Source organism: Bos grunniens, chromosome 14 (genome assembly GCF_055505025.1).
Source record: "Bos grunniens cultivar Pamir isolate PY7600 chromosome 14, Bosgru_T2T1.0, whole genome shotgun sequence".
In the NCBI taxonomy this organism is placed as follows: Eukaryota; Metazoa; Chordata; class Mammalia; order Artiodactyla; family Bovidae; genus Bos; species Bos grunniens.
The window spans coordinates 10,682,381-10,970,738 of record NC_141178.1 but is presented as its reverse complement, the minus strand read 5'-3'; the positions used below and the strand labels follow the sequence as shown (position 1 = coordinate 10,970,738).

The 288,358-nt window shown below is 38.3% G+C and overlaps 2 protein-coding genes and 1 long non-coding RNA gene across 16 annotated transcripts in view; 2 read left to right on the top strand and 1 right to left on the bottom strand.

Annotated features, from left to right (window-relative positions):
- TRIQK (triple QxxK/R motif containing) overlaps positions 1 to 76,342 on the top strand; it is a 125,096-nt gene extending 48,754 nt beyond the window's left edge. For 5 of the 14 annotated variants that reach the window (XM_086335273.1, XM_086335261.1, XM_086335263.1 and 2 more), the window contains 3 exons: positions 13,759 to 13,840; positions 67,869 to 67,954; positions 73,210 to 76,342. In XM_086335273.1, coding sequence (XP_086191399.1) covers positions 13,780 to 13,840; positions 67,869 to 67,954; positions 73,210 to 73,323 — 261 coding nt within the window. In that variant the 5' untranslated portion in view covers positions 13,759 to 13,779 and the 3' untranslated portion in view covers positions 73,324 to 76,342. Of the gene's footprint in view, positions 1 to 10,813; positions 10,908 to 13,758; positions 13,841 to 67,868; positions 67,955 to 73,209 lie in introns of all 14 variants that reach the window. The other 9 variants (XM_086335274.1, XM_086335265.1, XM_086335269.1 and 6 more) reach the window with 3 other exon arrangements.
- Positions 13,962 to 22,953, bottom strand: LOC147359030 (endogenous retrovirus group K member 9 Env polyprotein-like). The gene is made up of 3 exons (XM_086338136.1): positions 22,930 to 22,953; positions 21,445 to 21,587; positions 13,962 to 16,188 (listed from the first exon to the last, which is right to left on the bottom strand). Exons 1-3 carry the CDS (start codon positions 22,951 to 22,953, stop codon positions 14,364 to 14,366), a joined length of 1,992 nt encoding a protein of 663 aa, XP_086194262.1. The 3' UTR covers positions 13,962 to 14,363.
- Positions 76,343 to 121,970: 45,628 nt separating the features above from the next.
- On the top strand, positions 121,971 to 252,917 carry LOC147359028 (uncharacterized). The gene is made up of 2 exons (XR_015140142.1): positions 121,971 to 122,025; positions 252,591 to 252,917. It is a non-coding gene; the product is annotated as an uncharacterized LOC147359028 (long non-coding RNA).
- The last annotated feature ends 35,441 nt before the right edge of the window (positions 252,918 to 288,358 follow it).

Sequence of the window (288,358 nt, the reverse complement as noted above, 5' to 3'; positions counted from 1 at the left end):
AGTCAGATTCCCTGGGGTTTCCTAGTCCCTTTGTAGGACCCCTTGCTGAGAAGCCTGACATGGAGCTCAGAATCTTCACAACAGTAGAAGAACTTCTGTGATCTGTTCTCTAGTTCTAGGATGTACTCGGTGGGTATGGGATTTAATTTTATCATGATTGTGCCCCTCCTCTCATCTCACTGCAGTTTCTCCTTTGTCTTTGGACATAGGGTATCATTTTGTGGGTTCCAATATCTGCCTGTCAACGGTTGTTCAGTAGTTAATTGTGATTTTGATGTTCTCGCAGGAGGAGAGTGCACATCCTTCTACTCTGCTACTCTGAACCAATCTTCACTTCTTTTTCTATCTTTAAACTCCATGGTACATTATTTCCCCTACTTTATATAGTATCCTAGTCTTTTTTGCTCTACTGCCCTTCTGTTATGCCTGTCAGAGAAAATTGAAACTTTGCTTGATCCAGCTGTCTACCCCTCCCCTAAACCAGCAATGCACAGCTGAGCACTCAGAAATACATTATTTGCAATCATGTAGTTTGCTGCTACCATGGATTCATGGTTACTGAATTAATGTGGTCTCATAATGTTACTGATTTATCCTATTTTCCCTAGACACCTCTTTCCATTTCTCCACAACAGAAATTTCAGCCTTTGCACTCTTAAATCTCCAAACTTCTTACCTCCCATTTAACTTTTAGGAGATAACCTTGCCTCCTAATTCATATGAAATGAGAACTACCACTTAGAGCTCCCTCTACTTTTATGTACCAAACCTCGAAATTTACATATAATTTTACTCATTGTTTTTCCTCTTTCCTGCTGAAGTGAAGTAAGTAAGTATCTGCTATGGTTAGTACTTCAGTGTACATTGAATTCTGTCCCTTCTTATCTACTTGGAAACCTCCATGATTCTCGAGTTTTTTCCCCCTGTATCTTCACCTCCTTACTTTGTACTACTGCTGCTGCTGCTGCTGCTGCTGCTGCTGCTGCTAAGTCACTTCAGTCGTGTCCGACTCTGTGCGACCCTATAGATGGCAGCCCACCAGGCTCCCCCGTCCCTGGGATTCTCCAGGCAAGAACACTGGAGTGGGTTGCCATTTCCTTCTCCAATGCATGAAAGTGAAAAGTGAAAGTGAAGTCGCTCAGTCGTGTCCGACTCTTAGCGACCCCATGGACTGCAGCCCGCCAGGCTCCTCCATCCATGGGATTTTCCAGGCAAGAGTACTGGAGTGGGCTGCTATTGCCTTCTCCATACTTTGTACTAGGTCTTTCCAATTAATGTTTAGACCAACTCAAATTTCCATGTGTTCTCAAAAACAAACATCTCAGACTTCCGTGGGAGTTTAGTGGTAAAGAATCCACCTACCAATGCAAGGAGCATGGGTCTGATCCTCAGTCTGGGAAGATTCCAGATGCTGTTGGGAGACTAAGCCTATGCACCATGATTACTGAGGTGACATGCTGCAACTACTGAAACCCGTGTACCCTAGAGGCTGTGCTTTGCAGTAAGTGAAGCCACTGCAATGAGAGGCCCATGCATCACAACTGGAGAGTAGCGTCCACTCACAACAACTAAAGAAAGCCTGTGTGCAGCAAAGACGACCCAGGATAGCCAAAAATAAGTGTGTAAATAAGTATAAAAAATTAAAACAAAAAGCAAACCTAAAGGAAAACAAACATGCCCTCACATGTAACAAAACAAGGCATAAAGAAAATCTCCCTCCGCCTTAGTTCCTCTCTACTCATTATCCTATCTCTCTCCTTCCTTTTACTTATTTTGTAATAGATTTGTCTAGACTTTTGATCTGTGCTTTCTCACCTTGTACATATTTCTTATCCCACGGAAAGTATACTTAAGTGTATGTGTCAGGGAAGGAGCAGGGATTACATTGGTTAAATCATGCTATAAGGCCACTTATAATGAAATGGCAAATGCCTATTCAACTTAGGTCCAAAAGAGTCATTGCTTCTTTTGCTTACAGTACTGTTTTTGAGATTAATTTCCATTGTTGCATATTATCAGTAGTTTTTTTCTGGGTAGTATCTCTTTATGTGAATAAACCACAGTTTTCCAGTTTTTATATTTATCAACATTGGGGCTGTTTCCATTTTTTTGGCTATTATGAATAAAAATACTATGAATATCCTTTCATGAAGCTTTTTTTTTTTTTGTGAGCATATGTATATATTTCTTTTAGATAAATGCATAAGAGAAGAATTATTAATAGTTAACGTTATGAGAAATTGCTTAACAATTTTCCAACATATTTGTATGATTTTACAACTTATACACATGTGAGTTTTAGTTGCTCCACATCCTCCCAACATTCTGTAGAGCAAATCTTTATGTGAATTATTCTAGTGGGTGTGTAGTGATACAGTTCTAATTTTAATTTACATTTTGCTGATTACTACTGGTGTTGAGAAATTTTTTGTGTGCTTATTTGTTATATGAATATCTTCTTTGGTGAAGTTTCTTTTATCCATTTTTTGGTAGGTTTGTATGTTTTACATTATTGAGAATTCTTTATACAATCTAGATACAAGTTCTGTTTGTCATATACAGGTATTATGAATATTTGCTTCCTATATATAGGTCACCTATTTATTTTCTTACTTGATTAAGTCCAGTAGATGCTTTTTTTTTTTTCCTTTGATGCTACATACTATCTGTGTTCTCTCTCTAAAGTGTTATTTGCCTACCCCAAGGTCATGAAAATAATCTTCATTTTTTCCATAGCAGCTTTGTTGTTTTATTATTTATATCTTTTGTGAGTTTTGTGTGTGATAAGATAGGGTCCTGGGTTTTTTTTTTTCCTGTAAGAATATACAGTTGTCCCAGCCGTAATCACTTTAGTTCTAAGTGCGGTGGAAGGATAGTCCCAACCACTAAGATTTCTTTCTTATAATGTAACTTTTTGGAGTCATACAGAGTACTGTCCTATAGTTACTTTTTTTTGTTAATTTTTATGTCAATGTTGCCAAGTGATCACCATTTTAGAACTCACCTTTTCACACATTCAAGTTCTTATATGCTCTTTCTGCACCTACAAAGGAAAGTAATTTGGCAAATAAAGACAAAAATGGTCAGTTTGATCCCTGAAAAATTAGGAAGACCACTGTTAAGCTCTCCAGCTTTATACAGTAGGAATGTGTTCTATAACAGACCTGTCTCACTATTACACTTATGTCAAAGTGTAAACTGTCTACTTGAATGCTATGTCACACTTTGATAGTCTTTTCTGTTGTTCAGTCATTAAGTCATGTCTTACTATTTGTGACCCCCATTGATTACAAGATGCCAGGCTCCTTAGTCCTCTACTATTTCCCAGATTTTGCTGAATTTCAAGTCCATTGAGTCACTGATACTGTCTAACCATCTTATCCTCTGTTGTCCCCTTCTCCCTTTGCCTTCAGTCTTCCCCAGTATCAGGATTTTTTTCCAATGAGTCAGCTTTTTGAATCAGGTGGACAAAGTATTGGAGCTTCAGCTTTAGCATCAGTCCTTCCAGTGAATATACCAGGTTGATTTTCTTTAAGATTGACTGGTTTGATCTCCTTGTTGTCCAGGGGACTCTCAAGAGTCTTCTCCAGCATCAAAATTTGAAAGCATCAATTCTTCAGCATGCAGCCTACTTTATGGTCCAGCTCTCACATCTGTACATGATTATTGGAAAACCATAGTTCTGATAGTCTTTTAATTAACTAATTTTCATTTCCTTAGCATGGCCTTGCCCATTAGAACAAGACCCAGTTTCCCCTTCAGTTAGTCTCTCCCATCAGGAAGCTTCCATAAGCTTCTTATCTTTCTCCATCAGAGGGCAGACACACTGAAAACCACAATCATGGAAAATTAACCAATCTGATCACTTGGACCACAGCCTTGTCTAACTCAGTGAAACTATGAGCCATGCTGTGTAGGTACACTCAAGACAGATGGGTCATGGTGGAGAGTTCTGACAAAACATGGTCCGCTGGAGAAGGGAATGGCAAACCACTTCAGTAATCTTGCTTTGAGAACCCAATGAACAGTATGGAAAGGCAAAAAGATAGGACATTAAAAGATGAACTCCCCAGGTCGGTAGGTGCCCAATATGCTACTGGGGATCAGTGAAGAAATAACTCCAGAAAGAATGAAGAGATGAAGCCAAAGCAAAAACAACACCCAGTTGTGGATGGGACTGGTGATGGAAATAAAGTCCAATGCTGTAAAGAGCATTATTGCATAACTGGAATGTTAGGTCTGTGAATCAAGGCAAATTAAAAGTGGTCAAACATGAGATGGAAGGAGTGAATGTCGACATTTTAAGAATCAGCAAACTAAAATGGACTAGAATGGGTGAATTTAACTCACATGACCATTACATCTACTACTATGGGCAAGAATCCCTTAGAAGAAATGGAGTAGCCATCATAGTCAACAAAAGAGTCTGAAATGCAGTACTAGAATGCAATCTCAAAAATGACAAAATGATCTCTGTTCATTTCCAAGGAACACCATTCAATATCATGGTAATCCAACTCTATACCCTGACCATTAATGGTGAAGAACCTGAAGGTGAACGATACTATGAAGACCTACAAGATCTTCTAGAACTAACATGCAAAAAAGATGTCTTTTTCATGATAGGGGACTAGAATGCAAAAGTAGGAAGTCAAGAAACACCTGGAGTAACAGGCAAATTTGACCTTGGAGTACAGAATGAAGCAGGGCAAAGGCTAATAGGGTTTTGCTAAGAGAAGGCATTGGTCATAGCAAACACCCTGTTCCAACAACAAAGAGAAGCCTCTGCACATGGACATCACCAGATGGCCAACACCGAAATCAGCCTGATTATATTCTTTGCAGCCAAAGATGGAGAAGCTCTATAGAGTCAGCAAAAACAAGACTGAGAGCTGACTGTGGCTCAGATCATGAACTCCTTATTGCCAAATTCAGACTTAAATTGAAGAAAGTAGGGAAAACCACTAGACCATTCAGGTATGACTTAAATAAAATCCCTTATAATTATACAGTGGAGGTGAGAAATAGATTTAAGGGACTAGATCTGATAGACAGAATGCCTGATGAACTATGGATGGAGGTTCGTGACATTGTACAGGAAACAGGGATCAAGACCATCCCCAAGAAAAAGAAATGCAAAAAAGCAAAATGGCTGTCTGAGGAGGCCTAACAAATAGCTATGAAAAGAAGAGAAGTGAAAAGCAAAGGAGAAAAGGAAAGATATACCCATTTAAATTCAGAGTTCCAAAGAATAGCAAGGAGAGATAAGAAAGCCTTCCTCAGTGATCAGTGCAAAGAAATAGAGGAAAACAATAGGATGGGAAAGACTAGAGGTCTCTTCGAGAAAATTAGAGATACCAAGGGAACATGTCATGCAGAGATGGGCTCAATAAAGGACAGAAATGGTATGGATCTGACAGAAGCAGAAGATGTTAAGAAGTGGCAAGAATACACAGAAGAACTATACAAAAAATATCTTCACGACCCAGATAATAACGATGGTGTGATCACTCACCTACAGCCAGACATCCTGAAATGTGAAGCCAAGTGGGCCTTAGGAAGCATCATTACAAACAAAGCTAGTGGAGGTGATGGAATTCAAGTTGAGCTATTTTAAATTGTAAAAGATGATGCTGTGAAAGTGCTGCACTCAATATGTCAGCAAATTTGGAAAACTCAGCAGTGGCCACAGGACTGGAAAAGGTCAGTTTTCATTCCAATCCCAAAGGAAGGCAATGCCAAAGAATGATCAAACTACTGTACAATTGTACTCATCTCACACACTAGTATAGTAATGCTCAAAATTCTCTAAGCCAGGCTTCAACAGTACATGAACCGTGAACTTCCAGATGTTCAAGTTGGAATTATAAAAGGCAGAGGAACCAGAGATCAAATCGCCAACATTCACTGGCTCATCAAAAAAGCAAGAGAGTTCCAGAAAAACAGCTATTTCTGCTTTATTGACTATGCCAAAGCCTTTGACTGTGTGGATCACAATAAACTGTGGAAAATTCTGAAAGAGATGGGAATACCAGACCACCTGACCTGCCTTTTGAGAAATCTGTATGCATGTCAGGAAGCAACAGTTAGAACTGGACATGGAACAACTGACTGGTTCCAAATAGGAAAAAAGAGTATGTCAAGGCTGTATATTGTCACCCTGCTTATTTAACTTATATGCAGAGTGCATCATGAGAAATGCTGGGCTGGATGAAGCACAAGCTGGAATCAAGATTGCTGGGAGAAATATCAATAACCTCATATATGCAGATGACACCATCCTTATGGCAGAAAGTGAAGAACTAAAGAGACTCTTGATGAAAGTGAAGGAGCAGAGTGAAAAAGTTGGCTTAAAGCTCAACATTCAGAAAACTAGGATCATGGCATCTGGTCCCAGCACTTCATGGCAAATAGATGGGGAAACAGTGGAAACAGTGTTAGACTTTATTTTCTTGGGCTCCAAAATCACTGCAGATGGTGACTGCAGCCATGAAATTAAAAGATGCTTGCTCCTTGGAAGAAAAGTTATGACCAACGTAGATGGCATATTAAAAAGTAGAGACATTACTTTGCCAGCAAAGATCTGTCTAGTCAAGGCTATGGTTTTTCCAGTAGTCATGTATGGATGTGAGAGTTGGACTATACAGAAAGCTGAGCACCGAAGAATTGATGCTTTTGAACTGTGGTGTTGGAGAAGACTCTTGAGAGTCCCTTGGACTGCAAGGAGATCCAACCAGTCCATCCTAAAGGATATCAATCCTGAATATTCATTGGAAGGACTGATGCTGAAGCTGAAACTCAAATACTTTGGCCACCTGATATGAAGAACTGACTCATTGGAAAAGACCCTGATCCTGGGAAAAATTGAAGGCAGAGGATGTGATGATTGGATGGCATCACCGACTCAATGGACATGAGTTTGAGTAAACTCCAGGAGTTCGTGATGGACAGGGAGGCCTGGCATGCTACAGTCCATGGGTTCACAGAGTCAGACACCTCTAAGTGACTGAACTGAACTGAACTTCATTTCCTTAAGTGTGGAGAATTATCTCCGGAGATCTGAATCATGTACCCTTGTTTGAAATATTAAAATATAGTTTCCATGAATTTGGAGATACGGAACTGACATTTAAAGTAAAAAGTAAATGACCTTGTCAAATCATGGGCCTAGAAGCCTAATTTGATAGTGCACAGTAACATGAGTGGGGAGCAAATGATAAACTTGAATCATTAATAGCTCTTTATAGTAAGGAGTTTTGCTTAATATAGGGAAAAGGGCCATCACTTGGATGACTTAAGCATGTTAATTACCTGATCAGTTTTGAGTTTTTAGAATATTACCCTGGAATGTTAGATCGGAGATGTTTGTCTTTCTTCATTCCAGCATCCAGCATAATATGGTATTTTCATAAGTGGTTCTCAATTCTGATCAAGTCATAGCCAAACATTTTTGGCCTCTTTATAACTTCATACTTAAGTAAGAGGGTTTTTTTTTTTTTTTGTAAGTTCTATCTTACAGCCTTAATAACTGAGCTGGTTATTTTTTTGTGGTCATGGATTGAATATTTTTAATAACCTATGTTTTAATCTGTATTTAAATATCACGGTCTGGATTGAATTCTTTTTCTGGAAGCAGAGACATATGTGAAAGCTTCATGTTTCTTATTTCTTTACATGTACTTTCTAGATTTCATAAGAGAGGTATAAATGGGCAATAAAATAAGTTCATTGGAATGTGACTGAGTATAACGCTATCTTTGTTTTAAAGGTCACATGTTATGCTTAAAAATACAGGTAGCAAATTGCAGTGTAAAATTTAGGTTAAGAAAAGATATTAAAAACTAAGTATTCTCTTTAATTTTAAAAGTCTTAAAGAACATACAGTTTTAATCAAGTAAAGTTAATTATGAATTGTTTTAATATGCAATTTAGGCATTAAATAAAATTAGCATTTTTTTCTTCCTTAAAAATGTGTTATCAAGTTTCAAGAATGTTAAAAACTTCTCTGATGATTTAATCTGAAATCATTCCTACAGCAAAATTCATAAATAATAAATATTATCTTATTAATCCATATTTTAGTTTAGCTGGATCTCAGAGCAAGTTAATTCCTCAGGGAATGTAGCCTTCTTTATGAAAGAAGGTGATGAGATGTAATCTCTAAGGAATTAAATTGTGAAAACAATCTTGGTATTGTACATGCTAATATAAATCTGTTATTCCCTTTCCGCATCTATCACAACACATTTTAAATTGTGGCTGATCTGATATGCAAATAGCTGTCTTATTAGAAATTGTGGCTGTATGTGCTAATGTCTCCCTGGATTTCTTGGGAGTTTGCTATCTAACCATCAAAGCAATAGAAATGAATGATGATTACTGCAAGGCTTTGAAGAACAAAGAAAGTCAGAGCAATTTAGAGGTTCTAGATGTGTGAGGCATTGACAGTTTGTACCATAGACATGGATGGGTTTCTCTATAGGTCTTTTAAAATAGCTCAATATGGTTATTAGGAAAGTAAAATATTTCCCATCTTCTTGCATTTTTGCAACTAATATTGATAAAAATCTGATTTTTATCATAGGACATATGTGTGTCCTCTAGGCTTTTTTTGTTTGTTTCAACATTTGTTAAAATGTATCCTTGCTTAAAAAATAGAAGATAATTTCAAAGACAAGAATAAAGTTTAAATTTTTGAAATTTTACATAGGAATTACCAATCACCTAAATAGAAAAACTAGTTCCTCTTTAATGTCTCTCCTAGGTTGGAATTCTCTTAAAGTTTTCATATTCACAGGTTATTATATACCTAAAATGTATCAGTCATAGAGTATAGGCCCTTATATTGATAAAACTTTAGGTTATTTAGCTTTTTAATTTTTGCTATAGTTTTTTATATTTAAAGTATATTTTAAAGTAAATAAAGTTCAATTTACTTTGGTGAAAAGATAGTCTCTGTGAGTTCCTGACATTTAAAAAATTTACTCCAGATAATAAAAGAATAAAATACTGGCCTCTAAAGTGTTATCTTTATTTGACTCTTTGTGACCCCCATGGACTGTAGCCCACCAGGCTCCTCTATCCATGGAATTCTCCAGGTAAGAATACTGGAGTGGGTTGCCATTTCCTTCTCCAGGGCATCTTCCCAACTCAGGGATTGAACCTGGGTCTCCTGCATTGCATTGCATGCTTTACCGTATAAGCTACTAGGGAAGCCCACAGTGTTCTGTTTGTTTAGATGTTTGTTTAAATGACCAGGAAAGAACTGAGGGAAACATAGTGAGTGACTGTGTTGGTAAGTAGCCTTAATAACTTGCTTTTTAAACATTTAAGCTATTCCATGAGGGTGAACAACAACAACAAAAAGAATAAATTAAAGAGGGAATAATATATGGTGCCTCTATTCATTTAAACTAACTTCCTTCCTAAAATGTATTGATATCTTGTCTAGTCTTACGCAATCAAGATCAAAATAACTTGAGTCCTATCTATAATTAACAAATGCAAAACACTTGCAAATGAATAAATTATAATAAAATTATTGACATTTATGGGTTTTGTATTATTAGAATTATTTTTAATGTTCTGAATTATAACAAGTGAGAATATAGGATTAGGTGATGTCTTGGTTTCAATTCTGAAATTTAAGGATGTATTATCTTAGATGTAATAACTACATGGTTTATGAGATATGAAGACAATTTATTTGACTTTTTGTTTAACTTTGTACATTCCTCAGAGTTGGACACGACTGAAGTGACTTAGCAGCAGCAGCAGCAGCAGCAGCAATTACTGTGATATTAAATCTGAAGATTATTATGAATATAAAAGTGATTTTAGGTGAATTTATAATTTTATTACATATAGGTAGAAATTATTACTTTGGAGATGTCTTTTATTGTATAACATGTGATCATTGTTATTATTGCTCTGTGTGACCATGTGTTAGTCACTCAGTCATGTCCAACTCTGCAACCTCATGGACTGTAGCCTGCCAGACTCTTCTGTCCATGGAATTTTCTGGGCAAGAATACTGGCATGAGTAGCCATTCCCTTCTCCAGGAGATTAATTTATTTATATTCCATTAACTGAAACTCAGTCACATGCCCACAGGAAGCTGAAATATGTAATTGAGTGTGACCAGGAAAGAAAAAAAGGAGAACATGCAATTTAGTAAATAGCTTTCCCTAAATTCCATATTTCTGATCATGAGTTAGCCATGTGCATCCTTTTTCCTGCCTGCCCAGTAGGGAAATCCTAAAGTTCTCCATCTCCAAAGTCATGGTTCTCAAGCCAGTACACAGTCAGTGGTTCCTTGAGGTTTACAGATAATGAAATTTACCTACTATTCCCAGCCTCACCTGGCTTCTAATAAATAATAGTGAAGCAAAGGACAACTGCTTCATATCTCCGATAATTGTTCCCATTTAGAGGCAAGATGGGAAACACAGTGGGATCATGGATCCATGTTGTACAGGAGACCACTGAGAAGGCCCATTATAGTGACAGTAGGAGTTTCTTGCTTAGCCTCTAATTATGGTCTTTTTGGAGAAATTCCCTTCTCTGCCTTCTGGATGACTCCTCTTCCGGGTCACCTATGAAGTGCGTTACATATCCACAGTTTGTCTTCTTATGGCAACACTCTGTTGGTTTAAGTTTAGAGGGCCAAGGATTGATTGGTTTTCATTCACAGATGTTTTTAAACAAAGTTTCTGGTTTCCCTGTAAATACAATTCCCTCAGAGTTTAGTAACATTTTTACATTTCCTTTTAGTTCCACCTGCCAGTAATCACACCTCAATTTCTTTCCTAGACATGGTTCTCAAGTCCGCTTTCTCTATAAACATCAGACCTCCTATGTCTCTCTATAGTGGCTGCCTCCAGGTGATCTGGAACAATAGCTTCAGGTGAGAAAGGAACATTCTTGATCTGCTCTTGATCCCCTCCTCCATTTTAAAACTGAGAGGTCTTAATGAGCACTTTTTTCTTCAAGATCTCTTTTTTTTTTTTTTTTTTTTTCTGCTATTTGGTATTTAGAAGTCGCCTTTTCCACACTTGTTCCCAAATTACTGGGCCCTCTAATGCCTCGTGGTTTTGCTTGTTAACTGGCTAGTTCTTGCCTGACTTCATCTTTATCCTGCAGCTCCTTCCTGGAAGCAGTGAGGGACACCTTCCAGGCCCCACTCTGGGGAACGCTAACGTCTATAATAGACCCCACCAATGTACATGATTTGGTCACAGTAGAATTTCATTTCTTTTTCAGTAGAGTACAATGAGGGTGAGAACTAAAACGTTGCCTGCCCTGTCAGTGAACAAAGGATATTGCAGCCATCAAGTCATTACATTACAGCCGCAAGATGGTGAGCCCTGAGGGAACTCAGGATGGAGGCAAATGGGCTGGCCAAGCCCACCTCGCAGGCAGCCACAGCAGCCACCCCTGATGGTGTACCTGAGGAAGCTGGGGATGAGAAAGCACAGGGTGCTGGCCCCAGATGGCTGAAGTGCGTAACAAAGGAGTGATTTCAGTGAACCCGGGCTCCTGCATCTTCCCCTACATAGACAAGTGCTAAATTTCTTAAACTTGACATGTCTGGTTCTCTTTTATTAACAATAATCATGTTATGTTCCAACTTGGTCTTTTGTCACAAAAAAAATTTCTCTTTATCCTGGATCCCCGATTTGCCTTTTTGGAGCAGTCTCTTAGAGTTATTAGGTACGCTGTCTTTACTCTCAATTTGTAGATTATGCATTTTTTCAGTCGACAGTAGTAGTACGTAAGTGAGATAATACCCTCCTCCATCCCAAGCAGATCAGGATTTTGTGTCCTTACAAATATATCCTAGGGTTTGTCGGGGGATTGTTTCCCTTCTAGCCAACTGGAAGGGGAAAAAGAACACAGGGAGATTTTTTTAGTGTGCAGGTCTGGAGTGGCACACATCACTTCCGTTCATATTCTACTGGCAATAATTCAGTGAAATGTTTGACTTGAAGCTAGGAAATATAGTGCCAGGAAGAAAAGGAGAATATGGATTTTGGTTGGTAGGTTGCATTCTGTGCTGCTACTGCTAAGTCGCTTCAGTCGTGTTCGACTCTGTGCGACCCCATAGACGGCAGCCCACCAGGCCCCGCCATCCCTGGGATTCTCCAGGCAAGAACGCTGGAGTGGGTTGCCATTTCCTCCTCCAATGCATGACAGTGAAAAGTGAAAGTGAAGTCGCTCAGTCGTGTCTGACTCTTAGCGACCCCATGGACTGCAGCCTACCAGGCTCCTCCGTCCATGGGATTTTCCAGGCAAGAGTACTGGAGTGGGGTGCCATTGCCTTCTCCCACATTCTGTGCTACAATATTTAAATTCAATAACAAAAATAGGATTTGAAAGATATGTTACGGATTAAATCAAACAGTGCATATAATGTAGTATACAAGAGGAAGAAATTTTCTTCTACCCTTACAGGCTCTTCTTGCTGGTCTAAGAATTAATATAAGACAGACTGACAGGTGACACTCAAACAAAAGTTTATAGCACGCATACATGGGAGACCCAGGAAAACGGAGTAGCTCATCAAAATGACTGAAACTCTCAACTTAAATACCACATTCAGCTCTATAACAGGGTGGTTTAATTGAGCCTTGATAGTATTTGATAAAATGAATGTTGCCAAGAAAAACATTTGGGAAATTTAATTACCAGCAATTGTATTGGAAATAATTTTGTAATTTTTATATTTTTTGATAATTTATTTGAAGTAATTCTATATTTTTTTCCAAAATCTAATGGGAATAACATACTTCCCTGTTGGCTCAGATGGTGAAGAATCTGCCTGCAATATGGGAGACCTGTATTTGATCCCTGGGCTGGGAAGATCCCCTGGAGAAGGGAATGGTTACCCACTCCAGTGTTCTGCCCTGGCAAATTCCATGGACAGAGGAGCCTAGTAGACTACAGTCCATGGGGTTGCAAAGAGTTGGACACAACTGAGTGACTTTCATTCACTCAATGGAAATTATTTTGGGAACAGTTACAGACTTTATTTTCTTGGGCTCCAAAGTCACTGCAGATGGTGACTGCAGCCATGAAATTAAAAGATGCTCCTTGGAAGCAAGCTATGACAAGCCTAGACAGTATATTAAAAAACAGAGACATCACTTTGTTGATTTGTCCGTCTAGTCAAAGCTATGGTTTTTCCAGTAGTCATGTATGGATGTGAGTGAGATTGGACCATAAAGAAGGCTGAGCGCTGAAGAATTGATGCTTTCAACCTGTGGTATTGGACAAGACTCCTGAGAATCCCCTGGACTGCAGGGAGATAAAACCAGTCAATCCTAAAGGAAATCAATCCTGAATATTCATTGAAAGGACTGATGCTGAAGCTGAAGTTCCTGTACTTTGGCCATCTGATGAGAAGAGCTGACTTATTGGAAAAGACCCTGATGCTGATGGGAAAGATTGAAGGCAGGAGGAGAAGGGGGCGACAGAGGATGAGATGGTTGGATGACATCACAGACTCAATGGACATGAGTTTGAACAAGTTCCAGGAGATGGTGAAGGACAGGGAAGCCTGGTGTGCTGCAGTCCATGGGGTTGCAAAGATTCAGACACAACTGAGCAACTGAACTGAACTGAATGGGAATGAGTCAAATGAATTTTTACCCATTGCTTTAAAAGCAAATTTTATGAAATGAATTATTCCTGTAGCTTTTAGATAGTCCTTTTGATTTTTTTAGGACTTCATCATAATTATTTTTTTTCTTTTGCAGCAGGCATCTTGGAGATCAAAGATGGGCAGAAAAGATGCCTCCACTATAAAACTTCCTGTTGATCAGTACAGAAAGCAAATTGGTAAGCAATGAATCCCCTTTGATACATTCTTATGTGCCGGAGCCAGCCGGCAAAGTCGATCAGGTCCCGAGAACGTGCACGGCGGGGCTAAGAAAGAAACTAAAGCAAGAGACTACAAAGATGGGGTCGAGAGGTTCAGACACGTCACCACGAAGGGACGCAGTCTGACACCAACTTTATTCAACATCTCATATTTATACAGAAAAGCGTGAGAGAGACAAAACAGTTGACCCTTTTTTCTTGGTTAGCCTATACATCTTACAAACAGTCACAAGAAATCTTGAGAGCATGGGAATGGCTCCCTGTTATTATTTCTTACACCAGATAACATTTTTCTGTGCGTGAGAAGTTTGCACAGAACTCCAGGTGCCTGCAGTAAATAAGCGCCTAATCTCTGGGGTGGCGGGACAGAGAGCTATGTTTGCAAGCAAACCCTCAAGGACTGAGGCAGCTCCCAGAGCTGTGTCCTTCGGACAAAGGACCCCGTTCTCACGGGCAGCTCCCCGCAACTCCCCCTTTCTTTTTATATAGGCACACGCTTATGTTCCTTTAACCGCAGACCATTTCCATAGATGGAAGCCTTTATGATCCATAGATCATCAATCAGTTTTTTAATTAAACAAGGTGCAAGAAATAAAACAGTTAAAATTATTAAGAACAGTCCTCCCATGGCTGCTCCCAAGTACCAAATACTATTGACAGTAGGTACATGTCGAAAAAGTTCTTTAACAAAGGACTCAGCTCTTTTTGCAACATCCAAATCAGGTCTGGGTGCATTTTCAATGTTCATTATTTCCTGATGTAGATGCAGCAAATCTAAGGAAATATTTTCATTATGCCAAATACCTTCTAAATGAGCTTTCACCTTATCCCAAGCAGTTATACTACCATTATATTTTTTGGGAGTAACACAGATCCATCGAAAATCAGCATGACATTGTACTCGTAATCTCAACTTTATACTTTGAACCTCTTCACCTAAATATTTTACAACATCATAAAGGGCATTCAATCGATCCTCTAGCTTTTTGTCAATATCTTCTTGAGTCCCCAGGGCAACGGATGCATTTTGTGCCAGATTATTAACAAAAGTTGCAGTTTGCACTGATTGTGCCAAAGACAGGGCTTCAGTAATCGAGGAAGCAATAAGAGTTACCAAAGCTACAAATCCCAGAATTATTAACCCTATTCCCCTGCGATAACGCATTAAAGCACCCTCTACTTCTCTCCAAAGTTCAAGTCCCCTTTCATCATACCAAGACCCATTAATCTTTACAGGAACCATAACAAAAGCAGGCTGTCTTAAGACTAGAACCCTAGTTTGATTAGTAATTCCCCTAACACAGTTAGTCAAAGTACAATTGTTACAAGTTACATTATAATTTTGTAACCCAGGTTGTATTTTTACAGATCCTACTAGTAAAGCATAAGGGTGAGGCACACATGCACGAGGGTATCTCATGGTGAGATTCCACAAATGACCATGTCTCACTTTCGATCCCACCTGAAGGTAGGAACCCTCACATCCAAGGGCGGCAGCTAGTTTCCAGATTTTTGTTTGGAACACTTTAGAGCCGCCCAAGTTCCAAATACGGGATGCAAAGTTCCTATTATCTTGAGCTCCAGGGTTTCGGGCCGAGTCTGGAGACCAGTCCCACAATGACTCATTTGTCCCAAATATGTTATAAACCGTAGCAGTTCCATCTCGACACAGTTTCCATGGTGCAGCAGTGACTCTTCCCCTTGTTCCAAAGTCGCAGAAAGGAATATCTAAAGGACCAATTCCATTACGACGTTGAGGAATTCCAGACTCTTTCGTTACTCCAGGAATATACAGGCTCCAACCATTGTCAAAATCAGCATATCCGGACTCCCCAACAAAAAGACATCCTGTTGAATTAAAATATCTAGACAGACAAATAGGTAAGCGATCAAACACTCCATGATAAGAGAAATTAACTTGATTAGGAATAATATGTTTATCTGAAAAACCACCCAAAGCCACAGTATCATTAGTGTATATGGGAATAGACCGACCCTCCCAGCCCACGGGTTGGAGAAGGGGAGGATCGGGAAAATAAGCCCAGTAAGCACTTGAATATTCTTCAGAGTGTGCAGTGTTAATCTGATTTAAGATAATTAATAAGGTTATCAGGAAGCTTAAAGGCGATATCGGATCGCCCTGCACCGCAACACGATTCTGTGCCTCTCGCATCAATGCCTGAAGTTGTTGCCGAGATGGTAATTCATCATGCTCTTGAATTGTCAATCTCCTCATCTGATTTGCTAGAGACTGTCTCCGCCGTGCGTACCAACCTTTCCGGCAGCCAGCGCGGCGCTTCGGCATCCTGTGGGAAAACACAAACATGCCCTCGTCCCCAGATTAGTACTGGATCTGGTCCATACCATTTTCCTACAAGTGGGTCTTTCCAAAAGACTTTAGGTCTTATTGTTTGTGCATCAAAGTTCCAAAATCGCTGTGCTGCTGAACGGCCACTTATATCCAATTGTAAAAAATTTAGAACAAATAAAGCATGGTTTAGAGAGTTGGAGGGGGTATTGGGATACAATTCTCCCTTCTTTAGTTTTTGCAATTGATGTTTGAGAGTTTGATGTGCCCGTTCAATAATTCCTTGACCTTGAGGATTATAAGGGATACTTGTTTTATGTGAGATAGACAATTGCGTACAAAATAATTGAAAATTTTTTCCAGTGTATCTTGGACCATTGTCTGTTTTTATGGTTTTAGGGGTTTCCATAACAGCAAAACATTTAATGCAATGAGCTATACAATGTTTGCTAGCTTCTCTGGATTGTAGAGAGGCATGTAAAAAGCCGGAGAAGGTGTCAATAGTAACATGAACAAATTTTTGTTTACCAAATTCAGGAATATGGGTAACATCCATTTGCCATATATCGTTTGGCAACAATCCTCGGGGATTAACTCCATAGTGGGGGACGCTAAAAAACTGAGGACACGTTTGACATTGCTTAACAATCTGTCTGGCAGCTTTTCGAGTAATGCCAAATTGAAGTCTTAAGCTATTGCTGTTTTGATGGTGTAAGCTGTGGGAAGTTTTTGCCATTTGTTCCAGTGAAGGAAATATCATACGTGTAGCTTCATCAGCCAAAGCATTGCCTCGTGCTAAAGGTCCAGGAAGTCCAGAGTGAGCACGAATATGACCAAAATAGCATTTATTAACTCTGGAGCAAATTAAATGTTGTATATCACGAAAAAGAGTTTGGATAGTAGAATTCAGGGTACCAATAAATGGAACAGTCTCAATAGTGTTTAAGGCTCTTATGATATATTGACTGTCAGAATATAAATTAAATGGAGCAGAAATTTGTAACAAAGCCTGAAAAACGGCAAATAGTTCTACTTCTTGAGCAGACTTATAATTAGTATGCCAGGTGGTAGTATTGTCCTGTATAATCATACTAGCTATTCCATTAGAAGAGCCATCAGTAAATACAGTTAGGGCGTCGGCAAGGGGCTGAGAAACAACGATTTTTGGGAAGAGAAATTGGTGATAATGAGCAAATTGCAAAATTTTATCTGAGGGATAATGATTATCAAGCCGTCCACTAAAACCAGCTAAGGCAATAACCCAATTGTCGCTAAACTGAAACAGCCAGTCTTGCTGAATTTTAGAAAATGGAACACATATAAAATGTGGGTCTTTTCCTAGATATACAGTGGATTCTGACCGCCCGAGAGTTATTAGGGCAGCAACCAAATCATAATAGGGGGTTAATACCCGAGAGGGAGAGGCAGGCAAGTGAAGCCATCTTAAAGGCAATCCTTGGAATAAGACTGCTGTAGGAGCATGTTTAGTAGGAAGAATATATAAACCCCATTCTTGAGTATAGTCACAATAAGTAGCTTGTTGTTTAGACAGGGCCTGTTCAACTTTATCTAAGGCTTGCCTTCCCTCCAGAGTCAGAGTTCGGGGAGAAGTTGGATCAGGATCACCCTTCAGAATATCAAAAAGAGGCTTCATTTCCCCTGTAGTTAGCTTCAAGTAAGGTCTTATCCAATTAATATCTCCTAACAGTTTTTGGAAATCATTCAAGGTAACCAAATTATCTTTACGAATTTCTATCTTCTGAGCTCGAAACCATTCTTTTTCCAGAAAAAACCCCAAATAAGAATAGGGGGGGAAGCGTTGCACCTTTTCTGTTGCAATAATCAAACCATAATCCTGTAATGCAGTTTGCATATAAGCGAATGTTCTTAATAGCAACTCCTCATCTTCATATGCCAAAAGAATATCATCCATATAATGAATAATATATACTTGGGAGTACAAGGACCTAGTAGTTTTTAAAGCTTGAGCAACAAATTTCTGACAGAGAGTAGGACTATTAGCCATTCTCTGAGGTAAAACTTGCCACTGATATCTTTTCATAGGTTCTTTATAATTTGTAGAAGGGACACTAAAAGCAAATCTTTGACAGTCATTAGTGGCAAGGGGAATAGTATAAAAGCAGTCTTTTAAGTCAATAATAATCTTGTAAGTATCTTTTGGAATGGCCATGGGGGTAGGCAACCCCGGCTGAAGGGGGCCCATCAATTCCATTGTTTCATTAACCTTTTGTAAATCTTGTAATAGCCTCCATTTACCTGTTTTCTTTTTAATGACAAAAATAGGTGAATTCCAAGGTGAATTTGAGGGGGTAATATGGCCGAGAGCAAGCTGTTCCTGCACAAGCTGATTGGCGGCCGTGATTTTTTCTATTGATAGGGGCCACTGATCAACCCATACTGGATCATCAGACTTCCATTTTATCGGATCAGCATGGATTGCAGGACAATCAATGACCCCTCCTAAAAACATCCTATACCTTTTCTATCATTCTTAACTGCAGGGATCAGGGGTTGTAAAGGCCCTTGTGAATTTATCCCCAACCCCTGATGGGGCAAAAGGCCTTGGTCTAACAATTGATTACTAATCTTTTTATCTGGACTATAAAGATATACCCCCATATTCATCATAACATCTCTCCCCCATAGATTAACCGGCAGTCTTGGCAAAACATAAGGTTTAAAATGTCCTTCATGTCCTTCTTCGTCTCTCCATTTCAAAAAGGTTGAACTCTGTTCTGGGTCATGTGATTGCCCAATGCCTTGCAAAGTAGAAATTACAACCTGCTTAGGCCATTCATCAGGCCAATGTTTTTGAGATATAACAGAAACATCTGCACCAGTATCCAAAATACCTTTAAAAGGCTTTTCTTGAATATACAGTAGAAGCTCAGGGCGTTGCTTATTAATGGCCTGAATCCAATAAGCGTCTGAAGACCCGAAACCTCGGGATCTTCGTTCTTGCCTAATGGCTTTTTCAACTGGAATTATAGGAAGTAGAATTAATTGAGCAACACGTTGACCAGATTGTATTACTGTTATGCCCTGTGGTGAATGGGCCATAATTTTTATTTCACCCATATAATCAGAGTCTATGACTCCAGGGGCTACTAATAAACCTTTCATCGTAGTATTGCTTCTCCCCAATAGGAGGCCCACAGTGTTCTTCGGAAGAGGGCCAAAAATTCCAGTTGGCAAAGCCTGCATGCCCATTTCTGGAGTTAATACTGTGTAGGTGGAGGAACTGAGGTCCAATCCTGCACTCCCTGCAGTTGCTCTGAACAACTCGGTAACAGTTCTGCGTTTTGGCCTTGAAGCGTCTCCAATTTGGTCAGATTTTGCATCGCCCCATAACATTGTTTCGGGGCCTGGGGCTGGCCCCTCACCCAGTTTCCCGAGACCGGAGGAAGTGGTTTTTCCTGTAAGTCAGTTTTAGAACGGCAATCCCTTGCCCAGTGTCTGCCTTTCTTACACCTAGGACAAAGGTTAGGGGTTTGAGCAGGTCTCCGGGCCTGCTTCTGCGGGCAGTGGGCGGCCTGATGACCCATCTGGCCACAAGAAAAGCAGCCAGAGCCAGGGATTCGAAGCCGACCACTAGTTTTATCCCGCTTTTGTTGTTGATACAGTACTTCTTTGACTGTCTTTCCTTGTAATGCCGCGGCCAAAGTTATGCCTTGAACGTACGAAGGGCCGATATCAGCACAAATCCGTATATAGTCAGATAAGCCTCCCTTTTTCCTGTAAGGTCTCAGGGCAGCTTGACAAGCCGAATTGGCATTCTCATAAGCAAGCTGTTTAGTCAACACCATCCCCGCCTGCTCATCCCCTATCATTTTACCAATTGTCTCAAGCAGGCGGGCAACAAAATCCTGATATGGCTCATCTGGCCCCTGGCGAATTTTAGATAAATCTTCAGTCTTTTTATCAGAATTTGGAAGCTTTTTCCATGCTTGTAGAGCCGCAGCACTAATCTGAGGGTAGGCTCCAGGTAAATAATTAAGTTGACTATTAGTGTCTCGATATTCTCCCTCTCCCACCATCATTTCATAAGTGGTGTTCAGTCCCTGTCGCCGATTGATATCGGCTGTGATTCCACATTGCTCAGCAAACTCAGATTTCCATAGTAAATAATCTCTTCCAGATAAACAAGCTCGAGCAACCTGTTTCCAATCATTAGGTGGCAGATTTTGATTTCTTAAAGCCTCTATAATAGCCTGAGTAAACGGCGCAGTCGGGCCATATTGTGCACAAGCCATTTTTAACTCTTTCAGTTGCTTAAAGGGCAGCGGCTCATAATACCTCTGCTGTTGATCATTTTCAAACACTGGATAGATTCCTGAAAACCCGGGAATATGTTCTCCTTCTTCATTAGCTCGCTTAATTGCTTGTTGAAGAGGAGATAATAATATCTCACCTTTAATTTTTATGTTTTCACCGGGCAAAGAAGCAGGGATAGATATAAGCTCTCGCGGTTCTACGAAAGGCGGAGGTGGATCGAGTCCAGCAAGAACCGAGGGAGGATATGCTGGAGGCACAGGCTGGCTGGAGTGGGAGTCTCCCTGTGCATCCTTTTTTACTGCTATAACAATCTTCTGAATTAAATTCTCCAGCTGTTCTTCAGTAAGCCCTGAATGCTTTAATTCCCCTTTTCCTGAGGGGGATTCCATGTTAACCATCATCTCCCAAGGCATATCCTCTCTATGGTTCTGAGCCGCTTGTTCATTTAACTCTTTCTGTTCATCAGAGCTTAACACATCATCATTCCCTCCAGCCTTATAAGCTGTTCCCTCAGGCACAGCATAAAGCGGCTCAGGTGATGGGGCAGAAGGCTCTGTAACTTCGGGTCCTGTGGAATCCCTGAGAGCCGTTTGAATTTTATGTCCCTCATGTTCAGGATCCAGGCAGTCTCTTATGAGAGTCCACAAAGAAAAAGCATCCACAGGAACACGATTGGGACCATGTAAGGAATAATATGTCTGCAATTGTTTTCCTACTTTTTTCCAAGTTTCCAGACTAACTGTTCTTTCTTCTGGAAACCAAGGACAAACCTCCTCAATAAAAAGTAAAAACTTTTCTAGCTGTAACTTATTTACATGAATTCCCCTACCTTTTAACATAGTTTTCAACATATGTACAAATAACTGGCGGCTATTGCCTTGTCCCATGATTTATTACTCTCGACAATCACCCTCCCTGCCCTTTACTTTTAATTACTTAGGAATTCCTCTTTACTTACCTCAATCTTGGCGGGCAGCGGCCGTCGTTGCACTCCGATTCTCGGGTCCCTGTTCGGGCGCCACCTGCCGGAGCCAGCCGGCAAAGTCGATCAGGTCCCGAGAACGTGCACGGCGGGGCTAAGAAAGAAACTAAAGCAAGAGACTACAAAGATGGGGTCGAGAGGTTCAGACACGTCACCACGAAGGGACGCAGTCTGACACCAACTTTATTCAACATCTCATATTTATACAGAAAAGCGTGAGAGAGACAAAACAGTTGACCCTTTTTTCTTGGTTAGCCTATACATCTTACAAACAGTCACAAGAAATCTTGAGAGCATGGGAATGGCTCCCTGTTATTATTTCTTACACCAGATAACATTTTTCTGTGCGTGAGAAGTTTGCACAAAACTCCAGGTGCCTGCAGTAAATAAGCGCCTAATCTCTGGGGTGGCGGGACAGAGAGCTATGTTTGCAAGCAAACCCTCAAGGACTGAGGCAGCTCCCAGAGCTGTGTCCTTCGGACAAAGGACCCCGTTCTCACGGGCAGCTCCCCGCACTTATGAATTAAGATGAAGAAAAAAAAGCAGTTGTGTGTGATATTAACAAAATAACTTTTCCCTCATACATATGATGCACAGAATATGAGTAACAAGGGAATGCACAGAGGTTTTAAAGAACAAAAATAAGCGCAGCCTTATTTATCTATAAAGAAATACATTTTTGTACTTAGGATTTTTTGAAGCTCTTACAATTTTTATTGACTTGGTAAAAGCAAAAATACTTCTATTTTTATTCTTAAGGCTGTGTGCTTGTATGTAGTCAGTAATTTTAATATTATCATGTTTATTTCTTGTTATCCTTATGAAATCTTTCAGTTCTGTTGATGACTCTTGGTGGCAATAATGTGATAGCCTCAAAATTCTCCATTAAATTTTAACCTTAGTAAAATGGTGAACTAGAGAGAAGTCCAGTCATCAGCATAGAAAGATAAAAGGAATCTTCTCTGATTGAGACTGTGCTCTAAGTGCAGGATTTCCTACCCAATCTTTTCAATAATGCATGGAGTATTTACAAAAAATTACCTACATACTAGGTCACAATCAAGTCTCCTCAACTTTATAGAAGCAATATCCTACAACTAAAACTTTGAACAGTGTAGTAAATTAGAAATTGGTTAAAAGTAAAAAAGTTAACTTCTACGCCCCCCATCACCCTCTCTTCTTACATGTTCCGTCCTGTTCTCACCTGTTCCCATCCCTTTGGAAATTAGAAAGTAATTACAATAATAATTAGTTTAAAAAACTCTTCTAAATAACTAACAGATAAACAAAGAAGTTGCAAGTCAGAAAATAAGTAGAAGTAATTGATACCAAAAGACTATATACCTCTTTTATAAATATGATACATAAAGTATACTCCTAAAGGAAAAGATATTTCTGCAAAACAAAGAAGATGCAGACAAAGGGAAAATATTTAAAATTTATAACTAATTAAAAATTTACCTGTCGAAAGATTAAACCCTGCATGTGTGTACGCTAAGTTGCTTCAGTCGTGTCCAACTCTTTGCAACCCTGTGGACCATAGCCTGCCAAGCTTCATGAGGTTCTCTAGACAAGAATACTAGAGTGGGTTGTCATGCCCTTCTCCAGAAGATCTTCCCGACTCGGAGTGAACCCACCTGTCTTATGTATCCTGCATTGGCATGTGGGTTCTTTACCACTAACACCACCTGGGAAGCCCTAAATAAAGTCCTACTATAAATAAATAAAATAATCTGGAAACCCAATGGTAAAATGGGCAGAAAATATGAGAAGCCAATTCATATAAGTGGAACTCTAAATACATAAATAAAAACAAACAACTATACATTAAAAGGGATTTCCAGGTGGCAGTAGTGGTAAAGACCCCGCTTGCCTATTCAGAAGATTTAAGAGATGCAGATTTGATCCCTGGGTCAGGAAGATCCCCCGGAAGAGGGCATGGCAACGCACTTCAGTATTCTTGCCTAGAGAAACCCATGGACAGAGGAGCCTAGTGGGCTACAACCCATAGGGCTGCAAAAAGTCGGACATGACTGAAGCATCTTACTGCTTTGGAGATGCCTTTTACTGTATAATATGTGATCATTGTTATTATTGCTGTGTGTGACCATGGGTTAGTCACCAAGTCATGTCCAATCTGCAGCCCCATGGACTCTAGCCTGCCAGGTTCCTCTGTCAATGGAATTTTATTGCATATATTAAAATAAAACATACAATCAAAAGTCTTATGAAAAGATCTCATTCATCTAATTGATAACTGAAAAATAAAAAAATTCTGGCTATATTATCTCTTGAGAGAAATTTTATGATATTTGATTTTTTATATCCTCCCTTCACTTATGGGATGCTGTATCAATAATAGTGTGGATTGTTATATTATTTATGTATTTAAAGAGAAGGACTGACTTACCAGGTTGAAGTTTGATCAAATGGGATGTGCGAAACCACATGAATAAAGAATAAACATATTTGGGAACAATTCATATCCAACTCTTAAGCAATTGTTAGAATTTTGACAAGTGTATATATCCATGTAACCATATATGCCAATCAAAATGCAGAACATTTCTATCCTCTCAAATAGTTCCAATGTCTCTATCCCACCCTCCCATATGCAACCACTGTTCTGATTTCTGTCATCATTGATAATAGAAAAAATAAAGCATCTGCTAGGATTTTTATTGAAACTGAATTATATCTCATAATCCATTTTTAAAAGTAAACATACTAAAAATCTCTAAAGTATTCTGTTCTATAATCATTGCATATTTTCCTTTGATTTAGTTATATTCATATGTGTAAGAGCAAAGAAAAAATAAGACAGAGAAAGTAACATAATTGTAAGGTCTCATTCCTCTTCTTATACTAAATTGTTCTGAGGATTCTGTTATGCATTACTGTTATTCAATCACTTGGTCCTGTCCGACTCTTTGTGATTCCATGGACTGCAGCATGCCGGATTTCCCTGTCCTTCACCATCTTCCAGAGCTTGCTCATACTCATGTCCATTGAGTTGGTGATGCCATCCAACCATCTCATCCTCTGTCAGCCCCTTCTCCTCCTGTCTTCAGTCTTACTGAGAATCAGATCTTCTCTAATGAGTCAGCTCTTTGCATCAGGTGGCCAAAGTATTGGAGCTTCAGCTTCAGCATCAGTTCTTTTTTTTTTTTTTTAATTTTTATTTTATTTTTAAACTTTACATAATTGTATTAGTTTTGCCAAATATCGAAATGAATCCACCACAGGTATACATGTGTTCCCCATCCTGAACCCTCCTCCCTCCTCCCTCCCCATACCATCCCTCTGGGTCGTCCCAGTGCACTAGCCCCAAGCATCCAGTATCGTGCATCGAACCTGGACTGGCAACTCGTTTCTTACATGATATTTTACATGTTTCAATGTCATTCTCCCAAATCTTCCCACCCTCTCCCTCTCCCACAGAGTCCATAAGACTGTTCTATACATCAGTGTCTCTTTTGCTGTCTCGTACACCGGGTTATTGTTACCATCTTTCTAAATTCCATATATATGCATTATTATACTATATTTATGTTTTTCCTTCTGGCTTACTTCACTCTGTATAATAGGCTCCAGTTTCATCCACCTCATTAAAACTGATTCAAATGTATTCTTTTTAAGGGCTGAGTAATACTCCATTGTGTATATGTACCACTGCTTTCTTATCCATTCATCTGCTGATGGACATCTAGGTTGCTTCCATGTCCTGGCTATTATAAACAGTGCTGCGATGAACATTGGGGTACACGTGTCTCTTTCCCTTCTGGTTTCCTCAGTGTGTATGCCCAGCAGTGGGATTGCTGGATCATAAGGCAGTTCTATTTCCAGTTTTTTAAGGAATCTCCACACTGTTCTCCATAGTGGCTGTACTAGTTTGCATTCCCACCAACAGTGTAAGAGGGTTCCCTTTTCTCCACACCCTCTCCAGCATTTATTATTTGTAGACTTTTGGATCGCAGCCATTCTGACTGGTGTGAAATGGTACCTCATAGTGGTTTTGATTTGCATTTCTCTGATAATGAGTGATGTTGAGCATCTTTTCATGTGTTGGTTAGCCCTCTGTATGTCTTCTTTGGAGAAATGTCTATTTAGTTCTTTGGCCCATTTTTTGATTGGGTCATTTATTTTTCTGGAGTTGAGCTGTAGGAGTTGCTTGTATATTTTTGAGATTAGTTGTTTGTCAGTTGCTTCATTTGCTATTATTTTCTCCCATTCTGAAGGCTGTCTTTTCACCTTGCTAATAGTTTCCTTTGATGTGCAGAAGCTTTTAAGGTTAATTAGGTCCCACTTGTTTATTTTTGATTTTATTTCCAATATTCTGGGAGGTGGGTCATAGAGGATCCTGCTGTGATGTATGTCAGAGAGTGTTTTGCCTATGTTCTCCTCTAGGAGTTTTATAGTTTCTGGTCTTACGTTTAGATCTTTAATCCATTTTGAGTTTACTTTTGTGTATGGTGTTAGAAAGTGTTCTAGTTTCATTCTTTTACAAGTGGTTGACCAGATTTCCCAGCACCACTTGTTAAAGAGATTGTCTTTAATCCATTGTATATTCTTGCCTCCTTTGTCAAAGATAAGGTGTCCATATGTGCGTGGATTTATCTCTGGGCTTTCTATTTTATTCCATTGATCTATATTTCTGTCTTTGTGCCAGTACCATACTGTCTTGATAACTGTGGCTTTGTTGTAGAGCCTGAAATCAGGTAGGTTGATTCCTCCAGTTCCATTCTTCTTTCTCAAGATCGCTTTGGCTATTTGAGGTTTTTTGTATTTCCATACAAATTGTGAAATTATTTGTTCTAGCTCTGTGAAGAATACTGTTGGTAGCTTGATAGGGATTGCATTGAATCTATAAATTGCTTTGGGTAGTATACTCATTTTCACTATATTGATTCTTCCAATCCATGAACATGATATATTTCTCCATCTATTAGTGTCCTCTTTGATTTCTTTCACCAGTGTTTTATAGTTTTCTATATATAGGTCTTTAGTCTCTTTAGGTAGATATATTCCTAAGTATTTTATTCTTTCCGTTGCAATGGTGAATGGAATTGTTTCCTTAATTTCTCTTTCTGTTATCTCATTATTAGTGTATAGGAATGCAAGGGATTTCTGTGTGTTGATTTTATATCCTGCAACTTTACTATAGTCATTGATTATTTCTAGTAATTTTCTGGTGGAATCTTTAGGGTTTTCTATGTAGAGGATCATGTCATCTGCAAATAGTGAGAGTTTTACTTCTTCTTTTCCAATTTGGATTTCTTTTATTTCTTTTTCTGCTCTGATTGCTGTGGCCAAAACTTCCAAAACTATGTTGAATAGTAATGGTGAAAGTGGGAACCCTTGTCTTGTTCCTGACTTTAGAGGAAATGCTTTCAATTTTTCACCATTGAGGATAATGTTTGCTGTGGGTTTGTCATATATAGCTTTTATTATGTTGAGGTATGTTCCTTCTATTCCTGCTTTCTGGAGAGTTTTTATCATAAATGGATGTTGAATTTTGTCAAAGGCTTTCTCTGCATCTATTGAGATAATCATATGGTTTTTATTTTTCAATTTGTTAATGTGGTGTATTACATTGATTGATTTGCGGATATTGAAGAATCCTTGCGTCCCTGGGATAAAGCCCACTTGATCATGGTGTATGATCTTTTTAATGTGTTGTTGGATTCTGATTGCTAGAATTTTGTTAAGGATTTTTGCATCTATGTTCATCAGTGATATTGGCCTGTAGTTTTCTTTTTTTGTGGGATCTTTGTCAGGTTTTGGTATTAGGGTGATGGTGGCCTCATAGAATGAGTTTGGAAGTTTACCTTCCTCTGCAATTTTCTGGAAGAGTTTGAGCAGGATAGGTGTTAGCTCTTCTCTAAATTTTTGGTAGAATTCAGCTGTGAAGCCGTCTGGACCGGGGCTTTTGTTTGCTGGAAGATTTTTGATTACAGTTTCAATTTCCGTGCTTGTGATGGGTCTGTTAAGATTTTCTATTTCTTCCTGGTCGAGTTTTGGAAAGTTATACTTTTCTAAGAATTTGTCCATTTCTTCCACGTTGTCCATTTTATTGGCATATAATTGTTGATAGTAGTCTCTTATGATCCTTTGTATTTCTGTGTTGTCTGTTGTGATCTCTCCATTTTCGTTTCTAATTTTGTTGATTTGATTTTTCTCCCTTTGTTTCTTGATGAGTCTGGCTAATGGTTTGTCAATTTTATTTATCCTTTCAAAGAACCAGCTTTTGGTTTTGTTGATTTTTGCTATGGTCTCTTTTGTTTCTTTTGCATTTATTTCTGCTCTAATTTTTAAGATTTCTTTCCTTCTACTAACCCTGGGGTTCTTCATTTCTTCCTTTTCTAGTTGCTTTAGGTGTAGAGTTAGGTTATTTATTTGACTTTTTTCTTGTTTCTTGAGGTGTGCCTGTATTGCTATGAACTTTCCCCTTAGGACTGCTTTTACCGTGTCCCACAGGTTTTGGGTTGTTGTGTTTTCATTTTCATTCGTTTCTATGCAAATTTTGATTTCTTTTTTGATTTCTTCTGTGATTTGTTGGTTATTCAGCAGCGTGTTGTTCAGCCTCCATATATTGGAATTTTTAATAGTTTTTCTCCTGTAATTGAGATCTAATCTTACTGCATTGTGGTCAGAAAAAATGCTTGGAATGATTTCTATTTTTTTGAATTTACCAAGGCTAGCTTTATGGCCCAGGATGTGAACTGTCCTGGAGAAGGTTCCATGTGCACTTGAGAAAAAGGTGAAATTCATTGTTTTGGGATGAAATGTCCTATAGATATCAATTAGGTCTAACTGGTCTATTGTATCATTTAAAGTTTGTGTTTCCTTGTTAATTTTCTGTTTAGTTGATCTATCCATAGGTGTAAGTGGGGTATTAAAGTCTCCCACTATTATTGTGTTATTGTTAATTTCTCCTTTCATACTTGTTAGCATTTGTCTTACGTACTGTGGTGCTTCCGTGTTGGGTGCATATATATTTATAATTGTTATATCTTCTTCTTGGATTGATCCTTTGATCATTATGTAGTGACCTTCTTTGTCTCTTTTCACAGCCTTTGTTTTAAAGTCTATTTTATCTGATATGAGTATTGCTACTCCTGCTTTCTTTTGGTCCCTATTTGCATGGAAAATCTTTTTCCAGCCCTTCACTTTCAGTCTGTATGTGTCCCCTGTTTTGAGGTGGGTCTCCTGTAGACAACGTATGTAGGGGTCTTGTTTTTGTATCCATTCAGCCAGTCTTTGTCTTTTGGTTGGGGCATTCAACCCATTTACGTTTAAGGTAATTACTGATAAGTATGATCCCGTTGCCATTTACTTTATTGTTTTGGGTTCGAGTTTATACACCGTTTTTGTGTTTCCTGTCTAGAGAATATCCTTAAGTATTTGTTGGAGAGCTGGTTTGGTGGTGCAGAAATCTCTCAGCTTTTGCTTGTCTGAAAAGCTTTTGATTTCTCCTTCATACTTGAATGAGATCCTTGCTGGGTACAATAATCTGGGCTGTAGGTTATTTTCTTTCATCATTTTAAGTATGTCTTGCCATTCTCTCCTGGCTTGAAGAGTTTCTATTGAAACATCAGCTGTTATCCTTATGGGAATTCCCTTGTGTGTTATTTGTTGTTTTTCCCTTGCTGCTTTTAATATTTGTTCTTTGTGTTTGATATTTGTTAATTTGATTAATATGTGTCTTGGGGTGTTTCTCCTTGGGTTTATCCTGTTTGGGACTCTCTGGGTTTCTTGGACTTGGGTGATTATTTCCTTCCCAATTTTAGGGAAGTTTTCCACTATTATCTCCTCAAGTATTTTCTCATGGTCTTTCTTTTTGTCTTCTTCTTCTGGAACCCCTATGATTCGAATGTTGTAGTGTTTAATATTGTCCTGGAGGTCTCTGAGATTGTCCTCATTTCTTTTAATTTGTTTTTCTTTTATCCTCTCTGATTCATTTATTTCTACCATTCTATCGTCTAATTCACTAATCCTATCTTCTGCCTCTGTTATTCTACTATTTGTTGCCTCCAGAGTGTTTTTAATTTCATTTATTGCATTATTCATTATATATTGACTCTTTTTTATTTCTTTTAGGTCCTTGTTAAACCTTTCTTGCATCTTCTCAATCCTTGTCTCCAGGCTATTTGTCTGTGATTCCATTTTAGTTTCAAGATTTTGGATCAATTTCACTATCATTATTTGGAATTCTTTATCAGGTAGATTCCCTATCTCTTCCTCTTTTGTTTGGTTTGGTGGGCATTTATCCTCTTCCTTTATCTGCTGAGTATTCCTCTGTCTCTTCATCTTGTTTAAATTGCTGAGTTTGGGGTGTCCTTTCTGTATTCTGGCAGTTTGTGGAGTTCTCTTTATTGTGGCGTTTCCTCACTGTGTGTGGGTTTGTACAGGTGGCTTGTCAAGGTTTCCTGGTTAGGGAAGCTTGTGTCGGTGTTGTGGTGGGTGGAGCTGTATTTCTTCTCTCTGGAGTGCAATGAAATGTCCAGTAATGAGTTATGAGATGTCTATAGTTTTGGGGTGACTTTGGGCAGCCTGTATCTTGAAGCTCAGGGCTGTGTTCCTTTGTTGCTGGAGAATTTGCTTGGTATGTCTTGCCCTGGAACTTATTGGCCCTTGTGTAGTGCTTGGTTTCAGTGTCAGTATGGAGGCATTTGATGAGCTCCTGTCAATTAATGTTCCTTGGAGTCAGGAGTTCCCTGGAGTCAGGGTTTGGACTTAAGTCTCCTGCTTCCGGTTATCGGTCTTATTTTTACAGTAGTTTCAAAACTTCTCCTTTTATACAGCACCATGGATAAAACATCTACATTAAAGATGAAAAGTTTCTCTATGGTGAGGGTCACTCAGAGAGGTTCACAGGGTTACATGGAGAAGAGAAGAGGGAGGAGGGAGTTAGAGGTGACCCAAATGAGATGAGGTGAATCAATAGTGGAGAGAGTGGGCTAGCCAGTAGTCACTTCCTTATGTGCACTCCACAACTGGACCACTCAGAGATGTTCACGGAGTTATACAGAGAAGAGAAGAAGGAGGAAGGTGACAGAGGTGGCCAGAAGGATAAAAGGGGGGAATGAAAAGGAGGGAGACAGATCCAGCCAGTAATCAGTTCCCTAAATGTTCTCCACCATCTGGAACACACAGAAATTCGTTTGGGTAGAGTAGAGAGGGGTTAGGGAGGAGACACAGGCGACCTGGTGGAGAAAAAGGAGAGTCCAAAGGGAGAGAGAGCAGTCAAGCCAGTAATCTCGCTCCCTAGTGAAAAATGGGTCCTGAAGATTGGGTTCTTAAAGGTACAAAATTGGTAACAAATACATAAAAGCAAAAATTAAAAATCTAGAGTAGAGTTTGGAATTTCAAAAATACGATGTTAAAGAAAAGAAGAAGGAAAAGAAAGAGAGAAAAAACGAACAAACAAAAACAAGGTCGCGAAAATTATAAAGAAAGTACAGGTACAAAATTGATAACTAATACCAAAAAGCAAAAATTAAAAATCTAGAGTAGAGTTTGGAATTTCAAAAATACAATGTTAAAAAAAAAGAAGAAAAATAAAGAGAGAAAACAAACAAACAAAAACAAACAATGTTACAAAAATTATAAAGAAAATACAGGTACAAAATTGATATCAAATACCAAAAAGCATAAATTAAAAATCTAGAGTAGAGTTTGGAATTTCAGATATACAATGTTATATAAAAGAAGCAGAGAAAGAAACAGAGAAGAAGAAGAAAAAAAAAAAGTCACAGAAATTATATAAAAAAAACTATAGGTACAAAATTGATAACATATACCAAAAAGCAAAAATTAAAAATCTAGAGTAGAGTTTGGAATTTCAAAAATACAATGTTAAAGAAAAGAAGAAAAAAAACAAAAAAAAAAGGTCAAAAAATTACAAAATATATATATATGAAGTTTGCTGAAGAGGAAAAAAATAGGGTCTTTTTTTTTTTTTTTGCAAAGTAATAGGTTATAAAAGTGAAAATTAAAGGAACACTAGAGGACTTAAAATTTTTTTTTTAATTAAAAAAAAAAAAGAAAGAATGATCGTAAAAATAATAAAAATATATCTAGGACTTTCTTGGTTTTGTTGTGGGTGTTGTGGGTTCAGTTCATTTTTGGCTAGTTCCTTGGTCAGACTTATATTTCTCAAGATCTATAGGCCCCTTCCTATGTAGTCCGTAGTAACCACAGGGTTTTGATCTATTGCCTGTAGCTTCCAAGGCGTTTCCCTCTGTTATATCTTCTTCTGTTTGCTAGTCTCTTCAGTATCTGGTTTCCGCCCTGACACAAAGGGGATGGTAGAGGACACTTTTTTTTTTTTTTTTAGGCTTACTTGTTCAGTCGCACTGTGGGGAGGGAGGGAGGGATGCCGCAAACAAATAACACTGGCGTGGGCTTGCAGTGCCTCAGCCACCCTGGGTCTGCCCCTGCTCACGGCGCGTGTAGCCACCCTGCCCACACTGTTCGGGCTCTAGGTTGTTCCGCCAGGAACAATCCGAGGCCGGCCCTGGGTTGCATGCACCTCCCAGGTCCAAGCCGCTCAGGTTCAGGCACTCGGGTAGTCCTCAGAGGCGCAGACTCAGTTGGGCCTGCATTTTGTGCTCTTCCCAGGTCCGAGCAGCTCAGGTGATGAGGTGTTTGGCGAGCGCCAATGCTGCGACTTATCGCCTCCCCACCACTCGGTTATCTGGGTGTAAAACCGGCGCACCTTCTCAGGCAGATATTGACCATCCAGACCCCCAAGAAGTTTTAGTTAGCAAAGAAGCCTGCTTACAGTTTTATAGATAATGTCTCTCTGGGGCTGCGATTGCCCCCTTCCGGCTCTGGCTGCCTGTCACCAGAGGAGGAAGGTCTGCAGCCGGCTATCTCTGTTCAGTCCTTTGTTCCGTGCACGGGCCTGGAGGTCTTAGGTTAGGGCTGGCTTTTCGCGTGGTAGATATCCCACAGTCTGGTTTGCTAGCCCAAATTATTTCGCTCAGATAGCGCTCAGGGTATTCAGGCCAGATTCTTACTCTCAGCGATGCAGCCCGCGCCGCGCCTCTCTGCCCAGCCCCCGCTTGCTAATGGCGGATGCAGGCGTCTGCGCTGCTTCTCCGCTGGGGGAGTTACCATAGAGCTCGCAATCTGCGAGTTTTAATTGTTTATTTATTTTTTCTCCCTGTTATGTTGCCCTCTGTGCTTCCAAAGCTCGGCACAGATTCGGCAGTGAGAAGGTTTCCTGGTGTTTGGAAACTTCTCTCTTTTTAAGATTCCCTTCCCGGGACGGAACTCCATCCCTCCCTCTTTTGTCTCTTTTTTTTGTCTTTAATATTTTTTCCTACCTCCTTTCGAAGAGTTGGGTTGCTTTTCTGGGTGCCTGATGTCCTCTGCCGGCATTCAGAAGTTGTTTTGTGGAATTTACTCGACGTTTAAATGCTCTTTTGATGAATTTGTGGGGGAGAAAGTGTTCTCCCCGTCCTACTCCTCCACCATCTTGGCTCCTCCCCCCAGCATCAGTTCTTCCAATGAATATTCAGGACTGATTTCCTTTAGGATTGACTGGTTGGATCTCCTTGCAGTCCAAGGGACTCTTAAGAGTTTTTTTCCAACATCACAGTTCAATACATCAATTCTTTGGTGCTCAGCTTTCATTATAGTCCAATTCTCACATCCATACATGACCACTGGAAAAACCATAGTCTTGACTAGATGGACCTTTGTCAGCAAAGTGATATCTCTGCTTTTTAATATGCTGTCTAGGTTTGTCAAGCTTTTCTTCCAGGGAGCAAAGCATCTTTCAATTTCATGGCTTCAGGCACCATTTACAGTGATTTTGGAGCCCAAGAAAATAAAGTCTGTCACTGTTTCTATTTTTTCCCCATCTATTTGCCAGGAAGTGGTGGATGCCATGATCTTAGTTTTTTGAATGTTGAGTTTTAAGCCAGCTTGTTCACTCTCCTCTTTCACTTTCATGAAGAGGCTCTTTAGTTCCTCTTTGCTTTCTGCCATAAGACTGATGTCATCTGCATATCTGAGGTTATTGATATTTCTCCCAGCAATATTGATTCTTGCTTGTGCTTCATCTACCCCAGCATAGAAGTTAAATAAGCTGTGGTACATATACACAATGGAGTATTACTCAGCCATTAAAAAGCATACATTTTAATCAGTTCTAATGAGGTGGATGAAACTGGAGCCTATTATACAGAGTGAAGTAAGCCAGAAAGAAAAACACCAATACAGTATACTAACACATATATATGGAATTTAGAAAGATGGTAACAATAACCCTGTGTATGAGACAGCAAAAGAGACACTGATGTATAGAACAGTCTTTTGGACTCTGTGGGAGAGGGAGAGGGTGAGATGATTTGGGAGAATAGCATTGAAATATGTATAATATCATATATGAAACGAGTCGCCAGTCCAGGTTTGATGCACGACACTGGATGCTTGGGGCTGGTGCACTGGAATGACCCAGAGGGATGGTATGGGCAGGGAGGAGGGTTCAGGATGGGGAACACATGTATGCCTGTGGCAGATTCATTTCGATATATGGCAGAACCAATACAATATTGTAAAGTTTAAAAATAAAATAAAATAAAAAAAAAGAAGTTAAATAAGCAGGGTGATGATATACAGCCTTGACATACTCCTTTGCCAATTTTGAAATAGTCTATTGTTCCATGTCTGGTTCTAACTGTTGCTTCTTGACCTTCATACAGGTTTCTCAGGAGGTCGTAAGGTGGTCTGGTATTCCCATCTCTTTATGAATTTTCCAGTTTGTTATGATCCACACAGTCAGAGGCTTTAGCACAGTCAATGAGTCAGAAGTAGATGTTTTTCTGAAATTCCCTTGGTTTTTATTTGATTCAACAGATATTGGCAGTTTGATCTCTGGTTCCTCTGCCTTTTCTAAATCCAACTTGAACATCTTAAAATTCTTGTTTCACATACTGTTGAAGCCTAGCTCGAAGGATTTTAAGCATTACCTTACTAACATTTAAGATGAGTGCTATTGTGTGGTAGTTTGAACATTCTTTTGCATTGCTCTTCTTTGGGATTGTAATGAAAACTGACCTTTTTGCAGTCCTGTGTCCACTTGCTGAGTTTTCCAAATTTGCTGGCATATTGAGTGCAGCACTTTCATAGCATCATCTTTTAGGATTTGAAATAGCTCAGCTGGAATTCCATCACCTCCACTAGCTTTGTTCTTAGAGATGCTTCCTAAGGCCCACTTGACTTCGCATTCTAGGATGTCTGGCTCTAGATGAGTGATCACACCATCATGGTTATCCAGGTCATTAAGATCTTTTTTGTATAGTTCTTCTGTGTGTTTTTGCCACCTCTTTTTAATATTTTCTGCTTCTGTTAGGTTCTTACCATTTCTGTCCTTTATCGAGCCCATCTTTGCATGAAATGTCCTCTTGGTATCTGTAATTTTCTTGAAGAGATCTCTAGTCTTTCCCATTCTGTTGTTTTCCTCTATTTCTTTGCATTGATCACTTAGGAAAGCATCCTTATCTGTCCTTGATAATCTTTGGAACTTGGTTTTCAAGATGGCAGAGAAGGATGTGTGCTTCTCTTCTTCTGGGAGAACACCTAGATCAAAACTAGCTGCTAAACAGCTGAAATGGGAATTCTGAGTTCTTGTTTGTGGAGCCAAAGAATGGAATTCACAAATGTGCAAACACTCATGGTAGCTAGTGAATAGGATTTTTAGAGAGAAGGAAAGTACAAAGCTCCCAGCAAAGACACTGAGAGTGGGTACAGAGTCCCCCAAAAGGCAGGGATTACAGCAGTTTTGTTTCTTTACCAGTATTAATCTGTACATTTTTGGTTGGCTCCTCTTCTTAAATCACGTTATTTCTATCCAATCAGTTTAAAGGTCAAGATGCTTAGCTTTACATCCTTATATCTTCTCTTGATCCTTGGATTAAGTCATCCCCTGGCCATTTTATAATGGACCAGATGTATGAGTTTAAGATTTATGGTCACCAGTTGTTTTTCCCTCAGGCATATGGAACATAAGTTAATTACTCCCCTTCCCTGGATCTGAGTGCTGATAATTTATCTGACTGAGGACACATTCCAGGAACTCAGGACAAAGGATATAGTAAAACAAGACCTAGGTCTCAGAGTTCTACACTGACTGCCTCAGTTCAGTTCAGTTCAGTCGCTCAGGCGTGTCCGACTCTTTGTGACCCCAGGAATCACAGCACGCCAGGCCTCCCTGTCCATCACCAACTCCTGGAGTTCACTCAGACTCACGTCCATCGAGTCAGTGATGCCATCCAGCCATCTCATCCTCTGTCGTCCCCTTCTCCTCCTGCCCCCAATCCCTCCCAGCATCAGAGTCTTTTCCAATGAGTCAACTCTTCACATGAGGTGGCCAAAGTACTGGAGTTTCAGCTTTAGCAGCATTCCTTCCAAAGAAATCCCAGGACTGATCTCCTTTAGGATGGACTGGTTGGATCTCCTTGCAGTCCAAGGGACTCTCAAGAGTCTTCTCCAACACCACAGTTCAAAAGCATCAATTCTTCGGTGCTCAGCCTTCTTCACAGTCCAACTCTCACATCCTTACATGACCACTGGAAAAACCATAGCCTTGACTAGATGAACCTTTGTTGGCAAAGTAATGTCTCTGCTTTTGAATATGCTATCTAGGTTGGTCATAACTTTCCTTCCAAGGAGTAAGCGTCTGTTAATTTCATGGCTGCAGTCACCATCTGCAGTGATTTTGGAGCCCCCCAAAATAAAGTCTGACACTGTTTCCACTGTTTCCCCATCTATCTCCCATGAAGTAATGGGACCAGATGCCATGATCTTCGTTTTCTGAATGTTGAGCTTTAAGCCAACTTTTTCACTCTCCACTTTCACTTTCATCAAGAGGCTTTTGAGTTCCTCTTCACTCTGCCATAAGGGTGGTGTCATCTGCATATCTGAGGTTATTGATATTTGTCCTGGCAATCTTGATTCCAGCTTGTGTTTCTTCCAGCCCAGCATTTCTCATGATGTACTCTGCATATAAGTTAAATAAGCAGGGTGACAATATACAGCCTTGACGTACTCCTTTTCCTATTTGGAACCAGACTGCCTAGCAATTTCTAACTCACAATCACCCACAGGAAAATGTTGAATCCCACCAAAAAAAAAGAAACCTTACATGCAAAGGCAAAGGAGAAGCAACAAGAAGATGGTAGGAAGGGTGCAACTGAGTATAAAATCAAACTTCGTACCCACCAGAGATGCTTGGAGGGCACAAGTAAAACCTCATGTGCACCAAGACCTAGAGAAATGAGCAGTGACCTCCACAAGAGACTGAGCCAGACCTGCCTTTGGGTGTCTGAGTGTCTCCTGTGGAGCCATGGGTCAGCAGTGGCCTGCAGAGGCTATGGGGGCTCTGGCAGCACCATCCTCAGAGGTGTGGTGTGGGGCATATGTCCTCTTGAAGGAGGTTGTCATTAGCCCCATTATAGAGTCACTGAGCAGGTGACCCATGACCTGGAGAACAATTTTACCAAAAAAGTTCTTGCACTGTTGTGAAAGTTCTAGGGCCCACAACAGATTTCCCAACCTGGGAATCCAGCAAAGAGACTGAGAACCAAACCCCCCCCCCCCCCCCCCCCCCCCACCCAGGGAATTTGACTTTGAAGGTCAGTGGGATATGATTATGGAACTTCCACAGGACTGGGGAAACAGAGACTTTTGGAGGCAAAAACAAAACCTGTGTGCACTGGGACCCAGGAGAAAGGAGCAGGGACCCCACAAAGGACTGTGCCAGGAGTCTCCAGCAGAATCGTGGGTCAGCAGTGGCCTGCCGCAGGGTCAGGGACACTGGTAGCAGCAGTCCCGGAAGGTGCAGCGTCCTGGCATAAGTCCTTTTGGAGGAGGTCGCCATTACCCCTACCATAGTTTGGACTCAGGCAAACTACAGGGAGGGAACTCAGCCCCACCCATCAGCAGAAGATTGGATTAAAGACTTACTGAGCATGGCCTTGCCCACCAGAGCAAGACCCAGTTCTTCCCACAGCCAGTCCTCTTATCCTTATCCATCAGAGGACAGACAGAATGAAAACCACAATCACAGAAAACTAACGAAACTGATGACATAGATCATAGCCTTGTCTGACTCAATGAAACTGTGAGCCATGCCATGTAGGGCTACTCAAGACGGAAGAGTCATGGTGGAGAGTTCTGACAAAACGTGGTACATGGGAGATGGGAATGGCAAACGACTTCAGCGTTCCTGCCTTGAGTGCCCCATGAACAGTAAGAAAAGGCAAAGATATGACACTGAAAGATGAGCTTCCCAGGTCCATAGGTGCCCAATATGCTACTGAAGAAGAGCAGAAACATAGCTCCAAAGAAATGAAAAGGCTGAGCCCAGTGGAAACAACACCCAGTTGTGGATGTATCTGGTAGTGAAAGTAAAGTCTGATGCCGTAAAGAACAATATTTCATTGGAGCCTGGAATGTTAGGTCCATGAATCAACGTAAATTGGAAGTATTCAAATAGGAGAAGGCAAAAGTGAGCATCAACATCTTAGGAATCAGTGAACTAAAATGGACAGGAATGGGCAAATTTAATTCAGATGATCATTACATATACTACTGTGGGCAAGAATCCCTTAGAAGAAATGGATTAGCCCTCACAGTCAGCAAAAGAGTCCGAAATAGAGTACTTGGGTGCATTCTCAAAACAACAGAATGATCTCTGTTCGTTTCCAAGACAAACCATTCTATATTATAGTAATCCAAGTCTATGCCCCAACAACTAATGCTGAAGAAGCTGAAACTGAATGGTTCTATGAAGAACCTACAAGATCTGCTAGAACTAACACCAAAAAAGATGTCCTTTTCAACAGGGAACTGGAATGAAAAAGTAGGAAGTCAGGAGATACCTGGAGTAACAGGCAAGTTTGGCCTTGGAGTACAAAATGAATCAGGACAAAGGCTAACCAAGTTTTGCCAAGAGAATGCACTGACCATAGCAAACACCCTCTTCCAACAACATGAGAGACAGCTCTACAGATGGTCAATACCAAAATCAGATTGATTATAGAGCTTCTCCACCTTCAGGTGCAGGGCTTCCCTTGTGGCTCAGCTGGTAAAGAATCCAACTGCAATGTGTGAGACCTCGGTTCGATCCCTAGGTTGGGAAGATCCCCTGGAGAAGGGAAAGATTACCCTCTCCAGTACTCTGGCCTGGAGAATTCCATAGACTATATAGTCCATGGGGTACTAAAGAGTTGAACACGACTGAGAAACTTTCACTTTCACCTTCAGGTCCAATGAATATAGTCAGCAAAAACAAGACCAGAAGCTGACTGTGGCTCAGATCATGAACTCCTTATTGCCAAATTCAGACTTAAAATGAAGAAAGTAGGGAAAACCATTTGGAGAAGGCGATGGCACCCCACTCCAGTACTCTTGCCTGGAAAATCCCATGGACGGAGGAGCCTGGTGGGCCCCAGTCCATGGGGTCGTGAAAGAGTCAGACAGGACTGAGCGACTTCACTTTCACTTTTCACTTTCATGCACTGGAGAAGGAAATGGCAACCCACTCCAGTATTGCCTGGAGAATCCCAGGGATGGAGGAGCCTGGTGAGCTGCCATCTATGGGCTTGCACAGAGTCGGACATGACTGAAGTGACTTAGCAGCAGTAGCAGCAGCAGAGAAAACCATTAAGCCATTGAGGTATGACCTAAATCAAATCTCATACAGTGGAAGTGACAAATAGATTCAAGGGATTATATCCATAGACAGGTACCTGAATAACTATGGATGGAGGTTCATAATATTGTACATGAGATAGATTAACAGGACAAATATCAAACAAAAGTTTAGTAACACATTTACATGGGAGAGGCCTGGGAAAAATTAACTCACCCACATGGCTGAAACCCTCACCTTGAATACCATCTTCAGCTAAAAATAAAGAAGGACTTTGGGGTGGTGGTTTGGGATTTCAGAGGAGAGGAACGCAATTCACATTGGATGGAAAGCAAATGTTTGGTAAACAAATGTTTTCTGGGTCCTACAGAGATAATGGGGGCTTCCATGGCTCAGAAGACAGAGTCTGCCTGAGATTCAGAAGACCTAGGTTTGATCCCTGGGTCAGGAAGATCCACTGCAGAAGAGAATGGCAACCCACTCCAGTATTCTTGCCTGGAGAATCGTATGGACAGAGGAGCCTGGTGGGCTACAGTCCATGGGGTCGCAAAGAATCATACATGACTGAGTGACTAAGCAGTCAGACAGGCAGAGATAATGGAACACAAGAGTTCACTCTGATCTTTAGGCACTACTGAGTTTCTCCCACCACACTACACTGCCCAATATATTTTGCAGATATCTCTAGTGATAGCTCTATTCTTAGAGCACATCTTCTATCTAAATTTTTTAAGTAGGAGAAGGTACAAGTTTCTTCCTGAGTGTTTTTGGGCCTTGATTGTTTTCAACTCAAATGATCTGCATGCCAAAAAGACGTTTGGGGTGGTAAATTTTGCTCCCTTACACATATGTATATAAATTGTTGCTTGGTTAGTATTTTTAATGCATTTTCTAGGAAGTTTATTTATATAAGCAACTTACTGCATTATATTTGTAGGAGTCCAAAGTGAAATGCTTGTTTTTTAGTACTAATGCCATTAAATAATGGTATGTCCTTGCAATGTAGAATTAACATCCCTTTATTTTGTCCAAAATTTGAAAAATCATCATTGTTTGAGTTGCCTCTGTAATATAATTGCAGAAGTTTTCCTGAGATTTTTGTTTTTGAGGATGAACTCACTAGTTTCCTCTGTATAGCCCTCAATAATTTTATGAAAAATACTTTTTCAAATATTATTTTTATAGATAATACCTCTTTTTTTTTCTTTAGGTAAATATATGGCATCATTTTATAAGACTAGCTAAGTATAAAGGTATACAGTGCTGATGAGACTCTATTAGATCTGTGTTTTATTGTGTTTCTGGTTTTTGTAATAATTTTCTTTTATCAACTGACTGATTAAAATTATAATGTTATTTTGCTTGTGATCATGTAATTTGTGAGTTTATAAATCTTACAGCTATCAAAATGCAGATGTTTTGTTTACTGGCCTAGCTATTGGAACTTGCTATAGACTTTCATAAGACTCTTGACCCTTGCTTTTGCAAAGAATTTTCTACAGTTATTTGTAATTTATAATATAATAACTAAAAATTGTGTTCATATAGTAGTTGGAAAATGACTCTATGTCAAACTGTAATGTTCTTCTATGTATAATTTTGATAATATGAAAAAAATAAGATCCCAAATAGCTTTTTGCTTTTTTAAGGAAGGGAGAAGGGATTTGAAGCAGTTGATGAGAAATTATTTAAAAATGTTGAAAGAAATATAGAAGTATTGTTGATTAGCAACTTTTATTATTTGTCAGTAATTTTGGCATGCTGTAAATAACTCGTCTTCTAATAATTCATTTGAGTAATTAAATTTAGATTGCAAATTTTTCTTTTCAAATATTTTGACTCTTATCTCTTCGCTTTCCTATTGTATCTTAATTGGTGTGGTCTATATAAATGGACAATAAATTATATATCTTTGTTATAGAGATCAGACAGTGAATAGGACTTGGTATTCATCCCAGACAGAATTATGATTGAATGTATTTGCAAGATTAAAGCACTGAATTTACTTTTTTCTAATTAAAGGCAATTAAAGATTTCCAGACACAAATAAAAGACAATGAATTGAGGAATAAGTGTAGGAGCAAGTCCATTTGCAGGTGAAAAGATGTGCCTTTGAAGCAGAACCAGCTGTATTTTCATGGAAAGAATAACAGTTTAGGAAGCTTTTCTGCATGTGCTTGCTTGATAGCATAATGTACTCATAAGCAGCTTATGCAGTATTCAGAAAATAACAGTGCATTAATTTTTAAAGCAGCAAAGGCAGAGGAAGAGCAGTACTGCCACACGATGATAATGAGTGGGGCTAGTGTAAAGTCTACTGTTCTAAGAAAGGAAAAAATCAGTGGGCTTCTGAAAAATGAACAGTTATAAAACAATAACCGGATATTCACATGATAATGAGCTTAGACAGCAGTATCAACACAGGGCAAAGATGCAGTCTTGTTTCTAGGCAAAACGAAGGAATCAAAAAGCAAAAAGCGGTTAATCTATTCTTTTATTAAACTGAAGAGACTGTAAAACTATGGCATAGTTAACACTGACTATTGCTTTAAGTGTAAAATAATTCACGGCATAAATGTAACTTTTTATGTTGAATTAAATAGAACATATTGATTACTTTGTTCTTTCCTAAATTAATATAATATGAGGAATGGTAAATGATAATATTGAGGTACCAAAATATTTATGATCTTTATTAAATATATGTTCTTATGATTCTTTACAAAAACAGTGCTCATGCTAAAGTTAAATATATTTTAATTATATGGAATAAGAAAGGAACTTTTAACATACATAGCGCCTACTGATTAGAGATTATAAATGAAAATGACTTCTGAAAGTATTCTGTTTAAAAAACAGATATTACACAGATTGTTTGCAAAGTACACATAAATAAAAATTATAAGAATGTATGGCATCATATTTGCTATAAAAAATTCAGGCATACATAATTCAAATATCTTTGGTATAAATGTTTTCTTTTTTAGTTATTATTTTGCTTTTAGTTGGTACTTGTGATCCCTGTTTAAGACTTGAAGCAGGATATTCTGGTGATTATACATGCTGAGTTTTCAAGTATAAGTTTTCAGTTTGTATTTAACAGCAGAAATCAGAGACAGAGTAGTTTGCTTTGTTAAAGTTGCTTGAATTGGGAACTGTACACATATTATTGAATGAATCTTAGTTTTCCATCATTGGAAGTAACTTGTGAGACAACCTTTTGGAGCATACAAATTATTAAAATGATCCCAAGGAAAAATATCCTTTCCACCTTGCTCTTAGTTTTGTAAGAGTGTGAGTCAGGGCTGGAGATATCCATGACTCCAGACTGAAACAAGAAATAAACTCTTCTTCTTTTATCTCCTGGAAACAACAGTAATCAATTATACTCTCTCTCTCTCCTCTATTTCTTTCTCTCTCTCATTTTCATGTTATTTCAATTTGACTTTCTGTTCCTTATCATGAAATAATCCTAAGAATATCTAAGAAGATTCTCAAAAGCTACCCAGATATTTTCCAGCCAAACCAGGGGCTGTTGCTTTCCAAGTCTAGGATCTTGAGTTATATTTAGACTTTTATCTTTCTTGTGAGAAAGAAATATTTAAATGTTTATAATGCTGTTTTTGTTTTTCCCTAGAAATTGGTTGTGTAGAGAGGATAGGCATTACACTTTAGGAGAGGAGTAAGCAAGGAACTATAGGTTCAGGTTATTATTGTCAGTCTTGTAGCTGGTCATCGTGGTTTTAATTTATGATCTCCATTCTCAAATATTCATTCTAGATCTTTCTATTTTAGCAAGCTTCTTAATTTGATGAGCACTTTGCCTTTAGTGAGAAAGATAAATCTTCATTCCTGAAGATTCTAAGTGACTTTTCTTGTTGTAAAGACAGATAGTTGGCCTTGCTATCCATGGGAGATTGGTTCTAGAACCCCCATGGATACTCAAGTCCCTTATAGAAATAAAATGGCAAAACACAGTTGACCGTTGGGCATCATGGGTTTGAACTGCTCAGGTCCACTTATATGAATTTTTTTTTTCCCCAATAAATATATAGTAGAGTACTACAGGATCCTGAGTTGGGTGAATCCATGCATGTGGGACCAGAAGGCTGACAATAAAGTTGTTACTATATTTTTGACTGTGCAGAGAGTCAGTGCCCCAACCCCTGCATTGTTCAAGGGTCCGCTGTATTTGTGAATAACCTATGCACATCCTCCTGTATGCTTTAAATCATCTCTAGATTACAGTTGTGCGGAAACAAAAAACTGAAACTGAAGTCGCTCAGTCATATCCAACTCAATGCGGCCCCATGGACTGTAGCCTGCCAGGCTCCTCCATCCATGGGATTTCCCAGGCAAGAGTACTGGAGTGGGTTGCCATTTCTTTCTCCAGGGTATCTTCCCGACCCAGGGATCTAACTCCCTGGGTCTCCTGCATTGCAGGCAGATGCTTTACCATCTGAGCCATCAGGGAAGCCCTGGTGTTGATGTGTGGCAAAACCAATACAATATTGTAAAGTAGCCTCCAATTAAAATAAATAAATTTAAATTTAAAAGAAAAAAAAAAAAGAATGCATGCTAAGTTGCTTCAGTAGTGTTCGACTCTTTGCAACCCTGTGGACTGTAGCCCACCAGACTCCTCTCTCCATGGGATTCTCCAGGCAAGAATAGTGGAGTGGTTGCCATGGCCTCTTCCAGGGGATCTTCCCAACCCAGGGATTAATCCTGTGTCTCTTAAGTCTCCTGCATTAGCCGGCGGGTTCTTTAAAACTAGTGTCACCTGAAAAGCCCAAGATTACAGTTGACTGTATAGTTATTTCATTACAATTTACCATTGGTCATAGCAATACATGGAATTAACCCAGGAGTTCCTTCACAGCTTTCCATATTTCTTTTAGTCCTCATTGTGTATTAACAAATCATTTTTTCCTTAATAGCAAACATTATTATAATAATTAATTTACCCCACCCAACACTGCGAATCTCCATTTTACTGTTTACTCATAGGCGTGAAGAATCCAAACTGATTAAACGGAAGGCTCAGTTTCCAATTCAGGAAAAAATAATACGTATTATCTTAGGTTACCTCTCTTTCTAGGTAAGCTATACAACAAAATGTACTACTTAGACTTTGGCTGCTGGGAGGATTTCCCTCATAGACAGTGTTTTAGGGCCGCCTCCAAAACAGCGGTTTACTTCCATTGTGCAGCATGTTTTAAAGAACCATCCACATACATTTTGTAAACTACTAAAATGGTACACAACTTTATGATTTGTTGGATGAGATGACTCCCAATTCATGACTGGTAGCTCAGGCCAGATGGTCCCTGAGTCTCATAATCAGATAGTTAGTCTTCATCAGAGCTTGGTAGCAATCCAGGCTTTGTTTCATAGCAGTTGTTTCCTGTTGAAGGGTGTATGGAATTGTTTCAAAACCCTAGAGGCTGCCACTTCTTTTTTATTGGGACATGCTAAAGGCTTATTTCTATGTCTCAGTTAGTTAGATGCACTTAAGGCTCCACTGACTATGCTATGTCATAAGTTCTAAGAGGTAGAAGAACTTGCACAGCAATCTACCAGAGAACTTTTATTGTACCATGTCTTAGCACCTTTTCACATTCTCTCCATGCATAAAATATGCATGTAGATGAAAAAGCTTGACAACTACGTAAGCAGCCATGTATCCATTATCTAGGTTAAATATAAGATATATACTTCTTTATGCACTTTCCCAATTGCAACACCCTCTATGCCACTGTATTGGTGAGAGAGAACCACTATCTTGATTTTGTGTTAATTTCATTTATGAAATTTCCACCTAGGTACATGTTAAACAATGTATTTTTTGTTTATGAACTTATATAAATGAAATCATGCTGCATATATTGTCATAAAACTTGCTCTTATTGAATATCATATTTTTGAGTTTTATTCTTATTGCTAAATGGTGATATGGTCCATTAATTTTCTATGCCTTATAATAATCCATCATCTGCCTATACCAATATTTTCCAGCCTATTCTCTTGGTTTTGACAATTGCATGATTCTCAGTTTTTTCTCTATGAATGATATTATAAGGTTTCTATAAATAATTTCAGACATGTCTGCTCTTTGGTTCACAGGAACAAGAATTTCTCTGCAATATATACACAGTAGAAAAACATTGAATCAGAGGTATAGATATTTGATATTATCAAGTAATGCCAGTTTTATAAGAAGTTGTGCCTATGTTTCATTCTTAATGATAGATATGGCACAAGTGCAGCAAGTTGACTCATTTTTTGCAGATAATCCTGCTATGCTCTAAATCAATGAGATTTCATGAATCAAATGTAGTTGACAAGCCTCTGTGTTTTTAAAAGAATGCTCTGTGTTCTCTCTCATATATATGATATATATATATATATGTATATATATATATGAATGCATGAGTGCATGCTAAGGTACTTCAGTCATGTCCAACTCTTTGTGACACTATGGGCTCTAGCCCACCAGGCTCCTCTGTCCATGGGATTCTCCAGGCAAGAATACTGGAGTGGGTTGCCATGCCCTCCTCCAGGGGATCTTCCCAACTCAGGGATACAACCCATTTCTCTTATGTTTCCTTCATTGGCATGTGGCTTCTTTACCACTAGTAAAGAAGCCCATATATGAATTATATATATATATATATGTATTAATGATATATATATATATAAATGAATGATATATATCTGAATGAGGTATCTCACAAAGTTTTCATATCTTCTTCAAGGCTTATTTCGTACCAGTGCCATGATGTGGTACAGGTTGGTGAGGCAGTTACTCTCAGAATTAGATTATAGCAGTAAATGGAGAGTTGATTTAGTATACAAACAGTATATTACTGTTCCTTCCAGTAAAGGTATATAGTCTCTTATGGTATCTGTGATCAGAATTTAGAAAAACTCATTGGGTAGATTAATTAGCTAGTTGTAACCATGTAGAAAGGACATTTATATTCTGCTAGAATAAGAAGGCAAAGTGGTGGTCTGAGGAGGCTTTACAAATAGCTGAGGAAAGAAGAGAAGCAAAAGGAAAGGGGAAAAGGTGAGCACAGATTTCCAGAGAATAGCAAGGAGAGATAAGGACTTCTTAAATGAACAATACAAAGAAACAGAGGAAAGCAATATAATGCGAAAGACTAGAGATCTCTTCAAGAAATCGAAGATATCAAGAGGACATTTCATGCAAGGATGGGCACATTAAAGGACAGAAAGAGTAAGAACCTAACAGAAGAAGCAGAAGAGAGTAAGAAGAGGTAGCAAGAATACACAGAAGAACTTCAAAAAAGATCTTAAAGACCCAAAAAAAACCATGATGGCGTGGCCACTCACCTAGAGCCAGACATCCTGCAAAGTGAAGTCAGGTGGGCCTTAGGAAACATTATTACAAACAAAGCTAGTGGAGGTGATGGAATTCCAGTGAGTTATTTCAAATCCTAAAAGATGATGCTGTGAAAGTGCTGCATTCAATATGTCAGCAAACGTGGAAAACTCAGCAGTGGCCACAGGACTGGAAAAGGTCAGTTTTCATTCCAGACCCAAAGAAGGGCAATGTTAAAAAATGTGCAAACTACTATACAATTGTACTCATTTCACATGCTAGAAAGGTTATGCTTGAAATCCTTCAAGCTAGGCTTCAGCAGTATGGGAACCAAGAACTTCCAGATGTACAGGCTGGGTTTCAAGAGTCAGAGGAACCAGAGATCCAATTGCCAACATTCTTTGGATCAAAGAGAAAGCAAGGGAGTTCAAGGAAAACATTTATTGCCTCATTGAGTCTGCTAAAGCCTTTTTGTGAATCACAAAACCTGTAGAAAATTCTTAAACAGAAGGAAGTACCAAACCACCTTACTTATCTCTTGAGAAACCTGTATGCGAGTCAGGAATCAACAGTTAGAACTGGTCATGGAACAACTGACTGGTTCCAAATTTGGGAAAGGATTACGACAAGGCTATATATTTTCACCCTGCTTATTTAACTTATATGCATAGTACATCATGCAAAATGCCAGGCTGAATGAATCACAAGCTGGAATCAAGATTGTCAGGAGAAATATCAACAGCCTCAGATATGCAGATGGTTCCACTCTAATGGCAGAAAACAAACAGGAACTAAAGAGCCTCTTGATGAGGATGAAAGAGGAAAGTGGAAAAGCTGGCTTAAAATTCAGCATTCAAAAAGCTAAGTATGACATCCAGTTCCATCACTTCATGGCAAATAGAAGAGGAAAAAGTGGAAGCAGTGACAAATTTTATTTTCTCGGGCTCCAAAACACTGCAGATGGTGACTGCAGGCATGAAATTAAAAGATGCTTCCTCCTTGGAAGGAAAGCTATAATTAACCTAAACAGTGTATCTAGGTTAAAAAGCAAAGGCATTACTTTGCCAACAGAAGTCCATATAGTTAAAGCTATGGTTTTCCCAATAGTTTGTACGGATGTGAGAGTTGGACCATAAAGAAAGCTGACTACTGAAGAATTGATGCTTTCCAACTGGCGTGCTGGTGAAAATTCTTGAGAGTTCCTTCGACTGCAAGGATATCAAACTAGTTGATCCTAAAGGAAATCAAGCTTGAATATTCATTTGAGGGACTGATGCTGAAGCTGAAGCTCCAATACTTTGGCCACCTGATGCAAAGAGCCAATTCACTGGATAAGTCCCTGATGCTGGGAAATATTTAAGGCAAAAGCAGAAGGGAATGGCAGAGGACAAGATGGTTAGATTGTTAGTCATGTTCATCACTGACTCAATGAACATGAATTTGAGTAAACTCTGGGAGATAATAGGGGACAGAGGAACCTGGTATGCTATAGTCCATGGCATCGTACAACTTAGCAACTGAACAACAAGTGCATTAAAAAAAAATTCTGCCATAGTAGATTTAGTATTACTCAGTTAGTCTCTAAGACCAACTAGACGGTGAGAAAATAAATAGATTTATGAAAATAATCAGCATAAGCACATACTTAGTTTTTCATGATATAGTCAGTTTCTGAAACTTCTCCAGGAATATGCATTCCCTTTGATTTACCACTTTAGTAAGCAAGGGGAATAATATTTCTACTTCAGTCTTACTTTCTAAAGCTCTCACATCACATGTCAGGAAACCAAGCTGGAGATTTTCCCTATTTCCAAGGATATTATTTGGGCCCGTATACTCAGATATTGACACTTGGTTTTTGAACAATGAGCCTGACATCAGACATTGAACTTTTAAATTTCATTACCTATTAAGCTCTCTTTCTGACTTGAGAAACTTCAGTGACATTTTGACCTCCTCCAAAAGTTAGTGTTTTCTGAGTCTTTACAGCTCTATATGCCAGTATTTGGAATCACTTCCAGTAGGTATCCACATGACTTCCTAAATTCATTCAAGTATCTGGATAAGTGACATCAACTGATAATGCCAAGTGCTGTTATCAAGAAGGCCTTTCCTGACCACTCTGCTTGAAACAGTACATCTTTTGCTATTCCTTTCTGCCCCTTGCCAACTGTGTTTTTCTCTTTAGTGCTTTTCATTACCTGGCAAATTGAACTATTCTTTTTATGTGCTTATTATCCATCTTTTTATAATGTTCAAGATAACAGGCATTTGGTCTGTTTTGCCAAAGTTTTATTTTTAGTACCTTGAACACTGTTTCTATCTAGTGTAAGTACTCAATAAACAATTTTTAATGACTGAACGAAAGCATTGTTTAAGAAAATAGGAGTTCTTGTGACCAGTTGTGAATATTGTCAGTTATTCTTTGGCATAAGATTAACTAAAAAAATTGTGATATGTTCTGATGTTACAGTATTTACAATACTGTTCTCAGAGAATCTACCAACTCTGTCTGCTAACCATAAAAATAATGTTTCATGTAATTAAGAGCTTGGATACAGGTGAAAAAATTTTTTAAAATATTATAGATATATAGACATACAGATATAACTTTTGTATTTCCTTATAGATAATAATATTTTGTTACTTGCTAGCCAGAATAAGCTATTCAATATATATGTGTACAGTCACAGTGATTTGATAATCAGTTGCTAATATTTGTTCAAAGAGAAATTTTATAATATAGATTTCCTGTGTGAAAATGAAAATTTTATCGAACCCAAAACAATAAAGTAAATGGCAACGGGATCATACTTATCAGTAATTACCTTAAACGTAAATGGGTTGAATGCCCCAACCAAAAGACAAAGACTGGCTGAATGGATACAAAAACAAGACCCCTACATATGTTGTCTACAAGAGACCCACCTCAAAACAGGGGACACATACAGACTGAAAGTGAAGGGCTGGAAAAAGATTTTCCATGCAAATAGGGACCAAAAGAAAGCAGGAGTCACAATACTCGTATCAGATAAATTAGACTTTAAAACAAAGGCTGTGAAAAGAGACAAAGAAGGTCACTACATAATGATCAAAGGATCAATCCAAGAAGAAGATATAACAATTATAAATATATATGCACCCAACATGGGAGCACCGCAGTATGTAAGACAAATGCTAACAAGTATGAAAGGAGAAATTAACAATAACACAATAATAGTGGGAGACTTTAATACCCCACTCACACCTATGGATAGATCAACTAAACAGAAAATTAACAAGGAAACACAAACTTTAAATGATACAATAGACCAGTTAGACCTAATTGATAGCTATAGGACATTTCATCCCAAAACAATGAATTTCACCTTTTTCTCAAGCACACATGGAACCTTCTCCAGGATAGATCACATCCTGGGCCATAAAGCTAGTCTTGGTAAATTCAAAAAAATAGAAATCATTCCAAGGATCTTTTCTGACCACAATGCAGTAAGATTAGATCTCAATTACAGGAGAAAAACTATTAAAAATTCCAACATATGAAAAAAAAAAAAAAGAAAGAAAATGAAAATTTTAATGTTACTCACTGAAAATGCCCATTTTTCAGCATTAAATGCAAATTGTTGTTTAGTCACTAAATTGTGTCTGACTCTTTGGAACCCCATGGACTGCAACGGACCAGGCTTCCCTGCCCTTCACCATCTCCTGGAGTTTGCTCAAACTCATGTCCATTGTTTCAGTGATGCCGCCAACCATCTCATCCTCTGTCGTCCCCTTCTCCTCCTGCCTTCAATCTTTCCCAGCATCGGGGTCTTTTCTAATGTATCTGCTCTTCTAATCAGGTGGCCAAAGTATTGGAGCTTCAGCTTTAGCATCAGTCCTTCCAATGAATATTCAGGACTGATTTCCTATAGGATTGACTGGTTTGACCTCCTTGCAGTCCAAGGAGCTCTCAAGAGTCTTCTCCAGCACCACACTTCAAAAGCATCAGTTCTTCAGCACTCAGCCTTCTTTATGGTCCAGCTCTCACATCTGTACATGATGCTGGTAAAGCCATAGCTTTGACTGTATGGACCTTTGCTGGCAAAGTGATGTCTCTGCTTTTTAATACACTGTCAAGTTTAGTCATAGCTTTTCTTCCAAGGAACAAAATCTTTTAATTTCATTGGTACAGTCACTGTCCACAGTGATTTTGGAGCCCAAGGAAATAAAACCTGCCACTATTTCCATTGTTTCCCCGTCTATTTGCCATGAAGTGATGGAACCAGATGCCATAATCTTAGTTTTGTGGATGTTGAGGGTTTTTTTTTTTTAATAATTATTTGTTTTTAATCGATGATGATTGCTTTACAATATTGATTTGATTTCTGTCATACATCAATATAAATTAACAATGGGTGTACGTATGTCCCATCCCTCTTAAATCTCCCTCCCACCTCCCGTGTATTCCCACCCCTCTAGGTTATTACAGAGCCCCAGTTTGAGTTCCCCGAGTCATACAGCAAATTCCCATTGGCTTTCTGCTTACATATGTCGGTGTATACCGTTTCATACTACTCTGCATTCATCACCCTCTCCGTCTCCTCCTCCACACTTGTCCATAAGTCTGTTGTCCATGTCTGCATCTCCTTTGCTGCTCTGAGAACAGGTTCGTCAGTACCATCCTTCTAGATCCTATATATATATATACATACACACACACACATACATACACACATAATATATGATATTTGTTTGTTGAGTTTTAAGCCAGCTTTTCACTCTCTTTCACCTTCAAGAGGCTCTTCAGTTCCTCTTTGCTTTCTGCCATTAGGGTGATATTATTTGTATATCTGAGGTTGTTGATATTTCTCCTGGCAATCTTGATTCCATCTTATGCTTCATCCAGCCTGGCATTATGCCTGGCATATGTACTCTACATATCACTTAAATAAGCAGGGTGATAATATACAACCTAGCCATACTGCTTTCCCAATTTTGAGCGTCTGTTGTTCCATGTTGGGTTCTAATTGTTACTCTTGACCTGCATACAGGTTTCTCGGGAAGCAAGTAAGGTGGTCTGGTATTCCCAAATTAATTTTTAAAATGCAGATTATTTTGAAACTTGAAGAAAGCTGCTAAATTCTATTATGCAACATAAATAGCAAAGTTTACATATTCTAAGTGTTTTTTCCCTTATATAATTACTATAAGTCCAGTGATTAACACGAAAGTTAATGTTTTATTGCTCCAAGTACATTACTTGTCATTAGCATATTTGGGGATGGCTTTTTTAATTTCTTCCTAATAATTATCTTAGATTTTACATACAAAAGGAGAACCTTTCTAATGAGATATTGACAGAAACACACTCTATTTCAGATAGTACTAAAGGAATTTTAACTTTCAATGTCAGAATTTCAGAGAAATTTTCTTTTTTTATTGGCAATATTAATAATATGGTCATCTAAAGATATATTAATATTTTTTTAAGAATTATACATAATGGATAATAGAACCTATATTCTTACTAAGACATAAAAATTGTTTTTCATGTCACAGAATTTTTATTAGAATATTGATTTTGCAACTCAATATTAAACATATTTAATATTTTAAACATACAAAGATGACATTTCATTAGTATACATATATCTCATAAGTTTAAGTTTTAATATGTAGTTATTTTAGAGAAAATCAGAGAGAGCATTATGGCTATTTTGGTGAAGGTAATTGAGATTGAGGATTAAGAGTGGCATTTGTCATCATTTATCAACCTGAACATTACATTTATTCCTGCATTTGTTTCAGTTTTACTATATCAAGGAAATTCTTTTAATATAAATAGTTAACATAATAATGTAACTTTAAAAAACAAATATTTATTTTTACTTGGAGGATAATTGCTTTAAATATTGTGTTAGTTTATGCCAGCGATCAATATGAATCAGTCATAGGTATACATATGTCACCTCCCCCTTGAACCTCCCTCCACCTCCCACCCGATCCCACCCCTCAAGGTTGTCACAGAGAATAATTTAACTTTTTAATAGTACAGATCTAGCTAAAGCTATTCTTCAACTAAACTGAATACAACACTTGACAGAAGAGTAGTTAGAAATTTTATTCCAGAATGAAACTACAAGTATTATCTAAGGACAACTTGCAGTTTTTATCACGAATATAAAATTTCAGTAACCAAGTATAATAGTCCTTCTAACTATGCATGTGCCTTTCACTTTTTATTGTAAAACAGTTAAGCTATAATAAGCAGATGCATCAAACAGGGACACCAGTCTCTTGCCTAGCATTTTTAAGGAAAATACATCTGTTCTACAGTAGTATATTCACTTGTATAATTCTTTGCAGGCATTTAAAGACTTGAATTATTAAAAGTCATTTACATATAATGGAAGCAACTTTCCTAACCTGTGACATATGTCCAAGACAATAAAATATAGGCACAGAAAAGTCAAAAGGGGGAACAACTAATAAATCTAGCACTACAAAGCAATGTGTTGCTTGTTGACATTTTATTACAATGTGGACTGTATTGGATTGCATGTTAAAATTTTTTAATGATATAGAATATGTTTAAAATATGAAATTTTATAAAATATTGATCTGAATTAGACTCTTAAAAGTTAAGTGTATATTTTATAATCTCTAAGGAAGGTATTGCAACATTATTCTAAGAGATATATCAAAATACAACATATGATTTGAATGTGATATTGACAAATATTCAAATAATTCAAAAAAAAGCTATGAGCAGTCCAACAGAAGGAAATCAAAGGAAAGAAAAGAAAACAAAAATAAAATGGTAGACCTAAATAAAAATACGTTAATAGTTTCATTAAATGCTCACACTCTGCTCAGTCGCTTCAGTCATGCCCAACTCTTTGCAATCCCATGGACTGCCCTCTGGACTACTCTGTCCCTGGGATTTTTCAAGCAAGAATACTGGAGTGCATTGTCATTGCCTCCTCTAGGGGATCTTCCTGCCCGGGGATAGAATATGTATCTCCTGCATTGCAGGCAGATTCTTTACTGCTGAGCCACTGGGGAAGCCCTTCATTAACTGTGTATAGTCTAAACATACCAATGAAAGGACAGAGGATTTTCAGATTGAAATTTTATAAATTGACCTAAATATAGGCTGGAGATAAGAAACTCATTTCCAATGTAATGATATTAAAGGTAAAAGGATGAAAGAGAAGCACTTCTTGAATGGCAAGTAAGGACCTCAAAAGTGTGTTTTTCTAGACAAACAGATGGCTAATAAATACATGAAAAGATGCTGAATATCACTAATTATTAGCGAAATGCATATCAAAACTACAATGAGGTATCACCTCAGACTGGTAAGGTGGCCATCATCAAAAAATCTACAGACAATAAATCCTAGAGAGGATATGGAGAAAAGGGAACCCTCCTTTTCTCCTTTTCCAACAATTCATCCACAGTTGGTGGAATTGTAAACTGATATATTTAGTATCCTACAGTTGGAAGAAATGTAAACTGATACAGTTATTATGGAGAACAGTGTGGAGATCCCTTAGAAAACTGGGAATAAATCTACCATATGACCCAGCAACCCCACTACTGGGCATATACCCTGAGAAAACAGTGATCAAAAAAGACACGTGTACCCCAGTGTTTATGGCAGCACTATTTACAATAGCTAGGACATGGAAGCAACCTAGATGACCACTGGCAAACAAATGGGTGAAGAAGTTGTACCTATATACAATGGAATATTGCTCAGCCATAAAAAAAAGAATGTAATTGAGTCAGTTTTAGTGAAGTGGATGAACCTAGAGCCTGTTATACAGAGTAAAGTAAGTCAGAAAGAGAAAAACAAATATAGTATATTTATATATGTATACATATATACATCAGATCAGATCAGATCAGATCAGTCGCTCAGTCGTGTCCGACTCCTTGCGACCCCATGAATCGCAGCACACCAGGCCTCCCTGTCCATCACCAACTCCCGGAGTTCACTAAGACTCACGTCCATCAAGTCAGTGATGCCATCCAGCCATCTCATCCTCTGTCGTCCCCTTCTCCTCCTGCCCCCAATCCCTCCCAGCATCAGGGTCTTTTCCAATGAATCACCTCTTCACATGAGGTGGCCAAAGTACTCGAGTTTCAGCTTGAGCATCATTCCTTCCAAAGAAATCCCAGGGCTTATCTCCTTCAGAATGGACTGGTTGGATCTCCTTGCAGTCCAAGGGACTCTCAAGAGTCTTCTCCAATACCACAGTTCAAAAGCATCAATTCTTCGGCGCTCAGCCTTCTTCACAGTCCAACTCTCACGTCCATACATGACCACAGGAAAAACCATAGCCTTGACTAGACGAACCTTTGTTGGCAAAGTAGTGTCTCTGCTTTTGAATATGCTATCTAGGTTGGTCATAACTTTCCTTCCAAGGAGTAAGCGTCTTTTAATTTCATGGCTGCCGTCATCATCTGTAGTGATTTTGAAGCCCAGAAAAATAAAGTCTGACACTGTTTCCACTGTTTCCCCATCTATTTCCCATGAATTGGTGGGATATATGAACCTAATTGCACAGAATGAATGGAGACACATGTAGAGAATGGGCTTGTAGACACAGTGGGGGAGGAAAAGAATGGGGCGAATGGAATAAGTAGCACCAGCATATAAATACTATCAGGTGTAAGATAGCTTTCTTCTAGCTTGTTGTGTAGCACAGGGAGCCCAGCCTGGCCCTTTATGATGACCTAGAGGGGTGGGTTGTGGAAAGGGGCAGGAAGTTCAAAAGGGAGATGATTGGTACATATATAGATATAGAAATATAAAATTATGGCTGATTTGTGTTGTTGTACAGCAGAAACCAAGGGAACATTTCATGCAAAGATAGGCTTAATAAAGGACAGAAATGGTATGGACCTAATAGAAGCAGAAGATATTAAGAGGAGGTGGCAAGAATACACAGAAGAACTGTATAAAAAAGATCATCAGATAATCACGATGGTGTGATCACTCACCTAGAGCCAGACATCCTGGAATGCAAAGTCAAGTAGGCCTTAGGAAGTATCACTACAAACAAAGCTAGTGGAGGTGATGGAATTCCAGTTGAGCTATTTCAAATCCTAAAGATGATGCTTTGAAAGTGCTGCACTCAAAATGCTGGCAAATTTGGAAAACTCAGCAGGGCCACAGGACTGGAAAAGGTCCGTTTTCATTCCAATCCCAAAGAAAGGTAATGCCAAAGAATGCTCAAACTACTGCACAGTTGCACTCATCTCACATGCTAGTAAAGTAATGCTCAAAATTCTCCAAGCCAGGCTTCAGCAATACATGAACCGTGAAGTTCCAGATGTTCAAGCTGGTTTTAGAAAAGGCAGAGGAACCAGAGATCAGATTGGCAACAGCTGTTGGATCATCGAAAAAACAAGAGAGTTCCAGAAAAACATCTATTCCTGTTTTATTGATTATGTCAAAGATGTTGACTGTGTGCATCACAATAAACTGTGGTGAATTCTGAAAGAGATGGGAATACCAGACCACCTGATCTGCCTCTTGAGAAACCTATATGCAGGTCAGGAAGCCACAGTTAGAACTGGACATAGAACAACAGACTGGTTCCAAATAGGAAAAGGAATACGTCAAGGCTGTATATTGTCACCCTGCTTATTTAACTTATATGCAGAGTACATCATGAAAAACGCTAGGCTGGGTGAAGCTCATGCTGGAATCAAGATTGCTGGGAGAAATATCAATAACCTCAGATATGCAGATGACACCACTCTTATGGCAGAAAGTGAAGAAGAACTAAAGAGCCTTTTGATGAAAGTGAAAGAAGAGAGTGAAAAAGTTTGCTTAAAGCTCAACATTCAGAAACTAAGATCATGACATCTGGTCCCATCACTTCATGGCAAATAGGGAAACAGTGGAAACAGTGCCAGACTTTATTTTTGGGGGCTCCAAAATCACTGCAGATGGTGACTGCAGCCATGAAATAAAAAGACACTTACTCCTTGGAAGAAAAATTATGACCAACCTAGACAGCAGAGACATTACGTTGCCAACAAAGTCCCGTCTAGTCAAGGCTTTTTTTTTTTTTTTTCCCCCAGTAGTCATGTATGGATGTGAGAGTTGGATTATAAAGAAAGCTGAGCACCTATGAATTGATGCTTCTGAACTGTGGTGCTGGAGAAGACTCTTGAGAGTCCCTTGGACTGCAAGGAGATCCAACCAATCCATGCTAAAGGAAATCAGTCCCGAATATTCATTGGAAGGACTGATGCTGAAGCTGAAACTCCCAATTGTTTGGCCACCTGATGCAAAGAGCTGATTCATTTGAAAAGGCCCTGATTCTGGGAAAGATTGAAGGCAGGAGGAGAAGGGGATGACAGAGGATGAGATGGTTAGATGGTGTTACCAACTTAATGGACTTGAGTTTGAGTAAACTCTGGGAGTTGGTGATGGACAGGGAGGCCCGGCATGCTGCAGTCCATGGGGTTGCAAAGAGTCGGACATGACTGAGTGACTGAACTGAACAGCAGAAACCAACAAAACATCATAAAAATGTTTAAAAATTAAATTAAAAAAGTCTACTCATCTATATAAGCAAGAACAATGGCAAAAAATTGTCAAAATCAACTTTTTAAAAACTCTGTAAATTAATGCAAATTTTAAAACCTTGCAAGTATATTTATTTGAGAAAAACACTAAATCTGAGTAAAAGCATCGAGCTTTGTTTTGTTTAACTTGCCTTAGTGTCCCATTTTCCTCTCCTGAACCTTACAATGATAACAGTCATGAAAGACAGCAGCCTGCAGTCACTGGAGAAGGTGGAATGGGTCTGGGGCCACCCCAAATCCCATCCTCTGAGAACTGTCACTATTTGACCCATCCAGCAACTCACTGCATATCCCCATTTTCAGAACTTGTCTTTTTTTTTTTTTAATTTAAATTTATTTATTTTAATTGGAGGCTAATTACTTTACAATATTGAATTGATTTTGCCATACATCAACATGAATCCTCCACAGGTGTACACGTGTTCCCCATCCTGAACCCCCCTCCCATCTCCCTCCCCGTACCATCCCTCTGGGTCATCTCAGTGCACCAGCCCCAAGCATCCTGTATCCTGCATCGAACCTGGACTGGCGTTTCGTTTCTTATATGATATTACACGTGTTTCAATGCCATTCTCCCAAATCATCCCACCCTCTCCCTCTCCCACAGAGTCCAAAAGACTGTTCTATACATCTGTGTCTCTTTTGCTGTCTCGCATATAGGGTTGTCATTACCATTTTTCTAAATTCCATATATATGCATTAGTATACTGTATTGGTGTTTTTCTTTCTGGCTTACTTCACTCTGTATAATAGGCTCCAGTTTCATCCACCTCATTAGAAGTGATTCAAATGTGTTCTTTTTAATGGCTGAGTAATACTCCATTGTGTATATGTACCACAGTTTTCTCATCCATTCATCTGCTGATGGACATCTAGGTTGCTTCCATGTCCTGGCTATTATAAATAGTGCTGTGATGAACATTGGGGTACACATGTATCTTTCAATTCTGGTTTCCTCGGTGTGTATGCCCAGCAGTGGGATTGCTGGGTCATAAGGCAGTTCTATTTCCAGTTTTTTAAGGAATCTCCACACTGTTCTCCATAGTGGCTGTACTAGTTTGCATTCCCACAAACAGTGTAAGAGAGTTCCCTTTTTTCCACATCCTCTCCAGCATTTATTGCTTATAGACTTTTGGATCACAGCCACTCTGACTGGCATGAAATGGTCCCTCCTAGTGGTTTTGATTTGCATTTCTCTGATAATGAGTAATGTTGAGCATCTTTTCATGTGTTTGTTAGCCATCTGTGTGTTGTCTTTGGATAAATGTCTGTTTAGTTCTTTGGCCCATTTTTTGATTGGGTCGTTTATTTTTCTGGAGTTGAGCTGTAGGAGTTGCTTGTATATTTTTGAGATTAGTTGTTTGTCAGTTGCTTCATTTGCTATTATTTTCTCCCATTCTGAAGGCTGTCTTTTCATCTTGATTATAGTTTGCTTTGTTGTGCAGAAGCTTTTAATTTTAATTTGGTCTCATTTGTTTATTTTTGTTTTTATTTTCAGTATTCTGGGAGGTGGGTCATAGCGGATCCTGCTGTGATTTATGTCAGAGAGTGTTTTGCGTATGTTCTCCTCTAGGAGTTTTATAGCTTCTGGTCTTATGTTTAGATCTTTAATCCATTTTGAGTTTATTTTTGTGTCTGGTGTTAGAAAGTGTTCGTTTTGTTCTTTTACAAGTGGTTGACCAGTTTTCCCAGCACCACTTGTTAAAGAGACTGTCTTTTCTCCATTGTATATTCTTGCCTCCTTTGTCAAAGATAAGGTGTCCATAGGTGTGTGGATTTATCTCTGGGCTTTCTATTTAGTTCCATTGGTCTATATTTCTGTCTTTGTGCCAGTATCATACTGTCTTGATGACTGTGGCTTTGTAGTAGAGCCTGAAGTCAGGCAGATTGGTGCTTCCGATTCTATTCTTCTTTCTCAAGATTGCTTTGGCTATTCGAGGTTTTTTGTATTTCCATACAAATTGTGAAATTATTCTTCTAGCTCTGTGAAAAATACCGTTGGTAGCTTGATAGGGATTGCATTGAATCTATAAATTGCTTTGGGTAGTATACTCATTTTCACTATATTGATTCTTCTGATCCATGAACATGGTATATTTCTCCATCTATTAGTGTCTTCTTTGATTTCTTTCACCAGTGTTTTATAGTTTTCTATATATAGGTCTTTAGTCTCTTTAGGTAGATATATTCCTAAGTATTTTATTCTTTTTGTTGTAATGGTGAATGGAATTGTTTCCTTAATTTCTCTTTCTATTTTCTCATTATTAGTGTATAGGAATGCAAGGGATTTCTGTGTGTTGATTTTATATCCTGCAACTTTACTATATTCACTGATTAGCTCTAGTAATTTTCTGCTACAGTCAGGAACAAGACAAGGGTGCCCACTTTCACCACTACTATTCAACATAGTTTTGGAAGTTTTGGCCACAGCAATCAGAGCAGAAAAAGAAATAAAAGGAATCCAAATTGGAAAAGAAGAAGTAAAACTCTCACTGTTTGCAGATGACATCATCCTCTACATAGAAAACCCTAAAGACTCCACCAGAAAATTATTAGAGCTAATCAAAGAACTTGTTTTTATTTGACCTTGTCTTTATTTGGCAGGTCAAATAAACTCTTCATTCTGTGTGAAGAGTCCTTTCCTGATGGCATTTGGGAAATACAATCCATGGCAAGCATTAAATATCACAACTGCCTGAGGCAGCATTACTAGCATGAGGCTGACCTAAAAAAAATTGTTTGTTTTTTTTTAGACCAGATAATGAGATGATCATAGTGTCTTTGAAAATCCCTGATAGATTCTTGGGGATCTAGAAGTCATGAACCTGTGGAGGGCTATGCCATGTCCAGTAAAGACCTGGGCAAGCTATAAACTCTCACTTCTTGCTGATCTTGAGGAAGCTAGCAGGAAGTGAAGGCTAAGGCAGAAGTATAAAGTCCTGTTAAAGCATGAAACATCTCTTCAACAAACCTGGAAGATTTACTGGTTCAAGACATTTAAGACAATATCTATCCAGTTTCTAGATGAACATTTAGGGAAGTGATTCCATATGACAAAGAATACAGACTCTATAGAATTATCCCATTAAAGTCACTAAACAAACAGACAAACACTAACACCAACAAAAGAAGAACAAAGACCAGTAACAACAAATTCTAGGGGAGGTGTGTTTTGCAGAGTTGCCATTTTACATTATTTAACTGTTGCCACATAACATTATTTTGTAGAAAACTGTTTTCTACAAAAAGTATGAAAAAAAATTAGCAAATTATGGTCCATGCACAGAAAAAGGATAGAAAGTGTCCCTAAAGAAGCTCAAACTTTGAACTTACTAGACAAAGACTTTAAATCATTCATTTTAAATATGTTCAAAAAACTAAAGAAAACCATGTCTAAAGACTTGATGTATGTAAATGATGTCTCAATAAATAGAGAATAATATTATAGAAATGTAAATTATGTATAGAAGGGAATAGAAATTCTAGAGTTGAAAAAATATAATAATAAATATAAAAATTTCACTTAAAGAGCTTCACAGTAGGTTTTACCTTATAGGAGAAACAGGAAACATGAAGAGAGGTTATTGAGATTATCCAGTTTGAAAAACATTACATAAAAATAATGAATGAGATGTGGTTAAATAGGAACAGAGCCATAGATACCTGCAGGACTCTATCCAGACTACAAGTCTATGCATAATAATAGTTCTAGAATAAGAGGAAGAAGAGAGAGGGTCAAAAATAATATTTGAAAAAATAACGTCCAAAACTTTCTCTGATATGATGAAAAACTTTAATTTGTATATTCAAGAACCTCACAAAATTTTGAGTAAGAAAAACTGAAAGAGATCCACACCTGACCACATGATAATAAAATTGTTGAGAGTCAGACATAAAGAGTGAATTGATGTGATGAAAGCAAAGGAGTGCCAATCAAGAATTCTGTACCAAGCAAAACTATCCTTTAAAAAATGGAGAAATTAATGTGTTCTTGGATAAACAAAACCAGAAAATCCATCAGTAGCACACTTGCCCTATAAGAAACACTCGAGGAAGTTTTGTAGGCTAAAATCAAAATCCATAAGACAGTAGTTAGAATCCACAAAGAAAAAATAAGCTAACATCAATAAAAGTGACTGCATAGGTAAATATATCTACAAGTGTTTTTGTATATATTTTTTTCTTCTCCTTTATGACTTATGAGATGCTGATAAAGCAGTATTTAGATGTAAATTTATACCTGTTAATGACATTATTAATAAAAAAGATTTAAAATCAATAACCTTTATCTCTATCTAAAAAAATAGAAAAAGAAGAGCAAACTGAACTCAAAGCAATGTGAAGGAAGGAAATAAGAAAGATTAGAGTGGAAATACAATACGAAAAAAAAATCTGTAGAAAGAAATCAATAAAACCCAAATGTTGTTATTTAGAAAGACAGATGAAATTGAAAAATCTTTAGTTAGACTATCTAAGGGAGGAAAAAAAAAATAGTACTAATACCAATAATAAAATAAGCCAGAATACTATCAATCTTATAACTATACCATGGATTATAAGTGAATATGAGCTTTCTTAATAGTTCAGTTGGTAAAGAATCCACCTGCAATGCAGGAGACCCCAGTTCAGTTCCTGGGTTGGGAAGCTCTCCAACAAACTTGGAGAGCTGGAAAGGGGAAAGGCTACCTGCCGGGGTCCAGACCTGGCTGACCCAGGGTATTCGAAGGAGAGACGGCATAGGCGACCTATTTATATAAATATTTATCAAAGATATAAAGAGTAATAGGATGAGGATAGCTCAGTAGGAAAATTCAGTGGAGAAAAGAGGCTGAGTAGCTTGGTTTACGCGGGAGACCAATAAAACTTCAAGACAAGAAGTTTGCACCACTTACGTAGGCCGCAGGCGTCCTTCCGTTCTCCCGAAGGAGAGGAGACACTGAGGCCTCCCCGGTCAGATCTTAGAAGCCCAGGCATAATTAGCAAGCATGGCGGGTTCTGCGCTCCAGATGGAGACTCAGCCAGAATTTGGGAGAGAGAGCGACATGGGGAGACCAAGTTTTGGTGAACAAGGCCCGCACTTTATTTTCCAAAGTAGTTTTTATACCTTAAATTGTGCATAGAGGATAATCGGGGAAGGGGTGGAATCATGCAAGGATAGCAGCTCCTGGTCCTAGTCGAAGCCAGGCTTTCAAACTTATCATATGCAAAAGTTCAGGTGAATTACATCATCTTCTGGCCAGGAGGCCTGATAACATTTTAAGAAACTTATCTTTCTCTAAAGGTGATTATTCCAAAGTCAGGCACCAGCCTCCAAAAAAGTATTGGACAAAGCTGCATCCCTATAGGGCAAAGGTGAGGTGGGCTCAATCAAGAAAAGACAACTCAAGGGTCCAAGGTTACAAACATTGAGGCTACTACTTACATTTCTATACACCCATTATATCAATCAATACACTGCCAAGGACACAGTAGGTAAGGAGTATGGAGACTTAGCAGCAAACATTGGCCCAATAAGTGAAAAACCCTTCACCAATACAATTTCTAATCAATCTTTTAACTACTCAAAGGAATCTGTGTTTAGACAGTTTAGAACATCTCCTGCCTCTCACAGTTGGGAGGCTGTTAACAATCACATGTGGCCGGAAAAACCTATTCAGGCAGGCTAGAGGATTTCCAAAGGAATTTGTAGGTTAAACACTGTCACACCCAGGAATTATTAACTGGAGCTGTAAGCTAACTGTTTTTTCAGAGAGAGGTAGTGGGGGACAGCTCTCCGTAAAGTCAGAGGTGTAGGTGAAAGCACAAAGCAGAAAGTGGGCAGACTCTGGTTTTGGGGGTAGATGCTTGAGAATTTCCAGGGAGACCCCTGAGGCTTGATCCCGCCTTTGCGTATGCCGAGCCTCCTTCCTCATGACCTTTGTCATGGGCGGAGTTCTTCACGCTGGCTCCCGGCAGTGATAGAATTCCAGCTGAGCTATTCCAGATCCTGAAAGATGATGCTGTGGAAAGTGCTGCACTCAATATGCAATATGCACTCAATATACAATATGCCGGCTCCCGGCAGCTACCCATTGCAGTATTCTAGCCTGGAGGATTCCATGGTCTATATAGTCCGTGGGGTCGCAAAGAGTCAGACACGACTGAATGACTTCACTTTAATAAGGGAATAGTATGGGCAATTATACACTGAAAAATTAGATAACCTAGATAAAATAATACCAAGTGCTAGTGGTGATGAAAAACTATCAGAACTCTAATTTGTTGTTGGTGCGAATGCAACCACACTGAAAGATGGTTTGGCAATTTTTTAAAAGGTAAATATGATCACTCACCTAGAGCCAGACATCCTGGAATGCAAAGTCAAGTGGGCCTTAGGAAGCATCACTACAAAGCTAGTGGAGGTGATGGAATTCCAGCTGAGCTATTTCAAATCCTAAAAGATGATGCTTTTAAAGTGCTGTGCTCAATATGCCAGCAAATTTGGAAAACTCAGGACTGGAAAAGGTCAGTTTTCATTCCAATCCCAAAGAAAGGCAATGCCAAAGAATGCTTAAACTACTGCACAATTGCACTCATCTCACATGCTAGCAAAATAATGCTCAAAATTCTCCAAGCCAGGCTTCAGCAGTACGAGAACCATGTAGTTCCAGATGTTCAAGCTGGTTTTAGAAAAGGCAGAGGAACCAGAGATCAGATTGGCAACAGCCGTTGGATCATTGAAAAAGCAAGAGAGTTCCAGAAAAACATCTATTTCTGCTTTATTGATTAAGCCTTTGACTGTGTGGATCATAATAAACTGGAAAATTCTTCAAGAGATGAGAATACCAGACCACCTGACCTGCCTCCTCAGAAATCTGTATGCAGGTCAGCAAGCAACAGTTAGAACTGGACATGGAACAACAGACTGGTTCCAAATCAGGAAAGGAGTATGTTAAGACTGTATATTGTCACCATGCTTATGCAGAGTAGTACATCATGAGAAACGCTGGGCTGGATTAAGCACAAGCTGGAATCAAGGTTGCTGGGAGAAGTATCAGTAACCTCAGATATGCAGATGACACCACCCTTAAGGCAGAAAGTGAAGAAGAACTAAAGAGACTTTTGATGAAAGTGAGAGAGGAGAGTGAAAAAGCTGGCTTAAAACTCAACATTCAGAAAACTAAGATCATGACATCTGGTCCCATCACTTCATGGGAAATAGATGGGGAAACAATAGAAACAGTGAAAAACTTTATTTTCTTTGGCTGCAGCCATGAAATTAAAAGATGCTTGCTCCTTGGAAGAAAAGCTATGACCAACCTAGACAGCATATTAAAAAGCAGAGACTTGACTTTGCCAACAAAGATCTGTCTAGTCAAAGCCATAGCTTTTCCAGTAGTCATGCATGAATGTGCAAGTTGGGCCATAAAGAATGCTGAGCACCGAAGAATTGATGCTTTTGAACTGTGGTATTGGAGAAGATTCTTGAGAGTCCCTTGGACTGCAAGGAGATAAAACCAGTCAATTTTAAAGGAAATCAGTCCTGAATATTCATTGGAAGGACTGATGCTGAAGCTGAAACTCCAATACTTTGGCCACCTGATGGGAAGAACTTACTCATTAGAAAAGATCCTAATGCTGGGAAGGGTGAAGGCAGGAGGAGAAGGGGATGACAGAGGATGAGATGGTTGGATGGCATCACCAACTAGGTGGACATGAGTTTGAGTAAGCTCCAGGAGTAAGTGATGGACAGGGAAGCCTAGCGTGCTGCAGTTCATGGGGTCGCAAAGAATCAGACATGACTGAGGAACTGAACTGAACTGAATTGATGCTGAATAAAAAAAACCTTTGTCACATTATTGCCACATTATTGAAAAGACAAAGCTAGATAAATAGACAATAGATCAGTGATTGCCAGGAATTATGGGTTGGAGGGAGGTTGAGTATAGAAGGATAGTGCCAGAGAGTTTTCTGTAAGATGTTATAGAAAAATACAAATGAAGGTTTTGGCCAACCCAATATAAATTTTCTATATCTAGACTGTAGTAGTAATTACATGAATCTGTATATAAGCATTAAAATTGATATAACTGTACACCAAAAGAAAAAATTGTTGACTTTACTGTATGATAATTTAAAAATAAAATTAAATAATAGGCTTATATTGGAGAGAGATATAAATCAGTCCATCAGAAATTAAGGAGATGCTTTTGTTGGGGGAGAAAACTTTTGTTACTTAAACTGTATCGTGGGAAATTCAAATATGGAAATGTGATGAATAGTGAAAATGAGAAGAGAAAAATGAGATGATTGAGACCCTGTATTAGCTTAGTGGGCTTAAATTTCCCTAATATAAAATATAATGAGCAATTGCTAAGTTGCTACTTTGATTATTGTGTTACTGATGTAACCAGAATCAGATCCAATTGGATTTCAGAATTTGCCTACATATAAAATCTAGATTATATAAAAGTGTTTTTTCTTAGGTGTAAGTAAGCAAAGTCAAGAGCTTCTTTTTTATATTTTTATGATCATGTGGGCATAGGTATTTTTTGAAGCCATAAAAAAATGTTAAAATTCTCATTGGATATAAAGGAAAGATCTGGTTTTAGTTACAAAGAACTTAGCAGATGTCCCTGTAAATGTTTTCCCTTAGCAGAATGAAACCACATTTTGCAGTATATACTTTTGGATATCATAGTCGGCAAAGAGAATGCTACATTAATGACAGATGTACTTTTTGAGGTATGAGGTGTGCAATAATTTTTAAAACTATTTATTATAAATATAGCTTCAAATGTATCAACTTTAATATAAATCTATAAATATTATTCTTTAAGAAATTATAGTTGAATTGAAATAGAATGCATTATTTAGCCAACGGCAAGTGAAGTAGAATGATAAAATCCCACTTTAACATTAACTCTTTTAGGCATTTTTTAATCTATTTTATGACAGACACATCATCCAAAATACTGTATGTCTATGAAAAGCAAATGGGTTAAGATAATTCTTTTTTGTTTATTTATTTTGTCCCTCTTGCACCCAGAGTTTATTATAAGGCATATATAAGATAATATAAGAAATGACTCCTTGGCTTCATATACTAATAATGAAATTTCTTTTTAGATTCTCATTAAAAATTTGTTTTGTAACCATGAGTGGAGACATTTGATGTGTCACCAGTTTCATTGTTCTTAACTGTTTATATCTCAGCAGGAATAATGACATGAATAGTTTGACTATTGAGAATGTGAAATCTGAGTGAACACTTGTCAAGGTTTTTTTTCAGCAAAATTAAATGTTGCTAATTTAAAATGGGTCAGAGTAATATTTTTCTGTATTTTGTTCATTGTATAGTTTAAATTTAGATCATTTGATATACATTCTTACAATTGGCTCATTTCTGGATCATTAAGCTCTATCATCAAATAATATTTATTAGACTTCTGCATGCTCATAGATCCAGAATGACTGCTATACCATACAGTTAAGAAAATAGCATACACTCTTCTTTAATAAAAACATAATTCTTCAGCCAAACAAATACTTTTCTGTGTCTAACAAACACAAATATGGCATTTCTTCGTTATTCCAGTCTATTTGTCTCACTTCTCCTTGCCATTTCTAATTCTAAAAATCTAATAGAATTTTAAAGATATTTTTGAACCATTAGCAAACACATTAAGAAATATATTGCACATTACACTTTGATGATATACTTTAGATAAACTGCTTTCAGGCTTACTTCAGTGTGGCCAAATAAGAGAATATAAAATACTCAAAGAGATTATTTGGTCAAATGTTAATTCCCACTCAGAATGACATATGCTTATATTTGACCCTCATTTGACTCAATTCTTAGCTAAGAGTTTGGTTAACAAAAATATGTATATTATTCTAGTCAGTGTTTTTGTTGTTGTTATTGTTGTTAAATCTATTTTCCTCACAGGCTGTGTAATAGCTCTTTTGTTACTCATTAGTGGGGTCACCAGATGGTACACAGCAAAAAGCAAATTTTGTGACTCTAACTCAATTTTGTTCATTTCTGGTTGTTAAATTTGGAAAAGAAAATTGAAACTAATATTTCAATATAGCTACCCTGGATCATTTATCAAGCCATATTTATTCTGTCCTCCATTGATAACAAACAGAAGTTAAATATTTTTTTCTAATGAATTGAAAGTTAATTATTTACAGATCAGTCTTCAATATCTTACCTAGAGAAAGCTTGAGAATATTTCTCAAATTGATTATTGAATATTTGATATATCCATAATAAAATTTCTAATAAACTGTTACTCTTCAGTTACCAAGACAAAATTGTTTCCCTGCATGCTAAGTCACTTCAGTTGTCTCCAACTCTTGTGACTCCATGGACTGTAGCCGCCAGGCTCCTCTGTCCATGGGCATTCTCCAGGCAAGAATTCTGGAGTGGGTTGCCATGCCCCTCTCCAGAATGAAGATGTTTAACCTTACCTATTTGATGGGATCTTATGTATATTCATTTATTTCCATATTTATCTCCAAATGCTCCAGATGGCCTTTGCTTTAAACATCTTATTCTCTAAAGGGATTTTTTTTTTAATCTTTGTTGATATTCACTTCACAGGAAACTGAATATGTCTGTCAAGTCGTCTTCCTGAAAAAGTAGGAGAAAGAAAAGTTGACCTTTTAGGGTGACCAGTTTATGGTTTCTGTAACTGGGAATTACTTTGCAACTTTGTGTTCCAGGTTTACTCTACAAGTTCTTTGACATTTCAGATGCTGTTAAACTTGAATTATAGCTCATTGTCTGAAATTATTTCTTTTTAGGTAAACAGGATTATAAAAAAACCAAACCTATTTTACGAGCAACTAAATTAAAAGCAGAAGCAAAGAAAACAGCAATTGGCATAAAGGTACCTATATTTGATAACTTTAAAATTTGATATATTGCCTGCCACTTCATTTTCTAAAATGGATTGCATAAATATTGAATTCTAAATGTTTTATGACATTTCAAAATCTAAGTCAAATGCCGGAATTAAAGGCTTTTGAAAAGAATTTACTTAATGAGAAACATCCTTCCCATTCTAAGATTTTATCAGGTCTTAGATTAAGACCCAATATCACTTAAGAGAACCAGTTACACTTAAAGTTGCAACTTACTTTTTCTGTAGCTTCTGTTTCACTTCAGCGATATATGTGGCCTGGATCAAAAACTTTTCTCATTTGCAAAAAATTGCACTTTATGGTTGTTTATATTTTAATTATAATTGTATACACTTAGGTCACTAATATACGTAATTTTGCTCATGTATTGGTTTAGTTGTCAGTACTCTCGATGATGAAATTCTAATGATGTTCCCAGATGATGTTCTTTTAAAAAACCAGTGTTTTTACTGCTTAAGAAGGATAAAAGCTATTGAGAATGATGTTAACAGATAATCCAATGTGCTATCACAATGAAGTTCAACAAAATTACATTTACATTATTACTCATGTCAACTCTGCCAAGTATTTAGAGTAAAATTAAACTATAAATAGAAAAATTATTTTGGTGGCTCCACTGTCAAATGTGTAAAAGTGGCTAGTACATATATTTTATTTAAATATTAAAATGTTAAAAGGAGATTTTGGTTTTTATCTGGCAGATGAAAAATCAATTTTTCTAAGTTATAGCTTATAGCAAATGCCAAGGTATTACTACCAAGCTGTAACAGCTGTTGAACTGCCAGATGATATATTTGGTTGTCTTCCAGAATTTGCTATTATAATCACAAAACACGGCCTTCTTTTTACTCCTGGTTGCTGATTTAGATCAAGCATTGCTGTGTGCTGTGGTGTGTTTTCACAATAGTCTCCTCAGTTAGTTCTGTGTGTCGGTTTTTAATGAAAAAAAAAAAAAAAGTGAATTACCTTTTTATTTAAAAGAGAGAGATTAATCTTTTGACATTTTCTTCTAATTTCACATGAAATTTCATTCATCTTTAAAATTATTTCTATGACATGAACTTTCTAAAACCAGTGCTTATTTCCTTATTTTGCAGTTAGTTACCTGATGATTGTCTTTTGTAGTGAGAGCATGGTCTTGTCATTTTCCAGGAAAGGAATGTGTCATTTACTTTTATCTTTCATAATACAGTACTTTGCTTTTGTTTTGTCAGAAAAATATCGGGATAGCACACTCTACTTGCAGCACAATATAATGAGAAACTAAATTAGAATTTGAAAAACAGTGCAGCCCTGCATTTATTGATGTATACCACTTTCCCATACACTTCCTTTTTCATTGGCTCTTATAATTTTTGCTATGGTTTTACCCGGAGGAAATAACCATATTTCTAGTATAAGTCTACTTTACAGTACAGTCATTTAAAGTATTTTTTCAAAACAATGTAGAATTTATCTCTTATGAGAAAAAAATTGTTCTTAGATTTCATTTATGATTTAAAGCACGTACAGAAAAGTTTTTGACCTCAAAAACGTAGCTCCTTTTTAATAAACTAGCAAAGCATTTTGATTTGTAAACCTGTGAAAAACAAAAACCTTAGCCTTAAACATCATTTACTTTGCTTGAAAATTTATGTGAAAACCCCATTAAAATGATAGGAAACTTTTTAGAATCAGAACCATGGAGGTGTTTTACATTTCAAATCTAGCATCCTAATTAGCTTGCCCTGTCAAACTTTGATTGCCTTGTCATTTTAGTATAGTATTTTAAATAACGAAGTTTCTTTCAGGATTGCCATTTAATGCTATTTAATTTCCCTGGTGAGTGATTTTATCCATAGCGATAATGTCAGAGAAGCAACTAAGGACTAACGAACATCAGACATGTTTGACTCTTAGCTGGTTAATACAGGATGACTGTAATGGTATCTTTTATCACTTGACTACTTAGTTTTTAGAGGGAATCATAGTTATGTTCTTCAAATAATGTAAATCTATAGAACATATGAACAACTGCATGGAATAGAAAAATAACAGCAATGATAAAATTGAACACAGAATAAAGAGGCCTAGAATCACTTGCTTCTTTCCTCTACTGTTATAGTGATGCAGACTCTAAGATAGCACATTTGTAAAATGGATTTTATGCCATTTACCTCACAGAATAGTTGGGAGAATTAAATAATACAATGATACAATGAAAACACTTAACATAAATATGTGTTTGAAGTAGCTATTACTGGTTTGCATAAATAAGACTTTCCTTGGATGCTTGTCATTGGCCTAAAGATCCCCTACTTCAACTAAGTCTGCCTTGTGTGACTGTACTACATATTACAAAACGTTCTTAGTTTTGTTGTGAAGATAGTATTGCGGATGTTATTGCGGTAAAGTTTTCAAAGCAGTCTATAATTTTAATATATACCTTACATATGAATTATATAAATCTGACTCAATCCTTCATTATTTATTTAGAAATTGTATTACCACATTGTAGAACCTGTGAAAGGAAAGAAAAGGCATCATTGTTTTGGAGAAATTTTTACAAGAAACCACTTCCAGATTTCAGTACCATCTAAAATCAATTGATTGAGGAATCATGGATATGAGATATAAAAATTACACAGTAGGGTACCTTACCCTCAGGGGCTTCCAGTGTGTTTTAATAAATGAATGTTTAGCAACAGAAAAATTCAAGAAACAGTAATGATTTAGAATAAGACATGAATATGGCTACTTCAAAATGTGAACTAATTTCTATTGTGAAGCTATTTTTGGTTCCTGTCTCTTACCAATGTAAACAAAATAATTTATGACCCAGTAAAGTGTACCACCTACAAAATATTTGCATGACTAATATTTGCTCTTTGGTTGCTGTTCAACTTGAAAACTTTTTTCAAGAATTGCAAATTAGTAAAAAAAAATTTTAGAATGCAAATACCTGTTTCCTAGTATTTACAAGGAAAAAATCTATATTTATTAAGTGGTTTATTAAGTTTATTTGAAAAATAATTATAATAAAATAATAAGGATCAAAATTTGATTTATCTGTTATATAAATGACATATTCAAATGTCAACCAGATCTTGCTAACATGAGCCACCTGGAATTATTATTTTTATTCTTTTTTGTTATTTCTGATCTAAAGCCAAAATTGGCCAAGGGCAAGGAGAGTCATAAATGTCTTAGGGGTATAGGTTATGATTAGCATAACCAGCATTCTGAAGGCAGTGTTTTCCAATTTTACCACAGTTTTAACCTTCCAAACATGCAGTCCCCACAGTAATAACCTCTTTAACAGAAAAGGGACATTTTGACAAAAATGACTTGCTGTACTTCCTCATCCAGTACTTCTTGAGCCTCACCTGCATAACATAGTATAGTGAATAGACTTAATTGAATTAATAGGTCCTTTGAAGTTGTATTCTATGAATGTTCTCCACTTTCTACCCTTAAACCTCTTTTTTATGCCTCTGGATATTCTAAAAATGTACAATGAAGGTGAAACAGTGTTGCTTGAAAGGATAAGGAGGAGTTGAAAAGCAGCAATTAGAGGTGATTATTAGTGAGAATGAGAATCATGGCCTCCAATCAAGAGTAAAAACTTTATTCTTGTGTTAAGCGAATGTGAATGGTGACTGCTGTTGAACAGTTCTGTTGTCCACTATACAGAACAGATGGAGTTTGCAGTTGTGTGTCACTTGTTTATTACAGCCTCTTAAAATTAGTAGCTGTGTAACCAGATGGGTCTGGGAGCACAGCTGTGGATACGAGAAAATAAATGAAACCTGTCTGATGCTGCCGTGCCCTTTTGAGATGCCAAAGTATTCCAACTGCAACAGAGAAAAATTCACTTTAATTTGACATTATATTGATAGAGTAATTTTTGTTTTGTTTTGATTTCATTAAAGTAGATTTAAAAATCAAATCTTAACAAAAATAGTTGACACTAAATCTTTCAACCCCATGATTTTCATTAATATTTATTTTTATAGTTTTCAGATCCAAAAAAATGTAATTATAAAGCTAAAAATTTATATAAAATATCCAGTTGTAATTTCAAAATTCAGGTAAAAATGAAATGTTTATTATAAACCAAATTGATTTTGTTGTCTTTAAAGTTTATTAAGTGGCTTATGAAAGCTACATTTGTATTAAGTGCAAAAATGGTTTCTCCATAAAATAGTATCAGGAAGGGGTGTGATATGAAAGTGAAAATTAGAAGGGAATATTTAAGCCCTTTAGGATACTGTACTGGCATTATTTGTTCTTTTTTTCTGTTTAGCCAAGTGATATGCTAATATTGAGAAAATTCCTTCATGGTATGTCTCTATATCAATACAAAAAGTTTATAGATTTTCTAAAAAATAATATGATTTTGCTCTTGTGTATGTGGTAAACTTCCTGGCTATTATTTCAACGTAATCAATATAATCTGCATCAGATCACTAAGTGAAGTACCCAGGACCATCCTTCATAGTTGTGATAATTCTGTCATATCATATCATGCTTCATGACCCAAGAGTATTCAGTTTTGTTCTGCCACATTGTAAACTATAGAAGTTAAAAATAAGAGTTTTAGCAAAATAATATTTAATAAGGATGTTTATGGGCTTCCCAGGTGGCACAAGTGCAGAGACATAATCTAGAAACTTGTTATAGTTGTTTCTTTCCATTAGAAAAGGAGTGATCATTTTAGAATCTGTGTCCAATTGCTATAACTAATATAAATGTGTTGAAGCAAGAAATACAGAGAAAGATAAACTGTGTAGGTACAAACTACACTGCTTGCATCCAACAGTTTGATATCTAAACTATGAAAATATATTAAAATTGTAAATGTTAATGTTATTATTAGAAAGACACAAGCTAAATAAAAGTAATAACAAGTATGAATATACTTCTGTTATTATACCCACTGATGTTGTTGTTTAGTCACTAAGTCATATCTGACTCTTCTGCAACCCCATGGATTGTAGCCCACCAGGCTCCTCTGTCCTTGGGATTTTCCAGGCCACCAGGGAAGCCCACCCACTGATGTACTTGCCATTATAATAGGTGTCCTCAACCACAAAATAAGTTTCTTTGCTTAATGACAGAAAGTGTTAAACAAAAAGAATGTGATCATTCTAGACTTTTTTTTTTTAATGTCATGAAACTGATAACATTAACCAATCGCATTTCATGAATTTCAAATCTACTTTTTTTTTTCCTTCCTCAGGAAGTTGGCCTTGTGCTTGCAGCTATACTGGCCCTCCTGTTGGCTTTCTATGCTTTCTTTTATCTCAGACTGTCCACAGATGTTGACCCTGATCTGGAACCAGATGAAGAATAGTTGAGCAGCAATCAATGCATGAAAAGGAAATAATTTTATAAAAGCACCTCTAGGGACCAATACTTTCTGAAGTACTGAGACAGCAAGATCTTGAATTTTTTTCTGCTGGTATTTTCAGTTTGCAGAAATATCTTTTTAAGTAGTTGCATAGGATATCAAGAAAAGAACCTTACCTAGCAATGTAGTATAATATGTGTGCTACCAGATACTCCTATAAATCTTTCTACTTTGACAGGCAACCTATTCATGGTGCATTTTGATAAAATGGGAAACAGATCCTAAACTCTTCGGATGTCTTAGGCAATTTATGTGTATAACTCCATCACATGCAGATCACCAAATCTGTTTCGTTCCATATACATCATGAGTGGGAGTATATATCCTCATTTCCAGAAGCATTCTCTAGTCACACTGAGCGCCTAAGAAGGGATGAAAAGTCATGGGAAATTTTTCATTTTACAGAGAAGCCCTGCTTTCTTTCCAGACGTATTTTATATCATTAGAGAGACTATCTGCACATACATCTCCCGTAATCTTTTTCCTTCCTTGCCAACTGTTCAGTGCACATGTGCTCCATCAGAAATGGCACCTGGATGACAGAAGCTCAAAGAGTCACATATGTCTCGAAAATAGAGTTCCTTTCCTCTTGGGCTGTCTGAACTGGTGTACATAGAAAGTTCAGTTGATCTTGATTTTAATTAACTTATTACTCTACTAATATAAACTTGGAATCCTTTTTTAATTATGTTGTTCTGGCTGCTTGCTGTATCAGTTTGCCCCTCTCGTTAGTGAGTAACAATCTGTCATCTAACTGTGCAGTCTTTTTCATACAACAGTCATAGCAGAAGTCCTACCTACTCAGAGGCACTTTCTTGGGTTGTCTCATATCTGAACAATGCAGACTTGTTTTACAAAATTGTACTTTGCCTCTTGGGAATTAAATCAATTAAGACTCTTGTGAAAAGCAAGTAACAGAAGAAAATATGTGTCTTATATTACCTGCATATGGAGTTTTTTGTTTATATGATTTTTCAAGGTATTTTACATTTGTTGGGTTATAATGACTAATGACTAATATAATGACAATATTTTTTACTGGTAGTGGATTTTTAAAATATTTTTACAGCACACAAATACATTAAGCTTAGAAAATGGAAAAATATGTGTCCACAGCAGAGTCGTTAGTTACTACCTTATATAAATGTGTATAGAAAATGAATAGTTTGCAACATGTTCTTAAGGTGTTTTATAGTGTATTTATAAAGAGTAAATAAAATGTTAAAGATTGTTTCCATACTCACCAAGAGAACAAAGTTTTGATAAATATCTTTGAGACTTTTGCAGATTTGAATGTGGCTGTATAGCATTTTGTTCTATAGAATTTTTTCAAGTGGTTTAATTTATTTCATTAGATGCAAATAGCCAAAAGATCCAGTATCCTCATAGATCCTTTTTGTCAAACAGCTGAGGGCAGAATTTAGCCAATGCTATTTACTGGATTCTTCCCCTTGAAATCACAAACTTAAGAGACAGACCAAGAGTTCCTATATACTCACCACAGTGGACCAATCCAAGTGGCATTTTTACGAAAGGTTGCAGCATTTAATGCCATGTGGTATGTCTGTTTGTGAAGTGGGTGGCAAGGGAATATCCAAGCTGGCATTTTGGATATGATGGGTCTTTTACTTTCCTGAGTGACATGCCACATGTCAAGAAATACTGTTTTCCCTTACTCCTATCACATTTACGTGAACAATTTTCATTTAGTTATTTTCCCTCCCATCTGGTGCTAAATGCAGTCATATTAAATAAAGATTATTTCTAATTTCAGCGGTAATTTAAATGCAAGGATATGTAATACTTGTTTATTATATACCTATCCAAGTGAGATATAACAGAATTTATAGTATTTAAAATACATGATTATACTCTTAGAAATGTTTGAAAATTCATTACCCTGAAAAAATAATTTATTATCCTGTTCTACCATTGAGGTATTCTTTGGGAGAAAATGTTGTTTTTGATAATAATGAATATTAGGCTAAACATAGTATGATTATAGGCAAGTTTCATTACATAGTTTTACCAATACTCTGAGTCTATGGCTGGTCTGTTTGTATGACTGACTGACTTATGGTAAGTTCTAAGAGCTAAATTCTGATTTTAATAAATAGCAGGTAAAGTGAGACAGTGTATGTTTACAATACACTATTTTCATGAAGTCCACATTTTTCAAACTCACCTTAGTTAGAAAGCAGCAGTTTTTTATAGAGAAATCCCGGGTTGAAGTCTAGTTTGAATCTTTGAGGTCAGAGAGGTGTTATCCTGCCTACGGTTTTCAGGGCACTACACTTTTGAATAGTGAGGGGTATTTGGTGTAAGTCTGAGACTGGCACCAGACAGATTTTAGGAGTGGGTTTTTCCCCTGCAATAATTCATCGCTCAGAGTAATTCAGAAGACAAAAACAGAAAAATTTAATTACTTTTCAGAATATTAGAATCTGTTAACATGCTGTTTCTGCAGGAAAAAATAATTTCAACTAATGCAGCTGGACTTAATGTACAACCTAGGAAATGTTGTGAATGAAGTGAAAATGGTTACTGCATCTTATCTTGCATGCAAAATAAAGAAAATGTAAATTCATCTGAGAGGAGATGTAAAAATATTACCTCATCTAGAATTTCTTTTGAAACAAATGTACTAAAAGCCTATTTTAGTACTAGTATGAGGTTTGTTGTTTTAAGGTGACAAAATACTTGAAGATTTTCTAACCTTTTTCAATTTTTCATAAAATAGAAATATTTCCATTTCAACTGATGATTACAAAGTCCTGAGAATATATTCTTATTTTTCTGTAATTTCAGTAGTGTGGTGATCTGCATATATTTAATAAATGCATGTTAAAATTAATCTCTTTTAGTCTTCTCAGAGCCTGGCACAGTTTTTGCATGTGATATATGGTCAAAAATTATTTGTATTTAATAAATAAAACTTAAAATTACAATATTTTTCAACTCAGCACTTAGCATTTATGATCTTTGCTTGTATTGGGGCACATATACATTTAACCCTAGTTTTCTTGAAGATCAAGACAACTAGCATTAGATCTATTGTAAAACAGAAATATTGCTCTTTTCCAGGAAGTCAAATACGTTATTCTGATCTTAATTATCATTCAAAATCATACTCATTGTTTGAAATTTAACTTAGTCTAAATCTTCACTCTTACTGAAAGTAAAACTAAATTTTCATTATAATGTTTATATTTATGTGAAAATGAAGATGCTTTATTTTTCCAGATTCTGAAATTATATAGTCATGATAATTCAGTAGAACAAGTTATACTTTAGATAAGCTTCAGAAATAAACTTCTAGAAATTAAACAGATTTTAAATGTTAATGTATTTCATCTATAAATAAGGTTGTTGAGCCAGAGGCTATCTAAGATAAGCTTTTATTTTCTTGTTACCAGCAATTAGGCTTCTTTACACTTACCTGAGGCTTCTCTGGGGAGATTCACACCGCTTCTCCCTTAGCAGCACTGCCTTCTTTTATTAGAATTGCTCCAGTGCAGTCTGGTTAGGATGTTTGCTAGATTTTGTTCCACTGACACCATATCTAAAATCAGTATAACCTACAGAAAATATCGTAGCAGATGAATCCAGTGGATACAGAAACACTTTGCTATTTTGTATAGGTTTTAGCTATATAGGTAAATATAGAGGGAACTGGGAGAGTTGCTTAAAGAACTATACCAATGTGGAAATATCTATAGTGGGTCAGTAAATATATTTAAAACAATTGAACTGCTGTCATATTCAGCACTGTGCCTCCTTGTTAAACAAATTTTTTTTTATCCCTAGCAACAGACATGAGATCATATTTCAAGAAAAATAAGATACTTCACTTGCCAGAAGATTTTTTGATGACAGTACCCCCTCCTATTCTTCATTTTTTAAAACAACAACCAAATTGGTGGGGAGGCAGCCAAAATTTGAGGTACCAATGCCTCTCGAACAGATGTCGCACCATTATTTTTTAGCTCGTTTAGATGAATAAACATGTTAAACTGTGAAGTATTACATTTTAGATTTTTTCATTAAAAAAAGAGACAATCTGTTTACTGTCCTAATTGAGACAACAATCCTTGTGGTTGCCAGTTTTGGCAGTCATAACAATGAACTATAAATATTTGGACCTACCAAGTAAATGGTGGCTATAAAGGCTATAGCATGTGTAAAGTTCTGTTTTCATGGGCACCCGTCTTAGTATGGCATTTTTTTTTCTGACTTCTTCAAATACAATTGTTTGTGTAAATGTGAAGTTTCATGGTAAGCCTAAAAGAAATTGATTTCAATATCTAATTTTGTTCCAGTTTATCATCCTTTTCAGTGTTCAACTATCCATCTGCTGGTAACAAATTGCTTCTGCAGTTGCTCTATTGAATGTGACAAGGCAGGTCTTCATTGGCTTGTCTTCTCTGTACATCCTAGGATAACACAAAATTCAGAGGCCTCTTTTTTTTTCCTATTCTCATATTTATAAAGTGAAGGTAAAGGCATCTTTAAAACTCTCTCAAATTATAGCAGTTTTTTAAAAGAAAGTTTTATAAATAAAACATGACCAAATATAACTCTTGGTATAATGAGCAATGATGGAGGTCATAGTCTTAGCCCATATTAGTATGCTGTACATAAAACAACAGGAGAGAGAAGCTGGTGGACCAAAGAGAAGTGACCCAGACATTAAAAACTTATTTATTGCACTAGCTCCTCCACATCTGTGATCAAGATAGTGCCCGTCTCGGCATCTTATTTGAGTTCTCTTGTTCACTTACTCTTCACCGTCTCTCCTATCTGCCTCAGTTCTAAATTCTTGGCAGTCTTGAACATTCCTTCTCTGTTTGTATGAACCTCACATGTACTTTGTCATACTTGGTGCGTACTATATTAACTGCCTCTACATATCTACCATTTTACTTAGAAATATCACTGATCCTTCACTTTTTTTTTCAATTGTCTTTCTTCTTACCTGCTTTCTTTATCTGTCGCTTTCTTTATCTGTCACTAAATACAAGTATTACACAAAGCTCAAGAGAAGAGTACAGTGAACCTCAATCTACCCATCACCTAGTTTCAACAACTACCAATGTTTTGCCACTCTTTTTATATACTCCACCCATTCTCTTCTGTAACCTGAGGTATTTTAAAGCAAATTTCAAATATGCTGACATTTTTACCTGCAAGTATGCATTCCTAAAAGTACTTTGGTATTTTGTTTTTGTTTTCTGTTAGGTTTTTTTTTTTTCTTTAGTTACTAAGAAGCTAATCAAATTAAATAATTCGTTCCTCATATCACTTAATACCAAGGCAAGAGTCAAATGTCCTTAATTGTCTCTAAGATAGCTATTTAAGGTAGGTTTTGAATCAAGATCTGTATTACCTTTGTTTGCATGTCTCTTAAATTCTTTTAAAGCTGACCCTTGAACAATATGGGGACTAATTGCCTCTAACTTATAGTCAGCCCTCCATATTCCTGGTTCCTCCACATCTGAAGATTCAGCCAACCATAGATTGTGTAGTAGTATTTACTTTTGAAAAATATCCGCATGTAAGTGGGCGCCTGCAATTCAAACCCACGTTGTTCAGGAGTCAACTGTATTCAGCAACAAACCTCTCTTTCTTTCATGCCATTGATTGTTGAAAAAACCAAGTTATTGGTCCTTTTGAACATTCAACTTTCTAGATTTGGCCTTTTCCATTTTATTATTCATTTTTTCCTTCTATTTTTCCTATTTTCTGTAAAATATAAGTTAAATTCTAAGTTAGGTTAGATCCAGACAATTTTGTTGTTGTCATTTGTTTTTAAAGCAAGGGTATTTCATAATTCCTAATGAGACACATGATATCTGCTTGTCTCACTTACAGCAATGCCAAAATTTGTCACCGGATTCATGTGCTAGTAACCTGATTCCCTCCAAAATAAGGTTTTACATCAAAGTTTTACCTAAAGCTTTTTAATCCATTCATAATTGTTTCCTAGGTTATTAATCTCATTAGGCATTTCAAACTGGTGATTTTCCATCATTCCTTTAGCATATGTTAAGTGAAATTATTAAAAACAATTTTTACCAATTATTTGGTTAGCTTAAACAGCTTAAAGAAATCCAAATTTCAGAGTAATGATTTAGTACTCTTAACTGTGGCCAATGAAGAGGTACCATTGTTGTCCCTGTTGTTTATTTATTATCATTATAAAGGCACAGATTTTACATATGTGATATGATTCAATCCATTGCAATCTTTGTTCTCTTCAGTACTGAAATGAGAATTACGTTATCATGCTTCATATTATTAAAATCATGAAAGCTTTATGCTTTTATACTATTTTAAGTTATTCTGAAAGTGAAGTTAGTTTGTCAGATTTTAAAAACAACAGGAATAAGTAGTAAATGTGGGGAAAAGTATAATATTTGCATATTATATGATGGACTAGAAAACTAAGAAAATATTAAGATTTATGTAGCATGCTCTTTTAGAAAAATATTTGTGAAATAAATAGCTTTATCTATCTATACAATAATTAGCTAAATAGCATAGAAATATCTTTTACAATTGCAATCTAAACTATAGAATTATCTAGAAGAAAATCAGCAAAAGTATGAAGAGAATTCATTGGATAAAACAATGTTACAGGGTGACATAATAAAGCTTTAGAAAAGGAATTAATAAAAATAGTCTTCTGCTCTGGAAATAGAAAAGAGAACCTTAACCCATCAGATATTAAAGTGTATTATAAAGTTATAATACATAAAATAATATCATTGTCAAGGAAAAGTAGATAAACCAATAGAAAAAGTGCAATGTCCAGAAGTAGATCAAAACATGAATATTCATTTAATGTTTCCTATACGTCATGAGGATAGGTAAGTTATTTATTAAATACACTAACTGAATATCCATCTGGAAATTAAAAGATGCGTAGACCATGACTTAAAGTTAATTTCTGATGGAATTTGATTTCTGTATGAAAATGAAATGATAAAAAGTATTAGAAATTATAGACATTTTTAGAAGCTCTTAGTAGGGAAATTATTTCTGGGCATTGATTTATGAATCAGAAGCCATAAAGGAAATACTGTTGGTTTATAACACATTAAATTAAAATCTAACACACAAGCCAGTACCCAGTGTTAATTAAAGATGTGAAAAAACAGTCTCTTTAATATACTGCTTGGGGGAATAGTAACCTCACACACTTTCTGGAAGGGACTTTTGCAGTGTACTTTAAAACTTCTTAAATTTGATGTATACTTTAAGCATTCATAATGTCAAAAAAACAAAGAAACAATTAAAGCTATGTAAATGTCCAATATAGGAGTCTTTTTACTTATCTTGTTACTTCTATAAAATAAAATGTGATGGATTCACTAAAATAGCATGTATTATACTTAACTGCAGAGAAGGCAATGGCACCCCACTCCAGTACTCTTGCCTGGAAAATCCCATGGACAGAGGAGCCTGGTAGGCTGCAGTCCATGGGGTCCCTAAGAGTTGGGCACGACTGAGTGACTTCACTTTCGCTTTTCACTTTCATGCACTGGAGAAGGAAATGGCAACCCACTCCAGTTTTCTTGCCTGGAGAATCCCAGGGACGGAGGAGCCTGGTGGGCTGCTGTCTATGGGGTCGCACAGGGTCGGACACGACTGAAGCGACTTAGCAGCAGCAGCAGCATACTTAAATGACATGGAGAGAGGTCAAAAAAGTTATAAAGGATTACAAGTGATTGTGATACAGTTCTCTTCTGTTTGAATGTATGTCTTGGGCTCCCCTGGTGGATCAGTAGTAAAGAATCTGCCTGCAATGTGGGAGACACAGGAGACACGGGTTGGATCCCTGGGTTGGAAAATCCCCTGGCAGAGCCTGGGGGACTGTGCTTCATGGGGTTGCAAAGAGTCGGACGTGACCAAAGCAACTGAGTACAGAACATGTCTCTGTGTTGTACATGTGTTTGTGTGTTGGAAGAATATTTAGCAAGAATTAAAGAGTATTTCAGAAAAGAACTGATACTGTAATAGGCAAGAATATTTTGTATCCCTTTACCAGTTAATAACTAGAGATATGGCCTATAAGGTTAAGTTATACATAATGACTCATCTCTGGGAATCCTGCCTCCCAGGTAACGAGTGTTAAGCTAAATTACCCTTTGTTTAGCTCATAGTTTCCCTGGTGGCTGAGATGGTAAAGAGTCTGCCTGCAATGCAGGAGATACAAGAGAGGCAGGTTCAATCCCTGGGTTGGGAAGATCCCCTGGAGAAGGAAATGGCAACCCCCTCCAGTATTCTTGCCTGGAGAACTCCATGGACAGAAGAGCCTGGTGGGCTACAGTCCATGGGGTCACAAAGAGTCAGACAGGACTGAGTGGAAAGATTTTAGCTCAACAAGAAACATCCTGACCAGACCCACCTGTGAATGACTAGACAAAAGAAGAAATTAACACATCTCTTCTGGAGGCTGATGAAAAAATCAGGAAATACTGCACTTTACTCCTTCCCCTTTTAGTATAAAAGAAGCCTAAATTCTAACTCAGGCAATGTGGTTCTTTGAGGCATGAGCCCACCATCTTCTTGGTTTGCTGGCTTTCCAGATGAAGTTGTTATTCCTTGCCCCAACAACTCGAGTCTCCATTATTGGCCTGTCACGTGGCAAGCAGTATGAGCTTAGACTTGGTAACGATTTGGGGTTTATTCACTTGTTCATTTGAAAAAAATGAACATTTGCTACATGCCAGAATTGTTTTTGTGCTTGCAACATATCCGTAAACGTTAAGAAGCAAAAAGAAACAAAAACAATACTCTTGCTTTCGTGACATGATCTTGAGAGATGGAGATGGTGATGGTTTCATCAAACAGAGTGGAAAGTGTCTTCTAAAGCAAGAGAAAACCACTGAAAGAGGATAAAGATATACTAGCACTTGGCCTGTTGCAGCCAAGAGTGGCTGGAACACAGAGGGCATGAGGTAGATGGAGTGAGAGGTCATTTGTTAACGTCCCTTTGTACTCACTGTCACCTTTCTTTCCTCTGCCTAAAACTATTTCCTTATATTTAATCTTGGAAAATGCCTACCTATCTATCCTTGAAGACCTCTCTGTTCCCCGATTTGCCTGGCCTTTCCCCTTCCAGTCCCCATCCCTTCCAACTCACGGATAGGTGAGATGATGATTCTTTGTCTTTCAGAGAATTTATTCCATGACAATTATTCATTTATATAATTCTCCAACTGGACTCTGAGGTCATTCAGTGAGGATTCTGAGTTTTATTGCTGTATCTCAAATGCCAAGAATGCCTGTAGACCCATGTTTTTTGCCACAGTAAATATTTTTGAATGAATAAATACTACACCCCATTCCCTAGAATAGGGTTTCTCAGTGTTGGCACTGTTGACATTTTGGGCCAGATCATTCTGTGGTGGGGCTTCTGTCCTGTGCATTGGAGGATGCTTAGCCATGTACTCTACCCTGTATGCAAGTCTATGCCAGTAGGACCTCCTCCTGCCGTAGTTATTATTGGAGGACGTCATCAAGAAGGTGTGACCATTCGTTGATCCATCAGTTAGACTAGGGCAACTTTGTATTTTCTGTTGTTTTTGCTTTTTGAGCATGGTTGCTCTGTTATCTGGTGTCTTGTTATTTGGTGTATTGATATTCAAAGTTATTAAATCTTGATTATGAGTTTTGGCTTTTAGCATTGTAGAATGTCTTTGATGCTTTTATATCTGAGTTCTGCAGTTTTTTTTAATAAAAATGTCACGATGCTTGCAGACTTAGTTTTTTTTATATATTCTTTCTATAACTATAATTTCAACCTTCTGAATCACTGTATGTTAGGTGTGCCCTTTACATAGAATTAACAATCGCAGAGTTCAGATTTGTTTTATGAGCCGATTTGGAATTTTTTTGGAAATAGCTAAGTGAAACCCATTCACATTTTTCAATATTATCAATGCTGCAAATAATTTTATAACTTTACAGTCATCAAATGTATTGACATATATATGTTACTGTATTTAATGTGTCTTTGCTTCTAAAAAATTTGGTATTTTTGAACATTGGTATTTTTATCTAGAGATTTCACTTATATTCATACATTTTTAATACACTTAATATACATTTTCACAAATAATCTGTTACTCAGTGGACGGTCAAGCTTACATGATACCCTTGACCTTCGTCTATTACCTATACAGCAGTCAGTAATCTTAGACTGCTTTCTCCTTTGTCTTTCCCTTCATCCATCTCTAGTTGTTTTCTCTCTACTTTTCTAGAGTGTATTCATCTACCCTTTTTGGTATTTTACTCTTAAATTTAACTCTAGAATTAAAAATGTATGAAATGCTTATCATCAGTTCTTTTGCCAAAATTTTCTAGGTTATCTCCTAGTTGAATGAAGCTCAGCCAGCTAAGGAAGGGCTCATCTATAAAGTATTCCCTGGATCCATGAACCTTTTAAGTATTTTTTTTCTATTGCCTTTACACTTGAGGCAATATGGTTATTATAAAATACTTGACTTGCACTTTTTTTCCTTCAATTTCTTCAAAATGTTGCCACAATATTGCTTTGTTTTTGTTGTTGTTGCTGCCCTTGAAAAGCTTAATGCCATTCTTTCCCAGTTCCCCCTCCATGGGCAAGTAACTTGATCTTACTGCCTGTATACCCTGAATTCTAATTGTTTTTCTAGGATATGTCTCTCTCTCTCTATTTTTTTTAGTTTCCTGGGCACACAGTGGGCCCTTTAAATATGTAAAAATAATATTTTCTTTGTTCTGAAAAGTTTTCAATTATACTTTCATGTCAGTTAGAGAATGTTTTGTTTTCCTTCTTCAGACACTTCAACTGTATGTATTTTGAATTCTCTTTTCACTTCTTCCATTTCACCAGATTTTCCTTGACCCTTTTACTTACTACTTTATTTCACTTTTATCTTCTTGGTTTTCCTGCTTTTCTTGAGTCTCAGTAAATTTTGCTACAATCTATTATATCCCTTGGGTACCTTTCAATGTATTCTCTGTTTGTGAGTTGGGTTTTTTTTTCCAGTTTCTTTGCTGAGATCGATCAGCTCCTACTGCATTATTCCACATTTTGTCACTGTGGTCTTAAGCTTTAAAATTTCTATTTCTAGTTTATATCTGCATCTACATTTACATCTGCATCTCTACATATCTACATCTAATTTCCAAATGTTTAGTTGAGCATTTTTAGTTCAGTTAAAAATTGTGTTAGCATTCTTCTGATTTGTGTTTTGTTGTTGTTGTTTTTCGGTATGGAACAATTCTTCAGCTGAAGTGTTTTGATTTGAATTTTCTGTTTTATTCTTCCATTAGCTTTGTATGTAGTTGGCTTGATTTTTTTCTCTATTTCTAGTCATTTTAGGAATTGAGTCTGTAGTCCAGGATTCTCTCTTTACAACAACCTGCTGAAGACAGTTTCTTTGATGAATGCTCTCAGTGGTAGGGGAGACAGGCAGGATTGGCATGCCTGATTTCTTTTTCATTTCTGACAGATCCTCAGTTTTTCTTTTACCTTCTTTCTCATTTCTGCTACTTCCTCAGGAGCATAATCTTTTCTCTACTTTTATGATTCTTTATAGGAAGCTATGCACTTTTGATGCTGCTAACTTCTTTCAGTATTACTCATTTTCAAACCTTTCTCCTGTAGCTGGTACTGTGAAGTGCCAAATACCAGACCTCAAATGTTGGCACTTAGTATTATTTCCTTTCTCTGGGGTCCATGACTTATTGATGTGCTCCACTTTTTAATGGTGTGTCTTAAGCAATCCTGAAGGAAATCAGTCCTGAATATTCATTGGAAGGACTGATGCTGAAGCTGAAACTCCAATACTTTGGCCACCTGATGGGAAGGACTGACTCATTGGAAAAGATCCTGATGCTGGGAAAGATTGAAAACAGGAGAAGGGAACGACAGAGGATGAGATGGTTGGATGGCATCACTGACTCAATGGACATGAGTTTGAGCAAGCTCCTGGAGTTGGTGATGGACAGGGAGGCCTGGAGTACTACAGTCCATGGGGTTGCAAAGAGTCAGACATGACTGAGTGACTGAATTGAAGCTTCCTAATTTTGGAACCCACAGGTTTACAGTAGTCTTTTTAAAAATATTTATTTGACTGCACTGGATCTTGGTTGTAGCATGTGGGATCTTTCATTGTGGTGCACAGACTCCAGTAGTGTGCAGGCTCAGTAATTTAGTAGTTGAGATTTAGTTACTTCACAATATGTGAAATCTTAGTTCCCTGACCAGGGATCAACTTTCATCCCCTGTATTGCAAGGCAGATTCTTAACCACTGTATCACTAGGGCAATCTCTTACAGTAGTCATAAGATGCCTATTGGACTGTGGTATTTATGTTTCTGTTTGATTTTGGTATTTTCTACTTCCTAGGAAGGCTTAATGCTTGAGCCATTTGTGATTGTATTTGCAGTCATATTTTGATATCATTGGGTAGAAGACTTGAGAAATTTCACTTCAGGAGGATTTCATTATCTCAATTCCCACGGTTTTTAAATAAATCTTGAAATTGCTCATTTTCTAGGTTAAATGTACAAAGCCACCTTTGATTTGGTTTCTATAGACCTTATTATATTTTTATTTTTAAAATGTTTTTGTGTCTTCTAATTGTATACCCCTAAATGGACTTTATAATTTGGACTTTTATAGTTTAATATAATTCAAATTATATTCATTTGAATCTGATTCATCCTGATACCTGGTATACTTTTCATACACATAATAGTTTCTCTATTAACTGTTTAGTTATTACAACTATCATTTATCAATATAAGAAAACCTTTTTATATAAGAAATTCTAAGCAAAATATTTGGGTTCCCTATACATCTTTTCAAAAAGATGTGTTAGATAAACCCGAGAAATATCTTCTAAAAGCTATTACTTAAAATATCTTGAGAATTTCTCTAAAAGAAGCCATGTTTTAAAAGAAACACAAATATGTTCACATATTCTCACGAAAAAGATGGAAATAATAGAGACTAAGTAGTTTCTCCAATTTATTTTTTTTCAATAATTTCTCTGTAAAACATAAGTGGAAACCTATAAATTTTGTTCATTTTAACATGTGTAAAAATTAAAGCAGCAAGCAATAAGAAAATATAACACATTTTTGTAATCTCTGCTATTTATTAATTCATTTAATTTAAATGCAAATTATATGTTTTAATAATCATAAATTTCTTGGCATCAGGTTGTTCCTAGTAATGAGCAGTTCAAGAGATGGCACTTTTTTGAAATTCTAATAAAGCATTCCACGGAGCCCTTTTCCTTTGTGAGCATGGTTGCCCCCTTGAAACATCCTGCAATACAGAGCTGAAATAATTTAAAACCTCAGAAGAAGGTTTTTAAGGTTGGAATAGGAAGCCACTCTTGGCTTCATGGCCAGATCTGAACCACTGAAGTTAAGAAGTAATTTCAAATCAATCTGTAGAAAGATTTTACCTCTGATCATGAGCAAACAGAAGCCTTCTCTCCAGTAGGTGTCAGGAGTCATGTGATGGACACTAATGATGTCTGCTGCCTTTTATCATCTGTCAGGGACGACGCACATTTATTTCCACACAGGCAGTGAGAACATTTAATGAAACAAAACAGCATTATCGAGCTCCAGGTTTGCCAATTCTCTTTGGTGCTAGAAATGAAGCTCTAGGTTCATTAAATTGTGGCTTGTGGAGGTATACTACAATTATAATCCACCGAACCAAAAATTATAATAAGATACCAAAGCGAGGCTTTAATATACACAGACCTCCTCTATTTCAAAAGTTTAAGTTAATTCAGCAAATATCACAGGCTTAGAATATATATATATATATAGAAAAAATAATTATAGGAAAAATGCAAAAACAAAAAACCAAAATCATATTGTTCATAAATATACCCTAATAACATCTATTCATTAATTAGTTTGCTTTTAGCCTTCTAGACTTTATTCTTTCATATTATAAAATATGCAATATATTTGTTCACAGATCTCAATAGCCTGTGACTACAGTAATACCCAAATTTTTGCTGTCTTTAATGAAAAGATACACAAATGTAGACATATACAGGCCTGCCATGTTGCTTTATTCTTGTTTATTCATTCTTTCAACAAATATTTACTATATTTCTACTAGAAGTAAGGCACTTTTTAGCAACTGGAAATATAGCAGTGAGCCAAAAATGATAAAATCTAGGTCCACATAGAGCGCATATTCTGGAGGAGTAAGTGAGCAGAAATAGAAAATGAACAAATTAAAAAATATGTACAAATATATAAACATAATATACCAGGTGATAAGAAGTGCTGTGGAGAAAAAGAAGGTCAGGGGCTTGGCAAAGGAGTGTCTCTTCACTCAACTTGCTCTACCAAAGCCACAATTCAGGCTCTTCCTGATTTGACCAAACACACTTCCACCAGAGGGCCTTTGCACTGACTTACGTCTATTGACTTTTTCCTTCATCTCTAATCTTTGCTCAAATGACACCTTCTCAATGAGGCCGACCCTAACTAGTCTACTTAAAATTGCAACCTGATGCCATATCCTCTCCCCAGTGCTTCTAAACTGCCACTGTATTTGGTCACTCCCTAGCCTACTTTTTCACCTCTCCTGATTTTTTGCAGCCTCCCCTTTCTCTCTCTGCCCTTAACAGGCCAGTGTTCCTCAGAGGTCCATTTGTGATCCTCTCAGCACTCCTCTGTCTTTAATCTGAGTCCCTGGTTCCAATCTAATTAAATTGAATGAAATTCATTCATTCCCCAATGCTCACCTATGTTTTTCTTCTCTGCTTTTTGGCCACACTGTCCTTACTTTCTGGATTCTTTTTCTGCTTTCACCATCAACCCACTATCAGATCTGTAGTACTGATTCTTTCAGACTCAACTGGAATAGCCAGTCCCTTCCTCCCCAGAGCATCTCAGCTTCAGTAAGGTGCTGACCACAGCCCAGCAAGCATTAGCATTCATCATACATTCTATCATCCCCCTGTAGGCTGGCCACATGTCTGATTCATCTTTTCCTGCACTGGCTTTATATAGCAGAGATTCAGTAAATGGGCTGATATTATAATGGCACAATAATAATCACTAGGAAAATGCCACTTAGTTAGCAACTTCCTGAATACCTAACATACTCTGAAATTAAGAAGTGAGCACACTAATTCCTGTCCTGTTGAAAACATTGTGCTTGATGAAACCACTCAGTGAGTGATGGGTACAGCACAGCATCACTGAGAAGCAGGTATCTTTTTCATATTCTGAAAAACCAGACATGAAAATATAGGAAAATATATATATTTATAGAAAATATATAAAACAGATTTACAAATATGCAAATTATAGTGGTTATCTTTTCTTCAGTTAGTTTCAATGAACTATATGTACATCAATACTGTTATTTCACATGTTTTTATAATGTTTTACACATCTATTATGTATGACTTCACAGTTCTCTGAGTACCTTGGAAGAGCTCACTCTGAAATAAAATTAACATTAATGATTACTAATAACAATTTAATGAGGCATTATATTAACGTGAGAAGATTAGGACTTATTACTAATAGTCCTCATATGATAATTTCTTTGACGGTTTTAAAATTTGTCATGTTATTGTATTGACCCCTTTTCCTTAAGCATTGCTTTGGCTTACAACTACCAAGACGGCAACATTTTACTAGCTAGTTATAATAGTAACAATAAAAGCTACCATTTACTGAGCACTGTGCCAGTGAAGTCTACTGGTAGGCACTTCGTGTGTATCATTTTCTTTGATCCTTACAGAACCCCAGGAGGCAAACCATATTGTTATCCCCATTTTGCATTGAAACTGAGGCTTAGAAAAGTGAAGTGATTTTTCAAGGTCGTGATCTGGAAGTAATGAATCTAAGTTTTCAAAATAAAAATGTCTGATTTTAGAGCCAGTCTTTAAACCGTGCTTATTCAGCTTCTAAATATCTTTGCTGTCAGTAAGACATATTTGTATAAACAATGCCACTTCTACTGAGTCTGCCAGTTTTTGTATTTAACATCTGTAAGGTCATGTTGCTCTAGGAAAAAAACAAGTGTTCCCAGATAAGGAACTTATTAAACACATTATGGTATGAGATATGATTACTGCATTTCCATAATATTTTATAAATGAAAATAAACCTGATATAAGTTCTTATTGTACAATTTTGCCTTCACTTTCAGTTCAGTTCAGTCGCTCAGTCGTGTCCGACTCTTTGCGACCCCATTAATCGCAGCACTCCAGGCCTCCCTGTCCATCACCAACTCCCAGAGTTCACTCAGACTCACGTCCATCGAGTCAGTGATGCCATCCAGCCATCTCATCCTCTGTCGTCCCCTTCTCCTCCTGCCCCCAATCCTTCCCAGCATCAGAGTCTTTTCCAATGAGTCAACTCTTCGCATGAGGTGGCCAAAGTACTGGAGTTTCACTTTAAGTGCTCACAAAATACATTTTTAAACAACACATCCTAGACTCTTGACTGGAGTCAAATTCTCTGACCTGCTTTGAAAGAGCAGAGCTAAGTCTGTCCACCTCAAGTCTCTCAAAATTTCACATCTTCATGATTCCGTGTGTGTGTGTGTGTGTGTGTGTGTGTGTGTGTGTGTGCTCAGTTGCTCAGTCATGTCCAACACTTTGTGACCCCCATGAACTGTAGCCTGCCAGTCTCCTGTATTAATGGAATTGTCCAAGCAAGAATACTGGAGTAGATTGCCATTTCTACTTAAAGGGATCTTCCCTACCCAGGGATGGAACCTGAGTCTCTTGTGTCTCCTGCATAGGCAGGTGGATTCTTTACCACTGTGCCCCCTGGGAAGTCTTCATGAGTTCATTGTGTATGTGTGTGTGTGTGTGTGTGTGTGTGTGTGTGTGTGTGTTCAGTTGCTCAGTCGTGTCTGACTCTTTGTGACCCCATGAGTGTGTTAGCTACTCAGTAATGTCCAGCTCTTTAGGACCCCATGGACTACAGCCCACCAGGCTCCTCTGTCCATGGAATTCTCCAGGCAAGAATACTAGAGTGGGTAGCTATTCCCTTCTCTCAGGAATTTTTCCAGACCCAGGGATCGAACCCAGGTCTCCTACACTGCAGGTGGATTATTTACCATCTGAGCCACCAGAGAAGCCCCATGATTCCATAAGGATATCCAAACTAGACTGACGAATTCACACTAAATTTCCTTAAAGTTTTAAATAAGTGATACATGAAAGCTAAGAGACAAATGTAGTTGAGACAAAAATTCTTCTTATGGATCGAAGGCTTTGATTTCCTCTTACAAGCATATGTCCCAGCTTTCCTATCTGAGGATCATCTTCCTTCGACAACCAAGGCAGAAAGAAATGGTTAGCCTTTACCAGGTCTGTTCTCTACTTGTCATCTGTCAGTACTGATACAATAGGACCCAAGCAGCCAGCAATGTGGAACTTCCTTGCTCTTATTTGGAATATAAGTGAAACTTTTTTGTATTTGTCTTTATCAATTTGCTCTCACTTCAATTCATTTAGGAACTTAGAAACTTGAACTTCTTGATGGCATTCTTTAAAGTCTCTGCTACTACTTTTTTGGTATCTGTTCTTTATTTGTGGTAGCAAGTTTTTTCTTTAAAATTTTTGTTGTATTTTTGTTTGTTTTGCTTTTATTGTCAAAACCTGTTTATATTTACAGTGTTTTAAGAAGAAAGATGATGGTAGCATTTTTTTCAAGTGAAGATGGTTAAACTGTATAGTAAACATTAAAAGAAAAAACCTACGGCTTAACAAATCCAACCAGTGAATGATATAAAATATCTTTAGTTTCTCTGGCGATAATATTTCATATTGACAATATTCACTTTAGACAGCCTTCTGGCACATCAAAGAGTAAGGATGGCCCTATTTTCAGGGCAGCAATGGAGATGCAGACCTAGAGAAAGACTTGTGGACGCTTTGGTGTAGGAGAGGGTGGGAAGGACAGAGAGAGTAACATTGAAGCTTGTTCATTCAGTCGGTCTAGAACCATCACTTTAGAAGTTACATATGCCTCTAAAGAGAGCTTTCAAGATGTATTAAAGAATAACAAATATTATTCTCAATTTATTCTTCTTTAATATACCTTTTTACATTGAAATCCACCAGAAAGCACCCATTAGAGGTATTAACCTCTCAAGTGATGGTTCTAGACCAGTTGAATGAACAAGCTTTGGGGACCTGATGAAAGCTCAAGACACCCACACTCCTTGAATAATGCACCTACAGACTCAAATCTGTAAAGACTTTTCTCATTTTTATCTTTATCAGGATTATCATAATTGTATTGAGGCAGTGAAAATGTAATATAAATAATTTAACTTTTTCACTTTTCCTTCTAATTAATATACAGCACTGTGTAAGTTTGTGTACAGCATAATAATTTAACGTACATACCTCATGAAATAATTATCACAATAAGTTTAAATACCCATCATCTTATACAGATATGAAATTAGGGAAAAAGTTTTTTTCTAGTGATGAAAACTCAGGATTTTCTCTCTACTTTTATATTTAAAACATATAGTGGTATTAATTATATCAACCACATTGTATATTACACCTGTTAGTATGTATTTATCTTATAACTGGAAGTTTGTACTTTTTGACTTTCAACATTATGTTAATTCCTGGTATATAAACAGTGATTCAATATCTCTATTCTATGCATTATAAATGATAACCATGCTAAGTCTAGTTACCATGCAAAATGTCACATTATTTTGGTTACTTTCCCCACATCATGTATTTCATACTCCTGACTTACATATTTTGTAACTGGAAGTTTGTCTCTCTTAATCTGCTTAATCTATTTCCTCTCCTTCAGTCCCTTCCCCTCTGGCAACCACCTGTTTTGTTCTCTGTATTGATGAGTGTTTCTGTTTTGTTATGTTTGCTCATTTATTTTTCAGATACCTTATATCAGTGAAATCATTCAGTATCCATTTTTCTCTGACTTACATTATTTAGCATAATACACTCCAGATCCATACATGTTGTCACAAATGGTAAAATTTCATTATTTTTTATGTCTGAGCAATATTACATTGTGTCTATATATGTATCATATCTTCTTTAGCCATTTATCTATTGATGGGCACTTTGGAGAAGGATATGGCAAGCCACTCCAGTCTTCTTGCCTGGAGAGTCCCCATGGACAGAGGAGCATGGTGGTCTGCAGTCCATGGGGTCACAAAGAGTCAGACATGACTGACCAACTAAGCACAGATGGCCTTTAGATTTTGCTGTTATTTTCCTTTGCTGTTCAAAAGACTTTTTGTTTGATGTAGTCCTATTTATTTTTGTTTTTGTTTCCCTTGCCGGAGGAGACAGAGCGAAAAAGCAAATATTGCTAAGGCCGATGTCAAACAGCATGCTGCTTGTGTTTTTTTCTAGGCGTTTTAAGATTTCATGTTTTATGTTTGAGTTTTTAATCCATTTTAGTTTATTTCTGTATGTAGTATGAGAATATAGTCTAGTTAAATTTTGACAGCATGTAGCTGTCCAGTTTTCCCCAAACCATTTGCTGGGGAGACTATCTTTCCCTCATTGTGTATATTTGCCTCCTTTCTTGTAGGTTAATTGGCTATGTAATTTTGGATTTAGCTCTGGGCCCTCTATTCTGTTCCATTGATTACTGTGTTTGCTTTTGTCCGAGTGGCATATTGTTTGGATTATTGTAGCTCGGTAGTATAATTTGAAGTCAGCGTGCATGATACATCCAGCTTTATCCTTCTTACTCAAGATTGTTTTGGCAGTTGAAGGGCTTTTGTGCTTCCATACAAATTTTACAGTTATTTGTTCAAGTTCTGTGAAAAATGCTGTTTGTATTTTGATAGAGATTTCTTGAGTCTGCAGATTGCCTTGGAGAGTATGATGATCATAATATTAATTTTTCCCAATCACAGGCAGGACATATCTTCATATTGTTTGTGTCATCTTCAGTTCCTTACATCAGTGTCTCATAGTTTTCCAAGTACAAGTTTCTTCCTCCTCAGATTTATTCCTCTGTATTTTGTTCTTTTTGATGCAGCTATAAATAGAATTATTTTCTTAATTTCTCTTTCTTATAGTTTTGCTATTTGTGTATAGAAATGCAACAGATTTACAGATATAAATTTTGTATTCTACAACTTTTTCTGCATTCCTTGATGAGCTCTAATAGTCTTGCTGCCTCATTAAGGTTTTCTATATAAAGTACCATGTCATCTGCAAACATTGACAGTTTTTCTTCGTTTTCAATTCGGAATTCTTTTGTCAACTAAAGAAACACACAATGTGTTGGTTGTGAGTCAAGTTTTATTTGGGACAAAATCGGGACTATAGCCTAAGAGATAGCATTTCAGATAGCTCTGAGAAGCTTCTCCAAAAAGATAAGGGGGTAGGTCAGTGCATATGTGATTTTGGTAAAGGGAAAATACATGAAATTAAGCACACTGTTTTGCAGAAGTCTGCTGCTTGTCTTATGACAGTTACTGCTAATCTCAAGAAATAGACATTACCATTAAAGATTTTAGTACTTTTCTAGATATGAGGAGATGTAAGAATTGGGCTCATAAAATCTCCTCCTGAAAATATCTATCTGAATTCTCTTCTGTGAGCTTTTTCCAAGGCACAGTGATCTCCACCCTCTCCTCCTCTCAGCCTGTGTTGAAGGTCAGCAGTCACAGAAGCTTATGACCTGATCCTTGTAGAGGTAAATGGCAAGTGCCAATTTGTAGTTGATATTTTTATTTCTTTCTCTATTTTTTGTCTGATTGTTGTTCCTAGGACAACATCAATGTGTTATTAGATAACATATTAAATAAAAGTGGCAAGAGTGGGCATCCTTGACTTGTTTCTGTTTTCACCATTGAATACAATGTTAACTGTGGGTCTGTCATATATGACCGTTATTATGTTGAAGTATATTCCCTCTATATCCATTTAGCTGACACTTTAAAAAAAATCACAAATAGATGAATTTTGTCAAAAGCTTTTTCCAAATCTATTGAGAAAATCATATAATTTTTATTCTTCAATTTTTAATGTGATGTATCACATTGATTGATTTGCAGATATGAAAACATTCTTGCATCCCTGGGATAAATACCACTTGATTATGGTGGATGATCCTTTTAATGTATTGTTGAAGTTGGTTTTCTAATGTTTTCTTAGGAATTCTTGATCTATGTTCATCAGTGGTATTGGACTATAATTTTTTTTCAAGTATTTTTGTCTGGATTGGGTATCTGAGTGATGCTGGCCTTGTAGAATGAATTAGGAAATCTTCCTTCCTCTACAATGATTTAGTGTAGTTTGAGAAGGATAGGTATTATCTCTACTCTAAATATTTGGTAGAATTCACCTGTGAGACTGCCTGTCCTGGACTTGCTTGTTGGAAGTTTTTAAAGTTACTGATTCAGTTTCATTACTGATCTGTTCATGTTTTCTATTTCTTCCTGGTTAAGTCACAGAAAATCGTACATTTCCAAGATCTGGTAGTTTTTTTAGGTGGTTCATTTTATTGATATGTAATTGTTTGTATGTCTTTGTCTTTCTGTGGCATCAGTTGTAAGTTTTCTGTTTTAAATAATTTAATTTTAAAAATATTTATTTTAGGGTCTGACACCACCAGTTTACAGATGTCTAATTTTGAAGACCGTTCTCATAAGATTTGTTTACCACCTTAATTTCCTCCCAGAGCTATTTTTTTTATTTATTCAACTAAGGCAATGTATGTAATGGAAAAATACAAGGCTTTGATATATAACGTTAATCAAGGTATTTAATATCTCTAAGCTACAGTATTTCCATGTGCTAAATGCGATTAGCATCTACTTCATTGATTGTTTGCTTTTTGTTGGGTGAGAAATAGATGAGAATCTCAGCTCCTCAACAGAAAAAGTGTCATTGATTTTGTTAATTGTGGTTCCTCAGCACTGGTTCAGAACAGCACCTGGCACATAATAGTTGCTGAATGAATATTTACTTAAAGACTCAATAAAGTATGCAATATTGGACTTGTGTTGTCATGATGTCATTCTGAAATTTAAAATTAAGTACTAAGGACATACCATCTGCTAAGAATATGAGAGAGGAGAAACAAGAATAAGAAATTAATGAGAAAGACAGAAGCTACAAAAGAGACTATGAGAGAGAATAAAAAGACATCCAGAAATAAGAGAAAGGAGTATGTACATAAAGTTAGTCACTCAGTTGTGCCCGACTCAGCGACCCCATAGACTGTAGCCCACCAGGCTCCTCTGTCCATGGAATTGTCCAGGCAAGAATAGTAGAGTAGGTTGCCATTCCCTTCTCCAGGGGATCTTCCCAACCCAAGGATCAAACCCAGGTCTCCTGCATTGCAGGCAGACTTTACTGACTGAGCCACCAGGGAAGCCAGTGTGTACATAAAGACTAGTTAACTGAAAAGACCAATCTCTGTACTATTTTACAAGCATGTGAATTTTTAAAAAATTACTCTCCTTTGGCAGCAAGAAGCTTCCTGCAGAAGCAGTACATTCGAAGCAAATTTTTATACCTGCTGCTTAGCATTGACTGGATATATAATACAGGTTTATTCAATTTCTTAGACTATCTTAGAGTCCCTAAGTATGTCTTCAATTATTTACTGATAGAATTTAACCAACAAGCTAGTATCCTAGAGCTTCCATAGCATTTTCTTTGGTTGTTCTCAGCATCTATTTGCATGGCATCATTATACATTCCCTGTGAAGCACGCCAAGGAACGGCCACAGGTGCCTGGCACATTCTGACTATGTCCAGGAGACCCATATCATTAGGATAATGACCACGAGTCATCCTGCCGGGCTATGTGTTGGAAATCAAAACAAGAGGCAAAATCAACATAAATATAGTTAATTTAAGGTACTTTCTCTCTATTTATTAAAGCTAATTTCAAGTCTGTTTCACATACAATGATTGCCCAAGGGATTAAAATGTCCACGTCATATAACAGAGTTGCTCTCACACTGCCCCCGGCTTTAGTACTTCCAGGAACGGATTTCACTGCTTGTGACATTATTGCTGGAAAGAGTCCTACTGTAAAATAAGTATCAATGATGTCTTGGCAATGCCAAAGCAATTTATGAGTTTTATGACCATCTATACTGGTGTCTAGTATTAAAGCAATACAGCTGGAGGCTAATTAATGGGTACAGGTAGGATGCTCCATCCTGTAAGAGGGAGGCCGCCTGTTCCCTCACCGGCTGCTGGCTGCAGCTCTCATACTGATAGCATGTTGTTGCCAGTGTTGCCACCTCATTAGAAAATTAGCTTTTAATTAACTTTGGAAGCTGTTGCATGGGTTTCAATAGGAGGCATACATTTGTACACATCTTGTTGCAGAATTAAACCGCCCCTCCATGCTTCTAATGGGCCTCTCCTGCCTCGCAGAAAACCAGCAGTCTAGCCGCTTGCAGGCAGCAGCTCCATGGGTAGCAGTGGCCACGCAGCTCCAGCTTGCTCCCAATTACAAAGAGATGTCCCTTAGTGCCCTCGTGAGCAGCCCCTTACGCCAAGGCCACTTGAGACATTAAGCGGCAACAGAGAGGACCACGATCCCAGATGCTCCCCTTTCATGCTTCTGACCCCCAACCTGGCTTTAATGGCACATAGTCTGGCAAAAATGTGCCTTACCTCATTTTTATATTTAAGCATCTCTGCCTGAGCGCAGTGGTGATAAACCTACAGACAAGATAAATAGCTAGATGATCACTCTTCTCCCCAGGGGAAAGTCATGCTGTCAATTAGGCTAATGGGGGTTCCAGGTTCAGCTTTGGCATGCCCTAACACTAGGGAAGGCTTTTCGCCCTGCATCGCTGCAAAGCCCAAAGATGGATTTGAAATGTAGCTACAACCCTAGGGTGGCCAGTCAGCAAAGAGGGAAGTCAAGAATCTGATGATTAATCATCTGCCGCAACAATAGCAGAACAGAGAGGATGAGGCCCACGAGACCAGATCTTTTGAGCTCTATTATAATTATACATCGTCTCTTTGAATTCTTTTTGGTGGCTTAAAAGGAGATATGGGTGTTTCCTCTTGAAGTGAGGCTCCATCCTTTACTAAAAATAAGTGTTCTTTTGTCATACTTTTTCAAAGCACTTACTCTGACATCTCATTTGATCTTATTACCAATCTTGGAAGGACTTAGGGCAAGTGGCATTTTTCTCATTTTCCAGCTGATGGAACTGTGCAACACAGCAGAGTTTAGTGATTTGCCTGTGATCACACAGCCAGCCGGTGATGGCGTCAGGACAACAAGCCAAATAATCTAACTCTCCTAAATTTTTATATGGTTCTCTACTGCATCATACCTCATTCTCCAGTCACAGAAATTAAATTATGAACTGCTGACAAATGATTTTTTCAATTGTATCTGTTACATTATTTGTCATGCATTGAAGTATAACCTAAAAAGTAGCACCTCTTGGCAAATACAGTCTGCTAAACAAAGAAATAATTTATTTAATCCAGAATTAGAAAGCATAGGGTTAGCACTGATTTATTGAACAATTGGGGGAAATTGAGATCATATTTTTTTTAGATACTAGCAGAAAATGACAGACTGTGCAATATTGGGATTTTCCATTCCAAAGACTGCCTTTTTGCAGTATTAACGTTAAATTATAAGCAGGGCGACCATGTAGTCTCCTGATTTACCTGGGCAGATCCCAGTTTTCAGCTGATATCTAGGCATTCAGTTGGTTTTAGAATTTGTCCTAGAAAAGAAATTGACAACTTGGTAGGAAATTCTGTGGCACCCCAATTTGAAGTCAAAGATTTATCTTCTAGTTGTATTGTCCCAGTGAGGAACCGATGCTTCCACAGCTTAGCTGCTGGAAGATTTTTTAGGAAATCTTTATTAGCGTATACTGCCTCTGCTTTCCTGGGAGCAGATAATAGTTGTGAAGATGGCAACCACTCACTGGTCACTTTCTCTAGGCGAGGTGTTATGCTTTACCTACATCATTATTGCCTTTAATCATCCCCAAGTGCCTCCGGGCTTCCCAGGTGGCGCTAGTGGTAAAGAACCAGCCTGCCAGTTCAGGAGACATAAGAGACTCAGGTTTGATCCCTGGGTTGGGGAGATTCTCTGGAGGATGGCATGGCAACCCACTCCAGTATTCTTGCCTGGAGAATCCCATGGACAGAGGAACTACAGTCCACAGCATCGCAAAGAGCTGGACACGACTGAAGCCACTGAGTACGCACAGCATGCAAACCCTCTGAAATAGTTACCATTATTACCCATAGTTCACATAGGAAGACACTGAGGCTCACAGTAACCAAGTAACCAGCTCCAGATCCAACAGTAAGTAAGGGGCAAAGCCAGGACTTGAGTTCAAGTCCTCCTGGCCTCAAAGCCCAGACTCGGAACAGCGATGATCTTTCAGCGTAGGCAAAGTCTCAGTCCAGGTATGTCCACAGCGTGTCTGACTCCTAAAAAGGGGAAAGCACACAGCACTGTCTTAGGTCTCCCAAGTCCTTTTCATTAACCTAAATATTTTCCTCTTATGCTTTAACAGGAACAAGAATCACGTGAGGTGCTTTGTTGACATGCTGGGCCTTGTTTCAGAGATTGACTTGGTAGACTATAGGAATTTTCCTTTTTATTAAACTCTTCGGGTAATTCTGATGCTCAGTGACTTTTTCAACTATACTTTGGGTAACATTGATCTATATACTTTTACCTATTGGAAAGTTTGGATCTGAAGAGAGATCACCAAATAGGCTGGGAGAAGCAAAGGCAGACCATCTATTTCACTGAAAATCCCTGAAAAGGAGAACAACTAAAATGGCGAATATTAGCTACTGGATTTGCACCAGACACATTGACATTTTATTGCATTTAACCTTTATAACAATCTGGTTGTGTGTGCAAACATTGTTTACCAATGATAAAATTAAGATGGCTAAAGGTGAAATGTCTAAATTACTAAATTATGCATCTTGGTGATGGTAGTGTCAGGATACAAACTTGAATGGTTAATACAACTCTAATACTTTACGTTTTTTATATGGACTGAAATACATCAAAACTTTAAAAAATGTAATAGTATCTACTGCATCTACGTTCTGACAGTTTTTGTCTTTTTTTTAGTAGCTTATATTTTCTAAGTTACTTTCAGTAGGCAAGTGTGATTTTTATAATCAGAAAACAGTAGCAAAATAAAAATATTCTTTTTTCACTGGTTGGCTCTCCCACCAGTACACTTTAAAATAAGGATTTGAACACAAGTAGTTTATTTAAGAAGTGACCACAAGAAGCACTAGCAGGGAGTGCAGAAAGGAGGCAGGAAAGAGACTGATGCCCACACAGGGTACGCATGGACAGATAACCACGTGTGCAACTGGGACTCAGTCCTCCTGGGGACAGCTGGAAAACTGCACAGAGTGTTACTCAGGGCTATGCACCAGGGGGTTGAGAAAGTGAAGCTTTTCATCTTTCAACTGCTGTCCATCATTGTTACTCAGCATTTCCAATCTGCCCATCACACACAGTATGAGAATGCTCCTGTGGTCAGCTCAGCTACTGGGCAAGGAGCTGCAAGTGTTTCCACTAGAAGGTCATTGGGCTCAGGGAAACTGACTGAGTAGGCTACATTATGGAAGCAAAGCAGATGAAGCTCCAGTAAATAAACAAACAAACAGACAAACAACTAGTGTGTCTCCAGAAAGAATTATAGTTTGACTTATTCTGGTGTTTCAGAAGTATACAGCTCTCCTGATCATTCACTTTTCCTATTTAAAAATGCATAGATAAGATAAACTTAAGCTTTGACTTTTGTCTAGATTATAGGCTACACATAGGTTTATTTTTCTGTTACTAAGATTTTTATTTTCACTATCTTGTTAAAAAGATATACCATCATTTTAAGAAAGGAATCAGCTTCTATTCATTGTGTTGGCTTTCTGCACTGCACAGGATAAACTTACGTTTGAATTCCCAGGTTTCTTAGGACCATGAAAAAATGAAGTGAGGGAGATCTGGAATGTTGCATGTGATATTTCTTCCTCGTAGAAAAGGATGGAAGATCTATGCCACACCCACTGCTTTGGACACCCCAAAGGAGAGCTCAATATTATTGATCCAAGGAACTGACAGTTAGAACCTGACAATCCCCATCCGTCATAACTAAATCAGCTGAAATGCTGCCACTGCTCTTTGGGGAACAGTAGTCCAGCAGAGAAAATCACCTTTGCTAATTGAGCCTCTTCTGGGGGAATTGCCAAGTTTGTGCTAAAAGCAGCTGTCCCTGTTCTTCACTCCAGAAAAGGACAAAGGAGGTGGATCAGAGGACAATACATAGTGGGTTGCCATCATGTCCCTGTATGTTCCTATTGCCTGCACAAATTCACATCAAGGTAAACTCTGGGCTGTATAATAGGAAATAAAACTCCATCTCTTCATTCTTCTGTTTCTAGCTATAGAAATTCAAAGATAAGCAAAGGTTAAAAACTAGCAAAAAATGACAATATTTTCGAAAATTTGTCTAATGTGGAGAAATGAAAATAGGAGCAAAAGAATGTGAGGTAGTCTGCCTCAAAAAGCTGCTATTATTTTCAGCTGTGCAACAGGAAATGTCTACTTCTCTTCACTCTGTATTCTGGTCAAAGGATAAAAGAATACTCTCTATAAAAGAATACTCCTCTTTGCTCCTGTCCAACATATCCATTGCTTGAGATCTCTGAGACTGTTAACTAAAACATTTTCTTCTTGAGATTCATTCTCTTTTTCTAAGTCTCTCAGATGATCTGCTATAAGGAGGAGGTGTGGGTCCTAAATACCAGATCCTTAAGGCAACATACATACAACTGGTCCTAGATAGGAGACTGCATATAAATGCTTAAAGAATAATAAATAAGGGTAAGGGGAAAGTCCAAAGACAGAAGAATATGGAGATGCAGATCAGGACTTCACATTTGTCCAAGTTTCTCAGTAGTTTTTTCTGGGCTGGGCTCCTCAACAGCATCCCTACTGCTTTTGGTGTGGAGGACCAGAGATTTTTCAGAGAGCAGCCTCCTCTGTTGGCTCTATATTTAACTCTCCCCATGTGGATTTTTGTCGCTGTTTTGTTGTTGTTGCTTTAATTTTTCTGGAGTATAGTTGATTAACAATATGTCTGATTCACTTTGTGTACACCCAAAATTTCAGTTCAGTTCAGTCGCTCAGTTATGTCCGACTCTTTGTGACCCCATGAACCACAGCATGCCAGGCCTCCCTGTTCATTACCAACTCCCAGAGTTTACTCAAACTCATGTCCATTGAGTCAGTGCCATCCAGCCATCTCATCCTCTGTCATCCCCTTCTTCTCCTGCCCCCAATCCCTCCCAACATCAGGGTCTTTTCCAATGAGTCAACTCTTCACATGAGGTGGCCAAAGTATTGGAGTTTCAGCCTCAGCATCAGTCCTTCCAATGAATATTCAGGACCAATTTCCTTTAGGATGGACTGGTTGAATCTCCTTACAGTCCAAAGGACTCTCAAGACTCTTCTCCACAGTTCAAAAGCATCAATTCTTCTGCACTCAGCTTACTTTATAGTCCAAATTTCACATCCATCCATGACTACTGGAGAAACCATAACCTTGACTAGATGGACCTTTGTTGATAAAGTAATGTCTCTGCTTTTGAATATGCTGTCTAGCTTGGTCATAACTTTCCTTCCAAGGAGTAAGCATCTTCTAATTTCATGGCTGCAGTCACCATCTGCAGTGATTTTGGAGCCCCCCAAAATAAGGTCAGCCACTGTTTCCACTGTTTCCCCATCCATTTGCCATGAAGTGATGGGACAAGATGCCATGATCTTAGTTTTCTGAATGTTGAGCTTTAAGCCAACTTTTTCACTCTCCTTTTTCACTTTCCTCAAGAGGCTCTTTAGTTCTTCTTCACGTTCTTCCTAAGGGTGGTGTCATCTGCATATCTGATATAAATCTTTGATCATCACTTGAACTTGAAAAGACTAAAACATCAGTTGATTGAGTGGTATTAAGAAATTTTAGTTTGAGCATATGATTCTCTGCAAATGTTTATTTCTGAGGTTTTATTTATGTAGTCATGTCTGTATGTATGCATCTGACAACTGTTATTTTGAGGAAATAAAGTAGAGGTTAAGGTCCAGCCATCCTCAGCTGTTCGAAGCTAATATTATGTTAACAGATGCACCAGAAAACACTTTATCACTTTGTTTACACCTGAATTGGGGAGGGAGATAAAGAAGCACAATGTAAATAAGCATAATGTTTTCAAGGAGCATAAACGTTAAAACCAAGTGGTTAATTGCTTTTAGGGAAGAATACCTGACTATTCTTCACATCTGACCTGAATTCCTTCTCTTAATTAATTAGGCAACAAAAGCATTAACATAACCGTTCAAGCAGAGGTTTAATGGCTATTCTTCAGGGATATTGTAAAAAGAATTGCTGCTTTATTGAGTTTGGACACAATTTAGTTTAATAATTTGGTTTCCTGAAATCCTGGGGGTAAGTCAAAGTCAACAAGTTTAAATGGTTGGGTAGTTTGGAGATAGGGCTGGAAAGACGGGTTGATTTTTTTGGCAAAACTCCAACTACTAGGACACAATTAAGACTGCCTCTGGGGGTGGGAAAAAAAAGTGGAAGACTAGAAAGGCAGAAATTGGGAAAGAGAAAGATCTCCCAAAGACAGTGGAAGAATTGGAACTCCTCGGGACACAATCTCTTTAGACCAGTGTGTTCTAAACTTCAGTTCATAATCCATTTGTAAATCTTGAACTAACATCAAGAGATAATTTTTAAACAATATTTAATCTTTCTGTGTGATGTGTTATCTAACACTTCTTGATGGCATTTTTCTTTTCTTTATTTTTATTCTGTTTAAAAAACTTTGTCCATGACTTCCACAGTCTCTTTCTTAGGCTTTCACTTTTTAGTTTCTCTTTCACACACATGGCAAAGAGGTAAAACAAAGTAAGAAGAAAAATTGCTGCAGATAATCCACGAGCTGCCATCTTATCCTGGGCTGCTGCATCTGTTACCTTGTTTTGTTTTGTTTTTCCCTTTAGCCCTATCTCTTACCAGGTTTTCTGCCTTTTAAAGAAAAGTCAAACCGTCCGGCCCTCTATTAAACCAACAATATGGTTACACATTTTCATGAATTGTAATGCCTAAAGTCTAAAATATTAAGTACTAAAGGTATAAATGATGTTGTCTGATTCACAAATTCTACTAACCCATTGTATTTGCATGAATATTGATGAGAATTCTCTAACAGAGCACCAATCCACTTAATTTTCTTCAAGCAGGAAGGGACTTTCTACAATGAGTAGATGGGTTACAAAGTCATCCTGAGAACTGAGGAAATGGACACTTGGTAGAGCTCTCAAGAATGATCCTGAAAAGCCACACCACAGAACTAGGTCATCAAAGAAACTACACCCATAAGCAAAACAAATGAGAGAAATTTAGTCTTTCTTGATACCCCTATGCATAGTCCAGAGGCTGGCAAGGTTATGGTTAGGAACAGTGCCAGCCCGGACCCTAGGTCTATCTCATCCCTTCGGTGTCTGTGTTCCCACCATTCTGTGTTCAGGAGAGCTCGACTACTGGCCTCCTCTGTCTTTTTTGTCAACTGACATGTTCTCTGTGAGACTTAAATTCCTGATCCATAAAATGGAACTAATACACCCTCCTGTAAAGTTCTTTTAGAATCACGAAAGCAAACTCTTGCACAAGACCTGGCGTAATGAATGTTAATTCCATTTCTTTTTTAAAAAGCTTATTATCAGCATGCAACATCTTATATAGGAGTGTTTTATTCTGAAGTAGTCAACTTGATGGATTGGAAAAAATTGAAGAACTGTTGCCTTTTTGAATCACAGAGGTATTTGTAATCATAAACCCATGCATGCCTTTGAGTCAGCGTGATTGAACTGAAATTAGTGTGATCCCTCCCCACAGATATAGTGCTGATAGGTGGCAGTGGACTAGGATCTAAATAGCTTAGACTTTCTGTACAAATGAAGCACAAATGACAGTTTGATGAGTGTAGCTTTTTTCTTACATGATAACAGTTTAGTGGAAAAAATCATAGACTGAGTTGGCTTGAGTCCCTGCAGCATGATCTGTGAACTTCCTGATCTTTCTGTTAGGTAGTTAGAATAGGAAAAAGGAGTCCAGAATGGTGGTGGCCAAAAGACAAAGAAGGGAACAGCCCACGAAAATAGAACAAAGGAAGGTCCAAGAACTGGAGTGAGGACCTCAGGTAAAACAAATAGCCCTCCTGGCTAGCCCAATTTACAATTTACATAGGGCAGGCTCAGGGGAGGAGAAAAAACAGATAAAAAGAGGAGCCAACATTGGCCCGGGGGCTCCTCTTCTCTTCGGTCTTTGGGTCAGCCTGCCCTCATGCCTCGAGGATGTATTTTCCTTAGCTTGCCAATAAAACTGAGCTGTAACACTGGTCCATCCGAGGAAATTACACAGGGCTGTCACACTGGTCCATCCGTTGCTTCAAATTTTTGTTGCGATGAGACCGAACCGAGGAAATCACAAACTCCCCTGACAGTACTAATGTCCTTAACCTCTAGCAGCTTTGGTTTATTTATTTGCTAAAGCATTTGGGTGAATCTGTAAAGCACCTGACACATAATGCCAGCACAGTTTGGTGGAGAAAGTATAACTGAAATGCATGCTCTTCCTTTTGGAAAGCATTAAACCTTATATAGTCATCATCTTTCTTCTTTGCTTAGAATCTGACCTTTGGTCAATAGATCCTTGAGTGCTGCACTCTCCTCTAGGAAGTAGTCTTTTTGCCATCTCTAAGTTCCCAACTACTGAGCATCACTCCATTTTCCCAAGTAAAAGCAAAAGAAAGTGCTTATCTTCTGCTATTTCTGAGAGAAAAAAACTGGTGTGTTACATAGCCCTAGGAAATAATATTGCTAATTGACCTTCACTATGGTTGCTTTAAGAAAGGAATACCTCAAAGAAAGGAATACTTAAATGTTCCATAAGCAAAACGTTAACTTTTGAAATTAACAAGGAAGTCAGAATCCACTTGTTCTAAATAGGTGCGGGAGAACTGGATAAATAATCCAAGCTTTTGCTCACTTTGATGGTAAATTTAATAAGGCAAAAAAAGAAAGAAGGAAAAAAAAAAGAAACAAGAGTTTTTAAATTGGGGATTGGTTGGAGATCAAACAGATCCTGGCAAGTCATTTTACTGTGTAAAATAGATTGTTATGTCATATTCACTGCCGATAGATATTCGAGGCACTTCACACATACTAAATAATAACATCTCACAGTATACATCAATTACAAAATTAGTCTTGGCTTGCTTTTGAATGGTAAAAATCCCTTTTCAAAATATAAGTATTGTGACAAAATCTGTGGGTGTAGTAAGCCCTTGGGTATCAGTGTGTCTGAACTATCAAGGGAACAAAAGACACACAGCCTATATTTTCCCAGGGAGTGAATAGTGCCAAACATAAATATTGCAGCATTTAACATAAAACACCCTATGCAAAAATATAGACCTTGTTTGTTTGATTCCCCTAATGCTTTAAAAAAGCTTACATCAAGGGTACTATAAGTACTATATTTAAGAATCTAATTCAACTTAAGGGGTTCTACACTGCCTATAAATTTTTTTTTCTATTGAATTCCTGCCTATTTTCAATTCAAGGCAATGCATTGTTCTATGCCAACAAACCTTGTTAGGGACTTAATAATAGCAATAATATACAAGGAGGGACTAAAGTGCTTGTGGAAAAATTAGTCATTATTAGTAATTACTGGCAACTTCTTCCCATTGGAGTTCAGATGTATAGTTCAAGGACTATTCTGACTTTTTCAGCTAATTTTATGAAATACCTGCTACGTATATAACCATTTTCAGGAGCTTTCCAGGTACACTTCCTTTAATCATTTTACCAGTCCTGCCAGGTGGATTTTTCAGGGAGGAATCCTTCTCCTCTATTTTTATATTTCCATGGAAGGGGCCTTTAAGGGGAATTTTAAGGGGGGACATTTCTGGCTCTATTCTCTCCTCTCCATACGTGGTCCTCCCAGGCCTGTGGAGAGCCTAACAGTCAGTGCTTCTCATCCCAACTGTCTCACACACGGTTGTCCCTCAGTCGTGGGTACAGACTCCATCTTGGTTCTCTTGAGCTCTTTGTTGAGCTGAAGAGAATTAAGATGAGGTTTTTCCTCAGCTCCCTCTGCCCTTGAACTGACAGACCCAGGACATGTTATAGAGCTCACTGTGCTCTGCTGAGCCCACTGGGGCTCCCCTCTAGGCATATAGTGAGCGTCGCTGCTGTTACCCTGAGGCAGAGCTACTCTCCAAGCAGCAGACATGGAGCAGGTATCTGAGGCTGTTTGCAGACCACATTCTTCCCCATTTCTGAGGTCTAGACCTGGGCAAGGAGTCAAGGGTGGGCATGGGGATGGGGTTGGGGAGAGGGCAGGAGACAGCCATGTTGACCTCAGTTATCAATCATGTATCTTTGTTATGAATTATTATACTTTTGAAGTGATGCACATCCCTAAATAGGCTGAGGCTTTGATTTTCAACCATCTCCCTGTTCCACTCCTTACCATTAGGCTTATGACCGACCTAGACAGCATATTAAAAAGCAGAGACATTACTTTGCCAACCATGGTCCATCTAGTCAAAGCCATGGTTTTTCCAGTAGTCCTGTATGGATGTGAGAGTTGGACTGTGAAGAAAGCTGATCACCAAAGAATTGATGCTTTTGAACTGTGGTGTTGGAGAGTCCCTTGGACTGCAAGGAGATCCAACCAGTCCATCTTAAAGGAAATCAGTCCTGAATATTCATTGGAAGGACTGATGCTGAAGCTGAAACTCCAATACTTTGGCCACCTGATGTGAAGAGCTGACTCATTTGAAAAGACCCTGATGCTGGGAAAGATTGAAGGCGGGAAGAGAAGGGGATGACAGAGGATGAGATGGTTGGATGGCATCACCGACTCAGTGGACATGAGTTTGAGTAAGCTCCAGGAGTTGGTGATGGACAGGGAAGCCTGGTCTGTTGCAGTCCATGGGGTCGCAAAGAGTCAGACATGACTGAGTGACTGAACTGAACTGATTAGGCTTTGAAGGAGAAGAGCACTGTGTAATTTGGACCCTAAACTACAACAGGAATGATTTTATTTTTAACTGGGAGATGACTGAGATGCAGAGAGGTGAATAAGTTGCCCTAATTGACCATATAAATAGGTGTGATTTAGAGTAGTGGTCATCAAAGTGTGATGCACAAGATGATTTGCTGGGTTTGCAAAGAAAATGTTATAAGCTATCTTTGTATTTTTTATATGAAAATGATCACGATATTAAACTCAATTAATATTTAACATGGGGCCTAAAAATAACACCTCTGTTCAGCATATTGTATATCAGGCAGTCATTTATCTGTAAATATACAGGGTTCATCTACAACACGAAGAGGCATGCAGCCTTGCCCTCATTTGCTTTCAAGGTATTGCAATGTATTGGGCTGCTATGTGCCTCATTAAACTGATTTAAAGAATATATTTTCTTGTTTTAAGTAAATGAGCATTGCCACAAAACAGATAAATGCCTTCTAAAGATTCCTTGTTGTGCTATTGTTTAGTTGCTACATTGTGTCTGATTCTTTTGTGACTCCATTGATGGTAGCCCCCCTAGGCTCCTCTGTCCATGGAATTTCCCAGGCTAGAATACTGGAATGGCTTGCCATTTCCTTCTCCAGGAATTCTTGGAGAGAATCGAATAAGCATCTCCTGCATCTCCTGCATTGCGGGTTTGTATTCTTTATCACTGAGCCACCAGGGAAGCCCAGAAATAAAAAACAACAACAACAAAAAACCATTGAAGACAATACTGATAGCATGAAGACAATACTAAAGCATAAATACACGTGCACAATAGGAAAATGGCAAAGCTGAGACTTCTTACATATTAGGGCAGGATTTTGTGGTCATATTTGAAAGAATAATCATGGTAATCTAATCAAATCCCCAAAGAATTTGAAAAATATTTAGAAACTATTATGAACAGTATTCAATATGTAGATCTTATCTGCTATAACTAATAAACCTTATCTTGCCTTGAGATATTAACGACAATATAAACTAATAATAAAAAGACTTTTAAAATTAAGGCATCTAACTTTTGAAGCAAGCCTATTTTTTTTTCTTAACATTTAAAGTTATTTGAAACTCATCTTAGTATTATACATAATTTCATTAAAGGTGATGATAAATATTAAAAAATTTTTTGAGTTTGTTAATGAAATAATGCCATAATAATGCATGTAATGGAGAAGGAAATGGAAACCCACTCCAGTATTCTTGCCTGGAAAATCCCATGGATGAAGGAGCCTGGTGGGCTACCACCCATTGGATCGCAAAGAGTTGGATATAACTGAAGTGACTTCATTTCATTTATATATATATATGTTGGGGGAGTTTGTAATTTCCTCAGTTCTGTCTCATTGCAACAAAAATTTGAAGTGATGGACGGACCAGTGTTACAGCTTTGTGTTACAGTTCAGTTTTATTTAGAAAGCAAAGGAAAATACATCCTCGAGACATGAGGGCAGGCCCACCCAAAAGACGCAAAGAGAAGAGAATCCCCCAGCTCAACTTTGGCTCCTCTTTTTATATGTTTTTTCTCCTCCCCCTGAGCCTGCCCTGTGTAAATCGAGCTAGCCAGGAGCCCTGTTTGTTCTACCTGAAGTCTGCACTCCGGTCCTCAGACCTTCCTTTGTTCTATTTTCATGGGTTTTTCCCTTCTTTGTCTTTTAGCCACCGCCACTGTGAACTCCGTTTTCCTATTCTAACTACCTAACATATATATTGGAGAAGGCAATGGCAACCCACTCCAGTACTCTTGCCTGGAAAATCCCATGGACAGAGGAGCTTGGTAGGCTGCAGTCCATGGGGTCGCTAAGAGTCGGACACGACTGAGCGACTTCACTTTCACTTTTCACTTTTATGCACTGGAGAAGGAAATGACAACCCGCTCCAGTGTTCTTGCCTGGAGAATCCCAGGGACAGCGGAGCCTGGTGGGCTGCTGTCTATGGGGCCTCACAGAGTTGGACACGACTGAAGTGACTTAGCAGCAGCAGCAACATATATATACATATAATATATATGTAGCACTTTGAGTCTTTCAATTATCTTTTTATTATGGTGGTGGGATTTCAAAAATGTCTGGAGACTCCTGGACCAGAGAATAAGTGCAAGCCTACAGGAAAATTTTAGGAGGCATACTAGAAAATGAGTTAGACAGCATATTTTGCAAATGGGCTTCCCTCATAGCTCAGTTGGTAAAGAATCCACCTGCAATGCAGGAGACCTGGGTTCAGTCCCTGGGTTGGGAAGATCCCCTGGAGAAGGGAAAGGCTACCCACTCCAATATTCTGGCCTGGAGAATTCCATGGACTATACAGTCCATGGGGTCGCAAAGAGTCGGATATGATGGAGTGACTTTTACTTCACTTCACTTCAAGCAACATAAATCTGAAAGGTATCTCATTCTAATTAAGATAGTGGGATAAACCAGTTGATTGAAGCAATGGATTCAATTCAACTATAATATATTTAAAAAGATAAAGTTTAAGTGCTACTCTTTGAACTTTATCTTTTTAAATGTATATTCGATAATGAAAATTTCCAGTCCTCTACTGCAGGATGGGTAAACAGCAGTGTAAGAAAAGAAACAACTTAGCAGTTTCTCAAGACAGAATGTGATACATGTGCCATAAAAGACAATTTTTTTTGGCAGTATGGACAGAATCCTTTATCTAGAATGTAGAACAGTCTAGTCAGACACCAGGGATACAGTTTGTAGTAAAAGAAGTCATTTTTTAAGTACCTTCTGAAAAAAAATTTTTTTTTAAATTGGGGTATAGTTGATTTACGGTGTCATGTTAGTTTCAGGTGTACAGCAAAGTGAATCAGTTATACATGTACATATATCCTTTTTAAATAGACCAGAAGTAAGTATTAATAGAAGAGCTACCAAAGGAGAGGGCTTCCCTGGTGGCTCAGAGGTTAAAGCGTCTGCCTCCAGTGCGGGAGACCTGGGTTCAATCCCTGGGTTGGGAAGATCCCCTGGAGAAGGAAATGGCACCCCACTCCAGTATTCTTGCCTGGAGAATCCCATGGACGGAGGAGCCTGGTAGGCTACAGTCCACGGGGTCGCAAAGAGTTGGACACGACTGAGCGACTTCACTTTCACTTTACCAAAGGAGAGGCAGACAAAAGGATTCGGTCTTAGGAATTGAGGGTATCAACTTTAAAAACCCTCAAAGTTGTCATGAGCCTACTAATATTTAAAGGATGACTATGTGAAAAGAGAATCACCGTTTGCATGATCCCAAGGCAGTCCTGCACCATTCAGTCCATAGCACAGCAGCTGCTTCCACCACGCCACGCTCTGTGAGCTGGCTACAGTCCGGGTTGACGCCTGGGATCTGATGGCCTTTACACCCCACAGGTGGGCCTGCCCTTGAGGACACACCCCTCTATTTTTAGATTCAAATGTAGGGATTGGAATCTGACTCCCCAGGACCATCTGAGGGCCAACCATGGCAACCTGAGGATAGAGGAGAGTTAGGATAGGTCATCCTTGACCTATAAAGAAGGTGGTCTGAGGAAGTTTGGCAGATAACTTCCCTTCCTCTATCCCCTGTGTGACCCACTCATTTTGAGTGGAGGTGTAACTCTGCTGTATCTCCGTCTGGCTCCCTGTAAAGTGGCAGCTGACACATTCTACCCCTGCCTGCTTCACATCCTCTTTAGTGTCATCTGGGCTTGTAAAAGTGAAGTCGCTCAGTTGTGTCCAACTCTCTGCAGCTCCGTGGACTGTAGCTCACCAGGATCCTCTGTCCATGGGATTTTCCAGGCAAGAGTACTGGAGTGGGTTGCCATTTGCTTCTCTGGGCTTGTACCTTCTACATATATTACCTCCACTTTTTCCTTGGCTCAAGCTTTCATTTTTAGAGGATCTACACAAAGACAACCAGTTCCTAGAATGTTAACATGCAATGTGATGATAATCAAAATAGACAAACACTTCGTGGTCAAGTATATTTGGAGAACTTTGCATTAAATAAAAATAGATTCACTTACTACAAAACTTCTTTAATAAGGTGGATATTATGCAGGCTTTTTTTTTCATATTTCTTGGAAATCTCTTTCCAGAGAGCACGTGTAATGTCAGCATAATATAGAAAGAATTTGGGGAGTGCTGTTTTAGTTGGCAAAATAAGGAGCTATTTTCTAGCTCAACTTCAGGCACAGAGTTGTCTTATTGTCAAAGACAAAGAACTGTACAAAGGTAGAATCAAGGAGCCTTGGAAGACTGATAGTTCTGATTGCTACATTCCTGGTATGCACAGGGAATACCCTGATGTTAAAGAGATGAATCAGCAACAACTCATCTGATGATTTCTGAGGCTCATTCTAGTATTCCGAGTCTACTGCTTCACTTTATTAATTTGGCATTTTAAGTTTAAAGACAGGAATGTCTTTGCCATTATTTATAGTAGATCATATGGACACTCCATTTACAATTAGTATTTAGGTGTTTCTCTGAAAGAGTTGTTCACCTCCTCTACCTGAGCTTGCCCACCTCAGTATACTACACAGCAGTCACACACCAAAAGCAGCTAGAACAATTTCTCATACATAAGTGGTGTCAAATAAATCAGAGTTTTCATATTTTTCATGAGAAGGAAATTTGACCATATTTGGTAAATAATTCAAAATCCTTTAGAGCTGCTGCTGTTTAGTTGCTAAGCTGTGTCTGATTTTTTGTGACCCGTCCCCCCTCCCCCCATGGACTATAGTCCACCAGTTACCTCTGTCCGTGGGATTTCCCAGGCAAGAATACTGGAGTGGGTTTCTATTTATTTCTCCAGGGGATCTTCCTGACCCAGGAATCAAACCTGTGTCTCCTGTTTGGCAGGCAGCTGGGGAAGCCCAAAATCCTTTAGAGAGGATCAGCTAAATAAACATCAAAGATTTAATTCTTGGTGACCAGGCCTTTCTCTTCACGCTTGGAAATACTGGGTCTTTTATAATTGGTGTCATATTCATGCCAGGTTCTTACGTACTCTGCTCTACTATAGGTCCAGTCTCTTCTCTTTGTACTTTCTCGACCTGCCATACTGCTTAGGAATAACTACTTATCTTTTAGGTATCAATGCAAAATACACTTCTCTAACTTCCCCAGACAGAACTAGCAGCCTTGTCTTATGCTTCTACAACAAGGTAGCGTCTTGGCAGAAAGCCCTCCAGCTGGTTCAAATCAAGAAACTATTTACAAAGGAACAAGCAAATGCCTTCAGAGACTAGAAATGAAAATTAATTACCAACTCTAGAGATGAAAGAGGGACGGAGGAGCCTGGTGGGCTGCAGTCCATGGGGTCGCAAAGAGTCGGACACGACTGAGCGACTTCACTTTCACTTTTCACTTTCATGCATTGGAGAAGGAAATGGCAACCCACTCCAGTGTTCTTGCCTGGAGAATCCCAGGGACGGCAGAGCCTGGTGGGCTGCCGTCTATGGGGTCGCACAGAGTCGGACACGACTGAAGCGACTTAGCAGCAGCAGAGATGAAAGTGTAAGGGGAGAAAGGAGGGTTACTAGGACCAGTGAGAGTGGAGCTCTGGAGGAGGAGCACTTCCATTCTGGAGGAGCTCTGCTATTGCCAGAGATGTGCACCTTAGCAGCCTCTCATTGGCCAGAATAAATTGCAAGTCAGGTGGCAAGAGAGTCTGAAGAATGTATTCTCAGAGGCATGCCCATCCGCTGTGGTACAGGGAGAAGGATGGATGTAGGAGAAAGGGGGGATAAGTGGAGAATAACCTTTTTGACACTTTAGCCAACTTATCAATTAGATTTACTTTGTTCATGTGTCTGTCTTTCCTCTGCTTTGACAAAGAGATAAGTATGCTTTGTTTCGTTGTGTTGTATTATGTACATATCCTTAGTAGGCAATAGTGCAGCAGTAAATGTAAGTTGGAGGAAAGGAAGAGAGGGAGGGAGAGAGAAAGGGAGGAAGGGAGGAGTGATTTGTGTTTATATGAAGCATGTTTAATACAAAGTAGCAGTTCAATCCCAGTGAGACGTTCTAAGAGGCAGCAGGAATGGAAGGTCTAGAAGCAAGTGGCTCCAAGTAGTGACTCGGGAAACAAACAGTGCATCATTTGCACTGTGTGCTCCCAAATTAGGCAGACTTCCTTTTGGCTTTGCACCACGCTGGATTTTAACTTTGTGTGTTAGCTTTAAACCTTAAGTGGTAATGGTCCTTCACACAGGTCATTTATATTAGAGGTACCACAACTTTATCATCATATTACAATACATTAGAGGTAGTTTTGAAATAAATTTTTGAACTGAGGTTGCTTATTACTTTATACTGATTTTACTATCTCAATATCCTGATTTGGTCATTTTAAGCATTTTAAAGCATTTGCTTTTCTGTTCATTATCAAATTCTCCTACTCCTTGGTGACCAGTTACTATTAAAAATATTTTTTTTTTTTTACCAGATCTAAAGATGGAGATAAGCCTTCTGGAAATATCAATATTTGTTATTGTTCAGTTGCGACCCCATGCATGGACTGCAGCACATCAGGCCTCCCTATCCATCACCAGCTTCCAGAACTTGCTCAAATTCATGTCCACTGAGTCAGTGATGCCATCCAAACATCTCCTCTGTTGTCCCCTTCTCCTCCTGCCTTCAGTCTTTCCTAGTATCAGGGTCTTTTCCAGTGAGTCTGCTCTTTGCATCAGTTGACCAAAGTATGGAGTTTTAACTTCACCCTCAGTCCTTCCAATGAATATTCAGGACTGTTTTCCTTTAGGATGGACTGGTTGGATCTCCTTGCAGTCCAAGAGACTCTCAAGAGTCTTCTCCAGCTCCACAGTTCAAAAGTATCAATTCTTTGGCACTCAGCCTTTTTCATTGTTCAGCTCTCACATCCATACATGACTACTGGAAAAAAACATAGCTTCAACTAGATGGACCTTTGTCGGCAAAATAATGTCTTTGCTTTTTAATATGCTGTCTAGGTTGGTCATAGCTTTTCTTCCAAGGAGCAAATGTCTTTTAGTTTCATAACTGCAGTCACCATCTGCAAAGATTTTAGAGCCCAAGAAAATAAAGTCTTTCACTGTTTCCATTGTTTCCCCATCTATTTGCCATAAAGCGATGGGACCAGATGCCATGGTCTTTGTTTTTTGAATGTTGAGTTTTAAGCCAGCTTCTTCACTCTCCTCTTTCACCTTCATCAAGAGGCTCTTTAATTCGTCTTTGCTTGAGGGTGGTGTCATCTGCATATCTGAGGTTATTGATATTTTTCCCTGCAGTCTTGATTCCAACTTGTTCTTCATCCAGCCTGGCATTTCGAATGATGTATTCTGCATATGAGTTAAATTTCAGGATGACAATATACAGCCTTAACATGATCCTTTCCCCATGTTGAATCAGTTTGTTTTCCAATGTCCGGTTGCTTCTTGACCTGTATACAGGTTTTGCATATGATGATGGCTAAATATTAAGTGTTCCTGAAAGAGTTGCAGTAGTCAGTGCAAATACTGAACATTTATGTAAGTGGTTTAAAAAATAGCTTTCAGTGTTTAGAAAATACCCTTAAGCTATAAGGAGGGGAAGGAGGATGGAGAAGAAAGAGAGATAGATGAATGGGGTAGGTATAGATTCTAAAGTATGTGTTTATTTTGTACTTTGCCTCAAGTGTTTTTGAAATATTGAAATTATGAGAAATTTTTAAGATAATCAAATTTGTACCTTTTGAAAGGAAAATATGCAAACTTGTTTTATGAAATTTGATCTTCTTTAGTAGTATTCATTTATTAGGCATTCATTCTGATTTAAGGGTAAATGCTCTTAGTAACTTTCCATTTGGGGCTTCCCAGGTGGCACAGTTGGTAAAGAATCCACCTGCCAATGCAGGAGACACAAGAGACACACATTCGATCTCTGGGCAGCAAGATCCCCTGGAGGAGGAAATGGCAACTGCTCCAGTATTCTTGCCTGGAGAATTCCATGGACAGGGAAGCCTGGTGAGCTATGGTCCATGGGGTTACACAGAGTCAGACACGACTGACGGACTAACACACATACACACCCTATTAGTTATTCTTGGTTCCTACCACTAATATCTTCTTACCACCATCTCTGAATGTCTTACATGTTATTTGGCCTCATAAATATTTATCAGCTTATGTAGTGGGTAGGATGTACTGATGTAAATATGAACAATAGGGCCCTGTAATATAAGAGTGCCTACTCTTTCTTATTGGTGGAAAGGACGTGACAATAAATGACTACTGTATATCCCTGTGAGCAGTAAGTGGAGCTATTTACAAAATGCTAGGTGAGCAGCAGAAGATGGTAGTATTGACATTAGTTTGGAAGAGTTGTGAAAAATAAAAACCAACTCGTTTCGGCTGAGTCTTGAAGAATTAAATAAATCATTGTATTTATTTAATTATTACCAGGAAGTGGGAACAAAATTGTACCAGAGTCACTGGTACAATTAAGAATCCTAAAAAGAGTTTTCCATAATGTTTTATGATGCCCAAGCTGCCACATCACTGAGGCCCACTCTACACTAATTTCTCAGGGGAACTTTCTATGACACGAAAGGGAGAAATAGTGACTTAGACACCCAGTCACTTAGACGCCTTCTAAAATCCCCACATACTAGCTATAAAAGCTTGTAAAAATATTTCATAAACTTTTCCCCAAGTAATCAGTTACTTTCTAAAGGAAATTAGTATCATTTCATGTAGGTATAGCCATTGCTTCAATTTTTCAGAAAGCTAGGAAAGAGTATTTTCTTCCCAGGAAGGAAAAAAATAAATATGTTAAGGCAAAAATCAAACAATAGACATTTAAAATTACTGTATTTAAAGTGTTAGCATTGAGATAATTTGATTTCTTTATTGGAAAGAGCAAAAATTAATTTAATTTAATCTACATAATTAGTATTATGTAGTTAACACTGGGGTAACAAAGACCAGATTTGCTGTACTGACTCATACAACCGAAAAACAGGAAAACTATAAGAAACAATGGTTTTAAGATACTGGATATCATAACTGGATAACAAAGGGCAGCAGTCCTGATGAGAAACAGAAGTAAGCCCTCTAACTGTCCTAGCTTGTTGCCTTGAGAGAACTTCCAGGCCACTGTAGTGCCTGCATGCTAAGCCGCTTCAGTCATGTCCAACTCTGTGACCCTATGGGCTGTAGCCCGCCACTGCTCTGACCATGGGATTCTCCAGGCAAGAATACTGGAGTGGGTTGGTGTGCATGCCTTAAGGGGATCTTCTCGACCCAGGGGTCGAATCCACGTCTATTACATCTCCTGCACTGGGAGGCAGGTTCTTTACCAGTAGGGACATCTGGGAAGACCAGAACAGGGAAAGGAAACCCAAGCAGAATGTACAGGTTCTTTGAAGTGAGGAGACAGAATTGAGATTCTGAAGAGACCAACACAGCCAGTGTTTTCAAGATAGAGAACCACGGAGGAAAGAAGGAACTGCACACAGAGAGAGCTCCAGGGACCTGCAGAAACCCCCTCTCAAGTATTCAGCTGAGTACTGCTCAGCACATCCCTGTGAGAAAGCTCACTACTCAGAGCTGGGGAAAGAACCACTCAAATGCATGAGAAGCAACAGTGCAAGGAGCTCGCACAGGCCGAGGAACAGCGCTTATTCCCAGAAGTCGGAGTAGAGAAATTTCTAATTCACAGGTCAGTGACTAGGATTCCAATAACCCTAGACTAAAACTGCTTTGGTTCCAACCTAACAAATCTTAAAAACAAGACCCAGCATGATCATACTGTTTCCAAGTAGCTCCACCTGTTCCAGAATACAACTCAAGTATATTTGTAGCAATATATAAATATCCAACAAGACGTCCAATAAAAAATTACCAGACATGCAAAGTAGCAGGAAAATACAATCCATAATGAGGAAAAAAATCAGTCAAAATTGACTGACACAGATGTTAGAATTGGCAGACAAATTATAACAGCATTCCATATTTTCAAAATTTAGAGGTAAGATCGAATGTGTTAAGCCAAGACATGGAAGATATAAAAAGGACCCAAATCCTTCTTCTACTGATTAAAACTGTAATGTGTGAGATGATAAAATAAATTTAAAAGCAAATATAAAAGACTGGATTAGATACTTGTTGAAGAAAAGATTAATGAACTTGAAGACAACAGTGGAAATTACTCAAAACATAGAGGAAAAAAAGAAGCTAAAATAAATGAATATAGCATCAGGAAGCTTTGGAAAATTTCAAACAGCCTAACAATAAGCATATTGTTTATTAAGGAATGTCTAAGGGAGAGGCAGATTAAAAGCTCAAGAAATAAGGGTCAAATTATTTCAAACTGGATGACATTGTAAACCTACAGATCTAAGAAGCTCAACAAGCTCTTGAGCTCAAGAAATGAAGAAAGCTATACCACAGACCATCATAATCAAATTGCTTCAAACCCACTAAAGAAAAGTCTTAGAAAGAGTCGGGGGGAAACTGGATAAGAGCAGAGCTCTCTTTGGAAAGAAGGCAGGTGAGGAGACAATGGCTGCCATCTTCAGCAAAGGAAAAGAAAAAAATTTCACCTGTCAACTTACATTTTCTAGCCAGTGAAAATGTTTTCCTCAATGAAGACAAAATGAAGACGTTCAGACATACAAATGCTAAAGGGATCCATCCCCAGCATACCCATACTGTGAACAGTGTTAAAGGAAAGCATTTAGGCAGATTGAAAATGGTACCAGAAGCAAACATGGCCATGCACAAGGAGGGAAAAGCATGGGAAACGGTGGCTATACTGGGTTAACGCACAAGATTATTTTCTTCGTTTCAAACCTCTTTTTTTTTTTTTTTAAGAAAAAAAGGTTGGCTGAATAAAAATAAAAAGTGTAGGATGAGGCTTATAGTACATGGAGAACTAAAATCTGTGGCAACAATAACACAAAGACCAGGAAGGAAGAAATAGAAGCACACTGTTGCAAGATTCTTATACTGTAAGTGAAGCATCATAAGAAGATGGAGTGATATGGTAAAGATGTATGCTGTAAACCCTAAAACAACCACTCAAGTAGCAAAATAGTCACAGCTATATATTAAACCAACAAAAGAGCTAAAGTGGAATCATAAAAATACCCAATCTAAAATTAATGTATTTTATAAGACAACAACATTGTTATTACCCCTTATGAAAGCAAAAGGCTTCATATACATTGTAGAAATATTTTCACCAAGGGAAATTAATGTCATTTATATTGTTTCCCTCTGGTGTCTTAACTCGATAAAAGTATAGATATAGCCTGAGAGAATAACACAGTAAATATATTTTCTATGCCAGAAATCCTTTACCACTTTTTGCCACAACCACAGAAAGGATGTTTTTTAACAAGGGTGATGCATTTCCATTGCCGGAGAAATGCATGTGTAGATGTGTTGCTAAATCACCTGTCCTTTCTCTACCATATAAGAAAGAATTTAAAAACGTGTGAGTGAGAGCTACAATATTGACCTCCAGTCTTTAGTTTATATCAAAGTTATATTCATATATTCCAGTTATTTCTTACTAGCAGTAAATGACCAATGATACATCTCACAGCCTACGTAGAACCCAGTCTGTCTGTCTATAGTTAAGAATAGCTGTCTTGAACCTAATTCCCAAACTCAAATCCAACTCTGGCAAGAACACTCTTGCTACAAAATGGTTGCTTCCCCTCAGCCCCATCCTCAGTAACTTGATTGCTTCTCTCCTGTTCCCCCTTTTGCCTAAATCATTGTGTCCATGTAAAAATTTGGAAAGTTGGCAAGTTTATAGAATAATTCAAGTTAGAAAACATTGCCTTAGGCACTGTCTTTCAAATATAATTTTTTAGCTGTCTTTTCAATGGGAATGGATGGCAGCCAGGACAAGATGTAATTTACTAATGAGATTAAAGTTCAGTTCAGGTCAGTTCAGTTCAGTCGCTCAGTCCTGTCTGACTCTTTGTGACCCCACGGACTGCAGCACACCAGGCCTCCATGTCCATCACCAACTCCTGGAGCTTACTCAAACTCATATCCATTGAGTCAGTGATGCCCTCCAACCATCTCATCCTCTGTCGTCCCCTTCTCCTGTCTTTAATTTTTTCTAGCATCACGGTATTTTCAAATGAGTCAGTTCATCGCATCACATGGCCAAAGTATTCAGCTTCAGCATCAGTCCCTCCAGTGAATATTCAGGGCTGATTTCCTTTAGGATGGACTGATTTGATCTCCTTGCAGTCCAAGGGACTCAAGAGTCTTCTCCAACACCACAGTTCAAAAGCATCAATTCTTCAGCACTCAGCTTTCTTTACATTCCAACTCTCACATACATGACTACTGGGAAAAACAGCAAAGTACAGGCATGTCGTGTTCTTGATTGAGACGAGATCAACCTTTCAGGTTCTCAATAGTCCAGTACCAGTGAAAGACTGACTTTATGTGAAGGGGTGTAAAGTCCATGAAGATATTGAATGACTGCTCTTACCACACACTGGGCTCAACTCTGGTGAGCTAGACAAATAGCAGGCTCTTCCACAGCACTGCCTGGCACACAAGAGCTGTGTGTCCTGTGCTCAGTCTCTCAGTCGTGTCCAACTTTGCAACCCCATGGACTGTAGTCCTCCAGGCTCCTCTGTCCATGGGATTCTCCAGGCAAGAATGCTGGAGTGGCTTGTCATTTCCTCCTCTAGGGGATCTTCTTGACTCAAGGATTGCATCTGCAGCTCCTGCAGCTCCTGCTTTGGCAGGTGGATTCTTTATCACTGAGCCACCCAGGAAACCCCCCAGCAAACACTGGTTGAGGTGAAATCCTAGCGGGGAAAGACAGCATTGAGCAAATGTGTGTGTTAAAAAGTCACGTTGTGGGAATTTCTGGAAGTAGTTGGGGAAGATAATACATAAATGTTCCATTTCACACTACTCTAAGTTTTGAATTTTAAGTCCCTGAGTTACTGTTGTAACAAAAACTGTGTATTTTGAAATTACTATTTTTGTTTCTCCTCCTCTTCTTTTTGTTGCTCTGCTTGTGTTACTCTGATATTTTGTAATTGCTACTTTATTTCTAATTTTAGGAAGTTGGTATTTGAAAGAGGGTTTCTGAAAGGGTAAGTATTTTTCCCCCAAATAAGAAAGACTTTGGGAATATGGAAATGACAACCCACTCCAGTATTCTTGCCTGTGGAATTATGTACACAGAGGTGCCTGTATCGAATGAGGACCCCGCAGTCCATGGGGTTGCAAAGAGTCAAATGTGACTGAGGGACTAACACACACAATTTTTTTTTACCCAAAATAAGAAAGACTTCGGGGATATACTCAATAACTATGTCATATCTTTGTATGGTGACATAATGTAACTAAACTTATTGTGATCATTTAAAAATGTCTAGAAATATACAATCATTATGTTTTGTAACAGGAACTAACATAGTGTTGTAGATCAATTATACTTCAGAAAAAAAAAAAAAAAAAAACAAACTCATGGAGAAAGAAACTAGACTTGTACATAACAGGAGTGGGAGACAAGGGAAAGAGAAAAGTGATGAAGGAGGTCAAATAGTAAAAACTACCAGATATAAGACAGATCAGTCTGAAGCGATGTAATGGACAACATGATAAATGTGATTACTACTGCTGTATGCTTTCTATGAAAGTGTTAGTAAATCCTGTTCCTGGAAAAAGAAAAAAAAATTGAGTTCTTTAATTTTCTATTAATATCTCTATGAGATAATAGACATTTACTAAATGTATTGTGATAATTGTTGAGTGTTATATGAAACTCAAACCAGTGTACTATATACCTTAAACTTATACAGTGCTGTATGTCAATTATATCTCAATAAAACTGGAAGAAAAATACTATGTGTTGTGTGCGTGTGTGCACATAATGGTGTGTGCGCATGTCTCTGTGTGTGTGTTAGTGTATGTTGATAGCAGAGGAGATGAAATTGTCATACTTCTTATAGTCTGTAGCCTCAGTAGAATTAAAATGGTGCTTACATATAAGGGGCAGTGATAGGGGCGGTTCTTTAATATCATTTACTGTTTGTTTGTTTTTTCCAAAGATGCTGCCCTTCAGTTGGATGCTTAGGGCAAACCGCTGATTTTATGCAGCTCAGTGTTTCATGTTTAGAACTCGGCCTCCAAACTCAGAAAGACTGGCTGAAGGCCAGCTGACAGGTGGAGCCCACCATGTACTCACGGCAGCCAGACCCTGAGCCTGGCCTGTCACCTGCCAGGTGGAATCTGCTGATGAATTTGGGGTCTTTTTAGCAGCACACCCCACTTTTTCAGCCAGCCAGCCAGCCTCACAACCTTCTGTATGACTCCAGAGTGCCATGGAATAAGCCATTTCTAAAGGTTCCCCCCGAAAGCAATGCAGTTCTCAGAAACACCACCCACAAGCTAGTAAACGAACAGCCATAACTTCATTTGTACTTCCTAACTCCAGACTTCTTCTCCTGAATGACAGATCACCTTTCCTGGAGTGGAGCAGTGTAAAGAGAGTGATGGTGACAGCTGACAGGTGAGGTGGGTCCTTCTGCAAGGCAAGCAAGCTTTCTGATCTTGGGCCAGTGGGTCTCACCTGTCAGCAACTGCTGACAGCCCAGGGCTCCCTGCCAAGAGCAGGAGCCCTGTGATTTTGACATGGCAGATGGGAGTCAAATATAATAGCTGACAAGTGAGATGGGCAACCCAGGGATTGTTCCCCTGCATGTTCCAGGGTCAGAGTCTATGCAAAAGATCCGTGGTGTTGCCAAGCTTGCTCAGTGGCTAGACCACCTTCTGTAGCCCATCGAAAGGGCAGGAACGGAACCTCTCAAGTAATAATAAGAACATAGTGCCTATTGTGTTGCAGATATTTACAAATATTTTTTGTCTCCAGAGCAACTGTCCAAGGGGATGGTCACTGTGTTACAGATGGGAAACCAAAAGCCAGTTGAATGAGCGTCTCGGGGCCACACAGCTTGGTGTGAGAAGAGCTGGGATCAGACAGAGATGAGCCCAGCTCCCACGCTGGGCCATTTCCAAAATTCTGTTGCTGGTTTCCCAGCTAGTTCCTGTTTCTGTAGGCCAGTCAGTCATTTCTATTTCACTTTTGTAGTGAAAAGGAAGAATGAATAATAATAGGAAGAAAGTATAAGTGAAAAAACATTAGAAAGAATACAATACATTCATTTTACTGTGGACAATGATTGGCTTATTACAAAGTTAAATGTTTTTTCTAAACTTAACACATCCCAGGAAACTGGCACAGTGCTTGCAAGTACCAGACCTGAACATGAACAGGAATAAGTTTAGGAATCCCCTTAGAAGTGCATGTAATTCATAAGTAATACGAATATAGTTAGAACAAAGGACAGTGCAGAATTTTTTACATTCTCGGGACTGGCAGAATTTATTCTGGGATGAAAAACTGCTCTTTTGTTTAGTAAAGCATCTTATTAGAACTTTTGAGTATACCATGATACTGTTTGGAATGAGGAAGTTAAAAACAGTTAAATTGTGTGATTTAAACAGATAGGCTCCTTGAGGCTGTGGAAGGTATGAGGTGTAGGGGCTGGGCTGGGAGCAGAGAGGACTGAGGAATGGAGATGAGGTTTTGCAGCAACTGATAGAGAGCAGTATCTGTTACCCTTGCTCAGGAGGGAGGAAAGTTCCAGAAGACTCAGATGATGTCCTTTGGAAGTGATGATAGTGGACATTGATTTTTGTTTCCTTTTTCTGTAACATAACTTCCTTATGATGGGTGCTGGTGTTTGACAGTCGTCTTAACATACAACCAGTGTGTTACCAGGGCCTTTGACTCAAATAAGGAAGGAAGGAGGTTGTATTCATGCTCAGAAAAAGCCAGTAAATGGAGGGCCAACACAACTTACACTCTGAGACTAACATGATGCCAGTGGCTTCTGTGCAAGAAAATCCTGGAATCCTTTGTGAGTTTCAGGAAGTGATCAGTTGTCAAGATCACCACCCTTCAGAGTGGAGCTGAGATCGAAGTTACTGCTGTGAAGCAAGACATCTTGTCGTTACATCGTCTCTTCTGTATGAAAATTACTCCCCTGGTGATCTCATCCTGTCTCATGACTTTAAATGTCAGCCTCATATTGACGATAACTTAAAGCTAATGTTTATCTCCAACCTCTCCCTCACCCACCTAACCTCTCCACTTGGGCATCCAACAAACATCTCAGACTTGATGTGTCCAATGCTCCCCTCTGATTTACTAATTCTTCCCCAGCCCATCTCTCTTAATGTTTGTCATCCCAGTAAATGGTACCGCCGCTCATCCTCAAGCCAACCGAAACACCCTGTTTTCATCCTCAACTCCTTGTTAGGATATGGATCCCACTTCTGTCTCAAATGCGACTACTTCTCATAATCTTCACAAATAATGCTCTAGCCAAGTGACTGACCTAAGCCCTGGCACAATGGACACTGAGAGAGTCTCTGACCTCATTCTTGCCCCCTGTCCTGGCCATCTGTCCTGAGTCTATTCTTTATGCAGCAGTGAGAATGAGCCAATTACAATGTAACTCAGAGCAGTTCTCCTGTACTCGTTGCCCTTTGATAACCTTCCTGAGCAGGTGTGGTCAGCTCTTGTCTTGTGTCTCAGTGGCTAATACAGTGCCTAGCAGAGAGTGTTTAAGAACGTCAGTCTGTTCACAGACTAGAGAAATACAGTGTTCTTCTACCCAAATAGGAAAGCAGTGAGAATTGGGGAGGTGTGTACTACTGAAGAAGGTGCTATGTACTCTTCAGCAGCTTTCTTTTCAAGGCTAATTTCACAGCAAACATGGGATTATGTTTTAACAGTTTCTGAGAAATGATAGCAAATGGCAGGAAATCTGTACATTAGCAACATAGACAACTTCATGGCTCAGAAAATGAGAAAATGCAAAATTGTGATAGCATAAATAGGGGGTTTTCTGTATATATAGCTTCCTCTTAGCCCAATCTTGTGTTTATTGAATATTCATTGGGGTATGTTAGAACAGTGAACAATATTTTATGAGCTTGGCAAAAGGATAAATTGCTGAATGGCTTACATTTTTTTGCTAACCAAGAAAGCCTCACAGAATCTGCCCAAAGTGGATTTTTACCAGTCAAAGGTGGCTGAAAAAGAAATTTATTTAATTGCTCCTATCAGTTCAGCTTCCTGTATTTGCTGAATTCTCTTATTTTGTACTCCTCAATGACTATCAACATCACTTTTATAAAGGTTTGTCCCTTTATATATTTCTTCAATCTCTTTCTTTACATAGGCATCCTGATCTCTTCTAATAACCACATTTCCCTCAACAGACTTATGTTTTCAACTATTGTTTCCAATAGTCTCATTTATTTCAGAACATTATAGAAAAAGTCTAAATCTCTTTATTGCTGGACAAAATGTTGGGCACTGTTCTCCTGATGTTCTTACACTTCATTCTGAATTAAGACCTAAGGGACTTTGCTTGATGCCCTTAATCTAGTGGAATTTATTTGTTCTACTAAAAGAAAAGTCATAGTAAAAAGTTACTATTTCTATCTGTTAACAATTTATTGAAGGATTTTTAAAGATATGATAACAGCCCCTGTGAAAACAATGAAGCAAAGTTTCTAGCACATAGTAGGCCAATAAAAATTTTCTTAAGAATGAACAAAATGACTGTGAGTGAATAAGGGATTAAGTATGTTATTTAGTAGCATTTAGACTTGATATACTAGTTCATAGGCAGATGTGAAATTTGAATGCAATTTGAATATGATGTTTTAAGTAGCCAATAATTTTAATATTGTAATACATTTCAGAATGGTTTATGATGCAGGCTATAATACTGTCACAAAACATATGATCATCACCTAATATAGTGTTTGAAATCTTGCCAGCCAAAATTATCAATAAATAATTTTTATCCTAATTAAAAGCTAACTTTATTTTTATAACCATTGTATCATAATTGCTTAAAGAGATGTTAACAGATTTAATCATTTATCTAAAAATATTATCCTACATTTCTGAAAGGAATAAAATTCAGGAGAGCAATCTTTTAAATTTGCAAAAATGTGTGTTTTTTCTCAGTTAATTGAATAGCTGAATGTCATGATCAAACCAGAGACATTACTTTGGTAATGGACTGACAAATGGACTGACAAAAGTCCATTTAGTCAAGGCTATGGTTTTACCAGTAGTCATGTGTGGATGTGAGAGTTGGACTATAAAGAAAGCTGAGCACCGAAGAATTGATGCTTTTGAACTGTGGTGTTGGAGAAGACTCTTGAGAGTCCCTTGGACTGCAAGGAGATCCAACCAGTCCATTCTAGAGGAGATCAGTCCTTACTATTCCTTGGAAGGGCTGATGCTGAAGCTGAAACTCCAATACTCTGGCCACCTGATGTGAAGAACTGACTCATTGGAAAAGACCCTGATGCTGGGAAATATTGAAGGCAGGAGAAGGGGACACCAGAGGATGAGATGGTTGGGTGGCATCACTGACTCAATGGACATGAGTTTGAGTAAACTCCGGGAGTTGGTGATGGACAGGGAGGCTTGGTGTGCTGCGGTCCATGGGATCGCAAAGAGTCGGACACGACTGAGAAACTGAACTGCACTGAACTGATGTCATGATCAACTTATGCTCAAATTAGTCTGGGAAGAATTTTCTTGTTTTCTCTTTCTCCTCTGTCAGTCCTCACCTCTCGCTGTTAAAACTTCTTTCCCAAAGACTTTCAGTTTTGTTTCCTCACCTATTACTTTATTTCAGATCTTTCATTTTCCTTTAATAAAGTCTGCTGTTTAATCAGTATATCACTCCTGTTATTATCATGTTTTTGCTTCTTTTTAATAATAACTGTGGGCCACGTGGTGCCTTAAAATACATGATATAAATGTGCATAGCTCCCTGTGGCAGATTTCGTTACTCACCCAGATGCTTCACTCCTCCTGGTACCCACCTCCGGGACCTCAGGCAAATGGAAATGTGTAGCTCCTTGTTAAAATGTGATTAAAAATTTCAAGACAGCAACAGCAAAGCATTAAACTAACCATGGATCCTTAGAAGCTTGTGGCTCTGCCTGTACAAATAACATGAAGGCAGTCCTGTTCCAGCCTTTGCCAGGTGATCTTCCAGTTTCTTCCCCTAGAGTCACTGTGTCTCCATCCTGTGGATATTGGGTGCAATGGTCTGAAGTCTGTGTCCCCCAAAAAAGTTCATATGCTGATATCTTTGCCTCCAAGATAATGGTATTAGGAGGCGAGGGCTTTGGAAAGTGAGGGATCATGAGGGTGTGTCCCACATGGATGGGATTAGTGCCCTTATAAAGTGAAAGTCACTCAGTTGTGTCTGACTCTGCAACCCCATGGACTGGGGCCCTCCAGGCTCCTCTGTCCATAGAGTTCTCCAGGCAAAAATACTGGAGTAGGTAGCCATCCCCTTCAGCAGAGAATCTTCTCTTTACTGCCTGAGCTACCAGGGAAACCCTTATAAAAGAGGTTCCCAAAACATCTTTGCCCCTTCTTCCATGTGAGGTCATAGTGGGAAAGTGGTCTACAATGAGAAAACAGACTCTCATCAGATATCAAATCTGGTGGTGCCATCACTTTGCACTTCTTAACCTTTAGAACTCTGAGAAATACATTTTTGCTGCTTATAAGCCACCTGGTTCATCATATGTTTGTGATGGCAGCCCGAGTGGACTAAGACATTGGGCTTGACCAGGTGATTTGCTTCAGCCAGGGGAATGTGGGTGGGAATGACGTGCACCAGGTCTGCCTGGGCCCTTTGAAGGCATCAGGTGTCTCTGCTTGCCCCTCTGTTTTTTGGTGATAGCCACACGAGGGGTATGTCTCAACCAACCCATCAGGATATGAGACTCAACCCACCGTACAAAGTTAAGCCCACCTGAGCCCAACCTCTTTCAGTTAACTTCAGCCAACCTTCAGGCCCATCAGTGAGAATAAATGATAAGCAGTTAGATCTCGTGAATCTTGGAGTAATTTGTTACACAGCAGAAACCAACTAATACACTACACGAAACCAGTTATCTAAGAGGCCCTAGCGGGCAAACTGGGTTTTAGTTGTTGATCCTGGCTCCTTCTCTCTAATACCTCACTGGCCCAGCTCAGACTGTGACCCCGTTGGTTGCCATATCAAGACCCTGATTGTGCTTTTCCCTCCAAACCAACCCCTTTAACTGCACTCTAAACTCTACACAAACTGCCTCCCCAGCTCCACTCTTGGCTCTGACAGAGCTTAGCATCCCCGCCTGCTAGGGATATGTCATACATACACAAAGCACCGTTAACTCAAGGTATTTGTCGTGACAGTGCCTTTTATCTGCTCTCCCTACTTTCCCTTTCAGTGGTTTTTGAACTACTTTCCATCCTGTGGTCACAGTGACCTTTGGAAAGCAAGAATCAGTGCACACCATCCCATGCTTACACCTTCTTTGGCAACATTTGATGTTGGAGTAAGATCTAAACTTCTTATACTGCCTACATTCTTGATTTCACTTCCCGCCATTCCTCTGTTGTGCGTTATCTTCCAACCGCAATAGCTTTCCTGAAAAATGCCATGCCTATTTCCATCTCAGAACCCTTAGTCATTCTAATAAAACCCCTCTCGCTACCCCATCTTCAAGTCCTCCCTAAGTGCAGAGTGCTCCTACCAGTTGAGTCTAATAATTACTGTCCTATAATATTCTGGAAGATGTTTGTCTGGAAGGGTACTGAAAATCAGGTGAAAAGGGAATAGCATGATGCACAACTTACAAAAAATAATATCAAAGAAAAGAGATCTGTGACCAGATCAGGGGTCATTATATGCTCTGAGCTTTGAATGAAGGAAACAAGGTTCCTTCCTACACTCTCTCAAATAGAAGAATCCTAAGAAGGACTTCCACTGTTTCCTGCACTTTTTAATGAGATCAAACATGAGATGTCTATTAACAAGTTTTTTATATTCCTGCCACTTTATATTTGTATTTGATGAAATATTCCTGAACTCCACATATCTTGATTTGGGATAATAGTACTAATTATAAAAAAAATTCTTTCTTTATATATTTTAAAGGCAATTTAGGGAGACTTTATCAAAAGCTATTAAGCAGATACTTTTAAACTGGAATTTAACTGCATTCTTTGTCATTTCATTGACTTTATCTTTCCAAAATTGACCTCATGTCTCCATTTTTCATTCACAAATCAGCATGCATGAAGATAAATTCTTATAAAATTTTCTGTTAGATTTTTTTATATTCTTGACCCAGGAAGAATAATTATGAACTTTAATTGTCGTTTAAAAAGGAACAACCAATAATATCATTGCTTATAGCATTGCCCTGGTCACTCAGATGGCAAAGACTCTGCCTTCAATGGGTGAGACCTGAGTTTTATCTTTGGGCAGGAAGATCTCCTAGGAAAGGGAATGGCTACTGACTCCAGTATTCTTGCCTGGAGAATTCCATGGACAGAGGAACCTGGCAGGCTTAGAATTCATGAGGTCACAAAGAGTCAGACACAACTGAGCAACTAATACTTTCACTGTTAATATGGACAATGTAAGAATATGTAAAGGATAAAGAAATATCATCTAAAACTATGATTATGAGGGGCTTATGTGCAAAGTGTACGAGCCACAAACAAGGTCAACAGGAATAATGATTAGAACTGTGAGTTTGACCAAAGCAAGGGATTGCTATGTGAAAATGCAATAAAGCTTTGTTAAGCTTAGGGAAGATTATAATAGAGAAGGTGAACAGAGTGAAGTGGAAATGGGTCCCATCCATTCATGGCCAGGGATGAGACTGAAAGATTCCATGTGCAATTATAAGCAGTTGGGAAGAGTTGAGCTGTACATTCATCATGTGATATATTAGGAAAGAATGATGTCCTCCAACAGAGTGGGGAAGTAGAAGCTTGACAGAAGCTATGTCTGAGTAGGATTAGAGCACTGAAAATATTCCCAGTAAAAAAGGCAGAACAAGTCATAAAACACAGGAGGGGAAATGAACATTGTATTAATAACTTGAGAGTATCTTGTTTCCCAGAAGACACTGGGATATAGCTGGGGAGCAATGCTACTTTCAGGGATAAATGTGGAATACATTGTTTGCTGTGGCTTATATACATTTAAAGAGTACACTGTATTAACCCTAATATAATATATTAACATTCAATACAAAAACATGTAAGTTAATAATAAATTTTTCCATTATGTTATTACTTTGGCTCTCTGACATGAAGAGCTGACTCACTGGAAAAGACCCTGATGCTGGTAAAGATTGAAGGTAAAAGGAGAAGGGGGTGGCAGAAGATGAGATAGTTAGATAGGTGGTTAGACAGCATCCATCACGTGGGTGGATAGTCCATCCACGACTGAATGGACATGAATTTGAGCAAACTTCAGGAGGTAGTGCCGGACAAGGAAGCCTCAGGTGCTGTAGCGCATGGGGTGGTGAAAACTCAGATGGGACTTAGCGACTGAACAACGTAAAATCATTATGTTATGCATGACATCCCACTCCAGTATCCTTGCTTGGAGAATCTCGTGGACAGAGGAGCCTGGCAGGCTACAGTCCATAATGTTGCAAAAAGGTGGACTCAACTAAAGCAACTGAGCACGCGTGCACTAATGCATGCATGTGCATTTTGTTTAAATAGGTTAACTATTCCTCTTGTAGAAAATTTGGGAAATGCAAGGAAAGAAGAGAAAAAAAGATGACACTTGTGTTTCCCCCAAACTGAATTTGTATGTATAACTGTTGTTTGTGTACTCTGAAATTTTGATTTGGTCACTGGTAAATTTTCAGTTCAGCTGCTCAGTCGTGTCTGACTCTGAGACCCCATGGACTGCAGCACACCAGGTTTCCCTGTCCATCACCAACTCTTGGAGCTTGCTCAAACTGAAGTCCACCGAGTTGGATGAAGTCCATCCAACCATCTCATTCTCTGTCGTCCCCTTCTCCTGCCTTCTATCTTTCCCAGCATCAGGGTCTTTTCCAGGGAGTCAGTTCTTCACATCAGGTGGCCAAAGAATTGGAGCTTCAGCTTCAGCATCAGTCCTTCCAATGAATATTCAGGACTGATTTCCTTTAGGATGGACTGGTTGGATCTCCTTGCAGTCCAAGGGACTCTCAAGAGTCTTCTCCAACACCACAGTCCAAAAGAATTTTACTATAAATTATATCTTATCTAACAAGACTTTCTCATTAATGACTCTGCCTTGTGTTTTATAACCACATTAATCATAAATTTTATATATAAAATAGCATATTTAAAAGCTTTTCATTTTTCTTCTTAAGTAAACCATCGTTATTTTTGAATTCTATACTTCGTGCATTTTTGATTACATCAGTAACATATTTGAGACTTTTTTTCAGGGAAATATTTTTAGTAATGAACTTTGTAAATCATTAACTATTTGAGATTATCTCTCACGACAACTTGGATGGATATAAAATTCCTCATTACATCTTTTGCCCTGAAGTACTCTAAAAGGGTTGTTTCAAACTTTAAACATCATGGAGAAACTGGAAATCTGTATGATGTCTTTCTTTTGCTTGTGACCTATTTTTTTCATGGATACTTGCAGGAGTATTTATTCTTAAAAATTATTTCTCATCAGGAAATAACTTGATCTTATCTCTTCACATTAATCTATCTATATACATGCTAACTGTCCATGGGGTTCTCCAGGCAAGCATACTGGAGTGAACTGGCATTTCCTCTTCCAGTTACCACTCTGGTGGCAGAAAATAAAGAGGAACTAAAGAGCTTCTGGATGAAGGCCAAAGAGGAGAGTGAAAAAGCTGAAATTAAAAGACTCTTTCTCCTTGGGAGGAAAGCTATGACAAACCTAAAAAACATATTGAAAAGCAGAGACATCACTATGATGACAAAGGTCCATACAGTCGAAGCTATGGTTTTTCCTATAGGCATGTATGGATGTAAGAGTTGGACCATAAAGAAGGCTGAGCACTGAAAAACCGATGCTTTCAAATTGCGGTGCTGGAGAAGACTCTGTGAGTCCCTTGGACTGCAAGGAGATCAAACCATTCCATCCTAAAGGAAGTCAACTCTGAATATTCATTGGAAGGACTGAAGTTGAAGCTGAAGCTCCATTCTTTGGCCACTTGATGTGAAGAGCTAACTCATTGGAAAAGAACTTGATGCTGAGAAAGACTGAAGGCAAAAGAAAAGGGTGGCAGAGGATGAAAAGGTTAGATAGCATCACTGACTCAATGGGCATGAATTTGAGCAAACTCCAGGAGGTGGTGGAGAACAGAGGAGCCTGGCATACTACAGATGCTGGGGTCACAAAGAGTGAGACACATCTTAGTGACTGAACAACAATAACAATACATGTGAACCTAGTTAATTAAAGAAATCTTTTGCTTTTAAGACTAAGTTGCCATATGTTTAGCTCTATGGAATATTTCTTTCTCAGGAAAATTAGTATATTTGACATATTAAGTCATTTTATCTGTCATAAGAATATGAGAGACTCAAACTAGTCCCAATATCCTCTGCTTGTTGTTGCTAATGGGCTTCCCTGGTGGCTCAGAGGTTAAAGCGTCTGCCTGCAATGCAGGAGACCTGGGTTCGATCCCTGGGTTGGGAATATCCCCCTGGAGAAGGAAATAGCAACCACCTCCAGTATTCTTGCCTGGAGAATCCCATGGACGGAGGAGCCTGGTGGGCTACAGTCCACGGGGTCACAAAGAGTTGGACATGACTGAGAAAGTTGTTGCTAATGTTGATTGCCAACCCCATGGACTGCAGCATGCCAGGCTTCCCTCTCCTTTACTGTCTCCTGGAATTTGCTCAAACTCAAACACATTGAGTTGATGATAACATCCAACAATCTCATCCTCTGTCATCCCCTTTTCGTCATGCCCTCTATCTTTCCCAGCACCAGGGTCTTTTCTAATGAGTCAGCTCTTCATATCAAGTGGCCAAAAATCAGAGCTTCAGCTTCACCATCAGTTCTTCCAGTGAATATTTAAGGTTTGTTTCCTTTAGGATTGACTAATTTGATCTCCTTGCTGTCCAGTGGACTCTCAAGAGTCTTCTCCAGCACCACAGTTCAAAAGCATCAATTCTTCAGTGCTCAGCCTTTTTTATGGCCCAACTCTCACATCCGTACATGACTACTGGGAAAACCAAAGCTTTGATTATATGGACCTTTGTTGGCAAAGTGATGTCTCTGCTTTTTACTATGCTGTCTAGGCTTGTCATAGATTTCCTTCCAAGGAGCAAGAATCTTTTAATATCATAGCTGCAGTCACCATCCATGATGATTTGAGAGCCAGTTTGAGAAAAAAAATCTGTCACTGCTTCTACTATTTCCCCTTCTATTTGCCACGAAGTTGTGGGACCAGATGCCATGATCTTAGTTTTTAAATATTGAGTTTCAAGCCAGCTTTTTCCACTCTCCTTTTTCACTCTCATCAAGAGGCTCTTACAGTTCAGTTCAGTCGCTCAGTCATGTCTGACTCTTTGCGACTCCATGAATTGCAGCACGCCAGGCCTCCCTGTCCATCACCAACTCCCGGAGTTTATCCAAACTCATGTCCATCAAGTTGGTGATGCCATCCAGCCATCTCATCCTCTGTCATCCCCTTCTCCTCCTGCCCCCAATCCCTCCCAGCATCAGAGTCTTTTCCAATGAGTCAACTCTTCGCATGAGGTGGCCAAAGTACTGGAGTTTCAGCTTTAGCATCATTCCTTCCAAAGAAATCCCAGGGCTGATCTCATAAACTATGATTCTATAATAGAGATTAATTCTCTGTACTTTTCATTTTTAATCTAATCTTAAACTTAATTAGACATAAAATGCACATGAAATGTTGATAAAAATGACTCAGGGATGAAAGCCCAAATTTGAACTCCCTTAAGATTTTGATACCAAGAGAAGGCAATGGCAACCCACTCCAGTACTCTTGCCTGGAAAGTCCCATGGGTGGAGGAGCCTGGTAGGCTGTATGTAGTCCATGGGGTCGCTAAGAGTCGGACACGACTGAGCGACTTTGCTTTCACTTTTCACTTTCATGCATTGGAGAAGGAAATGGCAACCCACTCCAGTGTTCTTGCCTGGAGAATCCCAGGGATGGGGGAGCCTGTTGGGCTGCCATCTCTGGTGTCACACAGAGTCGGACACGACTGAAGCGACTTAGCAGCAGCAGCAGCAGCAACCAATAATACAATGAATAAAAGCTAGAGGAAAGCTTTAAATCAAAATTAGGTCTGTAAATTTATATTTAAATATAAAAGCTATTAATGGGCTTTAAATATACATTTTGGAAGATTATCCTGTATTTGGATTGATGCAACTGCTCATAATTTATACATGGAAAAACATGACAGCAGAAGAAAATTAACCATCTAAGTTGCCTCTGTACACAATGAGTCAGGCCTCTATACACAATGAGACAGGGGACAGCATTCAGTGCAAAAAAAGCTTCTTATAAAACTAGTTTATGTAAAGTAATTATTTTTCAATTTCAATATGTTATCAGCTGTATGTACCTTTAAATTTATCTAAATAATATAAGTATATAATACTTTACATCATAAATTTACTTCATAAATTCACAATATAAGTAGTATATTATTTCTGCTAACAAAATAACAACTTCTTGTGGAAAGTTTCAACATAGAAAATACAAGAAGAAATCAATGTGACTCATTATCCCATTTCCCCTTAGAGAACAACTGTTGACAGTTTTTATGGTGTCTTCATTCATTAAACACCTAGCATTCAGTGGTGGATGCTGGCACAAGTCATTAGTAATGTAGCTGGACAATTTGATTACTACACTGACTACTTTCCATGAAAAAAAAAAAAAGTTTAATTTACACAATTTTTTTTGGTCCATTTCTTCTGAGTATTCTTTGTATTTGAAATATAGTAAGTAGTATTATGGAATATAATTTACAAAGATTCTACAAAGTATAAGGAGTAAAGAAAAAATTAAATTAGAAGGAAAAAACAACAGTACAATCAAGTAATGTAAAGAATCCATATTATTTTTGAAAGCTTCTGAATAACAGTAGGGAAAAAAATGAATATGCTACACATTTGGACCAATACAGGAATTCCCACATTTCTTACTTGAGACAATTCATTATATGGGCCTCTAAGGAGCCTTAGTATAAAAACAAAGATCTAATTGTTTGCCTTAAAAACTGGTTACACAGTTTACCTAGCTTAATAATCTTGAACAACAAAGAAAGAATTTTTCAGGGTGAATGAGGCTTGGGGTTTGGTTGAGATCCATGGCTTGAGGCATGGGAAAGAAGAGTTCAGTTAGGAAAGGACTGCGCTTATGGTGGGAGTAGATTACTAAGTGGATAATTGATGGAGGCAAAGATAGGAGATGTTCCTTCCTCCTTGAGCTCAGTCTCACACCGAGGCTATAGCCCTGAGCAAGGTTGTTGGCTTTCAAGATCATTCTTTCTGAAACTTTTGGTCTTTCCGGGGTTTATTGAGCTGCTCTCTAAGGTTCAACAGGGGTCAAAACAGAAGACATCTTCTCCAAGGCATTAAACAGACATTAAAAGAACAAAGTCTTAAGAGTTTCACAGGATCTTCTTCAAAGATTTAATCTACAAAGGAGCTTTTTCTCCCTGACATAAGACATTTACTTAATGACCTTAGGAGTCTTAATTTATATCTTTATCCCTTTCAGTAAAAGTTTAAAACTGATCAAATTTGAGCACATAAATTCATATTAACAGTGTAGATAACTCTAAAGACTAAATCAAAAGTTTGAAGCTAGGAGATTGTGATAGATTTCTGTCTTGATTCCTTCCACATATTGGAATTTTTTAGACGTATTAATATTATTAAACACTGTATAAACATACATAAGAAGGGTATATATATATGATTTTCCAAATTTGAATGACCTATGCATTACAAACATACATAAATTTGTAAATGTCATTCTTAGATTATTTAAAATATCACACCATTTTAGTAAGTCATTTTGTGTGTACAGGCAGCAAAAAACAAAAGACATGAATTATCAAAGCTTTTTTATTTATGTCATTGCCATAAATAAATAAAGTCAGATAAAGAGTAGGTAACACTAAGTGTATATTGATAAATATCTATCAATTTCATCATTAAGGTATTATTGTAATAGTACAATGATAATTATCATGGTGCGGTCTTACAGCCACACATATTGCATGAATAAAAACAGCCTTGAAATCACTTGAGCGCCACTAGGTCTTCTGTTTTTGAATTATAATGTAAATAATGACAGAAGAATGCCTTTCTAAATGTCCTATTTTACTGCGTGTGTGTGTATGTTCACACATGCACGTAGATCATGTGTTTTCATTTAAAAGATGTGGCTTCTACAAAATTTAATTACATTTCCCTGCAGCTTTAAATTGTGAGTGGCTTTAAATCAAATGTGTCTTCAAACCAGAGGTAACTTCTATTAAATTTAATTATGTTTCCCTGCATATTGTACAGTGGAGGTGTTGCAGCCAAATGAGGGCACCGTCTTTTAAAATGGCACAGGGAAGATGTAGGAGCAAGTGGGATGGCCCTAATATCTTTTTGAAATGAATACAAATCCTGTTGTCTTGCCATAGTCAAAACTCTCTGGGGCCAGCTTTGGTAATATAAAACAAAGCCAAGAAGATTGAATTTTTCATGCTATTTTCACGTGTGATATATACATTTTTGGAAATGTTCCATTTATGCTAATTTTTCAATACGTTAAATTTGAATTTAAATGATTGAGATGTAAAAACTCTTTTGCATTATATTTGAATTTCAAAACCATATGCATCACTAATTTCCAGTCATACAAAAGGGACTAAAGAAGCAAAGCAACCTTGAAGGCAAAGAAATTATACTTTCTTTTGTTAAAAAGTAAACAAAAAGGAATACTAGGGATGCTCTTCTGTTATCCCCAAAGATGAAAACATTTTTCTTTTCAAAATAAAAAAATCATGATCTGATAGCTCTTAATAGTTGCTCAAGCATATGACTAATTTGTATGAGGGTCTGTATTTGATTATACATATATTAAATATTAAAAAACTAGTAAAAACAGAGAACTCATGAATGGTTCACCTGTAAAATGATATTGACTCAGAGTACCTGCTTTATTAAGTACTTATTGATTGATACTGGAGAAGGCAATGGCACCCCACTCCAGTACTCTTGCCTGGAAAATCCCATGGACGGAGGAGCCTGGTAGGCTGCAGTCCATGGGGTCGCTGAGGGTCGGACACGACTGAGCGACTTCACTTTCACTTTTCACTTTCATGCACTGGAGAAGGAAATGGCAACCCACTCCAGTGTCCTTGCCTGGAGAATCCCAGGGACGGGGGAGCCTGGTGGGCTTCTGTCTATGGGGTCGCACAGAGTCGGACACGACTGAAGCGACTTAGCAGCAGCAGCAGCAGCAGCAGCATTGATTGATACTATAAATCAGGGTTATATACATTGCAAACATAAAGTCTCCACAGGTGCAAGCAAAGTAAAATGGGTAACTACTTCTATATGTGTCTCACAATATTTAATAATATATTTTTATATAATTTATTATGCTACTATTATTATTGTAAAATTGCTTCTGGGAGGGTGGCAAGAAGTCAATTACCTCAATATTCCTCTCCATCAAGGACATAGATTTTTAAAACGGGTTTCCATTTCAGAGGTGTGATACTTAGAGAAGGAGATCTAATTAAACCAAGTATTACAGTAGGTCATATTCCGAAACTCAATATAATGCTCTTTCTTTTTTTTTTTGCTTTTCCTTCTTCCATAAACTGGGATCTTTTCCTAGAATGGAAGCAGAAATAGCCTTTTATTCTTGAGTAAAGGAAAATCGTGGCAAAACATTTTCCTAAGTTGTCTAGAAATAAAATTAACACACCCAGTTGGCACTTCTTTTGACTTGTAGAGCTCTGTGCTGTTATGATCTGGTCCTGAGAATAGTTATAGACCGGAGCAGACATTTTTACATATGAAAAAGCACAACCTGTGATAATAGAGGAAGTACTCTTATAACTTTGCTTATTTTTTAAACTGCCTAAAGATGTATTGGAGACAAACAGTACAGGTGTTGCTGCTGCTGCTAAGTCACTTCAGTCGTGCCCGACTCTGTGCGACCCCACGGACGGCAGCCCACCAGGCTCCGCTGTCCCTGGGACTCTCCAGGCAAGAACGCTGGAGTGGGTTGCCATTTCCTTCTCCAATGCATGAAAGTGAGAAGTGAAAGTGAAGTCGCTCAGTCGTGTCTGACTCTGCGACCCCATGGACTGCAGCCCACCAGGCTGCTCCGTCCATGGGACTTTCCAGGCAAGAGTACCAGAGTGGGTTGCCACTGCCTTAAAGTTGTGCATGTAACATTCTAACTCAGTTTAAAAGAATAGATTTAGAGATCTCCCCAGGTATTGAAGGTATGCCTGTATTGTGCAGTGTTTAGTCGCGTAGTTGTGTCCGACTCTTTGCGACACCATGGACTGTAGTTCGCCAGGCACCTCTGTCCATGGGATTCTCCAGGCAAGAATACTGGCATGGGCTGCCATGCCCTCCTCCAGGGGATCTTCCCAACCCAGGGATCAAACCCAAGTTTCCCATACTGCCGGCGAAGTCTTTACCGTTCAAGCCACCAGGGAAGTCCCTCTAACCATATAGAAGTGCAATTTGAAATGCTCATCTTCTAATTTAGGTGGAAATTTTGAAAAGTAAGGGAAACTTTCTATAAGGCCCCAATGTTTATTTTAGCCCATCTCCAGCTGCTGAAAAGAAGAATGAGGTTTTCAACACTAGAGATTCTATTTCCCACTTTTGCTCAGATTGAGAATTCTCTGAAAATTCTTTAATCAGTTGATTTTGTATTATTCAGGATGCATTGTTTATTAGGGCCCCTCACACGCCTTTATATTTTCTGTTAAATTTATCAATACACCACACAGGCATAGCCTGTAAAAATGATTTGTAGGTTATTTGTTTAAATGATGGTCATTGAGCTGATTGCCTGACTGTTCTAGAATAAATGTGCCCAAATAAATTACAAACTGAGATGTTCATTAGTAGATTGGGGGCGTGAGGGTAGAAGAAGTAAAATCAGCTGGGTGCAAAGATCTTAGCTGAGTTTGACTGTACTCAGGTACCAACATCTGTTACCTACTCACCAGTGTTTAATGAGTATCCTTTTTCATGACATCTCAGTAGAAAAAGTTCTATTTTTATGGCTTGTAAGTGTATGCTATGTACATAGTGCTATATATATGCATTAAATTGCAAAGCTTTTCCCATTCCATTTCCACTATTTCTAAATACTGTATAAAATAAAATGATTAAAATGTCACTGGATCCACATGCATTCCATTTTTGCAATAAGCATTCCGTGCTACAAAAGAGAAATGCTGTTTAATTTCAATATGATTGTGAATTTTGTAAAATGAGGATGTAATAGCATTTTACTTAAACTTATAGCATCTTCTACTCATATTGTGTTTCAGAATAGTTCCTGCATAATTAAAGTGTCAAAAAACACATTTGTAACAAGAATGATGAAATTCATTCTGAATAATCTGTCAGCAAATAATAACCTGCATTTCCTGCTCTCAAACAGAATCATTTAATACCTTTCAATCATTTGGTTCTTCCCTGTTTTTCTTTCTTTTTTCTTGTTACTCTTAGAAAATAACTTCCTATAGCAGCTTAAAAACTATTTTATGGGCTTAATGGAGGTTTTTCTTTAGCGGGAATGTTATATGGTTAGCAAATGTTTCCATAAATATGTAAAATGCTTCTCCCGCTCCCCAGTTCCCAATGGATGCCACCCAACTAGAGCATTTCCAAAACAATAAACAAGGCGAACAACGAATGCTTTAAAATAACCTTAACTTTGTATTTCCTCCCAAACATTGTCCATTTATTTTTCATTTTATTGATAAAAACAGAAATCATACTAAGTGGAGAATTCCCTCTTATCCAAAGATGAAGTCAGATTGACATTTAGATGCTCCAGCATATTATGTTTCTGGAATATTGAAGGGTCAGGTCAGATTATTCAAGCGGATTTTCTCCATCCAAATGTTTAAAAATGGAGCTGTCTTTAAGAAAGTGGCATTCATTTTACAGTTACAACTTTTAACATTTTAAATTAAAAAATGTATTATTTACATATGTGTACTTACCAGGGATTGTAATCAAATGCAACTATAAATAAGCAACTAACATCTATGTAAATAAATTAGCTTATATCATGAGGATCAACATTTTGTTTTGTGTAATATTTTAATGCTTAAGATTCCATACCTAATATTTTCATGGTCTTCCTTACTATTTTCTTACTACCTATGGTTAAAACTAAGCTTTGAGAGAACTGTTGGATTAGACAGGATGGTACACGTACTTGTATAGTCCACACACGCTGAGTTTTCCCATTTCTCTCTTCTGTGTGAAGTTTAGGACAATATTCAGACTGTGGAGAGCATGGAACTGGAACTGTAAATTATTTTAAAGCATATCTTACGATTTGAGCCCAACACAGGTCAAGCACAATTGTAAGAGGGAAAAAGAAAATCTCTTTAAATAATTTATTCTTTTAAAAATGCTTATACTGTCCACTGCAGCTGCAGAACCATAATGCTTTCATTAAGGATCACATCTGGGCTGAATTAAAACAGGAGCCTTTCCCAGCCCTGGAGTGCTTGTCAGGTTGAAAGTTTTTCTCATAGCTCCTGAAGCTTTTCCAAAAATCTAGGGCTAAGACAGAGAACAGACCTTGTCACGAGCTGGTACCAGGCTTTAAGTACATTCCTGCTCTGTTATTCACCGTCTGGCTCTAATTTGGAGGTACATCTCCCTTGTGTTCACTTTATTAACTTACGTATGACTAGCTCTTTTGTTTAATATGGAAATAAAGAAAACAGGATTTGTTGAAGAATAGTGCTATACATTGAGGCTTATTTTTCCACAAACTGGTTTTTTTCCACCCAATATTTGCTCTTTAAGGCAACTTCCCCATATATTTAAATATACTTGCATAATAAAAAAAAGGTAGATAATATAGAGAATTCACAATAGACTTTGTTTTCTCCTTCACTTCATGAAAAAGGAAGGGGGAAATATTACATAGGCTTAAATACACTGCTTTTTTTTCCATGCTGACCATAAATTTTATGTTAGAACTACAAGGACAAAAAAAATTCTATCAGTGTTATCCACAGATGCAATGATATTGATCTCTAGTGGCCTCGATCTGCAATAGCTTGGAACATGGCTTGGGTTCCTAGCCAGAGACTGGGCTGGGTCATGGAGATGAAAGCCCCGGATCCTAGCCACCAGGTCAGTGGTCAGTGACAAGGGCCCTGGCTGACCCTTCGGCTTTGCAGAAAAGAATTCCCGTAAAGACAAAAAGTAGGGAAACAAGTCAAGCAATTATTAGGAGGAAAAGAGTACAGTCCTTGTGGATAGACACGTAGGTGGACTCAGGGAGAGAGAGGGTTGCTGAGTCGCAGCCTCGTGGCAGTTTGGATTCCTTTTATGGGGGCATTTCTTTCTGGTTTCCTTTGGCCAATCATTGTGACTTACCTGGTTCACGGTTTAGATTTGGTGTATCTCAGGATCCTCCTGTGTGTGCACATGCATCTCTTAGCCAAGATGGATTTTACCGAAAAGGCATCTGGGTAAAGCGTCTCTGGACATTGCTCCCCTTTGGCCTGAAAGGAGCCTTTTCTGTGCATGTGTGGTCAAGGAGGTCTCCTGACTTCAAGCATGAGAAATACGTGGTTTGGACAGGGCCCAGCTTCCTTGCCTTAGTTGTCCTGCTATTCTCCTCTTGGAGTTTCGATCAGCAGGGAATAAACCTCTAATTTCTTTACCCTAGGGGGAACCATATGCCTCCTGTCTCAATCTGAAAGTAAAATTATGTAAATTTTGGAGAAATTATTTCAATAATAAATTGCAAAGTCGAATAGAATGTCAGCTAAATGTTGAGAAGTCATGACATTAAATAAAGATTAGAAATATTTTCAAAACTTTCAAAAAATCCTAAGCCATATTAGAATGAAATAAACCACCAGCCAAAGAGAAAGGGAGCTTTAAAAAATTATTGGAAATGCTTTTCTGATGACTAGAATATGTTATCAACTGTACAGCATATGCATGCTTACTAAAATTCCAAATCTTGGGGCAAAAGGAAACACAAACTCTAGGAAGTTTAATATATCCAAACGGAGACAGGTGAAGAAATAATTGTAATACGATATGACATATATTGGTATACAGTTAATGCATAGCGGTGGAAGTGATTAACTGTGCCTGAGGATGTCAGCTTTGAGCTGGTCTTTGAAGGATGAATAGAAGTCCATCAGACCTTAGAATATAGATTTTAGCAAATTTTTAACATTCACTCTTTACCTGAAATTGCCAATTGATATTCTTTCTGAGATAAAAAATGCACCTCACTATCACATTAATTTATTTCTACATTTATTATTATTCCAAATTTCATATATGAAAATGACATTTTAACTTCTTTGAACCTTACCTTTCTCATTACAAAAAGATGTGACTAATACCTGTCTTATGAAATGATAAGGATATAATGAGATGATGCATTTTGTTAACTTTGACAGCAACTAGTTCATATAAACTAACAATAAGTAAATAGTAATTCTCTTCCCTAGCTTTTATCTCTAAATAAGATAAACATGCATTGGCTCAAACTTGGTCTTTTTTCTAGTTTGCTAATGCCTTATGATGAACATTAATGTTCACATTCTTGAACAAATGAATGAAAATTGTTTGACAATTAGCTTGGTATAAAGTAGATTATTGGGAGAACACAAAAAATAAAGCCTTATCTAATTTTACTACCTATATATTTAGAGCTAATTTCTTGATGGGCAAAACAATTTGTACATTTTTATGATACAGTCCATTTAGTGAAAAATCTTTCCCGTGAACAAAAACGAAGGTTATCTCTTCCATTGTTTCCACAGACCCTCTCTTACTGCCTATTAAAATATTTTATCCAAGCCTCCAAATTCAATAGGCGTTTGCTGTTTTACTGCCTCTTGTTCTTAAAACTTAGACTTAGGATTTCCCAGAGAGCATTAGAGTAGTTTAGTCCAGTTTGAAAGATGAGACCAGAGCTTCTAAGTCAGCTCAAGTCAACCTATGTCTACATGTAAAACAATATGGCTTATAAAATGGTAAACCAACACACAAAAACTTTCAAATTGAAAGAAAATGAAAGGCTACAGTACCACTGAGTACTATATGAAATGATATGATTGATCTCCTAGCCATATGAAATATAAACATTTAAGAGGATGTAGGGCTTTCACTTTACACTTTCATGCATTGGAGAAGGAAATGGCAACCCACTCCCGTGTTCTTGCCTGGAGAATCCCAGGGACGGGGGAGCCTGGTGGGCTGCCTTCTATGGGGTTGCACAGAGTCGGACACAATTGAAGCGACTTAGCAGCATCAGCAGCAGCAACAGGGCTTCCCTGGTTGCTCAGATGGTAAAGAATCTGTCTGCAATGCAGGGAACTCAAGTTCAGTCCCTGGGTTGGGATGATCCCCTGGAGAAGGGAATGGCAATCCACTCCAGTATTCTTATCTGGAGGATGCTATGGACAGAGGAGCCTGGTGGGCTACAGGCCATGGGGTTGCAAAGAGTCAGACATGAATGAGCAGCTGACACACACAGGTTGGAAAACAGATTCCTTCCTAGTCACTGATTTTTACTTGTAGCATTAGACTGTGAAGGTAAATGCACCTGTTTTACTTAACAAAACTGGCTAGCTATTTTTATGGAAATTCTTTTTCAGTTTGTAACTCATGTTAATGTCAATGTCAAAGTAACAACAGCACCACTGGGATGAAATGGATAAAAGACTACTTGGTCAGATGAAGTTCTCTTTCCATTAATATTTAACCTTCACGTTTTCCATTAAGCCATGTTGTCAGCTCAGCTTCTTTCTTCTTTGAGAAGGGGCTGCTGATGGATGTTTATGTATAGTGTAGCTCAGGACAGAAAAATGCTTCTATTTCTATTTTTAAAAAATGCTTTAAAATCTTTGTATGAAAAACAAAATTTGACTATTTCTAAGTGAAATTGTTTTACATGTAAATTGTGAAATATTTCATACATTAGTTATAACTTTTGATGCTATATGTGTGTGTATGCACACCCACAAGAACATTTTAATCTTTCTAATAATAATAGCAGCAGCAGCACGTTTATCTTGTGTGAAGTGTTTGGTATATACAACTGGACATATTTCATCGACTCATAAAACCAGGTTTAGAAAGTACACTTTTAAGGTGGAATTTGGAAACTACAGCTACAAGCCCAGAATTTAGCACAATTTATTCACATATATACTTCAAAATTGTTTTCAGCCTGTGATTATTACTTAAAATGAACTACTAAAAATGATTAAATGTCATGTTCTTGAAAATTAATTTACCTTGGGCGTGAGGGCAATGGCCCTGCAGTTCCTCTCATCCTCAGTACTAATAATCAAGTTTAGAACTCGGCTTCTAGGAATAAAATTTTACTATAATTGAAATTATAAGAAACATTTTATTTCATTTCATAGCCAAGCATTAGATTTTTCCTTTTAAAAAGGAAAACCTTAAATACTCTCTCTGATTGTGCTTGATAGGTTTTTGGCCTCAAAAATTTGTCAAATGTTGTTTAAATGATTTTCTGTGGACAGGTTGGAGATATCATCAGGAGTTCCTATATTTGAGAATTAAGAAATATCATAATAACATACTATTTTTCTGCTATATGTGTAATCATATGGTAGATCCACAAGTGTTACATACACCTGTGAAATAATCTCCATGTACTTAAATAAAGTCAAGGAGGGATGTTTCCTACCTTCAATATTTTAGAAAAAGTTACCAAGAAAATATTATTTTCTCCTTTCTTTCTCTCTTTTTTTCCTTTCTTCTACCCTCTCTCCCTCCCTCTCTTCCTTCTTTTTTTCTTTCTTCTTTAAATTATCTCTAGGATAAATTACGTACGCATAATCATGCGTAAGTATGCGTGCGTGTGTGCTCAGCCACTTAAGTTGTGTCTGACTCTTTGCGACCCCATGGACTGTAGCCCACCAGGCTCCTTTATGGGATTCTCCAGGCAATACAGGAGTGGGTCACCATGCCCTCGTCCAGGGGGTTTTCCTGACTCCGGCATCGAACCCATGACTCTTGCATCTTCTGCATTGGCAGGTGGGTTCTTTATGACTAGTTCCATCTGGGAAGCCCTAGAATGAAGTATGCTGCTGCTGCTGCTGCTGTTAAGTCTCTTCAGTCATGTCTGACTCTGTGTGACCCCATGGACAGCAGCCCACCAGGCTCCTCCGTCCCTGGGATTCTCCGGGCAAGAATACTGGAGTGGGTTGTCATTTCCTTCTCCCAGAATGAAGTATCAGCCGATCAGTCAGTTCAGTTGCTCAGTCGTGTCCGGCTCTTTGTGACCCCATGAACTGCAGCATGCCAGGCCTCCCTGTCCATCACCATCTCCTGGAGTTCACTCAAACTCACGTCCATTGAGTCAGTGATGCCATCCAGCCATCTCATCCTCTGTTGTCCCCTTCTCCTCTGCCCCTAGTCCCTCCAGGCATCAGAATCTTTTCCAATGAGTCAACTCTTCGCATGAGGTGGCCAAAGTACTGGAGTTTCAGCTTTAGCATCATTCCTTCCAAAGCACACCCAGGACTGATCTCCTTTAGGATGGACTGGTTGGATCTCCTTGCAGTCCAAAGGACTCTCAAGAGTCTTCTCCAACACCACAGTTCAAAAGCATCAATTCCTCGGCACTCAGCTTTCTTCACAATCCAACTCTCACATCCATACATGACCACTGGAAAAACCATAGCCTTGACTAGACGGAACTTTGTTGGCAAAGTAATGTTTCTGCTTTTGAATATGCTATCTAGATTGGTCATAACTTTTCTTCCAAGGAGTAAGTGTGTTTTAATTTCATGGCTGCAGTCACCATCTGCAGTGATTTTGGAGCCCAGAAAAATAAAGTCTGACACTGTCTCCACTGTTTCCCCATTTATTTCCCATGAAGTGATGGGACCAGATGCCATGATCTTAGTTTTCTGAATGTTGAGCTTTAAGCCAACTTTTTCACTCTCCTCTTTCACATTCATCAGAGGCTTTTGAGTTCCTCTTCACTTTCTGCCATAAGGGTGGTGTCATCTGCATATCTGACGTTATTGATATTTCTCCCAGCAATCTTGATTCCAGCTTGTGCTTCATCCAGCCCAGTGTTTCTCATGATGTACTCTGCATGTAAGTTAAATAAGCAGGGTGACAATATACAGCCTTGACATACTCCTTTTCCTATGCTTAACCCTACAAAGAGGACAATTAAAGAAATGAACACATCAAATGAAGGAATATGCAGGAAGGTCAAGAGCAATGTTGTAGTAAATTTTTCGTGACAAAGTGGCAGTTGGAAAAAGAGAGGGGCCTATCTAAGAAATATATTGAAGTAAAGAAATCAGTAAATTTTGTGATGTATTGGATTTGAGGAGCCAAAGAATCAGTGTAACAGCAATGCATGTAGCACTGGGTACTTGGGAAACACTATTACTGAGGGCGTATTCACTGCATGTGTATTAGGTAACAGTACTGTGATTTCTCCATGTTTAATCAGTCACCAAGCCAGGCTAATTTAAATACCAGCATATTTCTCAAATCTGTCCCTAACTTTCCACACTTACAAGCACCACCTGAAATGGCCTTTGAAACAATCTCCCCATTCCTAGATTGGCCCAAGGTTAAATAACCACAGTATTGGAGATAATCCAATTTAAAAAATATAGACATGTTGTGTAATTTCAATAGCTTCCCATGACTATCAGGACAAAATCAATCTCTTTTCCCTGACCAATATATATATTTTAATATATGTGTATCTCCTACAGGGTCTCTACTTCTTACTTCACTAACTGCTTGTATTTCTCAAAAAGGCCTAAGGTGATTTAATTCCTCTGTCCCTTTTCATATGCTGCTACCCCTTAACACTCCCACTTGCATTCAAGCCTCACCTTTTCTGGGAGTCCTTCCTAGGGCTGATTTAGACACACTCCTCTCTGCTTCTGTGTATATTACCACTGACACTGCACTGAATACAGATAAAGAGCCTAAGGATTTTTAACACAATGAGTTTCTTGGAAGAAAGAAACTATCTTTTGCATTTGTAAACTCATGCAGCACCAATCCCAAGATTTTGCCAGTAATGAGTGTTCAAAATACTTATTTAATGTGTTAATTAATGCGTGAATTCATATTTAATTATAAAAAGTATAAATCAGGGTTTATACTTTTGATTTTCTTCATGAGGCCTGTAGGCAGTATTAAAAAAAAACAATGTTGAGTATTCAATTCCATTGATAGGATGTGTATTTTGGAGACACGAGTTAGGTCTACCTATGTGGCATTTTCATTTTGAAAGTTTAGATCCCATCTAAGAAAAAAGACATTGTCCATTTAGCTCTTTCATTTATTATGTTACTATGAGAAGGCTACTTAATCTGACTTTTTATTTTCCTTCTTGAGGAAGTGTATTATTAATTCCAGATCTCTACTTCCTTAAAAAAGAGGTCAACAAATTATGCAGTCTGGGTTTCTGAAAAAAAAAAGAAAGAAATCATGTATATATGTGTGGTCTGTATATACCTGGGGGCTTCCCAGATGGCTCAGTGGTAAAGAATCTGCCTGCAAGCAAGAGATGAGGGTTTGATCCCTGGGTTGAGATGATCCCTTGGAGAAGGGAATGGCAGTCCACTCCAGTATTCTTGCCTGGAGAATCCCATGGACAGAGGAGCTTGATGGGCTACAGTCCATAGAGTCACAAAAAATTGGATGTGACTGAAGCGACTCATATCTACATATATATATATATATATATATATTTGTTGTCTTAGTCACTAAGTCATGTGCAATTCTGTGACCCCATGGACTATAGCCCACCAGGCTCCTCTGTCCATGGGATTCTCCAGACAAGAATATTGGAGTTGCCATTTCCTTCTCCAGGGGATCTTCCCAACCCAAGGATCGAACCTGCATCTCTTAGGTCTCCGGCACTGGCAGGTGGGTTCTTTACCAGTAGCACCACCTGGGAAGCCATATATATATGCTACAGAATTTCAATAAATCTTTATTTCTTTCCAATTACTTTTTCTTTTGGCCATGCTGCATGGGTTGTGGCTGACCAGAGATTGAACTTGTGCCCCCTGAGTTGGAAGTGCAGAGACTTAACCACTGAACTGCCACGGAAGTCCCTCTAGTCCAGTAGAAAGCACCCCACCAAGTTGGGGAAAAAAAACAACAACAGGATTCTTATTCCTTTTTCTTCATCATGTTATTTTTATTTGCTATTTCATATCTTAAACCATGCCCATTCCTAGCTTGCTACCCCAGGCCACCACTGGTTCTCAGCTGGACTGTTGCCGTAGGTTTCTAAGTGATTCTCATGTACCCAAGTCTTGCTTTGTCTAAAATATTCTTGAAACTGTAGTCAGAATGATATCCCAATACTCACATCTTATGTTACTCTTCTACAAACTTTCAATGAGATCAGCGGCTTCTGATTTCTATGCAGATAAATCTCTAGCTTTCCAGGGTTTGGGCAGCTTTTGATTCTTATCCTAATGCTGTGTTCCTCGGTCCCTCCATTAAGCTAAATTTCATTCATTCTTTAGTTAGGAATTTTAATTTTAATTCTTCCATGAGGTCTACCTGATTCCTGGACCTTTAGACACCCAGTCTCAGGAAACATCATACTCTCATTTTTAACACCATAGCACACTTTGTCATTATTTCTTGCTTGATGTCTCTTTCTAGATAGACAAAATGGTCTGTGAGAACAATACTCTTTGCCTTGTGCCTGGCAAAATGCCTGACACGCAGGATGTGCCCAGTAAGTATTTGTAGAATATAGTAAATTAACTATATTTAATAGAAGAAGGCAATGGAGAAGGCAATGGCACCCCACTCCAGTATTCTTGCCTGGAAAATCCCATGGACGGAGGAGCCTGGTGGGCTGCAGTCCAGGGAGTCGCACAGAGTCAGATACGACTGAGCGACTTCACTTTCACTTTTCACTTTCATGCATTGGAGAAGGAAATGGCAACCCACTCCAGTGTTCTTGCCTGGAGAATCCCAGGGACAGGGAAGCCTGGTGGGCTGCTGTCTATGGGGTCGCACAGAGTTGGACACGACTGAAGTGACTTAGCAGCAGCAGCAGTAAATTAACTACGTATATATACGTGACGTTCTTTCCTTGTATTTAATGTCAATCTAAGCAAATTTTTAGATATTACTTGAAGTCTAAGGAAAATAAAACAATTAAATCTCTGAAAAAGTTGTTGCTGCTTAGGATTTTTTAAAAAAATGATATTTAAGGAAATTAAAATCAAGCTACAAATACTGCTTTATTTGAAAGTAACCCAGACCTCCTTAAATTTAGCAGATCAACATATCATATATAAAATCATTTATCCCTTTCATCTTAAGAGTAGCCTGTATTTTCTTACTGAGTTTTTCATCTCAATACAGTGAGCTTGTTTAATTTCTCTAACTTAAGGCTGCTTAAGGTGAACTAAAATATCAGATTATGGTATGATGCTTGAATACTTTCCAGTAGGCTCCTTAAAATCCCTTCTTACTTGATTTCAATCTTGTTGCCATCCCTTTGACTGGAGTGACTGCAAATTACAGTTTGAAAAGGACTGACCTCTTCCTCTTTGCTAATATTGTTAGAAGGAAGCTACAATGGCACCTATCAGAATAACCAAATTAGAGCGGTTCACATAAGGCAGACACACATACAAATGTACTTATGTACCAGATGTACCCCTCAACAGGAAAATGACAGCCATTCAGATAAAATGCTTTTATTATTTACTTTCAACAAGTATCTATAGCTGTGGCATGACTATTGTCAAATCATTTCAATAATCTTGTTATAGGGCTGGTAATAAAAGAAAAAAGCACTTCAGCAGAGAGAAATGACCTGCCTCCTGACATCTTCAGAGGTACCGGATGACAGTGATATGTAGATTACTTTTCTGTTCAAACACACAAGAGCATTGCCAGACCTTTTTTAGCCTAGTTTATTTCCTCAAAGCACTAATGTAGGTTTGACAGGAAAGATGCAAGGCGACCCCTGCAATTTCACCATTGCCAGTAGGTGTAGCAGTTGGTGTAGTTTGACAAGTGAAGTAGAAGATGGAGGCATCCTTGGAAAAAGTTGTATAGTTACCAGAAGATGTAATGACTTCTGCAAAAGCTGTAGCTTTGACACATAAGCAACCACTGAATGAATAACGATGCTTGGAAACGTAAAGGAATTTTGACCTTATTAAGCAGGGGCAGATATCTCACAATTTATATGTATGCTTTGCCTTTCCAAGCCGTATATGTAGGTAATACATAAGTATTTTGTCCGATAGTAGTAGCTAGAACACAAATATTTCTTTAAAATTAATATCTATTCATACACAGCTAGGAAGTTTTAAGAAAATAAGCAAACTTTGACATTTACAAACTGTACTGTGTTCCCTCCTTTCCATTGGATCTATACTTTATCCAGTAATCTTGATATCATGAAAAGGAGAGAAGCATTTCATCACCTTTTTGTCTCATCTTTTTCCAGTAATATCACAGTTTTCTACTTGACACATGAAATATTATCACATTGAAAAAATTAGAGTCAAGAACCAGCAAAGATAAAAGCAGTATATCAGGGGAAAAAAAGAATCAGGGATTTTTAAGCTTGTATGAAAATGTGGTTTATCTCCATCTTTAAAACATAATGATTACCAACTTAACACCAATATTTCAAATCTAAAATTTCCAATTGAATTGCCCTTTGAATTTGTATGCTGCACAACAGGCTCTATTCTCCTTTATGCACAAGAAGAAAGAAATGAATAGTTGGCCAATTAGCTGAAGTCTTCCAAGGCCCTTTGTCACTGAATGTATGTCTGACTACATTCAGGCATACATTCAGTCTATGTCTGTTATTATAATGCATTAGTATTTTGGATGAATATAATTTAATTCTATCTAGTAGACCAATGATTCCTAAGGCAATCTATTTCTCCAGATATGAAAATTTGAGAAATGTTATTAGGCCTTAAGAGACTAGATTACAGGATCACCATACTTTGTCAGAAGACTTGGGTTCAGTTCCAAAATATGCTGTTAAATGACTACATGATTTTAGGCAGGTTCTTCAGGCTCTCTGGGCCTCATTATTTTTCAATGGTAAGATGAAGAAAACAGTATTTTATGAGGATTAAGTGCTGTTATTAAGTCAGTCGTATAAGTTTATGCAGAAGGTGCTTTTTATTGTTCTTACCAAAGTAATTGTGGGAATTTTAATACTAACTATTGATAAGGCTTCCCTGGTAGCTCAGCTGGTAAAGAATCTACCTGCAATGTAGGAGACCCTGGTTCAACTCCTGGGTTGGGAAGATCTGGTGGAGAAAGGATAGGCTACCCACTCTAGTATTCTTGGGCTTCCCTGGTGGCTTAGCTGGTAAAGAATCTGTCTGCAATGTGGGAGACCTGAGTTGGATCCCTGGGTTGGGAATATCCCTGGAGGAGGGCATGGCAATCCACTCCAGTATTCTGGCCTGGAGAATTCCATGGACTGTAGAGTCCATGGGGTCACAAAGAGTCAGACACTTTTCAAAGTGAAAGCTGAGTGATTTTCACTTTCATTGATAAAGCTGCTGCTAACCCTCTCCCTCAATGATACTTGTTTTTTAAATTTATTTATTTACTTTAAATAAAACAAAGATGGATATTTTTTAATGATAAAAAGTACAATTCACAAAGAAGATAGACATCATAAACCATTAGACACCTTAACAACAAAGAAACAAAGATACATAAAGCAAAAATCAGAAGAAATAAAAGGGAAAAAAAATATATAATCATAGTGAGACATACTGACATTTTTCTGAGAATATTTTATCAAGTGAAAAAAAAATAAGAATAGGAGCATCTTGAATGATGTCATTAATAATTTAAATATATTTGATTTATATTTAATTAATTTATGTTAATCATATCCTACACAAATATATTTAAAATTTTGTATCTCATACATTGTTATTAGATGTCCATAGGACATTTAGAAAAACTGGCAAAAAGATAAACATTACTAAATTTCAAAAAATATGATTCTTTATTTTGGTGTGTGATTCAGTTACACGTACACAAATATTTTATTTTTGAAATTACTTTCCATTATAGTTTATTACAAGATAGTGACTATAATTCCCTGTGCTATCCAGTAAACCTTTGTTGCAAATCTATTTTTTTAAATTAGAAATCTGGCATTCTATCCATACTAGTCAAACAAGTGGAATCAAAATGTCATAAATTTTTTAGTTAAGCAAAAATTCATAAGTTTTCTAAAATATATGTTATATATTATTTATATACATGTACACAAAGCTCTTCTACTATGCTTGATAAAGGCTTGAGAGAGAACACCACAAAAAACAAAAAGAAGAGATGGAGAAATTGGAAAACACAAACTGAATGAAACTGGAGCACTGAATTTGAAATGGAAAAAATGAAACAAACTAGACAGAAATAAAAGATCCTCATTTAATCCAGTTGTTATAAGCATGGCTACTCATTAGAAACATATCTAGAGCTCTGGCAAAAAAAAAAAAAAAAGCAGTACCTACACATTTGTAGTTTTCAAAAAATTCCAAGATAATTATGATGCATCTGGATTTTAAAGAGTGATTACAGGATTTTCTATTAATGGTAGTTTTGGTGATATATATTATATTTTTTTTCTGTTGACCAATCATGATACAATGGTATTAAGTAAGTAATAGTTACATAATTATAATAGTAAAAGATATTTATCAGTTTTCACAATCAACAGCCACAAAAAATAAAAGATAATCACTATTGCAAGCCATACTGCTGACATGATTAACCTAACAATATAAAATAATTACATACAGTCTGGGGGAGGGGGTCAAGCAGAGTGACATGTTAAGTGGAAATGCATATATGTACATGTTTTCATCTGCTCAGCTAGACTATGTCTTTTGGTTGGTGCATTTAATCCATTTACATTTAAGGAAATTGTTGATATGTATGATCCTAGCTTCCCTCATAGCTCAGTTGGTAAAGAATCTGCGCAGGAGACCTGGGTTCAATTCCTGGGTCAGAAAGATCCCCTGGAGAAGGAACCGGCAACCCACTCCAGTATTCTTGCCTAGAGAATCCCCATGGACAGAGGAGGCTGGCAGACTACAGCCCATGGGGTTGCAAGAGTCAGACATGACTTGGTGACCAAACCACCACCACCTACATCAAGGTGACATCAAGATGAATTGAATTGCCTATCTGAATTTCAAAACTCTGGCATAACTGGTGTCTGGGAGTGAACATCATGATCCTATTACAGTTTTCTTGATTGTTTTGGGTTTATTTTCTGTAGGTAGGTCTTTTCCGTCTCCTGTTTTCTGCCTAGAGAAGTTCCTTTAGCATTTGTTGTAAAGCTGGTTTGATGGTGCTGAATTCTCTTAACTTATGCTTCTCTGGAAAGCTTTTGATTTCTCCATCAAATCTGAAGGAGAGTCTTGCTGGGTAGAGTATTTTTGGTTGTAGTTTCTTCCCTTTCATCACTTTAAATATGTCACATCATTCCATTCTGGCTTGTAGAGTTTCTGCTGAGAAATCAGCTGCTAGTCTGATGGGAGTTCCCTTGTACATTATTTGTCATTTTTCCCTTGTTGCTTTTAATATTTTATCTCTGTCTAGTTTTTGCCAGTTTGATTACTATGTGTCTTGGTGTGTTTCTCCTTGGGTTTATCCTGCTTGGGACTCTCTGTGCCTCCTGGACCTGGTTGATATTTTCTTTCCCATTTAGGGAAGTTTTCAGCTATTATCTCTTCAAATATTTTCTCAGGTCCTTTCTCTCTCTTATCTCCTTCTGGGATCCTATAATGTGATTTTTCATGCATTTAATGTTATCCCAGATGTCTCTTACGCTGTCTTCATTTCTTTTCATCCTGTTTTCTATTTTCTGTTCTGTGGCAGTAATTTCCACCATTCTGTCCTCCAGGTCATTTATCAGTTGATGGTTGGCAATGCCCTCCCTCCCTGGTAGCTTTTTTCCTTGATGTGACCTAATCCCTGGGCCTAAGGGCTCCATGGTTGGGTTAATGGCAGCCTCCAAGAGGGTTTACACCAAGGGGGACCTTCCCAAACAGCTGCTGCCAGTCCCCCTGTCCCTGTGGTGAGTCCCTGCCAATGCATGACTCCACAAGAGACCCTCCAACACTGGCAGGCAGTTTTGGCTCGGTTTCCTGTGGGGTTGCTGCTCCTTTCCTCTGAGTCTTGCTGCACGCAAGGTTTCGTTTGTGCCCTCCAAGACTGGAGTCTCTGTTTTCTCCAGTCCTGTGGAAATCTTGGTAATCAAATCCCGCTGGCTTTCAAAGTCAGATTCCCTGGGGATTCCCAGTCCCTTTGTCGGGTCTCCAGGCTTGGAAACCTGACCATCACAACCTTGGAGAACTTCTTTGGTATTATTATTTTCCAATTTGTTGGCCACCCACCCAGCAGGTATGGGATTTCATTTTATAGTGATTGTGCCTCTCCTATCATCTTGCTGTGGCTTCTTATTTGTTTCTGGACATGGGATATCTTTTTTTGATAGGTTCCAGAGACCTCCTCTCCATGGCTGTTCAACAGCTGGTTGTGATTGTGATGTTCTCACAGGAGGAGATGAGCCTCCTTCTACTCTGCCATCTTGAACCTGAAGCACTCCCTCCGTAGTGCTCGTGATTCCAGGAACAAGGAGAAGAGATTAAGGTTTTCTGAGTATCTCCTTGTTACACAGAACTGTTGCTTTAGTTCCCCTGTCTTTCTCACAATGCCTACCTGAGGTGTATTTTTTTATCTTGTATTTATAGAGGAAACCAAGACCTGGAGTGTTCAGTTGCTTTCCAGTCATCGACAAGTATTTGGCAGAGTCAGATTTAGGCCTCTTCCAAGCTAGCTATCTTTACTGTACTAATGTACATAAGAGCTATTCAAATAGTTGGTATAAAGTAACATGAACTAACATGGGCTTACATAGACGAGGCATGTAGATAGTCTTTATTGTTGTAGCAACAAACCCACCAAAATATGTACCAGATCTTTGACAAACTAAATACAAAGTGGAGAGTTCATAGCCTAACACTATAAAATGCTGTTTTAAAATATGGTATTATATATAATGGGCTAGCTTATATATAAGCTATTTTGTTGTATGAAATAGAACATTTTGCCTCAATTATATTAACATATATTTATAAAACCAAAGGGCTTTCCCAGTGGCTCAGTGGTAAAGAATCTGCCTGCCAATGCAGGAGACACAAGTTTGATCCCTGGGTTAGGAAGATCCCCTGGAGAAGGAAATGGCAGCCCACTCCAGTATTCTTGCCTGGGAAATCCCATAGACAGAGGAGCCTGGCGGGCTACACAGTCCATGGGGTTACAAGATTCAGACACAACTTAGTGACTGAACAACTACATAAAACTAAAATATTCAACGCATCTAAGATAGTTTATTATTTATACATGCTAGTGATAGTTTATTGCAGTTGAGTTATATTAAACTCAAGACGAGACATTTGACATTTCTTTCAGTTATCTTTCAAGCCTTGAAATGACCTCATGATGAAGCTGAACAATATACATGGAGAACAAGCAATCTTATTTGATTTGAAACATACTGAGGAATGATTTGTGAAGGAACTGGAGCTCTGAGAATATTGTGAGGCTCGTGGCAATTTTCTTAGAAGGTGTTGTGGTCTTTCAATTGAACAGCAAGAAAATTGATCAAATTCATATCCTGACTTCATCAGTCTTTCTCTAGGGAGATGACATCTCATAGGAACTGTAGCAGACAGCACTCTCATCTCCACAGAGTAAACAGAATTACAGCATTAGGGCTTATAATTATCCAGGCAGCTTCCAGGAGCTGGGGGATCAAAAGGCAAAAGGCCTTTCCCCAGCGGCCAATTGTTATGGCCTGGGGCTCTGTGTGTTGACTCGACACTCCCTAAGCCTGGGGCTGGAGCTTTATCGATGATGTTGCCATTTGCAAGCTGTCCATGACAGCCCATGTTGAGGTTTTGGAGTCTTTCTTAACTCACTCTCCTCTATGACCATGACTACAACCTGACCTGTTAGATACACCTGGATTTAATATTTGAATTGTCCAACTTTGACTTAGTGGCCAGATTCTGGAACAAAATAATGAGCTCCCAGACTCATCCCCTGGCACCCACACTCACTGCATGCTTATGCTTGACTTTGTTTCTGAACTGTTTTCCCTCGAATCAGGCGCCCACTCCAGACTTATAGGACAGGTAGTTCTGTCTCTACTAGGGTTACTGCTTAGTAATTTCTCACCTGGTCCCATCAGGTAAAAAATGAGATGACATAGAAGCAGCATTAGAATGCTAATTACCATACTATACATCTCCCTTCACAAGAACCAAGCCTTGATAATTATATTTTTATATTAGCATTTATGTGCAGGTAATTAATATGTTTCAGTCACTGTGTTGGGTGGTTTATCTACATCAATTTATTTCATCCTTCTTATAGTCCTATGATATGGGTTTTATTATTAGAAAAAATAGTAAATAGCTGATGTTTGACTTTTTATTTTAAAACTTGACATTTTCCATATGTTTCATGCAAATGATATTAACCCCATTTGACAGATGAGAAATCTGAGGCATGAAGAAATTAACTTTCTGTAGGTCACAGTTGGAACTGTGAGAAACAAAACGAAGTATACAATGGCTGTAGCCTTTTCTTTCCTGTCCATTCCAAGGGTTTGCAGTACATTGGTTTCTCAGTCTTGTGAAGGAGTCCATACACCCTTACCCAATTTGAAATTACTGTTTTGATCAACTGCTTAGAGCCAACAACCAGCTGTCAAACACATAATTCCAAACTTTCACATTGATTAGAATAACTTATGTGAGAAAGAGCCATGTAAAATGTCGAGTGGGGCAATTTAATCAACTCCACTATAAACAAGCCAGAGTGCTGCATATATCAATTTAAACTATTTCAAATATTCAACACATGGGCCATAAATATAGCACTTATCCAAAAATAAGGAAAAGGATCTATATAAACACAGTATGGATTAGCTAAGTTAGACCATCCCTAATGAGTGAAATGAAACGACTCTCAGCCATTCTTACATGTTTACAGCAGACTGTAAAGTAATTTCCTCTTTGTTGAGAAGTTTGAGCACACATTTTCCTGTCAGACTTCCTGACTGTACCGGTTGGAAGTGGAGTCTGACTGAGAATTCTGCAGGTGACACAATTTGTGTGGGGGTACTGTGGAATCTTCGCAGAACCGCCAATTAGCATTTTAAAAAACACGATTCGCTTCAGTACAAAGAAAAAGGAATAGATAATAAATTGGGCAAAGCTGTTTTTACATTTGAGAATCTCATAGTTTCAGGACAAATGATATTTTCAGCTTCTCAATGCTGGTCTCAATGCTAAGTCATCAATTCAGTCACGTCTATGATGTTCCTTTGGATGGAACTCATTTGATGCAAGGTGTGCCTTTTTTGTGGATTATTTTAAAATCTACCTGGGATATCATTTTTACCCTTTATACACTTAAGAGGTAGAGCCTGTAATCACTTAGGAAAATCACAGCTATATCTTCTGATATAAAAATAAACAATTCTAGTCCCTTTATTACACTTTATCTTTCAGCTGCGTAATACTTTACCTCTTCCCAAGAAAGCCCAAGCCATTCATGCTCTTAAAAATCTGATCTCCATGATAAACCCAAACAAGGCTTTCATCGTTCTTCACTCACCTGGAAATCCAGTGACTAAAGTATAGATCTAGAAGTCAGATTATGTGGACTGGATCATCATTTGTTCTCATTTTGTTCTTTAGAAAGGATTCTGAATGGAATCAGGCTCTGACCTCTCCTCTTGTTCGGTTGCTCAGTCGTATCTGACTCTTTGCGACCCCAGGACTTGGACTGCAGCGTGGACTGCTGCATGCCAGGCTTCCCTGTCTTTCACTATCTCCTGGAGCTTGCTCAAACTCATGTCCACTGGGTCAGTGATGCCATCCAATCGTCTTGTCCTCTGTTGTCCCCTTCTCCTCCTGTCTTCAGTCTTTCCCAGCATCAGGATCTTTTGCAGTGAGTCACTTCTTTGCATCAGGTGGCCAAAGTACTGGTGCTTCAGCTTCAGCATCAGTCCTTCCAGTGAATATTCAGGGTTGACTTCTTTTACGATTGACTGGTTTGATCTCCTTGCTGTCCAAGGGACTCTCAACAGTCTTCTCCAGCACTATCGTTTGAAAGCATCAGTTCTTTGGTGCTCAGCCTTATTGTCCAGCTCTCACATCTATACATGTCTACTAGAACAAAACATAGTTTTGACTAAATGTACCTTTGTTGGCAAAGTGATGTCTCTGCAATTTAATATGCTGTTTATGTTTGTCATATCTTTTCTTTCAAGGAGCAAGTGTCTTTTAATTTCACGGCTGCAGTCAATGTCCACAGTCACTTTCTGTCATTAGGGTGGTGTCATCTGCATATCTGCTGCTGCTGCTAAGTCACTTCAGTCCTGTCTGACTCTGTGCGACCCTGGAGACAGCAGCCCACCAGGCTTCCCGTCCCTGGGATTCTCCAGGCAAGAACACTGGAGTGGGTTGCCATTTCCTCCTCCAATGCATGAAAGTGAAAAGTGAAAGTGAAGTCACTCAGTGATGTCTGACTCCTAGCAACCCCATGGACTGCAGCCTACTAGCTTCCTCCATCCATGGGATTTGCCAGGCAAGAGTACTGGAGTGGGGTTGCCATTGCCTTCTCCCTGCATATCTGAGATTATTGATATTTCTTCTAGCAATCTTGATTTCTGCTTATGCTTCATCTAGCCCAGTATTTTGCATGATGTACTCTGCATATGAGTTAAATAAGTAGGGTGACAATATACAGCCTTGACATACTCCTTTCCCAAGTTGAAACCAATTCATTGTTCCATGTCTGGTTCTAACTTTTGCTTCTTGATCTGCAACAGATTTCTCAGGAAGCATGTCAGGTGGTCTGGTGTTTCCCATCTCTTTAAGAATTTTCCAGTTTGTTGTGATCCAGACAATCAAAGGTTTTAGCATACTCAATGAAGCAGAAGTAGATGCTTTTCTGGGATTTACTTGCTTTTTCTATGATCCAGCGAATGTTGCGGAGAAGGCAATGGCAACCCACTCCAGTACTCTTTCTTTTCTGGAAAATTCCATGGACAGAGGAGCCTCGGGGGCTGCAGTCAACAGGGTCGCTATGAGTTGGGCACAACTGAGTGACTTCACTTTCATTTTTGACTTTCCTGCATTGGAGAAGGAAATGGCAACCCACTCCAGTGTTCTTGCCTGGAGAATCCCAGGGACGGGGGAGCCTGATGGGCTGCCATCTATGGGGTCCCACAGAGTTGGACACGACTGAAGCGACTTAGCAGCAGCAGCAGCGAATGTTGACAATTTGATCTCTGGTCCCTCTGCCTTTTCTAAATCCAGATTGTACATCTGAAAGTTCTCAGTTCACGTACTATTGAAGGCTATCCTGAATGATTTTGAGCATTATCTTGCTAGCATGTGAAATGAGTGCAATTTTGTGGTAATTTGAGCATTCTTTGGCATTGCCTTTCTTTGGGATTGAGCACCTCCCCTCTTAGAGGAAGGAATACTGTAACTTTATCCATTGGTTGAAAAATGTGCTAATGAGGTTAGGGTCATTGATTTGATCTCACATGAGTGAGTGAAAGTATGCTTCACTCTAGCTCTAGGCTTCTAACAGCCTTGGTAACCAAAGTCCATTCGTAAACAAGTGCAGCCGGTTGTCCAGAAATTTGGAGAGATTTCACACTTATCAGAAAACAGTCTCAAGGCTAAAACAAAAGTCATTCAAAGAACACGTCTTACTGGTCATGGGTCAATGATATCATCTTTGCTTCCGAAGCACCACAGCTCATAAATTTCCAAAAAGTGTCCTTTATTTAAAAAAAAAAAAATTAAGATCTTTAAAACTTATGGGAATGCAGTGAAGTTAAGCCAAATGAAAAATTTTATGAACTTAAAAAATTTTTTGAATAATCTGTTAAATAATTCTATTTGAAAGATCCATTAATTTATAATCCATTTTAATCCATTTATATGTAAGTACATATATAAATGTTCCATCATTGTTTCCATTTACTCTGTTTTTTGAAAACAAAACCAAATTTCCTTCTTCAATCTCAAAGAACCTATATTTCACATCAACTCTGTATTAATTTTCAGTTGAAGTAAACTCAAGAAAATGCTTTATATTTCATGTTTTTAAAAAATACCAAATAATTGCCTTGAAATGTGAATACTACTAATATAGAATACTACTAATATATTCTTGTAAGTGAGAAGCTCTGCCTGAAAGACTGATATATCCTAAGATGCTGATTCAAAATTTGCATCCCAAAAGTTTGACAAAGAAAGCCAGTTAGAATTATATCAAATGTAGCTTAATATATATTAAATGTCAGGGTACAGGCCAGCCCTTTAGGATAGTTATCTGTATTTCTAATAAATAACATATCTTTCTTTGGATGAAGCCAAGTGTTTCTGAAATCTATTGTAGTTCATTGTGTAGATAAGAAACCTAAGGACTCTAGAGAACTGGATTTCTAATCAAGTGACTGCTTTAACAAACCAAACTGCTATGGTCTGAACATTTGTGCTTCCACAAAATCCATATGTTGAAACCTAACCTCTAAGGTGATTAGGAGGTGGGATGTTTGAGAGGTGACTATGTCATGAGGAGAAAGCCCTCATAAGTGGAATTAGTGCTTCTATAAATGGGACCTAAGAAAACTCCCTTCCCCTTCTGCCAGGTGAAGACGTGGCAAAAAAGACAGCCATGAACTAGCAAGCTCTCATCGGGCACTGAATCTGCCACCATTATGAACTTGGACTTGCAGCCTTCAGAGCAATGAGAAATAAGTTTTCATTATTTATAAGCCACCTTTTCTGTGGTATTTTTTCTATTGCAGCTCAAAAGAACTATTACACAAACCACTCTACTAGCTCAAAAGAACTAATACACAAGCCACTCTTTTTTTTTTTCCTATAGTTTAAATTTAACCCAATATCTACTTCAAAAATGTAGCATGTAATTTATACTAGCTGATAGCAATACCTGTTACCATATAGTCCAATTTTCTTCAAACCCTACCAAGTAATGAGAAATATTTTTCCTGCTAGATTTTGAAGCAATCATTTTATTTACATATGTCCTCTTATGATTTGATTTGTTGGAGAGATATCATTAGTCATATTGTAAAGATGAGGAAGTGAGTCAGAAAACACACAGGCAACCAGTGGTCAAGCTTCAAGCTGAAAGTGCCTTCCCCAGCCCCACACTCATCTCTTCTACTGCACTGCCCTCCCTCCTCGATTGCTCTGGAAGTTTGTCCAGAACTAAGCAAAGCCTTGGCACTGTCCAGTTCCTATCAACATGCTGCTCATTGGGCCTGGATCCTACCACCCTTTTCCACAGTCCTGGACTACGGGTGGTAAAGCAGAGGAAAACTTAATGATGCAGATGGGAAAATCCTCAACTAGGAGTAAGAAATATTTGAGTTTGAATCTTGTGTTTGCCACTTATTATCTGTTTGATCGCAGACAATCTACATAATCTCTATTATTTCAGATTTTTCATGTGTAAAATGGAAAAAAAATAAAGCCTGCTTGATAGATTGGTGGTAGTTAAAAAGCTTGCAAACTGAGTTTCCAATTATTATTCTCTTCTATTAATATTTGTAATTAGCAAATCACAATTAAGGGACATGAACTTGGGCAAACTTCGGGAGATGGTGAGGGACAGCGAAGCCTGGTGCGCTGCGGTCCATGGGGTTGTGAACAGTCGGACATGACTTGGCGATTGAACAGTAACAATCACAATTAATACTCATGACCACTGACACTAGTTTTTTTTTTTTTCCTCTTTCTGCCACCTGAATTACTGCCACCATTTCTTCCTCCTCATTTTTAGCTACCTCAAATATTGGTGCTTGCCTGGATCACATTTGGTTTGCTGTTTCTCTCTGTACAGAATACCTACTTTCCTGTAGCTGCTGTAACAAATTACCACAATATGGGTGGCTTAACAAAACAGCAACGTACTCTGTCATAGTCCTGGAGGCCATAAGGCTGAAATCAAGGTATTGGCAGGACTGCAGCATCCCCAGAGACTCTGAAGGCGAATGGGCTCCTTGCCTTTTCTTATTTCCGACGGTTGCCTGGCAGTTTAGTTGGTTTGTGGCTGTATCATTCCAGCCTCTGCCTCTGTGGTCATATTGCCTCCTTCTCCTTTGTGAGTGTCTCAGTACCCCCTCTGCCTCACTCTAAAGACACAGATGATTGCATATAGGGTATATGGGATAATCCAGAATAAGTCTTTTCTGATCTTAATCACATATTTTGCCATATAAGGTAATATTCACTCTCGCTGTATAGGTAATTCACAGGTTCTTGTGATTAGGAAACTGATATATTTTAGGGAAGCCACTGTTGAACACACTACAGTCAGGCTTAGAAAGTTAAAAAAAAAATTCCAAATACCCACAATTCAGTTGGATAAATAGTTATGGACCAGCTCCTAAGCACTATCACACACAGCACATAAATTCCCTCACGTACCCAAATAAGAGAATTCAAAACACACACATTCACATTTGTATTCATTTCTCACAACCACATGGGATGGTGTATTAGAAGAAAAGAGGAGTCTGTCATAGACTGAGAGAGAGAAGCAGAGAGACACAGAGAAGGGGGGAGACAAAGGGAGAGGAGCAAAACCTGTTCTGTGCCCGTAGACTGACGCTCATTTATTACCAGCATTGGACACATACCATCTCAGTTATCAGAGTGATGCATACTTGAGAACCGTTTTGGTTTAAAAAATGGACACTCTATTAATCCATGTGGACAGCATATGTACACATGGGAAGCCCGTGGATTTGGGAATAGAACCCCCTTAACACATTAAATAGTGTAGCCCTGATCATTCATTAAGTACGCTTTTGACAACTGATTGTAAATCAAAGCAAGGACCATGAATTATAAATGTCGAAGTTGATGCTGTATCAGAAGGCTCTGGCAAGTGAAAAAAAAAAGGTTTATTCATTCCGCCTATGAGAATTATGTACAGAAAAAAACAAAGCTTCCCCCTCCCCACCCACCCCCCACTGCATCCCTAGAAGAGAGCAGAGAGAACTGGCAAAGAAACAGCAGTGTGATGGAGGCGATTTCCAGGCTGCCCAGCTGCCTAATCACTGGCAGCCTCTCCAGATTTCACAGCTTGCCTCTTGCACCACCACCCTTTGAAAAGCGATAATCCACCATTGTCACAAAAACAAATAAAAAATATATACGCCGTCACAAAAAAAGCAACCCTAAACCTTCTAAGTAGAATAATTCAGCAAAGGATTTCATGTCATGAAAGACAAAGCAAAAGAATAAATAATTACTTTGCAAGTTTCCCCTCTAGTGTTTTGAAAAGCCTATCCCATGTGTTGAGTTGAAATATCACTTTTAAAATTTTAAACTTATTACAATTTAATCCAGCAAAATGGAAGCTTTGAACATCAAATTTCTTTCGACATTTTATCTGGAAGGGAAACAGCACACAGTGAGAAGCCAGTGGTCTTACGCAGCCTAGCACATAGGATGTTTACGCAAAACTACTATGAAATTATCTAGCAATTCCCTTAAGTGTTCTCAACAATTTCTTATAACGGATTCTTTAGCAATATTATTCAAATCTGAGAGGAAGTATATGGGCTTAGCTGTGTCCCTGTGGAAGCGTCTCTGAAAAGACAAAGCAACGGCATCTGCAGCTTAGGGATAGATAGGGTACTTTAGGCTGACTTCTTCCAATTTGCAGAGCCTGCTGTTTATTGGAGAGTGATGCTCTTCAACGGGGCTTATACACTAGTGAATAAGCAACTAGTGAAACAGATGTGTTCCATTAAGAAAGCATCTTTCAAAAATGTTTTTAGAATTGCTGGATGTGGTCTTATCTCTTCTTTGGAGGTTAACAATCCTTGATGTGTTGATTGGAGGAAATACTGATTCATGAGTTCATTTAAGCATTCATCAGATATTTGTGTTCCTTCCGCAGTAGACCCTGTGAAGATGCTGGAGACATAAAGGTAAATCTCCTTTATGCTCCCTGGCCCCGAGGAGCCCACAACCCAGAGAGAATGACAAATATAAAAGCAAGTTATTACTACCTAGTGTGCCCAATGTGATCAGTGCTCTAAGAGCAGTAGGAAAAAAGGTGCTCAGGAGGCACTGAAAAGAAATTGATCAGTTTTCCAGGAGAGTGAGAAGAAAGTTTGAAAGAGTTTGGAAAAATCTACAAGTAAGTTTGTCTTAGTCTGTTCAGGCTGCTATAACAAATTACCACAGATTGGGTGGCTTAAACAACAAAAATTTATTTCTTCCCATTTTGGAGGCTAGGAAGTTCAAGTACAAAATGCTAACAAATTCAGTGCCTGGGAAGAACTCACTTCCTGGTTCATAGATAGCCATCTTCTCCTGTGTCCTCACATGGCAGAAGGGGTAAGGAAGCTCTCTTTTATAACGGCACTAATCCTGTTCATGAGGGCTCCATCCTCATCACTTAATCACCTCTCAAAGATTTGTGTCCTAATACCATGACGCTGGGGGCTGGGATTTCTACCTGTAAATTTGGAGAGTACAAGAATATTCAGTCCACATCAAAGTTGTCCTAGACAAAAGGAAAATGTCTTTTCTTTGGTAACATATCATATTTAGTTATAACTAGGCAAACATAAGGAGAAGGCAATGGCACCCCACTCTAGTACTCTTGCCTGGAAAATCCCATGGACAGAGGAGCCTGGTGGGCTGCAGTCCATGGGGTCGCTAAGAGTCGGACACGACTGAGCGACTTCACTTTCACTTTTCACTTTTATGCATTGGAAAAGGAGATGGCAATCCACTCCAGTGTTCTTGCCTGGAGAATCCCAGGGATGGGGGAGCCTGGTGGGCTGCCGTCTATGGGTCGCACAGGGTTGGACACGACTGAAGTGACTTAGCAGCAGCAGCAGCAGGCAAACATAAGGGACTTCCCTGATGGCTCAGATGGTAAAGCATCTGCCTGCAATGCACGACACCCAGGTTTGATCCCTGGGTTGGGAAGATCCCCTGAAGAAGGAAATGGCAACCCACTCCAGTACTCTTGCCTGGAAAATCTCACGGACAGAGGAGCCTGGAGTGCTACAGTCCATGGGGTTGCAAAGAGTAGGACATGACAGAGCAACTAACATATCTTCTCTTCTGTGCAAACATAGCAAGAAGTTATCTTTTGTATTCCTTTGTAGCATCAAATCTCTATTACTTTTGGTCGCTGAAAAGGTAAATAACTCAAAGACTAATTTTAGATACCACATACAGTATGATACTGAATGTGCAGTCTGAGAAAAAGAGGCATAAATGGTGTAGTTTCCTTAGGATAAGCATGTTGTTTAAAGACAAGGACTCAAAGAAGACCTCCTTGGTTTGAATACTTACTAGCTGTGTGCTTTTGTGGAAGCTACTTTACTTCTCTGTGTCTTTGTTTTCTTTAATCTATAAAATAGGGTGATAATTATATTTACCCTGATAGAGGTGTTATGACTAATTCTTGCCAGACACATAATGTGTTTTTAATTAGTTGTAGCTCTTAAATGACAAACCTTGACAGTGCGTTGAAAAGCAGAGACATTACCCTGCCCACAAAAGTCCATAGAGTCAAGGCTATGGTCTTCCTAGTGGTCACGGACAGTTGTGAGAGTTGGACTGTATAGAAGGCAGGACACTGAAGAATTAATGCCTTTGAACTATGGTGCTGCAGATAACTCCTGAGACTCCCTTGGACAGCAAGGAGATCAAAGCAGTCAATTTGAAGGGAAATCAACCCTAAATACTCGGAATGACTGATGCTGAAGCTGAAACTCCAGTATTTTGGTCATTGACATGAACAGCTGACTTGGAAAAGTCCCTGAGGCTGGGAAAGATTGAGGGCAGAAGGAGAAGAGGGTGTCAGAAGATGAGATGGCTGGGATCACCAATGCAGTCCACATGAACTTGGACAAACTTCAGTAGATAACAAGGGACAGAAAGGCCTGTTGTGCTGCAGTCCATGGAGTCTCGAAGATTCGGACAAATTGGGCCACTGAACAACAAGCTCTTAAATATTATGAAATCTTTTTCTCTTTTCCTAATTATTCACTGGGACTATGACCAGCACACAGCTAGTAAGTATTCAAACCAATAAACAGCACGCTTATCCTAAGGAAATTACATCATTTATGCCTCTTTTTCTCAGACTGCATATTCAGTATCGTACTGTATTTGGTATCTAAAATTAGTCTTTGATAGGACTGGATGCCATGATCTTAGTTTTTTGAAGATAGGAGAAAATTCTGAAGTGAGAAGTCAAATAGGCCTTAGAAAGCATTACTATGAACAAAGCTAGTAGAGGTGATGGAATTCCAACTGAGCTATTTCAAATCCTAAAAGATGATGCTGTTAAAGTGCTGCACTCAATATGCCAACAAATTTGGAAAACTCAGCAGTGGCCAAAGGCCTGGAGAAAGTAAATTTCATTCCAATACCAAAGAAGAGCAATGCCAATGAATGTTCAAACTACTGCACAATTGCATTCGTTTCACATGCTAGCAAGGTAATGCTCAAAATCCTTCTGGCTAGGAATCAATAATACATGAACTGAGAACTTCCAGATATACCAGCTGGGTTTAGAAAAGGCAGAGGAACCAGAGATCAAATTGCCAACATTCTTTGGATCAGAGAAAAAGTAAGAGAATTCCAAAAAAAATATCTACTTCTGCTTCATTGACTACACTAAAGCCTTTGACTATCTGGATCATAACAAACTGGAAAATTCTTTAAAAAATGAAAATACCAGACTACCTTACCTGCCTCCTGAGAAACCATATGCAGGTCAAGAAGCAACAGGTAGAAGCAGCCATCGAAAAACAGACTGTTTCAAAGTTGGGAAAGGCAAAAAAAAAAAAAAAAGGGAAAGAACTATGTCAGGGCTGTATATTTTCACCCTACTTATTTAACTTCTATGGAGAGTACACCAAGTGAAATTCCAGGCTGGATGAAGCTCTAGCTGGAATCAAGATTGCCAGGAGAAATATCAATAACCTCAGGTATGCAGATAACACCACCCTAATGGCAGAAAATGAAGAGGAACTAAAGAGCCTGTTTATGAAGGTGAAAGAGGAGAGAGAAAAAAACTAGCTTAAAACTCAACCTTCAAAAAACTAAGATCATGGCATCCAGTCACATCACTTCATGCCATGTAGAGGGGAAACAATGGAAACGGTGACAGACTTTATTTTCTTGGGTTCCAAAATCACTGCAGATGGTGACCACAGCCATGAAATTAAAAGACACTTGCTCCTTTGAAGAAAAGCTATGAGAAATCTAGATAGCATATTAAAAAGCAGAAACATCACTTTGCTGACAAAGGTCCGTGTAGTCAAAGCTATGGCTTTTCCATGTGTGGATGTGACAGTTGGACCATAAAGAAGGCTGAGCACCAAAAAATTGATGCTTTTGAACTGTGGTGCTGGAGAGATCAAACCAGTCAATCCTAAAAGAAAGAAAGCCTGAATATTTATTGGAAGGACTGTTTCTGAAGCTGAAGCTCCGATTCTTTGGCCACCTAATGCAAAGAGCCAACTCATCAAGGTCCATTGGAAAAGATCCTGATGCTGGGAAGGACTGAGGGAAGGCGAAGAAGAGGGCAACAGAGGATGAGACGGTTGGATGGGCTCACTGACTCAATGGACATGAGTCTGAGCAAACTCCAAGAGATAGTGAAGGACCAGGAATCCTGCTGTGCTGCAGTCCGTGGGATCGCAAAGAGACAGACATGACTGAGCAACTAAACCGCCACCACCACCTCCACCACCATAAAATAATTGATACTAACTTACACTAATAGATTTTCTATAGATTATTTGACTCTGAAAAAGTTTCATGCCTTAGTTCACTGGTCTACAAACTATAGCTTTTGGACAAAATCAGATCTACAGCCTGTCCTTGTAAATAAAGTTTGGTTGAAACACGGTCACATTCATTTTTTTACATATTGCCTGTGGCTGCTTTTACACTACAAAGGCAGAACCAAGTAGTTGAGAAAGAAACCTTATGGCCCACAAAGCTTACCATTTTTATTAACTGGACGTTTACTAAAAGTTTCCTTATCCTCGTCGGAAGTTCTAGAGCTGATCTTTGAAAGGAAACAAATGATGAATTGGACATTGGCTTTCCTATCTGTCCTTAAAAGATTTCTCTTTCCTTATACTTGTATGTGCACAAACACACACACCTGTTTTATCTGATCATAAACTATAAATCTTGGGCCTAACTAAAGAGTTGTTATCAGCCAACTAGCCAACTGAAATCCGTGATAATCACCTTATTTATTGTTATAAAGTATACTACAAATGCACTGATCCCATTTTGACTTTCTATTTTAGCACAAAATTAAGTCTTATCTTTTATATTTTACACTAATTCTGTATTCTTTAGTCTGTGATCCCTCTAGGATGTGTAGGGACCATTTTGTCTTCATCTTTAAATTTAGAGCTCCCAAAAGGTAGTAACAGAAGAGATGTAATAAGAAAATGTATGAAATAAAAAATAAGCATAATCTTTATCATATTATCCAACTTCTTCAACAATTTCTGAAAGTGGGAAAACCCTAAATGTAGATATAGATGTGAACCAAATGTGATCCTCTTTCACTATTGCTGTGCTAAGTCGCTTCAGTTGTGTCCGACTCTTTGTGACCCTATGAACTGCAGCCCACCAAGTTCCTCTATCCATGGGATTCTCCAGGCAAGAATACTGGAGTGGGTTGCCATGCTCTTCTCCAGGGTATCTTCCCAACCTGGGATCGACCCGGGTCTCTTGCATCTCCTGCATTGGCAGGTGGATCCTTTACCACTAATGCCACCCGGGAATGGGGTTGGGGTATAGATTGTGATGCAGACTTCAGGTATAATCTAGTGTACTGAAGTTACATATACCACATGACTCAGGAGTTGTACTCCTAAATATGTGCCATAAAAGGAAGAATATGTGTCCACGTGTACCAGGAACCACAAACAAAAATATTCATCACTTTAAACATTAATAGCCAAAAACCTAGAAAAAATGTTCATAAAGGGTAGAATAGGTATACAAATTGTGTCATATTCCCAAGTATTTGTGATACGACTTGTTTTGCTTTTATTATTTCTTCACTTATCTACTACAAGTAGGTAAATCTATAGAATTTTACCACTTTATGATGAACATTAATGGCTGAGTATAACAGTTTAAAAGCTTGGATCTTTGTGATAACCACAGACATTCTCTGTGGTTTGAATGGATTCAGTTTTCATATAATCTGGGAAGATTCAGCTTCCCTTGAAAATTTGAAAATCATAATTTTATAATGTCTGCTTTTTGAAGGAAACTATTAAAACAATTAAAGGACAACTAACAGATTGGTACAAAATATTTACAAACCACATATTTGACAAAAGGCTGATATCTAAAATATATAAAGAGCTCTCAAAATTCAATAGTTAGAAAATAGCCCAGTTTTTAAAAAATGGGCAAAATATTTGAACATATAATTTACCAAAGATGATATGTTTATGGCAAATAAACACATAAAATAGTGTTCAACATTATTAGTCACTAGAAAAAAGAAACTGAAGTCACTCAGTCGTGTCCAACTCTTTGCAACCCCATGAACTGTAGCCTGTCAGGCTCCTCTGTCTATGGGATTTTCCAGGCAAGAATACTGGAGTGGGTTGCTGTTTCCTTCTCCAGGGGATCTTCCTGACCCAGGGATGGAACCTGGGTCTCCTGCATGGCAGGCAGACTCTTTACCATCTAAGCCACCCAGGTAGGGAAGTGCAAACTAAGACAAAAATGATAGGCCAGTACATTACCTATTAGAATCACTAAAATGAAAAAGAGTGGACATACCAAGTGCTGGCAAGGATAGTAACTGGGATTCTCATACGTTGCTAGTGGGAATATAAAATAGAACAAATTCTTTAGAAGAAAAATAGACAGTTTCTCAAAAATTAGCGTACATCCAGTCATGTATTCCTATGTAACGACCCAAGTCAAATGAAAACATGTGTTCATATAAAGGCTGGACATGAACGTTCACAGTCACTTTGTCGTCTGTAATAGTTCCAAACTGGATGCAGCACGAATGTCCATCAACAAGTGAACGAATAAAGAGACTATACAAGCAGTGGAGCACTACTCAGCAACAAGAGCAAGTGAACAATTGATACAAACTAAAACATGGACAAATTTCAAAATAACTATGCTGAGCAACAGAAGCTGAAGAACAAATAGTACGTATTGTACGATTTCATTTACTGAAGTTTCTAGAAAATGTAAACTAATTAATAACAGAAAGCAGATCAGCAGTAGCCTGGCAATGGAGGGGGATGACTGGAGAAGGGAAGAGAACAAGCAATTGTAAAATGTTCACTACCTTGATGTGATGGTTTCACAGTGTATTCATGTATCAAATTTACCAAAGTTTATACTTTAAGTATATGTTGTTTACTATTCGGTAATTATATGTCAATTAAGTTACTATATAAATATGAAAAAATAAAAGTGCTTACTTAAAATGGGTTGGACTTTAATATTAACCTGAAAATCAATACATAGCATTCACATAGATATACTTACTTTAGCACATTTTCTGTCAAAAATGGACTCTTGCTGGTATCACTGGGAACAGAGTAGATTGAGGGAATAAATTTACCTTGCGATCCTGACACATTTCCTTAAAATATTTATCTGCAACTTAAAAATAGCTGTAGGATCAGATGATATGGTAGTTGCTATGGAAACTGCGCACTTGTGGTAAAATCACAGCGTGTGAAAGTTGTAAGCTATAAACACCTTACGGAACCTGCTGCCCTGTAGTTCTTGTCACCCATCCTCCTGCTTTGGGGAGAAAAAATAATTGAACTTAATGAAATTTATAATCTTTTAGAATTTTTTTTTTCCAAACATTCTTGTCTGCCGTGTCCATTACTTGAGTTAACACCCCTGTGGTTCATAAATAAAAGTTGACATTTCAAGTGACAGAGAATGAAGAGTTTGCCATCAAGAATCACTGACAAGGGACTAGTGTGGAAAACTGTGGGCAACCTGACCAACAAGTAAAAGACGATTTATATGAGAGATCAATTTACACTCGTGAATGAGAAGGCAATGGGAAAGAGTTTACGGGCTTCCATAGTTTCCCTGTTAAATTTAATACTGGATTCGATTATTTTCAACACATGTTTAAAAACTAGTTTTCCTCTGGATAATGTAGGAGAGTACATAAGTTTGAAGAAAAGTTATGACCAACCTAGACAGCATATTAAAAAGCAGAGACATTACTTTGCCAACAAGTTGTGTATGGATGTGAGAGTTGGACTATACAGAAAGCTGAGCACTGAAGAATTGGTGCTTTTGAACTGTGGTGTTGGAGAAGACTCTTGAGAGTCCCTTGGACTGCAAGGAGATCCAACCAGTCCATCCTAGAGGAGATTAGTCCTGAATATTCATTGGAAGGACTGATGCTGAAGCTGAAACTCCAGTACTTTGGCCACTTGGTGCTAAGAGCTGACTCACTGAAAAGACCCTGATGCTGGGAAAGATTGAAGGTAGGAGAAGGGGGCAACAGAGGATGAGATGGTTGGATGGCATCACTGACTCAATGGACTGGGTTTGAGTGCATGCCGGGAGTTGGTGATGGACAGAGAGGCCTGGTATGCTGTGGTCCATGGGGTCGCAAAGAGTCGGAAACGACTGAGTGACTGAACTGACTGACTGACATAGGTTTGAACTACCTAAGGAGCCAGGGAAAAACCTGCTTGTATTCTTAGCCCTTTACAGGTGGTGACTTTCTGGCCCACAAGAAGCAATCATTATATTTCTGCTCTATCCACAATCCAACTGATATATTTCTTTCAGACTCTAGAATCACAGAATCTGTAGTCTTTCTGGCTGAACATCAAACGTGGCCTCCATCAAAGATATTTTTACCACTTGGTTCACTTGCTTTAATTATACCAGGTGTCTGGGATATTTTATTTTATTGAATCAACTAGATTTTCTGAAACCCACATAAAAAGACTATAAAATTGAGCTTAAACATGAGCTCATTTCTAATTTTAATGGTTTGAAATTGTCTCTGTTTTGCTAGTTAGTTTTGTTTCATTTTTAGGGGGCAATTAAACTAGAATTGTGTTTAGAGTACTGTGTCTTTAAGTTATTGCTCATGGTTAAGGCAACATGAATTAATATCTTTATCTTTCCTCTAAGGAAACTTCATCCTTATACTTTCAGTGTTCAAGTCATCCTCTGGAAAAAAAATTCAGGCTGGGAAGAGTGTATATTCTTTCTCAGACCACATCCCCTCTAAAAGACTATAATTTAGCAGAGCTACTTCAAACTCCCTTCTGGCTTCCCCATCCCTGATAGGATAAAGTCCAAACAGATGCAGCCTTCCATGACCCCTGTAACCATTGCCTGCTTTTCCAGGTTCACCAATAGCCAGATCCTTCATGGCCCTCTTTCCCAAAGAAAAATAGATTACTTCTATTTCCCAAAACCCATCTTGCTGTTTAATCTTTCTGTGATTTGCCCATGGTTTCTCTAACATTTGACCCATTTTTTTTAGATCTAAACCACTCCTGCTTCTTCCTCTAAAGCTTTTTATGACTTCATCAAGGAGAGCTGACCATTCCCTCTTAGCTCTCTGTCTATGCAAGTGTCTATAAAAACACTCTCTATAGTGTAGTGCACATAACCATCTACCTTATGAGATTGCTCACCCTCTAAGAGCAGGGTCATCCTACTTACTTTTGTGTTCTTTTTATTTATTTATTTAAATTGGATGATAATTGCTTACCATCACTTTTGCATTCTTTATGTATAAAATAACACCCAACCCCAGGTCATCTGCAAGTCTGAGTCTGGCTCCCCTGGTGGACATTGTTGTGTATTCAGAATACAATTATTTTTCTACTTTATGACAGCATTTCAGTCAAAGTCATGGGAATGCTAGACTTATGTCATATTGATTTCCCAAGTCATTCTGTGTGATGCAGAAAAAGGTGCAGAACAGGAATCAGAGAACCTGAACTGTTATGCATGTACCTTATTCTCAAAAAAAAGAATTCTGGTTCTCAGCTACTTGGAATGCATGGTTTATATTCAAAGTCTGAGTGAGATCTTTTTTCATTCTGTCTATTCAGTTGGAGGAAGACAATTTCAGAGGGTGGATGCTGAAAATTCAGAGCATGTCTCCTCATCTAGTTTTATGAAATGATTGAGAGCCCTACAGAGTGAATGTGGTTTAGTCATACATAGACTCTGACCAATCAGGTCTTTCCTTGCAAAATATAGAAGGGTCTAAGCAGGTAAAGCACTCAAGAGGCTGTAAAACTGATTCCCCTACTCTATGTGCCTTATAAGGTGGCTGATGTCGTCAGCAATAACTTCTAGCTACCAGTAGTCATGTATGGATGTGAGAGTTGGACTAAAAAGAAAGCTGAGCACCAAAGAATTGATGCTTTTGAACTGTGGTGTTGGAGAAGACTCTTGAGAGTCCCTTGGACTGCAAGGAGATCCAACCAGTCCATCCCAAAAGAGATCAGTCCTGGGTGTTCATTGGAAGAACTGATGTTGAAGCTGAAACTCCAGTACTTTGGCCACCTGATGCAAAGAGCTGACTCATTGAAAAGACCTTGATGCTGGGAAAGATTGAGGGCAGGAGGAGAAGGGGACGGCAGAGGATGAGATGGTTGGATGGCATCACCAGCTCAATGGACGTGAGTAAACTCTGGGAGTTGGTGATGGACAGGGAGGCCTGGCATGCGGCAGTTCATGGGGTTGCAAAGAGTCGGACACGACTGAGTGACTGAACTAAACTGAGAGCACACTGTCTTCCCAGGCCACACGATTCCAATGCTCTGCATTGAAGTTGTTTGTGATGAATTTGTTGCTTAACAGGGACAGCAAAAACACTATACAAGTAATTTTCAGCCAGAAATAGTAGCTAAAATTTGTTCAGCACTTCTTACATGTCAGACACTAATTTTGTACACTTCATAAAGATTAGCTCATTTAATTCTCTCAATAATTCCATAAACACAGTTATACACAATCTTGATACCAAGATGTTCAGTAGTTTGTGCAAAGTTACATAGAACTAGGACTTTAATCCAGGCACTTTTCTTTGGCATCTTAGCCTCTAACCGCTGTCCTACCTTGTGCCTATCAGAACAGCTCCTATGTACCAGCTACTGTGTCAAGCTGTGGAGACAGAATGGGAAACAGTATAGACACAGCACTTACTCTCTTAAATCCCACAGTCTAAGGAAGGGCAGGCATTGTGATACAGTGTGATGGCAGTGCCTGTGAGGATTCCAAAACTTTGTGGCTACTGATTGTGAAAACTGATAAACCTCTTTTATGATTGTGGTTATGTAACTAGTGCTCACTTAATACCATGAAATCATGATTGGACAACAGAAAAATTATAGAATTCTATGTCACCAACACTACCATTTAATAGACAAACCTGTAATCACTTTTTATGGATGCAAATCCATATGCATATCAGAATTATCTTGGAATTTTTTGAAAAATGTAAATGCCCAGGTGACTGAGTTTTTTTTTTTTTTGCCAGAGCTCTAGTTATGCTTCTAATCAGCAGCAATGTTTAAAAAAATCTGGACTATATGAGGATCGTGTACTTTTATCTAGCTTGTTTCACTTTTTCTATTTCATATTCAGGGCTCCGGTTTCATTTAGTTTATGTTTTCCAATTTCTCCTTCTCTTCTTTTTTTTTTTTTTTTGAATGTTCTTTCTCAAGCATAGTAGAAAAGCTTTTGTATACAAAGATATAATATGCATACTATATATATTTTTGAAAACATGAATTTTTGTCTAACAATAAGATTTATGACATTTTGATTCTACTAGTTGGACTTAGTATGAATTGAATGCTAGATTTGTAATTTTAAAAAATAGATACACTACATGCCACAGGGGTTTACTGTATAGCACAGGGATATAATCAATATCTTGTAATAACCTATAATGGAAAATAATTAAAAAAAATAACCTGTGTACATGTATAGCTGAATCACATGCAAAAAAAGAATTCTATTTTTTGAAGTTTAGTAGCATTTATCTTTTTGCCAATTTTTCTGAATGTCCTGCAGACATCTAATAACAAGGTATGGGATATAAAATTTTAAGTATGTTTGTGTAGGATGTCAGAGAAGGCAATGGCACCCCACTCCAGTACTCTTGCCTGGAAAATTCCATGGATGGAGGAGCCTGGTAGGCTGCAGTCCATGGGTTTGCTAAAAGTTGAACACGACTGAGCGACTTCACTTTCACTTTTCACTTTCCTGTATTGGAGAAGGAAATGGCAACCCAGTCCAGTGTTCTTGCCTGGAGAATCCCAGGGACGGGGGTGCACAGAGTCAGACACAACTGAAGTGACTTAGCAGCAGCTGCAGTGTTCAGTTCAGTTCAGTTGCTCAGTCCTATCCGACTCTTTGCAATCCCATGAATCACAGCACGCCAGGCCTCCCTGTCCATCACCAACTCCCGGAGTTCACTCAGACTCACGTCCATCGAGTCAGTGATGCCATCCAGCCATCTCATCCTCTGTCGTCCCCTTCTCCTCCTGCCCCCAATCCCTCCCAGCATCAGAGTCTTTTCCAATGAGTCAACTCTTCGCATGAAGTGGCCAAAGTACGGTAGTTTCAGCTTTAACATCATTCCTTCCAAAGAAATCCCAGGGCTGATGTCCTTCAGAATGGACTGGTTGGATCTCCTTGCAGTCCAAGGGACTCTCAAAAGTCTTCTCCAACACCACAGTTCAAAAGCATCAATTCTTCGGCACTCAGCCTTCTTCACAGTCCAACTCTCACATCCATACATGACCTCTGGAAAAACCATAGCTTTGACTAGACGGACCTTTGTTGGCAAAGTAATGTCTCTGCTTTTGAATATGCTATCTCGGTTGGTCATAACTTTCCTTCCAAGGAGTAAGCGTCTTTTAATTTCATGGCTGCCGTCACCATCTGCAGTGATTTTGGAGCCCAGAAAAATAAAGTCTGACACTGTTTCCACTGTTTCCCATCTATATCCCATGAAGTGATGGGACCAGATGCCATGATCTTCGTTTTCTGAATGTTGAGCTTTAAGCCAACTTTTTCACTCTCCACTTTCACTTTCATCAAGAGGCTTTTTAGTTCCTCTTCACTTTCTGCCATAAGGGTGGTGTCATCTGCATATCTGAGGTTATTGATATTTCTCCTGGCAATCTTGATTCCAGCTTGTGCTTCTTCCAGCCCAGTGTTTTTCATGATGCACTCTGCATATAGGTTAAATAAGCAGGGTGACAATGTAGGATATGGCTAATATAAATTAAATATAAATATATTATATTTAAATTATTAATTACATCATTCCATTCAAGATGTTCCTATTCTTATCTTTTCTACACTTGATAAAATATTCTCAGAGAAATGTTAATATGTCTCACTATGATTATATATTTTGTCTTTTCCCTTGTATTTTTTTATGATTTTTGCTTTATATATCTTTGTTTCTTTGTTGTTAATGTGACTGATGGCTTATGATGTCTATCTTCTTTGTGAATTGTAGATTTTATCATTAAAGTATTCATCTTTGTTTCATTTAAAATAAATAAATAAATAGGACAAGCTCAAAAAAAAATGAGAAATATCTGTCATATATGGTCAGCATTTGTACCACAGATTCATACCAATCTTCTATATATTCTAGTGTACATAACCATACAATAGTAGTTAATATTGATGATATCCTATGTCAAGAAAAGAAGCAAAGACTTTAAAAAGAACAAAAGTAAAATATACCCATTATTGGAGTTAAGAATTATATTTCATCTATTTGTCAGATGATAATTTTGTATGTAATACTTGAGTCAATTAATTGGCTTGTCACATAAAACAGAATATTTAATTTTCTATCCTTTCTTAAGGAATGAGAATTTATTCATACATAAGATTTTATATTTTGGGAAATTACCAAAGGTAAATTTTAGTCAACATAATATAGTTTTGATATATATGTGACTTGATAAATTACAATGTGTAAGAAGAATCCAACTTACATACATCTCAATTTTAAATTGGGAGATTTTAACATTTTATTTACAGTGTTGTTTGTATTAGAAAATTTTAATGATCTTTATAAATATAATGGAATCATATTTATTTATAATGATGGTCAATTTCTATTGTTGCTGATGTTTAGTCTCTAAGTATGTCTGACTCTTTGAGACCCCATGGACTGCAGCTTGCCAAACCTCCCTGTCCCTCACTATCTCCCAGAGTTTGCCCAAGTTCATGTCCATTGAGTTGGTGATGCCATCCAACCATCTCATCCTCTGCCACCATAGCCTCCTTTTACCTTCAGTTGTTTCCAGCATCAGGGTGTTTTCCAATGAGTTGGCTCAGGTGGGCAAAGTTTTAGAGCTTCAGTGTCAGTCCTTCCAGTGAGTATTAAGGGTTCATTTGCTTTATGACTGATTGGTTTGATCTCCTCTCTGTCCAAAGGACTCTCAAGAGTCTTCTCCAGTACCACAAATCAAAAGCATCAGTTATTCAGTTCTCAGCCTTCTCTATGGTCCAACTCTCACATCGGTACATGACTGCTGGAAAGACCATAGCTTTGACTATATGGACATTTGTTGGCAAAGTGCTGTCTCTGCTTTTTAATATGCTGTCTAGGTTTGTCATAGCTTTTTTCCAAGGAAGCAAGTGTCTTCTACTTTCATGGCTGCAATCACCACCCACAGTGATTTTGGCTCCCAAGAAGAGAAAATGTCTCACTGCTTCCACTTTTCCCCCTTCTATCTGCCATGAAGTGATGGGACCAGATGCCATGATCTTCATTTTTCTGAAAGTTGACCTTTAAGCCAGCTTTTTCACTCTCCTCCTTCACCCTAATCAAGAAGCTCTTTTGTTCTCCTTTACGTTCTGCCATTAGAATGATATTATCTGCATAATGTGAGATTGTTGATATTTCTTCTGGCAATCTTGATTCCAGCTTGTAACTCAACCTGCTCAGCATTTTGCATGACGTATGCTGCATATAAGTTAAATAGATAGGGTTACAGGGTATAGTCTTGTCGTACTTCTTTCCCTATTTTGAACCAGTCAGTTGTTCCATGTAAGATTCTAACTGTTGCTTCTTGACGTGCATATAGGTTTCTCAGGAGGCAGTTAAGATGGTCTGGTATTCCAATTTCTTTAAGAATCCTCCACAGTTCACTGTGATCCACACAGTCAAAGTGTTCTTGCCTGGAGAATCCCATGGAGAGAGAAGTGTGGGGGGGCTACAGTCCATGGGGTCTCAAAGAGTTGTACACGACTGAGTAGCTAACACTTTCACACAGTCAAAAGCTTTCACGTAGTCAATAAAATAGGAGTAAATGTTTTTTTCTGGAATTCCGTTGCTTTCTCTATGATCCAACAAATGTTGGCAACTTGATCTCTGGTTCCTCTGCTTTTTCAAAATCCCAAAAAACTTGTACATCTGGAAGTTCTCAATTCAAGTACTGCTGAAGCCTAGCTTGAAGGGTTTTGAGCATACATTACTACCATGGGAAGTGAGTGCAACTGTCTGGAAGTTTGAACATTCTTCAGCAGTGCCTTTCTTTAGAATTGGGGTGAAAACTGATCTTTTCCAGTCCTCTGGCCATTGCCGGGTTTTCCAAATTTGCTGACATATTGAGTGTAGCACTTTAACAGAATCATCTTTTAGTATTTAAATGATGGTCAAGTGGGTAGTTTATTTAATAGAGTTTCTATGACCTCAAACTGAGCTTTCGTTTTGTCATTTTACCCACATATTGCAATTTTATTCATTTATGTTTTATTCTATCTCTTTTAAATTTAAAAAGAATTAAAAATCAAAGATATGGCTCTACAATTTTTGAGGATATTATTTTATCACTTATGAAACTAAGAAATTGCATTTCAGGCAACTATCTGCTTATTGGAAATTATCCAATAGAAACAATAGCTCTGATTTGAATGCTCACACATTGTGTTGTCTAGTATGATGATATGCTTGTAATTATACTGAGTCAGTTGTTTATGATTTTCTGGATCACAGAATAACTTGTAAAATTTTACCAGCTAATTAGCTATATTTTTTAATAGAATATTTTGATCATATATAGGGAATGTTGATTTTTAGAGAACAAAAGTAGCTAAAGCAAAAAGAGAAATTTATTGGAACATTACAGGGATTCTAAGGAAGTATTATAGCAAATATTCACTGAGTACATGCTGTGTGCCAAGAGCTATTCTAAACATTCCCCTAATTAAAGTATTTCCATAATAGCCAGTTTTTGCCAAGTTCTGCTCTGGTAACAAATAACTTCAAATCCAAGTAGCTTACAACACTAAAGATTTACTTCTTGCTCCATTACATGTTAGATATGTCTTTTTATTTAGGGGCCCAATTCTGTTTTGGATTCAAGGCAGAGAAATAAAGAGAAATAGCCAAACCATGCAAGAGCTCCTACAACTTCCATGAGGCCTCAGTAGTGAACAGAACAGGTACCATGGCCGAGTTTAACAGTCAGTGGGGTGGGGAAATAAGCTCTTCCCATGGCACTGTGATCAGATGTCAGCAAATGAGGATGCGTGAGAGGGCAGAAACTATTTGAAAATAATAATACAATCATCCTCTGTCCTTCATCATAATGTCTGCTTCTCTGCATTCTGGTATTCTTCTCACATCATTTCATACAATGGTGCATTTCTCCAATCAGTAATATTTTTTCTGTTAATCACACACAATCTGAGTTTATTGGGTTTTTGTAGTAAGTCACAGCTTTAGTTAGACTTTTATTCTGAGTTTTTTTTTTTTTTTTAATTTACTGAGTTTCACCTTGGCAAATTCAGAAATTCCAACCAAAGGTTGGTTAACCAGGACAATATTTTATTTCTTGCCAAGGATTGTCTTAAACTCTGTCATTGAGAATGTTATACAGTGTTATCTTTTATCTAAGTATTTCCATTTGCAAGGCCACAAATTCTGGAATTTCTGAGCTTTCCGTATTCTCCTTCAACTCCACTTTGAAAACTGATATTATATTTTGGAGCCTTTGCACTTGCAATACTTTTTGAGCTTAAGCATTTCTATTCTTATATTGTCCAAAGCATCTCAAAATATCTGATTGACACTATCAACATTCTAATGTTTCATGTTTTTATCTAAAGGCAAAGTTCTTGTTATATTATCTGTCTTTCAAATTATAGAGGCAATATTTTTGCCAAATATATTAAATGTTTAACCATGGTCACAGGACTGGAAAAGGTCAGTTTTCATTCCTGTCTCAAAGAAGGGCAATGCCAGTGTTCAAACTACCATACTATTGCACTCATTTCACATGCTAGTGAGATAATGCTCAAAATCCTTCAATCTAGGCTTCAACTGTATGTGAACCATAACTTTCAGATATACAAGTTGAGTTTAGAAAAGGAAGAGGAACAAGAGATCAAATTGCTAACATTCCTTGGGTCACAGGGACTTCCCTGGTGACTCAGATGGTAAAGAGTCTGCCCACAATGCAGAGGACCTGGGTTCGATCCTTGAGTCGGGAAGACCCCCTAGAGAAGGAAATGGCAACCCACTCCACTATTCTTGCCTGGAAAATCCCATGGATGGAGAAGCCTGGAGGGATACAGTTCATGGGGTCACAAAGAGTTGGTCACGACTGAGTGACTAACACTTTCACTTTCACTTTTCACTTGGATCATAGAGAAAGCAAGAGAATTTAAGAAAAACATCGATTTCAGTTTCATTGACTATGGTAAGGCCTTCGACTGTGTGGATCACACCAAACTGTGGAAAATTCTTAGAGATGGGAGTACCAGACCACCTGACCTGTCTTCTGAGAAACATGTGTACAGATCAAGAATCAAGAGTTAGAACAGGAAATGCAACAACCAACTGGTCAAAATTTGGGAAAGGAGTAGCAAAAGGCTGTCAATTGTCACCCTGGTTATTTAGCACAGAAGTTGGTCATAGAAGTTGAGTAACCAGGGTGACAACGTGCAGCCTTGTCCTACTCCTTCCCCAAGTTTTGACCATCAGTTGTTCCATTTCCAGTTCTAACTCTTGCTTCTTGACCTGCATGCAGGTTTCTCAGAAGACAGGTAAGGTGGTCTGGTACTCCCATCTCTTTAAGAATTTTTCAGTTTGTTGTGACCCACACAGTTCAAGGTTTACCATAGTCAGTGAAACAGAAGTAGATATTTTTATGGAATTCCCTTGCTTGCTCTATGACCCAACAAAGAGTACATCATGTAAAATATCAGGCTGATGAATCACAAGTTGAAATCAAGATTGCCGGAAGAAATATCAACAAGAACAGATATATAGATGACATCACTCTAATGGCAGAAAGTGAAGAGGAACTCAAAGAACCTCTTGATGAGGGTGAAAAAGAAGAGTGAAGAAGCTGGACTGAAACTCAGTATTCAAAAAATGAAGACCATGGCATCCGGTCCCATCAGTTCAGTTCAGTCACTCAGTTATGTCCGACCTTTTGTGACCCCCATGAACTGCAGCACACCAGGCCTCCCTGTCCATCACCAACTCCCGGAGTAACTCATGTCCATTGAGTCAGTGATACCATCCAACCATCTCATCCTCAGTCATCCCCTTCTCCTCCCACCTTCAATCTTTCCCAGCATCAGGGTCTTTTCTAATGAGTCAATTCTTCACATCAGGTGGCCAAAATATTGGAGTTTCACCTTCAGCATCAGTCCCTCCAGTGAATATTCAGGACTGATCTCCTTTAGGAGGGACTGGTTGGATCTCCTTGCTGTCCAAGGGACTCTCAAGAGTCTTCTCCAACACCACAGTTTAGAAGCATCAATTCTTCAGTGCTCAGCTTTCTTTATAGTCCAACTCTCACATCCATACATGACCACTGGAAAAACCATAGCCTTGACTAGATGGACCTTTGTCAGCAAAGTAATGTCTCTGCTTTTTAATATGCTGCCTAGGTTGGTCATAACTTTTCTTCCAAGGAGCAGTTGTCTTTTAATTTCATGGCTGCAGTCACCATCTGCAGTGATTTTGGAGCCCAAGAAAATAAAGTCTGTCACTGTTTCTGGTCCCATCACTTCATGGCAAATAGAAGGGGAAAAAGTGGAAAGAGTGACAGATTTTCTCTTCTTGGGTTCCAAAATCACTGTGTTTGTTGATTGCAACCATGAAATTAGAAGACACTCACTTCTTGGAAGCAAGGCTATGACAAACCTAGACAGTGTATTAAAAAGCAGAGACATCACTTTGCTGACAAAGGTCCATATAGTCAAACCTATAGTTTTTCCAGCAGTCATGTATGCACGTTAGATTTGGACCATAAAGAAGGCTGACTGCTGAAGAACTGATGCTTCAAATTGTGATGTTAGAGAAGTCCTTTGGACTGAAAGGAGATCAAACCAGTCAATCCTAAAGGAGATCAACCCTGAATATTCACTAGGAAGACTGATGCTGAAGCCAAAGCTTCAGTCCTTTGGCTGCCTGTTGGAAAGACCTGACTCATAGGAGAAGACCCTGATGCTGGGAAAGATTGAGGCAGGAGGAGAAGGGGACGACAGAGGATGAGGTGGTTGGATGACATCACTGACTCAATGACCATGAATTTGAGGAAGCTCCTGGAGGCAGTTGAGGACAGAGGAGCCTAAAGTCCTGGAATCCATGGGGTTGCAAAGAGTCAGACACGACTTAGGCACTGAACAGCAGCAACAACTGCATACAAGAGTCATTATTTTTCTAGCCATTACCATTTCCAGCCAATAACCATTTCCTTTCCTCTTAATCGATAGCCCTGAAGGTACAGCATATTGTTCAGAGTTTGTTTATAGTACATTCCTACTACCAATTTCTGTATGCTTCACCCTTGCTAGACTTTTCTGTAGTACCAAACAATTACTAATTTTTAGTGATTTATCACATCGATTTTTTTTTTCTTGCTTATGTTACATGTCAACTGAGGTCAGCACAGGCTCTACTCTGTTCTTTGATCAAAATGTCCATTTATTTGAGGATTCAAGTTTCCAGGGCAGGGAGATTAGAAGCAATGATTAAACAATATTTCTTAGAGCTTCTGCTCAGCTATGTCATTTGTTCACCTTGCTCATATTCCACTGGTCAGAGCAAGTCAGGAGACCAAGTTTGACTGTCAGTGCAAGAGTGCACTACTGGCCACCCATCAGTGAGCAAGAATGTGTAATCCTCTTGCTGGGAAGGCAGCAAAAAACTGGAAACAAACAAACAGTCTAGTACACTCACAATAGCCTCATTTTACACATGAGAAAGCTGGAGCAAGTTAGCTTAAATAGCTTGGGAGATCACATTGCTGGTGAGATGATTTTATGTCTGATTTGAGGGCTAACTATTTTAACGACAAAAAATGATGTAAATACAGCTGGGTCTCAGAGATACTTTGTAAGTCAGCAGGCAGTACTTCTTTCAGTGAGCAAATAGTCTCTTATCACTAAAGTACGCTCATGTCTTCTGTAGACATAGAGGAAAATGAATTCGTGAATATCTATCCTTACCCTTCATAAACCCACGATCTCAGCACTCAACTTTAACTTTTGCAGGGTCATTCTTTTCTAGTTTCAGATTTCCAGTGGGGGAAAAAATGATGTCAGTATCTTAGTTATGGGGATAGGTTTAATGAGTTCCAGCTGAGGATTCAGTTTTTTGTTTGTTTGTTTGCTTTTTCTGGCCTCGAGAAGTGTCTTTAACTTTGCTACAGAATGAAACTTGCAGAGCTCAAACTAAGCTACAGAAGCCTGAGAGGGTGGGCCCTTAGCATTTGAGTGCCCAGACCACATTCATGACCATGACCCTTTCGGGCTTGGCAGCTCAGTGTAGGTGGCGGTGTCCCTCCCAGATCATATTCTCTGGGAACGCTTTCAGCACCCTGGGGATCTCCTTGTAGATGAGACCAAGTTTTGCTGTATAATGGGTTACATTTTAAAAGAGTCTCATCTGCTTTACCTGGAAATATGAATTATGTGAATTACGGACTGATCTGCTGCTGCTGCTGCTGCTAAGTCGCTTCAGTCGTGTCCGGCTCTGTGTGACTCCATAGACGGCAGCCCACCAGGGTCCCCTGTCCCTGGGATTCTCCAGGCAAGAACACGGGAGTGGGTTGCCATTTCCTTCTCCAATGCATGAAAGTGAAAAGTGAAAATGAAGTTGCTCAGTTGTGTCTGCCTCTTAGCGACCCCATGGACTGCAGCCCACCAGGCTCCACCGTTCATGGGATTTTCTAGTCACGTTTGTATTTTCTCTTTCAGAAATGACTTTTGGCAAGAATGAGAAGCTGTTTCAAGTTAGGTTTATGAAATGAAGTAATAAATAAATAATCAGTAATAAATCTTCAATTATTAATACATGTACATGCAGTTAAATAAGCAAATGGTGGTGAAAGGATGAAATAAAAAAGATCAGTACATATTATATTCATAAGAATGGCAAATTGGAGACTAGTGACTGAAAATGAATTCATTTCTGAAAGGGAATCCACAGTCTTGTTAGAAGGCAAAGAACTTTAGGACTTCCCTAGCAGCTCAGGTAGTAATGATTCTGCCTGCAATTCAGGAGATCCCAGTTCAATTACTGGATCAGGAAGATGCCCTGGAGAAGTGACAGGCTACCAACTCCAATATTCTTGGGCTTCTCTGGGGGGCTTAGATGGTAAAGAATTCACCTGCAATGAGGGAGGTGTGGGTTCAGTCCCTGGGTTGCGAAGTTCTCCTGGAGGAGGCCACGGAAACCCACTCCAGCATTCTTGCCTGGAGAATCCCCATGGACAGAGGAGGCTGGTGGGCTACAGTCCATGGGGTCACAAAGAGTTGGACATGACTGAGCCACTAAGCACAGCGCAGCAAAGACCTTTCAGAGGCCAAACCAAAAGGGAAATTAAAATGGCAACCTGACTTGATAAGTAGCCGCATACCCTGAAGGTGCTGCCAAATGAAATCCAGTTTTCACAGCTTCTTAGCGGCTATACTGGGGAGGGGCAGAAGAAAGAGTCGAGCCTCACCTGGAGTGTGGGGGCCATAGGAGAGCTCAGCACACGGAGTTAACACTTTCAAAGCTGAGATGAACTACGCTAAACTGCCCTTCTCTCTGCACCTGGACAGTGAAGAGGAAAGCTGCATGTTTTGAAATTTCTCTCAGTGGAGAACAAATACTCCCTGAGATCTGGTGCCACAAACCAACTTTCATCATTCGTAGTTAGAATCTGCAGCGGCCAGGCTGACTGAAGACTTGTTGTTTTTCGTGTTCCAGTCTGCTCTGTTTGCTTTGTTCTGGGACTTGTTTTCAGGACTCTCCCCGACAGCTCCTGGGTCTTAGGTCTCAAGGCTTCATCTTTCCTGGATGACTTCTTTTGTATGTGTCCTAATAATTTCCTACAAGAGTGAGTAGTTTAAGTATATTTTGGAGGCTGTATATTTGGATATACGTATGCTGTATATTTTATATTATACATACATATATAGGTATATACAGATATATATACACACACATACGTGTTAGCATTCTGTCTTATTTTAGCAAGTTATATTATCCTAACAGATTACCTAGTAGAGTACATTTTGTGTGTTTACAATTATCTTTATTTCACCTTCATACTTAAGTAATGCTGCATATAGAATTTTAGGTTAACAACAATTTTTCCCCATAGAATGAAAACAATTGTCTTCTATGATCCACGTTGCTGTTGAGGATCTGATGTTCCTCTAGGAGAGTTCTTTCTTTTCCTTGGAAGTTTTTCTTTTTAGTCCTTGCATTTTGAAACTTCAAGATTGTTTTTGGGTCCATAAGCTCAATTTGGGCACTTAATGAACACTTTCAGCCTGAACATTTATGTCTTTTACTTTTAAAATTATTTCTTCTATTTTCTATGTGATAATTCTCTCCTCTTTATTTTTTCTGATCTTCCTTCTAAATGTATTATTAGAAAGATGCTGGAAAATTATTATTACCTTTTCTTTCATATTTTTCGTATATTTTATCTTTTTGATCCATGTGCTGTAGATTTCTTTGATTTTTATTCAAATATTATTTTAACCATCTCAAAATTCTGTAATTTTTAAAAAGTCATTGGTTTTTCCTATCCTGCCTCAAAGCATCCTTTTCTGTTGTGTCTCCTCTTATTGTCCTTATAGGTTAATTCCATTTTAAATACATGTACTGTTCTTTCAGTTCAGTTTTTATAGAGAGAAGAATTAAATGCATAATCAATCTGACATTTTGGGTAATGGAGTCTTTATGAGCAAAGTTTAAGGTAAAATACAACTAGAAATGATTTGTAGCTGAAGCCTAGTGACAGGTAATGTTTACATCTAGGTAATTTCAGTATTTATATTGCTTAGTGCCATTCAGCCATACAGCTCTATGGGTATGGGAAGAGCTGCAGGAAAGGTTGGAAAATTTCTCTTTGTGTGAGGTAGGACATCTGGTCTCACACTCTCTAGCATATTAGATATTTTCAAATAACATATATCAAGTCAAGAGAAGTAAGTTTCAGTGTACTCTAGCATTTAAAAATACAGGCTTCAAAGTTGTGAGGAGTTTAATTCAAACCCTGTTCCACTTTGATTATGTTTCTTGATTTCTCTAAGCTACTCAATTCTCATCTGTAAAATGGGGATTAATTATTATCCCCCCTTCATAGGCCTGTTGTGAGGATTAATTGAGATAATGTAGGCAATTTGTTTAGCACAGCATCAGGTATAGGAGGTACTGAATGAGTGACAGCTGTTATTATTTTAATGGCACATAATTACATGTTAACAAAAGCTGTAACACTCCACACATGGGGATTGCTAGAATGAATGAAGGCATACACATACTCCTGAAATGAAGAAACATAATAAGTATATAAAATATTAAAGCTTACAATGAGTATTTAATTTGTAGAGAAAGAATTCATCAGAAAAAGAAAAGCATTGAAAGATTTGTTCAAATTTATAGTTGTGCCAAAGGTCCTGGAGAGAGGTCGAAAGGCCCTTTATTGATATATATAATTTATATACTATAAAGGCTTAAACCCATTGTAAATAAATAACAAGTTTTAGTAAATCATTTTTCTTTGATTTCCTCTTATTTTAATTTCTATTAAGCCTAGTTTCTTTGTTTATTCACAAAAGGAAATATTTTCCTCTAATTTAGATTCTTTAAAAAGAAAGGTTACAAATGAATGTAGCTTTAATCTATTACAAAAGGTAATTTATTATATTAACTTTCTCAGTATACAAAAATAGACAATTTAATAAATTATAATTATGCTTTAATAACTTTCTTCCTTACTTTAATGTCACATTAAAATAAATGAAACATGTTCAAACCACTGTCTTAACCATTAAGAACAGAACATGTAGAATTTATTATACCAAGTCTATGTTCTCACTATTGAGACCGCCACAGGGGTGGATCTTTTTAAACATTTTTTTCTAGAATGTGGATAAACTATTTATGAAACTTGAGAGCTGTGTTGATATCCAGACAATACAAAAAATACAACAGGTTAAACCATGTTTATATATGTGTGAGAACGTATTATACATATGATGTTTATCCTTGTAATTCCTGAGCAATGATTCATTGTCAGAATAGAACATATCTTGTTGTCTTTTCACCAGTTGACAGACATTTGTGTTGTTTTCAGTCTCCATGTATCATGACTGTTGACTGTAGACATTCATGTGGAATTCTTCATGTAGAAGTATGCTTTTAACCTCCCTAGGGTAAACGAGTAGAAGTGTAACTGCTGTATCTTACAGTTGGTGTGCATTTAACTTAATAAGAAACCATCAAACTGTTTTCTAGTATTGCTCTTCTATTTACAGGAATGTATGGGAATTACAGGTCTGCCACATCCTCCTTAGCATTGGGTGTTGTCAGTATTTTTTATTTTAGGCATTCTGGTGAATGAGAAATAGAAACTTATTTTAGTTACAGTTGAGGAATTTCCACCATAACTGATTATACTGAGCACCTTTCCATTTGTTCATTAACCATTGATATATATTCAACTCTAAACCAATTCTTCTTGCCATTTTATATTGGTCATTTGCATTTTTCTTATTGATTTAAGAATTCTTATATTTAAAATATGAGTAAACATGATAAATATAAAATGTAAGTAAAAATACAATATAATATGTATATGATTTGAAAATATTTTATCCTTGTCTATATATGGTTTGCTACTTTTTTTACTCATAGGGTGATGTAGCTGAAATTTTAATTTTACTAATGTGTAATTTATATATTTTTATTTTATGTTATTACTTTGTGTGTCTTAAGAAATCTTTAGCAAATTCAAGATTATTAAATTATTCTCACGCTTTCTTCTAGAAGTTTAAAATTTTTCACTCTTATTTTTAGGTTTCTGGTCCATTTCAAGGTAGTATTTGTTTATGATGCCATATAAGGGCTGAGGTTCATTTCTGTGTATGTGTAATATGACTTCCCTAGTGGCTCAATTAAGGAAATCGCCTGCAATGCAGCAGACCTGTTTTCCATCCCTGGGTTGGGAAGATCCCATAGAGAAGGAAATGGCAATCCCCTCCAGTGTTCCTGCCTGGGGAATTCCATGGAGAGAGGAGCCTGGCTAGTTACAGTCCATAGGGTCACAAAGAGTTGGACACAACTGAGCAACTAACATGGAGAAGGCAATGGCACCCTACTCCAGTACTCTTGCCTGGAAAATCCCATGGACAGAGGAGCCTGGTAGGCTGCAGTCAGTCCATGGGGTCGCTAAGAGTCGGACATGACTGAGCAACTTCACTTTCATTTTTCACTTTCATGCATTGGAGGAGGAAATGGCAACCCACTCCAGTGTTCTTGCCTGGAGAATCCCAGGTACAGTGGGTCCTGGTGGGCTGCCGTCTATGGGGTCACACACAGTAGGACACAACTGAAGCAACTTAGCAGCAGCAGCAGAGCAACTAACAATATGACTATCCAGTTATTTTAGTAACACTTATTGAAACAGCTCTCCTTTCCCCATTGAATTTAACTTACACCTTTGTCAAAATTTAATTGACCATGTATATTTGGGCCTATTCCATTTATTTGTCTAAACTTGGATGGAGGAGCCTCGTAGGCTGCAGTCCATGAGGTCACTAAGAGTTGGACATGACTGATCGACTTCACTTTCACTTTTCACTTTCATGAATTGGAGAAGGAAATGGCAACCCACTCCAGTATTCTTGCCTGAAGAATCCCAGGGACGGGGGAGCCTGGTGGGCCCATCTGTGGGGTCACACAGAGTCGGACACGACTGAAGTGACTTAGCAGCAGCAGCAGCAGCATGTCATTACCATATTATTTTGATTACGATAAGTGTAAAAGTAACTGGAAAAATCAGGAATTGTGTTTTGTGAGTTTGTTCATTCTCAAGATTGTTATGATTATTTGATTTATAATGGAAATTTTATAATTACTTGGTTAATAATCTACCAAAGAAAATTTCCACTGGTATTTTGATTGGGATCATATTGAATGTATAGAACAATTTAGGAAAAACTGATGTGTTAACTCCATTGAATCTTTCAATTCTTGAACATAATCTGACTTTATTATTTAGGTCTCCTTTAATTTCTCTCAGCAAGGAGAAAAATTCTACATCTTTCTCAGCGTTTTATGGGTTTTGATGCTATTATACGTAAATTTTTTCAATAAATTATTTTTTTGCATCTTTTCTATTTATGTATAAAAGTTACTTTTTATTCTGATGTATTATTAAATTTATTTATTAGCTCTTCTTAGTAGGTAACTTGAGAATTCTTTAGGATAGTCCATAGTCTGTGAATAGAAGCAGTTTACTTCTTTCTTGTAATTCTTTACAGCTTATTTTGCTTTTTCTTGCCTTAATTGCACTGTCTGGGATCTGGGACATCAGTGGTAAGAGCAGACCATGTTATTCTCATGCTCAAAGCATGTATTTCTTAGGAGATTAATGTTTGATTATGGAAAATATAAAAAAATATAATGAAGCAGACCAAAAAGCAAACTGAACTTCCACTTACTCTCACCATCAACTAATTACAAACTAATGACCAGTCTTGCTTCATCTGTTTCTACTCATTCTTCCCTATTTGAAGAAAATTCTAAATATCAGTCATTTTATTCAAAAACATTTCAATACCTTTTTCTGTAATATGCAAACTGTTTTTTTTAATACACACTATTATCATTACATCTGAACAAAAATACTAATAAGTCATATATCCAATTAGTGTTCAAAATTTTAACTGTCTTCCAAATGTTCCAAATGTGCTTTGTTTTTGTTTATTTTCACTTTGCATTTATTTGAAATGGGAATCAACTAAGTTTAAACATTACATCGGTGGTAAGTGTCTCTTACTTTCTTTGAATCTGCTATCTTTCCCTTCATCTTTTTTTTCCAGTCTGGATTTTGCTGACATGATGTTATGGCATTCTCATAATGTAGTTTAACAGAGAGGTCTCCAACCCTCCAGCCACAGACCAGTGGTGGTCTGTGGCCTGTTAGGAACGAGACCACACAGCAGGAGGTGAGCCGGCAAGCAAGCAAAGCTTCATCTGTATTTATAGCCATAGCTGTTCCCCATCACTCATGTTACTACCTGAGCTCTGCCTCCTGTTAAATCCGTGGCGGCATTAGATTCTCATAGGAGTACAAACCCTACTGTATGCCTACTGGGCATGCAAGGGATCTACATTGCTCACCCCTTATGAAGATCATCCCTAAATCATCCCCCCATCCCCACCTCAATCCGTGGAAAATTTGTCTTCCCTGAAACTAGTCCCTGATGCTAAAAAAAGGTTGGGAACCACTGTTCTGACACATTTCTCTATAGCAGAATCCTTTCTGAGGATAGTCCAGGAATACGTATATTCTTCTAAGGTGCTCAGGTGAATTTGAGCATAGTCAGGCATGGGAAGCCTGGAAAATATCCATGTCTTGTATCCAGATTTCTTTCAATTTCTTTTTCTTAAAGTTTTTGTTGGAGTATAGTTGATTTAGCAATTTTTGTTAGCTTCAGGTGTACAGCAAACTGTGTAAGTTATACATATTCACAAATCCAAACTTTGGATTATTTCCCATAGAGGTCATTACAGAGTATGACCTCCTTGTCTACCTACCCTGAGTAGACCTCCCTGTGCTATTCAGTAGGTTATGGTACTTGGTGTCAAGTTCCTCCGAAGGAGAAAATTTCACTCTGGGACCACAGACGTGGTCTCTGTCACTCAAAGTTTTGTGCAGCAAAGCTTTTATTAAAGTGAAAGGATAGGGAAAGCTTCTGACACAGACATCAAAAGCAGGTAGAAAGAGTACCCTCCTTGCTTGTTTGGGTAGGGCATTATATACTCTTATGCTGCTGCTGCTGCTAAGTCGCCTCAGTCGTGTCCGACTCCGTGCGACCCCAGAGACGGCAGCCCACCAGGCTCCCCCGTCCCTGGGATTCTCCAGGCAAGAACACTGGAGTGGGTTGCCATTTCCTTCTCCAATGCATGAAAGTGAAAAGTGAAAGTGAAGTCGCTCAGTCATGTCCAACTCTTAGCGACCTCATGGACTACAGCCCACCAGGCTCCTCCGACCAAGGGATTTTCCAGGCAAGAATAATACTATTATGCTAGCTGCTGAAAATACTTAAAAAGAATGCCTCAAGTTTGTGAAAGTTTTACCCAGACTCTCTCACACAACATACATTCTGAGATAACATTGGCCTAAGATTAGCCAGGGAGAATAGGTTCTGGCAGCATGTCCCTGGACGAGATATATTGTTTTGTTGCATAATCAGGGGTATAAGTCTTGAAGAAGAATAGGTTCCCAAGCAAGATATATTGTTACAATGATAATCACTGACATAGGGCCTAAAGAAAAGCATTTCCATGAGCAAGATATATTGTTTTGCTGTGTAATCATTAGCTCCAGGCTTAAAGAAATCTAGTTTTCAGGTGAACCAGATTGTTGTTATAGCAACACAGGGTTTAAGAGAAACATGTCCTATGTGACTAAGGCAAAATAATTAAAAAAGAAATGTTTGCCTCCTCCTCCTCTATGGTGCTTAGACTCCCTATCAACCTGCCTAAGCTTTAACTCTCTCAGTCCTTATTAGTTTTCTATTTTATATACAGCAGTGTGTATATGCAAGGAGATCCAACCAGTCCATTCTAAAAGAGATCAGCCTTGGGTGTTCTTTGGAAGGACTGATGGTAAAGCTGAAACTCCAATACTTTGGCCACCTCATGCGAAGAGATGACTCATTGGAAAAGACTCTGATGCTGGGAGGGATTGGGGGCAGGAGAAGAAGGGGATGACAGAGGATGAGATGGCTGGATGACATCACCGACTGGATGGATGTGAGTCTGAGTGAACTCCGGGAGTTGGTGATGGACAGGGAGGCCTGGCCTGCTGCGATTCATGGGGTCGCAAAGAGTCGGACACGACTGAGCGACTGAACTGAACTGAAATGTGTATATGTCAGTCCTCGTCTCCCACTTTATCCTTCCCCCTGCCCCATCTCCCCCCGTGGTAACCGTAAGTTTGTTTTCTACACCAGTGACTTTATTTCTGCTTTGTAAATAAATTCATTTGTACCATTTTGAAAAGATTCCACATGCAAATGATATTGCACTACATTTGTCTTTTTCTGTCGGAATTGCTTCGCTCAGTATGACAATCTCTAGGTCTACCCATGTTGCTGAAAATGCATTATTTTGTTCTTTTTGATTACTGAGTAATATTTCCTTGTATATATGTACCAAATCTTCTTCATCTATTCCTATGTTGATGGGCATTTTTATTGCTTCTCCATGTTCTAACCATTGGAAATAGTGCTGTAATGAACATGGGGGTGTATGTATCTGCTCAAATTATCCTTTTCTCCAGATATATACCCAGGAGTGGGATTGCTGTATCATATGGTAGCTTTATTTGCAGTTTTTAAAGGAACCTCCATACTGTTTTCCATAGTGACTGAACCAATCCACACTCCCACTAACAGGGTAGGAGTGTTCCCTTTACTCCACACCCTCTCCAGGACTTACCTTTTGTAGATTTTTTTGATGATGGCCATCCTGCCCAACGTGAAGGGAGATTTCATTGTATCTTTACTCTGCATTTCTCTAATAATTAGTGATATTTAGCATCCTCTCCTGTGCTTTATGGACATTTGTGTGTCTTCTTCAGAAAAATGTATATTTAGATATTCTGCTCATTTTTTGATTCAGTTGTTTGTTGTTTTTATATTAAGCTGCAAGGGCTGTTTGTGTATTTTGGAGATTAATCCCTTGTTGGTTGCTTCATTTGCAAGTATTTTCTCCCATTGTGAATATTGCCTTTTTGTTTTGTTTATGGTTTCCTTTGCTGTCCAAAAGCTTTTAAGTTTAATTAGATCTCATTTGTTTATTTTGTTTTAATTTCCATCACTCTAGGAGGTGGGTCAAAAGAGATCTTGTGGCAATTTATGTCAGAGAGTGTTCCGCCTATATTTTCCTCTGAAAGTTTAATAGTACCAGGCCTTACATTTAGGTCTTGATCCGGTTTGAGTTTGTTTTTATGTATGGTGTTAGAATGTGCTCTAATATTATTCTTCTACATGCAACTGCACATTCTTCACAGCACTACTTATTACATAATCTTGCCTCCTTTGTCATAGATTAAGTGACCATAGGTACATGATTTTAGAAAGTCTCTGGACTTAGCATCCTGTTCCATTAATCTCTACATATTGCTTTGATAACTGTAACTTTGTGGTATAGTATGAAGTCAGAAAGGTTGATTCCTCAAGGTCCATTTTTCATTCTCAAGATTGCTGTGGCTATTTGGGGGTCTTTTGTGTTTCCACATAAATTGTAAGACTTTTGTTCTAATTCTGTGAAAAATGCTACTGGTAATTTGATAGGGATTGCATAGAATATGTTTTGGTTCTATAGCCATCTTCACAGTATTGATTCATCCAATCCAAGAACGTGGTATCTGTTTGTGTCATTTTTTACTTCATTCATCAGCATCTTATAGTTTTCTTAGCACAAGTCTTTTCTTCCCTATGCGGTTTATTCCAGGTATTTTATTCTTTTTGATGCAATGGGAAATTGGAATTTTAAAACAATTTTCTCTTTATGATATTTCATTGCTAGTGTATAGGAATGCAAGAGATTTCTTTGTATTAATTTTGTATCCTGCAATTTTACCAAATACATTGATGAGCTGCTCTGTTGGTTTCCTGGTAACATTGTTGGGGTTTTCTATATAGAGTATCATATCATTGCCAACATTGGCAGCTTTACTTCTTTTACAACTTGAATTCTTTTTATTTCTTTTTCTTCTCTGATTACTGTGGCTAGGACTTCTGAAACTATGTTGAATAAAAGTGGAACGAGTGGATATTCTTGTCTTATTCCTGACCTTAGAAGAAATGCTTTCAGTTTTTCACTGTTTAGAATGATGTTTGCCATGGATTTGTCATACATGGCCTTGATTGTGTTGAGGTAGGTTCTCTTTATGCTCACACTCTGGAAAGTTTTCCTCATAAATGTGTGTTGAATTTTGTGAAAAGCTTTTTCTGCCTCTATTGAGATGGTCATATGGTTTTATTCTTCAGTTTATTAACACGGTATATGTATCACATTGATTGATTTGTGTATATTGAAGATTCCTTGCATCCTGGGATAAATCACACTTGATCATGGTTTATGATCCTCTTCATGTGTTGATGGACTCAGTTTGCTAGTATTTTGTTGAGGATTTTTACATCTATGTTCATCAGTGATACTGGCCTATAATTTTCTTTTTTTGTGTGATAGCTCTGTCTGGTTTTGGTGTCAGAGTGATTGTGGCCTTGTAGAATGAGCTTAGGAGTGTTTCTTTCTGAGCAATTTTTTGGAAGACTTTTAGAAGGATAGATGTTAACACGTCTCTAAATTTTTGGTAGAATTCACCCATGAAGCCATCTGGTCTTAGACGTCTGTTTTTTGGAAATTTTTAAATCGCAGTTTCAATTTCATTGCTTCTGATTGGTCTCTTTATATTTTCTGTTTTTCCCTGGTTCTGTCTTGGAAGGTTGTGTCTTTCTAAGAGTTTGTCTACTTTCTAGGCTGTCCATTTTATAGGCATATAGTTGCTGGAGTTGTCTCTTATGATCCTTTGTATTTCTGTGGTGTCTGTTGTGTCTTTTTTCATTTCCAATTTTATTGATTTGAGTCCTCTGCCTTTTTTCCTTGATGACTCTGGTTAAGGTTTATTAAAATTTTTTTTTTTTTATCTTCTCAAAGAACCATTGGTTTAGTTTCATTGATACTTGCCATTGTTTCCTTCATCTCTATTTCATTTATTTCTCCTCTGACCTTTATGATTTCTTTCATTCTTCTTTTCTATCATTCAGCTTTGGGTTTGCTTGTTTTTCCTTCTCTGGTTGTTTAGATGTAGGTTGGGTTGTTTATTTGAGATTTTTCTTGTTTGCAGAAGAGTTGGTGAAGAATGTGACTAAGAGACAGTTTATAAAATAGGAAACCTGAATGTCGGGATGATGTGACTGCCGATTCTGGGGAGCAGGGAGGTCGTGTCTCAGCACTGAAGCAGGACATCAGAGGTGCTGGCAGTCAGCAGAGGCCACCCCTTGGGGCAGCAACGCTCAGATTTCAGAGTAGTTGAATCGAGGAGGAGCAGAGGCAGAAAGAGAGGGACTCAAGCAAAGTGACAGTGGTGTGGTCCCGCGGCCACGTGACTGGGCCCTCCCTGGGCTCTACCACCTTCCTCAAGTAAAGTTGGCAGCAGTGTTTGATCTGTTGCTTAGCAGTCACTCAGACAAGCTTCACACGTAGGATTTCACATTAACCCTCAATGCCTGTTTTGTCCCAAGTCAACAAGACACTAGCCACTGATGTCCAAGCATGCTGTTACCCCTAAACTGGGCTCACCCCATGGTGGGTGTGGAGACAAAAGACACAGCGGGTCAGAGCTCTGGAGCAGGAAGGATGTGTTTCTCACAGGAAGATGGAGAACACAGGGGTCTTTTGTGGAGCAATGACTCAACAGCAAATGGGAAGTTTTAAGCTAAGGGTTCAAGTGTCCTCCTGCAAAGGCTGGAACAGATGAGGATCAGCACAGGCCTGGGGCCGAGGTCCAGAGCCCAGGCTTGGGTTAATTGAAGTCCGAGGGTCAGAAAAGGTCAACACTATCATCCCTTGCTGCTGCCGCTGCCAAGTCACTTCAATCGTGTCCAACTCTGTGCAACCCCATAGACAGCAGTCTACCAGGCTCCTCCATCCTTGGGATTCTCCAGGCAAGAATGCTGGAGTAGGTTGCCATTTCCTTCTCCAGTGCATGAAAGTAAAAAGTGAAAGTGAAGTCACTCAGTCATGTCTGACTCTTCACGACCCCATGGACTGCAGCCTGCCAGGCTCCTCTGTCCATGGGAGTTTCCAGGCAAGAGTACTAGAGTGGGGTGCTGTTGCTTTCTCTGCTATCATCCCTTAGGTTCCCTGTAACCTGATGGGAGGGTTAAAGACTCCCTGAAGGGAGTCTGAATTCTGAAACACTTCAAGAAGGTGCTTCAGGCTGATCTTTCAAAAGTGTTTCCCACTTTTGAAACAGAAGTGGGAGTCTTCACTCACTTATTTCTGTATGGTTCAGTTATAGCCCTAGCCTGGTCATAGCTGTGTGTTTTGACATTCTTTTGTTCCCTTAAAATCTATAACTGGGCTTCACTGGTGGCTTGGTGGTAAAGAATCTACCTGCCAATTCAGAGTCTTGGGTTTGATCCCTGGGATTGGAAAAATCCCCTGGAGAAGGAAATGGCACTCTACTCCAGTATTTTTGCCTGGAAAATTCCATGGACAGAGAAGCCTAGTGGGCTATAATCCAAGGGGTCATGAAAGAGCCAGACATCACTTAGTGACTAAACCACTACCACTTATTTCTTGAGGTAAGACTGTATTGTAATAAACTTCTCTCTTAGAACAGCTTTTACTGTGTCCCATAGGTTTTGGATAATTGTGTTTCCATTGTCATTTGCCTCTAGGTATTTTTTGATTCCTCTTTGATTTCTTCAAGGATCCATTGATCATTTAGTAACATATAGTTTAGCACAAAAGCCTGATTGTGGTTTTTACAATGTTTTCCTATAATTAATTTCTAATCTCATAGCACTGTGATCAGAAAGGATGATTAATATGATTTCAATTATCTTAGATTTATCAAGGCTTGATTTGTGGTCTCTGATGTGATCGATCCTGAAGAATGTTCCATGTGCACTAGAGAAGTGTATTCTGCTGGTTTCAGCTAAAATGTCCTATGAATATCAATTGCATCTATCTGGTCTAATGTGTCATTTAAGGCTTGTGTTGCCTTATTTATGTTCTGTTTGGATGATCTGTCCATTGATGTAAGTGTGGTGTTAAAGTTCTCCAGTATGGTCATGTTACGGCTGAGCTCCCCTTTTATGGCTACTAGGATTGCCTTATACATTGAGGTGTTCCTATGTTGGGCGCATATATCTTTACAATTGTTTATATATTCTTTGATTTATCCCTTGATTATTATGTAGTATCTTTCTTTGTCTCTTGTAACAGTCCTTATTTTAAAGACTTTTGTCTTATATAAGTGTTGATACTCCATCTTTCTTTCGATTTTCATTTGTATGGAATATCTTTTTCCATCTCCTAACTTTCAGTCTGTATGTGTCTCTAGATCTGAAGTGGGACTATTGTAGATAGCCTACTTGTGGGTCTTGCTTTTGTATCCAATCTATGTCTTTTGATTGAAGTTTTTAAACTGTTTATATTTAAGGTAATTATTGATATATATGTTCCTATTGCCATTTTCTTAATTGTTTTGTTTTTTTCTAGGTCTTTTTTTATCCCCTTCTTTTGTTCTCTTCTCTTGTAGTTTAATTATTGTTTTTAGTGTTTTCTTTGAGTTTCTCTCTCTTTTTTGTATGTATCTACTGTAGCTTTTTGGTTTGCATTTCCCATCAGGTTTTGATATAGCAGTCTGTACATATGCAAGGTTGTTTTAAGTTGCTGGTCTCTTAATTTCAAGTGCAGTTCCCATTCCCTGAATTTCCATTCTTCTCTTCTCATGGTTGCTGGTTTTAATATCATATTTGTGTATGGATAATTTCCTAAAATTATGGACAAATTCCTAAAATTTTGTTCACCTTTTCCACTAACCTTTTCCATTTGTGATTTTCTTGTTTTGGCTTGATTTGTGATTTTCTAGTTGTGGCTTCTTTTATTTATTTTTCCTGCCTGTAAAAGTTCATTTAGCATTTTATTCAAAGTTGTTTTGGTGGTGCTGAATTCTGTTATCTTTTGCTTGTCTGTAAAGCTTTAAAATGTCTCCATTGTAGCTAAAAGAGAGCCTTGCTGTATAGACTATTCTTGGTTGTATATATATATATATTTCCTTTCATCACTTTAAATACATCAATGTGCTCACTTCTGGCCTCCTGAGTTTCTGTTGAAAAGTCAACTGCTAACCTTATGGTGATTCCCTTGTATGTTATTTCTGATTTTTACTTTGTTGCTTTTAATATTTTTATTTAATTTTTGTTAGTTTCTTCACTATTTATCTTGACATTTTTCTTCTTGGGTTTGTCCTGTATGGGACACTCCACATTTTCTGCACTTGGGTGACTATTTCTTTTCACATGTTAGTGAAATTTTTTACTATAATCTCTTCAAATGTTTTCCCAGACCCTTTCTCTTTCTCTTATTTTTCTGGGGTCCTTATAATTCTAATCTTGGTGCCATTAATGTTGTTATAGAGCTTTCTGAGATTGTTCTCATTTATTTTCATTTTTTTGTTTTTTCTATTCTTTGGCAGTAATTTCCACTACACTGTCTTCCAACTCACATATTCGTATTTCTCCTTAGTTATTCTGCTATTGATTCCTTCTAGTGTAGTCTTAATTTCCATTATTGTATTGCCTATCTCTGTTTGTTTGTTCTTTAAATCTTCTATCTCTTTGTTAAACATTTATTGTGTCTTCTTGGTCTGTGCCTCCATTCTTTTTCCAAGGTTTTTGGATCATCTTTACTATCATTACTCTGAAATCTTTTTTCAGGTAGATTGTCTACCTCCTCTTTATTTGTTGCTCTTATGGGTTTTACCCTGTTCCTTCATCTGCAACATACTTCTCTATCATCTCTTTTTTTTTTTTTTTTTGATTCACTGTGCTGTGTTCTCCTTTCTGCAGGACAGGATCCTCTCCCTAGTTGTTGGAGTAGAAGCCCAATATCTGTTTCTTATTGTGTTTCTGATCTTTGGGATGCCTTATACTCTCTCAGCTCCTCAGAGATACTCAGATAGGCTTTATCTGGCCAGCCTGTGTCACGTAGTACTCACTGCTTTTTTACTGAACCTTGTACCTTGCTTGTTTTCAACAGAACATGTGTCTCAATTTGTGATTATAAACATATTTACTTTTGCATGTAATTGTTACACTAAACAAATAGAAATCATTTTTTGTCTCACACTGTCCCTTTGGGTTCCTCATCTTGTTAGTTATTTCCTCATCACTGGAAGAAAAATTTGAGAGCAACCATAACTGTCTCAAATATCAAAAGGACCTAGGATTACACTAAGACATAAAAAACAGACTCAACATGGTATCGTTAGCACTTCTTACATATAGCACTCACTCATCTCCACTTACTAGCTGCGGTTTCTGACCCCAACAGTAAAGGGAGATGACTGTTGTATTAGGAAAGGAAGATGGATGAAACGAGGGAGCAGCCCAGTCTTCGCTTCTGGTACTAGAGTATGAGAGCATCGGTCTTTCTGGTCTGGCTGATGTTTAAAGTGGATTCTTTCATAAGTATCTTTTTGAGTCTTCAGAAGCCCTCCGTGAGAATATTTCTGCAAGGCCAGGATTAGATTGAGGCCAAAGAGTCAGGGAATATATAAGCACAGGGTTGGACACTTTCCTTTAAAACACTTTAAAAAATGTTTGACTTTTTTTTTTTTTTTTTTTTCTATCATGGATTCTTTTGCGTTAATTCTGGTATTTTTAAAATATTGCATTAAATATTTATTTAGATTACTGGCTTTTTTGGCACTCCCGTACATTATATGCCTAAGATAGCTACTTTTTTGTATCACCTTGTCTTAACCCTGATTCTCTCCTTCTTGGGACACAGGAAATGCGTTTTTCTCTTTCTGATTGCATACCCTTTATCACCTTTCTTTCTTTCTTTTTGGTCTATGTCACATATAATTTATCTTTGGGGTCCTGTCAGTCTCCTAAATTTCCCTCCAAGGTGGAATTTAGTACAGTTTCAGGCCAGCTTTTCTCCTCTGGCCCATATCTGAAGAACAGAAAAGTCTTATATTTCCTTTACAGAACAAATTCTGGGCAAGGAAGCCAGTCCCAATAGAGTATCAACTCTTTGTTCTGTTACAGAGCCAGCTGGCCAGCATGTTTCTACAATGTGACTTTCTAGGTTGCAGTTAGACATCAGTCTATTGTGCCTGCAGGGTTGAAGTAAGGGGCCGGGACACTGAACATGCCTCGCTTCTGTGCCTGAGAGACTAATAACACAATATATTTCGTAGAAACCTTTACAACAAATCTTTCCTCAATCTCAAACTCCGTGGCTTCCACTGTGAAGGAAGGGTTTCAAGCGTGAGAGAGCTTCAGCCTGTCGTCGAATACACGGTTATTATGGTTGAAACGGCCAGTCAGCTACCCAGTCCTTCTCTGTCTCCTATGTGAACTGTAAACTTCGTGAAGGCAGGAATCATTTCTGCTTTGATTACTCTTAATATCCTCGGCATCCAGCAGAGTGTCTGGGAAATTCCAAATGCTCCATAAAATTGTGTTGGTGTATATAGCGAATGAATTCTTTTTCTGTGTCATTGTAAGCCATATGTAAAAGTAACAAGCTTCTTGGTATATTTTATTACTGTCAGTAACAATGTACATTCTTACTTTGCAACACTGATGAAAAGCTACAGATGCAGAGTTGATCCTGAAAGATGTAAAAAAGTAAGATGAAATGGGATTCAGCAAAGCTTAGTAAGAAAGTTTAATAAGTAAGTGAAGGTTTGCTTATATTTTCAGAGTCAGAATAAGAGATTCTTTAGAAAACAGCATGAACGTGGCTAGTGGCAGATTTTCACTGTACCCTGTAATAGCCTCTGCACCTCTCTATCCTGAAACGATAAACCTTATTCTTTGTGGATTTACCTGGATGAAAACCAATCAGGCAACTGTACAAATACTACAAACACCTGCACACTGGAAAAATGTAACAGTACCAGCACCAAATAGTTCTTTTAGTTTATCTCAAAGAATGTTCCTGGCTAATCCTCTCCTGGGGACATAGATAAACACTCTGAAGCTAATACAGTCTTAACATAAATTAAAAATAAAGCAGAAAAGACATTTTAGAGCTTATAATATTTTGTTACCTTTGGATTTCTATTCCCATTTTGTAAGTCTCATTGTTGAAAAGAAAACATGTTCCTATTATTGTTCTGAAGAGACCAGTAACCTCAGCACTACACACTGGTAGAATTTTTCCTTTTCCTCCCTTGGTAACAACTTAGAAAACCCAGATGCTAAGCTATGGAAGAGGTTCCCACAAAGCACCTGGCTTCTTGGCACATATCTTAGGTAGCTGGGCTGGTAGCTGCTTTTCCATCTGAAATTTTCAAAGTTGGTTTTAGATCCAAGATTTACTTCTAAATTTAAACAACCTAGATTCTTGTCATATTGTCATTTTAAAACATTGAAATTATAAATGAAAATATAATAAAACTTTATCCAAGTTAAAGTTATATATTATAAATTATAATATATTACATATATGTAAAAGTTTGTTATTTTATAATATATCATGTAAGTTATAAGGTATAATATAGTATAGATAATGTTATTGGATTTTAATATAATTTTATTTCTTAATATAATTAAATAAAATTTAATATAATTTTATTTTTGTGTATTTTAATGATAAAAATTCCATAATTGTACTTCCAGTAAATCTTTTTCCTCCTAATATATGTATGCATATACATATATTATCTAACAGTTATCCTTTGCTTCTAAAACTGATCTAATCCATAAAGCGTCACTGTAGGAGACTACTTGTTTCAAAATATGTCTTAATTAGCTCTTTGTTATATACTACCTTGTCTAGAAATGATTTGAGATAAGATACAGTTTACAAATTTCTTTTGTGTGGATATATATCTCCCAATGTGAGAACAATTTTGTTTATCTTTTCTATGTTTTCTAAAATCCATTTTCATTTCTAAAATTCTATACCAAAGCTACTTGAAAGGCTTGTTATTAATAATTCCATTTATCTCAAAAACATCAATATCTTGACATTTTAATCATTTTTGCAATAACTGCCAATGTTCCCTTTATATCTCATCTATCTAAAATTTGATTTTATTTTTTCCTCTATGATTTCATATGAACTATATTCTTCTATTTCTTGGTTCATATCTATTCAGTAATACTATGCTCCAAAACCAAACAATTTTCTGAGTGTTTAGGTCTATGCTATATATTAATAAAGCCATGCAAATAAAAATTGCTATAAGCTTTTCATAGCCTATATGGTGTAGTCCTAACATGTTTCTGTAGTTTTGCATTTCAGATGGGGTAATTCAAGAGGGCCTCAGTAATATAAACAAATTTGGTTAGAGGCAATAAAGATATGCTGTCTAATGGCAACAAACTGGAATCTTACAATCTGTAAAGTAAGAAAGAATTAAGTTGTATGGTTATATAACTTCAATATTGAGTTTGTTTCTTCCTGATGTTTGTTATTTGTTATCTAAATATTTGTCACATCTGGGAGCAGTGAATCCCAAGAGTGAAAAAAAAAAAAGGGAACAAACAAAAAAAAACAGTGCAGAGACCAAAAGATTGTGTTCATTCTACACGTGAAAACTTCCCAAAATGAAGCTCTTGGGTCATGTAACCACTATCCCCATCAACATCAGCTGATGGAACACTCAAGATGTTTCAAATTATGACAAACCGTTTTTGGGTTGATTTGTTACTGTTATTAAATGCTCGTTTAATTGTACTTTAAATACTCAGTCTCTTTTATTTTCTTGCCTAAACTGCATCCTGAAGCTGCAAACACTGAAGAGTGACTACAATTTTAAAGTTTCACCTTGGGTAACAGAAACTCTGAGCTGTTGTTTGGTTTCTTTGATTCAGATTGAATTGGGTGGACTTCTCTGTCTGCTTTCTCTGAATGCACTTCAGCTTTTATTGGTCACATAAAAACTTTGTGTGTAGTTTATAAACTACCAAGTCAACCCAAAGGTTAAGCTTTTTTGTTTGACAGATATGGAAGTTGTGTGTGATATGAGCATGCAAATTCAACAAAAGTGACGGGGAGTACATAATATAGATTGATTCTTATTCCAGAATTTATGGGCATTCTAAGGCTATCTGAAGCTGATCATAAGAGTGGACTGTCTGTAATGCCACTTTTTGCTTTTAGACATTAGTATGTATACTTGTGATATGACATGTTGTAATCAGGTATATATCAGGCATCTGCATTGATTCTTAAAGGACCTCATTTGTTTTAGAGAATTTCCACACATGAGAATGTTGAATAAAAGTTTAAAAAATTAAATATGAATAAACAAATCTAAACTTTGAGAATATATGTAAATTAGCTACCTTTTCTCAAGAAGTCTGGGCTAGGTTGTGTGGGTTCTGTGATCTATATATACATAATATGACTAGGCGATTGAAGATGTAATTTATATTTGTTTCAAAAATATTGTGTGAATATGAACATGAATGATTCTTTCAGAAAAAAAGATATATCAATAAAAGAAACTGAGAAGCCATACTACCATACTTCAGCTTGGAAGGCAGTGTTGTCTTACCTGGCCATCTAACTACAACAAGGACATAAGCTTGAGTCCTAAGGTAGAACTCATTATTTTCCTTCTAGACCTTTTTCCAATTTTATTTCATTTTTTCCTTCTTTTCAATTTCCTTCATTTCCTTCCTGGTGCTTTACCGCTGTCCCTTCATTATATCTCTATGATCTTCTATTTTCTCGTTGCCTTCTTTAGACTCAAAGGGAGCTCATATCTTTCCATGAATCTTATTTGCATTGCACTAATAATAAAAATGACTCTGTTCAGTTTACTTAAATCTAAATGCTATTATAATTCATTTTAAATTATTCATGTAATTTTAGTTAAAAATTCCAATTGATTAACACTGTTTAATGATGAATAGATTTTCTCTTTGCATCCAATATCCTTCATAATGTTTGCCTCTTTCCTAAGCATCACTGCCAGATTTTCAACTTCACAATTTTTTTACAATTTTATTAAGATACATTCCACAAAATTCACCAACTTAGAGTATATGGTTCAATGACTTTTTATTATTTTCAGACTTGTGTAAATAGCACCATAATCTAATTTTAGAATAGGTCTAAATCCCAAAGAAATACAATATCCATTTGCCATCATTCCTCGTAGCTGCTCCCTGACCTACCCCTAGGTCAAGGCAGCTCCTAATCTCTCTGTCTCTTTAGGTTTGCCTATTTTAAACATATTTCATGAATGCAATGATGCTACATGTGATGTTTTATGACTGGCTTCTTTCACTTAGCATAATATTTTCAATTTTCATTCATGTTATATATCAGCACTTCAAACCTTTTATAGCAATAGTAATAATTTGACACTTTAAAAATGTATGGTTTCTTTTTTAACAATGCTATTCTACATCAGTTTTGTCTCAGGCACATAAAAAACATTCAACATGATTTAAGTAATGTCTTCAGTTTTAATAATGAAACAAAGTACATTACCATGTTTTTCCTAATTCTAAATATTGTCTTACTATCTCAATGGACAACTGTAAGAGAATAGTGTTTCTTTCCACCAACTAACAGTTTGCTGATTTTCATCTGCTAAGTTTCCTTAGCTAATATTCTCCTCAATCTCATCATATTAGTGAGACTTCTCAGATAAGATAGATTTTTGTGAAGAGAATATATGATATACTTTTTTCCCCCACTGCTTTTGTCCATAACAAAAATTAGTCTGTTGGTAGGGAGAAATAGAAATGCATACATAATCTATTCCTGTTGGGATCATTTAGAAGACAGAAAGATTTCTGCTATTAATTTGTTGTAGCACATAATTGAAATATCAATTGATTAAACCTAGCATTCAGTTACTCAATGAGCATTTATCCATCCTGATGCTCTCATGGAATTAGTTTTATATGAAATTAACTTTGTGTTGGATGATAAAATGCAAGCTTAAAAATAAACTGTAACAAAGACTTGTTATAAAATACCAGATGCTCTTTTCAATTTTGGTTCTGAAATGAATACATGTCAGTCAAGGCCAAGAGAAAAATTTTCTCCAGCTATATCAGATCTGTTCAGCTGTATCCCAATAAATGCTTCTTCCATAATGTTATTTTTCCATTTGTATATAATATTTTTCTGGCTTGTCTCTACAAGTGGAATTGTAAAGAGGTATCAGACATGTTATCTTTCCCAGGTTTAATAAGTTTCCCAAGTGTGCTTGCCAATCAGTGTGTTAACAACAGTACCAGCTCTGAAACCTAGAACAACACTCTAAAAATAGAAAAAAATGTATAAATATTTTCTACAGAGTAGGAGGCTGCATTAATGACCAAATCTAGCACATCTTTCTGGAGCTGCATCCATCGCCATGGAACTGTTGGGTCTCCTCACTCTGCCTTTGGACTTGACCATGTGACTTGGCTTGGCCAGTGGGATGTGACCCAAGAAGAGTCTAGAAAAGCACCAAAGCACCTCTGCCTATTCTTCTCTGTGCCATCACCATGAGAAATGACTATGTGACCAGGCAGTTTTCTGGGTGTGAGGGACAGCTGGGGAAATCCAAGTAACTACAATTCACCCAGCTGGGACTGCACACCACTAGTTATGAGTGAACTTATTTAATATTAGAAGTTCCCAGTCAAACTCAACCTAAATTTCTGACCCACAGACCCAAAATAAATATTTAATCTTGTTTGATATTTGATGTGATCATTTTTAATGTAGCATGGTTGTGGCAATGATAATTGATATCATAAATGGATTCTCAGAAAATGATCAGTTCAGTTCAGCCCCTCAGTCATGTCTGACTCTTTGTGATGCCATGGACTGCAGCATGCCAGGCTTCCCTGTCCTTCACCAACTCCAGGCGCTTGCTCAAACTCATGTCCATCGAGTTGGTGATGTCATCCAACCACCTCATCCTCTGTCATCCCCTTCTCTTCCCGCCTTCAATCTCTCTCACCATTGGGATCTTTTCTAAGAAGTCAGTTCTTTGCATCAGGTAGCCAAAGTATTGGAGTTTCAGCTTCAACATCAGTCCTTTGAATGAATATTCAGAACTGATTTCCTTTAGGATGGACTGGTTGGATCTCCTTGCAGTCCAAGGGACTCTCAAGAGTCTTCTCCAACACCACAGCTTAAAAGCATCAATTCTTCAGCACTCAGCTTTCTTTATAATCCAACTCTCACATCCATACATGACCACTGGAAAAACACTAGCTTTGACTAGATGGACCTTTGTTGGCAAAGTCATGTCTCTACTTTTTAATATGCTGTCTAGGTTGATCAAAGCTTTTCTTCCAAGGAGCAGGTGTCTTTTAATTTCATGGCTTCAGTCACCATCTGCAGTGATTTTGGAGCCCCCCCAACTAAAGTCTTTCACTGTTTCCATTGTTTTTCTATCTATTTGCCATGATGGGACCAGATGCCATGATCTTAGTTTTCTGAATGTTGAGATTTTAAAAAATTTTTTATTTATTTTAATTGGAAGCTAATTACTTTACAATATTGTAGTGGTTTTTGCCATACATTGACATGAATCAGCCATGGGTGTACATATGTTCCCCATCCTGAAACCCCTCCCACCTCCCTCCCCATCCCATCCCTCAGGATCATCCCAGTGCACCAGCTTTGAGTCCTCTGTTTCATGCCTTGAACTTGAACTGGTGATCTATTTCACATATGGTAATATACATGTTTCAATGCTAGTCTCTCAAATCTTCTCACCCTCACCTTCTCCCACAAAGTCCAAACGTCTGTTCTTTACATCTGTGTCTCTTTTGCTGTCTTGCATCTAGGGTCATCATTACCATCTTTCTAAATTCCATATATATGTGTTAATATACTGTATTGGTGTTTTTCTTTCTGACTTACTTCACTCTGTATAATAGGCTCCAGTTTCATCCACCTCATTAGAACTGAATCAAATGCATTCTTTTTAATAGCTGAGTAATACTCCATTGTGTATGTACCACAGCTTTCTTATCCACTCATTTGTTAATGGACATCTAGGTTGCTTCCATGTCCTGGCTATTATAAACAGTGCTGCAATGAACATTGGGGTACATGTGTCTCTTTCAATTCTGGTTTCCTCGGTATGTATGCCCAGCAGTGGGATTGCTGGTTCATATGGAGGTTCTATTTCCAGTTTTTTAAGGAATCTCCACACTGTTCTCCATAGTGGCTGTACTAGTTTGCATTCCCACCAACAGTGTAGGAGGGTTTCCTTTTCTCTGCGCCCTTGCCAGCTTTTATTGTTTGTAGACTTTTTGATGGTGTCCATTCTGACCGGTGTGAGATGGTACCTCATTGTGTTTTGGATTTTCATTCTCTGATAACGAGTGATGTTGACCACCTTTCCACATGTTGTTAGCCGTCCGTATGTCTTTGGAGTAAATGTCTGTTTAGTACTTTGGCCCATTTGTTGATTGGGTCATTTACTTTTCTGGTATTGAGCTGCATGAGCTGCCTATGTATTTTAAACCTTAATTCTTCGTTAGTTGCTTCAGTCACTATTATTTTCTCCCATTCTGAAGGCTGTCTTTTCACTTTGCTTATAGTTTCCTTCATTGTGCAAAAGCTTTTAAGTTTAATTAGGTCCCATTTGTTTATTTTTGCTTTTATTTCCATTAGTCTGAGAGGTGGGACATAGAGGATCCTGCTGTGATTTATGTCAGACAGTGTTTTGAATATGTTTTCCTCTAGGAGGTTTATACTTTCTGGTCTTACATTTACATCTTTAATCCATTTTGAGTTTATTTTTCTGTATGGTGTTAGAAAGTGTTCTAGTTTCATTCTTTTACAGGTGGTTAACCAGTTTTCCCAGCACCACTTGTTAAAGAGATTGTTTTTTCTCTGCTATATATTCTTGCCTCCTTTGTCAAAGATAAGGTGTCCATAGGTGCATAGATTTATCTCTGGGCTTTCTATTTTGTTCCACTGATCTATAATCTTGAGTTTCAAACCAACTTTTTCACTCTCCTCTTACACTTTCATCAAGAGTCTCTTTAATTCTTCTTTGCTTTCTGCTGTGAGGGTGGTGTCATCTGTGTGTCTGAAGTTATTGATATTTCTCCCAGCAATCTTGATTCCAGCTTGTGCTTCCTTCAGCCCAGTGTTTCTCATGATGTACTCTGCATATAAGTTAAATAAGCAGGGTGACAATACACTCCTTTCCCGATTTGGAACCAGTCTGTTATTCCATGTCCAGTTCTAACTGTTGCTTTTTGACCTGTATACAGATTTCTCAGGAGGCAGGACAGGTGGTGTGGTATTCCCATCTCTTTCAGAATTTTCCACATTTTCTTGTGACCCACACAGTCAAAGGCTTTGGCATAGTCAATAAAGCAGAAGTAGATGTTTTTCTGGAACTCTCTTGCTTTTTCAATGATCCAACAGATGTTGTAAATTTGATCTCTGGTTCCTCTGCCTTTTCTAAAACCAGCTTGAAAATCTGGAAGTTCTGGTTCAAGTACTGTTGAAGCCTGGTTTGGAGAATTTTGAGCATTAGTTTGCTAGTGTGAGAGATGAGTGCAATTGTGTGCTACTTTGAACATTCTTTGACATTGCCTTTCTTTGGGATTGGAATGAAAACTGACCTTTTCCAGTCTTGTGGCCACTGCTGAGTTTTCAAAATTTGCTGGAATATTGAGTGTACCACTTTCACAGCATCACCTTTTAGGATTTGAAGTAGCTCAACTGGAAATCCATCACCTCCACTAGCTTTGTTCATAGTGATGCTTCCTAAGGCCCACTTGACTTTGCATTCCAAGATGTCTGGCTCTAGGTAGGTGATCACACCATTATGGTTATCTGGGTCATGAAGATCTTTTTTGTGTAGTTTTTCTATGTATTCTTGCCGCTTCTTCTTAATATCTTCTACTTCTGTTAGGTCCCTACCATTTCTGTCTTTATTGTGCCCATCTTTACATGAAATGTTTCCTTGGTATCTATGATTTTCTTGAAGAGATCTCTAGTCTTTCCCATTCTGTTGTTTTATTCTATTTCTTTGCATTGATCCTTGAGGAAGTCTTTCATATCTATCCTTGCTATTCTTTCAAATGGATATATTTTCCTTTTATCCTTTGCTTTTCACTTCTCTTCTTTTCTCAGCTATTTGTAATGCCTCCTCAGACAACCACTGTGCCTTTTTGCATTTCTTTTTCTTGGGAATGGTCTTAATCATTGCCTCCTGTACCATGTCACGAAGGTCCATTAATTGTTCTTCAGGCACTCTATCAGATATAATCCCTTGAATCTATTTGCACTTCCACTGTATAATCATAAGGGATTTGATTTAGGTCATAACTGAATGGTCTAGTGGTTTTCCCTACTTTCTTCAATTTCAGTCTGATTTTGGCAATATTGAGTTCATGATCTGAGCCATAGTCAGCTCCTGGCCTTGTTTTTGCTGACTGTATAGAGCTTCTCCATCTTTGGCTGCAAAGAATATAATCAATTAGATTTCATTGTTGACCATCTGGTGATATCCATATGTAGAGTCTTCTCTTGTGTTGTTGGAAGAGGGTGTTTGCTATGACCAGTGCATTCTCTTGGCAAAATTCTATTAGCCTTTCCCTTGCTTCATTGCATACTCCATACCTGGTACTCCAGGTATGTTTTGACTTCCTACTTTTGCATTCCAGTCTCCTATAATGAAATGGACATTTTTTTGGGGTGTCAATTCTAGAAGGTCTTGTAGATCTTCATAAAACCATTCAACTTCAGCTTCTTCAGCATTATTGGTCAGGGCATATACTTGGATTACTGTGATATTGAATGGTTTACCTTGAAAATGAACAGAGATCATTCTGTCATTTTTGAGATTTCACTCAAGAATTGCATTTTGGGCTCTTTTGTTGACTATGAGGGTTACGCCATTTCTTCTAAGGGATTTTTTGCCCACAGTAGTAGTTATAATGGTCATCTGAGTTAAATTCACCCATTCCAACTCATTTTAATTCACTGATTCCTAAAATGTCGATGTTCACTCTTGCCATATCCTGTGTGATCATTTCCAATTTGCCTTGATTCATGGACCTAACATTCCAGGTTCCTATGCAATATTGTTCTTTACATCATTGGACTTTCCTTCCATCACCAGTCACATCAACAATGGGGCATTGTTTTGCTTCGGGTCTGTCTCTTCATTCTTTCTGGAGTTATTTCTCCACTATTTTCCAGTATCATATTGGACACCTACCGACCTGGGGAGTTCATCTTTTAGTGTCATATCTTTTTGCCTCTTCATACTATTCATGGGGTTCTCAAGGCAAGAATACTGAAGTGGTTTGTCATTTCCTTCCCTAGAGCACCACTTTTTGTCAGAACTCTGATGATCAGTCATACTTATTTATAATACTATCACTAGAATATCAACTAATCTGATTAAAATTTTGTGTTGTTTAGTCGCTTTGCAACCCCATAGACTATAGACTGCTAGGCTCCTCTGTCTATGGGATTTTCCAGGTAAAAGTACTGGAGTGGGTTGCCATTTCCTTCTCCAGGGGATCTTCCTGACTCAGGGACGGAACCAGCATCTCCTGCTTGGCAGGAAAATTCTTTACCACTGAGTTACCTGTGAAGCCCAATTGAAACTTACCACTTAAAAAAGAAAAATGTGTTTATTAGCTTAACTACTTAGTAAACTTTTATGCATTATCTGGGATCCAAAATTCATATGATGAAACCTAATCCCCAGTGTGATGGTATTTGAAATAGGACACTTGAGATGATTGGGTCATGAGGGTGAGTCCTCATGAATGGGATTAGAGAGTTGGATTGTGAAGAAAGCTTAACACCAAAGAATTGATGCTTTTAAATTGTGGTGTTGGAGAAGACTCTTGAGAGTCCCTTGGACTGCAAGGAGATCCAACCAGTCCATCCTAAGGGAGATCAGTCCTGGGTGTTCATTGGAAGGACTGATGCTAAAGCTGAAACTCCAATACTTTGGCCACCTCATGTGAAGAGTTGACTCATTGGAAAAGACCCTGATGCTGGGAGGGATTGGGGGCAAGAGGAGAAGGGGATGACAGAGGATGAGATGGCTGGATGGCATCACTAACTCGATGGACGTGAGTTTTAATAAACTCTGGGGGTTGGTGATGGACAGGGAGGCCTGGCATGCTGCAATTCATGGGGTCGCAAAGAGTAGGACACGACTGAGTGACTGAACTGAACTGAACTGAAGTGACATCTATTGAGAGCCCCTTGCCCCTTCTGTTATGTGAGGATACAGTGCAAAGATGGCCGTCTATGAACCAGGAAGCAATCTCAGCAGATACCAAACCCACTGATACCAAAGTCTTGGGCTTTCTAGCCTCCAGAACTGTAACTGTTTATACAAGTCATCTAGTTTATTAAAGTGGCCCAGACTAAGATAGTAGTCTTTCCAAAATAAGCAGGCAAAGTCTTAAAGATGTGCTTATCACTTGAGCCAGCATTGCCCTCTTCTAGTGCTTTATACTAAGTTTTATTTTCATACAGTATACTGAGAAAATAATCATGGATATAAAGTGAAAGTTTCATTTCCAAGGGTATTTATTAAATAATATTAATAATAATAATAACTGAAAAGTTAGGCTAGCTAAATAAATCATGGTGAGCCTATTTAGTGAAATACCATGGTTATTAATATTAAAAATACAGAAAAAAAAGTTTCAAGGGAAAATTAGGAGTGCATTAATTGAAAAAAGTGTGTTAAAAGATGATATATAATGTATATATAGAGATATACTACATATACAGCATGATACCAATATTATTTTTATAAATTTGCATTCAGTTGCCTAAAAAGAGCAAGAGACTTTATAGTATACTATAAACAGTATTCTGTATGATGGGATTATGGTTATTTGTAAAATCTTTGTTGCCCTTTCTAAGCTTTCTACTTGCATGACTTAAAATAAGAGCAAATGGGTGCTGAATGAGGGTTTAGGGTACTCACCTAAGAATAAAGTGCATGAGTTCTATTGCATGACATTTACGCCATATAATAAGGTATGTATTGAGGTTGACAGATAAATTACTACCGAATAGCTCTACTATTACTCTTGGGTGCTTGTACACTGAGAAGCTCTTTTGATGTTTTCCATTGCTCCTCTGTATTTCAATAGATATGTCAGTTAAAATACGAGCTTCATTACTATTCATCATTTTATAAGCTGAATATCTGAGATATGAAATTTATTAAGTGTCTCCAATTTAACATCCTCAGGGGCCAAGGAGGTTATGCAAAATAAGTAAAGCAGATTAACTACCAGCCAGGTGCAAAGGGAACAGATACTTACCATCCACTGATTATTGGCAAAAAGCAATGTGTGCCTTGTGGTGCCAGCTCTGATGATTTTCAAGAAAAACTAGATAACCAATTTTTAAAGCTATCTCTTTAATTTTATATTATCCTGGCTATTAATTCAAACATTTTGAAAGTTTACAGGCTACAGAAGCATGGCTGAAAGTTTCTTTTGTTCTATAAACAGTCAGTTTGTGATTTCAGAAATGTCAACATGCTAAATATAAGGTACCTACAAGTAAAATATTCTAATATAAAGACCAATCATTTTGCCCTGAGTAGCCAATTCATTTATTAAATGTGGAAATCTAGTCATGTGACTACAAGTGGTCAAGGTAAATGAGTTGACAAATAAGAAATCCAACATTTTTCAGTTTTATACCCAGGATCCTTAAGTGTATCATTTTAGTTTATATAAGATCAAGGTCAAAATTTATAAACCTCAGTGTGTATAATTTTCTACTTCCAAAATAAATGAGCATTCTAAAGGACTCTGCAAAAGGAAACATCACAAAAATCAGAGAAAAGGACAGCCTGATAAGATTGCTAGGTGTGAGGCTATGTGAAATGTGAATTTGTGTTCCCAAACAGGGATATTTGTCCCTCATGATCTCTCAGGTAGACAGTATGTGTGGCGGGGACATACAAAGTACATGAATGGCAGAAAGTCGAAGTTACTGGTCACTGGTTATTTATGGAAGTTGTCTAACGACAGAAAATGACCAAGACTTCAGATGTTTGAAGCTTTTGGGAAATTACAGCTCCTCGTGTAAGGAGAAAGAACCTGCGGAAAGCTGAATTTGGGTGTTACCTCTACATTGGAGTGGACGAGGTTGGGGACAAGTCTCATTTAGATTCCCCTGGAAGAGAAGGCTTGATTTTAATAGTCAAGCAGCTCAGTCAGAGACTCCAGAGTCACTTAGGAACAGTTCTCAGTGCATCACATTCAGACACATTTTTACAGCTGCAGTAGGACGAGAATCTACTACAACTTGAGGAAAATGAAATGCAAACCGTCACTGAGGGTGGATAGTGTTTCTGAGGGTGGATAGTGTTTCTGTCAAGCAATTTCAGCCAGCGCACAGATGATTCAATTACTGGAAGGGGTCCGCAGACCATACTTTGAGAAACCTTCGTGTGTGTGTGTGTTACATGTGAGTGTAACTATTGACATATGTGTGTGGACTTCCCAGGTAGCGCTAGTGGTAAAGAACCCTCCTGTCAATGCAGGAAACATGAGACTGGGGCTCGATCCCTGGACAAGATCCCCTGGAGGAAGGAGGAGCCTGGCAGGCTATAGTCCATAGAGTCACAAAGAGTCGGACACAACTGGAGCGACTAAGCACGCAGGCGCACACTGATGTGTATACATATATATGCACACACACACATTCAACAGACCGGCGTTCAGTGGATTCAAGCATCTCTGTCTACATATTCATCTCTACCTACCTGTGACTGATTGTATTTTCCCAAGAAGCCATAATAATGCCACATACTGTTCTAGAACCTTGCCATTTTCTTAGAAAACTGTAGAGCCTAATTCCCCTCTTGATTCTGAGTGGGATTGTAACTTGCTTATAACCAATAGAATGTGGTGGAAGTGGCTATGAACTCTGCTGCTTGGTAATAAAAAGTGATGTGGCTTTGGCCCTGGAGTCTGAACCCTGGGGCTCGTGCACAAATCTCCAGGTAATCAGTGGAACTGCCCTGAGGCTGTTGTGCTGTGAAAGTTCAAATGCGTTCATGTGGAAAGACCACATGGAGAATCTCTGGGACTAAATGAAGAGAGAAGCTTTGCCAGCCCCCAGCTGCTCCAGCTCCAGCTACCATCTGACCACACCTGCATGAGTCCCTCTTTTAGGAAGAACAAGCTGAACAAGTCCTTTCCAAATTTCTGACCCAGAGGAAATGAGGGAAGATAAAATTCTTACTGTTTGCATAAGTCACTACATTGTGAAATGATTTGTTGTGCAATGATACAACAGAAATCACTTTATCTTTCCTTCAAAGAGAATCTTTAAAATGGGAGAAGCTCTAATTTAAATGAGATGATGGTCTCAGGACCATCTGCTCATCCCCTCTGTTGTACCCAAGGTATTTCATAGACTGTGAAGACTATGTGGAGTGGTCAGAATGACTACTTGCTTGTTTTTGAAGGCAAGCAAGGAAAAATCCTGAATCTCTACCATCCATAAACAAGTCCCACAGAGAGAAAAAGCAGGAGATATGAAAAAGTGGGCTTGACTGTGTGCTCATTTGGCAGGGTGAAGAGCAATTGATTTTACTCCTTGAATAACACAGAGTCACTACATCTGCCAAAAGTGCTGATATGAAAACCTAACAAATATAGACTAATCCACCATGGTTCAGATAGTAAGAATTAGGAGCAAGCTCTTGTCCTTGCTGGCTACGGCCTTCCCAGTACTTGAAAGGCATTTCAGTTCATGGGGAGACTAAACCACACAGATAAATTAAAAAGATATTTGGGGAAAATAAAAATTTGGAGAGCTTACTGCCATGCGTCACAAAAATTTACATTATCACATGCACTGCCTTAACATTTAGAAATATATTTCTAGAGTTCAGATGAAAAAGTTGAAATGCCATAAGATTAAATATTTGTAGTGTCACCCTGATAATTAGGAGCAGATGTTTGAACTCAGGTTCGCCTCCTACCAGAGTCTGGGTGTCCTTCACATTATTGTTCTCCATAACATGCCCCAGGGCCTGCAAGGAACTTAGGAAAGAACCAAGAGAGATTCCTCTGGTTCTGCCATTCATTACATTGAATAATGTGTGATTGTTAAGTAACAGTTTTCTCCAGTCCGTGAGACAGGACACATTTATTTCTGCACCTTAAATCTCAATGACAAATCTTTCCTTTCAGACTCCTTGGGCCTGAAATCTAAGTGCAGCTCAGCTGAGAGAACAGCACTGCCCTACACTCCCAGCTGCTGAGATGAATATCCTGCCAGCGATGCCATGATCTTTTTTACTACTGCGCCCCCCAAATCCATCACAGTTCCATTTCATTAGAGATGAAACGTGGTCCACATTTCAGTCCCCTTCCTCCCAAGGAGTTCTCAGTTTGGAAAGTGGGAACGAGATAATCAATAAGAGAGACACTCTGAAGTTACTCTGCCTGGATTGAAAGGTCTCATTACATTCTGGTCATGTGATCTTGGATGTTTTTAATGAAGTTCCCCGTTACGTATGGTTAACCAAAATGTGTCAGTTCCAGAACTCTGAGAAGCAGATGCAAGACAGATTTAGATGTGCAAGAACTGGAGAGAAGCATCTATAAAGCAGAAAAGGGAAAGAGGACAAGAATAGTCATAGAGAACCTCCCTACCTCAGGGCAGGAATAACATCCATGAAAGGAGAGTGGGAGAAAGACTCCTGCAGAAAGAGTCTCACACTGCAGAGCAGTTCTGAGAATGTCTTGGTCAGGCTGATAGGGAGCCCCAAGTAAACACCGTCCATTAAAAGAATACCATATTGAACACAGGTGTCTCGGCGTTAGTACCGTACTGTGCTTGGTCATTGGCTGGGAGCAGACCAGAAACAGAGTGGTCTTGGAGTGAAGGCTGGGAGAGACTCCCAAATACAGGCAGCTGGAGACTCTTTGATAATGGTAACTATGGCTCCTGGCAGCCCATTCTCTCTCGAAGGGAGAGCTGGGAAGGGAGATCTAGAGCAGGGAACTCTGCTCTACGAAGTACCGAAGTACCATGTAACAGGGCTATTGTGATGCTGAAATGGTTTAATCAATGGAATGCTTGGAACACTGTTCCACACATAAAGGTGCTCAAAATAGTATAATAGTTACAGTGTGATAGGAGGAACAAGGATGCATTTAAATACCTGGGTTACATGTGTTATTCAACTTAATGGTGTCGCTTCAAATCCAGATTTGCAAACAGACACCTGGAAGGTGGACTGGGTCCTGAATTCATGAGCTAAAATTCTACAAAGTGTCTGTTTATCATGCTGGGTATTGGAATTAAACATTTTTCAAATCAGTAAAATTATGAATGAAATTATATTCTATGAGCACTGCTTCAAAGCACAACTTCCTAAAATGACAATGTCTTGGTGTGATCACTGACCTAGAGCCAGACATCCTGGAATGTGAAGTCAAGTGGGCCTTAGAAAGCATCACTACGAACAAAGCTAGTGGAGGTGATAGAATTCCAGTTGAGCTATTCCAAATCCTGAAAGATGATGCTGTGAAAGTGCTGCACTCAATATGCCAGCAAATTTGGAAAACTCAGCAGTGGCCACAGGACTGGAAAAGGTCAGTTTTCATTCCAATCCCAAAGAAAGGCAATGCCAAAGAATGCTCAAACTACCGCACAATTGCACTCATCTCACACGCTAGTAAAGTAATGCTCAAAATTCTCCAAGCCAGGCTTCAGCAATATGTGAACCATGAACTTCCAGATGTTCAAGCTGGTTTTAGAAAAGGCAGAGGAACCAGAGATCAAATTGCCAACATCTGCTGGATCATGGAAAAAGCAAGAGAGTTCCAGAAAAACATCTATTTCTGCTTTATTGACTATGCCAAAGCCTTTGACTGTGTGGATCACAATAAACTATGGAAAATTCTGAAAGAGATGGGAATACCAGACCACCTGATCTGCCTCTTGAGAAATTTGTATGCAGGTCAGGAAGCAACAGTTAGAACTGGACATGGAACAACAGACTGGTTCCAAATAGGAAAAGGAGTATGTCAAGGCTGTATATTGTTGCCTGTTTATTTAACTTATATGCAGAGTACATCATGAGAAATGCTGGACTGGAAGAAACACAAGCTGGAATCTAGATTGCCAGGAGAAATATCAATAACCTCAGATATGCAATGACACCACCCTTATGGCAGAAAGTGAAGAGGAACTCAAAAGCCTCTTGATGAAAGTGAAAGTGGAGAGTGAAAAAGTTGGCTTAAAGCTCAACATTCAGAAAACGAAGATCATGGCATCTGGTCCCATCACTTCATGGGAAATAGATGGGGAAACAGTGGAAACAGTGTCAGACTTTATTTTTGGGGGCTCCAAAATCACTGCAGATGGTGACTGCAGCCATGAAATTAAAAGACGCTTACTCCTTGGAAGGAAAGTTATGACCAACCGAGATAGCATATTCAAAAGCAGAGACATTACTTTGCCAACAAAGGTTCGTCTAGTCAAGGCTATGGTTTTTCTAGTGGTCATGTATGGATGTGAGAGTTGGGCTGTGAAGAAGGCTGAGCACTGAAGAAGTGATGCTTTTGAACTGTGGTGTTGGAGAAGACTCTTGAGAGTCCCTTGGACTGCAAGGAGATCCAACCAGTCTATTCTGAAGGAGATCAGTCCTGGGTTTTCTTTGGAAGGAATGATGCTCAAGCTGAAACTCCAGTACTTTGGCCACCTCATGCGAAAAGTTGACTCATTGGAAAAGACTCTGATACTGGGAAGGATTGGGGGCAAGAGAAGAAGGGGACGACAGAGGATGAGATGGCTGGATGGCATCACTGACTCGATGGACGTGAGTCTGAGTGAAGTCCGGGAGTTGGTGATGGACATGGAGGCCTGGCGTGCTGTGATTCATGGGGTCGCAAAGAGTCAGACACGACTGAGCGACTGATCTGATCTGATTTGATCTGATAATTCCTTAGCTGGAGTCTTTATTTCCTCTGTCCGTCTCTCTCCTCTCTCAGTCTTTCTCTGTCCCTCTCTCCCTCCCTTTCTCTCACTGTCTCCTTCAATCTCGGGTGTCGCTGTTGCAATAACTCGTTTGGTGGAAATGTCTTATATGCTTAAAATCAGCATCTTTCATTTTAACATGGCTTAGCAATCTTTCAACACCTGATCTGGAGAAATTCAAAATTCAGTGAGGTATGTTCTCAGCAGGTGACCCATATTCCTTTCTGTCATGTTTTCACTCTTTTGCCTGTCTCTACTTCACTTTTGTCTAGAACTGGTCCTCTAAGAACTTTGCCTCTTGGTAACATTATGGTGAAACTATCACTTTCTTTCCTCTATCATTTTATTTGCCACCAGCTAAGCAAAAGAGTTTCCTCAAACTACTCTTGATAGTAATCTACCTGAGGGCAGAAATGAGACAGTGGAAAGTTAGGAAGTGGTTTAATTAATTTACAGTCTTTCAGGCTTGAAGGCAATATATTTCAGACCTGAATTACTATGTTTGTTAAAGTATCATTGTGCCCAGCAAAGTGGCCTGCTCAGGATGGCGTACAGTAAGTGTGTATTTAAGTGAATGAAAAGAAACATTTTAAATCATGTTTACCTAAATGACAGTATTATATGTGCTTTTTGTTTGGGAAGTCACTGTCAACCCTAGGGAGCTTTTAGGGCACACTCCATATCAGTTAAATCAAAATGTTTGTTGGTATAGCCTATACATGGGTACTTTAAAAAAGCATTCCTGACAATATTAATATGTGGGCAGATTTGGGAACCACTGGTTTATAGAGGAAGTTATTAGAGGTATGTAAAATTGGGAAAGGAGTATGTCAAGACTGTATATTGTCACCCTGCTTATTTAACTTATGTGCAGAGTACATCATGAGAAACACTGGGCTGGAAGAAGCACAAGCTGGAATCAAGATTGCTGGGAGAAATATCAATAACCTGAGATATGCAGATGACATCACCCTTATGGCAGAAAGTGAAGAAGAACTAAAGAGCCTCTTGATGAAAGTGAAAGACGAGAGTGAAAAAGCTGGCTTAAAACTCAACACTCAAAAAACTAAGATCCTGGCATCTCGTTCCATCACTTCATGGCAAATAGTTGGGGGAAACAATGGAAATAGTGAGAGACTTTATTTTCGTGGGCTCCAAAATCACTGCCGATGGTGATTGCAACTACAAAATTAAAAGACTCTTGCTCCTTGGAAGAAAAGTTGTGACAAACCTAGACAGCATATTAAAAAGCAGAGACATTACTTTGCTGACAAAGGTCCATATAGTCAAAGCTTTGACTTTTCCAGTAGTCACATATGGATGTGAGTGTTGGACCATAAAGAAGGCAGAGCACTGAAGAACTGATGCTTTCAAACTGTGCTGCTGGAGAAGATTCTTGAGAGTCCTTGGACTGCAAGAAAATCAAACCAGTCAATCTTAAAGGAAGTCAACCCTGAATATTCATTGGAAGGACTGATGCTGAAGCTGAAGCTCCAATACTTTGGCCACCTGTTGCAAAGAGCCCACTCATTGGAAAAGACCCTGATGCTGGGAAAGATTGAAGACAAGAGGAGAAGGGGACAACAGAGAATAAGATGGTTGGATGGCATAACTGACTCAATGGACTTGAGTTTGACCAAACTCAGGGAGATAGTGAAAGACAGGGAAACCTTGTGTGCTGTAGTTCATGGGTCGCAAAGAGTCAGACATGACTTAGCAGCTGAAAAACAACAGAGCCCCATGTGGTATTCACAGTGTGCTGTCCCTCACTGGGCTACTCCCATGACAAGTCACAACACACTTGCAATTACTTGAATTCTTACATTTTTAAAATTTAAAATGAATGTCCTCATAGCTTTCTACTACATAAGAGATCCTGACTGGTTTAATATAAAATATTTTTTTGCACAAAGCAGTCTTTAAGTAAGGGAGCCATGATAACTTCAAGGCTTCTTGCCCCCCCGCCAGCACACCACCATGCCCCTGTCTGCATAGCTCTAGCCCTGGGTTCAAGAACTCAGATATGGATGTCATATACACTCTGGTTTGGAGTCCGTCTCTTACACTTATATTTGCATAACCTAAGCAAACCTCTTTACCTCCCCAAGCCTTAGTGTTCCCATCTATCAAAAGGGGTTTTGGGGGTGATTAAAATGAAGGGCTTAGACCACAGATCTTTGTAAACAAGGTTTCTACTGTGTTTGCATTACTATGTTTTGATGTATAAGCAAGTGCTTTTATGCTGTGTTGTTGCTGGGCAGAACTGGTGTCACAACACACTTAAACATGAAACTTAAAGTTTCATGAAGAGATAAAAGAATGGAAAAGAGTAGTCCCTGGAGGCTCAAAGAAGGTACAGAGAATGCAGCCACTCCTGGAGGAAAGAGGAAAGCAAGCTCTTGTTCGTTTCTTCCATACTCCTGAGCACGAAGCCTGCACGGTCTATCCTGGGAGGCAGGGCTGGAGTGAGAGAGGATTTGATCATGTCTTCAGTCCTGCCATCTCTGGAAGCTTCCCTGAGGTGATGCTTAACTTCCTCCAATGACTCTCAGCCAAGGGGATTTTTCACTGAGGTTTAAACTCTGAACAGATTCCAAGATGCGAGACCTACCTGAATGCAAATGAGGACAGTGGTCACTTAGAATCAAAATGTGCTGATTTAGGTTTATGAAGCTCCAGTCAGTTGACCTGGCAGCTTCGGTGTGAGATGAGGTGGAACCTAAATGTGCAAAGTGGTCGTTTTCCAGGCATCTGCCGTTTGGAGTGAGACTTTGCTGTTGATGAGCGTCTTGCTCACCCATTTCCTGTTGACAAAAGTGTTTGGGCCATGACTGCAATATGGAAGGATAATAGCGCTTATGAAAAGTCACCTTACGTTTGTGTCTCATGCCACACTGAACAACACAGTGTCATATCCATTATCGTATTTGATCCTGGAAGCAATTCAGTGAACTAGACAAATTACTGCAGCCTGGGATTAGGCATATTCTTAAAGGACTCACGGTTGCTAGCATTAATTTGAGTGTGTATTCCTAAGCTTGCATATACAATGATTGCCCTTCTGTTTGCATAGCATATGCATTTTTGCTTTTTTATAATCCATTTCCCTTTTAAAATCTCCATCTCCTCTGACCCTTTACATCTTATTCTAATGTCTCTCTAGCATTAGTAAAAATAATTGCTGAAAAGAAATGCATATTTGAGACGGTCTTGGCTGAATTTCTGCTAGAAATACTCCCTGTGAGAGGTGTCAAATATGTTTGCTTGTTCTTCATCCTACCTCCTTCCTTCCTTCCTTCCTTCTTTACTCCATTCTTTTTTTCTGTTGTTGTTGCTTTAAAAAAAAGAGTGTATGTGTGTGGCCTGGAGAAAGGCAGGAGTAAAGGGGAAAGATGATAAGTTGAATTGATCAAAGTGAAGAGCATCATAAAGTTTCAAAAAAGATCCTTTGGAGGTTAAAGGCAGTTATCTACATAGATATGAATTTATAGTAAGTCTGATTTTGTGGGATATATTTCTTTTGACGGGAAAATGTTCTTAGGCTCTGCTTGTGCTACTTAAACTATTTCATGGTATACAGTGACACCTAAAATCAGAGATAAATAATAATTTTTTTTAGTAATTTTATAATTTTATGTTTAGGACATGTATTCTCTTCCTAGTTTTAATTGTTTATCAGTTGAGTTAATGTTCTTAAACATATGCATAATAAATATTGCAGTGAAATTTCATGATCTTTTTCCTAAAAGATCTTGCCTTGTATTTCAAGATCTTTATTATGCATATGGTACTGAGGTCACTAATACAGCAATCAGGACTTCCCATATATGCAGAAATGTAACCATCAGAGATGGGTATTTACAGAGAATTATATTTTTATACTTGAGAATTTTAGGATTCTTAGTGAGACACATATGTTTTGTATATTATAGGATATGAATGTCTTTTAAACAACTAAACATCTACATACATACCTATTCCAAATTATTAATGTCACAATAATAATAATGATGGTTTAATAGACATGAAATTTTTGAAATAATACCTAACATAAGGTAGAAACATAAACCTATTTGTCTGATACTTTTAAAATTTGATTTACTGAATTTTCCAAATATTTTGATAGAGAAGAGGCCATTTAATATTGTGCTTAGAATGGAGTTGGATAGAGCTGGATTTGATTCTTGATTCTGGTGCTTACTAGCTAAATTTTCCAGACCCAGTTTTCTCATCTGTACAATGGGAACCAAATTAGTGACTAAAAGGGTTTCTAAAATTATAAAATAAGATAAAGAATGTGAACTGCTTAGCACAGTTATTATAAAGTCAATGCTCAGTAAATAGTGCTACCTGTATATTGTTACTTGCTAACAATCATTAATTCAGTTGTGTAAGTGAATATTTGGCATATCTTATATCAGTTCTGGAGAAGGAAATGGCAACCTACTCCAGTATTCTTGCCTGGAAAACCCCATGGACAGAGGAGCCTGGCAAGCTACAGTCCATGGGGCCACAAAGAGTCGGACACGACTCAGCGACTTCACTTTTTATCAGTTCAGTTCAGTCGCTCAGTTGTGTCTGACTCTTTGCAACCCCATGGACTGCAGCAAACCAGGCTTCCCTGTCCACCAACTCCCGGAGTTTATTCGAACTTGTGTCCATTGAGTTGGTGACACCATCCAACTATCTCATCCTCCACTGTTCCCTTCTTCTCCTGCCTTCAATCTTTCCCAGCATCAGGGTCTTTTCCAATGAGTCAGTTCTTTGCATCAAGTGGCCATAGTATTGGCGTTTCAGCTTTAGCATCAGTCCTTCCAATGAATATTCAGGACTGATCTCCTTTAGGATGGACTGGTTGGATCTCCTTGCAGTCCAAGGGACTCTTAAGAGTCTTCTCCAACATCACAGATCAAAAGCATCAATTCTTCTGCACTAAGCTTTCTTTATAGTCCAACTCTCACATCCATACATGACTACTGGAAAAACCATAGCTTTGACTAGATGGACCTTTGTTGACAAAGTCATGTCTCTGCTTTTTAATATGCTGTCTAGGTTGGTCATAGCTTTTCTTATATGTTATATATCACATATTCTTTATTATATATTATATATCTTATATATTCTGTGTTATAGATTCTATATTTTATAGTCTTTTATTTCTGTCACATATGAATTTTTTCTCTCATACTATCCAAAAGCAGAATTTTCAGTGTTTATAAATATATTTATAAATTAATTACTTATTTAATGACTGCTATGTGCTGTATTTGGAGAAGGCAATGGCACCCCACTCCAGTACTCTTGCCTAGAAAATCCCATGGACGAAGGAGCCCGGTAGGCTGCAGTCCATGGGGTCGTTAAGAGTCGGACACGACTGAGCAACTTCACTTTCACTTTTCACTTTCATGCACTGGAGAAGGAAATGGCAGCCCACTCCAGTGTTCTTGCCTGGAGAATCCCAGGGACGGGGAGCCTGGTGGGCTGCCGTCTCTGGGGTCGCACAGAGTGGGACACGACTGAAGCGCCTTAGCACCAGCAGCAGCAGCATGTGCTGTATACCTTGCTAGAAGCCAGGTTTAGAACAGTAAGCTAAACAAGATCTTCTTCTTACATAGATATTTTAGTCAGTATGAGAAATGATTAGTAAATAAGCAAACTGAAAAATCCACATTTATTTGTTTATTTAGCAGCACGGTGCTAATCAGGGATTCCTGCTTAAGTCCAGTGGGAGCCAGGCTCAGAGCAATTGTCCTGGGACATTATCAGTGGGGAATTATCAGTAGGCATGATTCTAGCAATTTCACTGTTTCACTTGGGAGCCCTGGATTCTAAGGTAATTCACTGCACACGTGCAACTTCTGTCTTCTCCACCATTCCACAGAGCAGAACGAATGTGTGCATTTCCTTCAAATCATCTCATCAGTGCTCAGCAAATAATATAAAATGAAATAAATAGGTTAAGGGCCTTTCTTTATAAAGTCCCATCGGCCAAGATGCTCAGCAACTCCAAGGCATGCTGAATGCAGATAGTGCTAATGTAAATCTGTTTCCCCACCTTTACTTATTCCCTGGATAAACAAGATACGCTGCCCACCTTCCTTAGTATTCCAAGTCTTAATGAAAACAAGAAAGAATTCTTCAAAGATAGACTCCTGGAGTATTGGTGCATGAATGGTAGAGGACACTGGGTTCTGATGATGAAGGCTTATGTAGTAGATACACAAGGGCCATGAATCTGGGTATGATATCCATGGAGGCTTCTTCCCAGAGTTCTTAGCCCCTGAGCTAAAGTCAAGCCTCTTCCATGCCGTGTGGTCACTTCAAAAGACCCCCAATGAAAGCATTCAGAAGGAAGGAAAAAGTTTCCTCCTGGCTCTCCATCGTGAATTACAAGCTGGCATTATCTCTTCCCATTCTTAAAACTCGAAGGGTGGTACAGGCAGCGATGCTGACAGTGTGCATTCGCAGATGCCACCATATGGGTCTCGAAAAACTAGTTGCACTGATGATTCCCTGCACATGTAGGAGACAGTTTGCATTGTTGGCACCGTCCCTGCACAGAAACAAGCACAGCTTAGCAAGGCTGAGCAGATGGCACTGGATCTGGTGCCAGGGAAGCAGTGAATTAAAGGTTATACCCACCAGGTTTGATGCGGTGCCAGTTTGAATTGGTACAGAAGCTTCAGCCCACCTGCTTATTGGCCTCATGACATCTGGCATCTTTTTATTTTATTTTATTTTTTTAAATTTGGACTGAATTGAAGGCAGCAAGGAAAAATGTCATTTTAAAAGCCAGTTACAAGTCAATAGATTTAAACTCTTAACAAAAAAAAAAGGCCTACAGGCCCTCTACATTAATGTTTTATATTAATGATTTTTAGAAAACCTTTGGGGAAGTCACACACGGATGTGCTGAATTGTGCTGCAATTTATAGCGTCATATAATGGAAGGGGGTGGACTGCTGAAACCTGGCCCAAAGTTGCTAAATAGTGACACCAGAAAAAGGCTATTATCTGTAGCCTGTATACGGTAAGGGGGAATCAGAGAGGAAAATGAGCTTGCTTCTATTTATTCTAAGTATTTTCACTTTGTAATGAAAACATGGTGGCATTTCGCACAGAAGCACACTCTAGAAGGTGCTCCTCACCTTTGGTTTGTCTCATACAGTTTTTCTATGGCCGCGTGTTTAGTGGTGCTGTATTTCAGCTGTAATCCCCACTTGCTCTGCACACATTCATACACTGTGTATACAAATACGCAACACACCCAGCCCCAGGGTAGCAGAGTGTGCATACTGAAACCTGTTTGTATAGCTCCTCCATTTGGGATTTTCATGTCTGCTCCCTGGGTGTGAAATGAAAGCCTGCCGTGGAGCTGCACTCGGAGGTGGTTAGCTTGGTAACCAAGCCTTTTGATTCAAAGTGTATATAAGGCCTGGCTTAGAGTATCACCATTTATTGATTTTGAATTAACTTTTAATGATACTGTATCAAGCCCCGCATCAGCATTCTAGAGGTGAAAGAAATCATCATTAAGAGGGTGGATTAAGTGTCTAAAATGGCATCAACTTTTCATCCCACAAATCTGGCTTGTAACATGGTCATACTGACTTTTTTTCCCATTGAAATTGGGTTGGTATTTTTCTTTTTCATAGACTGTAACGACTTAGAAGTTTTGTGGCAGTATAGTCTTTTCTTTTCAGAAAAATACCCAGAGAAGAGACAGTGATAAGGAAAAAAAAGTAGGGAGTGCTTCCAAATTCTGCTCAAAAGAACTTGGAGTGAGAACGAAGAAAAACTAGCAGCATACCTCTAGTTATGAACAGAAACAATAGCCTGGAAATGCAATAGTTTACTCTTGTTTTGAACTCTGTAGACAGTCAACAGACAGAGACAGTGAGCAGCCAGTAACACCGGTACCATCCTCAGAATATGCAAGAGAAAGGTTTGCCGTCTGATTGGGAAGGCAATCCAAATTCCATTAGTTCTAGGTATACTCTGGAAGTCAGCTGTCTGTTTTGAAACCTTTAATTAAATATCATAATGACTTCTTAATATTAAAGGTATTATTAAGTATTAATGTTAAAGTATTAAACACATTAAAATAATTTTACATTATTAAAATGTTATTAATTATTTATATTAAATATTAATTAACTACCAATTCTGAATTGCATGAGCCACAGCTATATTTTTCTCAGTGGTAAATCCAGGTTAAAAAAAAAGAGAGAAAACCTGTTTCCCAAAATCATGAAACCACTAAGGGAAAAATAAAGTTCAAAAAAATGTAAGCAGCAACACTAGAAATGATGGAGCTTTATGGACCCGTTTGTTGTTATCAAAATCCTTAGGCTCATCTAAGTTTATGGATGGAAAAAATAATCAAACTTTACTAATGTAAAGTGTAAAAGAAATACCAATTTCCTTTCAGCATTTCAATAACAGAGTGAAGACGGGAAAGAATAAAACCACCCACATAACAGGGCCTCTCTAACATTGGAGCCACTTAGAACTTCCTTCTATTCAGATAACTAACTTATGACTCTGTTAGAATGACATTTCTTTCACAAGCTTCTAAGGTGTTCTATAATAATGCTCCATCATCTTTGCTATCCAAAGACATCTTACTGTTTCCACAGTCAAAACTTATACATTATGCAATGTTGTTATAAATAATTCTTGTTATAGACCACGTACTAAATTGCTACTTCATATTCATTGTGGCAAGATAATCTGTTTCAAATTTCTCTGGATAAACAGGTAACTCAATATATTCCAAGGAAATAAAAGAAGTATGTTCTGCTCCTTCAACTGAGCAGTTTTAGCGAGGCAATGGTTAAAAAAAAAAAATCCCCAATGGGAGATTGCACTGAAAGTTGTAATCACAAGGAGAGGGTATCAAAGCATAATTTTATTTACAATGCATATGATGACATTGCCTTCTAGGCTATCTATAATATATTGCTGAGTACTCTCTTCTCAATACATTTAAAATCTACTATTTATTGTTAATACACACAAGAGTTGGTAAAAATGGTTCTGAAAAGTAAGTGAAGAGCTCTATGGATTAACTGGAAGGCAAAGCCTAGCAACTTTTCTTATAGCAAAACAGATTGTGGATTTTATATTTATCTTTTTTCAGTACTAATTTTGAATATTTATGACCAAAAATTCAAAATGGGTGCTTTAAAAATACATCCAGACACAGGGAACTCAAACCGGAGCTCTGTGACAACCTAGAGGGGTGGAATGAGGAGGAAGATGGGAGGGAGGCTTATGTGGGAGGCGACGCATGTATACCTTTGGCTGATTCATGCTGATGCTTGGTAGAAATGAACACAATTCCGTAAAGCAATTTTCCTTCAATTAAAAAATTTTTTTTAAATTTATCCAAAAAGCGCAGTAATTTGCCCTCAAGTTAATGAAATATAAGATAATTCCTCAAGATTGCATTTCCATGGACCCTGAAACTGAAAAAAATGGTCTCATGGATTTAGCTCAGCCAAATCCTGCTCTCCAGCTAGTATCATCATTAATGTGTATTTTTGCTTTGCTTAAGATATGATCATATTGCATCCTAAGATAGAATATGGTTCTTGGCACAAAGTAGGAGCTCAAAATATTTGTTTAATGGGACTGATGCACCAGGTAAGCCTTCCCTGATAGCTCAATGGAAAGAAGTTGTCTGCAGTGCAGGAGACGTGGGTTCGAAGCCTGAGTCGGGAAGATTCCCTGGAGAAGGGAATGGAAACCCACTCCAGTGATCCTTGCCTGGGAAATCCCATGGAAGGAGGAGCCTGGGGGGTACAGTGTGCGAGGCAGCAAAAGAGTTGGACACAACCTATCGACTAAAAAACAGCAACAATGAACCAGGCAGTGAATCATCCATTCATGCTTTCTTTCATTCAGTATTATTGACGGAGCATGAGCTATGGAAGTGGCTAAGAACTCAGATTCTGGAGGTAGATTTCCTGGGTTCAAACTGGTTCTACCTCTTGACAGCTGTGTGATATGGGACACATTTAACATTTCAGTGTCTCAGTGTCCTCCTCTATAAAATGAAGCAGCTACAAATACTAATAAAGTTTTTTGATGAATGTACTATATTTATTACAGATTTAGAGCAATATTGGGTACTTTGTGTCTTATGAATATTTAATCAATAGGTAGATACATAAAGATATGTAGATGATTAATTTCCCAGTGCAAAGAACAGAATGAAGCAATATCTCTGTTCCCAATGTGCTCAAAATACTCAGATATTCTTCTAGCCCAGCAATGCCTAACATTCAGAAAATAAGCTTTTAATTTAAATGAGACTTTAGGTTACAAGCTCAGAAACATGAAATTTATCACAAGGTCATATGATGATCAAGATCCCTTTAAGTAAATATACCTTCTCTTTATTCTTATAGACAAAATAATGAAGTCATTGAAATTCATGTTCATCATTCCCATAATCTTCCTCCTTTGTAATGGCCCTTCTCACTTAGAGAAGAAATAATCTAATATGAGCTTACAACACTTTTTAGTTCGTACTTTAATTAACTTTGTATGTTTGTAAATAATTTCTACTGTGTCTCTTCAACCATGCATGTAAAGATTTTTAAGACTTTTTCCATAATGATAAAATGAAAGCATTCTTCCCTTTAAAAAATGTTTAGTTAGGGCTTGACAAATAAAAGATTTAAGGGAGGAGCAAAGGGACCCCAGAAGAGTTAATATACTATAAACTACATGCTCCTCATTTTTTCAGTCTCAAACATCTATTGACTCCATATCATTTCTTTGTCTACCCCCAGGACCACTGCTGTCGTTCAGGTTTTCATCCCTTACCACCAGAACTACTGAAGTCTCCTTTGCTTCCCAGCTTGTCCCTTCTTCCCCTGTATCCCATTATCTGCATTGCAACTTTCCAAATGAGAGCTCTGACAATGCTACTTTCAGACTCAAAAGTCTAACAGGATAGCATGCCTCAGTGGAGGTTCCAAGCTTCATTGCCTATAAGACTCATCCAACTGAGCTCCTTGTCTCCGAGGTTGTTGGTTCAGTATAGTTTTGATGGGCTCAAGGTTTAGCCCCAGGGATTTTGATGAAGTCACTCCATGGCCAGTGTTTGAGAGCCACCAGCTAAGAGTCGGACATGACTGAGCAACTTCACTTTCACTTTTCACTTTCCTGCATTGGAGAAGGAAATGGCAACCCACTCCAGTCTTCTTGTTGGAGAATCCCAGAGACGGGGGAGCCTGGTGGGCTACCATCTATGGGGTCACACAGAGTCGGACACGACTAAAGTGACTTAGCAGCAGCGGCAGCCAGAAGGAAAAGTCAAGGTACACCAGCCCTTCCAGGATTAGTCCTTGCTTGTCTCTCTCCACTCCCACATACCCATGCCCCTCCGATTGGAGTTCCTACGTCCACACCTTGTAGCTGCTTCACTCTTGGCCCAGTAGTCATCTCCCCTTTGTGATTCATGGTAACTACTTTGCAAAAGTTGGTAGCTCTGTTTCTAGCATTTTCCAAAACACTCTGCCTAAACTACATTGAACCTTTCCTTACTTTTATGAGAATTTATGCTGCATGTAGCGCTGGAATAATGGCATTAAAAATGCACAGTACATCTGGACGAAAAAAAAAGAAGTCCATTTTTCATTTCTATCTGTTGGGAACATTAAAGGCAGCTGCAGTACATAGCACCCTCCTCCCAATTCCTTCTCTCCCGTTTTCTCACGCCCACCTACCAGAGTTCCTTTCTCTTCCAAACTCCCTGGAGATTCTCCCACACATCCAGCCTTACTTGATCTTTATCCTTCTCATCCATCTTCTTTCCTCCTGATTTTGCAATTTGAAAATCCCAAAGGAAAAAAATAACACTTGTTTAGAAGACTGGAAATGTCAAGGAGACACAGCTCCTTTAGTGCATAGGACTTGCTCCTAGTCATAACGGAGAAGGGAGATGTGGGAACAATCATACAGAATCCTGCCTCTCCCATTTCAGCTTGAGCTCCTTCAGAACAGTGATGTCTTACTGATTTCGATTTCTCTGTACAAACCCAGATCTCAAAATACAGTAATATTAGAATCTGAGGTGACAGGTGTGTCTTTTACCGTGTATTGTATTTACCTACTTATAGGAATTGCCTTAAGAAAATCTAACATACAATCAATAATGTTGGAGGATAATTTGTCTTCATCATAATTTCCTCTTTTGCTGCCACCATCTGAAGAAACAGTCTCCTGATTCTGTGCATTCCAATCACCATACTTATGTAACAAATTGTTCCAAACTTAGTGATATAAAAAAATTCTTTATTTTGCATGCAGATTTCTTAGGACGGGTATTCAGGGAGGACTTGACAGGGTAGTCCTCCCTGGGGTTATGTGGGTACAGTCAGAGGGCTGCTGTTACCTGCAGGCTTGACTGGGCCTGAGGATCCATGTTCCTGGGGTTCTTGGGTGAATGTGTGATGCATATGCATAGGGTTGCTAGGGTGGCTTCGCAAAATGGCGTTTGGCTTCCTCCAAAGCATGTGTGCAAGAAGCCGAAGTGTGTGCTGCAGTGCCTTTTTTGACCTAGCCTTAGAATCACACCCTGTCCGCTCTGCTTTGTTCTATTGATCTCTTCGAGTCAGTGCTGATTAGTTTTGAGAGAGGACCAAAACACAGGTTATGGACAGTGGAGGTGTGCATCATTGGGTAGCATCTTGGAGGCCAGTTACCCTCCGAACACCCACGCTTTCCTAAAAGATAAATTGTGGACTACCTAAGTTGTTGTGCTATAACTGCTGTAAGGAACAAGGAGCATGAGGTCTTACAAATGCAACATTTTATAGCTGGAAAGATCAAGTGTGTGTCTGTGTGTGTGTGTGTGAAAGTCACTCAGTTGTGTCCGTCTGTTTGTGACCCCATTGACAGTAGCCCTCCAGTCTCCTTTGTTCATGAAACTCTCCAGGCCAGAGTACTGGACTGGGTAGCCGTTCCCTTCTCCAGGGGATCTTCACAACCCAGCAATCAAACCCAGGTCTCTCACATTGTGGGCAGATTCTTAATAGTGTGAGCCACCAGGGAAGCTTGGAAAGATCAAGAGATTATATCTAACTCAAGTGGTCTTAAGTCATAGATCTAGAAGTAGCTTTGTGTGTGCTAAGTCACTTCAGTCATGTCTGACTCTTTTCAACCCCATGTACTATAGCCCGCCAGGCTCTTCTGTCCATGGGTTTCTCCAGGCAAGAGGTGGCTTTAGGGATTAGCTAATTCAACCACTTAATTCACAGATAAGAAAAGAGAGGATCATTGATACCATTTTTCTAGAATCCATATATGTGCATTAATATAAAACGTTTGTTTTTCTCTTTCTGAATTACTTCACTCTGTATAATGGGTTCTAGGTTCATCCACTTCACTAGAACTGACTCAAATTCATTCTTTTTTATGGCTGAGTAATATCTCATCGTGTATTTGTATCACATCTTTATCCATTCATCTGTTGACATCTACGTGGCTTCCGTGTCCTAGCTAGGGAAGGAACAGAGATGCAGATATAGAGAATGGACTTCTGGACACAGTGGGGGAAGGAAAGAGACGAATGGAGAAAGTAGAATTGACATATTTACACTAACGTGTAAAATAGGTAGCTGGTGAGAAGAGAAGGTGCTCTACAAGACAGGGAGCCCAGCTTGGTGTTCTGTGATGACCTAGAGGGGAGGGATAGGAGAAGGGGAAGAAGCTCAAGCAGGACGTGAAATATGTATAATTTTGGCTGGTTTGTGTTGTTGTGCAGCAGACATTAACAAAACATTGCAAAGCAATTTTCTCCCAATTAAAAAAAAAAAAAAAAGCGAGGCTCAGAAAGAACATTTGTGGCAGAGCTGAGTCAAGAGGTCAGAACTACTGTATCCCAGGCCAATAAATAATCAAAGAAAGCAAACACAAACAAAACTCTCTGGGGAAATCTGAGAAGAAAAAGTGCAAATGTGTTCTTTGATATGTAAAATAATCTGAATTTGAGAAAACATTATAAATTGCATACTTTTTATGACTAAGTATCATGCAGTGTAGCTGTGGTTTTCTTTGTTGGTTATATGTGCTGCACACTAATTTGCGTGGGTTTTATTTGCTCACAACACTGTATTCTATTGACACGTTCCTAATTGTGTTAATTTACTTATCATAGTGTAGTCAGTTGCTCAGATATTAAAATTAAATGGAGCATTTTCCGCTCATTTATCTCTTAACAATTATAGAAATATTAAAAGAGAACTTTAAAATAAGATATAGAGTAATGAAGATTTTTAAAATTAATTGCATACGTTAATCTTTGACTTTAAAATCTTGGAAAACACTTAATTAGAAGGCAATTTGTGCAAAATAGAATGTCTTGAATTCTGCTTTTCACTGCCTAGAAATTAAGTCCAGATAAATTTCACTAATAATTTCTTTCAATGTTGTTGTTCAGTCACTAAGTTGTGTCTGACTCTTTGTGATGCCATGGACTGCAGCACACCAGACTCATCTGGCCTCCAGTAACTCCCAGAGTTTTCTCAAATTCATGTCCATTGAGTTGGCAATGCTATTTAACCATCTCATCTTCTGCCATCTCCTTCTCTTTTCCCTTCTATCTTTACCAACATCAAGGTCTTTTCCAATGAGTTAGCTCTTCCCATCAACTGGCCAAAGTATTAGAGCTTCAGCTTTAGCATCAGACCTTCCAATGAATATTCAAGGTTGATTTCCTTTAGAACTGACTAGTTTGATCTCCTTGCAGCCCAAGGGACTCTCAAGAGTCTTCTCCGGCACAAAAATTTGACAGCATCAAATCTTCAGTGTTCAGCCTTCTTCCTTTTTTTTTTTTTTAATGGGCCAACTTTCACATTCTACATGACTACTGGAAAAAACCATAGCCTTGAGTATACAGGCCATGGTCAGCGAAGTGATGTCTTTATTTTTTAATATGCTGTCTAGGTTTGTTAATAGCTTGCCTTCAAATGAATAATTGCTTTTTAATTTCAAGGCTGCAGTCACTGTCACAGTGATTTTGGAGCCCAAGGAAAAACAAATCTGTCACTGCTCCACTTTTTCCCCTTAATTTTCCATGAAGTGATGGAACAAGATGCCATGACCTTAGTTTTTTGAATGTTGAGTTTCAAGCCAGTTTTTTCACTCCTCTTTCACCTTTATCAAGAGTAGTATCATCTGCATATCTGAAGCAATTGATATTTATCCTGGCAATCTTGATTCCGAGCTTGTGATTTATTCAGCATGGCATTTTGCATGATGTACTCTGCATATGCTATGACAAACCTAGAGAAGCATATTAAAAAGAAGAGACATTACTTTGTTGGCAAAGGTCTGTCTAGTCAAAGCTATGGTTTTCCCAGTAGTCATGTATGGATGGGAGAAGGCAATGGCACCCCACTCCAGTACTCTTGCCTGGAAAATCCCATGGACAGAGGAGCCTGATGGGCTGCAGTCCATGGGGTCACTAAGCGTCGGACACGACTGAGCGACTTCACTTTCACTTTTCACTTTCCTGCATTGGAGAAGGAAATGGCAACCCACTCCAGTCTTCTTGCCTGGAGAATCCCAGGGATGGGGGAGCCTGGTGGGCAGCCGTCTATGGGGTCACACAGAGTCGGATACGACTGAAGCGACTTAGTAGCAGCAGCAGCATGTATGGATGTGAGAGTTGGATCATAAAGAAAGCTGACCGCTGAAGAACTGATGCTTTTGAACAGTCGTGTTGGAGAAGACTCTTGAGAGTCCCTTGGATTACAAGGAGATCCAACCAGTTCATCCTAAAAGACATCAGTCCTGAATATTCACTGGAAGAACTGGTGCTGAAGCTGAAATTCCAATACTTGGGCCACCTGATGTGAAGACTGACTCATTGGAAATGACCCTGATGCTGGGAAAGATTGAAGGCAGGAAGACAAAGGGAAAATAGAGGATGAGATGGTTGGATGGCATCACTGACTCAATGGACATGAGTTTGAATAAGCTCTGGGAGTTGGTGATGGACAGGGAAGCCTGGTGTGCTGCATGCATGGGGTCACAAAGATTCAGACATGACTGAGCAACTGAACTGAACTTTGCATATAAGTTAAATAAGCAGGGTGACTGTATACAGCCTTGTCATACTTCTTACCCAATTTGAACCAGTCTGTTGTTCCATGTCCGTTCTAACTGTTGCTTCTTGACCTGCATACAGGTTTCTCAGGAGCCAGATAAGGTTATCTGGTATTTCCATCTCTTTAAGAACTTTGCAGTTTGTTGCGATCGACAGAGCATAGTCAATGGAGCAGAGTAGATATTTTCTGGAATTTTCTTGCTTTTTCTATGATCCAACAGATGTTGATAATTTGATCTCTGGTTCCTCTGCCTTTTCTAAATCCAGCTTGAAAATCTGGAAGTTCTCAGTTCACGTACTACTGAAGACTAGCTTGAAGGATTTTGAACATAACCTGGTAGCATGTGAAATAAACACAACGGTATGGTAGTTCGACCAATTCTAAGTTTTCCAAATTTGCTGCCACGTTGAATGCAGCAATTAACAGCATTATCTTTTAGTATTTTAAATAGCCCAGCTGGAATTCTGTCTCCTCCACTACGTTTGTTAGTAGTAATGATTCCTAAGGCCCATATGACCTCACACTCCAGAATGTCTGGCTCTGGGTGAGTGACCACACCATCATGGTTATCCAGGTCATTAAGACCTTTTTTTTGTTTAGTTCTTCTGAGTATTCTTGCCACCTCTTCTTAATCTCTTCTGCTTCTGTTAAGTCCTTATCATTTCTGTCCTTTATTGTGTTCATCTTTGCATGAAATGTTCCCTTCATATCTCCAATTTGCTTGAAAAGCTCTCTAGTCTTTCTCATTCTATTGTTTTCCTCTATTTCTTTGCACTGTTCTTTTAAGAATTCTTCTTAGAACACTGTTCTTCTCATCTGTCCTTGCTATTCTCTGGAACTCTACATTCAGTTGGCTGTATCTTTCCCTTTCTCCTTTGCCTTTCACTTCATTTCTTTCCTCAGCTATTGTAAAGCCTCCTCAGCCAACCACTTGGCTTTCTTGCATTTCTATTTCTTTGGGATGATTATGATCAGTGCCTCCAGTAAAGTTATGAAGTTCCATCCATAGTTTTCTGGCACTCTATCTGCCAGATCTAATCCCTTGAAACTATTTGTCACCTCCACTATATAATCATAAGAGATTTGCTTTAGGTCATACCTGAATGGCCTAGCGGTTTTCCCTACTTTCTTCAATTGAAGCCTGAATTTTGCAATAAAGAGCTCATGATCATCATCTCTAGGTTTTGTTTTTACTGACTGTATTGAGCTTCTCCATATTTGACTGCAAAGAACACAATCAATCTGATTTCAGTATTGACAATCTGGTGATGTCCATGCATAGAGTCATCTCTTAAGTTGTTGCAAAAGGGTGTTTGTTATGACTGGCATGGTCTCTTATCAAAATCCTGTTAACTTTGCTCTGCTTCATTTTCTACTCCAAGAACAAAATTGCCTGTTACTTTGGGTATGTTTATTTTAAATAAATTTATTTATTTGTAATTGAAGGATAATTGCTTTACAGAATTGTGTTGATTTCTGTGAAACATCTCCTGTGATGAAAAAGACACGTTTTTTGGTGTTAATTCTAGAAGGTGTTGTAGATCTTCACAGAACATGTCAACTTCAACTTCTTTGGCATTAATGTTGGGGATATAGACTTGGATTACTGTGATGTTGAATAGTTTACCTTAGAAATGAATTGAAATGAGTCTATTTTTGTTTTTGTTTTTTGGTTTTTTTTTTTGAGATTTCACTGAAGTATTGCATTTCAGACTTTTGCTGATTATGAGGGCCACTCCATTTCTGCTAAGGGATTCTTGCCCATAGTAGTAAAAATAGTGATCATTTGAATTAAATTCGCCTATTCCCATCTATTTTAGTTCACCGATTCCTAAGATGTCAATGTTCAGTCTTGCCATCTCCTGCTTGACCACTGTGAGTCATGGACCTAACATTCCAGTTTCCTATGTAATATTGTTCTTTAAGTATCAGAGTTTTCTTTCACCATCAGACACATCCACAGCTGAGCATCACTTCCACTTTAGCCCAGCCGCTTCATTCTTTCTGGAGCTGTAAGTAATTGCCCTCCACTGCTTTTCCCAGTAGCATGATGGACACTTTCTGACCGGGTGGGCTCATCTTCCGGTGTCACACCTTTCTGCTTTTTCATACTGTCCATGGAGTTCTCAGGGGCTTCCCTAGTGGCTCAGTGGTAAAAAACTCGCCTGCAATGCAAGAGCCACAGGAGAGGTGTGTTCGATTCCTCGGTTGGAAAGATCATCTGGAGAAGGAAATGACAACCCACTCCAGTGTTCTTACCTGGAGAATCCCATGGACAGAGGAGCCTGGCAGGTTACAGTCCATGGGGTCACAAAGTCAGACATGACTTGGTGACTAAACCACCACCACCACCACGGGGTTCTCATGGCAAGAATCCTGAAGTGGGTTGCCATTTCCTCCTCCAGTGGGCCCCGTTTTGTCTGAACTCTTCAGTGTGACCTATCCATCTTGGGTAGCCCTGCATGGCATGCTCATAGCTTTATTGAATTCCCCAAGCCCCTTTGCAATGACAAGACTGTGATCCATGAATATGTAATCCACATTTCTTTCAATATGAAATTCTTTTACCTACTCTAATTAAGGTCACAGACTATCTATTTTCAAGCTACAGCTGTTATTTCATTATTTTGACAACTTGAATTGAATATCCAAGTTACAGAGTGCAACTATTTTATAGACTTTCTTTGTGATTGGAATATAAGGCAAATAAAAGTAAAAGGGTCATTTGATTTTGAAAGTTTTACTGTTGTAGTTACAGACTGACATACACAGGGATAAAAACTTTGGCCTTGCATTAGTTCTTCTGTATATTTTGCTTTGGTTTCTTAAGAGAACAGGATATGACAGGGGAGAAATACACATTCTCATCTATTTTTTTTTTTTTGGAGAAAAATACACCTTATTTCTATGACCTAGGATAACACTATACTGGGTTAGGGTGATGTGTTAATGTTTGGGATTAACCCAGGTCAGAGGAGTCTAATAGTTTATTTACATTCTATCTACATCACCAAGAATTTCTTCACGAGGTCTTCATTTTTAATTTTTGAAACTAAAATAGTTTTAGCTTGCTAATTATGTAATCCACTTCCTCTCCATTTAACATACACAAAGGTGATTTTAAATATTATTTTCCTGTAGTTGCAGCCCTAATAATTAGCTATTGTTACTAGATATTCAGCTAAATGTTAAATGCAGCAGGAACTACACAGAGTCCAAATGCAAATAATTTTTAATTCTAGATTATTTACTATCCTTGTATTTTAAAATCATCTTACATAAACTGTTAAAATTATACTTTACATATCTATTATTTAATGACCCACACTGCTATAGCCTAGTCTCCTGTTATTATATAAGCAAACCACCCACCGAGTTTTCTTTGTGTAGCTGAAGGCCCACAGCATGCTCCTGAGGCATAACTATTGACAGATATGAATCTTTTCAGGGCAAAGGAAATGATAGTAAGGAGAGTTAGCAGTTTTAACTTAAACTGCATTTTAGTTGAGGTCTGTACTTAAGAAGGTTTTAGAATTGATACTGTGTGGTGGTCATAATGAACAAGGATTGAAACAATCAATAGACTGGTAACATTATAGGTAAAATATCTGATGAAAATATATACCTCTAACAGAAAACTCCAAGTTGTATTATATATGTCCTTGCAATTTAAATTTGGAGTTTATTTCTTGCCTCTGATTTATTGGCCTTTGTTTATTCCTGCTTTATTATTTTGCTATTGTGAACTGCTTTGCATCAATTCGATGCCAGTTTGAAAAAGAGTTGTGGTAAATTCTATAATAGTGGTACCAATTTTATAAAAACCTCCAAACGCCCTCTCCACCACTCTTGTTTGTGCTTTCTTTCTTTTCTTCCATATTTGCTTTGGCTTACAAGCCAGTGCTTGCCCAATGAGTTAGTTGAAATGGCAACATTAATTTTTATGTGAAGAAGCACACCAACTGTACCGAGAGAGAAGGGGTGGCAAGCAGGGAAGAGTCAGGTGAGACAAAACATCCTAGCATGCGCATTGCACCAGCTGTACTGTTCCGGGAAGATGCTCTGCAGTCATAAGGTAACACAAGCTTTTTGTCAACGATGATGCCGGTGAATGAAGGCTGTAATAACCTTCATGAAAACCTTTCTTTTGGCTTGAAACCTTCTCACCATTCAACGATTTAGGATATTTACCTACTTGTTCCTTGTTTTAAAAGTCCCGTTATCAAGATATGACAGAGGGGCATTTAGTAAAGAGCAGACAACAAAAATAAAAGAAAACAGACAAAATTAAAGTTGCAAGAGTACCCTATAGCACATTTAAGATTCTTTACAGTTTCTGGGAGACAAAGTAAGCTTGGCCCTTTCCACAGCTGTCCATGGGACATGCTCGTTTAGAAGTGTTGTGGGTCCCACCTTCTGCCGGCTGGCATTCCATTATGGGGAGACACTCAGAGAGCTTGATGAGTAAATAAGATTGGATCCTGGAGGGTATATTCTTTGGAGCTAGATCTTAGGTGTAAGCCTGGACTTCAAAAGTTACTGTATGTGAGAATATGAACAAATCTCTTAATCAGTTTGACTGTAATTTTTGGTCTATAAGTCACATTTTTAATCATAAAGTTAGCTTTCCAACCTCCTAATTTACAGGATTTTGAAGGCTATCAATAATAATAATAATATAATAGTGTGTTTGCCATGGCATTTGTATCAATCTGAAAGCACTAGCCAGAACAAGCATGATTCTTTGAATTTGTTGTTGTTGTTCAGTCGCTCAGTTGTGTCCAACTCTTTGTGACCCCATAGACTGCAGCACGCCAGGCTTCCCTGTCCTTCATCATCTCCTAGAGCTTGCTCAAACTCATGTCCATTCAGTTGGTAATGCCATCCAACCATCTCATCTGCTGTCCCTTTCTCCTCCTGCCTTCAATCTGTCCCAGCATCAGGCTTTTCTAATGCATCAGTTCATCACATCAGGTGGCCGAGGTATTGGCACTTCAGCTCCAACATCAGTCCTTCCAATGAACACCCAGGACTGATCTCCTTTAGGATGGACTGGTTGGATCTCCTTGCAGTCCAAGGGACTCTCAAGGGTCTTCTTTAGCACCACAGTTAAAAGCATCAATTCCTTGGCTCTCAGCCTTCTTTGTGGTCCAACTCTCACATCCATACATGACTACTGAAAAACCATAGTTTTAACTATACAGACCTTTGTTGGCAAAGTAATGTCTCTGCTTTTAAATACGCTCTCTAGGTTTGTCATAGCTCTTCTTCCAAGGAGCAAAAATCTTTTAATTTCATGGCTGCAGTCACCATCAGTTTTTTGGAGCCCAAAAAACAAAGTCTGTCACTGTTTCCATGGTTTCCCCATTTATTTGCCATGAAGTGATGGAACTAGATGATCTTAGTTTTTTGAATGTTGAGTTTTAAGCCAGCTTTTTCACTCTCCTCTTTCACTTTCATCAAGAGGTTTTTGTTCTTCTTCACTTTCTGCCATAAGGGTGGTATCATCTACTTATCTGAGGTTACTGATATTTCTCCCTTCAATCTTGATTCCAGCTTGTGCTTCATCCAGCCCAGCATTTCTCAGGATGTACTCTGCATGTAAGTTAAACAAGCAGGGTGATAACATACAGCCTTGATTTACTCCTTTCCAAATTTGGAACCAGTCTGTTGTTCCATGTCCAGTTCTAACTGTTATATCTAGACCTGCATACAGGTTTCTCAGGAGGCAGGTAAGGCAGTCTGGTATTCTCATCTCTTTAAGAATTTTCCACAGTTTGTTGTGATCCACAGTCAAAGGCATTAAAGTAGTCAATGAAGCAGAAGTAGATGTTTTCTTTGGAATTTCTTGCTCTTTCTGTTATCCAACAGATGTTGGCAATTTGATCTCTGGTTTCTCTGCCTTTTCTAAATCCAGCCTGAACATCTGGAAGTTCTCATTTCATGTAGTGATGAAGTCTAGCTTGGAAAATTTTGAGCATTACTTTGCTAGCATATGAAATGAGTGAAATGTGTTGATGGATAGGGAGGCCTGGCGTGCTGTGCTTCATGGGGTCGTAAAGAGCCGGACACGACTGAGCGACTGAACTGAACTGAACTGTGCAATAATTTGCACATTCTTTGGCATTGCCTTTGGGATTGAAATGAAAAGTGACCTTTTCCAGTCCTGTGGCCATTGCTGAGTTTTCCAAATTTGCTGGCATATTGAGTGCAGCACTTTAACAGCATCATCTTTTAGGATTTGAAATAGCTCAACTGGAATTCTATCACTTCTACTAGCTTTGTTTTTAGTGATGCTTCCTAAGGCCCACTTGACTTCTCATTCCAGGATGTCTGGCTCTGGGTGAGACAATAGACATCTTTGAATTACTGTAGCCAATAGTGCCCACTGTCTCCATGATTTCACATATAGAACTAGGAATACGTCTACTAGAATAACAGCTCCTCTAAAGGGGGTAATGTATTTTATGAATCCTTGGTTCTGCTCATCTAATTGTCAGGCACTAATAAATGATCAATTGGAGAAGGCAATGGCACCCCACTCCAGTACTCTTGCCTGGAAAATCCTATGGACAGAGGAGCCTGGTAGGCTGCAGTCCATGGGATCGCTAAGAGTCAGACATGACTAAGCAACTTCACTTTCACTTTTCACTCTCATGCATTGGAGAAGGAAATGGCAACCCACTCCAGGGTTCTTGCCTGGAGAATCCCAAGGAGGGGGAAGCCTGGTGGGCTGCCATCTATGGGGTCAAACAGAGTCGGACACGACTGAAGTGACTTAGCAATAAATGATCAATAATGTTTGCTTAATAGACAGCTAAACAAATATGGTAGGCAAGCTTCTGAAAGGCAAAATAGTTTTGCATTTTATAATCTCCAGAGGTAAAATTAGTTTAATGATGGGTTGCTATAGGAAGACAGATCTAAGAAGGGTAAAAATTAAATCCCAAAATAGAATAGGATTTCTTAATATTTTTCTTAGCAGAAGTTATTGTATTTATCAGGAAAAATGAGCTAATGCTGCAATAACAATACCAAAGTTCATAGGCTCCAAACAATATCATTCATGCTCTATATCCATCAAGGATTAGCATGGTTACTTTGACCATTTGAATCACCTTGGCTGATGGAACAGCCACCATCCTGAATGTTGCTAATCCTCCTAGTTGAGGGAGAAGGAATGTCCTGTGGAGGTTTCTGGATGGATAACTAAATGCTGCAGCCTTTGAGCTTTTCCACTCACATCTCATTGGCCAGCACTTGATATCTGGCCCCGAACAAAAGGAGACCAGGAAACTAAACTGTACCCAGAAGATAATGTCAATGACCACTATACCCGATCACGTACTAGGATTTTATCCACAGAATTAAATAGAAGTACCACAAGGGAGATTGGGCTATGAGAGGTCAATCTGTAATTGGATAATTCTGCAAATGCGTTTATTTTCCCAACCCGTATGCAGTGCCTACAAACTTTTTTATTTTGAAAATTTAGCATTTATTGCATTTGTGCTATGACTTCTTCTAGGCTGCTAAGTTCTAAATATACCTATATTTAATTTTTTTTTTATAATTGTTAACTCTATTTTAATTGACTTGTATTTGTGTCTGTCACTCTTTTCTGAGTGTGTCTGTTTAGTTGCTTGGTTATGTCTGACTCTTTGCGGCACTACCAGCAAAGAACCCGCCTGTCAATGCAGGAGACCTAAGAGATGTGGGTTTAATCCCTGGGTTGGGAAGATCTTCTGGAGAAGGGCATGACAACGCACTCCAGTATTCTTGCCTGGAGAATTCCACAGACAGAGGAGCCTGACCGGCTACAGTCCATGGGATTACAAAGAGTCAGATACAACTGAAGCGACTTAGCACACACAAACATCTGACTCTTTGTGATCCTTTGAACTGTAGCCTGCCAGGCTCCTCTGGCCATGAGATTTTTCAGGAAAGAATACTGGAGTTGGTTGCCATTTCCTTCTCCAGGGGATCTTCCCAACTCCAGGAATTGGACCTGCGTCTCCTGCATTGCAGGCAGATTCCTTACATACTGAACTATCAGGGAAGCACCTCTTTCTCTATGGCTTGCTGTAATTGTTATATTCTACCATGTTTCCACAGCTTTCAGTATATAAACGTGCACCATTTCCTCCAAAATTAATTTTCTCTTTCAGGTCATAACGAGGTGTTTTTTTTTTGTTTGTTTGTTTTAAAACTAAAGCATACTTTGAAGAAGGGTTCACATTACAGGTATACTGATTGAATGAAAACTGAAATTCCAGGCAGCATGATGGGAAAGTGCAGGCTTATTCTAAGATGGTAACCTAGGGGGCCGTTCTCCTGACAGATTGCTGTTTGTGTTTTTCTGACTTTCTATCATACCTTGCATGAGAATGGGTCTGTCTCTATATGCTGAACAGAAACAGATTTCTGTGGATTGAAAGTTGTTTTACAAAGGCTGCAAGGCTAAAGTGAAGCAAAGTATTGTCTCACATAGAGTAGAAATCCCAGATGAATGCTTAGAATCTAGTATTCTTGTAAATACTTAGTTCTTCCTCTGCATGGTTTTGCTTGATGTGTGTGTGTGTTTTGGGGGTGAATTGATTATGAAAAACCCATAACTAAATCAACTTTCAAGTTATTGGCACACAGTGGTAAATGTGTTTTATAAGAATCTTTACAAACAACCAGTTTGGTCACAGTAGCAGTTAAATAGCTCCTCCAAAGTACATCTCAACATGCGGTGACTCTCCCCTTGTGTTATTTTGTCTGTAATGCTGACTGACCTGCTGCAGTCCATGGGGTGTCAAAGAGTCGAACACGACTGAGCGACTGAACTGAACTGAAAGTTGTGGTTATCTGGGCTTGTGACACTGGAGTAGTTACATGACCTATCCTCCCATTTTTGTCCACTGGCCTTTCGTGAGAAAACTTCACAGCCATTTGTCTAGGCTACTCTAAATGAGAAGCGATTCTTCTCCTCTGCTTTGCTGAATGTTAATGAGGTGATGAGTGTGCTCCCCTTGGAAAGAGGTGTGGACCTGATGTTGGACGTTTGATGAGTTTAACAGTCACCAGCACGAGACTGTGGAGAAAGTAGGGTAAGGCAATATCTATGAGTGACTAAAAATACACAAATGCCGAGGATGAACGGTGGGATGTGGAGGGTTCTCTCAAGTGACTGCCATGTGAGGAAGGGATGTGATAGAAGTGCCAGCTCATCCTCCGAGAGGTATGGCACAGCTGATAGGTAAGAGCATCACTGTTTAATGGCTCTGGTTTAAAAAGAGAAGTATATTTTGAATTTTCGAAATGGGAAAAAAAAAATGGGTTAGATTGAAGCTAGTCCCTCTCAGCGTGGTCATACCCATCAGCCCGAGAAAATAGAATTCTTATTTGAAGTTTATCTTTGATGCAAATGAGACTCAGAAGAAACAAATGTGAAGTCCTTAATAGCTCAATTTGTTCATTGTGAATTCTCACCCTTGATGTGTGACTTCATTTTGCCAAATTGTGTGGCTTGGGAATTATAATATAATTGATAAATTCAGGCCAATAGTAGCTGAGGAGAAAGCAGGATACGGCAGTAAAACTAGTCACAAATACTCAGTTTAGAATATGGAGAGCCAGACATAAATGCCTAGCTGTGCAGTTTGACATACTTTATAGTCCCACACAAATAACTTTGAAGGCTATGCTTTCATTTCATTTTATTTTTTTAAAGTCCCACACATCCATTAAAACTGTTACTATAAAGATCATGTAAGTTATATAGTGTAAGTATATCCATGTGCACTTAGCTCGTGATATAAAATGTGAGGACTTTGAGTAACTAAAAAGTGCCATGCTTACTTTTTCACATTTTATTTGATATTTTTACCTTCTGCCTTATTTGTTGGTTTCCCCACCAAAGCCCCAAAGGTCCTAAAACATATTTGAAATTATCTTGGGTTTATGTACTGAATGAACACTTTGATAACTGTGAAGATATAAAATTAGCACAAGAGACTATGTTTTCATAGTGGACTTACAGAAAGTAGAAAGTAGACTTTGAACCTGGAAGACAGTACTACTGGCAGAGGAATAGGTCCTCTTAGAATTCAAACCCCTCTTAGCACAAGAATTATTGACCCACGAGATGCATAATGGTTCCTTAGTTTATTACATCCAGTCCATTGCAGCTCAGGCATGCTTAGCCTTTGTGTGTTGCAGAGTTCAATAAAGAACACTGATGGAAGCCCACTGCAAAGCTAAACGCAATCATTAGGTCACAACTCTTGTTTCTCTATCTCCCCAGCACTTTTCGGAGTATCTTGTAAGAATCCACACTGCACATACACATAAGTGAATTCAGCTCCCAATTCAAGTCAACTTCTTTGGAATGCTAACTCACAGGCATCACTCAGCAGGAGAGTATCCTGTACAGAGGGTCGAGAGATTCCACAGTTCAGCCCAAGTGACATGCAGTGTTTCTGAATACCAATAGTATTTGCTAGTGAAAGACCTTCTTCAGATGGAAGCTGAACTTTTGAGATATAAGAATCATTACAATAAAACCAGAGGCTCAGAACTACAAATATGTTAATATACAATTAGTTCTAGTGTCATATAGTTAATAAATAAGATTTCTTTATGGTTCAGCAACATAGTCACATGTGGGGCATTACCTGTAAATCACAAGCACTTCTTGTTCTTGCTAATTGGTGAACTGATCTATTACCAAGTCTCTTAAATGTTATATGATCTAGATTTGTGAGCAGAGGTATCAGTTATATTTAGGAGCTCCTGAAATTTGTACTATTTACATAAAAAGAACAGAGCGAAATATCTGCCTGGATGTTGCTGTGCTGTATCATGTTTCAAAGGAGAAGGAGGCATTTGCTTCAGTGATCTCTAGTTCCCATCCATAACTGTAAAGCCTTGAATTGTGTAGGCTACAGGCTGTCATACTAAAATGTCGTCAGCATTAAACAAAAGTCTTTAGCATAATAATTTAGAGCAACTGATACAGCAGTAAGTAGAGTTTTAAACAACAGCTCATGAGTTGAGCAGGGCCTTCTGAAATACATATTTTGAAATAAAAAAGGTTCAACTTTGTGAAATTTGAATACAAGGTCTTCTAAATGGGTGTTATATGAATTTGAGAGACAAAGAAATAGAACATTTGAGAAGACTGATTAATTAAACTGCTTTACATCATGCGGGCCAACAGTATTGGAAATATGTATCAATACGCTTTTTAGTCACACAAAATGGACACCATCTAATCCAAAGAAGAGAATCAGGGATCCACAAAGGCACCGCTGAATGTCTTCTGACGATGGTTTGGTGAGTGAAATGTAAAGCCAGGATTTACAAATATTACACAAGTGAACACTGTTATTGCACTCAGGCTGAAAAATCCTGTTCAAATCCAATAAGTGGTTTAAGATGTGCAAATAGAGGCTTCTGCAGGGAGTCAGGCATTAGAAGCCACCTGGAGCATGTGCTAGAGATTGTATCCATCAATACAGCAGCTGGGCTGAAATTATAAAGAGAGCCGCTTTTCATCACGCTTGTTTTAATGCATACATTTCTCCTGTCACTGGCACCCCAGGAAAACTACTAAGCACAAAAATGAATGGTGCCCATTACCTGATATTCATACTTGTGGCAACAGAGGAAAGAATCACAACACAACAGTAAGCAAAAAAATTGATATCCAAATTATTTTTAAGTTGTTGCAGGAGGAGAAAATCTTGAAAACCAATTGACAATATTTTAATATAAGAAGTGGGGAGGGAGGTAGAGTCATTTCGTATCTGATTACAAATTTCCTTTTCTTGATATGATACAGACAGAATCTATGATTATTTTAAAAGTAGGATCACATTTTAAAATACATTTTGTACTAAAAGATAAAAAGCAATCTTCTCTAATAGGAGACCATGTAAAATGCTGCTTAGGGAAAAATGAGGATTCTGTTATTGGAGCCAACTCATTCCCACGTTAGAGACAGAGGCCACAGTTCTGTAACTGGGCTGACTGATGTTCAGACATGTTTGGCATCTTATGTGGCTCATCCCTGAATGGCAAATGCCAGCTATTGCCTAACTGTGATTTCATGATGATGGTATAGTCTATGCAACATACTATTATACTGGTGCCTTTAGAACAACATGGAAACAGTCTCAATAAGAACTAAGTATTAAAAAGACAAAAAAAAAGAGAAAATCTTTGGTAACAAAAAGGAGGTCAGTGTTTGCTTAAGATCTGGGATGAGGATGAATTTAACTGAAAAGAGGCATGTGGAAGTTTTGGAGGTAATGGAAATGGGCTCTATCTTCATTGTGAGAGTGGTTACACAAGTGTACACTTTTACCAAATTTCACCGGATTGTTCAATTAAAATGGATGTATTTCATAGTATGCAAATTATACCTCAATAAAGGTGATTTTTTAAAAAAAGCCTACGTATCAGAAATATCATGTATGTTGATATTTCATGATGATAGTATTTTGTTGTTTGAAAATAGAAGTGATATTTTACATAAGTAACCTCAGTTTTCTTCCTTCATTTTAATTTGTTGAATATTTGCAAAATCACATTTCCCTATACAAGAGGAGTTCTCAAATTTGTTGAGATTGTTGGGTTGTACTCAAGAGTGAGTTTGCTCTTTGAAGGGAAACTTTCCATATGTTAAATGCGTTGAGGTGAGTTAATCAAGAAAACAGGTCCTGACTTAAGACTCTAGGCTTAAATTGATATAGTCTTTTTTTCCCAGCACAAAGTAATATACGGTTCACATAGGAGGCTGGTATGGTAGTTCATGGAGAAGCATGTCTTTAAATGCAATGGAAAGAATACTGTGGTCTAAATGTAATGGAAACAATTAAGAGGCCTAAAAATTTTCCTAAACCACTTCTATTAATCTTCAACCCTGGATCACTTAGCCTTTCAAAGCCTCAATGTCTTCCCCTGTAACTTAAAAAAAAATTGTGGATGGGGAACACATGTATACCTGTGGCGGATTCATTTTGATATTTGGCAAAACTAATACAATTATGTAAAGTTTAAAAATAAAATAAAATTAAAAAAATAAATAAATAAAATAAAATAAAATAAAATTGTGCCCAATCTGTGGTTTTCATACTAGTTTCATTTTAATAACCATATTTTAAACAATATATTTTACACAAATATATAAATAAGTAAATAATAGATTAAAAAATAGATAAGAATAGAGTTATTTTAGGTGAATTGGGAGTGTAGGAGCCTGCAACTTTGCACATTACAGTAACACCACACTGAACACCTTATGCATAGAGCTTTCTACCTATGCACGCATGCGTGCTAAGTCAAGTCACTTCAGTCGTGTCTGACTCTTTGCAGTTCTATGGACTATAGCCTCCCAGGCTCCTCTGTCCATGGGATTCTCTGGCAAGAATACTGGAGCAAGTTGCCATGCCCTCCTCTGGGGAATCTTCCTTACCCAGGGATTGAACCCATGTCTCTTACATCTACTGCATTGGCAGGCAGGTGCTTTACCACTAGCACCACCTGGGAAACCAAAAAATCATTTTTTACCAAGTTGCTTTCCAGAAAGCTCTACCCATTCATTCTCACCACCAATAGGTAACGATCTTTAGGTCACTACATAGTGAACAGGTATGCTACATGTTTTGGTCATGCCTAGCCTTAGGTCATCTTTAAATCTTACATTTTTGAAATTGGATTTCATTTTAGAAATATTTGAGATGATTCATTCTTCCTACATGAAGATCAAATACTCCAAGACAAAAGATCTTGGGATACACCTTCAAGCAAAACAAAGTACCCTGGAAATGTTCCCATTCATTCATGCATTTATTTAGAATCAACTAGGTGCCATGCAGTTGCATTGGGTTGAAAAAGTGAAAGTATTAGTCGCTCAGTTGTATCCAATTCTTTGTAACCCCATGGACTGTAGCCCACCAGGATCCTCTGGCCAGGGGATTCTTCAGGCAACAATACTAGAGTGGGTCATCATTTCCTTCTTCAGGGGATCTTCCTGACCCAGGGATCAAACCCAGGTCTCTTGCATTGCAGGTGGATTCTTTACCATCTGAACCACCAGGATGATAGATATACAAATTTAGGTTCAACCTGGTTCACTGTCGTTAAAAAGTTCATAGTCTAGTGGTAGGATCAAAAAGACACATTCTATTAAGATTTGTCTTGGTAGCTCAGATGAGAATCCAGCAAACAGTCCTAACCTAAGGCAGCCTGGAGTCACCTTTGTGCAGAAAATAACAGTTGGTTTGTGGTTTAACGTTTAACCAGATGGATTCTGGACAGAGGGATTGTGTACGGTGGACATAGTATTCCATTAGAAGCACTAGCATGCATGGAAAGGTCAGAAGTCATAAAAGTTCACAGCGTGGTTGATTATGGGTCCTAACCTCCTGAGGTTCAAGTATGTGGCCTCTCTGTCCTAGTAATGAATCAGGGATCTTTTCCTGGGATTTGCCCTTAAAGTTTTGAAACTCCTTTCACATCAAAAATGAAAAAAGAATGCATAAATCTAATTATCTTTTAGTCTTCCTAAACTATACTTTAAAAGTCTTTGAAACACTTTCAGAAAATATATAATACTTTATGCTGTATTTAGTCCTATGTATAGAGCATTTTAAGAATCCCTTTAATCAAATTTTTCTGAAAATTCAAAATGTTAATATAAATTAAATGTTTTTAAAGTGCTAAATATTTAGAGACAGATTATTTGAGAAGCCTTTGTCTGATCCTTATGGTTTGAATTGATATTTGACTTTAAATAATATGATTGGATGTTTAGCTTCTATAAATCAAAGACCCTGGAGTGTTTGTAGATTTGTCTTTTCAACACCAAGCTAGACGTAGACACAGGTACAACCCAGGCTTACAGAGAGGAAAGCTAAATTTGGGACTTAACCTTGGGATCGAGTGAATTTTTAAAATCTGTTTCCTTGAAACGTAGCCATTCCAAAATGAAAATCTTTCATATATGATTGGCCTTTAAGGTTTATTTAAGCCTTCTAATACTAGTGATAGAGAAAGTAAATTCTACTATGCCCACAACACACAAATTAAAAAATCACAAATTCCTTCAAATCATGGATTTCCTAACTCCTTGCCCAGCTCTGCAAGGCTAGCTATGAATTAAATTCACAGTGAGCAAATTCCAGTGTGTGAGTTTCAGCTGCCATATTTCAGAAAGTGGCCTGCAGAAGCAGGAATTAAGTGTAAAGTTCCAGGGACTCACTCTTTTGATTTAACAATGGAGGAGTCTGAGCACAGCTTAAGCAAAAGGAACATTTGATCCTCCTTAAGTCTTTCCCCATTGTTAGGTGAAGGAGAGCAATTCCAATCATTTATTCGAAGGAAGCCCTGCAAAAGGCTTAAGAATGTTTGCTGACTAAAAATCATCAGATTAAAGAGAGGAAAAGTATTGTGCCCCCACCTATAGTGACTATTCACTGCAAAATTCTATTACTCTTAAAGAGAGAAACTGAAGAGAATTGTCATCTTTCTTGTTTCCGTTTTGTCTTGACTTGTCCCCTGTGAGCTTCTTATTCTGTGTTATTTTTAGTTGGCAGTTAATAATGCAGATTGCCCAACTAGAAAAATTCAGTTTTTTTTTTTTTTTTCTTAGAAGTACAGACTTGAAAATAAACAAATTATCTAAATACCTACTTGGTTAAAAAAAAAAAAAAAGGTTTCTCTGTGTACAGGAACAGTTTCTGTACACTTTGGTTCAGAATTTAATTTATATTTTTAAACATTCATGCTGAATTTCTGTAGTGGAAATTTGCCATTTGGTTTCTTAAATCAGTTACAGTTTAAGCCATTGATTCATGAATCATTCAAAAAAGTAAGCCTGAGTTACCAGCATACGACAGCAAGAGCTGAATTCTCAGAGGAAATGGAACCATGGCTTGTTTATCTTGGAGAGCATTCTTGTCATAATTTTTACTGTGCACATATATTTTGTTGGCAATTTTGTCTGTTTTTCCTATTCTCAAGTAGAGTAAACTAAAAAAAAAAAAAAACACTAAAGAGAAAAAGAGAAAAGTACTACTCACTGGTCCTGGAAAAGTTATTAAAGGATTGAAAACCTCTCCAGTGAAGGAGCAGACTCCCTCTCCTTCAGTACAAGGGAGGGGGTGGTATATGATGAGTTCCTGGGCAGGAAGCAGGGAAAAGCACTCACATTCACGTTATACCACCACCCACCGAGTGCCCTAAGCCCACAAGGGCTTTTCCAATCGACTGTGTGAGTGGCTGGCAGAGCCTGCTTGCAGAAGATGCCGGAGAGTAACCACACAAGCTTTGGGCAATTGGACATCTCATGGGTGCCCCAGAAGACACGTATCCACACAGGCCCGTCTCTCTAGGTCCAGCTCCAAAGACGGAAGCCCCGGCAGCGGGGCGAGTCAGAGCAAGTGGTACCTCAATTTACCACTCAGGTGCGAGGGATCAGAGAAAGCCCACACGCTCGGAAACTGGAAAAAGATAGCTATCCACAGATGCGATCGCGAATCTGAAAGTCTGGTTTCCGAGATCATTAAAGCTAGGATTGCTGATAGAACTGTTTAGAGGGATTGGAAGGGGACTACGAACAGTCATTCGAGTCCCTTTGCTTTCATGAGTCTGGGCTGCTTCCCACACGTGAGAGGGAGATGCTCAAGCAAAGGTAAAGTGGCTGCTGTCTCACTTGAGAGAGGGTGAAACAGACCCCAGGCAGGGGAAAGACAGAGGTTAGGCTTAAAAACCGAAAGGTAGAAAAATATTCTGGCTTAACTGTGTGAGGAGCAAGGTTCAGACCCCATTTTGGTATTAGGAGGGTGATTGAATCTTTCCGAGTCGGTAAAACGGGGGCATATAACACCGTCTTCTTAAGAACACTAGAAGTATGTGGTAAATAGTGTGAGTGAATATGCTTTACGAGGAGTTATTTGAAATATCATTACAAAGGGCACCCTCCAAGTCTGCACACACGAGTTCGAGTTACTTCTGGAGACACTGGCCTCTCAGGTTTGCCGTTTAATGTTTAGGCAAATTAATCAAAGAACTTATACATTTCTTGGGTTCTTCTTCATCGTTCTCAGACTTATTCTATTTATGTTTAATTAGACCTTACCTGTTAATTCCTTTAAAGTTTTTGGAAAACTTTCTAAAAACTTCAACATTTAACAAACTCCTACTGTGTGCAAGACTCTATGTCAGGTGCAGTGAATTTTTAAAATGATTTTGTAATTGTCCGCCTTCTGTCAAAATACTTCAGTGTTTTTTGTATTTCTGGGGGACAAACAATACATATTTAAAGGCTGCTACAAATTTCTTTCTTTTTTGGAAACAAACCATTGAAGCACAATTTGAAAAACAAAAACAGAAGACCAAATTCTATTACAATCTTATTAATTTGACCAAAAAAATTTTTAAATGTTTTTCAGGATTACTGCTGCCAAGAGTTTTATACATCAGGGACCTTATTTATAAATGCATTATTTACTTTGTCTCTCTACTCACTTATACAGATAGAATCAATACAGAATTTACTTACTGCAAGCTGTGTAAGGTTCCAACAAGACTTAATTCCTATATGGATTTTTCTTCATCACTAGATGTATTCTCATTTTCAAAAGGTTTACCACAACAAAACAAAGAAGCTACAAAATACTTTCATGGGTTGATGCTATTTTTTAATTTTAAAGAAACTGCTCCCGTTTTTCTTTATTTCAAGCTTACCCACAGGTAAGTATTTTCCTATTCAATTTAAATAAAGAGTAGCTGTCACCTCAATTTAAGACCAGTTGAAATCACAATTTCAAAATAATTTAAAAAATTCACTGCACCTGACATAGAGTCTTGCACACAGTAGGAGTTTGTTAAATGTTGAAGTTTTTAGAAAGTTTTCCAAAAATTTTAAAGGAATTAACAGGTATTAATTAACAGGTAACCCATTCTTGAGCAGTGTGCACGATCTGGGGGAGGATGACGCACCCTCAATCTCAGTTCTACTTGCCGAATATGAAGTTTCAACAAATACTACCAGGAAAACACTGTGGCGCCATTGCATGTCTACATCTCACATTTCTAGGAAAGGTCAGACATTTTTTGTCTAAGTGGAAAACAGGGTGAGATTACAGTAATTAGAGTGAGTAATCCAAAAGGCAGCAAAGCAGTGAGTCCAAGCCTGGCTCCAAAGTCAGTGTCATGGATGTGAGTACTGGTTCCAGTGATTCCAAGACCCACTAGTCATGGGACTTTGCCAAGTCAATGACCTCCCCGCTCCCATAACTGTGCTTTGGTTTCCCTGTCTGTGAAATGCCAGTAATTATTCTTTCTTCCCCATACAGGTGGATGTTTAAGGATTACGTGAGACAAAGAATGTAAACTCGTCAAAGGACATACTAGTAGGCACTCAATAAACATGAGCTGTTATCATCATCAGCTGAGACTAACCTCTCATATTCCGGTCTGTTCTTGATCCTCTCTCTGGTAATTTCATCATACCTTTCATACACAAGTTCGGGAAGCTGGATGTGTGAGTTTATCAAGTATGTAACACCTTCCTGCTTTTCTCTCTCAAAGTGTTTAGAAAATTCCTGCATTGTATCATGACCAACAGCAATATGTGTGCATTTTGCAAAGAAGTAAATGTCAACCAAACTGTGTCCAACAAATACCTTCTTTAACTGTGGGTTTTTTTTTTTGGAAGGCATAGAAAGGAAAAGCAGAGATGAAGGAACAGCCTCGTCACTTGACAAACCCAAACAGAGGTTGTGGAAGCAGAGCTAAAACCCTATTATATCTTGAGCAAGGCTTCTTCTCCTAGACAGCAACCTCGGTGCAGTGGTTTCTGCTCCTTGGGTTTTATACTGAGTAGGCTTAGCCACACCTGTCAAGATTATTCTCCTGGACCACTGTTTATCAGTCTTGGCACTACTAACATTTTGGTCTGGATAATTTTTTGTTGCCTGTGACATTCTATGCATTGTAGAATGCTCAGCAGCATCCCTGACCTCTACCCATGGGATTCCTGTAGCATCTCTCTATGCCTCTAGGTTGAGAAAACCAAAATTGTCTCCACAAATTGCCAAAAGTTCCCTGAAGGGTGCAGTCACTCCTAGTTGAAAACTGCTACTATTGAACACATGGACTGGGAATTGGGCGATGTTCACCCACTAATACTTCAGCTCAAGAGTTCATTAGGACAGTAATCCATTATTAAGTTTACTCATCTGTAAGCCATTTTCATTCCCAAATCACTCTTGTTATCTGTCCTTCCTTAATTTAGGCATTCATTCATTGTTTTTCACCTCAAAAAGTTATTTTTCACCTAAAAATGTTACACTGAGCCACTATCTTAGTTCAGGCCCTGTGATTCTTGCCTGCACTTCCTACATCGTTTCCTCACTGACACCATTTTTTTTCTGCTAAGTTACTAGTAAAATCTGCTCATCTGTGTAGTTTTATTATCAAACAGAACCTGGTTCAAAATTAGTATATAAAATAAAGATTGACTGTTGCTGCTGCTGCTGCTGCTAAGCCGCTTCAGTCGTGTCCAACTCTGTGTGACCCCAGAGACGGCAGCCCACCAGGCTCCCCCGTCCCTGGGAGTCTCCAGGCAAGAACACTGGAGTGGGTTGCCATTTCCTTCTCCAATGCATGAAAGTGAAAAGTGAAAGTGAAGTCGCTCAGTTGTGTCTGACTCTTTGCGACCCCATGGACTGTAGCCTATCAGGCTCCTTCTTCCATGGGATTTTCCAGGCAAGAGCGCTGGAGTGGATTGCCATTTCCTTCTCCAGGGGATCTTCCAGATCCAGAAATCAAACCTGGGTCTCCCACATTGCAGGCAGACGCTTTACCGTCTGAGCCACCAGGGAAGTACAAAGATCGATTAAATCAGATTAAAAAGAACAATTGGGAAATCCACTGAAACTAGTGTCCCCCTATTGTATTGCCCCACTTGTTTATTTCATATCACTTACCATTACATTAAACTACATTCTGTTTTCGTTTATTCACTCATCTGTTATCTACCTCCCCCCTCCACCATCACTTGTTTTTTGTTGTTTTTAAGTCACTAAGTCATATCTGACTTTTTTGTGACCTCATCGTTTAGCCCCCTAGGTTGCTCTGTCCATGGGATTTCACAGGCAAGAATACTAGAGTGGGTTGTCCTTTCTTTCTCCAGAGGATCTTCCTGACCTGGGGATCGAACCCGAGTCTCCTGCATTGGCAGGCAGATTCTTTACCACTGAGCCACTGGGGAAGCCCCACTGCCCCGTACCCTGCGCACCCCTGCACCCCCGCCCCCTCCCCCACACCCCGCCACCACTAGACTGTAAGTTATACAAGGGTAATGAGCATTTTCTATGTTGTTGATGCTGTTTACCAGCATGTACAACGTGTACTGGGAACATAGTAAAAGCTAAGAAAAAAAAAAAAACTGAATAAATAAATACAAAAGGTGGGCTGAAAAGCAGAAGCTAGTTAATAGAACCAAGAATGACTGGTCACAGATGTAGGAAGGGAAGTGAGAGAATATATCCAAATAAATAAAATATTTAATTAATGTGTCACACTATTTGAAAAATAAATACACATATTTTGAGAAAGCACACAGCAACAATAAACTCAACCCTAGATAGAAGAAGCAGAAAGGGCTTTCGGTTTTTTCTGCTACCTATAGGAAACAGATTTGGCAGCTGCTGTTACAAATGAAAGGAAAAATTTTCATGCACAAGGTTCGTGTTCTCGTGATTGATGGACATTTCCTTTGGAAAGTATGCCTATTTATAATCACAAATAAAATTCCTGTTGTCTCATGAACAACAGACCATGAGTCTTATGGATTTGCTTCCAAGAGTTAAATAACCTCCTAATTCCACTTGACAGTAAGGATAAAGCTGCTGTTCTGCTGTGATAGATAATCCCCTGCATGGGGTAGTGGGACTGGAGAAGCAACAAGGAGGCAGGGGAGAGGGGACATCCATCTTGCTAAGCAATTCATGAATTGAACCCTAAGTCCTTAATGTACTAGAAGGTGAGTCAGTGTGCTAATGCAGCCTTGATTGAATTTGGTTTAAAATGCTAAGTTAAAGTGTGCAGGTGTCTTGAGCAGGTGCGTGGTATTCTGGTAATAAACAGAAGGCGTTCAACCTGAGGCAAGGCTTATTTTGCTGCATTATAGAAATTTCACAGATCTACAGAAAATACATGAAATATTGCTTTAGGGAGGGCTATTCATTCAGTATCTCTTCAAATGCTGTAAATCAAGAAAACAACGTGCTAGTTCAAATTTGTTCCATGAGATTTTTTTTAAAAATACATTTAAAATGAAATATAATGATAATTTCCCTCTATTAGAGTATCATTGTATTTACATAAGTGAGTCTCAAAAATGCTGTACTTGAAACATATATATGTATATATATATGAAAATCATATCATGCTGTATTTTTTCTGAAACACTTATGAACACCGTTGGAGTCCCAGTGTCATAATGAAAAATTGCTGTTAATTTTCAGCTTATGGATGTGAAGAGCGGGGAACTCGGGCTGCACGGGGAATTTATTTGTGCAAGCTACAGGGATCCACTATTTAGGGTCTGATAAGATGTGAAGTAGCCTTGACAGTCCAGAAACGGGACCAACTGGCAAGGGAGTGTTTTACTCTGGGAGTGGCAGTTTCCTATGGGAAATGATCCCATATGAGAGACGCGTGTGAAGAAATCTGGCATATTTTCCATCTTGCCCCAAACAGGTTTAAATAAGACGTCATTCAATAACTTTTTCACACAAAATTCTTTAGTTTGGACGTCTGCCCTTATGGTGTTTATTAAACTATCACTACAGGAGCAACAGCAAGTTTCATTGTTTACTGTCCATCAGGGAGCTAATTCATTGCCTTGACTTAGCTATAATTTAAATAGTGATACTGTTTATTATTATAGACTGATTTCTTTGGTTCCTATAGTTCGTGTCATAATCTTTTGTGCGTAGATTAGAACATGCAATAACCTACTATATGTTCTATGTTAAATATTAATATGTTACGTTTATCTAATACATTTCTCTGAAGACTGATCACACGAAGTGGAAAATTTCCTGTTCACCATATAGAAGTGATTTTCCTGTTTATAGGTAAAAAATCTCCTCTTTTAACCTTGGATGTGCCTATGTGCCACAACTAGATTGGAAAACAATTATTTAGCTGCAATCTAGGCAAGGTTGATAAGCAAGATTTATAAAGCCACTTACATTGTACTTTCAAGACTGAAACAAAATTTTACTCAATTCTTTTCTTATCCCTCTGACATAGCCCTAGATGAAAAAAACCCAAAGTTGGTCCCACACTTTGCAAAAACTGCAAAATGAATATCAAGTTCTAAGGTATTGTTAATGATAATTACCTTGCTCTACATTAGATCCAGAAATTTAATCATCTTACAGCTGGAAGTTCGAACCCTTTAACCAACATCTTCCCATTTCCCTACCCTACCTCTGGCCATCACCATTCTCCTCTGTTTCTGTGAGTTCTGTCTTTATGTCGTTCAGTCGTTCAGTTGCTTAGTCGTGACCAACTCTTTGAGACCCCATGGACTGCAGCACACCAGCCTTCCCTGTTCTTCACCATCTCCCAGAGCTTGCTCAAACTCATGTCCATCGAGTGGGTGATGCCATCCAACCTTCTCATCCTCTGTCATCCCCTTATCCTCCTCCTGCCTTCAATCTTTCCCAGCACCAAGGTCTTTTCCAATAAGTCAGCTCTTTGCATCAGGTGGCCAAAATATTGAAGCTTCAACTTCAGCATCAGTCCTTCCAATGAATATTCAGGATTGATTTCTTTTATGATTGACTTGTTTGATTTCCTTGCAGTCCAAGGGACTCTCAAGAGTCTTCTCTAGCACCAGTTCAAAAGTATCAATTCTTTGACACTCAGCCTTTTTCATGGTCCAACTCTTACATCCATACAAGACTACTGGAAAAACCATAGCTTTCATCATACCAATAGACCTTGGTCAGCAAAGTAATGTCTCTGCTTTTTAATATGCTGTCTAGGTTTGTCATAGCTTTTCTTCCAAACAGCAAGCGTCTTTTAATTTCATGGTTGCAGCCACTGTCTGTAGTGATTTTGGAGCCCCAAATTAAGGCTGTCACTGTTTCCATTGTTTCCCCACCTATTTGCCATGAAGTGTTGGGACCGGGTGCCATGATCTTAGGTTTTTGTCTTTATATTTTCAGTATATTGGTGAAAATATACAGTATTTCTCTTTCTGTTTCTGACTTATTTCACTTAGTATAATGACCTTATTCTCTACCATATTGATGTCCAGTTTTTCCAACATTGTTTTTCATAGAAACTATCCAGTGAGTACCCAATGAATATTCTTGACTCTTTGATAAATATTAGCTGATTGTATACTTCTGGGCTGCTGATTCTGTTCCATTCATCTTGTGTGTCTGTTTTTATGCCAGTACAAAATATTTTGATAATTAAAGCTTTGTAATAAAGTTTGAAATCAGGAATTGTGATGTCTCCAACTTGGTTCTTCTCTCAGGGTCTTTTGTGGATCCATACAAATTATAAACTGTTTTTTATATTTTTGTGGGAAATATTATGGAAATTTTGCTGGCATATATTGAATCTATAGATGTCTTGGGTTGTGTGGATTTTCTAAGAATATTAATTCTTCTAATTTGTGAGTTCAGAATATGTGTCAATTTATTTGTGTCTTCTTCAATTTCTTTTCTTAATGTGTTTTCAATGTATTGATCTTTTATCTCCTTGTAAATGCATTCCTATTATATTTTATGTTCTTGTATTGGGATTATATTCTCTGTTTATCTTTTTGATACTTTATTGTTAGTGTATAGAAATGTAACTGATTTTTATATGCTAATTTTGTATCCTGCAATTTCACTGAATTGGTTGATTAATTCTAATAGCGTTTGATGGAGTTCCTCACCTAGTGAATACAGAGTTAAGTAGGAATAGTTGATTGCCAAATTTCTGTCTTATCTTTACGGCTGGGGCATTATTTAGGGGGATTCCTTGGGGCTTTAAGTGACAATCTTGGATCTATTTGAGGGGAGGAGGCAAGTTATTTCTTTCATTTAACCTGATCTCTCATGCTACATCTTGGAGCTATTGTTCTCCTTGATTTTGAGAATGGAGGAAGGGACAGAGAACACTCTATATCAAAGATCCTTATGGGCTTGGAATTTGTTAAAAATGTTAGAATGTGCTCAGGGTCAGAATTTTGTGTTTTGCTTTCTTTTTAATTCCTTTAGTGCTTTAATTCATGTAGTGCATTTTAGTGATTTAAAATTGGATTAGCCTAGAGTGATTTTGCACTAAAAAAATTACTAATCTGTCAGAAACCTACTCATTTAACCTGTATTTATTTTTCTCCAACAGAAAATCATCTAGTAAACTGTAGGATTTTTTTGTTGTTATTTACTTTTAACTCTTTGCTTAGCAAATAAACTCACTATAATGTGCATAACTCAAAGGTCTTTCGGAGAAGGCAATGACACCCCACTCCAGTACTCTTGCCTGGAAAATCCCATGGACTGAGGAGCCTGGTAGGCTGCAGTCTGTGGGGTTGCTGAGAGTTGGTCACAACTCAGTTACTTCACTTTCACTTTTCACTTTCATGCATTGGAGAAGGAAATGGCAACCCACTCCAGTGTTCTTGCCTGGAGAATCCCAGGGACAGCGGAGCCTGGTGGGCTGCAGTCTACGGGGTCACACAGAGTCGGACACGACTGAAGTGACTTAGCAGCAGCAGCATCAGCAGCAGCAAAGGTCTTTGTTCATTACTTTTTCAACTTTTACTGATGGTCCTGCAACAAATCATGTAGAGCATGCAGGCTCAGAATCACTTAAAGACATTTAAATGCAATATTTGACCAGTTGAGATGTGGTACCATTTTTTTTCCCAAACATTAGCTCATAGCGGAGGTCAGTATGCAAAAACAGAATTAGTTATCTTTATCAAGGAATCAGAAATCTATAAAACTCTTCAAAATTTACAGCTGATATTTTTCAAATGCATATAATTTTGAGATAATCCTTACCTAGCTCAGTTTTATTCTATTGCAGTGATTCTTAAACTTCAACAAGCATCAGAATCACTTAAGGGATTTACTAATATAGATTACAGTGTCTCACACAGAGTTTCTGTTTTAGTAGGTCTGACGTGATGGGTTGGTATTTTTAAGTTTTAACAAGTTTTCAGAAGATGCTAATGCAATCCCAGCCCAGGATTGCCCTCTGAAAACTAAGATTCAGCATACTCTAATAAAGTGATTTGAAGAGTTAATGCAACAATCAAGTGTTTCCTCAAGAAAGAATTCTTTGATTATTCCAAGAAAACCTTGCCTCCTCTCCCATTAGTTCTGGAGTCAGCACTTACACAGAGCTTTGCAAATTTTTTTTTGCTTGTCTGTTTTCCTAACTTGACTTAACATTCCTTAAGGACAGGAACTGTGTTTTGTTCATGATGATATTTTTAAGATACATTGAATTTCAACACAGCATAATGTATAACACATTTATTGACATATAAAGGAATACAAAATAAGGGCAGATTTTTCTCTAACACTTTGTTTAGACAACATTTTACCACTTGGTATTGTCATTTGAATGTTAACATGATCTTAAAAAGTATATATGGAGCCAGAATAGGAAAAGAAAAATGCTGAGTCAAATCTGAGACCACTTAATATCTTAAAAGAACCAAAGTTTGGGGGTGGGAATCTGACTGCAGTGTGAAGAAAGTTAGGGTTGCCAGAGGAAGTTGGGTTGCCAACTTCTTTAAATGAAAAGGAGAATTTAATGAGGTGTGACTATACTGTTGGTCCAAAACCATAGACCACTTCATGTGAAGCTTGTCTTTTCTGATCTTGAGGATAATGTCCCTGAGAAATGAACCTGACTACTTGAGAAGGCAATTTGAAGAACTTGACTGGAAAAGAAACTCCAAATTATTTGAAATGGCCTAATTGGTTTCTTAAGTGGATTTTTTAAACTTGGGAAAAATATTTGGCAAAACTAATAAAATATTGTAAAGTTTAAAAATAAAATAAAAAAATTAAAAAAAACTTAAATGGAGATGAACAAAATCAAACTCATAAAATAAATATTTTTGATGTGAAAAATGATATATACATTTTGATAACTTGAGAACTTGTAATATTTATGAGAATTTAGTGAGTTATCTAATATATTTCAATTTAAACCATGTGATTGAGTAATGAATTTGTCTTGATGTTTTTATTTAAAATTTATGAGCATCTGATGTATTAAAGAGTACTTAACACTTAATATAACTTAAGACTCATCTTATCCATAAATTAAACATATTAGCTCTGCAAATGTTTTCTCTGGTAAGTATTCTTTGTTAATCAAAAAAAATGTGAACTACTTAACAATGAAATTAAATTTTTTGACTTTATAAAGGCAGCTCAAAATGTTTAAGGTGAATTATTAAAAGCCATGTTAACAGTGATTAAGATTTGAGTTGAACCGAATAGACTAAGGGAAAACTATGTTTAAGAACACATATCTTTAATAAGTTCAATATTAATTTAAAAAATTGAAGTAGTTAGTGAATAATTTTTGTATATAAAAGTCACCTGTTAAGAATACCAAACTGAAAAAAACCATAGGCTGTTTTTCCCAGTGGTCATGTATGGATGTGAGAAGCTGAACCACACAGAAGGCTGAGCGCTGAAGAACTGATGCTTTTGAACTGTGATGTTGGAGAAGACTCTGAGTCCATTGTACTGAAAGGAGATCAAACCAGTCAATCCTAAAGGAAATCAACCCTGAATATTTATTGGAAGGACTGATGCTGAAGCTGAAGCTCCAATACTTTGGCCACCTGATGCGAAGAAGTGACTCACTGGAAAAGACCCTGATGCTGGAAAAGATTGAAGGCAGGAGGAGAAGGGAACAGAAGAGAATGAGATGGTTGGATGGCATCATTGACTTGATGGACATGAGTTTAAGCAGGTTCTGGGAATTGGTGATGGACAGGGAAGCCTGGCATGCCACAGTCCACGGGGTTTCAGAGTCAGACATGACTGAGTGACTGAACTGAACTGAAGAATACCGAACACCTCAGGCTTTTGGAGGGACAGCTACTTATGGCTGTACAGGCGTGGATGCATAGACTGCCCCTATTATAAGCATTTGCTTGGTCCACTGAAAAACCTTTGGGAACCATGTCTAACTTTTGGCATTGGATGACCAATCTAAAGAAGAGTTAGAGTCTAATTGTAATGATATGATACTGCCACAAAACACACAGGTATCAAGTTCATTTTAGTTCTTATTGACCAGGAGCTGGAATGAGTTATATCTGTTAAAGAGGATTGGATGCCTTTCTCACAGACTCCTGCCATTTCTTTAACTCTTTGCTTTAAAAACGTACTCACTGAAGGGCAGGCAGGTCACTAAACGATATGTGAGTGTGAGTGAGTGTGTTAGTCACTCAGTTGTGTCTGACTGTTTTGTGACCCTACGGAGTGTAGCCCTACGGAGTGTAGGTCCTCTGTCCATGGAATTCTCCAGGCAGGAATACTGGAGTGGGTAGCCATTCTCTTCTCCAGGGGATCTTCCTGACCCAGGGATTGAACCTGGGTTTTCTGCATTGCAGGCTGATTCTTTACTGTCTAAGCCACTAGGGAAGCCCCAAACAATATGCACTCATCCTTTAAAAAAGAGCTACTATTATATGGTACCCCTTTCAAATGCATCCTTATTTTCCACCTCATGAAATACAGAGCAAAATGCCTCATTTTCAGGATCTTTCATAATCCATCTCAACCACACATACGCCTCCTCCCACATTTCATCAAATATCACAGGAGACTTGTGTGAACTTTCTCACTTTTCCAAGGGCACACGTTTATTCCCTCATCTGTATCTATGCTTCTTTTGCTCTCCTGGCTCAGAATCCCCTTACCTACTATCTGGGTTTATGTTTATCTCACAGTATTCCGATGTCCTTTTTGAAAATGCCCCTAATTCCCTGGCTCTCACTGAATTCCTCCTTCTCCATTGCAGTTTAGAATATTTATCTCTATGCCACATGTTTAGAGATAAATATTCTATAAAGTAGGGCTTCTCAGGTGGCACTCATGGTAAAGAACCTGCCTGTCAATGCTGGAGACATAAGTGATGAGCTTTTATCCTTGGGTTGGGAAGATCCCCTGGAGAAGGAAATGGCAACCCACTCCAGTATTCCTGCCTGGAAAAGCCCATGGACAGAGAAGCCTGGTGGACTATAGTCCATAGGGTTGCAAAGAGTTGGACATGACTGAAGCGACTTACCACATGATACACGTTTAAGCACTGAAGTGTATTTTTAAAATATTGTACCACTACATATAAATTACAGTGGTATAATTTTTACCAAAAATATTTATTAATCCCTCTAACACCTTTGTTTGCCTCCATTCCAAACACACATACAAATGGACACACACATTCTCTCAAACTAGACCTTGGACTTTAGGGTCATAGAGAAGCCAAATATAAGCGAAAACAAATGAGGTACATTTTTATCTTTCTAAGACAGAAAGTCTACCTTGCCTGGTAAAGCATAGATTTGGGAAAAAGCCTTTTCTAATTTATTTTTCCTATGGCACAGAGCAGAAAAGAAGCAAAACTAAATGCCATTCCCACTGGACTTGGAGAGAGAGTCAGAGAGCAGAAGGAGAGAAGCATAGCTTAGAAGGCAAAGCTGAAAGACAGTGTCTGGGGCCTGAGAACCATGGCCAAAAGGACAGAGTGTGGGTGTCACCGAGAGGAGAGGGCTTGCAGAGGGCAGCCCTAGCACCAGAATCCAGCTCTAGGGGAAGGCTGTACCCAAGGATCTCAGTGGACCCAAGTCTATGATCCCTGTGCTCTAAACTCCACAATGCTGTGTAAAGAGTTGCTAAGTATGTATTCATGTTGATGTATGGCAAAAATCACCACAATATTGTAAAATAATTATCCTCCAATTAAAATAAATAAATTTTTAAAAGTTGCTAAGTATTATAAGGTATTAAGGAAAATATTATAAAATATCATAAAGTAAAATTAGCATAAATAAATTCTAACATCTACCGATGAAGGATTTATATGAGGGGAAATCCTTAAGTAACTTAAAATAATAAGGAAATTTGAAATTAGCTACATTAAGCTTTTGAGTAAGATGCAAGGCAGAGTTACAGGAAGTACAGAGTACACATCATTGCACACCTGAGACAGTACATTGGAAATCAACCTTCTCTCTGTAGTAATATCTTGAGTAGCCCGATATATGATGGCAAGTCCCCACTAGCTTTGTTGCCAAGTGTTCCCCAGCTATTTCTGAGGGTGCCCCAGGGTTCTTCTACTTGTATGCTGGGTGAAGTCTGCTTCTTTCCGCCTGCTGCCTCCCCAGGTAGCTCTCTCTACAGCTAATGACCTTCCTGATGAGGGTAATTATTCTTTGCTGATGATAGCAGCTGTTGGGGAAGGGACACATCCCCCTCCATCACATATCCAATTAGGTCTGTCTCTGATCCTCTCACAGTGCTACTGACTTAAGAGGACTTAATTGATATTTAAAGATGGCGGAAAAGAAACAGAGTTCACAATATTGCTGTCTAATACTCTGTTTCCTTGTTATTCTCCACCCTCTACCCTCCTCCACATGATGCCCACTATCCAGAAATGACTTCTCTCATATCACAGGTGGTTTCTGATAGATTCCAGAGATGTGTGCTTTCTGATTCATACCTAAGTAAAAAATAGATAGCTTCTCTTTCTCAAAACACTGGAGTCCTTTGCATTTATCTGATTAGATTTACTCAGATTGTATGTCCTTCTCTGAGCCAAACTCTATAACCCGGAGACTATGACTGATTGATTCAGGCCAGACTTAGAAGCCTGTTCCTAAATCAAGAACTTTGACAAAGGGAGGCCACCTGCAGCGTTAAGTCCAATCAGGACTCATGCCGAGAACTAGGGGATGATCAAACCCCTTTCATCTACAAGGATGGAGAGAGAATAAGATGGAAGGCAATTCCCCTTCCCCCACACTTGTCCTGGTGTCCCATTACTGCAAGGCAGCCGATGTCTGGCTCCCTGTCAGCCCCAAACCAGGCTCCACATTGCCAAAGAGTCACTTCACACTGTCACCACCAAGTCCTAAGTGGTTTATTCTATTTATGGAGTTTAGGCTAATCTGTACTGCTGGATCTCTGTCTCAGAGAAAAGGAAGATTGTTTAAATGTTAATATAAGGTACTATAAAGTTTTCCAAAGTTTCATGTGAACTTCATGTGTTATTGGAGATATCTCATGTTTTTGGAAGCCATTTTATATGCTCTGACAGATTGGTCTCACTATATATCAGAGGTCAATTTACTACTCCTTATCAGATTTGTGAAGTATGGAGAAGTCACACTATATATCTAGTTGTTTCATTTACATCCAGCTAGATTTTTAGGCTTCTTAAGAGCAAAGTCTTCATCTTAATTTTTTTTGTCATGATTGGAGTTTCATGAAGTTCAACCTAATGTATTTCTTTGTACTAAGCAATAAATATTTGCAAAACATCATGAGCTCTTTGAGGGTAGAAACTATGGGAAACATATCTTTGTATTTACAAGGCCAAGAGCAATCCTAGTGAGGTTCCTGGTAGCTGAGATGGTAAAGAATCTGCCTGCAATGCAGGACACCTAGGTTCGATCCCAGAGTCAGAAAGATCCCCTGGAGAAGGGAATGGCTACCCAATCCAGTATTCTTGCCTGGAGAATTCCATGGACAGAGGAGCTTGGCAGGCTACAGTCCAATGTGGCAAACCACTTCAGTATTCTTGCCTTGAGAACCCCATGAACAGTATGAAAAGGCAAAACATATGACACTGAAAGATGAACTTCTCGGGTCAGTAGGTGCCCAAGATGCTACTGGAGGAGAGTGGATAAATAGCTCCAGAAGGAATGAAGAGGCTAAGCCAAAGCAGAAAGGACTCCCAATTGTGTACATGTCTGGTGGTGAAAGTAAAGTCTGATGTTAATAAAGAACAATATTGCATAGGAACTGGGAATGTTAGATCCATGTAATCAAGGCAAATTGGAAGTGGTCAAACAGGAGATGGCAAGAGTGAACATCAACATTGTAAGAATCAGTGAACTAACATGGACCAGAATGGGTGAATTTAATTCAGATGGCCATTATATCTACTACTGTGGGCAAGAATCCCTTAGAAGAACTGGAGTAACCCTCATAGTCAACAAAAGAGCCCGAAATGCAGCACTTGGGTGCAATCTCAAAAACAACAGAATGATCTCTGTTCCTTTCCAAGGCAAACCATTCAGTATTACAATAATCCAAATCTATACTCCAACCATTAATGCCAAAGAAACTGAAGTTGGGTGGTTCTATGAAGACCCACATACCTTCTAGAACTAACACCAAAAACACCCATAAGGGACTGAAAAGCAAAAGTAGGAAGTCAAGAGATACCTGGAGTAACAGAGAAGTTTGGCCTTGGAGTACAAAAGGCAGCAGGGAAAAGGCTAACAGAGTTTTGCCAAGAGAACACACTGGTCATAGCAAACACCCTTTTCCAACAACACAAGAGAAGAGTCTACACATGGACATCACCAGATAGTCAGTACCAAAATCAGATTATATTCTTTGCAGCCAAAGAGGAAGAAGCTCTTTACAGTCAGCAAGAAAAAAAAAAAAAAACACTGGAAGCTGACTGTGGCTCAGATTATGAACTCCTTTTGCCAAATTCAGACTTAAATTGAAGAAAGTAGGGGAAACCACTAGGCCGTTCTGGTATGACCTAAATCAAATCCTTTATGATTACATAGTGGAAATGACAAATAAATTAAAAGGATTAGGTCTGATAGATAGAGTACCTGAAGAACTATGGGTGGAGGTTCGTAACATTTACAGGAGGCAGTGATCAAAAGCACATCTAAGAAAAAAAAGGCAAAATGGTTGTCTAAGAAGGCCTTAAAAATAGCTGAGAAAAGCAGAGAAGCAAAAGACAAAGGAGGAAAGGAAAGATATACCCATCTGAATATAGAGTTCCAAAGAATAGCAAGGAGAGATAAGAAAGCCTTTCTAAGTGAACAATGCAAAGAAATAGAGAAAAAGAATATAATGGGAAAGACCAGAGGTCTCTTCTAGAAAGTTAAACAGTGTATTAGAAAGCAAAGGCTTTCTTTTGCCAACAAAGGTCCATATAATCAAAGCTATGGTTTTTCCAGTAGTCATGTATGGAAGTGGGAGTTGAACCATAAAGAAGGCTGAGCACTGAAAAATTGATGCTTCTGAACTGTGGTGTTGGAGAGACTCTTGCGAGTCCCTTGGACTGCAAGGAGATCCAACCAGTCAATCCTCAAGAAAATCAAGCCTGAATATTTATTGGAAGGACATACTAAAACTCCAATACTTTGGCCACATGATGCAAAGAGCCAATTCATTGGAAAAGACCCTGATGGTGGGAAATATAGAAGGCAGGAAGAGAGGGAATGACAGAGAATGAAATGGTTGGATGGCTAGTTTGGGGAGATGTTGGATAGGGATGCCTGGTGTGCTGCAGTCCATCGGGTCACAAAGATTCAGACATGACTGAGTGACTGAACAAAATCAACAAGGGCAATATCTGGAACAGAACACTCAATCACACAATTGAGTGAATAAGTGGATGGAAGCCAAGGTGCCATATCTTAAATCATTATAAATAAATGGATATATTTGATATATCAAAGTGATTGTGTAAATTTTTCTAGGAGCATATGAAGAGGCCTCATTCCTGCCATGAGATATTATGAAATAAACCACTGTTTAGGGAATACTTCATTAAATCTGCTGCCTGGGAAACTTTAGATAGTTTTGAGGCAGCGTTTATATACATTAGCTATATACATTAGCTCATTCAGCATAGATTTATCTTTGAATATATATTGATTCTCTATACTCAGTGTTTCTTCTTTGAAAGAATCATTCCCATTTGGATCAATCATCTTATAACAAGGTATTTCAATAACTTGTGTCTCTGACAGGCACAATCATTGTATTTTCCCTTCTCTACTAGATTTATTATATTTCAAGGAAAAGTTGTTGTTTTTTTTTTTAACTTAGAAATTAGGACTTTTGTTCAGTCTAACTAAGGTTGTTCTCGTTGCTATTGTTTTTTAACACACACATCCTCCTCCAAACTAAAGGACTGATCTAAAATTTTATAATGATTGCTAAAAAGTTATTTATTTGTGAACCCCAATTAGTCATATGAAATGAATATATGATTCAAAATTTTTAAAGCAAAAATGTCTTATATGTTTAATTGTAAAATACTTTGAAATTTATAGAACCCTTACACATATGTTATTTCTTTTAAATATTTTAAAGATTTGCTTATAATAAATATATTAAAGATTTAAAATATTTTAAAGGTTTCTTTGCAAAAGGTCTCATTTGTCAGAGGATGAAAATCTAACTCCATATGTGATTCATTTGTCCTACCAGAACACTTATTATTCAGTATTCTCAAAGTCTAGAATATTGTCTGGCATAGTCTAAATGGACAATCAATAAATATTTTAAAAAATGAATTACCAAATTTTACACACCTAGAATCAGAAGTTATACCCAAACCTGTAAATCTAATATGCATGCTACTGTATCAAACTCACTTCATTTTTGCTTTTTTTAACTTTAGGAGAGGTACATATTCCAAAAAGTCTGCTTATGATTAATCATCATTCTAGCTCATTCACTATTTGAACATGGAGCTGAAACATTGATATGAGGTAAAATAAATTCAGTTCAATTCAACAGTGTTGAGTGTCTACTATATAAAGGTAATATATTAAGGGCTGAAAAGATAATCATGAGTGAAATGTCTCTGTCCTCAGGAAAATTATAGACTAATAGAGGAGAGAGAAAATGTAAATATAGCTTAGGTAGTTAGTACTATGATCAAAGTGTGCTGAGGGAGCTAAGTTAACAAGTACAGTACATGGAACCATGATAATAATGTGAAGTGAGTAATGATAATTTAGTAGTTAGGGTGGACTAGATTTCCAATAACAAATAGCACCAAAATCTCAGTGTTTTAAAACAGCAAGCTTTATTTCTTGCTCATGCTATATGGTCAACACAGAAATTGTGAATTCTTCACATTGCTTTCCCTTCAAACTGATGGATTATCCACCACCTTGGACATCATTGGTTGCCTAGGCAGGGAGGGAGTTCTGGAAGCTCTCACACCAGATGTAAATGTAATTTCTGCTCATGAATCTTTGGTCCTGGTCACATGGGCTCATCTAAGCACATGAGGGCCAGAAAATGCAATCCTCTCCTTTGCATGGAAAGCAGAGAACTCGAAGCAACGATGCTAATGACTACTTCGAATGCCAAACTAGGGATCAGTACATTCTAAGTAGTGTTTAATGCCATGAAGCACATGTTCTAATCTTGCATAAGACTCAAATAGTTAAATTAGATATACTTTTAAAATATGCTCCTTACTTTTAGCCCCTTAAATTATACCCTCATGGTATACTGACAACAAGAGAAATTTGCAAGCTCTGAGTGATGACAGAGGCCTGAATACGAGAACTAAAGAAACTGCCGCTGCTGCTAAGTCGCTTCAGTCGTGTCCGACTCTGTGCGACCCCGTAGACGGCAGCCCACCAGGCTCCCCCATCCCTGGGATTCTCCAGGCAAGAACACTGGAGTGGGTTGCCTTTTCCTTCTCCAATTAAAGAAACTAGAGCTCTCTAATCAGGTAGTTCCCCTGACAGGACCGCTGAGTTTACAGTGCCAGTTTCTTATAGTTGAAAATCCTTTCTACCCACTGCACCAAAGCCCTCCAGTTGGTTCTCTGTTCCAAAGTAGCAATAAACAAACAGTGGAGTCCAGTTGCTATTTAGAGCTGCCAGTTTTTACAGCCTGAAAGTTATAGTCAGTAATCAGATAATCTCCAAGGAAATAAGTAGTCAAAGTTTGGAGAATAGTGAATGAGAAAAGGCTATCATGATAGCACAGAGCAGAGAGAATGTGATCTCCTGTGATACTGCTGGAGAGTAACACTGGGTGATTTTTTGCAGATAATTATCAGAAGGAGAGGAGCTTGTAGAGTTCGCATATGACTCAGACTCTCCAAGCTATAGGATCTGTATTCTGAGAAAAATAAATGTCAGATACTTCTTTTGAATGGTATTGTAGTCCAATACACCATAGATCTAATTGTGGTTGAATTCTCTTTTTAATTTTTCAAAAACTGGTAACTTTCTTGGTTGTTGAAAATATTCTGGACCGCTAAAGAAATAAAACTGTAAAAAGAGAAAAATTCATACATGATGGCTTTATTTATTATAAAGCTCATTAGAGGTATATAAATCAAGAAAGACTGTTAGTGTTTTCCTTTCACCTAAAAATCTCCTTTTCTCAACTAAGGGAATAACATCAGTCTGATTCTTACACCAATAATTTTTCTAGACTTTAGATTTCTCCATGTGTTCCGAACAGAAGAAGGAAGACAAGACCACTGGAGTCAGCAATATATATGGGCCCTGAGTGCTCATTTTAGTTCAATATGATACAGAAGGGTACAAGACTCTGACAGCTCTAAAATTCTGCAGTCTCCAGCATGTTGATTTTGCTGCTCTATATATTTAATTTTCTTTTAAAAACATATCGTATTTCTCTGAGCACTCATTTGCTTTTCAAATTATGGCTGCCTAGCTAAGGCTTGTGTACCAGGTGCCATGTAAAAGCATGTTAAAAGTAGATAAAAGCAATTTACCCTGCCCTCTAATTAGAGATGTCTCATCTTTACCACTGACAATAGCACTATGCAGCTGTGGCAGTGGAGAGATAATGGGAGCTGGAGCGGAGAGAAATTAAAGAGATGCCGGCTGCTGCAGAGTGTCACCCCTCCGTTGCTCAGCTTGGGTGGGCTTCAAAATGAATGCAAGTTTTTCATATTTCCTCTACCTTGACTGTTAATTTATCTCACATTAATAATTAAGCTTTAAAAAGTGGGGGTATGTTGCAGGGAAGGCAGAAGTTATAGGCAGAAAGGCTGTGTCTTTCTTAATGACTCACCATGTGAAATATATTCTTGCCTAGTTCTGTAATGGACCGATCGTCTAACACCTGTTGGGTACACGTCACTGTAGTTGATATAATGAGGTTTAGAAAGTATGAAGAAGACATACTACTTGTCCCTTGAAGTTTGGAATCTAGAAGGATTATTCTTTGTAAAGATCCTATCTGATATGTTGTAATCATTTGACATGCTAAAGACAGAGGATGGTCATCTTAAAATATAATTTTCCAGAATAGGGTGCTTGGGATAAATAAATGTTGAGAAAAGTCTTCAGTGAAGTGGTCAGTGTGAGTGAGAAACATGGAAGGAAGAAGGATCATCATGGGGGAAATACCATGACTAGAGGCAGTAGGAGAAGAAAATGGCAACCCACTCCAGTATTCTTGCCTAAAAAATCCCACGGATGAAGGAGCCTGGTGGGCTACAGTCCATGGGGTCACAAAGAGTTGGACACGACTGAGCTACTTCATGGAGAGGCAGTAGGCAGTGGACATGTGCAAGAACTATTAAGAATAGTTTTCCTGCTGAGAAAGAGGAGTTGTTGACAGAAGACCCGGAAGTGTTTGCAGGAGGCCAACAGAGCAACACGGCAATGGAAATGTAACACCAGGTCCAGAGAGTAGTGTGACGAAAACTGCACTTGAGAAGATACATACAGGTAAGCGGATGCTGCTTAGAGAGGAGTGAGAAGATGCTGCAGGTAAGCATGTATTAAATCAAAGTTGAGCGGCAATTTTTGAATACAGGTTAGTGTGAGGAATGATGCTCCAAATGAAGAAGATACAAAGACTGAAGTGTAAAGTGATTAGGGACCAGCTTTGGTGAAACGGAGAGGAAGGAAACTTAAGTGGTGTGTTAAGTCATTAAAGGAACAGTCCATAGATTTGATCAATTAGATATAATAAAGACATTGTGAATAAACTTATCAGACAAGAATAGTGACAAGAAATGAGTGAGAAAATATAGATTTGTGTGAGGGAACAAGGAGTTCTGTGTTTTGATACATGGAGTGGCAGAATGTAGTGAGTTGAGATGTGGTGTTAAAATGATGGTGAGCTGTTGTGACTGGGGTTACAGACTTGGGAATTGCCTTCCTAGAGGTGGTGCTTGGACCAAAACACATGGGTGAGTTATTTATGAGCAAGAATAGAAGTAGGAGAATGTTAGCGAACACAAGCACAGGAATTGGGAGGAGAAAACATGGGATGGTGAAATATTGAGCACTTGAAATCAAGGATGGGGTAACTACCACTGCCAAATGCTAGAGAAATCACAGTTCGAAAAGAAAAGAATTGTCCTACAGACAAAAAAGCAAAAACAATTTTTGTACAATAGAACTGGTAAATCCCTTCTGCAGAGCAGTAGCAATAGAAGCCAAGTCAAGAGGATTAGAAAGACAGACTGGTGAGGAAAAGTGGCAGCTAAGTGATCAATCCTTAAATGCAAGGAGAAAACAGGCTGGTTGTAGTAGTGAGTGTTAGCATCACCAAGTTATAATTTAAATTAAGCTTAGAGAAATCTGAACATTTTTACATTTTTTAGCAGGAATTAAATGCAGAGTACATCATGGGAAATGCCAGGCTGGAAGACTCACAAGCTGGAATCAAGATTACCGTGAGAAATAATAACCTCAGATATGCAGATAATACCACTCTGATGGCAGAAAGCAAAGAGGAACTAAGGAGCCTCTTGATGAGGGTGAAAGAGGAGAGTGAAAAATCTGGCTTAAAACTCAACATTCAAAAAGATCATGGCATCTGGTCCCATCACTCCATGGCAAGTAGATGGGAAAAAAAGCAAACAGTGACAGATTTTTATTTTCTTGGGCTCCAAAACCACTGCAGACAGTGACTGCACCTGTGAAGTTAAAAGACACTTGCTCCTTGGAAGGAAACCTATGACAAACATAGCCAGTGTATTAAAAGGCAGAGACATGACATTGCCAACAAAAGTCCATATGGAAAAACTATGGTTTTTCCAGTAGTCATGTATGGATGTGAGAGCTGGACCACACAGCAGGCTGAGCGCCGAAGAATTGATAGTTTTGAACCGTGGTGTTGAAGAAGACTCTTGAGAGTCCCTTGGGCAGCAAAGAGATCCAACCAGTCCATTCTAAAGGAGATCAGTCCTGAATATTCATTGGAAGGACTGATGCTGAAGCTGAAACTCCAATATTTTGGCCACCTGATGCAAAGAACTGATTTATTAGAAAAGACTCTGATGCTGGGAAAGATTGAAGGCAGGAGGAAAAGGGAGCAAGAGGAAATGAGTTGCTTGGATGGCATCACTGATTCAATGGACATGAATTTGAGCAAACTCCAGGATACAGTGAAGGACAGGGAAATCTGGGTGCTGCAGTCTTTGGAGTCACGAAGAGTTGGACATGACAACTTAGTGACTGAACAACAAGTATAAAGGGATAAAATGCTAAAGAGTGGAATACAAATGTGATGAAAAATGAAACATATATGTGTAGATATTTTGTTTATATGCATGTGCAACCTTGGATAATGCACGTCTAATCTGAGGAGAAAAACCAATTAGTTTAAAGATGGCATCAGAATTATTTTAGAAAAATATCATTTTATTTTGTTTCTCAAAATAACATAAGGGTCTATACTGTTTCTGCAGTGATATTCCTCAGAACATTGATAGAATTCAGTAAGAGTTATACAAAATGAGGCAAAATCTCATGGCAGAAGTGATTTTCCATTTACAAAGCTAGCCAAGAGAAAGTGGAGAAGGGACCCAGAAATGAAGAAAGGCTGGCCTTTGGGGATGGATTCAGGGATGCTCCATAATGTGGAGTTGTCAAGGATACCAAAGAACAGGCTGATGGGATAAGTCCCATCATAAGAATGGCAGTTGGGATGTCTAATATTCACCAGGAAAATGCTCTAAATGCATGCAACACTTAGATGAAAGCTTCAGACTTTCTTTGCATGTAGATTCACAATTCTTTCTGTGGTATATGAAAGTAATCAAGTAGAGGGATTTTGTTTTATAACTGGGTTACCCAGGGGAGAAAGACCAGAGTAGCTGAAAGCTGTAAGACATGAAAGCAATTAAAGATTTAGGAGAAATACAGTATAGCAGTGTCTAGGTAAAATGCAGTATGATCAACCCCCACACTATGAATCTCAGCAGATATTAGGAGCAGGATTTTGAGAAAAAAATTTTACTTAAGTCTCAATGGGTGAGGCAATTCAAAATATTGATGCCTTATGTCAACCAGAAGCTAGTATTTCAGATTATATATGGCACAGATTGTTGTTTAGTTACTAAGTCATGTCTTTTTACAACCCCATGGACTGTAGCCTTTCAGGCTCCTCTATCCATGGGTTTTCCAGCTAAGAATACTGGAGTGGGTTGCCACATCCTTCTCCAGGGTATGGTCCTGACCGAGAGATTAAAACTGGGTCTCCTACATTGCTGGCAACTTCCTTACCTCTGAGCCACCAGGGAAATCCATGACAAAGATACATAGAAAATAACTTATCAATGAAAATAATGAAATATATATGTGTTGACTATTTGCTGCTGTGCTTATATTACAATCCTAGGAGTTTGACATTCAGAGTTAACTTCTAATCTTACACATTTTAAATCATTTGTTACATTGTCGTTCCTACATAAATACATATCTGAAACAAAATACTGATTTTTCCAGAATCTCATGACCATGTGTAAAATGTCAGAAATTATTGATTGAAAATATACGCCTGAATTCATTAAATATTTCAGTTAGATTAATTTTGCATTAACAGTGAGAAGTTACAAATGTTTCTTGCAATAAAACATAAAGATGAATCATTCTTTGGCAGAAAATAAGTCAAAATCCAAATGATTAAAAGTGCATATATAAAAAGTATATGCATGTATATGCAGATTTAACTAATACATCTATCCCGATCGGGCATTGCCCAGAACAGGTAGAAAGAGCTATGTTGAACTTCTTTCAGTTGAAAATCATTTTTGGCTACTTTTCTCTAAGGATAGGACTAGCTCTGTTTCAGCTTTCATTTAGAATTCTACTTGCTTTTAGGAACAAGGACCTTTTCGGAAACGGTCATTTATAACCTCACTGGATTTCCTAGGGCTTGACTGCACCTAGGTGGCACTGGTGTTAAAAAACCCGCCTGTCCATTCAGATTAACAGATGCGGGTTTGATCCCTGGATTGGGAAGATCCCTGGAGAAGGGAATGGCAACCCACTCCAGTATTCTTGCCTGGAGAATCCAACGACAGAGGAGCCTGGTGGGTTGCAGTCCATATTGTTGCACAAAGTTGGACAGAGCTGAAGTGACTTAGAACCCAGCACAGCACACGTTTCATGGTAACTTCTCAAAGTGAGAAAACTTATATTTTGGTTTTCTTTCTTCCACCTTCAAATCTTCAGTGGAACTAATTCATGTGACAAAAGCAGCTTTTTCTTCTTTCATTTCACCTGGACCACGTGTTTTTAAAAGTCCACTTCATATCATTTAAGAAACAAGCATTCCTTGAATGATTTACTACAAGACACCCGAGAATACCATAAGACAGATTTTTCTTCCTGGAGCTTAATGTGGGAGCAGTTTTAAATGTACCTTTTCTCAGTTTACCATAATACATAACAGAAGGGAAATTAACAACCAATTGAACTCAATCTGGTCAACTTGTCACCCCTACATGTTCATAAATGCATTGAATTATATAATTCCTTCTTTATGTTATTGCACTCAAAGTATTATTATGTAATCATTGAAAGTAAATTTTAATTTTAACCATGAATGGGCATATATAGGGGTGATTTAAGTCAGTCACATTTATTTATTTTTACCAAATACCCCTTCTTATCCACCAATGAACTGCAATCCAAAGATTATGGCCTATTAAATTGGAAGGGAAAAAAATGATGACTACCAATTTTACAGATGGAAAACAAATTAATTCACTGCTTCAGGTGACAGGACAGAATGAGAGGCAACATCAAAACCAAGAGTTTTGAAACACAACTTTTTCTGTGTTCTACATTATGCCATGAATAAAAAAGAAAATGATAATAGCTAAAGGAGAGCTAGAAAGAAAAAAATACAATGGAAATGTAAGTTGAGGGAAGTGGAGGTGATTTCAAAACATAGATGAAACTAGGGCCATGGACAACAATTGCAAAACTCATGGAGCCCTTGCATCTCCAAAGCAGATGCAGGAATCACATTAACAATATGCATAGTGAAAGTCAAAGTGAAAGTCACTCCGTCATGTCTGACTCTTTGCGACGCCATGGACTATACAGTCCGTGAAATTCTCCAGGCCAGAATACTGGAGTGGGCAGCCTTTGCCGTCTCCAGGGAATCTTCCCAACCCAGGGATCAAACCCAGGTCTCCTGCATTGCAGATGGATTCTTTACCAGCTGAGCCACAAGGGAAGCCCAACAATATGTGTAGTCAAATAGAAAATGTGTAGATTAAAGCCATCCTTAGAGAAACAAGCAGACACACTGGTGGATACTGTGTTAAGAGTAAGTGTAGGAAAAACAGTCCCCCATAATGCTGAGGAATGGACTTTGATCTTAGATTTTTATTACAAGATTCAAAAAAGGACCTATTTCCATCATTGGGAAGGTATTGTAAATGAAATGAACAAGTTTAAATAATCCTATCCTTGATCAAACTGGAGTTGTGTTCCCTGATGGATTCACATACAAAATGGTTTGCAACTCCCCCACCTAGCATGGTGCCTGAGATTCCCACCAGTCACTCTGCCTTAAGCAGTGTGCCTCAGAATGCCTTGGAGGAGTAATACGTGAATACCAATTTGCGTGTCAGCGTGGGTTTTTGAAATTCAAATCAGCTGTCACATTGCTGTGGTGAAAGGAACTCAGCTTCTATAACTGGACAGAACTGGATTTGAAACTTTTCTACTACTTAACTGTTAGTATCCTCTTGAGTAAAGTATTCAACATCTCCTAGATAATGAAAAATATATATGCAAAATGCCTGGTGAACATCTGACGCATGTAGGTTCCCAGGAGATGGTCATTTTCTTTTACTCCCTTGAAAGTTCAAAAGATAGTTCTGAAGTAAACTTAAATCTGAGTACAGTAAGTAGGCAGATACTACCTAGCAAAGCAAAAATACTACCTTTCATTTAATAAAATATTTAAATATCTGAATAAGAACCACATCCTCCTTCTGTTAAAGCTGAATAGACAAATTATTGAATTGCTATTGCTATTTTTTCCCTATCTCCATACTGCTAAAGTACAAATGGGCATCTGAATATCCTATTGGCCCCACAAATTCAGTGTGTTCAGTATGAAATGTAATCTTTTCCAACACGACTTTTTCTTCATAAATTCTCCATGACCCTTCATGACACCAATAGTCTGAGTTCTCTAAATATTCAAATATTACTCCAAATATGTTCAAATATTACTTAAAATAGACTCACAATGGTTATTATGTGTGGACTGGTGAATGGGGGTGTCCCAGAGATCCTAATCCTCTAAATTTGGAAAATTGTCATAATGACTGGAAGATGTTCTCAAATTTAGTGGGTGGGAGACAGATGCAGAAATATCTCGATGCTGGGAGATTGCTAATCTTTCACATTGAAGAATTCTGGAGCCCAGATATCAGTGGAGGCCCCAGTGAAACATCATGCCCATTTTCTGTTCTATATTCCTACTTCTGTTGTACTTGTCCAGGCTTTATTACTACCTTGAATTGTAGAATGTTTGTTTCTTGGAAGAAACTTGAGGGCCATGTACATCAGGAAACTAAGGCCAAAAAAGGTTAATTTTCTGGCCCAAGTTACATAACTACTTTCTTGCAAAGCCCAAGTTGACCTGAGATCTGATTGTTACCCCTCTAGACTTGACTGAGGTTACAATACTATGTTACTGTTTTCCACATTTAAATCAAATCCTCCATTGAACAGAGATGAACTAAATCTTCAAGAACCTCACTTTCCAATCCCAAACGATCCTCAGTGTTTTCCCCTTTGCCTATTATGTACATTCCTCATCCTGGTCTCTGGACTGTCCATGATCTGGGCCAACCAGGCCAGGTGATATTATTTCACCCTGCTTTCCTGCTATTTTCAAGGGACAAACAGCTCTTGATGACTCTCAAGCACATATTGGGCATTTATATCTCCCCTCAAACTGTTCCCTTTGCCTAAAATATTCTCCACATGCTCTCTCTGTCGAATTTCCACTGACATTGAAGTGTCTCCTTCATGAAGCTTTATAAAGTAAAGCTTTCCCCATCAAGATATGCTCTTTCTTTATCACTTTTAATACCTGCTGGCTGTTATTGGAATTACTGAGATTTGGCAGGTATTATAGCTATCTGACTTTTTTTCTATCTAAGAAAAAGGCCTAATGTGCAAAACTTTATTTATATAATATTTTACACATGGAAGTTAGTAAAAGTTTGAGAGGTAGATACACAAAAGATCTAGCAGCAAATCTAAGGGGGAAAAATCAAAAGAGAAAAATCTTTCCATTCTTAACTATTCACCTTTAAAAAAGCTTTAAAGGACTTCTCACCCCTACTTCGGAACTCCTGTTAACATTATAATTGGAATTCACAGGAAATGTGTGTCGATTTCAAAGAAAACAGAAGGGAATGACATCATTCCTGTTCTTTCTGCTGCCTTCAATCAAAGTTTCATTTATCTCTGTCATCTAATCTATGCTGTCAGCAGTAAGGATGGGAACCTCATTAATAGAAACCAGAGAGGATCTTCCACATTGAACATGAAAACTCCTGAAGTATCCTCAAGACAATTGTACTGCATATTACAACTTTGAGAACTGATAATTCTGAACTGGCATCAGCAGTTCATTTAGAACTTGGTTAACACCATAATTGTGGAAGGACAAATCTTTGTAAAATTTTTCTATTCATCACAGTATAACCTGATGCTTAGTTAAAAGTAACCTATAAGGCAGAGCTGGGGTTTAGAGTCTAACTGACTACTCACTTCCAAATTAAAGTCTTGGTATATGAAAGTCTGTATGTGTGTGTGTGTAATAAATCTAAACATATTCTACATATAAGTGTGCTTTCTTAATGTGTCCTACATGAAAACAAAATTATCACATGATCAATTAGTATCAATGGACCAATATAAATGAGCTGAAAATATATTTTTGTAATATTCAGGGATGAGAAGAGAATTCCTCCCCCCAAAATATTTAAAGAGTATATAATCCAATTTAGAGGAACAGAATTTTAATCATAATTATGAGCTAATTAGTCCAGAATTTTATTCCAACCTTTTAAGTGTGGAAATCAAGCTTCTGTATCATATCTAAGTTCATCAATAGTTACTAGAGTCTTTGTACAATGGTGAAACCTTTGATACTACTGGGCATTCTCTCATTTTTATGCACTTGGTTAGATTTTATTTTTTTACAGTAAAGAACTATTTTCTCTAAATTTAGAACAGATAATTGTTGTTAGGATCGGATAAAAGGTAATCATTATGTATGCTGTACTTTAATCTCTTCTACAAAAATGTATATATCTTCTCTTAAAAAGTTATTCCACAAAACTTAAGAGCTGTGTTCTTTCATATTCAATTAATATTAATTTACCTTCCAAGGCTTGCTCGTTGAACTTAATCAATATAAATGATTGTTCATATCATGCCATTTTACATGTTATATCATAAGCTATTAGATTGCCTCGTATTGCATTATATTTAAATAGAGTTCTACAGTAAATAGGTGGTTTTCAGAATGGGAGAAAATAATAGCAAATGAAGCAACTGACAAACAACTAATCTCAAAAATATACAAGCAACTCCTACAGCTCAACTCCAGAAAAATAAATGACCCAATCAAAAAATGGGCCAAAGAACTAAATAGACATTTCTCCAAAGAAGACACACAGAGGGCTAACAAACACATGAAAAGATGCTCAACATCACTCATTATCAGAGAAATGCAAATCAAGACCACTATGAGGTACCATTTCACACCAGTCAGAATGGCTGCGATCCAAAAGTCTACAAATAATAAATGCTGGAGAGGGTGTGGAGAAAAGGAAACCCTCTTACACTGTTGGTGGGAATGCAAACTAGTACAGCCACTATGGAGAACAGTGTGGAGATTCCTTAAAAAACTGGAAATAGAACTGCCTTATGATCCAGCAATCCCACCGCTGGGCATACACACTGAGGAAACCAGAAGGGAAAGAGACACGTGTACCCCAATGTTCATCGCAGCACTGTTTATAATAGCCAGGACATGGAAGCAAACTAGATGTCCATCAGCAGATGAATGGATAAGAAAGCAGTGGTACATATACACAATGGAGTATTACTCAGCCATTAAAAAGAATACATTTGAATCAGTTCTAATGAGGTGGATAAAACAGGAGCCTATTATACAGAGTGAAGTAAGCCAGAAAGAAAAACACCAATACAGTATACTAATGCATATATATGGAATTTAGAAAGATGGTAACAATAACCCGGTGTACGAGATAGCAAAAGAGACAGTGATGTATAGAACAGTCTTATGGACTCTGTGGGAGAGGGAGAGGGTGGGAAGATTTGGGAGAATGGCATTGAAACATGTAAAATATCATGTATGAAACGAGATGCCAGTCCAGGTTCGATGCACGATACTGGATGCTTGGGGCTAGTGCACTGGGACGACCCAGAGGGATGGTATGGGGAGGGAGGAGGGAGGAGGGTTCAGGATGGGGAACACATGTATACCTGTGGTGGATTCATTTTGATATTTGGCAAAACTAATACAATTATGTAAAGTTTAAAAATTAAATAAAATTAAAAAAAAAAAAGAAAAATTGTTCAGTACTTCACTAATAGCTTGTATTATTTCCTGAAAGTTTCTTTTTGTAGAAAAGAGCATGCCACTTCTCTGTGGGATGCTCCATCAAGTTCTTGTTTATTGTAACCAGGAGATGAAATTTCCAAACAAACACTGGTGTTTACAGCACTTGGAGAGCATGTGGCCACCATTCCGGTCTCTGTCAAGCATGTGCCCCACCTGCCTTTTGGCTTTGGCTTAAACAAGTTGGTTGGGCCATAACACAAGTGTGAGAACACGAGAATGTGAGATGCCACAGGCCAGGTGACATGCCAGTGCTGAAAAGCTGGTACATGGCAGGGCACCACTGTGTACATAAAAAGGCCACATGCCACACCAAAATGTGGCAGCCATGGCTCCCAAATCAGATGAATAATTTCCTTTCCATTATGTTCTCACAAACATGTTGCAAAACAATAAACCTTGAGCTATACCAAGTCCAAAAGTTCAGGGTTTCAGAAGACTGACAAGTGAATATTTATATTTATTTCTGAGTTGATTGACACATAGAACTTTTTTTAAACCATGCTTATTTATGACTTGAGAAATACTTTTTTTAAGGCAACAGAAATTATTCTCATAGGTATGGGCTTCTGACATGGCCAAATCCTGCAGATCAGCAAATTTTATATATATATATATACACATACACACACATACATATTTATATTTGTCTAATAAAGCAGGAGAGAATTTAATAGAAGAAGTGTTGTAGAATATCATACAATTCCTCTACTTTTCTTGAATTTCATACTTCTGTATGCTATCACCAGGTCCGCAGTACTAATGGAATTGCAGTTGAATTCACTTCAAGTGTTGGCAGAAAAGGATAAGGAAAAAATAATTACACTTTAAAAATTCTGTTGAGTCTAGTGTAAGTTACAGAATTTAAAAATGTGCAATGTCAGGTAAACCAAGGTGTTTTCTTAGCTCTGACTGTACTGCTAAATAAGTAAACATAAAAGATGAATAAAATTTCTATATTTTTTATTCATCTTAACAATGGAAGGCTCAATTCAAGGCTAAAATACTTTTGAAAGTTTTAAAGACTTAGTATTGAGGATTTCTTTCTCTTTCTTTGCCACTTTATAATTTTTTTAATTGAAGGATAATTGCTCTACAGAATTTTGTTGTTTTCTGTCAAACATCAACAAGAATCAGCCATAGGTACACCCGTGTCCTTTCCCTCCCAAACCTCCCTCCCATCTCCCTCCCCATCCCACCCTTCTAGATTGTCACAGAGCCCCTATTTGAGTTCCTTGAGTCATACAGCAAATTCCCATTGACTATCTATTTTACATGCGGTAGGTAAATTTCCGTGTTACTCTCTCCATACATCTCCCCCTCTCCCTCCTCCCCTGCCCCCCTAAATAGGTCTGTTCTTTATGTCTGTTTCTCCATTGCTGCCCTAAATACTGAAATAAATACTAATACTAAAATACTAAAATAAATACTAATACTAAAATTCATCAGTATTGTCTTTCTGGATTCCATATATATGCGTCAACATACAATGTTTGTATTTCTCTTTCTAACTTACTTCACTCTATATAATAGGCTCTACGTTTGTCTACCTCATTAGAACTGACTCAAATGCATTCCTCTGTATGGCTGAGCAATATTCCATTGTGTATATCTACCACAGCTTCTTTATCCTTTCATCTGTTGATGGACATCTAGGTTGCTTCCATGTTCTAGCTATTGTAAATAGTGCTGCAATGAACATTGGTATACATGTGTCTTTTTCAATTTTGGTTTCCTCAGGGTATATGCCTAGGAGTGGGATTGCTGGGTCATGTGGTGGTTTTATTCCTAGTTTTTTAAGGAATCTCCATACCATCTTACATAATGGCTATATCAATATACATCCCTACCAGCAATGCAAGAGTGTTCCCTTTTCTTCACACCCTCTCCAACATTTATTGTCTGCAGACTTTTTGTTGATGGCCATTCTGACTAGTGTGAGGTGGTATCTCATTGTAGTTTTGATTTGCATTTCTCTAATAATGAGTGATGTTGAGGATCTTTGCATGTGTTCGTTAGCCATAAATATGTCTTATTTGGAGAAATGTCTGTTTAGGTCTTACTCCCGCTTTTTTATTGGGTTGTTTGTTTTTCTGGTTTTGAGTTGTATGAGCTGCTTGTGTATTTTGGAAATTAAATCTTTGTCAGTTGTTTCCTTTGCTATATTTTCTCCCATTCTGAGGGTTGTCTTTTCATCTTGTTTGTAGCTTCCTTTGCTGTGCAAAAGCTTTTAAGTTTAATTAGGTCCCACTTGTTTATTTTGTTCTTATTTCCATTACTCTGGTAGGTGAGTCACAGAAGATCCTACTTTGATTTATGTCATCAAGTGCTCTGCCTGTTTTACTCTAAGAGTCTTATAGTTTCTGGTCTTACATTTAGGCCTTTAATCCATTTTGAATTTATCTTTTTGTATGTTCTAATTTCATTCTTTTGTATGTAAATGTCTGGTTTTCTCAGCACCACTTATTGAAGAGGCTATCTTTGCCTCTTTGTATATTCTTCCCTCCTTTGTAAAAAATAAGGTACCCATAAGTTTGTGGGTTTATTTCTGGGCTCTCTATCTTCCTCCAGTGGTCTTTATTTCTGTTTTTGTGCCAGTACCATAATGTTTGATGACTGCAGCTTTGTAGTGCAGTCTGAAGTCAGGAAGATTGATTCCTCCAGCTCCGTTCTTCTTTCTCAACATTGCTTTGTCTGTTCAGGGTCTTTTGTGTTTCCATATGAATTGTGACTTTTTTGTTCTAGATCTGTAAAAAAAAAAAATGCCATTTGTGATTTGAGAGAGATCACATTGAATCTGTAGATTGCATTTGGTAGTATAGTCATTTCAAAATATTGATTCTTCCTACCCAGGAACATGGGGTATCTCTCCATCTGTTTATATCATCTTTGATTTATTTCATCAGTATCTTATAATTTTCCATATACAGTTCTTTTGTCTCCCAAGGTAGGTTTGTTCCTAGTTTATTCTTTTTGTTGTAATAGCGAATGGGATTAATTCCTTACTTTCTCTTTCTGATTTTTATTGTTATTATATAAGAATGCAAGTGATTTCTGTCTATTGACCTTGTATCCCATGACTTTGCTGACTTCACTGATTAGCTCTAGAATGGGAGAAAATAATAGCAAATGAAGCAACTGACAAACAACTAATCTCAAAAATATACAAGCAACTCCTGCAGCTCAACTCCAGAAAAATAAATGACCCAATCAAAAAATGGGCCAAAGAACTAAATAGACATTTCTCCAAAGAAGACATACAGATGGCTAACAAACACATGAAAAGATGCTCAACATCACTCATTATCAGAGAAATGCAAATCAAGACCACTATGAGGTACCATTTCACACCAGTCAGAATGGCTGCGATCCAAAAGTCTACAAATAATAAATGCTGGAGAGGGTGTGGAGAAAAGGGAACCCTCTTACACTGTTGGTGGGAATGCAAACTAGTACAGCCACTATGGAGAACAGTGTGGAGATTCCTTAAAAAACTGGAAATAGAACTGCCTTATGATCCAGCAATCCCACCGCTGGGCATACACACTGAGGAAACCAGAAGGGAAATTTTCAGATAGTTTCTTTTGGGTTTTCTATGTAGAGTATAATGTCATCTGCAAACAGTGAGAATATTGCTTCTTCTTTTCTAATCTGGATTGCTTTTATTTCTTTTTCTTCTCTAATAGCCATAACTAGGACTTCCAAAACTGTGTTGAATGCTAGTGGTGAGAGTAGACACCCTTGTTTTGTTCCTGATCTTAGAAGGAATGCTTTTAATTTTTCACCATTGAGCATAATGTTTACTATGGGCGCATCATGTATGGCCTTTAATATGTTGAGGTAGGTTCCTTCTATGCCCATTTTTTAATGTGTTTTTATCATATAAGGTGCTGAACTTTGTCAAAGGGTTTTTCTGCATCTATTGAGATGATCATATAGCTTTTATCTTTCATTGTGTTAATATGGTGTATCACATTGATTGATTTGTATATTTTGAAGAATCCTCGCATCCCTGGAATAAACCCAACATGGTCACGGTGTATAAGTTTTTAAATGTGTTTTTTAATTCTGTTTGCTAGAATTTTGTTGAGGATTTTTGCATCTGTATTCATCAGTGATATTAGCCTGTAATTTTCTTATTTTGTATGTGTCGTCTTTGCCGGTTTTGGTATCAGGGTAATTGTGGCCTCATAGAATGAGTTTGGAAGTGTTCCTCTGCAAGTTTTTGGAAGAGTTTCAAAAAGCTAGGCATTAACTTTGCTCTAAGTGTTTGATAGAATTTCCCTGTGACACCATCTGGCCCTAGGCTTTTGATTTTGGGGAGGTTTTTGATCAGAGTTTCAATTTCTGTGTTTGTAATTGGCTTGTTCTTAATTTCTATTTCTTCTTGGTTCAGTCTTGGGAGGTTGAACTTTTCTAAGAATCTGTCCATTTTCTTTAGGTTGTCCATTTTATTAGCATATAGTTGCTCATACTATCCTCTTATTATCCTTTGTATTTCTGTGTTGTCTGTTGTAACCTCTCCTTTATCGTTTATAATTTTGTTGATTTGATTTTTCCCTTTTTTTCTTGATGAGTCTGGCTAGCAATCTGTCAATTTTGTTTATCTTCTCAAAGAATCAGCTTTAAATTTTATTAATCTTTGCTATCATTTCCTTAATTTCTTTTTCATTTATTTCTTCTCTAATCTCTATGACTTCTTTCCTTCTGCTGATTTTGGGGGGTTTTTGTTCTTTTTCCAGCTGCTCTAGATGTAGAGTTAAGTGTCTATTCGATGCTTTTCCTGTTCCTTGATGTATGATTGTTTGTCAATCAAGACCTAGAAGGACAGTTCAGTTCAGTCGCTCAGTCGTGTCCGACTCTTTGATACCCCATGAATTGCAGCACACCAGGCCTCCCTGTCCATCACCAACTCCCAGAGTTCACTCAGACTCACGTCCATCGAGTCAGTGATGCCATCCAGCCATCTCATCCTCTGTCGTCCCCTTCTCCTCCTGCCCCCAATCCCTCCCAGCATCAGAGTCTTTTCCAATGGGTCAACTCTTTGCATGAGGTGGCCAAAGTACTGGAGTTTCAGCTTTAGCAGCATTCCTTCCAAAGAAATCCCAGGGCTGATCTCCTTCAGAATGGACTGGTTGGATCTCCCTGCAGTCCAAGGGACTCTCAAGAGTCTTCTCCAACACCACAGTTCAAAAGCATCAATTCTTCGGCACTCAGCCTTCTTCACAGTCCAACTCTCACATCCATACATGACCACAGGAAAAACCAGAGCCTTGACTAGACGGACCTTTGTTGGCAAAGTAATGTCTCTGCTTTTGAATATGCTATTAAGGTTGGTCATAACTTTCCTCCCAAGGAGTAAGTGTCTTTTAATTTCATGGCTGCAGTCACCATCTGCAGTGATTTTGGAGCCCCCCAAAATAAAGTCTGACACTGTTTCCACTGTTTCCCCATCTATTTCCCATGAAGTGATGGGACCAGATGCCATGATCTTCGCTTTCTGAATGTTGAGCTTTAAGCCAACTTTTTCACTCTCCACTTTCACTTTCATCAAGAGGCTTTTGAGTTCCTCTTCACTTTCTGCCATAAGGATGGTGTCATCTGCATATCTGAGGTTATTGATATTTCTCCGGGCAATCTTGCTTCCAGCTTGTGTTTCTTCCAGTCCAGCGTTTCTCATGATGTACTCTGCATATAAGTTAAATAAGCAGGGTGACAATATACAGCCTTGACGAACTCCTTTTCCTATTTGGAACCAGTCTGTTGTTCCATGTCCAGTTCTAACTGTTGCTTCCTGACCTGCATACAAATTTCTCAAGAGGCAGATCAGGTGGTCTGGTATTCCCATCTCTTGAAGAATTTTCCACAGTTGATTGTGATCCACACAGTCAAAGGCTTTGGCATAGTCAATAAAGCAGAAATAGATGTTTTTCTGGAACTCTCTTGCTTTTTCCATGATGCAGCAGATGTTGGCAATTTGATCTCTGGTTCCTCTGCCTTTTTTAAAACCAGCTTGCACATCAGGAAGTTCAAGGTTCACATATTGCTGAAGCCTGGCTTGGAGAATTTTGAGCATTACTTTACCAGCATGTGAGATGAGTTCAATTGTGTGGTAGTTTGAACATTCTTCGGCATTGCCTTTCTTTGGGACTGGAATGAAAACTGACCTTTTTCAGTCCTGTGGCCACTGCTGAGTTTTCCAAATTTGACAGAGAGTCCCTTAAAGAGTAAACTCAAAGAGAAACACCTTGAGACACATTAATCAGGGTAACAGAGATTAAGCACAAAGAAAGAATGTTAAAACCAACAAGGGAAAATCAACAAGTAACACACAAGGGAAAATCCATATGATTAACAGCAGGTCTTTCAGGAAAAACTCTGCAGGCCAGAAGGGAATGGCAGGATATTTTTAAAGTACTGAAAGAGCAAAATCTACAACCAAGATTACTAGATCTGGCAACGATATCATTCAAAATTGATGGAGAAATAAAAAGCTTTATAGACAAGCAAAAGTTGAGAGAATTTAGCACCACTAAACCAGCCTTACAGCAAATACTTAAGGAACTTACATAGCCAATAAACACAAGAGAAAGGAAAGATCTCTAAAAACAAACCAAAACCATCAAGAAAATGCCAATAGGAACACATGTATCAATAATTACCTTAAATGTTAATGGATTAAATACACCAACCAAAAGATACAGACTGACTGAATGGATATAAAAATAAGACTCATATATATGCTGCCTACAAGAGACCCACTTCAGACCTAGAGACACATACAAACAGAAAGTAAAAGGATGGAAAAAGATATTTCATGAAAATGGAAACCAAAAGAAAGCCAGAGTGGCAATCTTTATTTCAGACAAAATAGACTTTAAAAATAAAGAATATTATAAGAGACAAAGAAGGATACTACATAATGATCAAGAGATCAATCCAAGAAGAAGATATAACAATTGTAAATATTTATGCACTCAAATAGGAGCACCAACATAAGGCAAACTCTAACAGGCATATGAGGGGAATGACAGTCATGCAATAATAGTAGGGGACCTTAACACCTAACTTATTCCCATGGACAGATCATCAAAACAAAGAAGCAATAAGGAAACACAAACCTTAAATTAAACATTAAATGAACTGGGCCTAATTGATATCTTCAGGACTTTCCATCCAAATGCAGAAGAATACACTTTCTTCTCAAGTGCACATGGATCATTTTCCAGGATAGTCCACACCTTGGGCCACAAATCAAACCTCAGTAAATTTAAGAACATTTAAATCATACTAAGTATCTTCTCTAACCACAATGCTATGAGACAGACATCAACTACAGGGGGAAAATTCAGAAAACACAAACTTATGGAGATTAACAGATCAGATCAGATCAGTCACTCCGTCGTGTCCGACTCTTTGCAACCCCATGAATCGCAGCACACCAGGCCTCCCTGTCCATCACCAACTCCCAGAGTTCACTCAGACTCACGTCCATCGAGTCAGTGATGCCATCCAGCCATCTCATCCTCTGTCGTCCCCTTCTCCTCCTGCCCCCAATCCCTCCCAGCATCAGAGTCCTTTCCAATGGGTCAACTCTTTGCATGAGGTGGCCAAAGTACTGGAGTTTCAGCTTTAGCAGCATTCCTTCCAAAGAAATCCCAGGGCTGATCTCCTTCAGAATGGACTGGTTGGATCTCCCTGCAGTCCAAGGGACTGTCAAGAGTCTTCTCCAACACCACAGTTCAAAAGCATCAATTCTTCGGCACTCAGCCTTCTTCACAGTCCAACTCTCACATCCATACATGACCACTGGAAAAACCATAGCCTTGACTAGATGGACCTTTGTTGGCAAAGTAATGTCTCTGCTTTTGAATATGCTATTAAGGTTGGTCATAACTTTCCTTCCAAGGAGAAAGCGTCTTTTAATTTCATGGCTGCAATCACCATCTGCAGTGATTTTGGAGCCCAGAAAAATAAAGTCTGACACTGTTTCCACTGTTTCCCCATCTATTTCCCATGAAGTGGTGGGACCGGATGCCATGATCTTCGTTTTCTGAATGTTGAGCTTTAAGCCAACTTTTTCACTCTCCACTTTCACTTTCATCAAGAGGCTTTTGAGTTCCTCTTCACTTTCTGCCATA

Excerpts from the sequence above, each read along its gene's own strand:
- LOC147359030 (XM_086338136.1), bottom strand. The coding sequence starts at position 22,953 with ATGCAGGGTTTAATCTTTCGACAG. Across the intron at positions 21,588-22,929 it reads AGGGTTTAATCTTTCGACAG|TCTCTTGCTTTAGTTTCTTT; the intron begins GTAAATTTTTAA and ends CCATCTTTGTAG. Across the intron at positions 16,189-21,444 it reads CGCTGCCCGCCAAGATTGAG|GATGCCGAAGCGCCGCGCTG; the intron begins GTAAGTAAAGAG and ends GTTTTCCCACAG.